This window comes from Camelus bactrianus, chromosome 23, assembly GCF_048773025.1.
Source record: "Camelus bactrianus isolate YW-2024 breed Bactrian camel chromosome 23, ASM4877302v1, whole genome shotgun sequence".
In the NCBI taxonomy this organism is placed as follows: domain Eukaryota; kingdom Metazoa; phylum Chordata; class Mammalia; order Artiodactyla; family Camelidae; genus Camelus; species Camelus bactrianus.
The window spans coordinates 31529834-31818191 of NC_133561.1; the positions used below are offsets into that span (position 1 = coordinate 31529834).

Genomic DNA, 288358 nt, shown 5'->3' on the forward strand with positions numbered 1-288358 from the left:
AGATGATGGGAGAGAGGGAGCTGGGAGGTGGGTGAAGGCTGTGGTCAGTGGCGGTGGGGGTGGCGGTGGGGTGTGCCTCTCGAATTGGGCCTGGATGGACGGAGCGGAGGTGGGGGATGCATTCCTGGCACAGGGGTGTTGGAGACTGGAAAGAACATAATTTGTGTGGGTCCGGGAAGAGCCTGGTTGAACTGAGCAGGGGCTGGAGGGGAAATCTCCCTACTCCATCCTCATTTGCCTTCCTAATTTCACTTGAGGGCCTGGAGGGTCTGCGGCCCAGAGGGGCCTAATTATTCTCTTAGCCATTTCAACCCAGGGCTCTCGCAGCTTCTTTTCAGGCTTATAATAGACAATGCTAATGTCATTATTAATATTTAATAGTAATGATGCTAATAATGCCCGGCGTTTATGTGGTCTCTCCAAAGAGCTCAAAGAACCCTGAGATCTTTTTTTATGAACAATTTGGCTAGAGTGGGAGGGAAGAGGCAGCAGAGAAAGGATTGAGTCATGGGGAAACTGAAGCCCGGAAAGGTTGGGCCAAGGTCGCAGAACGGTGGAGGTAGAGCTGGGACTAGGACTGGGTGCTGGGGTTCCCTTCCTGGAGCTCTGCCTGCGAGCTCTCCAGGGCATCTGGGTCTGACTAGGGCATCCTTGGTGGGGGACTTCTAGCAAAGCCAAAGTGACTTTGGACGTGAGGAGGTGCTGCAGAGTGGTGGCCTCTGAGCTTTCTTCACAAAGCCTACTGAGGGTGGCTAATGAGCCACCTGGGAGCATGGGAGCTAGAAGGGACAGATGAGGACATGGGGAGTCCTTGGCCAGATTCTGCAGTCCTCCCTGAGCCGCAGGCCAGGACCCTGTTATCCAGCACCCCTGGATGGCTGTGTAACTTCCTGGAAGCAGCTCCAATCAACCCACATCCGTGCACAGACCCTCTCTCTAATTACTCAGTCTTCCTGCTCTGATTTTGCTATCTTTATATTCCCCCCTACAATTTGTAAGGGACCCAGACAGACCCCAAATCTATAGCTGCAAAAAAGCTAGCACATCAGAACTTCAGAGCTGCTGTGGAGCACCACCCAGGGAACTGCAGGTGGTACCCTCAGAAGGAGACGGTGCAGAGCAGAGCGGAAGGCAATGGGCTTTGGCGTCAGACAGTATTGATTTCAATTCCACCCACTGTATTGATTGGCTGGTGACCTTAGGCTTCTCTTAAACCTCGGTTTCCTCATCTGCAAAATGGAAGTGAGGTTATCTGCCTCAAAGGGCTGTGTGGATCAGACAAGGAGATGTACTCATGTTGGGTAGCTGTGGAAGGGGCAGTGGGAATCTCAAGGTTTTGGCACCCTTGGAAAGTGTGTCCGGTGTGGGCGATGCCAGTGATGGTGTCCTGATCAGACTGTTCCCGAGGTGTGACCTCGATGTGTCTCTGCTGGCTAGCCTCCTTCAGTTTCTGCCCAGTTCTCAGTTGGTTTCTATAGCCTGCTCTGATTCTGTGATCCATCTGATAACCTGGTGAATTTCTTTTCTGCTTTTGACAGCCAAAGTCTGCTTCTGCTGCCTACAACCAAGAACCGGACTGATTCAGGACTTTAACTTCTTAGCACAGTGCCTAGAACAAAAGAAGTGCCCAATAAGTGAAAGCCAGACGTTGTTAGATAATTGTTGCATCCACCCACCCACCCATCCATCGGTCCTTTCATCCCCATTTAACAGGCAAATACAGAATACCTCTTATGCTAAGCACTGTGCCAAGTGCTGGGAATACTGATGACAGTAAGACATGGTATGTGCTCTTGAGGAGCTCACAGTGTAATGGTGGGATGACGTAAAAATAATCAAAGCACAATCTGGTGAGTGCTGTAATCCAGGTTTGCATCAAGCACCATGGAGGGGTACCTGCCTTGGCCTAGTGAGGTTCAGGAACAGAGAAAACATTTTAATTGAGTCCTGAAGGAAGACGCTGAGCTCACCAGGTAGACCAGGTGTACGTGGCATGGGCTGGGAGGAGGCAAAGAGGGTGTGGTTCCGGGGAGAAGTAACAGTTTGTGCAAAGGCGAGTTTGGAGTCAAGGGTGCAGGGAAGGGATGAGGCTGGAGAAGAAAGTTGCCGTCAGTCCACAAGGAGCCTAATCAGCCCTGAAGAGGCTTTATCTGAGTGATGGAGAGCTGTCAGAGGTGTCTGAGTGAGCAAGAGATGGGCTGAGATATTTGCTTTGGAAAGTCCACTTTGGGGCGGCAGAGAGGGTAGAATGCACAGAGTAGACCCAGACCTGAAGGCTGGGAGGTGGGCTAGTCAGGCATGGTCAGAGGAGAAGTGACGGGGACCAGGAAGAATCCCTGGGCAGGGGCTCAGACCTGCACCGGCCCACCAGAAGTCTTCACTCGGATGCCTACGGGCCGCTCACATCCGTACATGGCGCTCCCCCAACCCCACCAGTCCCGTGATGGTCAGTTTTGTGTGTCAGCTTGGCTTGGCTACAGTACCCAGTTGTCTAGTCAAACCCTGATCCGGGTATTTTGTAGATGTGGTTAACATCTGCAATCAGTTGACTTTAGGTAAAGAGATTACCCTCCATAAAGTGGGAGGGCCTCATCCAATCAGTTGAAGAGCCTTAAAAGCACAACTGAGGTTTCCCCGAGGAAGAAGGAATTCTGCCCTCAAGCTGCAGCACCACTCTTACCTGAGTTTCTGGCCTGCCAGCCTGCCTGCAGAAAACAGACTTGCCAGCCCCCACAATTATGTAAGTCAGTTCCTTGAAATAAATCATAACGTGCGGAACGTGTGTGTATACGTGTGTGTGCTTCTATACACACACACATGTGGGCTCACACATCCTACTTGTTCTGTTTCTTGGGAGAACCCTGGTTGATACACACTCCTTTGCCCTGTCCGCCTGCTTCTCCTCCTGGGTTCCCTGCCCCGTGAATGGCACCCTCCAGGCCTTTACAACCTCTGCGACCCCCCTCCCTCATCCTCACTCCTGTGTCTTGCCAACCACTCGGTCCTGCCACTTCTGCCTCCCAAGGGCCTCTCCCACGCGTGCCTCCTCCCCAGCCTCCCTCCCACAGTCTTAGCTTTGACTCTCACCTGTTTTCACCTGAATTCTTACCATCTGTCCTCACCAGGCTTCCTGTTTCCAGTTTCACCCCCTCCCATTCCCCCTCCAGACTGCGTCCTAAAATGCAAATCAGATCATGTAACATTCCTGCTAAAGATTCCTCAGCTTCTCTTGCCTCCAGGTTGATGCCAGGCTCCATCCGGTGACACGCAGGCTACTGTCATCTGGCCCCTCTTCAACTCAGCCCTCTTGTCTTGCGTGTCCCAAACTCGCTCCAGGCACTGACCCGCCTGCCCTTTCTGGAAGAGGCTGGACCCTCTCATTTCACTCTCTCGGTGCCGTTCCTTGTCCGGAATGGCTGTCTTTCTCCCTTAGGTATACCTGGCTAAATCCTCCACGCTTTCAATACTTGGCCCAGAGGTCACACATCCAGGTAACCCAGTTGGCCCCTGACTCTCCCTCGGGGGCTAGGTGGCCCTCTTCAGCGCCCTTGTCACCTCATAAGCATCCCTCTCCCTACTCTGCTGGGGATGGGGTGTCTCACCCTGTGTCTTACATCCTTGCACCCTCAGCACAGTATCCGGTGCTCAGTGTGTTTGTTAAATAATTTGATGGGTGGGTCATCCATTTTCTGGGTTCAGGATGGGGCAGAGGAGACCATGTTGGGCCACGGTTGGCTCCCTCCCTCTCCCCCCTGGGTGTCCTGGTGTTTTGATTCCTCTGAGATCCTTGGGTCCATATGCTAAGAGTGGGTTTCACATTTTTAAATGGCTGAACAGAAGAAAAATGTTTTGTGACACATGAAAAGAGTATGCAATTCAAATTTCAATGTTCATAAATAAAGATTTATTGGAACACAGCCACACTTGTTCATTTAGCATTGTCTGGCTACTTTCATGCCACATGGGTGGGGGAATAATTGCAACAGGGGCTGTACATGGCCTGCAAAGCTGGAAATATTTACTATCTAGCCCTGTACAGAAAATGTTTTCCAAGCCCTCGTTTGAGCTATTCCTTTGTCACCTGGAGCCTGGGAATCAGAAGTGTGGGAGCAGGGGTGTGTGTGTCAGTCCCGGATGCTCAGATGTCAGTCTTCTTTTTTGCTTTGGCTCAGTGTTTCTCAACCAGGGGACATTTGGCGATGTCTGGAGACATTTTTGGTTATCATGACACATGTGTGTCGATGGGGAGTGGAATGTGTGTTACTGACATCTGGGGGTAGTGGTCAGGGATGCTGCTAAACAGTCTGTAAAGCATTGGGAAGCCCCACGCCTACAAATCCCCCAGTCCCAAAGGTCGGCAGTGCTGAGGTTGAGAGCCCCTCTGTGGAAGCGCAGGACGGGGCAGGCCAGATTCCTGGTTGGTATTCTGGGCTGAGGAGCCAGCCAGAGCTTTCACTGCCCTGGAACTGAGCAGCCCAGGGACTGTGTGTATGGAGAGGGGGCCAATGGGCAGGCCTCCTCTTTCCTTGGCCCTCTGAGGCTCCTCTACCTGTTAAGGGCCCTGGATGGGCATCCAAAGGAAGAATGGCCTTTGTAGCCCCTAAGGAACAGAACAGGTGCCTGTCCACGTGGGCAGGTAAGCTTGATCCCGGAAGGGGAGATGGTCATGGAGGCTGTCAACTGAGGCCGTAGGGAAGGGTGCCAGGGCCAGGCATGTAGAGGAACTGGAGGTGCTCCCAGGGGACGAGGTGAGCAGGGTGTCCAAGCTGGCAGAAGGAACGTGAGGCAGGGGGAGCCCCAGGGAAGGGGCTGGCGCAGCTCCCACCCAGCCTTCTGGAGACTGAGAGGAGCAGATGCCGTGACTGGCAGATGAGATGCTCCTGGCACTTTGGGAAATTGCAAAATTAACAAAAGGACGGTTGCTTTCAGGGAACACAAGCAGGGGTGCCGTGTGTACAGCTGGGCTGGCCTCTGGGGACTCCCTTTCCTGGAAGGGCAGAGAGCAGGGGTCCTCCTGCCTGGCTTTTGGGCTGCTTGTGGGTTGGGGTTGGAGGGAGGGAGGGCTGAGGCCAAGCTGTGGGGCCTGGGGGCAGAATAGGGTCAGTCAGGTCAGAGTCAGGGCCAGGCTGCACGGAGCCTGGGGTCTGGTAAGTGGCAGGGCTGTTCAGGGGTCATCTCATCTATCCTGCTGCCTCCAGGTCTAGCCTCAGCAGACGGCATCTTGCCGGCTGGGATCCAAGCAGAGGGACCCTCAGCAGGGATGAGAATTCACCAGCTGTTACTTGCAAAGTCCCCAGAAGAAGCAGCCAGCTCTCTCTCTGGAAGCTTTTTGGACAAAGAGGCACGTGCCTGAGGGTCTCCTAGTAGAGGGTGGGGGCAGTGGGTGTGGCCGGAGCTGGTGTGGCCTCATCCCGGAGGCTTACCTGGGAGAGGAAACGGGTTGTGACTAACGCTGTGGCTGGGAGTGGCTGAGGAAGGTCGGCCAGATCGAGTTCCCTGGGTTCAGCTTGGAGGTGGGAGCATTAGACTCTGTGCTCTTAAAACCTATTAAAAGAACAGGAAAAGAGAAGGACAATAAGCAATTTCCCAGGTGGGGATGGTTTTAGTTGCAACGTGGAGCTAATTTAGGCCCAAATAAACCTTTCTCTCTCTCTCTTTTTTTTTTTTCGTTCTTTTTTAAAACTGAAGTATAGTTGATATAAAATTTGTGTTAGTTTCAGGTGTACAGCAAAGTGATTCAGTTATACATATATATTTTTTTTCAGATTATTTTCCATGATAAGTTATTACAAGCTATTGAACGTAGTTCCCTGTGCTATGCAGTTAAGTCCTTGTTTATCTATTTTATAGGCAGGGGTGTTTGTTAATCCTGTGCTCTTAATTTACCCCACCCTTCTTCCCTTTCTCCTTCGGTAACCAAAAGTTTGTTTTCTATGTCTGTGAGCTTGTTTCTGTTTTGTAAATAAATTCACTTGTATTATTTTTTAGATTCTGCATATAAGTGACATCACATAATATTTTCCCTGTCTGACTTACTGCATTCACTTAGGATGCTGTTTCCTAGGTCCATTCATCTAAAGAAAACGCTTTCCAGCTCTGAGGTGTGGGACGCCAGACAAGTGACAGGGGAGCGGTGGAATCTCTCCCAGGTGTCGGGGACCTGCCTGCCTGGTCTGGTGGCTGGGGCTGGCTAAAGATCCCCCAGCCAGATGTTTCTGCGGCACAGCTTTGTCTTTGCTTGGCAGACCCTCTTCTTCCTTGTTCCTGGAGCTGCAGCAGCCGAAGTATAGATGGGAGACTGGGGGTGGAGGAACCGGGGACTCTGACCCTCTGGAAGCCTCTGGGCATTGGCCTGAGAGACCCCTAGAGGGGGCAGTTGCCCTGTCCATCCGGGTAGTGAACTGGTCATCAACTGATGGCCAGCCATGACTGAGAGACGAGCAGGGCCAGAGGCGAGGGGCAGCAGACAGATGCGAGGGGTCATGCCCCTCATTTGCTGGAGTGCCATCCCTCTCCCTGTCAAAAATCTCTCCGGGGGACCAGCCAGCCAACAGATGTACCTCCGAGGAGTGGGGGCTGCCGGCCCCCTCCCCACTGGCCAGCCATCCCTGGCTTTTCCCCCTTTCCTGATGGTTTCCCTGGAGCATGCTATATTGTTAGCTGGTGCCTCAGGGGACAGACTTCAGATGGAGGGAAGCGGGTGTGTGTTTTGTTTTGTGGGGGGGGGGGGTTAGTCTCTGAACCACGAATCTATTTGGCTAATGAAGTCGTAATTACTCCCGGTCTCACTAATAGGATGAAAGCCGGGGGCTCCGTTAAAAGCCACTGATGGACCCGCGAGAGTGTGCCTGACAGCTCGGAAGAGGGGCTGGAGAATCGGACGGAAATGGAAAGGGGAGATGCTGGGTGTCGGGTGGGGGAGGGAAAGGAGGTGCAGAGGCTCCGCCCTGGTCCGGGGTCTGCTTGCTCCTGGGAACTAAAGTTGTACCTACGTATTCCTCAATTTAGGATAGAAGGAGACTCCTAAGAATGATCACATTGCCTCTTCTGCCCCCAACTTTCCTAAACCCAGCACGGCTCCCAGCTGCCTGCTTCAGTGGTGATAAAGGGGCAGGGGGAGTCTAGGGCAGCTGAAAACCCCAAACTGTTTCTACCTGTCTTCAGAATGAGTCTATTTATAAGTCTGTATATATATTTGTTTCCCCTAGAAAAGCCGTCAGCCCTTTCGGATGCAGTCTGGGTGGCCCTCATTTGAAATGTGAGCCTGCTTTCCCCAACGAGGCCTTAGCTAATGCGCAAGGCAGGGGTGGGGCATTTGCTGGGTGGTGGGGGAGCCAGTTTTGGATTTTGTATTTGACGTGGGGAGGGGAATGTATAGAACGAGGGGATGGACCAGGGCTCACACCAGCCCTCACAGTCCGTGGGTCCGAGCCGGGCGCACACAACTGAGCGGGGACTAGGGTCACTCCGAGGACCCTGCCGACTGAAGTGTGCGCCTGTGCTTGTCCAGTCCCGCCCATGTTCTGCCCCCTGCGGCTGCCTGTGCCCTTGATTACCTAGCCACACCACGCACGACCCTGTGGAAAACTCGGAAAAGAGGCCCATGTGGCTCAGGAGGAAGGGCTTTTGCTTTTTTGTTTCTCGTGGAGGTTGCTGCTGGGCCTTGGGAGGGAGAAGGATGGCAGATTTTTAGCTTCTCTGGACCTCAGAGCTGATCGCATCAATGAAGGTCTTTGCCAAACTCCCCTCCTAGGGGAGCGGTGATGTCAGTATTGAGAAGGAAGGAGTCAAGAGTCTTGTATCTGTGGCCTGGTAGAGGCGGTTTCTCCTACGCTGATCCTGGGAGTTGGGCTCCTAAACCTAAGAGAAGTGGTCCCAGGGAGGCAATCACACCCAATTCCGTCTGGATCAGGGCTGTGAGAGCTCGTGGAGAGGACACTGGCTAAGCTCTGTCCTGTGGTCATTCTCTCTTGGTGCAAATCCAGGCGTTCTGGATGTCTAGCCTCATTCTCTTTTGCCACGTGGGTTGTTCAGTGGATAGAGGGTCGGGCTGTGTCCTAACAGCCAGGCTAGAGCTAGAAGGGGCAGGAGGGAGGAAGGTGAAAGATGGACAGTCCTTTCCGATAAATGAGAGTGGGTTCCGAGGCTATAGGAAGGGAGACAAGAGCACTTAGGGGACTTTGGGAAGGTTAATTAATGGGGCTGTAGAATGAACCTCTGGCTCTCAGTACTCATCACCGGCCCTTACAGCCAACCACTTGGAGCCTGGTAAACTTGCTTTTAGGAAGACAAATACTGCCTGCCTCCCTCCCCCCTGTCAATACCACAGGGACTAAACAACTAGCTGGGCAGTAAATACAGTAACGCAGACAGCTTGAAAACAAACAGGCCTCCTCACTCTGCAGGGACCTCTGAGTCCAAACGATCAGGGGGCCACTCGCTGTGCACGAGGCACCACAAAGCTGCAGAGGCGTGAGCTGCTGGGCCTTTCCTCCAGATGTCGGTAGACTGGCCAGGCATAGAGGAGACAAGTTGGGAGCTTATGCGGAAGGCCAAGGGGCAGGCGAGGCAGGAAGGTCACGAGAATTTGGAGAGACGCAGCCCTGTGGGCCAAGGCACTTATGAAAGGAGGGGTTTCAGCCTGTCTGGAAGGATGGGAAGGACTTTGAAGGAAGAAGTCGAGGCTAGGGAGAACGTTCCAGAAGGTAGAAGAAAGGGAACGTGTAAGGAGATTCATTCATTGGTTTAAATTTAACAAATTATTATATAGTACTTTACCACGCAGCAGGCACTTTTCATATTTTAACTAATTTGATCCTTACAACAGCCTAAGAGGTAGCTAACAATTACAACCCTTGTTTATTTAAATTAAATTAAATTAAATTAATTTTTAAATTGATGTATGGTCAGTTACAATGTGGTTACAGCATAATGTCCCAGTCATGCATATATATATATTCTTATTCATATTCTTTTTCATTAAATGTTATTACAAGATATTGAATATAGTTCCCTGTGCTATAGAGAAGAAATTTGTTTTTTATCTATTTTTGTATGTAGTGGTTATCATTTGCAAATCTCAAACTCCCACATTTATCCCTGTTTTATAGATGAAGGAAGGGAGGCAAAGTGAGATTAAGTAACCTGCCCGGGGTCACACAGCTAGGGCCTGGTCTGCTGGTGGAGACCTGGCTGTTCCTCAGTACTCAAGGCTCAGTTGCAGGAGGACAAGTGTGCCTATGGCTTTGCTGCCCCGCATCACATGACCAGGGTCGGCATGGCACCCACAACCGTCTCCTGGGCTCTCCTGGGGTGGAGTCCGGAGCCACATGGGTGACCACAGCAGAGCAGGAGGAAGGGGCGGACTGTTGCCAGATCCCGGGGAAGAGCTGGCAGGGGCCGCACTGGCATGAAGCCTTCGAATCACAACGCCAGGGCTAAGTCTTCACGGAGATGCCCATTCATACCTGAGTGTACCAGTGAAGGCTGAGGTTTGAGAGTCAGACAGACCTAGCAGCTGGTTCTGGCTTTGCCATCTACCTTGGGCAAGTTATTCAGCCGTTTGGAGCTGCGGCTGCCTCACGCGTAACAAGATAGAAAGCTACCTGCCTCAGAGAGCTGGTGTGTGCTTAGGGGAGCATTTGCATAGAGCGTGCAGCACTCTGCCTCGCACTGTTGGCTGGTGTCAACATTATCAGTTACTCTTCTCCTAAGTCACCTCATGTAAATGCACTGTGACCCAAATACCATCTGGTGCCCTCTTGCCTCTTTGACATCAGTGTATAAATGGCTCAGTTCCCTGCCAATTCCATGGTCGGTGGATGTCAGAGTCTCTCCCATAATTTTTGCTGACTCCTGGGGGCTTGTGCCCTGCCTCTTCCATTCTTCTGTGGTCTCTGCTTCACCCTGCATCCATTTGGATGGAGAATTCACCATCTTTCCTACTTTGTGTAAAACATCTACTCACAAGAAGCTAATTCATCAGTTGGGTAGATTTGACTGGTAATTTGGGGGCGCCGGGCAGGGCCACATCCCTGAGTGCCCAGCCTTCTCATTGTGTCCCTCTAATCGAGGGGATGGGGCCCAAGAATTTGCATTTCTGTCAATTCCCAGATGATTCTGATGCTGCTGGCCTGGGGACCATACTGTTTTTTTAATTCTTGTTTTTTACTGAACTTATAGTCAATTTATAATGTTAGTTTCAGGTGTACAGCAAAGCGATTTAGTTACACACTTACATACATATGTGTATTTTCAGATTCTTTTCCTTTACAGCTCATTACAAGAAATTGAATACAGTTGTGCTCTATAGTGCCAGGGACCATGCTTTGAAACCACTACTCTAATCTTTCTTCTGTGTCTGTTCCTCAGCTGTCCCTTATGCTGAATTGCCCCAGAGTTCTAAAATCTCTCCCTGTTGATACAGGCTTCTCCTGCTGCTGTCTGCAAACTCCCTACTCAGATCAATCCTGGACCCTCCATCTAACAGGATTCAGCCCTGTTAGAAGGCAACTGTGATTTTAAATATATGCTAAATAATTTGGTTTATTTCAGAGTGGAATAGTAACCCCCCCTCCCCCTGCCCTCCAGCCACAGCTTGCCCTCTGCTGTGGTCCCTTACTTGAGGCGGTGGGGTCAGGATTCCCGTTTAGGGTGGGTTAGATGAGCTCCTAGGGGACCCAAGCCAGGACTGAGAGTCTGGGACCCTGCAGACTGCTCCCAGTCCGCACAAAGCCGTGCTTCTCTGCCGTGGGGCCTGGGGTGAATTGGCAGCAAGTTCTGGGGGGGGTGTGGGTGGGAGTGGGGGTGGGGACCTGGGCGGTTGGGCCACAGCTGTGGCTCCAAATTGCTCTGAGGCCCACTGCCTGGTCCGTGCTCCAGCAGGAACCGATATCAGACAAATGGGCTCTGATGCACTAAGCGGGGCGGGGGAGGCTGAAATGCCCCCCGCCCCTGCCTCCACCTAATATTATGGTGTTGAGCGGTACAGGCCGCCTTGATGAGAGGGTCTATAACGAATTCCCAGATTCCAACCCGCTGGGGTCAGCTGGGCAAGAGGGAAATAGACTTCACTCTTAATAAAGATTGGAAGATGACTTGTCCCCTCCCACTGGGTCAGTTAATCCAACTCCATGCTGGAGATTAGCATTTCTAATGGACTGGGAGGCACAGCCTTCAGAAGACAAGGATGAGGGATGACAGATATTCTGGGGGTCCCTGGGGGCTCTGAAGAGAGGCAGGCCTCTCTTTGTTTGGCCTCAGTCGAATTGAGATCAACGTTGTTCAAATAAGATGCTCTCTACATCTCCCCACTTCTGTCCCCTTGGGTGGGGTCTCCTGCTCTAAAAATGGGCCAGTGGGCCACCCTCTGCCCCTGAAATGTCATATCTAAGTTCAAAATCCAAATATCCCATATTCACAGAGGATGACACAAAAATCTTGAATTCACCTGGCCACATCTTTTTTCTTCAAAGGCACAGCTAGCTGTCTCTGACATTCATTCATTCACTTATTCATTCATAGTCATTCATTTTGTCCTTGCTGTGTGCCAGGCTGGCCTGCGGACACAGAGATGAAAAAATGGTCTCTTACACTCAGAATGTTAACAGTTCATAATTTAGTGAAAGAAACAGACAATAAATGTCATATGCCAACCCCCCATGAGAGACATAAAACAGGTGATCTGGGGACACAGAGAGGGGACCTCAGACTGTGCTGGTGTGTGTGTGTGTGTGTACTTGTGTGGCCACATCAGGTATCAGGGAACACTTCCTGAAGCAGTGTCACCCGCACTGGTTGTTAAATGTGTGTTACCTAGCACAGAGGTCATAGCCTGCCTTCCAAGAGGCCAGGAGAGCTGCTCTGTAAGGCAAAAGGTGTTTAGAGAGGTTTGGGAAAGAGGAACGAGACTAGAGTGAGGTGTTACAAGGCCTGGTTGTGAGTGTCAACTCCAGTGATTATGAACAATCCAGAAGGGGGGTCTGGAAAGTGGAGAGGAGGATGCTCCAAGCTGACCCACCTTTGGGCCACAATTTATTTGTTCAACCCACATTTACGGAGCCCTTTGTCCTGGATGCTATAGCATTGCTTTTGCCTACCTGTCTCCCATGACAGTCTGAGTTTCCTGAGGACTGGAACTCTGTCCTACTACTTTATGTCACTAATTGGCCCAGAGTATGTTAATGAATTTGTGCTTTTTAGCTGAACTGAATTGCCAAAGTTGAGAAGTATGAGAAATCATTGCAAGTCAGGGGAGCTGGAAATAGCTTGGAATGGCTAGAATTTAGTGTATATGTGAGGAGTGGTTAAAACAAAAATGAGGCTGCAGAGGTAAGGGTCAGATCATGAAAGGTCTAACATGTCAAATCAAGGAGTTTAGATTTTATCCTATCGTAACAAACTTTGGTATTGAAGCAAACTTGAAGGTTTCAAGGAAAGGAGTGACATGATCAGATTGGTATTTTAGAAGATCCTTTTGGTTGCAGTTTCAAGGGGGATTAGGTGTTCCACAGGAGGCAATGACACTGTCCATTCTGGACGAGATCCTGGACTAACAGTGGGACAGTGCAGTGGACATGAAGGGCAAATTTCTGAGACAGTCTGTGAACTTGAGATTGATAAGACCTTTCTCGTATTCTAACAAGTGAACGGGGAGGTTTAGGGTTGGTGTGTGATACATTCAATGATTCAGGAGGAGCCAGACCTGGAAACAAGGTCTTATTTTAATCTAATGAAGCAATAACCCCTTAAGTCAATGATCTTTTCTGAGAACTTCTGAAGGGAGAATAAACACAGGTGAGTTAGGCAGTTACTTGGTGGTTCTTTGACCAAGAGATCTGAGTCTGCATTTGCATGGGAAACTTTTAGCCCTGATTTTCCATTACTGCCTATAAACCGTTCATTATCTTTCCACACAACAGAACTGCCGCTCAGCTGGGCCCCCTCTCTGTTCCCCTGAGGGAAGGGCGGGGGCTTACCACGTCCGGGTGCGTCTCTTACCATGCACCCTGCCTGGCCGATGGTCGTGGGTCACTCCTCAGTGGGAATTTGCACAACTACAGGCCAAAGTTTCAAGAAAGGAGGGGTGGGGAAGCTCGAGCAGAGTCCCTAACCAACACCGCCCGCTGTTTCTTTCCCTTCTCCAGTTGCTTGTGGATTGAGATTCCTCAGTCTATTAGGAGGGGTTTTTGGTTTTTTTGTAAGCAGTTCTATTCATTCTTTCAACAATATTAAATGTCTATTCTGTGCCAGGCACAAGGCAGGGCATACGCTAGTGTTCTCCCGTCTCAGGGCAGGGGAGCAAAAGAGGAGCGGCCAGGAGGCAGAGCGTCACTGTACGTCTTTCCTTCTCCCAACGTCCCAACACAGAACTTTGTAAGAAGTGTTGGTGCCCAAGCACACATGCAGTTGTGTTGAATCAGGGGTGTCTCTATGGCTGTACACATCCCTATACCAGTCCCTCTATGTTTAAAACACAAATTGTGCCAACAAGTTCTCCAAGATAAGACTAAGTTCAAGATGGGGGCCGGTATCACAGAATTCTGTGCGTTATCCTGACTGGTGCCCATTTCTGTCATTAACCGCCCCCCATTAACCTTCCCTCTTCTCCCTAGGAAGGAAATGAACAAACTACGTGGCCAGAGTTCATTTTGAACAACGTTTATTATACGTTTAGTGTTCTCTATACAAAAGAAATCAGTTTTTAATTTTACAGTGATTCAACAAAAAAAAAATTCCAAATAATTTGGCCTTTTCATTGCTCATGCAGTCAGTTTATAAGTCCACGTATTAGATGGTCCTCCACGGCCCAGAAGCCTTCCCTGCTGAAGGTCGTGCGTGACACCCTCAGATACTCATCTGTTGCTGACATTGGTTAATGCAAAATAACTCGCAAAAAGGAAAGAATGTGATGTGAGAGGGGTTAAAACAAGGTGTGCCATGGCGAGTTAAATATTTAACCAATGAAAAGAAGATCAGACCAATTTGTGGGTGTGTGGGTATGTGGGAAGGAATGGAGACGTTGGGAGACTTCCCCGCTGAAAGGAACAAACTGGAAAATGTGTGTGTGTGTTGGGGGAAGGGTGCAGGGCAAGAGGTCCTCCGGGACCCAGTGTGGGTTGGGGTGGGGGTGAGGGTGGGACCAGGACAGAAGGCGGCCACGTCACAGGCGACTGATGCTCAGTGCAGGAGGAATGTGAGGTTGGCAAAGAGAGCTGGGAGCTGGGCAAAGGGACAACACTGACTGAAGATGTCGAATTTGGGAATCAGAAAAGGGAACAGGGCAGGGTCATCTGATCTGCATCCTTTTTGAAAAAGAAACAGAGAAGTGCACAAAATTCTGGATTTCTTCTCCCAGATTTTTGTGTTTATTGCTTCACTGAAGTCTACATGTGCTGAACTCCAGCCCAGCAGATCCCTGGGTGGCAGAGCTTCCACGGGCCCTGCTGCCCCTCGGCACCCTGCGGCCAAGGGTGGAGGGGAGAAAGCCCTCCACGCCTGTTCTCCCGAGGGGCACTGCATGCTGGTGGCCCGATGCGTCACGAAGCGAGAGACACCACCCTAGGGTACAGTGCAGGCTTCACAGTGACAAACACCAATCAGCTGTCACTCTCTGGTCCTGGCTTGGGTCTCCCCTTAACAGCCCAGCCAGGCTCACCACTGGCTGGCACAGACTGACTGCTCTTGGACTCAGAAAATCCTCTGTGTCTTTCGTTTGGGGAGGTATACGGGGATGTGGGAGAAGCAGTAAAGAGGAACGAGACAGTGAACCAGCAGGACACATCTTAAGTAACACCTCTGTTTCCTGGGTGGCAGCTGCGGTGAGATGAAAGAACACTGGGCAAGGAGTCAGAGGCCTGAGTTGAAGCCCTAACCTCACCTTGCTTCACGAGCTGTGTGACCTCGAGCAAGTCCCGAGATTTTAGTGTACCACGAGTCCCGGCAACTAGATCAGCTCTGTGACTCCTCTGCACGCTGAAGTCTGACCCTGTCCTAATCTGACCTTTTTGTCTATTTCACTTCCATCCTTACAATTAAGAAACATCCAGTTAATACTAATATACTGATAGAGGAGCACTGGTTTCGGGTGTGGACTGAGACACTGGTGGGGTCCAGTGGCTTCCCTGGATGGCTATCCTCCTTTCCCTTCATTCCTCTTGGAACCTGTCACAGGAAGGCCCATACTTAGTAGTGGAGGGAAGGAAAGGGTTAGCTGGGCAGGCTGGGGACAGCCACAGGTTGGCTTGAACTCCCATGGGGTGGCCCCTGCCTGGTTTAAAATCGGGGCTGCCTAGGAGTTGGGCTCTGCCCAGGGCACTGAGTGTCCTCATGACATTTCAAGCTCTATGTTTCATTCGTTTGAGTCCTCTGATTTTTTTTTTTTTTAACATCAGGCGCTCCTTATATGCTATTCCTAAGCCATCAGGCAAAGCTCAAACAGGATCCACCGGGTGATTTTCCAGAGGATCTAACAGGGTGGACCAAATTACAACCATGGGCTTGTGCGTGTGTGGCAGGGGCTGCTGGAGTGGTGGCCGGGGTGTCTCCAGTGGGGAGAGTGCTCTGTGCCCGCCCACTAAGAAGTGATTCCTGGCACCAGCTCCCTCCAGCTGAGAGCCTGGGAGACCTTCCCGCTTCAGTGTGTTTGCGGAGCAGCCTTGCAAAGACTGAGGCAGGAGTGTGTGGAATCCTCACTGCTTTCCTCACACAGGTTGCTTGGGCTGCCCTGTGACTGGGGCTCTTAAAGATCTGCTGCCTGTGCTGTTCCTGGGGAAGGTTCCCTCCTCTTTGATCAGACTCTTTCTCTCTTGGTTTTGCCCACAGCAATCGCCCAAATGGGGCACGGTGTGGGCAGCCCCTCCCCTCCGCCCTGAGTTGGGAACTGCACCACACAGCCTGTCACATCTCGCCTCCAGCAGGCCTGGCTGTGGACTCACCCTCTTCAAGACAAGGACAGAACCTGGACTGTTCTCCCTGAAAGCGCGGGCCTGCAGTGGGACCCCGGTCTGCTGTGTGCAAGTGTCCGTGTGGGCGTGCTCCTGTGTGGGTGCTGGATGCGTGCAGGGAGGTGGTCCCTTAGCTGGAAAACCCACAAATGTCCTCAGATCTGTTTCCACCCTTTACTAAGGCTAGCTGTGTTCAGGGAAACTACGAAAGCATCATCTGGGCCCAGGTTGCGGATCCCCCTTGTGGGGTGAGTAGGATTGGCACTGTGGCCCTGAGGACAGGTAGACATTTCTCTAAGCCTTGGGACTTGCCAGGAAGGGGGTAGACCAGATGCCTCCAAGCCCTCAGGGCAGAGAGAAGGGGCTAGTTTTTAGTTTAAACTTAACCATCTCCTCAAAAGCAAGGTGAAAAAAGAAGGGTCACATTCACCATAACCCAGGCAAGGAGGGCGGCAGCTGTCCCCTGGCCCTGCAGTGGCGTACTCCCGGGACACCGGCCCCGCCCCTCTGTGGGGAGAGGTATTCAAAGGAGGGACTGACTAGGGGAGATGGAGGCACCAAAATACAGTTAAGTTAAGCATCTTGCCCCAAGGGGCAGAGTAAAGCAGCTCAGGAAGGAGGACTGTCCCTGCCTTGCCCAGCCTTGCGGACCCAGTTCTCCCTCCAAAGCTCCTCCCTTTGAGCCTGGAGCCACTGGCAGCTTAAACACTCAGAGTGCTGCCAGTCAGTGCCCACTGTGTCCCAAGACTCCACCCCAGGACTGCCAGCTCTGTGATGGCAGGGGCCACACCTGACTATTCACCGTGGTGTCCCCTGCTCAGACTGGCTGTTCAAGAGTATGTGCTGAGTGAACAAGAGGACAAATGAGAGCCCAGGAAGCCGCAGCCCTGCCGGCCAAGCACGGAATGTGAGACCACAGCACAGGCAGTGAATTCCTGGAGCCACTGCGCGATGACCTACGTCTCCTGCCCCCGCAGACAGGCCGGAGCACCAATGGAATCGCCCTCTCCTGGCACTGTTGTTGGTATGTTTGGGGTGGTTGCTTGAGAGCCCCAGCCGGCAGGGAGTGCTGGACAATACTGCTTTCCCACTGAGCCGGGTGGACTCTGGGCTCCATGGGAAATCGGCTTTCCTCTTCCTGACGGGGGCTGCCTCCCTAGCCCTGCAGCACACACACCTCTCTGAGCACCTGCCATCTTTGCTTGGGGTACACTTGGTTGTTCAGGCCCGGGTCTGCTCCTGCCTGCCAGGAAAGTCGTGATCACGTGTTGGGATGGGTACATCTCAGCAAGACGGACCTGGGAGGGGGCTGACGGCACTATCTTTGTACGCAAAGTGGGGGTACAGGGCCTGGCAGGGCACAGCCAAGGAGCAAAGACAGGCTGAGGACTCGCCTCTGCCCAAGATCCTCTGGCAGCAGGAGCCCTCTCTCTCCCTCCCCCATTATCAGTTGTGTGGGGGACCTTCTAGAGGCAGGGGATGGGTGTGACGACATCCCACAGTCCTTCTGGCCCAAAGAGCCTGTTTCTGGTGCAATGAGTTCCCTGGCGCAGAGGGTGTAGTGTGGGATGAGGGCCTGAGAAACTGATGACTCTGCTCAGATCCAGAGTGTTTTCTGGAAAAGCCAGTCTTTTCATTCAGGTCACAGGCACATTTCCCTGACAGTCCCTTCAGGGAGGCTGGGCCTAGGCTGCAGGAATGCCCAGCTGGATCTAGGCAGGTGTCAGAGGAAAACCAGGGGAGGGGACCCCAGAGTGGCTCCCTAGCCCCCTACTGTTCACCCTGTCCCCTTCCGCCAAGAGAGAGCTGCCCCTCAGGCTTCCGGGCAGCACACCTGGCTATGGCTTGGGCCAAAGGACGGTTACTCGCTCTCAGGTTCAAACAAAACTGGCTCAGCTCTGGGCTACACTTTCTTACCTGCAGACAGAGTACGTGTGTCAGTGGGCTTGACCTTCAGCTGACTGATTATTAAGTGATGCAAGCATTGCTAATACCTTTGCGGCTTGAACTTCTGGCAAATAATGCTTCAATAAAATCTCTGAAAGATACAGCCCTGCTCCTGCCCAGGCTCCCTGGCAAGCAGCTGGAGGCTCCAATCAGAGGCTGTGTCTGTGGCAGGTGGTCCAGTCCTGGGGGTCTGCTTCACCCTCCTGAAACCGACGCTAGCTGCAGCAACAGCTGAAGGGTTACTCTTAGGCTCAAGATCTCTCTCTCTCTCTCTGAGGCTAGGTACCTTTGGTTTTAAAATGGATTAGGTGGGGAGGATGAAGGCGGCGCCTTGGGTCTCTGAGAACTGCAGGTCCGTGAGTGTCTCCATCTGGGGCAACGGGCTGCTGGGCACGACTCGAGTGGCTGCTTCTGGCTCTGCTGTGACACTTGCATAGGCCACCCCGTTCTCCTTGAGACAGACGTCACTGGAGGCTTCAAGGCTTGCAGGGAGGGGCTGGGAACTGCAGGGACAGGTCAGAGCTGCATAAGGCATACGAAGAGCACTGAGTCCTCCTGTTGGTGCCGCGTTCTTGCAGGGGTCTCCTGATGTGTGAACACCCGAAGGGAAGGACACAGCGGCCCAGTTTCGGGGGCAGCAGGGCCCCATCCACACACGGTAAGACACCGGTTTCAACATCATACAGAGACGACAGTGGGAGCAGTGCTTTCCACCCCCAAGCAGCACACTTCACATCACAGGGGTCCAGCTCCTGGAGGGCAGCACGGACCCCGCCAGGTGGGGGGCACCCTCGACTCTGGACCCAGTGGGCATGGCCTTCTCTCCCACGTCCTGAGTTTCACTGATGGAGAGGAAGGAAGCCCAAACCCAGCCCTCTTCCTTGTCTCTCGAGGTGGGCACAGCTCCCCAGGGACCAGATGCCTGGTTGTCTTCTGCTTGAGGTACACGGTCACCGGAGCTGAAGTCCTTCCCGTCATCACCCACTCCTGTTCCTCAAACTCCTTCAGTCAGCGCAGCTCTTGTACTGGACACTCTGGAGGAAGGGGCAGGGTAAGCAAGGAGCAAGAGGTAAGCCCACCTCCCAACCGAACCAGAGCGAGGCAAGGAGGCCTGCCCACCCTCTCCCTGCCAAAAATACTGTCATTTTCCAGAAAGGAGCCAAGCCCAGCTCAGCAAACCGGCAAGGCTGAGGCGGATGGGTTGGGGGCCCGGGGAGGCATATGGCGAGAAAGGCATCCTTCGGAAATACATTGGCCCAGCAGCGGTTTGAATACTATGTTCATTTACGGATCCGTCCTTTTTGCCTATCTTTGCAGTTTCCTGGGGGAGAATCCACCTAGTCTTTCTTTTTCCAGGGACATTTCTTCAAAGGGAAGAGAAAAGGGAGATGTTGGGTTTGGAGGGGAAGATGGACAAAGCGAAAATAAAAGACAATGCGAAGTACTGTAACCAAGAGAAACTGGTGAGGGGCTATGCTGAGGCCGAGGGCGGGCAGCGTGGGTGGAGGCTCGGGGTGGCTGTGAGGCTGAGCGAGGGGCCCGGGCTCCCTCCAGCAGAGCTTAGCCATGGCTCCAGCTCGCCCACAGCTGGCACCCCGGGATGCCGGGGGTCATCGGGAGGGGGCTAGCGGTTGGCTGGGTGGTCACTGATCCTCACAGCTTGGCAGACGTCCCTGTGGTACCCTTGTCCCTGAAGGTGGTGGCGGCTTTGTGGTCGGTCTGCAGTGGCTCGTCTCCCCCTCTCCCTTCTTCCCACTTGCAAAGTAGTGGCTGTGCCTTGGGGGCTCTGTTAGGCCAGAGAATAGATGGCGTTGACAGGCGACGTGGCCTCCGAGCTCTCGTTGCCCTCTGTCTCCTCCTTGTCCTTCTTGACCGTGTACTGGCCGATAAAGGAGCCGTCCTCGTTGAACTGGCCCTCACCGCCCTCGCCATAGTCCACCAGGCTGTCATCGCTCTCTTGCTGTTTGATGGTGCCGTCCAGGGATGTCTGGCTGCCCTGCAAGGGCTTGTTGTCCTCGTCACTGGCCGGAGAGAGACAGAGAATCAGGGCCGGCCCACCCAGTACAGCCCAAACCCAGGTGGGGCGGGAGAGGGCCTCCAGCCTCCTGCCAGGCATGAGTGCTCCTCAGCTCAGAGGACGGGACCCCAGGGCTGACCCAGCCCAGCCCTCCATCGCCCTCCCTGGCCGACCAGTTCTACAGAAGGGACGCTGGGGCCTAGGAAGGACGGCATCTTCTCCCAGGTGAGGGGGAATGCGGAGCAGAGCTGGGATGGGGCCAGACTCCTGGACGCCTGGTCTGGGGTCCTCTCTGTGGGGGTGGGCTGCTCTCTGGGGCGGGAGCAGGCAGAGGACACCGCCCCATGGTGAGGCACAGCCAACTGCTTGTAGAGCAGGCGGGACAGGAAGGCTCAAGGACTGAGGGCTGTCAAGGACTTGGCGTTCTGGTCCCGAGGTATCACTGTGTGGTTCTGTGGCCTTGGGAAAGCCTCTCTTTCTCATTGGGCCTCAGTTCCTCCAGCAAGAGGATTCAACTAGCTTTGACTCTCCATAATCTGAGACTCTTTCTGGAAAGCTCTGCCCTTGGCAAAAAGCAAGGGTCTAGGCCTTAAAGAGACAAACCTCTCCCCAGCCTTTTCCCTTCTCTGTCTTGGTGGTGTTTACTCCCAGCTCTGGTTCATCTACAAACAGACACTGCTGCTTAGGGGCTAGCAAGGGGAAGAGGGAGGGGGAGCCAGCCACCTGAGACAAAACTAGCACGGCTCAGAGGGTCCTCCCAAGCCCCAGGCCCTGCCCTCAAGCCCCCTTTGTGCAAAGAGAGCTGGGAGTTAAAGAGGCATCTACCCGCTGAGAAGCCCACTGTGCCCCCAGGAAGTGAGGCACTCCGAGTGGGCTAGACATCTGTTCAGGCACCGCATCCCTTTCCCTGACTGGAAAACTCTGCTCTTTTAGGCTCAGAGGCAGGGACCAGGTGCTGCTGGCTGTTCTTCAGAGGAGAGACGAAGTCCCAGGCAGGAGGCAGCCGGACCAGCAGTGGGAGTCTGGGTCCCAGCAGGCAGGACCACAGCGGTGCCAGGCAGTCTGAGCAGACACCCCACCCCCTCCCCTGCCCCAGGCCACACTTAGCCCTTCCTGGGCCTGCGGCAAACGATGGCTGGGTTGCCATTGTGGTGAGCAGTGAGTTCTTGCTTCTAACCGCGGAGCTGGGCAAAGACAGCTGGCAGGGGAGGGCGGTGAGCCAGAGCCGGGGGAGCTGGGCGTCGGTGGATGGAAAGCTCTCAGCCCACTCCTGCCACACGCTGAGCGATTGTGGCCCCATTACCCGGCCTAACTGTGTTCTGTGATGGCAGAGCCGTGGGGGAGGCGGCCAAGGGAGGCGAGTGGGTCTCCGGGTCTGGCTGCATCAGTTCAGGCGGTGGAACTCACATTTTGAGAATCAGTAGATTCTAATGACCAGGCTCCTTACCCCACCTGCCAATATTTTTGCACAAGCACCCTCCCCCTAGAGCCCTCCACACCCCCTGCAGGACGTGCCAATTGTGTCTATGTGGTTCTCAGGAATTCCAGGCCCCCCAAGCTAAATGCAACCACTGGACAGGATGGCCCAGCCTGGGTGGGAGGCAGGGGGAGGGGTTTTTGTGTGTCCAGTTCTCTCGGGGAAAGGGGATCTAGGTCTAGAAAGAGCAGACCTCCCCTAAGGGAAGCTTGAAAGAAACCAAATGACAAGGGGGACCCTGGTCTAGTCACCTCAGCCTACCTTCCAGGAGACCTTCGAGAACCAGGTGGACAGACAAGGAGAGAGAAGCAGGGAGAGCCCCACCAGAGAGGTGCACGGGCAGCGTGGCGCCAGACAGCAGGGTGAGCCGATCTGCCTGGCCCTCTGGCCTGTCCCACCCAGAAACTTGGTTTTACCCCTAATGTGTGAATTTCAGCCCTTTCCCAGGTTCAGATTCTTGGACTCATCCAAGTGGGGGCTCTCGGTTGGGCACTGCAGGCCTCCTCAGAGCCAAAGCCAAAGGGCGTGTGTGTGTGTGTACATGTGTGTGCACGGTGCGTGAGCTCATGCATGCGCCACCACGTGTGTGCCCAGCCTCAGTGTCCGTGGGCCAGAGGGTTGGAGTGGGGAAGAGGCAGGTGTTTTTGACAGCTTTGGTGTCCGGGGGAGCAGAGGTGCCTGCGGAAGTAGCTTCTCACAGCTCAGGTTACTCAGCCCTTTATTTGAGGACATCCTCACCCCATCCTGGGCTGCGCTGAGGGGAGAAGGCCTTTAGAACTGATGGCCAGGGAGTAGCTCTCGACCCACGGGGAAGCTGGGCCCCATCAGGGGTGCTGAGGACAGCCGGGGGTGGGCCTCTCACACCTGCCCTTTGGGGAGCTCACGGGGATGCAGGGACTGGATGGATAGATGCTGTCTATAAGCCACCAGATGGGCTCCTATGTGCGCAGTGGCTCTGCTGCCCACTGGTCTGATCCTGCTAGAGAGGCTGCTGATGGGCGAGTGGCAGAGGCCAGAGATAGGATAAGGCGAGGTCAGAGGACGATGGGGTGACTTGGTCCCAGAGGATGATGGGGTGCGGGGTGGGGAAAGAGGGCTTTGATCAAAGCATTTCCTCCCTTCACACTTGGTCTGGGAACGAGACTTCCACGACCCACTCTGCATCGTTCCTTGGCCCAAAGTGCACTTGCCATTAAAATGGACAGATTACAACTTTGGGAAGCCAGATACAAAGGCCCGTCCAGATCTGAGAGGGAGCATGGGCACAGGACAAAGGCAGTCGCTGGCCTCTCCAGCTCTGCCACGAGCTCACAGGGGGGCGAGTGCGGGAATCTTGGGCGCGTCACTTCCCAGCTGGGGCCTCGGTCCTCTCATCTGGGACACGGGCCCTGGACCACATGCCTCGCCAAGCCCTATTCCAGGCTGCAGCCCAGAGAGGTCATTCCCGTTCGTGAGGAGAAGGCCTGGAACACCACGCCCCTGCCCTCCCCCGGCCTCCATCCCTCACCTAGTCGAGGCTTTAGGACAATGTGACTTCCTGGGTCATCATCTTCAGGGTTAGGGTGGAGTGTGGGCAGAGAGGAAACCGAGAGCAGAGCTCACTACACAGCAAGGGTGGGCCTGGAACCCACTCTCAGAGCAAAAAGGTGGAAACACACATATAAAGAACGAAGTATTAATCTGAGTTGTGTGGTTGAATGAACGAAATGCTGTTCATCAAATGAGTGTATGTGTGGTGGGCAGAGCTCCCTCCCGGGCTGGGCAGTGGGGCGCTATCAGAGACGCAGAGGTGACAGCCCACGGGCAGGGACATCCATGCAGTGGCCTCTCAGGCCGGCTGAGCAGCTCGGAGGGGAGGGGGCTGCCTCCGGGGCGGTGGGGAGAGCCCACCCGACAGTGGGGTGTTGTGTGTGAGCAGGAGCCCAGGAGATCACACACCTGTAATCAAAGGATCCATCCTCTTCTTTGGGGTCCTCGGGGCCAAGGGGAACATCCTTCTTTTCTCGCACTTGGTCAGTAAGAGAAGAAGAGACACAGATGATTAAGGGTGTTGTTGCTCCGCTGGGCCCTGACTGTTCCTCCAGGAGACACCGCCTCTGGGTCCAGTGACTCCCTCCCGAAAAGGCACATCGATGCCCGCCTCATTCTTCCTTCTCACATTTAATCAGCTGCCAAGAGCATCTGCCTCCTCCTCCCCATCACTGGTTCTTTCCTTCCATCTCCACTGACAACGAAAACCTCCCACGTGGCTCCCCACCACCTCTCCATGAGGTCTTCCCCAAACCCCAAAGGGATGTGGTCTTTCCTTGGCATCGTTCTCATCCTGTTCTGTGTTATACTTTTTTTGTGCACGTTTCTTATGCCCGTAACAGAATGCTAGTTCTTCTCTTGAGGATGGGGAGCTGCGTGTTTCTTCAAAGCTCCCAGCAAAGCGCCCTGGGCAGAGGGGACGTTCCACACACACCACTGGAATGGAAGGTGCTCCCCTAACTCTGCCCTCTGTGTGACTCCCTTGTCCCACGCTTTCTCTGTGATGTGTCTGCGTCCTCCAAGGCCCTGTCTTGGAGGGCCTGGCACACAGCAGACACTTAGGTGAACGACTCTGAATGTTTCTTTCCGAGGTACAAGGCTGGAAAATCACCCCTATTTTAGGAAGCGAGGCCTTGAAGATGTCACATAACTAATTAGTAACTGAACAAAGTCCAGAAAGGAGCCCAGGCCGCACGGATCCTGGTTCACTCATCTTCCTGATGGACTAGGGGCTTCCCCTGGAGCTGGAGGAAAGATTAGCTGTGAGAAGAACTTTCTGGAATGGGCAGAGGAGGCTCAGGGTTTATCTGATCAGTTCTCAGTTCCAGTTCCCCCGGGAGCAGGGGGTGAACTCCGTCAGGCCGCCCTTCTCCCTGACTCTGTCTTTCTCTCTTAACAGAAGGATAACAACCCCAGTGCAGCACAACGAAGCAAAAAACAAACAAACAAACAAACAAAACCCATCATTCACCAATAAAGAAGTGTAACTCCTGCCCTCCTTCAGTTGAAGGAGAGGCATGACTCTTTAGAATCCTAGGGCCTGCGGGTATGTGGGCAGGGGAGAAAAGAAACCAGAATCTCTGCTCTGAGTTGAGTTTTGGGGGGTCGTGGGGGAGGACTTGTTCACGGAGAGCGGGAGAAGCTGGCATCTGGGGCTCACAGGGTGTGTCTGGCAATGGCTCTAGGGGCAGGGAGCAATTTCATCTTGTAGTCCAGCCAGACATTCAGTGTCAGGGTGATCCATTATCCTGTCTCCTGTCACCCTACCCACCCCATCAGACAGATGGCTTTCTTGCCCCTGTTTGAAAAACAATCAATATTTCCAGAAACAAAAAAGCCAGAGGTCCTTGTCCTTGACCTTGGTTTGTCTGGGCTGGACGATCTTGAGGCAACAGAAGAGAAATGCCTCTCTGGGACTCTGCGGAAGCCCGAAGCCCTCTTTAAGGGCTGAGGGTCCCTATCACTGCACCCCACCCCCCAGCCTCTGCCTGCTCCTCATGTCGGAGCGTCTGACCCTCTGTTCAGGTATCTGTGATCTCAACCCAGTCGCGCTGAGGGCCCAGCTCCGCAGCCCCTCCCATGATGTGCTGCTTCTGTTGAGACCCCACCACGCTCCAGTCTGTCTCATGGTTAGAGAAAATGCATCTCTCCTTCCTCCTTCCCTGGGACAGAGGATCCTAATGAGATTCAGGCTGAAAAAAGCCAATTACTGAGCAGATGGGTGGTGAGTCAGGCGAGGGAAGGCCGTTCTTCATGGGAGCCAGGGTTCCTCTATCCCCTCTCTGGCTGCCTGGGCTCCACCATCCGCCCACCTCAGGCGAACTTAATTAACTCAAGTGCTTTCTGGCAACTCTAAGATGCACAGAACAGGCCAGAGGACTGGATGTCCAAGCTTGGCAAGGGCTGTGCTCATTGAAAGAATGGAGCCCCCCAGATCTGGCCAGGGACCTGGGCTCACTGGTGGCTCATAGGAAAGCTGGCTGGCCCCGCCCTCCACGCCCGCTCCTCCCACACGTCTCACCTGGGTACTTGCCGCCTCGACTCCTCTTGATGAAACAGACAATGAGCAGGATCAGCACCAGGAGCGCGATGGCACACATGAGCCCGATGAACCAGCCCTGGGTGGCGATGTCCGCCTGGTTGTTGGTGTAAGCTGGCGGGGGAGGGCCAGAAGCAAACACATGACTGATTTCACACTGAGAAGGTGAGGAGGGGAGGACGGGGAGGCAAGGGAAAAACTTCAGCTACTTCACGTCCGGGTTGCTCCTGTGGCCTGATGCTACCGCCCAGCAGCCCTCTGGCCCTAACTACCCTGCTACAGGGACAGAGAGAAAGTAATTAAAAAGCCAAGGTCAAAAGGTCAGAAAAGAAGCAGGGAAAGGGGGGCAGGGAGCAGAATAAGCAGCAGAAGGCTGAGCAGGTCCTTTAGGAAGGGAAGTTCCCTAAGGACGAGGCCGGGCATTCTTGCACACCAGACGGCTGGGCCCAGCCTGGTGGGGACAGAGGGAGGCCAAGGACTGGCTATGATGCCCCCTGGACGAGTCAGGAGTGAAGAAATGGGAGCCGGCACACTACCCATCAGGGAACAGGGGCAGTGGTCTCATGGCAAAAACCCTGTAAGAACACCTTCGTGGGCCTGCGCAGCCCAGGGCAGCGACGCTTCCCACCAGCACAGCCCTGAAGCCAATCAGGCTTCCTGGCAGTGGGTCCCAGGCAGGGTGCAGATCTGGGATGCCCTGTGCTTCCTCACGTCTCCCCTCCCTAGCTGGGCTGTGTGCTCCCTGACATCAAGGATGGCCCCTGCCTGGGTACCCCAAGCTGGGCTGGCAGCAAGGTTGGGGCTTCATGCTGCTTCCAGACCACTTCTGCACGTGGAGACCCCCTGACAGTGAGCCCCTTGCCGTCCCTGTCTGGACATGTGTAGACCTGTCTCAAAGTGGGCAGACCCTTTCGTGATGCAAGGGGCAGGTGGGCGGGGCTGGAAACCAGGAGCTCAGGGGCCATCTGATGGGGTCCTGGATGACCAATGGCTAAGGTTAAGGATCGGGAGGGGTGGGGTGGGTAGGAGTCACTTGCCTTCCTCTTTTCTATGGACTTGAGAACAAAAGTGACACCTCCCAAGATGCAGCCTTCCATGGAAACCAAGACTCAGAGGACTGGAAGGATCAGAGGGCCAGAACACACCCCATGTGACCCTCGGGCCAGCAGAGCAAGCAGAACAGCCCCTGGGAGAACCAGACAACCCTGGGAGAACTGAAAGCTGACAAAGTCAGAGCCGAGGCTCAGAGCTTCCTCCGGGGAAGAAGCACAAGAGACAGAGGGCAGACCAGGGATCCCTGCCATGCTCCAGGATCTGCATCCCACGCCGTTTTGTGGGGGCAGGTACCTGGGTGTGATCCTACCCTTTGCTCTTTTTGGGCAGAGACACTGTCTTTATAGCCTTCGCAGCATCCAGCCAAGTGCACTGCACTGAGATGGTCTTAATAAACAATGAAGACTGATAAACAAGCTCTTCCAGGCTTTCCGTGCTCTGGCTGCCTAGGCGGCCCCAGGCTGAAAAGCAGCTGAGTCCCAGAAGAACGTGGCTCGTGACTACCCTGACCCAGGTACACTGTGGGGAAGTCCCGTCCCTGCTGCCATGCCTGCTCCCAGAGGCCATTTCCCACACAGTGTCAGAGATCTTCCCAACTCCCATGTAGGATCAGCTCGCTTTCTCGCTTCAATCTCCAATGCTGCTCGTTACTATTAGGAAAAAACCTCCATACTGTATCCTGGCCTGTCGGGCTCCATCAGCCCCATCTCCCACTATCCCGTACACTTCAGCCACACGGGACACTCCCAGTCCTGCCTCAGGGCCTTTGCATCTGCTGCTCCTGTTTTCAGATGGCTGCCTCAGCAAATGCCCACACCAACCTCCATACTCTGATTTCACCCCCAAGTACTCCACATGATGTAACATTTAATTGTTCTCTTTCCTGGGTCCTGACTATCAAAGATTCTTCGAACCCCCTAGTGCTTGCACGATGCTGGTCACACAACAGGTGGTCACTGACTATTTACAGATTAACAACCAATTGAATCCCAATATGCTATGGTAAACCTGGGGTGTTTTTTTCTGATGCCAGCTGGGGGTCACGTGGATACTGGCTTGACCTCGTGCCAGCTGGGCACTGGGATGAAGGAGTCACTTCAATTTGTGTGTGGATGGTGGTCCCCACCTTTGGCAGAGAAGTTGGTTTAACGTCTGCAAAGACCTGTTTGCTCCACCACCTTGCCAATGCTGGTTCTGACACAGCCTGACAGCCATCTCCACAAGACTCCTTTCTCTTGGGAGAGAAGTCACAATCCCAGGAAAGGGGCCATATGGACAATTTAGAAATTAAATGTAGCTTTCCATTCCTGACGGTACCCTGTGAAGTTCAAACATGACCTTCAAACCTCACTGCAAAAGTCAAAGAATTTTCTGTGAAGTCTGGACACAAAAGGCTGTTCAAAACCAAGTGGACTTTGTAACTATGTGTGGTGACAGACTAAACTCACCGCGGTAATCATTTCACAATATACACATATCTCAGATCATTATGCTGTACACCAAAAACTCACCGACGACAATGATACGCAGTAACAAACAAAGCAAAAACCAAGTGGGATGTGGGGTAAGGTGGGCTCAGCCAGATCCCATCAAAGTGACTTAGTTTCTCAAGAACCAAAGGAAACGGAGGACATGATGACTTCAGTCACACGTGACCCCACACATGGACTCTGAATGGCGGAAGGCATTTTTGCAAGGCTGCAGGGCAGTTACCCCGGTCTGCGAACACCATTCTTAATTGATCCATTTAGTGCGTTTCCAGGTTCCTAATGCACAAGGTAACAGCGACTCTGAAAGGCCAGGGTATACTGACACTTAGCACTTTTGCTAGGACTAATGCCAGGGCCGCACCTGCTCATCAGGCGAGCACAGGTCCAAGTGCCTCTCACTCTGGACCACATTTTGTGCAACTTCCACGCTACGTCCTACAGCCTCGCTCAGAAACGGACAACTCCCCTGCAAGGCGGTTCCCGTGACTCCTAGCTCTAATCGGGAGGAAACTGGTTTGGCCACGGGTGAGAGGCCAGCCACTCAAAGTCGGCAGAAGAATTCTATTTCAGAAATGGGGCAGATGAACGAGTATGCAGGGATGGGCTTTCTCCAAATGCAGTCCGGCTTGCCTACTCTCACTTAAACATCATTTCACACCTCTCCACCCCACCTCGCCCCACCCCGGGTTTCTCTCAGACACAGCGGGAAGAGGCTGACTACAGTTAGGTCCCCTAATGTTCTTCATCCCCGTGTCCCTGAGGTCGGAGGCAGTTTGCTGTCTGTCTTGCTGGCCCACTGTCAGCCTTACCCCATCCCGCCGGCCCAGGACGGAAATGATGACAGGTCTCTTAGAGTCCAGGGTATGTGTCTGTGGCCCCTCGGGTCTCTTTGGCTACAAAAGCTTCAAGAAGGTAATTAAATTTCCACGTTGGGTCTTTCTGGTGGGAGTCAGGGAGCCTGTTAGCATTCCTCATGGTTTTCTTTCATTTCTTGCCTGAACCACTGTGGTAGGTTTGAGTCTATGGACTAAAGTGATGGCTTGTGGTTGCCTAAATGACCAGTGGTTGGGCCCAGAGATGATCATAAACTTGCTTCGATGAGACACAAGGACCTGGGAGATTCTGTGAACTTGGCTCTGGAGTCCACCCACTCCTTTGTGGATTTTTCAAAGGATCTTGGACACACACTCACAGGCACACATGAACTTCAGAAAGAGAAAGTACTTTCCTTCCCTATGTGCTTTGCACATAGTAATTTCCAGCCAGCCAGTGAGGAAGGTGAGCGGTATGTACTCAGGGCAAGGGTCCTAAACCTGCCCTCTCCAGCTCGCACTGGGAGGAGTCGGGAAAACCTGCAAGTGCCAAATACCTCACTTACTCCGAGGGCAAGATATGGGACCAGCCTCTCCATAGCAACCACAGGAAAAGAGAAGTGAACACCTGAGGACCTACCGCATAGCCCAGGGAACTATATTCAATTTCTTGTAATAATATATAATGGAAAAGAATCTGAAAGAAAAAAATATGTGTATGTATAACTGAACTGCTTTGCTGTACATCTGAAACTAACATTGTAAATCAATTACACTTCAGTAAATAATTAAAAAATTTTTTTTAAAGAAATGAACATCTAAGTCAATGTCCAGAAGGGTATTGGCAATTATTATTTTTTCTGTATTGCACGTTTAATCTGTCAAAGCAGACTGGGACATCCCTGAGGGCAGATACTGGTCCTTTTCTCTCTGGCTTTCTCCCTGGGCCTGGCCCACAGCCCCAGGGCTCAGCATGGGGAGAAGTCAAACTCTGAAAGCAGGCTGAGCTGGCTTTTGCTGCATTCTGCAGGATGGACCTCCATCCTTGAATCTCATCTTTGCTTTCTGTCTCTGTGCTGGACTCAAGTTTGTAATGAAGCAACGTCAAATGCATGCACCGGTGAGCAACACCTTGGGACCCCGACTGAGTCAGGCAGAGTTCAGCCACCTGCTCCGCTCAGTCCACTGTCCAGTCCCCTGGCCTGGATCCCAGGATGGCCTGGCTGCTTGTGGACATCCTGCCTGAGTTGGCCTGGCTAGGTTCAAGCAGCAGCTGGACTCTCAGACTCCCTGAGTCTTGTTGGCATGGGCACGTGCAGGACAGGCAGAGACACAGGGAGGCCAGGACACCCAGACCAAGAGGGACCAGGCTAGAAGGGGTGGAGTGAGGCATTTTTATGCATGGGCAGTGAGCTCAAGACGCAAGCTCCCAGGATCAGCCTCATCAGGCCAGCACGGGAAGAGCAGTCCACATTCAGCAATTCATATAAACCACTGTGGGTTTTTATTTTTTTCTTTATTGTTGTGTCTAGTAACCTGCATCTGACTAGGACAGTCCCTGGGGTCAGGCACTGGTCCTTTCCTCTCAGTGTCTTTCCCCACACTCACCCTTACCCCATGGCTTAGCAAACCGGCCACTTGGCCACCTTGCCTGGCTGACTTTAAAGAAACACACACATAGACAAGCCAACGCCCTCACGCTCTGCAGACTGCAAGCCACCCTGACCAGCAGGGAGATCTCTGAACCTTGTACCCTTTCCTGAGCTCCCGTTGGCCTGTTCGCTGGGTACAATGCAGAAGCTTCTCCATCCACAGCTGAAGCCCTGATAGATTCAGAACTCTCCTAGCGCTGGGAAAGCGTCTCCCCCACCCCAGCACGACAAAAGTTCAACTACTTTTAAGCCACGACAAACTTGGGCAAAATGAAACCAAAACAAAGCTCCAAATGACTGGTGGCACACCCCTCGGAATTTTTAAACAACAGACGACAGTGGCAAGGCAGTGACACACATGCTGACCCTTGGTTTGGTTCCTGGGAAGATTTCTGGGTTGAGACCCTTGGATGGTCCTATGCCCTAACCCCACGTGCAGGAAACCAGCCCCTGTGCCTACGGGGCAGGCTGCTCCCAGACCCACACGCAGAGACGACGTTTGTGCACACGCCAAGCCCTTTGGGTTCAAGGACAGTGGAGGCCAGGCGTTCTCCTCTGACCTCATTCTACGCGCTCTGCCTCTCGTCTGATGTCCCACTCACCCCCACAGGGTCGGACGCGTGCTTTCCTCTCCCCTGGCATGCACTTCCGGCACCTCTGAGTCTTCCCGGGAGCCGCAGACCGACACATAAGAGGAGCTGAGCCCGCCATGCAAGGTGAGGAACGGGGGGGTGGGTCTTCTTCCCGCGGAGAAGACACAAGCAGGGAGCCGAGGATGAGAACGACATGCCCCATGCTTGCCGGGGACAGCCGGGCCAGATGCCCTCTCACCTGTGCTGGTCATAAAGGTGATGGCGGTACTGCTGACGCCCTCGTTGTCCCGGGAATAAACTCGCAACGTGTATGTCATCCCGGGATAGAGGTCTGTCAGCTGTATGGGCTGGGCCTGGGCCTTAACGGGGACAGTTTTTTTCGTATGGTTGCCTGGGGAACAGAAACCTCAGTCAGCCCGCGGCCAGGCACGGGGAGCCGGAGGGGCAGCGCTGAGCTTCCTGGGCACCTGTCGAAGGGGCAGCACGGGGGGAGGGCCCGGGCCGTCATGCAGACCGGGAGGTCACCGGGCAGCTCCGCCAGCCCTCCCGCACAGTGCGGACTCTCCTGCCCCACGGCCCTTCAGCTGAGGGACACCGTTCCCTCTCCTGAAGTTTTCTTTCTCACCACAGTCTTAAGCATTAAACACATTATGACCTGCTTCCTTAAGCTCTTAGGGTGTTGGCCAGCGCTCTGTGACCCTGGAGAGGGTCAGAGAGCCAGTTAGCAACCCCCACGGTACCTGGAGGTGAGACAGGACCCTGATTCTCAGCTCTCGGCCCTGATTCTCGGCTCTCGGCCTTGGGTTGCCCTCTCGTTTCTAGCCGTGTGGTGAATTCACACATGAGGAGAAGCGAGGGCCTGGGTGTCTGGGGGCCGGGGGAGGGGGGCGTGGACCGAATTAGAGATTCCAGATTATGTGGATGTGAAGCCCTCTCCAACCACAGAGAACTAAGAGTTGGCTTTGTTCTTCCTTAGAGAGCTTTGGGTGAATCTTCCAGCAGGTGCCAAAGAGGCCAGCATGGTGGGTCTGAACCGCTCAGAGAAGGCAGATGTCCTGACCACACTCTACAGTTTAATCAGCCTGTACGCTTGCTCCCAAGGCTCAGTGAGGAGCGAACAGCTCAGCTCAAGCCACCAGCTCTTTGAGACAAATGACTCTGGTTGGGGTCTCTGTACTGTGGGCAGCTGGTGTCCCTCTGGGAGCAAAGCACAGTTGGACCCTCAAGACTGGACTGGCCAGCCTTATCTAGAGGAGATAGCTGAAAACATGGATCCCAAGTTAGGAAGATCCACGCAGAGGCGAGATCTGGCTCACTGGGGGCCATCAGAGCCCTCATCCCGGGCAGGAAACAGACAAAGGGCCCCTTCCCCAGGCCGCCCGACCCCGGCACAGGCACCTTCGCTAATGGCTGCAGAAACCCCTTCCTGCTCTTTGCGTCTGCGCTTCCCACCTCACTGGCTACCACCTGAGCACAAATCGACTTCATTAAGGCCATAATTAAGCCGGCTGAAAGGCCTCCCTGAGCCTGGGGGAGTTCACCGGATCTTTTTAACAGCATCTACGCTACGGGCTGCAGCTGCAGCTGCCGCCGCCACCGCCACCCCACACAGCAATGCTTACTGTCGATGTACTCAACCACAAAGTCAGTTCCGGGCCCGAAATTGTGCTTCCAGGTGATGTTGGCCCATTTACTGTTGGGGAGCACTGTGACGTTCCATATGGACTGCTCGTCGGGGGCTGGGGGGCGGGTTAGAAGAGGAGTTAGTGGTGAGGAAGGGAGGCAGCACCGCAGACACACAGACACACACACACAGGCGGCTAGGAAGGGGCAGAGGAGGAAGTGGCTGTGCACAGGGCCCGACAGAGTTCCAAGCTGCAGCCTTGGGGGCCAGGCCAGGGGTTGCCATCCAGGTACGAGCAGATACAGTCAGGAGGACACGTAGGTGGGGGAAAGCTGGAAACCGTCTGTCCACATAGATGGGCGTGGGCATGAAAGAGTGAGTTTGATCCAGGCCATTGGCGGCTCTAACCTGCGTTTATTCCCTTTTTAGGTCCCTTGTCATGAATTTGAACGGTGCAGCGAAAAGGGCCAGGGAGAAGCCGTGTTAGCTAGGATGCAGACAGAGGGCGGAGGTGTGCCAGCCTCTGTCACCTCAACTATAGACGGTCTACAGGAAGGAGAAAAGGGGGTCCTGATCTGCAGAAAGGACAGGACCAAACAGGGGAGGGCCTTAATGGCGTCCTGAAACTGGGGGTGGAGAATGGTAACCTAGCCACTAACTCTGGTCTGAGGAGCCCTGGGGGTCATTTTTGGTCACCAAGACGCTGAACTATGTGACAAATAGCTTCAGATTGTCTAAGGGGACTTGGGGCCTAAAACTCAGCACCTCAAGCAGAGACAGAATGAATCCGTCCTCTCCCTTCCATGGGCGCAGTGGGGCCAGAGCGGTAACTCCTTCCTGACACCCAGTATTCAGTGGTCCAGACACCAGAAGAATCCTGTTCTGATGGCTGCTCAGCACTACACCTTTGAGGTCTGATCTCCATGGAACACAGAAGACATTAATTACCTAGTTCCTATGAGCTGGGAGCTACTTTATCAAAGCCATCGCGCTGTCTGAAACCATAGCCTGTGGACAGGAGAATGGCACTAATCTTCAAACGTAATCATTTTCAAGCGTCCCAGCAGTCTGATTACCCCATTTCCCAGCAAAGATTGAAGAGTGGAGTACTAGCATGAAGCCTTGTATTTCAAAGACTTTATAAGCGTGGCTCCTGTATATTTTATCAGCATGCAAGGGGGCACTGTCACCAACTCACTTGTCAAAACTAAATGACTAGAGCACACTGATGATGCATTTATTCATTATCTGTTTGACGTGGGACTGAGTCTGCAGGGCTGGGGAAGTGATCAAAGATCTCCTGGTCTTCACTTCAAACAAGCACCTTCTCTACTACAACGTTGTCAGTTGTAGGTGAACTCGACTCATGTTAGGTGAGGGGCCAAGAAAGAGATTCCATTGAAGGCACCATGCACCCTCCAGGGGGAGGGCAGAAGCTTGCTTCTTCATTGAGCTGCCACAAGTTCCCATTGTACTGGCTGCTTAAGTCAGCCCCAACCCCAGCTCCTCAGACTCTCATGGCTCCTGCTACTGGGAATGAATTATGATCAGCTGTGATTTGGGGACTTGAGATTTTTTTTCTCTTCCTCTTTAGCTCTGGGTCCTGGAAATATCCAGAGACCTTGGGTTTCAACAGTTTGATCACCAGTACAATCCTGGCCCAAATCTGACTGTCTTAAATGGAGACTAGGGCACGGTTAGATAAAGTCAAGCAATGGGGAGCCACAATGACTCAGAGGTGGGAGTTGGAGGAAGGTACTGCCATCCAGAGAGGCCAAGATGATGATCATAAAGGAACTGAAAAGCTCAAAGAGTCGCCAAGAAGAAAAGCCAGCAATTTCTATACACACAAAAGGATGGAGTGAGGGGAAACGTGGGTTGTTCTGCTGACTCCTGGGATGTGAGACTTAAGGACTATCCCTTGAAATCTGCAAAAGACCAGTTAAAGACAAATAAAAAGTTCCACTTCACCCCGAAAAGGAGTAAGTAAACTTAGGAAACATTTTGTCCTAAGTTGTAAGACACAACAAAGAGGAACGTTCCTTTTGAAAATCCCATCAACAGAGTCATTCTGCTGCTTCGAGGGAGGTGAGGATGTTGAGGGGAGCCCCCCTGTGCTCTAAGGATAAGGTCAGAGCGTGGCCCGGCCCCCCGAGGTGTCTCAGGCAGTTAGAAGCTGGGGTGTGAGACACGGGGCTAGTCCTCTGTGGCAGCAAGGCCGCACCGTCTGGAATCCTGGTGCATCTTTTCTGTGAACTCAAAGCGTTAAAGTGGGGCACGGAGGCCCACCTTAATGCAGTAGAGGCCTCCCTGTGGCCCCAAGAACACCCATCACCAAACTCCGAACTGGTGGCAGCTTGTAACAGCCTAGCAGGTTTCTCCTCAGCCAGCTTCTTCCTAAAGAACATGTTGTTTAAATTCTCAACTTTGTAGCTTTCAAGCCAATCAGCATTTTCAAGGGCTGAGGAGTATAATGTCACCTACATATGCCGTGTCTCCTCCTGTGGCTCGCAGAGCTCCGCGCAACTGAATCAAAGAAAACACTCGCTCGTGCATTAAGTAAGCCTCCATCCTCATTCAGGAGCTGAGGGAAGTGGGGCGCGGCGGGTGACGGCAAGGCCTCGGAAGGGGAAGGGACTGCCCTGCACACGGAGGGGACCTAAGTTCTCCAGCTGCTGGAGGAAGGTTCTGGGTGCTTCCTGCCAGCCCTGCCAACTGCATTGTGCTGATTTTACAGCCGGCCCGTGGGCTCCGCACTGGAGGGCCCCCCTCCGTGGTAATAAGAGTGTTTGATGCCTGTTCTTAGAGGTACTGCTGGATTCCCGAGGGGTCTCCTCGCGCTGGAAGCACAGAGCTTCCTGGCCTGGCTGCGTGATGCAGGAACAGCACTTTCTCTGGGCTCAGCAGGCCGGCCAGGGGATCGATTCTCACCCAGGGCCCCTAGAAAGGCTGTGACTTTCCCTCCGTGTGTGTGTAGCTGGGCCGGGGGGAGGGTGCATGGGGGAGAGCAGCAGAACAGCCTCTAGCATGACAGGACTCCTTGGCAAGGCTATCTACTGGAAGCTCTGATTTTTTAAAAGAAAAATCTATAAATGTGCCTCAGGGGGAGAGGGGCAAAGGAGGCACAGGGTTCCGGGAACAGAGCTGCCTGGCACGGCCAGCCACTCCCAGGTCCCCAGCCCTCTGCTGCGAGGCTGGAGGAAACACGTCGGGGGGAGGAAGCCTTCTCAGGCCAGGTGGTCAGTGTCAGGCCCTTTCCCTTCCCCACACTCTCTCCCTTTGAGCTGACCACTCAGCATCTAGTTAGAGGCAGCCCTACCATCCAGGACCCGGGGGTCCTGCCCGAGGGGCACAGCCCTCTGCTGAAGAACAGAGATCTGAGGCTAGAACGGGGGTATGAGCAGTGGGGACCACCCACAGAGTGTGGGGCAGGATGCTCTGAACCTCTAGGCTGCCAGACTGAGAGTCTCACCACCTGTGTTTTCAAAGCAGAAACAAAGGGAGGTGTTGGTGGGCACCACCCCAGCCCCCCCTCCTATCTGGGGAGCACGGACGACGGGCAGTACCGGATTCCTGTATCTTAGTCCTGGTGGTGGTGGGAGGGCTCTCCGTGGTGGTGGTGGTGGTGGTGGTGGTGGCGGCAGTGGTTGCAGTAGTTGTGGCGACGGTGGTGGCGGCGATGGTGGTAGGTGCGACAGTTGGGGTGGTGGGGACTGTGGTGGCTTCGGTGGTGGCGGCGGCCGTGGCAGTAGCCTCAGTACTGCTCACAGTGCCGGACGCACCCACCGTGGTCGGGGGCGACGTGGGAGGAGCTGAGAGGGAAACGTAAAACAGCCGAGTCTGGGTTGGTTTGGCTGTCCCCAGCCTGGACGCACGGCCCCGTGTGCAAGGCAGGCAGCCCGCGGAAGGGATGCAGCTCAGTAACCAGGCCCCTCCCATACCCCAAGCAGGACGGACTGGCTCAGACGGGTCGCGGTGGAAGAGAGCACGACCGTGGGGGAGGAAGAGAATGAAGCCGGTGCGTTTCATTTTCTTCTCATGGTCTGTGTGGCTCAAAGCACCCAGCATGCATCCAGCCAAGGGCAGTGATGAAGATGGACACATACCGAGCTGCTCAGACCCCAGGGACGATCTGGGGTCCCAGGCCAAGCGCCACCCAGCACAGGCCAAGCAGCACCACTTGGGCCCAGGCCTGGAGCCCCGGCCTTCAAGGTGGGCAGGAGTCCAGCCCCTGTCCTGCAGGTGCCCTGGGAGACCTGCCATTCCCAGCCATTCACTCCGAAAGGACCCTTTCTCCAGCCTGCTTGAGTTCTAACATCCCCCAAACCCAGCCACAAAGGGAGAAGGCTCCCCAGTCTGCGGGGAAGCCTTGTACCACGGTTCACCTCTCCTGCCTCCACTGCTCAGCCTCTCCCCAGGGTCTCAGCTCTGGTTTATTCCCGGGCCTCGCCTCTCTTCTCTGCCCAGTGATGGGCCTTCGTGTAATTACCCCCGATCCACCCTGACCTGTAGTAACTGCCTTTCTCTCTAGGACACTTGGGGTCTGGGCACCCCAAGTCCTTTCCCTTTTATTAGAGCATGGGAAAGGGGCACTAATGGAACCACCGTGTGGCCTGTGCTCGGTAGCACCGTCTTCCCAGCCCACAGTGGATGGAGGAATCCCAGGACGCGAGTGAGACACATGCCAGGCTGCTTTTTTGCAAAAGTCTCTAGAGGATTTCAAATCTGCACTAACTCTCATGTCCTCATCTCCCATCCAAAGCTACCCTTTGACATTGGTCAGCCCCAGGGGGCTAAGCCTATTGTGACAATGTTTCCATAGACCCTCTTTCCTTCTACAAAAGAGTCACGGATGCTAACACAGGGCTGGCCTATTACTCTTCAGTTCCAGGATTGCCAAAGCTGAGGGTCTGAGAAGAATGATGGGTGAATCAGGGCGAGATAGCGCTACCTCTCCTCCTTGCCCTCTATCTCCTGTGATCTGACCGCAGTCTACTTTCTACTGTCGATGCTAATGGGGTAGTAGGAGTGGATGTTAAGACATAACGTAACTATAACTTCCAAGGGAAAGCGACATCCCACCCAAGCAACATCACTTCAGATCGCCAGAAGATCAGGAAAACAATACCCCTAACTCTCAGAAGGGAGCCAGGGCAGGGAGGGAGCCAGAGAGAGAACAGCCAGACAGCTTTTCTCAGGAAAGAATTATAAGATCCTAAGCCTTCTCAACAAGAGCCTGACCAACAAAAGCCCTTTCATTCCCCTGGGCCTTCCAGTATTACAAGTCCCCTACAGAGAAGGAGGGACTGTTCCCGGATCCCAGGCACCTCCCTGTTTATAAGGTCAGAGGCATTATTGGGCCCTGAGGGCACTGACCACAGAAGTCACACTGGGCAGCTGACTGTGCCCCATGCATTCCAGAGATTCCTGGACAAGGTCAAGGCAGACAGTGCCTATATTCCCCAAACCCCAGTCAATTCACAGACATCAGGAAGGTGAGGGATGTGCCGTGGGAACAAGTCTCCCTCTCACGGTCGTTATTCAAGGATGTATTTCAGTCCAAGGCGGCCCCTGGTCTAGAATGTAAGCTCAGTGCTGTAAGAGGTAAGCCCGAGGGGATCCGCATGTCCCACCCACCAAGACACACACACACACACACACACACACACACACACACACGAGGCTGAGAGACCCACAAAGCAAAGGCAGCTCCTGGTGCCAAGGACACACGTGGGCTCTTCCCCCTGCTCCGAGCTGCTGGAAGGAACCCTGAGAAGCTATCTTGTCGATCTGGACAGGACTGCTCTGATTTGGCTCCTTATCAGTGCTATATTTTCTAATAACTTCTGGCAAATGCAACGTTCACAATGCTCTCTTTTGCTGTGACTATTTAAAAGGTGTCATCAAACCCCTTCAACTCCCTTTTAACCTAAATCATCCCACTCGGTGCGGCGCAGACACCTCAGCCGCCCTTCCTATGCGCACAGTGGTGCTGCCTTTCCCAGCCCCCTGAATAATGTCCCCAAAGCTGTACACACTCACGTGGCCCCTGGTCCTCGTACAAGCAGACACTACACTCACACTCACGCGGGGCCAACAGCCAGGCTTACACATGCTTTCCTGGGCGCTCGGGCGAGCAGCCCTAGAAACAGAGATGCTGAGAGAGGCTAGGCTAGAGCGACTTTCGTGCTGGCCCAGCTGGGCAGAGACGGGATGAGAAACGACTTTGAGGATGCGGCCAGAGTCTCGTCCCCTCCCTCTGCCAAGCGCGATAGGAGGAAGGGTTTTCTCTGATGATGGCTACCTCGATGCTTTTCCTTTGGCGCATCAGCAACAGTCAGGTACTAGCGCGAGGGGAGCAGGAGGGAGGAGGAGGAAAGGAGGAGCTCCCCAGGTATCCTCCCGGAGGGCGCCCGGAGCAGTCACAGTGGAGGAGGCAACCTTAGCTGGCTCAGGTCACAGCCGGCCACACAGCATCCTCTCTGACCCACTCATTCGCTGTGTCTATTGTCCCAGGGCCGGGCCGGGTCACAGAGACCGAGAGGGCAGAGGCAAGAAGGCAAGGCTCCGAGGGAAGGGACACAAGAGTCAGGTGAGTGAGTTGTCAGCGGTTTGCACAGGCGGGAAGGGAGGGCAGGTGTTCCATGGGAAGCTGTCCAGTGCACGGGTCCAAGGGGATTCAGATGATTTCAACCCCCGGGGCGGGGTTGGGGTAGCAGATAAAAAGAGAGTAAGTCCCAGAAATGGGGTTTGTAAGCAGAGTGGCCCACGGGCTGGACAGACAACTTGCTGGGCTGGGAAGTCATCTCCAGCCACAGCAGGGACTATGGGCTGGAGAACCATGCTGGTCACGGCCTAGTGGAGACCACCAGCCTGGCAACTGAGAGTAATGGGGACCCAGGGTGGGCCTGGACCTGGAAGCACCCGACCCTTAACCGAAGGCAGCGGCAACCTCATGGGTTGCCTAATGCACACTGGAAAGCACCCCAGCCGTGGCCAAGGGTTTTCCACCAGAGTTTTCGGGGACATTATGCAGGAGACGGAGAAAATTGAGAGTGACAGCATGGCTCTTATTCACCTTTCATTCCCCAGAAGCCACCATGCAACTGCCTACCAAGCATTTGCAGATCTGAGTCAAAGACAAGGCCGGCAGTTTCTACATTCCAAGGTGGACGGCTCAGTCCACAAATGTCCACATGGTGCACAGCCTACCCTGGCTAAACCACAGATGGCCGGCGCAGACGGGCGGCAATCCTCAGAGACTGCAGATATTATCTTCACTGGGTAAGATACGACCAGATCAGTTTCGGGGAAAAACTTCCAGGTTTAGAGAGGATGAGAGGGAAGGGAGCAGAGGGCCGGACACCAGGCCCGTGTCAGCAGTGTCCAGTCTGGGCTCCCTCACTTGGCACCTGCATGTGGTGCAGGAGGTTCTTATGCACTTAAAGCTGGGAACAGCTGATGTCATCCGCACAACTTATTCACCAAGAAGCACAGTGTGCCTCTCCCACCAGGTCCTGCGGAAGCCGGAGCCTGAGAAACACATCTGACTGATGGACAGAGGCCCTGGCTCCCTCGGCACCCCACAATGAGCTTGGATCTCTTCCACACGGAAGTAGGAAGTGGGGTGTTTGGAATCATACCCCTCCCCCTCACACCTGCCACTCATGAGAGGGGCAGTGAGACCGGCGCAGATGACCACTGACCAGGGCAGGCTCCCTGCCACCAGACCCACCTGCCTTGGGTCCTGGGTGCCAGAATGGGGGAGGTGGACCGCAAGGTGCCTGGCCAAAAAGCTTCCAGGTGACTCATGCAGTGTTCTCCCTGCATCTCGCCTTCCACCTCCCCTGAGCCGGCTCAGACTACACTGAGCACCTACTGTAACAGTCCCAGGGGAAATCTCCGACACAAACTTGAACCAGGGAGTCAGGACAACCCCCAGAGTGCAAGCAAGGACAGCTTTCTTCCTGGTCTCCGGGCCCAGGACACCTCTCGGCCTCACGTCCCGGAAGAGGTGGGGAAGCACTGAGCCCTGCCAGCCTGGGTTATTTGGGAGGGGGATGGAGGGGACTGGGGAAGGGAAGGATGATGGCAGTGCACCACCCACAGATCTCACTGGTGGAGCAAACACAAACTGAAGGAAGCAGGGTGCGCAACAGAAATAGAGCCAACCTAAAATGGGGGGGGGGGGAGGCGGTAAATGAGTGGAAGGAAGGAAACCAAACCGGGCAAGACGGCATCCTCTTCACAAGCCAACTCTGATTCCTCGCCTGGCTCTAGGTTCACCTTGCTGCCTCGAGCTTAAGGAGGCTCCGGCAGACCCTGCCCCGTAGCTTTTGCTCTGATTCAGAGGAGGGCCGGGGAAGGAACCCTGGGGTCCCTGCCGAGTTCCTCCAGCCAGAGGACCGGCCTTCTTTGGGGATGTTCCTCAAACCCACAGCCTGAGGACTGAGAGGAGGGACCTGGCTGGTAGGTTATCGCCCACGTGGACCTGCCCGCCCAACTCCTCACTTCCACAGTGCATCCACCTCCCAGGCCCCGAGACTGGAGACGGACTTAACACCAGAGACTCTGAGAAGGTGAGTTTCTGAGGGGCGAGGGGACAATCTGCCCACGGCGTCTGCTGCGACTCCAGGTCCTGGGACACCTGGCCCCCTCCCAGGACATGCTCCCTCGTCCTCACTGACCGGACCCGTGATGGAAGGCAGAGCGGGTGCCGGGCCCCATGCCGCATGCAGGGCCAGCATGCGCAGCGTGCTCACCCACAGGCCACCCTTCCAGGGGGCGGCAGCCTGACCAGGGGACGGGAGCCAGCTGCCCCTACTCCTTCGAGGGCACAGTGGGCCACCCAAAGGCTGTGGGCCCTCTCTCTGGGCTCGGAGGTGTCAAGCCCGGGCAAAGGCTCGGGTGATTCAGGGGGAGCAATCACGCAGCTCCAGAGAACAGGCCTGGAGCCCGTGAGGGCAGGGCCCCGCCTATGCCATCCTCCTTCGGTAGCGAAGGGAGGAAAATGTGTTTGGTGTCCTCTGGTTCCATCCTCCACACACATCCTCCTGGACAGCCTGGCTTGCCACGCACTGAAAGGGTGAGCCTGGAGCATGCTTTCACCCCGAGCCTCTCCCTCCTTCTTCGCCCTGGCTAGGCTGGGCTCCACCTGCGTGCCCCATGCCATGCCCGTTACCTCGGCTGCTGGTACGGTACCTGCGGTTGGAGTAGCTTCAGAACACGGCGCCCAAGAGAGCCAGAGAGAGGGAGAAAGGATGAGAGAGAAGAGAAAACAGAGCACAGGTGAAACCTCAGGACAAGCAACCACAGGACAGAGAAGGTTCTGGCTCAAAACTGGCCCAGACGGTGTGGCAGGGTGGTGGCCACCGCCCTGAGGCTGCCACCTGCTGTTCGGGGATCATGTTCCACTCCACTGGGGTCTGGTATGTCCCCACAGAAAACTTCCTTGGGCCTTGGAGACCTTTCTAATATACTCTGCTTGTAGCTCTACTCAAGGACACCTAAGAGGTGGGAGCAGGGACAGTCTACTCAGAGTGCGATGTTCCCAGGGCCTTCTCCAAGGGTGTGTCCTTCCCTTGCTGGGCTGGGCTGACCTTTATGAAGGAGGCTGGGTGACCCTCAGTGATGCCAGGAATTGAGGGCATAAGATGTCGGTGGTGTAGGACACCAACCCCAGTCAAAAGGAAGGTTCCATTATTGTTGAATAGTGTTGGGGTTGGGGGGGTGCATATTTGACTGAGCTCTCCCCAAACCATCCCAGCCTTGGAAGGCCTGGGAACTGCAATGGACTGGAGCCCTGAGCCCCGTCCTCATGTTCTGCTGCCCCGCTACATCCTACAAAATAAGAAACCCAGCTGTGGGCTGAGAACCCTAAAAGGAATTCTTGAATTTGCTGCAAATCCCTGAGCTGAGAAGAGTCTCTTTGTTCTCTTGTCCCCTGGAGCTGCAGATCCTCCCTGTGGTGGTCGCTGGGGCTGGGCCAGGGGGCTTTGTCTACCTGATGTTCTGTACTGGGGTGGAGATGGGGGGTGGAGATGGGGAGTGGGGAGACTCTTTATGTGTCTCCTTAGAGAATTAAGTAATCAAGAAAATGCATCACCCCCAGTCTGCCCTTTGGTAATAGGCATTTAACAGCCACTTACCCAAAGCCCCCCCAGCCCTAGTAAATGGCCCAAGTCCCTGGGAGGCTGGAAGCGGGCACTAGGAGGGGAATAATTGGGTGGCTCACTCCTGGTATACAAGGGCAGGGAGGGACACAGAAAACACTGTCGGCCTTCCTCCAGCTTCTGCCTGGTCTGCTGGCCAGGGAACTGGGGGCTGGGGAGGGATGCAGGGCTCCTTATGAAGCTGAACGGGGAAGCCGGGGATAAGATGGCACCGGGCTGGAGGCACTCCTGGGATGGGGGCCAGGGCGCTCAGGAGGTGCGATCCCGAGCAGGGTCAGGCCGCCGGGCCTCAGCCTTCCGCGGAAAGCACTAGACACGTAACGTGTTGTCAGCTTCAAGGATTCCTACTCACATCCCCTCTTTTTTGGTCTTCGCTTGGAGAATAAACCCCCCGCCCCTGCAAGCCACTGCATTTCCGTCATCTAAACACATAACACTTCTCACGTTGAATTACAATTAGATAGTCCTGTGGCTGTCTATCCTTCTAGACTGAGTGAGCTTATTACCTTCATATCCCTCGTTTTTGGCACAGTGTCTGGCACCTCATGTCCTAGATGCTCAAGAAATGGCTATTGAACAGACCACCCTACCTCTGGAGAGGCAGAGCCCCCGTCCCCTCTCATTTGCGGTCTGGCCAACACCAAGGCTTCTTACAGCCTCGCAGGTTTGAGGGGCTCCCAGCACAGGCACAGGTGGGCCCGGAGCGCCCTCTGGCGGAGGTTTAAGGTGGGCGCAGCTCGGGGCAGGAGGCTGCGCTGCTGAAGACGCCAGAACGGGGAGAGAAAATCATTTGCTGTTTGTGGAGCTGGTTTGGCAAATCAGCTGCTTCCCAACTCCCCTTCCTCTCCCCGGCCTTAAATTCAACTCAATTCAGGCTGCAAGGAGGGATGACATTTCCTGCTTTACTCGATCCCAGAAAGTAGCTTCAGTAGCGGACTTTCCCTCCCCTTCTGGGTGCCCTGCACTCTTGGGAAAAGAAGGGGCGTCGCCAGAGCCCTCGTGGGGCCATCTCGACAATATGGCTGCCTCCCTCCGCAGGCGAACACCATCCCTGCTCTTTGGAGCCCACAAGCACGTTTGCTTCCAGCACGCTTTCTCTCGTGCCCTCAGCTCAGCTGCGAGTCACACTCCCCTCCTCAATCCCCCACTAGAAGAAAAGATGACAGGGGTTGAGTAGCTGAGCACATCAAGGCCGAGTGGGGACCCAGGTCTGGTAGCAACAGTAAGAAGATGCGTTTTTGCAGATACACAGCTGGCACCTACCTCTCAGCACGCAGGAGGGCTCTCTCCTTTGGAGGGTTGAGGGCCTGCAGCCTCATTTCCTCTCCATCCCAAGAGGCTGGGCAGCCACAGACCAAGTCAGTGTTTCTCTAGGCATCTGAATTATCTGGGCCCTTTTGCTCCGAGGCTGCCCCAGTGCACCTACCTTCTTTCGGGGGCGCCGGTGACTCCTCTGTGACTGCTTCCCCAGAGCCCACCTGCGTCCTGGCACTGAGGGAAAAGCGGTAGCGCGACACGGGGTCTGCTCTTTGCACCGTGAACTTGGTCTGATTGGGAGAGAAGTTTTCCACTATCTGCTTTCCTACTTTGGTTCCATTAACTGGGGAGAGATAGGTAAGTGGAATTGAACTTTAGCAACATTGACCGTGACGGGTTATACAGTCTGCAGCTGGAAGGAGGAAGCCTCACTGACTCTGCTGGACAGGGGACCCCGTGGAGCCTACCCAGGACCTTAAAGACTTGGGGATGGGAGACGGTTCAAAGGCCGAGTGCGGGGCAAGAACTCCTTTCCGGTGCTTTGATGACTCCCCAGGGTAACACTTTCCCACTGATCTCATCGCTGGCTCACTGCAGAGCTATGAGGCTGATTTTGAAAGATTTCAACTCAAGCCTTTTCAACAAGGACAAAACTTGAGTTCCTTTCTTCCTTTCAAATAGAACTAGGTCAAAACCACTAGAACTTCTGATTGTTAATGTCTTCTTTGGAAAAGGCTTATTCAGTATAACTCAAAGGGGGAAGGTCAGGTCTAGAGATGGATTCAGAATAGCATACAGGCACACAGTTGGCTATTAAAATCCTTAACAGCACAACACCTGGCCCTTTGTAGGTACATTACCTACTTTAGAAGGCTGAAAGTTTTTCAAATGAATAACACTCCTGCCCCTGAATGGTGACGCTGAATTCTTTAGGTGAGGTCTTCCCAACCCAGGCTCCTGACTGAGCTGCTCCAAATTCCCTGGCAGCTGTACAGACAGCTGCCTTCCCAAAAAAGGCATCTTGTTAAGGTATCTCCACGTGTCAGTGTCATGTGGATTCCTATGCATGTACTATCTGCCCCATCGGATAGAAATCACACCAGGTGAGGCACTCTGTCTCCTAGACTTGGAGACTCTAAGATCCCTGTGGGCCGGGGCCGAATCCCTCATCAGACTGGAAGTCCTCTCTGTCTTGCTGGGCTGACTAGAAGCCCCCTGCTGGGGGAGCAGTGTCAGGAGAGCAGGGACTGGGCCTCACTTGCCTCCCCTCATTCTACGGGGAGCTTCTCCCCCGGCCCCTCCATCCCTCCGCAATGCCCTCCATACCCGTAGGCTGGCTACCTGATTCCTTAGGATAAGTGGTGAGAATAGGGTTTCTGATTCTCAGATTATCCAAGAGAAAGAAGGGCAGAACGTACAGGCCACGTATTTGAGAGTATATCCAGTCAGGATCCCATTGGGGTGTTCTGGATGATCCCACTCCAGGTTGATTGTCTCCAGGTTGGGCTGCCGGACTCGGAAACGCCTGGGGGCACTGGGTACTTGGGGAAGGAGGAGAGAGTGGGGGACATGGGGGAGAGAAGTGGGGGCAGGATGAGGAAAACACAGAAAACAAAGCACAAATATGAAGGCATTGACCTCTGGGCAACCCCCGTGCTGGATTGTTGCTAAGCCGGAACCCGGAGAACCGGGAGGTGGCCGGTGCCCATCGCCCCATCCTGAATGGCATTTCCCCAGCTTTAGGGCACACATGGCTCAGACTCTGTTTACATGGGGAGGAAGTCAGTCAAGTTCTCCTTTAGCAACTACCCTGGATGTAGCACATGTGAGGCTCTGATCCTGCAAAGAAACCTCCAAGCTGGGCAGAGCCATTCCCAGGCAGGGTACCAATTTGAGTCGTTTGGTGACAGAAGCAGCAGGTCTCAATCCTCACACAAGGATTCTCACCACTGGGTCCGAGCAGCTGGCCTCCGAGCTGAGAATGCCGGGTTCAGGGGTGAGGAGAAAGTAACCCACGACAGAACACGTGCCAGGAGCATGAGCGATGGGGAGAGACTGATGATGAAAACCAGACGAGGAAGAGGGGAGACAGGAATAAAGAAACAAGAGGGAATAACAAAGGAGGGAGAAAGGAGAGAGAGAGAAGAATGGGGAATATAATACCGAAGAAAGGAGGAAGGAGAGACAGGAGAGGGCAGAGCAAATGCCAGGCTGGTTCAAGAGCACCGGCAGAACAGATGGGCTGGGACCTCTGCAAGTGTCTGTCTTCCAGGACCAGGGCGCCCCCTGCAGGGCGCACTGTCTCAGCACAGCCTTGATTACAGTGGTGACAAGAGTGAAGGTCCTTGGGGCTGGTAAACCAGATGCCTCTGAGGGATCAGCGTGCCTGTGCGCCCTCAGGAGGTGGTGAGCAGGTGGCCCCAGTTCCCGCAGTGCCCTCCCATGGGAGTCCGTATGCACAGCTCGTCCGGAATCACACCAGCAGCCCGCACAGTCTTGACATCCAATCTTCTGTCAGGGCGGCCACCTCGGTGACGATGCTCTGGGGGCACGGCTGGAGCTGCTCAGCTCGTAGGTCATCCCTCCTCGAGGTCACGCAGAAGTCAATGTGTGCAGTGCGGGCCAAGCCACGCTGGAGCCGCTGCGGGCCCACCTGGGTGCGCCCCCCTCGTCCTGCCCCACCCGGGGAGCTGCGTGCCAGACCTACCTCCTTCCGGGGTGGTGAACTCCTTGGTCTCACTGCGAGGCCCATCGCCTCGCCCGTTGACCACAACCATCTCCAGCTTGTAGTTGCTGTAGGGGAAGAGGCGGGACACCACGCCCCGCAGGCGGTCGCCGGGGAAGCCAGCTTGCTGCCTCTTCTGAGACACCCACAGGCCCTTCAGCAAGCTGCTCTCCCTCCAGTAATAGGCCTTCGGGACAGAGGCAGGCCGGTGAGGGGGGGCTGGGCCGGGCGGGTTAGTGGTTAGTGCTGGCGGCAGTGACTGGTCTTCCCTTGGCTCGCCACATCAGTCCCACAGAGGCTGGGGGAAGGGCCTGATGCCCCCCTTTCGTGAGCCACTAGAGAGTGGATGTCAAACAGAGCAGAGGTTTTTGCTTTCGGTCATTTTCTGAGCCACGTCACCTCTCTGGGGACCAGGCAAGTTAGCCAAACGTACAGCTGAGCCGCTCCGTCTTGAGACTCATCTCCAAGCTTGGGGGTAGGTTGCTCAGGGAGTCCGTGCCAGAACCACAAATCTGAGCCAAGGGTCCAGGCATGGAAAGCTCTTTTCTGGGCTCAAAGACCGCGTCACCCTGAGTTAGATTTAGTACGGTTTAGACTGGCAGCAGACAGGAGTTGAAAAGCAGCAGGTACCCCCAGAAGTCTGAATATAAGAGAGGGTTGATTGAATCCTTTGAAGTCAAATGGTTTCTTTTAATATTGTTGGAAGACCTTTAGGAATGGGATAGTGGTGTGTCCAAGTCAGTGGGAGAGCAGGCTGCAGGGGACGGGGCAGGGGAGCCTGTGCAAGGGGCAGTGTCACAGATACAGCCGAGAGAGCCTGAGACACGAGGTCTGATGAGCAGGGGATGAGAAGCCCCAGGTCAGGCTGTCACACCAGCATCACCCGGTGCCTCCAAGGGCAAGGTCAGGAGGAAGTCCAGACTTGAGAGGGGGACCCGATGGGAGCTTTAGCCAAAAAAGTCTCCAGGCAAGTAGGTTAACGGGTGCAAGTCAACATTTGGGGAAGAGCTCATTTAAGTGTATACATCATCTTGCCTTCCTTCCCCTACCAAACTCATCGCCCAGGAGGAGACTGACTCCCTCTGTGTGCCCCTAGTTGTCCATCAGCCAACTGTCGATGACCTCTAAGCCACAGAACCCGTGTTTCCCCAGGGCTACAGCCTCCCCAGGAACTTTTAAACAGAGCTACTCATCAGGGACAGCCTCGCACACCCCGGGTTTTCTCTCCCTCTTCCCTCACCTCAGCTCACACTTTCAAAGAGACAGATGGCAGGGGTGGAAGAGAAGGCCAGGAGAGGCCAAGAACCGACCTCAATCATCGGAGTTGGCTGTGACAACAGGGAAGGCGTTTCCATCCTTCTAGGGTCTCTGCCTGTTAGTGGGGGCTTCATGAGATCAGACCGGGTGAGGCAAGCAGCCCAGCAGGGACCATTAGGGGAGGGCAGGGGTGCAGCTCAGCGGTGCCTCAGCACTGCTTCCGAAGACACGTGTGTCCACACACACACACGTATTACGAGCATAACGTGCTACGTAAGGTCCCCCCAGACCTAGCGCCCTTCACGCCATTTTCTGCTGAGCCAGAATCTCCCGGCATACCTGTTGCAGGGTACGTCTGGGAGCATATCATTTTTTTCTGGGTGTATTTTTGAACAGCTAGCCCTAGACATCATCTTCTTGAATGAACTCTGGATCCAACAACTCTCCCTGGGACCCCTTCCAGATACCTGCCAGCCCGCGTCTGCTACCCCCTCACCCTGGTTAGCGAGCTGGGTGGTTAGGCGGGGCCCAGAGCTGGCTTCCTCACTCGGTACTCTCTGAGCTGGCCCTGGACCGTGTCGGAGTAGACGCGGTTCCACTGAAGGCTGATGGCTGTGCTGTTCAGGACTCGGATTTTAACGTCAGTGGGAGCAGCCCTGGGATCTGCAATGTGTCAGGACAGAGAGCTAGTTATGCAGGCTGGGCTGGCCCCTGGACTCGAGTTCCCTCTCAGACTTGCTCTCTGCTGGCCTGTACCTCCGCTCCACTCTGGACACTGGGTACTCCCCGAGGGCAGGGGCCACGCCTCCTCCATCCCCAGCCTGTACTTGGAAGAGCCGGGGAAGGGTCAGGACAAAGGGATGGCAGTCCAGGTGGAGGGATCTGCCTACACGTATGGAGGGCAATTACGTGCTGCCCTCGTATGCCGGGAGTTTGCCCCTCTGTTGCACTGTCCGCCTTCCCCACCCTGCCCCGTGACCCGGGAGCCATCCTCTCCGGACTGTGTCAACACGGCTCCTTGCTCTCAGGCTTCCAGATGGGTCTGCCCAAAAGGAGGCGCCAACAGGAGATCCCAGGGCAGGAGGAAGGGGAGGATGGTATCTGTTCCCCTGGCTGCCTCTCTGCGGGGCTGCAGGATGACAGCACTGCACCCTTCGACCCAAAGGCAACCCTCTCTGGCCGCGGAGACTCACCTGCCCCCTGCCCCTCCAGGCCAATGGTATAATGGCATCCTATGCTGCTGGCCCTCCAGGTCATTTGCCAGACCTTGCTCTTTTCCCTCTAACCCTGTCCTCGTCTTAGAAGTGGTCCCCTCTAAGTGGCGTTTCCTTCCTTCCAGGCCCTGCAGGGGATGTTACCCACAGACTGATGACGCCCTAACCTAATTCAGGAAAAGATTCTGATCCTGTGGCTCCCTGGAAAGGAAGGGCCACTCCCTCCTCTATAACTGATTCTCATCTCCAGTTTCTCTACTCTGCTGCAAAAGCAGTTCTGCCCCTTCCCCTCTACAGCATCACCCGCGGGGCAGACAGACGCGATGGAGGCTGTGGGGCAGTGTGTGAAGTCCACGGCGAGAGGTTGCCTTTTCCATACTTACCCTCCAGGAGTCCCCACCGGCTTCTGTCTGGAGGTGTCTGCCACCATGGAGATGAGGAGTGGGACGGACAGAAGGCCTGCTGATCCCCCCTATTTATCTCCCAAGTGGGTCCCATCCATAATCACCTCCAGGAAAGTGGGGCACAGGGCTCAACCCTCACTTCCTCCCATTCACTATTACGAACACCACTGGCCTTCCTCCTGAGCCCAGAACTGGCCCATGTGGCTCTGCTCCTCCCTAAGACTCTCCTCCCTTCCTTCTGGTCACCCCGTCCACCTAAAGACTTCTTGGAGCAAACCTAGACCCACCAGGGCATGGATTGCTCTGACCAGGAGGGGTGCCACCGACCCTCCTGCTTTGTTCAGCAGCCTACAGGCTTGATGTGCTGGGGACAGAGAGGCCACCACCGTCTGGAAAGCCAGGCACATACTCCTACATATACACCCAGAGTCTTGTTGACAGTACAGGGACAGCCTCCAAAGAACTTCTCTTCTCATGTTCAATTCCAGGAGTTAAGAGCAACAGTGGGGATGCCAGCAGGTGACTGGTCTGGAGCTCCAGGCTGGGGGCTCTGTAGATGTCGGTCCCTCAAGATCTCAATCCCTCAAGGATTCTCCTGGGACCCCAGGGGAAGAGTCTGGCCTGTGGCCCTGCTCCCTACGGAGGAGTCTAATTATGGCCCTTTGCAATGCATGGTCCTGAAGTCTTTCTTGGTGCTAGCAAGGCTTGGCAGTAAGGTAGACCAGAAGGCCTGGGTTCTATTTTCAAAGCTGACATTTACTACTGTGCAATAGTAGCAGGGGTCTCCCTTGCAGGGCCCCAGTTTTCACGTACATAAAATGAGTGCATTGGCCTAGGGAACCATGTTCAGTAATTCTAACTAGTGTTTGGATGATAATGCTTCCGCTCCTGATGCTTTCTGGGGCCCGTCTGCTGTAGGCCACTGCAGAGGATTTCTCTTTCCTGGGAACTGGCTGTCTTCCCAGGATGTTCTCGGAAGTCCCACGGCCCCCCAACTCCCCCAGGTGTTCCTGGTCTGTGAGGGTGGCCTGAGCGGCCCAGCGGTGAGGGTCCTGGGTGGGGGCGGGGAGGGTACTCACAATCTTCTCCGGAGTAACCGATGACAGTGTCTGGCTCAGGACCTTTCCCAAAGTCATTTTCGGCCTGGACTCGGATCTCGTAGGGCACGTAGACGGGCGTCTGCCCCACGACGTAGCGGGAGCCCCACACTGTGGCGTTGTTCCAGGTCTCTCGGGTCTCCCTCCGCCGCCACTTGACGATGTAGCGCAGGTTGGGGCCAAAGGCGGAGGTGGCATTCATCGGCTGAACAGGGAGAGATGGCAGGGGTGGAGAGGGCGCGGGCGAGGAGGCCCGGCCTCCCACAGCCTTCAGTCTACCTGCGCCCGGCACCCTGCCCCACCTGCCCAACAGCGACCAGCTCCCTTGCAGAGCTGAGGAGAACATACCCACCAACGCCAAGTCCCCCCGGAGCCCACAGTCCTATGAAGCCAGCAGCATGCAGATTCTCCCCCCAAGCCCTGGTCACTCTGACTCCCACCCCCTTGGCAGGTGCACAGGGAGCGAAAGCTTTACTGGCAACAGGACTCTTTCCTGTGATGGAGCAACCAGAAAACAAAACATAGACAGTGACATAATGATCTCCAAAGCCAGAAAGGAAGGAGTTTTGGCTTAGCCTGCTGTCAACGAATTCAGTTTCCAGATTTTAGTCCTACTGAATCCATGCGTGTCTGCCCTGTCCTTCCCAAAAGGCCGGAACCCAGAGTGGGCGTAACTCTGTCTTTACTCCCTAAGGGCCAGGAAGCAGTCCCCTGGGAGCTGTGGATCAGGAACCAACCCTTGGGAGGTCCTGAAGATGAGCCCCGGTGTCTTAAGTCTGGGCTCAGCCCAGTTGTCAAGTCTGCTGTGAGACCAGGCCCTCAGAAGATGGGGGTGGTCAGTGATCCCAAACATTGTGTCTCTCTGTTTCCGTTATTCATGGCAACAGCACAAAAATGTTAATATTTCAGTGGCTGAATCTGAATCTCTTAAGTTTGGAAGTGATTTGAAAAAAAGTCATTTTGAGGCCACCTATCCCAGTTTTGGTTTGGAAAATGTGGTCAGTGAGCCAAGATGAAGACGGACTTTCCCAATTCTGGCCTGGGGGCATCTTTTGAGTCACCTTGTCCATCCTGGACTTAAAGGTGGCCGGCACTGGAGGACTAGTCAGCCACTGGTCTCTCCCCTCTCCCAACAATGTCCAGTAGGAGGAACCCAGAACGCCCCAAAGCGAGGTCCCGGTGTTTAGGCTAAATCTTTCCTAGAGAGTCATCTAAATCCCTCCTTCTTCTAAAGAAGTCCGTTTATTCTGCCGGATTCTGATTTTGCCAACCTGACAGTCTGTGCTCCTCGGTCACCACTGCTCCTGCTCTTGTCTTAAATCTTGCTCTCAGACATCCACCTGCTTGGCTTCTGGATGCTCCATGCAGGGAAGAGTGGCCTCCACACCAGCCAGGTGGTCTGACCACCCCGCGGCCCTGGGGTCCGGGTATAAAGGGCGAGGGCTCCCAGGCACAGGCTGCTAGGTAGGCTGGCCCTTCCTGGGTGGGCTGGGAGGGGCTCTTACCGTCCACGTGATTTCCATGTTGTTCTTTCTGGTCCCCTCTCCCTTCACATCAGAGGGGTTGGACTCAGGGGCTGGAACCCAAATGGATACAAATATCAAGTCCGATTTGTGCATCACAGGGCACAGTACTCAGCTCCTCTCCCCCAACCCGACTGGTCCCTTCCGCGCTTTGTCTTTTCTCAGCATCTTTCTAAACACTCTACCCCATAAGCAAGTGAACTTGCTCTGCCGCTTTCTCACATGTATGATGTGCCTTCCTAGCTAAGATTTAAACCCCCAAAGCGGGGATGATTTCTTTTGAATTTTAATTCCTTACAAGACAGCGTTTATCATAAGGCTTTCCACACTTTAGGTAGTCCATACAGCCAATTCAATGTGGATCATCCCCTTTGTGGATTAGCCACTAAATGTGTTAAATACCAGACTGGTTTATCCAGCATTTAATATTTTGGGGAAGCGTCTCCACCCTCAGTGAGCCAGTGAGTGTGGTTTCAGAAATGTAAACATTCCGCTACCCAAGTGTGTGGAGAAATCTGACACAATGTCAGAAGGTATGTTTCTATTGCAAACTGTTGCCATGGCTTTTCCCTTTAAAGCAGATCACCAAGAATTATTAATACTATTAGTAATATTAGTAATAACAAACATGACAGTTAACACGTATTGTGTGCTTGCTATATGCCAGGCATCATGGTAAGAACCCAAATTACATTTCAAACGTAAGGAATCCTCACAGCCGGCCCGGGATGATAGTATTCTCAGTTTCAGAGATGAGGAAGCTGAACCTTGGAGAGGTTAAGTCACGTGCCCGAGTTTGTGTGGCTGGGGCTGGAGGGCACTCGGTTTGAAGTCTGGGTGCCTGGTCTCGGACCCGTTAGCCCTCAACACTCACGTGCTCCGCTGGTTCGGTAGCGCTCGGACGGGAGGCTGGGGTGGCTGCTGCCCACCTCATTGATGGCGATGACCCGGAACTGGTAGTTGACATACGGGGACAGCCGGAGGACGGCTGAGTTGACACTGCCCGGGAACTTGGAATGGTCGTGCCAGACCCCTGGCTGGAACTGGTCCTCTTCAAACTGCACGACGTAGTCTGAGGGGGCGAGGGAGACAGCTGTTTGAGGAGCTGAGGTAGCGAGTTCTCTCTCAAGGCCGCTCCCTCTGGGTTTCCATTAGTCTGTCTAATCTCCTTTGGGTAAACAAAGGCACAGGTGGTCTTCGCAAGACACAGAAAGGGGAACCGAGGCCTCCCTGCATCCTGTCAACAGCCCAGGGGGGAGAGTGTAGCTTGGTGGTAGGGCACATGCTTAGCATTTACGAGGTCCTGGGTTCAATCCCCAGTGCCTCCATTAAAAAATAAAAATTAAATAAATTAAATAAACCTAATTACCACCCCTCACTCCAATGATGAAAAAGAAAAAAAAACAGCCCAGGGCACACATCAAGTGAGGCAGCAGTGGGACCAGAAAGCAGGGCAAGGCCTCTGGCTTCCAGGCTGCCCCCGCCCCTCCTCTCCGGAGGGGCGCGCGGGGCCCCCGGCTGACCTGTGATCGGACTGTTGTTGTCGTCCCCCGGGATCCAGGTCAGCCTCACACTCCTCTCAGCCAGGTCGGTGAGCTCCAGGTCCCGGGGTCGGTCAGGCCGTCCTGGCAGCAAAGAGGAAGACATCACGCAGGACTCCCGAGTTAGAGCTGGCCGGTCCCCGTGCTGGTCTCAGTCCTGGACACCGTCCCAGGGACAGGTCCCTGATGGGCTGAGGTCACCATCAGCGGGAACCAACCCCAGCTGGCCTTGGAGGGTCAGCACAGGAGCCACCCCCTTCCCTCAGGGTTCAAGGAAGAACAAAGAGGAAACCGCAAATTCTGCCACCCCCAAAAGAGTATCGAAGGATGCAGGACACGGAGAAAACTGGGACCACCCCCTCCCTCACTTCTGTGGATGCTCTTGGGGGGCAAGCCTTTGGAAAATGCTGTCCCATGCATTAGACCCAAGGTCACAACATTTAGGAAAGCCGGTGAGGATGTATGAGATTTTGTCTCATTTTCTCATAATAATCCTCTACTCTGTGTGCCAAGCCCTGAAGGGGCAGGAGTCCAAGGGTTGTTTGGGGTGCTGAGCAGGGCAGACCAGTTAAGGGAATGGGGGGGACAAAGACAGAGGACCAGGCCAGGGACGAGATAGGGACTTGAGTCTAGAAGCTTCAGTGATGGACAGCAGGACAGAGGGGCCCCAACAAAGGTGGGGCAGCATCTTTCTGGGGCCCCAGTCTCATTAGATGTCCTAAGTGGGTGCCGTCCTGGCCTGGGGATAAAGCCATTGGGCCACTGACTGGTGAGGGCAGGCATGGTCTCTCCCCCATCCTGGATCCTGGAACCAGCCACTTCCACATTTTTTGGCTGGCTACTGGAAGGATCTGAAAGGTGAGTCAGGAGCCCACATTTGTGTGTGTTGCACATGCATGTGTGCAGGCTGTAAATGGGCATACAGCAGCAGCTGTGAGAAGGCCACAAAAAAGGTGCGCCTATGGATAACGAAGCAAGTGGGCTTTCCCAGCGGGACCGGACACACTTCCGAAGCCTAGCTGGGTGAAGAGACCAGGCCTCCCCAGGGAGTGGTGGGCGTGGCCAGAGGTGAGGGGCGGGGCGAGGCAGCAGGCGCTCATGCGGAGCTCAGTCTGTGAGAGGAGCGGGAACCCGGGTCATGATGGAGCTCAGGGAGGTGACAGAGTAGGGCTGTGACAGGGCTCAGGGAAGTGACACGAGACTCTGGAGAGGAGTCGGATTTGGCTGGGGGTGGGCGTGCTGCCCGCTGGCCCGCTCACAGCACACCCTGTCCTGCAGCGTCGTCCCCCTCCTAGACGCCGCCCTCCCAGACCCCCAGGGAGCGCCTGGCGGGGTCCCGGGATTAGTAGGAATTACCTTTGGGCAGGGCTGCCAAACGGTTAGTTGGAGTGGCCTGATCAGCTGCAAAGGTAAGATGGGTTATCCAGGTTAGCAGGTTATCTGGGGATAAAGGCGTTCTGGGAGGGTGGGGCTAGACAGCCTCGGCTTGAATGGCTGCCCCTGCACATCTTCACCGCCGCCCCCCTCCCCAACTTCCATGGAGAGTAACCCCCCCGATGAAGGCCCTCCTGTGTTTCCTCCACAGCCGGGGGTAGAAACTGTCTCCTTCCTGTCCCAAAGCTACTTCTGGGCCCTCCGCTCCCTGTGACTGTGCCCGTCCACCGGGGAGGGACGAAAGCCGCTGACAGTAACAGCAGTAGGGCGCCCAGAGAGCGCGCAGAGGTGAGGAGGAGGTAGCTTGCCTGGGAGAGGCTGCCTCCCCAGGCCTGGGAGGGCTTAGTGTTCACAGTCTGGCCTGGAGACGAGGGCAGGGTGAGACGGGATCGCCTAAGTGCAAGGCTCCCCGTCAAATCCCACCAAGAAAGGCGGGCAGAGAGTAAGGCCAGCAGAGAGTGTCGGAAGGACAAACACAAAGTTCAGTCTTGTTTGAAGGATGGATTGTTTTAATCGGTTTAGTGGTTTAGAGTTAGCTGTAACGTTGGCAAAAAATGACCACAATGAGAACCTCCGTCCATTCCCGCTCTCATTCAGGCCCCCTTCACTGAGGATTTGGGTGAGTTAACGATCTCATTCAGGAGGCAGGGCATCCAGCCCAGCTCATTCCCAAAAGGAGGAGCTGCCTAACCCTGAGGTCAGAAGGCAGGAGGACCACCACGCCTAGCTGGCTTGCTGACCACAGGCACCGCCCTGGGAACCATCCACCGCTTCTCTGGCCTCGGGGAGAGGGGGGAGGGAGAGGTCAGCGCCAGGATGGGCAGCAGCAGTTACCTAGCACGGTGAGGTAGGCCTTGGCCAGGTCTTGGTCCAGCTCGGTGCTGGCGACACACGTGTAACTGCCCTGGTCCCGCTCTGCCACACCAAAGATGGTCAGGGAGTCCTCCTCCTTCTTCATCCTGCAAAGGACCCGGGAGGGGTTGGGAAGAGGGCAAGTCGGGGGCAGTGAAGGGGGGAGGTGGGGGTGCCAGGCATTGCCCATCTGCTTTCTCCCTGGAGGGGTGACGGTGAGTCAGGAAGGAGAGGGCAGCGTCAGAGTCTGGGTGGCCACAGCCTCTCCTAGGGGACACCAGGCTCCATCTCAATGCTTCACGAGAGGCAAGGGTCTTCACGTCAACTTGAGCACATACAGTGCCTGATGGAAGGCCCTGACCCGCCTTCGCTGTCCTCGAGTCCCACTCTGGTTCTGTTCTCTGCGCCTTTCCTGTGCTGTGTTCCCCTCCTGAATGATGGCGCAGTTAGGCCCACCCCCCAAAAGGCAGATCATCTTGTACTTCCAGCTCTGTCTTCAGCCCAGATTGGTGCCCATGCTCTGGCCAAGTGCCCTGGGCTCCTCTGAACTGTCTCCCACAGAAACAGGAAGGCACCCAAGAGTAGGGTGGACTGTGAGCATCACTGAGTGTCAGAATGCCTGTGCCTGCCCACAGGGTACACTCTGCAAAAAACCAGATGATCGCTGGAAACAGCTGGTACTCATGCCCCACCCGTCCCGGAGATGGAAGAGGGTACAGCCAAGAGCCTGTGAGGGAGGCTCGGACCAGCTGTTCTCAACCCTGGCTGCACATCACAAACAACAGAGGGGGGCGACTTTTAAACACTATCTATGCCTGGGCTCTCCCCCAACTCCAATTAAATCCATACCTGGATGAGGGAGGGGGCAGTGTGTGCCTAATAAATCGTCCCAGAAGCAGTAAGGGCTGAGAACCACACAAAACACAACGGTTAGAGTCTGCTCGGGCAAACCCTGCCCTCTGCTGGGGAACGGGGGCACTGCAGGCAGGGCGAGGGGACGGGGAGGGGGGTCCTGGCTGTGACAGAAACAAAAGGAGGAGGAAAAGAGGAGGAGTGAGGGGAGAGAGGGAGAAAAGGAAAGAGAGAAAGGAGTCGGTAGAAAGGAGAAGGAGGAGAGAGGAAAAGGAGAGAGAAGCAGAGCGCTGATGGGAGAGTGGGGTGCAGGGGTGCAGGTGTGGGTCTTCTCTGAGATGGGGGAGTCACCGAGGCTGTCACGCCCTCCTCAGCGTTCTGCAGTGACGCACAAGACACGGATTCCCTGGATTCTTCAGTGCATCACCAAGAGCAGGGGACAAGAAAACGCCCCAGACGAGCAGCAGGCAGGGAGAAGGGAGGAGCAGAGACCTGTTCCCAATGTACAGCGGCTCGTCGTCCTTCAGCCAGGAGACCGTGAGCTTCAGTGAGGGGTCGTGCTTCACGCGACACTCCAGCTGCACCGTGGTGCCCCTTTTGGCGACCTGGTCCTCAGGCATCCGGTAGATCCTGGTGGGGTCTGCGGAGAAGCCCCCGGGAGCTCATCACCAACACAGTCTCTGCCACCACCCCCGTGTGGTCACACAGTGTGACACGCATGACTGCCAGGTTAGCAGGACCACGGAAGGTGGCAGAAATAGGATTCGGTTACATGAATGGTAGGGGAGGTGATCCCAAATGGTAGACAATCCCCACATCCTTTCTATCCAGCTCGGGAACATGTGGCGCAGCTTCTGGGGTGGTAGTGGGGCGCTGGTGTGGGAAGCAGGCATCCCTGACTAATTCTACATGGGCCAGGCGGATAATGACTCAGTGTTCCCAGCGCCAGGCCAGAGGGAGGTCCTGGCCGCGGGACTCCCACGGGGAAGACACACAGACCTGGAGGGAGGTCCTGCTGGGGATTAAGAATTAGGTGTGGGACATTTCAAAGTGAGTAACACGTGGGATAACTCTGGGGAGATGGCCTCCTCGCCTCCCCGCCCCGCCCTCTGCCTAGCAACCCTCTCCTTTACCTTTGACCTCCAGGCGGACCTGGTTCTCAGCTTTGCCCAGGATGTTGGTGGCGACACAGGTGTAGATGCCTTGGTCCTCTTTGCGGATCATCTTGATTTCCAGACTGCCATTCTCGTAGACGTGGTAGTTGCCACCATCCAGGTTGCTTCCTTGCCCATTCTTAAACCTCACAACAGAGCAGCAGAACACACAGCATACTGAGAACGGGCCAGCCCAGGGAGTGGGGGCGGCAGCCACTCGAGAGCCCAGGCAGGGATGGTAGGAGCCCGGCGCTAGGAACCCGGAGCCCTAAGCCTTGTGGGTCTGCCTCCAACCACTGGGTGGCCCTGGCAAGTCTCTGAGCCTCGGTTTCCTTCTTGGCACAATAAGAGGTTGACCTAGATGATCTGTCTACTTCCTCCCAGCTTCAACCTTTTAAGGCTGCCAGGACTTGCTGAATACCTATCATGGGCCAGACGGAGCGAGAACGGTGGGACAAATGACCCTGTGGGGGAAGCCTGGTCTCTTGGAACTTACCATCGGAGTGTGGGGATGGGAGACCCAAAGAACGGGCAGTCCAGCCGCGTCCGGTTGTACAGGATCACCCTGATGAGCTGGTTCCGGGCTGAGAGCATCCGAGGCGGCACGTCTGCAACCCCCAGAGAACTGGTCGTGGGTGGGGAGTCTCCCCTTCCTCTCTGCGCATCAGTCTTATCTCTACATGCCTTCTCCTTGCGGCAGCTTCCCAAGCCCCAGGGTACCTTCCCCTATCAACCGCCCTCCTTTAAGAAGCCTCTCAGGACTAGGTGAGGAAGGAGGAAGCTTATCCATCTGCTCTTAATCCACCCGACACCCAGTCCAGCTTTTACAAAGGGTTCCCCCAAACCTCCCAACAGGTTCTCCACCTAGGCTTCTCCTAGCTGCACCTGCCCGCTGCCCTCTCCCTGCTCCAGGAGAGCCACGAACATACTCGGGACTATTTCCCACCCTGAGACCATGGAGAACCCATGGTGAGTCAGCCTGGACACACCAAGGAGATGAGACGGTCCATCCTCTCATCTGGGGAGGGAGGAGGCTAAGACTGACTTCTTAGCATGGAATCAACTTGGTCCGCACATCAGCTCAGTGGATTTTAAGTCCTCCATCCTCCCTGCAAATCTCATCCTGGGTCTCGGTGCTTCCCCGATCCTGCTGCCCTCCTACCCCACCAGCCTGGCTGACCTCCGGAGAAGAAAATGTACCCATGAGGTGAGCAAGCCCCAAGGAGGCTCCGCCGTGGGCAAGCGGAGGGAGGGGCGCACTCACCCAGCACGCTGACGAAGGCATTGGCCAGCAGGTAGCCGTGCTCGTTGGAGGTGTTGCACTGGTACACGGCCCTGCTGCTGATCTGGGTGTCCCGGAAGATGATGGTGTCCCCGGCCACTTCGCGGTTTGGGTTGGGTGGTGCCGCTACAGATAGGAAAGATGCTCCTGGTGAGAACCGGGGGAGGGCAGGGCGAAGGGCACTTGGGACCCTGGCCAGGCCTCCTAGGACTGGGGTGCCATGGAGGCAGCAGCACTGGGTGGCTCTCAGACCTGGCGTCCGGCCCCACCATTGCCTGGCTGTGATCTTGGCTCCACCATTGAACCTGCTGGAGTTTATTTCAGTCCATGCAATATGAACAGGAGTCCCAGTCAGACCTACATAGCAGTTGGGCAGATGTGGCTGAGACCGTGAGCTTTGGAAACAGGAGGGTTTTTTCCCCCATATTATGGATTTTTAACAAAAATTGACGTATAATCAATTTACAATGTGTTAGTTTCTGGTGTACAGCATAGTGATTCAGTTATGCACACATACACACACATATATCCTTTTTCATCATAGGGTATTATAAGATATTGACTATAGTTCCCTGTGCTATAGGATAGGACCTTGTTGTTTACCTATTTTATAATTTGCTTATTTTTATTTTATTTTAATCTTTTTGGGGGGATGTAATTAAGTTTACTTATTTACTTATTTATTTGATGGAAGTACTGGGGATTGAACCCAGGACCTTGTCCATGCTAGGCATACACTCTACCACTGAGCTATACCCTCCCCTGCCATTTATCTGTTTTGTATATAGTAGTTAGTATCTGCAAATCCCAAACTCCCAATTCATGGAAGTAGGAGAGGTTTGAATCCTAACCACATTATCTGCCAGCTCTATTCAATGCTTCAGTTTCCTTGTCAGCAGAATGGGGATAACATATCAGCTTGCGGGGTTTTAGGAGGATGATCTGAGAGTCTATGTATGAGCAGAGCACATACTGATCATCATTGTTATCATTTAAACTCAAATGTGTTCTGAAAAGAATAAAGCAATATACAACTAGACGGGACCAGCCACCTTCCCATCCTTTGAGCAGAGTACTCAGCAGACACTCACAAGGTTAAACGCGAAGACTGATGCCTGCTGGGAGCCAGAGGAGTCCCTGTATTTGCCAAAGCTCCCTGATCTTCCCAAGATGTGTGCCCACACTAAGAGACCACTCCCTCCTCCGGGCCTCCTGGTCCCATTCGCAGGGAGCAGAGAGCAGGGGCCGGGGCGTGCCCGTGGGCTCTCACACTGTCTCCGTATCACTCTAAGACCCGAGGCAAATCATATAACCCATTCTGTGCCCCATTTCCTTCAGCTGCCAAATGGGGAAGCATTTCTGCCATCCTTCCCCTTCTCTGAGGAAAGTTAAGATAAGAGAGTGATGACGGGATAACGAACTGTGCAGATAAAAGTTTTCTAGAATTGTACAGAATCACTTCTCTCGTCTTTCACCTCCAGAAGGTGCCTTTCCTCGGTAACATTTCTGGACTGGGCCAGATGACTTGGCTTGCGTGATCCGTGAACTCATCCAGGCTGGATCACACCTACCCCAGGAGTCGGCAGAGGAGGACACAGGGTCTGGCCTCGCGGGCGCCATCCGACAGATAGCAAGTCTGAGCCGGAACTGGGGTGTCAGCAGGAGGCGAACAAAGCTGAGGTCAGCATCCTTATCCTCCTTCCTGAGTCCCCACTCAGCAAAAAGGCACAAATAAAGCCGATGCCAACAACCTGATGCCTCCTTGCCCGGCAATTCTCACAAACCGGCTTTCCTCCGGGCCACTCCCTTGAGTGATGGGGGACCTTCCCAGGACCACGGCTCAGCTGCAAATCCTGGACTCTGCATTTATTCAGTGCTGCTGTGATGTTTAGCACCTTTGTTTGCCTTGTCTCCAAACAGCTACCAAACAGGGAGAAGGGCAGAGGGAGGCCACATGCACATGCTGCTCATATCCAGGGGAAGGGTGCTTTCTGGGGTAGCTAGACGCCCAGTGCTAGACGGTGCAGGCGTGTTGCGCTGTCACAGCAGTCCCCAGCTTCACCGCTTACCAGCCATGTGACCTCGGGCAGTTCCTGCACCCATCAGAGCCTCACTTCCTCATCTTTAATGTTTGAGATTAAAGAGGTAAGAGGGAGGTGCAGTGCCTGGCACACAACAGATGTCTAGAGAGGTGCGTCTCACCTCCTCCACCTGTGTCCCTGCCTCTCCACCTGCTTCTGTCAGCTGTTGCTCTGAGTTCTCACCATTTATTTTTTGCCCCCTCTGGTGGATAGCACTGTTCGCATTTCCTCTGATCCCTTAGAGAAAGGACATGACATTTAAAATGTAAACACAACTGGAGTGAATATGATGTGAAAACTTGACCAAGACGTCTGGCTCGAAGGGGCCCTGGAGGCACACACTCCAGCCTTCTGGGTGGAATGAAACTGCAGCATGCATCTCTGCGCTCAAGGGGAAGCTTCCCCTCGTATGCGACCACACCTTTCATATTGTTGCATAACCCTGCCTCTTATTTTGCCCTCAGCAGTGAGAGGGACTTGGGCAAACAATGGCAATGAGTTACCAAGCTCTGCTCTGTCTCCTGAGTCCCAGCCATCACTCAGAGCCCATCCATACTCTCTGGATGCTGCCGAGGCCTCCAGCCCTTGAACTGGGCTCTGCAGTTGTTAAGGGCAGAATGCAGAAATTGATTAAAAACTCCAAGGGAGCAGAAATCTCTAAACATGGGAACAGAACTGCAGGCCTCCTGTTCTCTCCCACACAAAGGAGGCAGGCTCCCTCCCTCTTGAGACGTCCAAAGAGATGGGCTGCCCCCTTACTTCTGGTACAACAGGGCTGGCCCACAGGGCTGGGGATATGAATCCTCCAACAGGAGACAGAGCAGGGGCAGGTGGGACAGTGGTATGTTACTCACATTGCAAAGGTTCCCCATTCACCATCCACTGGACGGTGGGCTTGGGGTTCCCATTGGCTCGACACACCAGTCTCCCGTCCTCGCCAGGAGCCAGGATAAGGTTCTTGGGTTCGTCCAGCCAGTAGGGAGCAGCTGGAAGACAAGGACAGGCATAGGCGGGGGTGTCAGGTGACACGGGCAGGCAGAAGGAATCAAATGGGCTCCCTCTAGGAAGGCAGGAGCCCCTGAGTGTCAGCTCCCGGCCCTGGCCAACTGCCCAGAGCTCATCCTAATAGGATGACGATCCAGCCTGCCTTTCGACGACTTGGGGCCACACATGCTGACTGGTTTATTTTGAGTTCACAGAACAACAGTTCTAAACTGGAGCTGCTCATTGGAGCCTCCTGAAGAGCTTTTCACAAACATGGATGCCAGGGCCCATCTTCGACCTCCTACATCAGAATCCTTGGGGAAGCCAGGCAGCCAATGCTTTTAGAGCTCCCCAGGCATTCATGATGTGCACCCAAGGGCTCAGGTTGGGGAGAGTGCTAAAGAAGGGAGGAGCTGTCCCCTCCAGATTTCTGTCATTGCTGCTGCTAGACCAGACCATTTAGGAAAGGCCTGCTATTCATTCTTTTAGGCACTAAGCTTTGGTAAGAGCAGAAGCTCGTAGCTGGCCACCCATTCCAATTGTTTGGAAATTTTTCTGAATATGTGGCTGTGTATTTTTCCGAGAGGAGGGTCCTTTGGATCAGATTCCCAAAGAGCTTGCAACTTCAAGAAAGGTTAAGAACCCCTGGTTTGAATGTGGTGCTGAAATCACGGTCACAGGTCAACTGAACACGTGCTAAGAAAGTTCTTGCACTGAGGCATCAGACAGCATCATCCCCATCCTCCATTCAGCCCCACCATTCAGGCTGAGAAGCGACTGGTGCACCCCGCCACCCATGGCTGGGACCCGCAAAGCCACGTGCTCTCTTGCCTCCTGTAGTTCAGGTGGGCCATCTCTGCTTTGGGGGGAGGGAAGTGACTTAAAAAAAATAATTTGGGCCATGACGACTCTTCATTTTGAAAAAGAACCGTGCACAAGTACACAGACAGCACAGGGCTAAGACAACACACCGTGACCTGGAATGCAAAACGAAAGACAGGAAAGGCTCTGGGTGATTCAAATGGGTCACGGGAGAAGGTGCACCTGCTGAAGGAGCCCCAGGGACAAGGAGTCGTCGGGCAATGGCCAGGCAGGATCTCCCTTCCTTAATACCCTCCTCCCTCTCTCTCACACACACACGCACACAGACATACACATCCAGGGGGTGACACCATTCCTGCAGGTCACGATCGCCACTAATCAGTGTGTTGGGCGATTCTCCCACTCATCCTGCCCCGGCCACCCAGAGAGGGAAGCGTGGTCACGGAGTGTAGGGCCGGCAAAGTCCTCATAATGAGAAATACACACAACGTACCCTTTACTCTCACCGAGATCGTGTGCCGGATGCTGCCCATCTTGTTGGAGGCCAGGCAGAAATATTCCCCAGAGTCTTCCTCGGACACGTTGGTGATCCGCAGAGCCTTGTTAAAGTTCTCAAACTTGGCCTTGTCAGATGGGAGGTCTCCCCCCTTCTTGTACCACGCGATGTCTGGTGTTGGGCTAAGAGGGACCGAGTGAGAAACAGGGACTTATCACTAAATGTGGCTCTGCTATTTTTGTACAGAGCCTGGGACACCCAGGTGTCTTTAAAGTCCCCGGAGGATGCATGTCCTCTGGGAGCTGATCCTTCCTATGCAGAGGGGATGCTTGGCCACAGGGTGCCCGAGGGACTTATCTGAGATCACAGGAGGATCTGGTAGGGGAAGCCTAGCCATCTCCTTTCCTCATTCTCTAAAAAAGGAAGGCGGCCAGAATGGGATGGTGATGACTATGATTTGCAGAGTCCTCGCTAGGAGCTGTCTGCTTCTCTTTTTGCACCGCCCCCCGCCACCAAAATGCAATGAGAACAGATCATGCACAACCCCCACCCCATCCTCCTGAAGGATGGCCAGAAGTGGGGGTGCAGACTGTACGTACACCCCGGAGGCGATGCACTCCAGCAGGAGGTCCATGCCACGCAGCACCATCTGACTGCTTGCAGTGCCCTGGGGATACATGAAGCTGGGGGTTCTTTCTGCAACTCCTCGGGCTGAAATCGGATAGAACAAGTTCTTGTGAGCCCATTGCCCGCAGGGCTGACCTGGCTAGGCCAAAGCTGTCCGGCTAGAGAGAAATGTCATCCTGCCTCCTGCTTACCCCCGTACCCTGAGGGGCGCCAAGCCCCAGACCTCCCAGCTGAAACCACCCCAAGGGCTGGGGCATCATTAAGAGAGATGTGTTAGGAAGCGCGGGGCTCCTTGGCCCCACTGGCACAGGTGTGTGAGCGGCTCTAAGTTCTGAAAGGATATGCCGAGAGGAGCCCGGCTTCCTTCAGGGTTCAGTCAGCCTCTCTGCCCCTGGAATGGGGGAGGGGTTGCCTGAGCAGTGAGTGGCTTACTCCCTGAGCATCTTGTGTTAGGATCCAGAGGCCAGCACGGTGGCCCAGGGGAAGCCATCTCAGCAGCAGTGGAAGAAAGAGACGGCCCCCATACTGGGGTCACAGGACGGATAACCTGCTCTTTGGGACCCTGGAGACAAGGAGCTGGGATGAAGCCACAAAGACTCAGATGAACAATCAGAGATACAGGGAGTATTATTAATGGTTTAGCAAAGACATGGAGAGAATTAATAAACAGGGATGACAGGAAATCACTTTGGGGCCAAGACCATTCTGCTTCTTCACTAATGACTTCGGAAGGGGGCTGGGGAGGAGGGTGTTAATTGGATGTGAGAGACTGGGGGAGGGGTGAGAGGCAAGTGGCAGCCAAGATGGAGGAGGCGATCTACAATTCAACGAGGCTGGAGCAGCCGCGGGGGCTCGAATCAGTGACATGTGTGCGCAGGTTTTGAAGGCCAGATGGCGCACAGAGACTGACACTGTCAGGCAGGCTGTTTCCCTGTGGAAGGGGTCATGCAAGCCTGGGAACACCGCAGCGCAGTGGACCCCACCTTACCTGAGCCTCACCTCTCCCTCAGAGCTCTCTGCACAGCTCCACGGAGATGGATAAGACGGAACAGAGAAGGACAAGGATTTTGCAATGAGGAACCCCAAAGCCAAAGGGAAACTGCAGGAGTCACCCCCTGCTCAAGAGGTGTATGATTGTAAACAAGAAAAGTTGAAAATATAAATATAAGCTGGGCCTATTCATGGGTTTAATGGGTCTCTGACTCAGCTGGAAAGGGGGGAGGGGGAGGGGAGGGGAGGCAGAGCTCCAGGAACTGGGAGCCCTCAGACACGCCTGGAGCGAGAACAAGGCACTCTTCTGGGCGGAGGGCAGGTGTTGTCACTGGGTGCTGACAACAATGAGGACAGAGTGGCAGGGGGATCTCTATCTTTGTGACATCGCTGGACTTGCTACGCTAGCTGGAGTCTGGCTGGAGCAGTGGGGATCCTGTCCTAGGGGAGCTCTCCATCGGCACTCTGGGGAGTGCATTTCACACAGGTGGCGTCTATTTTATCCTTTTGTCAAGGGGAAGAGAAGGAGGAGACAAATGCAGAGGTAGTGAGGCTGTTGACACAATTTACAGCACATGGCAAGCGATCAGTGGATGTCTGTGGGATGAATGAATGCAAGGCGAGAAGAGAACACAAAAGAAGGCGTCAGTTTACCCCACGTTCTCTCTCTTTCTGTAGATGTCCTCATCTGTCCCCCAGCACACACATATACAACAGTGGCTACGGAAGGGGTTAATCCATTATGTGGTTAATTGGTTACCATCTTTACCTATAACTCTTATAGCATCCAGCTCCCAGTCCCACAGAAGCCTGATACCAAAGCAGCAGCCTCCTCCCGCCCATCGTCACAGAATCACCCAAACGGTCAGACAACACAAGGTCAAGAGCATCATAAGGAAAAGATTTCAGGGCAGGAGGCTCTGGTGGCAGTTTGGTGAATCTGTTGAGACCCGGGGACCTTGGGGTTATGTGGAAGCTCGGTCAGCACACTCCTTCCACGTGGGAACAAAACCTGCAGAAACCAACGTGGGACGCTGCGGACACTTAATTCACACCGCAGCGTGCAGCCCCACAAGCACCCGTGACCAGCAAAGCATTAAGCACGGGGAAGGGGGGGACGAACACGAGACCCGCCGTGGCTGCCCTGACCTGCTGCAGCTGTGACTATAAAAAGGTTACGGCAACACCTCACTTGTCGGCTGTGGGCTCACAACTGCAGGGCCATCCCAGAGGAGGAGAAGCTACTGGGAAATGAGCCAAAGTTCAAAAATATGGGGAAGAACATCCTGAAAGCAGAGGTACCAATTGGGGCTACCCTTTGGTGAGCAGTCATTATGGGTCAAGGGCTGGGCTCAGCTCCGTCTCCATCATCATCACATTTAATTCCCACAGCAAACTTGGGTTGTATTAGTCCCACTCTCCACAGAGGAAACTGAGGCTCAGTGGAGTCAACAGACTTGCCAAGGTCACAAGCCCGCTATGTTTTGGATTCTGGACCACCTGGGGCCAAAGCTTCTGTCCCAGCATCTATTCTGTATCTTCTCTCTTGAAAGATGGATGCACTTCTGGATGGATGTTCCTACTTCTGACTTTGGGAATATCTTTCTTACTCAAACCAAAGAAAACCAAAATTGAAGGGCAAAAGAGGTCAAGGAGAAAGATATATATCTTTCTTTTGTCGTAATGAGCTGCTCTGGTGAAGTCCTTCCACTATGTTTTCCTTGAATATTGTTCTCACCATCTCAGCTAAGATGCCATCTCTCTTTGGCAGCTATCGAATAAACTCAAGCCCAAACTGGGAAAAAAAAAAGAAGCTGGGCTGGAAATTAAGAGGCTCCAAAGGCATCTCAACAGGATTGTTAAGGCCACTGGAAGCTTGAAGAGGAGTCAGGGTGACACACGGCATCATTAAGGGATGAGAAGGTTGGACCCAAAGGGAAGATCGTGAAGAAGTGTGGTCTTATGTGAAACAGACTGACGGGAAAATTTACAAAGGATAATCCAGCTGGTGGCTTTGGGAGCCACTGCTCCCAAGGGAGGGCAGCTAACTTCTTTCCCTGGAGAAGCAGACCCAGGAAGAGTCGTGGTGACAAAGCTGATGACTCCATGAGACTCTGAATGGGTAGAAGATGGCAGAGTCTTTTAGGGTCCCACCCTTTTAGGATATCATAGGATCCCACCACATCTGAGAGGCGGGATTCAGCCTCTCCAGCTCGATGATACTTCTCTCACTCCCTCATCTTAGGGCTGGAATTGGACCCAGTATCTGATCAAGCTCAGAGTCCAGATGCTAAAGCTCACGTCTGTGGGGATTCAGGGAGAGCTTCCCACGTGTGCCCATCTGACCTCGAGGCCAAGGGCGGTCCATCCTCTCCTGCTCTCACAGGCTGTGGTACAAGGGTGGGCTCCTGGGTTGCCAGGGGAATGTGGGCAGCAGGAGGACATCAGGAGACGCCTCTGCGTCAACCACTTCGGCTTTAAAGAGCCCATGAAAAATGCCCCAGTTGTCACCTGCAAGAGGACAGGTCAGGACTGCTGAAAATCCGAGTGGCTCCGCTCTGTCCAATACTCCATGTGAGCAGAAAAGAGTTCAATGAATCAGATGTATCTGAAAATCTTTGCCAAAAACAGTTTTTAGGGGTGGCTGGGTCCTACCTTTGCTTCTGATTCTGAGAACTGAGAACTCATGGGGCTGGATCCCTGGAGTCTCATCTGACTCTTGGCTCTAGGAACGGCTGGCCAAACCACTTCCGAAGATGAGAAAAACTCTTTGTCTAGTAACATTTGATACTTCCTACTGCCGGGAAATCTCTGCCATAAATCTGACCCAAGTGCCTGAGGGAGCAGTTGGAGCTTTTCTCTTATCTGGCTCTCAGTGCAGCTGAGATTCTGAAAAGCTTTCATTTTTCTGGTCTGCTCTAAAATTTCTCCTACCAGAGTACTCTCTTCCCATAATTGTGCCTGCCTCTCTCCCCTAAGCTTCTCTTCAAGTTCTCCATGCCTCTCTTATTTTCAGAAGCAAAGAACACTTGTACTGGACACAGTCAACACTAAACCATCCCCTCTGACACCAACAGTGGTCACACTTATCAACCAATGATGTGTCTGAGACATACTAGGAACCATAGGCACACTGTCCTGTTTAATCTTCACAACAATCCTTTGGGGGCAGGGAATATACCCATTTTGCAGATAAGGTGATTAAAGTTCTGACACACTAAATGACTTGCCCAGCATCACTCAATGGTAGGTTCTGGAGCCTGAGTTTAATTTAAGGCAGTCTGCCTCAGAGTGCATGCCCTTAATTTCCTGACTCCTGGCCTGGATAAATAAGTGGCAAGTTACAATCTCAGACCAGCTTCCCCCTGCTACTTAGCAGGTCCGGGGGCATCTGGCACATGTTCAGGGGATACCAAACCACTAGAGAAACCACTAGGACAAAGTCTAATTACGGGGTGGCCCTACCATTACAAAAGAGACGTGACACATTTCAAAGCCAAGCTGAGAGGTGCACTGGGCGTCGCTCATCACACTGACTCTCTCTGTCCAGCTCCCTGAACTCAGGAAGGACCTTGTCTTCTTTCCTTCCTTTTCCCTTTCTGTTTCTCTCTAGAAGCATTCAAGCTAGCTGTCCTTTGTTCAACATGTGCCTCACTTTGACTTCCCATCCTTTCCAGCTGGTGTCATACTTGGTCAGCTCTGTGCTACCCTGGATTGAGGAGATGAGGTCGATCTTCCTGTGAGAGCCTGTGAGCTCTGCTTGGTTTCATAGCTCTGGCTGATTCCTAATAAGTCCCATTTATTCACCTATAATAGTAGCTGCCACTGGTCACAAACTGGTTTAAGTGGCTGAAACCACTCGAACTTACATCGTTGATAGAACAACTCTACCTGTATGTCCTCCTCAATGGTTTGTCTTATATAAAGCAAGGAGCGTGGGCCTGATGTGCTTTGAGGAGCCTTCTGGCTCTGATCTACTCAGGCTTTAAGAATACTTCCATAATACAGTACGCAGAACCCAATTAAAAAAATGCAGCACATTCCACACCAGTGCTCTGGGGCTCTTGCACAATGGTGGTTGGCCCCATTATTTTGAAAACAAACAATGCCCAGAATCCAGCAAAGGTTCCCTGCTTCCTCGGGCAGTAAATCTCTTTGGCAGGATCTCAGTGTGGCTCTGGCTGCTTGGTGCCAAGTTAAGGACTCTGCCTCTCTCCCCTGCTCTCACGCCCTCTCCCCATCCCCCATTTCAGACACGGATCATTGTTTATATTAGCACATCACAATACAGACACTTCCCATCTATCTCAGCCCACAACGACCCCCCTGGGGACCTGCAGCCTCAGCTTCTGAGGCGTAACTGATGACGGGGACCAGCTGCCTCTCCGGAGGCAGCAGATGATGATTCCTCCGGCTGCTCAAGGGAAACGCGACATTCTTGAGCCATGGCTGGGGGCTAGCGCAGGTGCGGAAGCAGCCAATTACTCTACTCATCAGTCTGGGCAACCAGTTGTGTGATGAGTCAGAAATATGCCTCCCGGAAATGGTTCTGTGGCTTGCAAATGTGTGGACGGGTGGGCACTGGATTTGCGTGCGCTCCCAGAGGAGAGGAGAGGCCCAGGTGACAGATTGCAGCGGATGGTCCAGCTTTTTTTTTTTTCATTTCTACTTACCTTGGAAGAGAACTCAGAGCTAGCCTCTTATGCCTCTTTCCCAGATGGATTTTAAAGAGTTACGGGACCTGCGATGTGGGAACCCCAGTAACTAAGGCTGGAGCACAACGCAGGCAATTCACATCCAGACACTTAAAAGCTCACTAAACACACACTACAGAGCTTTCTGTATCCCTTAAACCACAGATAGGAACTCAACTTCCTGTTTCCTCCTGACTATGGGAACCCCTCTATCAGAGATTCTCCGTCCATCCACCACTGATTCCTAATTTTCTCCTGAACCGTCCAAGAAGCTCTTTGGAAGTCCTACTCTGGAATGACCAACTTGTCCAGAATTCACAGCTGGAGGCTGGCACATTCAAAGAGACCACACCACCACAGGAGCTGCCTCCGACTCCCACACTGGCCGCCTTCCTCCTGGTGAGCCTCGGTGCCCTGACCTGGCACCTGTCCGACCTGGCACCCAGCATGAGTTAATGACACGGTGTCAGTCAAGTTAGGCAAACTGGGGTTAGGACAGGCAAGGTTACTCCCAAGGTCACCACAGCGACTCACCACTGTACATGTCAGGGTGGTTTCTTAAGGACGAGTCGTTATAGGGGTGGTCTGCAATAAACAAAAGAGGGTGAGCAAACGGGGACCACGGAGAGGTCACGGAGAGGTCACGGAGGCATAAACGGGAGAGAACAACAGAAATGCAAAGCCACAGAACAGCCGAGGAGCACCAGTGGGCTTTTGCAAAGGAAACACAGCAAATTCGGAAAGGAAATACGCTTGGTGAAGAACAAGCAACACAAAACAGCCCCCCAAAAGGAAAGAAAAGGTTAAATCCTGCAAAAGAAGGCAATAATAAGTTTCATTTTTAATAAAAAAAATTAGGTTTGACCTTTGATTGCTTGGTCCTACTGTATTTTCTGACAAAGGAGACAGGAATTAGTGGCATCTCACAGCAATCTTTTGAACAACTCCTTCCCCACCAAACCCTCAGTTCCTAGGCCTCTGGGTCAGGCCAGCTCCTGGGGTAGCTAAAGAGAAAGGAGTGTTAGTGAGCCCTGGGGAAGGAGCCAAGCCCTACCTGAGCGGAAGCTAACTTGCGTGGGGTGGGAGGGAGTGAGGGGAGAAGACAGAGAAACAGGTCATCAACAGAAAGGGACAGAGGGCCGTTTGGCAGCACCCCACAATCCTGTGCTGACCAGCAATGAGCACTCCCCACCCCGACCAGGTGGGCACCGCCCTGGACTCCGAGATGTGTCTGTTGGCAGAAAGGCCCCCCTCTGAGGAGGCTACTCATCCAGCGAGGCATGGGGAGCCAAGCTGAGGTTCAGATTTTACGATGAAGAGGGGAGCCTGGGACAGGAGAGAGTGTGTGAGCTGTGAGCTCTATGCTTGGAACATAGAAAGCTGCTGACTGAGCTGGAGACTCAGAGCTCTAAAAGACTAGCTTGGGATGAAGACATTCCTTAAGGAACGGGATCAGTGGCCTCGGTTCCAATGTTAGGTGATTAAAACTTGTGGGCATTTAAGCCTCAGTGGAAAAGACATTTTGGAATAGGGCACAGAATCATGCCAACATCCTCAAGTAGCTTTCCATTCTCCTACCACCGTCCCCTTCCAGCTACTGGAGTCAAGTTTTGACAGCGCCAGCAGGGGGTGGGGAGCGGAACAGCCGCCTGGAAGCCAAGCTGACGGCCCTGAGAGCCTGGACCAAGCCCAACTGCCTGACGGGGGAGAGATGTTGCCAGCATATTTGCATATTTGAAGGCAGATCAAATCCTGTTACAACTAATGGGGGTGGAGGGTGGGAGCAACGTGAGCTGTTCTGGGACCCGCATTGCGAATTGCTGCGAATTGCTGCGAATTGCGAATTGTGAATTTCGAATTTTGAATTGTGAGTTTCGTAGCTTCCCAAATGTCCTTAATACCCAGCAGGAGTTTCATTCTTCAGAACTATGCTTTAAAATGGGGCGTGTAGTAAAAGACCTAGCCTGTGTCTGGGAAGTCGGCTTGGGTTGAAATGGAACTAAGGGTGGAAATTGATCTGCAGTGGATTGAAGAGACAGGGTGGCAAAGGGGTGGGGGGGGCAGCAACTGGACTTGGGAGGCAACGGTCCTCTCCTGGGGGAGGACATGGCACACACAGGGAAGGGAGCCTGGCTTCCTGCCCCCAGGCCACCAGGTGAATCAGAACCTCTCTCTTTCAAGAAGCCACCAAGCTCAGGACTGACCTCACAGTCATCTCAGAAACTTAGAGAGACTTTCTGACTCCCCTAAGAAGGTCACTTAGACACAGATACTCGAAGGAGGCAGGGTTAGTGTTCCACTGTCTGCCTCAGGACAGCCCTCCTCCCTCAGTGGCTGCCTCTTGTGGCAGAAGGTCCCGGAGGGGTGGGGGTAGGCTCGAACCGGAGACCGGAACCACTGTGGGCTGGGCAGAGGGGGACAGGCATCACTTTGTTAGTCTGACTTCACTGTCCGTCTTTGACTGCATCCCAAAACAAAATTTTAAAATGATTTGGTATCACCCAGTATTTTGTATTAGACATCTTTCTCTCCTTCCTTTCATGCAGGTAATCAAAAACTGGCTGTGATGAGATTTATTTCTTCCTGGCTGGGCAGACTGTGATAGAAACCCCTGGTGAGAACAGGCTTTGAAGCTGTCCCAGCTGGCCTGTTGTGCCTCCCATCCCCAGACCTGGTTCTGAAGATTCAAGAAAAAGCTTGTGTCCTTTCCAGGCAGGAAAGTAGAGAGAGCACAGCTGAGCTATTTTAAGCACCTGTGCCCAATTCTGGGCTGGCTCGGGTGCCCAGAACTTGCCCCCAGCCAAAGCTGCCCCTGGGAGAACTCCAGGAAGCCGGCAGGGTTCTGTTCCCATCACCTGGGGGATTTCTCAGCTTGGGGGAAAGAGTTTTCAGTGGAGTAATGGACCCAGAAGTGAAGCAGAATCCTTTACCTGCTCTGGTAGAGAAAAGGATGTTTCTGGAATATCTAGCTTCTCAATGTTACTGAAATCTCTAACTACTAAATTTCACAGAGGAAGGCTCCGTACCACCTCGATCTCCCTGCTTCTACCCCGTGTGACAGTGAGGGCCTCTGCCCAGGACTGCAGGGGGTTGCTTGACTCAGTCCCCAAACAGCAGGAAGACTTTATGCATCACCCCGTGCCGGGAGAGAAGGGTCCGGGTGATGGCACTAAAGGCTGTCCAGGGACCATCTTTTTTTTTTTTTTCAATTGAAGTATAGTCAGTTTACAACATGCCAATTTCTGGTGTACAGCATAATGTTTCAGTCATACATATACATACATATATTCACTTTCATATTCTTTCTCATTATAGTTGCTACAAGATACAGAATATAGCTCCCTGTGCTATATAGAAGAAACTTGCTGTTTATCTATTTTATACATAGTAGTTAATATTTGCAAATCTGTCCAGGGACCATCTTGCTCTTGACATTCCTGCCCCTCCCACCGCCCGATGCTGCCTGCCCTGTCCTGGCTCAGGCCACTCTGAGGTCCTGGGCAGACCACATTGTCCTCCTTCGCTCAGCCAGCTGGCAGGCGGTCACCCCTGCCCTGGGGAGACACCTCGGACAGCCCAACTTTCTTCTCAGGGGTCCTCTCTGGGCCTGGGTCCAGAATAAGGAAATCAGGGAGAAGGCAGGAAGCGGGCTGAAGCTGGGCAGCCCTGCCAGGAACACACGGGGCTTGTCCCTGGGTTGCTGGCCATCCCGGTGGCTATCTGAGTCCGGGCAGCTCAGAGCAGCATGTGGGGAGCTGTGGAGGCAGGAGGGGGAGGATCAGAGGAGGGTGACATGGGGTTCAAAGAGAAAAAGATGAGACAGGTGGGGAAATAAGAGAGAAAAAAAAAGGGAGGCGAAACAGAGAAGAAGGAAGTGACAAAGAAAAGGGTAGAACATGAAGAGAAAGAAGGAAAGAAAGAAAGAGAAAAAGCCCACAACAGGAGAAAAGGCACAGGAAGGAGGCTGCTTCTTGTGATGGTCCTTGACATTGTGGTGAGAACAGCGTGCGGGGCGGGGCTGACTCTCAGCATCACCGGTTCCCACCCCCCAGGGACAGGTGAGGAGAGAATGCAGAGGGGTCAGTGCCCACCTGTCCTGAGCAAAGGATGAGCTCCCCCAAGCCTCTCCCCCTCCTCCTGTGCCCACCCAGGGGGCATCGTCAACCACCCTCGGGTGGGCTCTGGGAGGTCAGGACTCAGCCTCTTTCCTTCGACCTGTGGAACCTGCCAGCCCAACGCGGTGCCCTCTGCCTGGCCTCCCCCACGACCACCTCGGTCCACAGGATGGAAAACAACCTTCACAGCAGAGGCAGACAGATGAAGGACTTCTGCGGGGGCTGTTCTACAGAAGGCACGTTACAGATCCACGGTGTAAACCAACATAGCCACTTTCAGTTGTCCTGAGCAGGCTGGGGACTTTGCAGCCAAAGCTGGTCCCCGGCAAGCAGTGCGTCTCCCAACTGACTAGCTCCTCTCTCTCCTGGGTGGAGGGCCACCAACGCTAGCATAGGTCAGGAAATGCTCATTCACTTTGGTACCAGCCAAGCAGAATCAGGGAATAAGAATGAAAACAAATAAAGCTAAAACATAAACCTGCAACTTGCAAACGGAACAGTTCCATGTGGTCCAGCATATACATACTACAGACTCCAATACAATTCATTTTGCTGTACCCACGAATTTGCATAGCCCACGCTAAAGCTTTATTCTAGAAAGAAAGATAACCAAACAATGACTAGAAGTAAAAGAAACAATCAAGCTGACTGCGTGAGCGAGATGCCGGGTGTCCACTTACAGCAGTGCTCCTCAAATTCTGCTGTGTCCCCCGAACACCTGGATGGCCTGGGACCATCAGGCGGGGGAGCACTAGGCCTGGGTGTGGGGGGGCCAAGTTCACCAGATGACTCCCATTTCACCAAAGTTTGAGAAGCACTGGCTTAGAGTGGGACGAGTTTAACGCAAGGCTGCAGAATCAAGAGATGTTGCTTAAGGGCAGCCAAAGTCGCTCAGGCACAATGAAATGGAAGGATTTCTAGGTCAGCCTCGGGGACGAGGCTCCTCCCAAACCCAGGTGCCCGGGGCTGCTTGGGCTCATCTCCCAGCCCCGGGCAGGGGCCTGCACTTACTGGTAAGGACTTTGAGGTTGAACGGGTTCTTCTGCTGGATGGTGTGGGTGAAGTGGAAGCGGGCGTTGCAGCTGTAGTCCGTCTGCATGTCCTGCAGCATCACGTTAGAGAAGTACAGGTCTCCGTTGTGGCCCTGCGAGACACGCTTGTCCTGGGTGATGGGTTCCATGGCTGTACGGAAGCAGAGGTACAGTGGGAAGTTAGCAGTAATGGTGACGGTAATAAAGTTCATCATAATTCTGGCAATTGAGCACCTACAGAGGGCCAGGTGGGGGCCAGGAATGTGACATTATTTGATTTAATCCTCTCAACTCCTCAAGCAGAGGATTTAGCACCATCTGGGTTGCAGGAGCAGTGATGGGGGAGTAGGATTTCAATTCAGACCTGCCTGCCCACCACGTCCAGGCTCTGTGACCACACATTTCTATCTCCTGTTCATGCCACAAAAGATCTGGCTGGCTCGGAGGCCAGAGGGAGGAAACACAGTCCTTCAGATGCTCGCCATGTCGGGAGTCAAATTCACCTATTTTATTTTTTAAACCTCCATCCATCTCCAAGAAAGAAAAAAGCATCATGAATTATAATTGTAAGATGCACACAGATCAATGACGCATACCATCAATTTCAGGACACCTTCCAATCTCAGAGATGTGAAAACGTGAAAATGTGTGCTTTTTAGAATTCATGACATCATGGGAGTGGCTAAGAACATTGACTACATTATCTCTATTTTTGCAAGCACTGCATCTGATGTAAACTCAAATGGCTGCGTTTCCAGGTGGTTAGGTTTGTAAAAATATACTCAATAAGGCTGACTACTCATTAGTATTGCCTTCCTGACGACTGTTTTTCAAGTCACCATTTCTTAAAGCATTTCTTAAAGATTAATGGTGCCAACTTTACAATGATGGGCTGGTAAACTTTTCACATCATTTGTCAAAGATTTACTGTAGGCCTACACTATGTGTCGGGCACTGCTGAAAGAAAGATAAATAAGAAAGACAGTTCCTACCCTTAGAGTGCCTTTGATCAGGCAGAAGAGATAGCAGATAAATGCAATGCAGCGCAGTGAGTGGAGAACCCTAGATGAGAAGGGGGTGAGCTGGGAGGAGCGCCCCGTCCATTCTGGGTTAGGCCTGAGGCTTGAAGGTTGCATGACATTTACCAGGCAGAAAAGAAAGGAGCTAAGAGGTTTCCAAGCAGCAGGAACAGTCTGTGCTAAAGGTAAGAACCCACAGCCTGAGCTGGGGAGTCGAGGAGGGGAGGGGCAGGAGGTCAGAGAAGGGCTGGGGAGCTGGAGGGGACCAGATCAGGAAGGGAACCAAGTGCCCCGGAAAGGAGTCTGGACTTTGTCAGAGGTGACAGAGGAGCCAAGGAAGGACTTTGAGCCTATGAATGAAACAGTCAGATTTACATTTTTAGAAAGGTCAGGGAGGCCAGTTACAGGTGATGTTGTAACCCAGGGAAAAGCCGGTGGTGGCCCGTGCTGGGGAGACGGCAGAGAGGATGGAAAGAGGAGGGCCATGAGATTTTCTCAGCGGGTAGCATGGACACAGCTTGGTGATGAGTGTGACGCAATGGACGAGAGAGGGGAGTCTGAACAGTCAGCTAGCAAGCCAGCCTCCAGCCCGTGGCCAGGCGGCTTTCCCCACAAACACACATTGCGATGAGGCAAGAGAGGGACAGTGATTGAGCGTAAAGTCATACGCATCTTGCAAGACAACTGAAAGTAGCCTCTTTTGGAAGCAGGCTAGTAAGAATTCAGGGATGAATGGAATGATGGATGATAGGCAGGGAGGAGGATCTATAGATTGATGAATGGATGGACAGATAGGGGAGGAGGTGGGGGAGGAGAGGAAGGGGAGGCATTCAGGAAGGGAGGGAGGAAGAAAGCCAGGGAGATTCTCCGATAGATAGCAGTCCTCTATCCAGCTTCATAAGGCACCACCCTCCCTTTATTTTGATTGAAAACACAGGAAAAAAACAGTGGTCCAGAGCAGTTAAGTGAGCTTCTGTGCAAAACTGAGCCAGGACAAGCTCTGAATGATGGTACTCTGTCCCCCTGCTCTAAACATCCTGTCTCCCCATCACTCTTTTAGCAGAAGTTTCCTTCCTGAATCCCCCTTCTGTCCTCCAAGAAGAGTGAATTGGAGTAAATCCCGATGAACCAAAGATTGAAAGAGGAGGCCTGGTATCGACCCATCTTCAGCCAGCCTATTGAAAAAGTTTCTCCTCGTTCGCATTCCTTTTTTTCTTGCTCTTCTTCATGATCACAAACATTACTGAGCAGTTATTGTGTGTCTGGCCCTGTTACAAGCAGTTTGGATGTATTAACTCATTTATCCTTGTAGTAATTCTATTAGGTAATTACAGTCATCAGCCCTATTTTTTCCAGAAGAGGAAACGGAGGCCCAGAGATGTTAAGTAACTCGCTCAAAATCACACAGCTTATAGCAGCCAGGCTAAAAAGTGAGCCCAAGAAATCTCTCTCTGCAAAGCCCATGTTCTCAGCCACATGGCCACCTTATACCTGCTTCTCACAAGTCAACGTCTTCTGGCCTTGGGAAGACCCCCTCCCCATTTAACACACCCACCCACTCCCTAAGATTAAAATAGAAGGAAAACACTGGGCCCCCAAGACTCACAGCTGCTCATCCAGAAGATGACTGGGGACGGAAGTCCGGGTGGGGGGTTGCACTGGAGCGTCAAGGGAGCGCCTTCTTGAACCACGACAGGGTCTAGGTTTTCCTTGGGCCACAGTGGAGATTCTGGGGAGAAACAGACAAAGGAGGAAGCAATGAGGGCGGTGTCTGTGCTGGGGCGAGGAGCAGGGTTAGAGGCAGGTTGCAAGGAGGGCAAAGAGAAGAGGAAATGCGAGAACGAGGGAGCCATGAGAGAGGGACAGGGCCTGTGAATCCAAGCACAGCACAGCCCCTGAGAGGCCGGAGAAGAGAGGCCTTTTGTCTCAATGGATGCCCGTCTTTAAAGGCTCCTCTCCTTCCCCGCGCTGTGCCTGGAGTGGCCGTTGAAGCTGTTCAAGACTAGTCTGGAAGCTTCCTTTTCCAGGAGTCTTTTTGAGGTCGGAGAGATACATCCCTGCTCAGAGGCAGAAAAGCAGCAGGACATGCAGGGCACCAAGGCACCTGCTGGCCAAGGGCAGGAGTGGCCCTTCTGGAGTGACCCTCCACTGACCCAGGAGCAGGGCATCCGGGCCCCGCGCCCCGCACTCACTGGACACCTGCAGGCGGATCCTGTTGGACAGGGCCGTGCCGAACTTGTTGCGGGCGAAGCACTGGTACTCCCCCTCGTACTCCTCTGGCCGCCCGCCGCTGCGGAAGTCGATCACCAGGGTCCCAGACCTCCTCCTCATGGACACGCGGGGGTCCTTGGCGATGTTGAAGAACCTGCTGTTGCGAGTCCAGTGGAAGCTGCGGACAAACACCGGGGGTTCGGGGGGAACCATCAGGGATGACAAAGAGTAACAGGGCAGGCTCCAGGCCAGAATCTTGGGGCCCTAGTCTCTGACCCAGGCCCACAACCACTCCTCCGTAGCCGTGGGTCCCAGCCCTAGCCGAGCAGCAGAACCCCCCTAGGATGTCTGACAAAATGCCGAGTCCCTGGGTCCCACCCAGATGGCTCTGTGGGGCAGGTCCCAGACCTTAGTATTTTCACCCAACCAAGGCTGGGGTCATGGTTCTAGGTGACGGAGACCCAAGTAGCCCCCTGGGGGGTTATGCTCGTTGGAGGAGAAGGCAGTCATTTTGATGTTTTAAAAGTCCAGAGTCAGCTCCACCCCCGAGCGTTCCCAAACTCTGACTAGGAATGCAAACCCAAATTCCTATTCCACTGACCCAAACACATCAGGGAGCCAGCTCTGCCCCTCCTGTGCCCTTGTTTGATAATCAACTCTAGTCAAAGCAAAATGGCCCAGGTTACCTACGCCACTGTGCAGTGGGTGTAGATGATAAAATGGAGGGGCAGCTTTGAAAGGAAAAGCAGCCTTAATGAAACCGAGCCCCAGAATGGAGAGACTAGAACATGGTCTGCTTCTCCTAGGGGCGTGGGGGCGGGGGGCGTGTGTCTGCGGCTGCCCCGGATGTAACCTTAAAAGAAGTAGGAGTGGAAGCGGCTCCTCAGTGTCACAGAGTTTTTGTCCCCACAAAAGACCACGGGAGAAAGGCCAAACCTCAGAAGCAAGGTCACCGACACCCCGCCCGACCCCTCAGGGTGACTGCTTCTTGCCCTCGGGGTGGGGGGCCAGAGAGGCCCTGCTTGTTCCCAGGCTCACAGCTCTGGGCAGGACCATGGGTTTACCTGCCAGGGCGCTCACCTGGGGGCAGGGTTCCCCTTGGCTTCACACTCAATCAAGATGTTATCACGGGGATCCACGATGTGGTCCTTCACTGACTGCTTGGTGATGGTCGGGGGCTGGGACACTGCAACAGCACACACAGTGGGCAGTCAGGGCTGCAGGGACCTGCCCTGGTCCCTGACTCGGGGGACGGCTGAAATTAAGAGCTTTGGGAGCCACCCAGACAAGCAGGCAAGCAGGGGGAGGACAGGGCCCCATTCCAGAGACCCAGCTCCCTTAACAGGGGCTGCAGGAAAGGGGGTGTGTGTCAAACACCAAGCATAAGAAGAATCTCTTTAAGATCTTGTAGTATCTTTGTAAGAAACTGAAGGCCAGGCTTTTTTTGTTTTACCCATTCTTATATTCCAGTGCTTAGTACAACAGTTCTTAATAAATGTTTGTTGAATGAATCAAGGAACAATAAGTAGCTTGATTTCCAGAACCTTGTGGCCATGATGGTTCTGAGCTCTGAAGGCTCAACAGTTGGCCAAACTGTGGTAAGGCTGGAGAAGAAAGGGACTTTAGTCACCAGGGACTTGTCTGCAGCCCCGAGCTTCAATGTTCTCCATGGTGCTACTGTGCTGGCCCCTGGAGGATGGGGGAGCAGTGATCCTTCCTCCCCACCTGCTCCTCTGCCTGTTCCAGCAATAGGATGCTCTCGGTGAGCCTCTCCGCTTCCCCTGTGGTCAGGGACCTCACCACAGGGCTCTGGTGTCAAGAAACCCCTGCAAGCAGGATGGCGAGGCCACTAGTCCCCCAGGATCTCCTCCCCTGGCCTTCTCCCACCCCTCCGTGCTGCCCTCCTACCTCCCAGAGGCACAAGTGCAGACAGGCGCCCGGGACTTACGCTCATTCTGAATGCTTGCTGTTAGTTCCGATGGGTTAGCATTGTGAGGGGGAGAAAAGACGACAATGGTTATCGGTTATCTTATCGGACACGACTAATCCACCAGCGCGCTGGGAGAGGGCGAGTTGGGCTTGGGGAGGGAGCGCACGGTGCGCGGCTCTCTCCTTCCAGCTGCAGAGCTCAGGGGAACAGCCAAGACGGGGTGGGGACAGACCCAGTGAGTGCTTCATGGAGAAGGTGATGCCTCCCCCACGAGACCAGACTGCGCAGCTGAGCAGAAAGACCAGCTTCTGATCAAATGAAGAGGTCTCCGGGCAGTCCGCGTATCGGAAGTGGCAATGCTGCTCACAAGAGGCTGGGCTCTGAAGGGGCCACCCATCATTTCCAGATGCCCTCGAGAAAGCAGACTCCTCTGCCGGGGGTGCAAGAGTGTGGCTGGGGGACCAGGGAAGGAGTGGATCCGAGCCACCGCTCAGGGCAAAGCCTGAGGACCCAGCTAGGTCCCCAGACCTCACTCCTCCCTTTGCACCTTCTTCTCTTTCAAACCTGAAAGCATCTTCTCTCCTCTCCTGGCCGCCTACTCCTTTGCCATCCTTTGGAAAACTCGAGGGACAGATGAATTACCGTTGCCTGCTCACGGCAGAAGTACAACCCTGCTTCTGGACAACTCTGGGGAGGGAGCAGAGCCCATCGCTCCTTTCTATGCTTTTTACAAAGTGGGGAGCAGGGGCAGGCGGCACAGGTTGTCCCCAGTCCTCGCCTGAGACGTGCATGTGATGGTGCACAGGTGTGTGTGTGTTTGGGGCTCGGGCTTCTCACACTTCGACAAGCAAATGAATCACCTGGGGATCTGGTTAAAAGGCAGGCTCTGGCTCAGCAGGTCTGGGTGGGGTCTGAGACTGCACATCTGATGCTGGTGGTCTGTGGACCACACTTTGAATAGCGAGATTTTAGAGAGTATATTCTTTGTAGGGAGAAGGGCTTGGTTAAAACTTGTCTGTAGAAAAGAGAACAGGTGTGACTGTCACTTTTTGTGCTGTCTTTTCCTTACGATGATATGATTAGACACATGACGCGATTATGTTACTACGTGCCACTCTGATTTCACGCTGGTGGGGATGCTGCGCTGGTGTGGTGGGCTGACCTTTTCAGAGTGAGTGCTTCTTAGAAGCCATGGTGACCTCACAGCCTTCTGACCGGACCACAGTGAGACTAACAAGAGGAGTTTAGGGGCTCAGGGAGGGGCGAGCCTGGAGAAGGCAGACTGAAGACAGGGCCTAGAGATGCGAGAGGAGTCACAGGAGAGAGAAGACAGGAGGGGAGGCGGGGGGGGGGCAGGGATGAGTGCCCTGCTCTACGTGCTGTCAGTAAGTGTGAGTCTGGAGAGCCAGGCCTGTGAAAAGGTTCAGAGTAATTCTTTCAAGTGGGCCAGGGTCGTGGGGTCTACTGGGGCACTGAAGAGGAATTTTATCTGCTTTATCATTTGCCTGGGGCAGGAAACAAAAAGGAAAGAAAAGGCCAGGGGAGCAGCAGAAATCTCTGGTGTCTGAACACATCTGTAACCTCCTTCAGCGTCCATACCCATCCATGCCTTTCCTGCCAGGGCCCAAGGAAGGTAACTCTGGAAAGATGGTGGGGTTGGGCACAGAGAGGGAGGTGGGGAGAAGGGGCCACTGTCAGGGGCAGCAGGGCTGCCCCTCGACCCACTCCTCTTGCCACCAGCTAGGCCCCTGGTTTCTTCATCTCACAGTTGGCGTCTCTTGGGTCCTCATATCCATTTGAGGGCTCTGGCCTCGCCCTGATGGGGAGCCTCACAAAGGCTCTGCTTTGCCCACATGGGCTTCAAGCCTCTCTTTCATACAGTCAAAGGCTGGTTCAATAGAAAGAGGCCTAGACGTTGGCCAGGGAATCTCAGATTCTTGGAAGGGAGGCCACTCAGCTAAGGCCACATAGGGAGTCTGTGGCAGAACTGGCATGAGCATCTGCTCTCCTGCTCCCGGTCGTGAGCTCTTTTCACAAACCCATCCCTGACCAGAGAGGCGAGCTGGCCAGGTGGGGCCTTGGCCTCTGTTCTCCTTGACACTCCAGACAGAGCTTGGGGGAGCGGAGACTCTCAGGATGCTGTCCCCAGTCCCACTCTGAAACCAGGCTTGGGGCCTCTTGAGAAACTCCTTGTCCATAGAGGTCCTGACGTCTGCAGACACCATTGTGCTACCGAGGGATTTATTACAGGGACACAATCAGCCCAGAAGACCCGCTGCCAAGGGAAAAGACAGCGGGGACAGCCAGCCTAGGGACAGGGCGACCCAGCTAGTCCTGTGAGCTCCCCCGCCCCCCCATGTCACCCCACCTGCCCTTCTCTCCTACGGAAATTGTGGATGACAATGTCAAGTAGAGAATGAATCTGCTTTTTCTGGCTTCCAAGGGGGAGGAACAGTCTTCCGATGGGCCCTGCAGGGGGTGAGGGAGCTGCCTGCCCAGTCTGCAAGGTTTCTTTCCTCGCACACCTCATTTCTTTCCCTGGCTCTGCTCTCTGCGGCCCCTGGCGCCATCCCTGGGAGGCTGGAGTGTAAGAGTGTGTGTATGTGTGTGTGTGTGTGTGTGTGTGCGCGCACGTGCTGTTGAGGCTGCCCTCCAGCACTATCTGGGAAGACAGTGAGGGGAACACATTGCTCCTAACCCACTGCCCTCCTCTGCGGGCTCCTAGGAGAAAAATGCCGAGTTCCTTGAGGCGGGGAGGGAGGCGGAGGGGCAAGCTGCCAGCAGACTCACTTATTTGGCAAAATCTCTGGTTGACGGGGCGACGCTTTGCTTTTTCCAAAGGTCAGGCTGTTCTCCTCGGGGTGGTGAGGGTGGGGGTGCATGTGACTTTGCTGGCAGAGCGGCGGGAAGGGGAGGCCGAGTGCTCAATGAGGGATTGTGTCGCGGCCCAGGGGTCTGTTCCAGGAAGCCTGCTGTGCCCAAGCTTCCCAGGGCGGAAGCAGCACCCTGGTCCTCAAGGAACACAGGATGCCCCCCAAAAGGGAAGTGAGCAGAGGGCACACCTGGCTGGGCAGCCTCGGGCTGAACCCCTCAGTCCCTCCCAGCAAACACACAGACAAAGTTGAGGGTGCCTGATCTTCAGCTGTTTCCACGTCTTACTATCGTGAATAAAACGCTGCATGAACACGGGGGGGTGAAGACACCTCTCCTGCCTTTTGCAACAACACAACAACAGGTCAAGGTCATTACGCTAAGTGAAGTAAGTCAGACAGACACAAATACTGTAGGTTCCCATTTATACGTAGAGCCTAAAAAAGTCAAACAAAGAAATCGAGAGTGGGATGGTGGCTGCCAGGGGCTGGGGGTGGGGGACCTGGGGAGAGGTTGGTCACAGGGTGCAAACTTCCAGCTGTAAGATGGGTAAGTTCTGGGGATCTAATGTAGAGCGTGGCAGCTATAATTACCTGTACTGTATTATACACCTGAAAGTAGATAAGAGAGATCTTAAAAGTTATCACCACACACACAAAAAGGTAATTAGGGGAGGAGATGCGTGTGTTGGCTAAGCCTGGTGTGGTGATCACTTCGTACTGTGTGTGTGTAGCAGATCACCGAGTTGTGCACTGTAAACTGACTCATGTGATGGGTCAGTAATATCTTAGTAAAACCGGGGCTGGAGGGGAGAAACCTGATCTTTCCCCGGCCCCTTCCATGGGCCTCAGCCCAGTGTGAGACAGAAGGATGGGTTCAGATCATCTGGGAGGTGTCTGTCGTGCGGGCCCGCTGGGAGGGAGGCTCCTGGCTGAAGAGGGCCTCTCCCCAGGGCAACTGGCTGCTCTCTGAAGGGCCTGCCTCGCTCCTGCTTTGCGTTCAGCTTTTGAAGACTCATTTGAAGACTCACATCCCGGCCCTGCCACTTAGGAACCGGAGAACACAGCTTTATTTCTCTGCACCTCGGATTTCTAACCTGTCAGCTAAAGATAATACCGACTTCGTGGATTAGCTGCGAGAATCACGGGAGATGCCTGGAAAGCACTTAGCTCTCCATCAAGCACATGGCAGATGCTATTACAGCGAATTCCAAGAGCTGGAAGGAGGCAGGGTTATCAGAGGGAGAGGCGCGGCCCATTCTGTGCCAGACTGGGGAGTTCTTTCCCTGAGTCCGTCACTCATTCGCTGTGTGAGCCTGAGTGAGCAGGGTGTTCCTGTGAACACACAGGAGAAGGGGTCCTCCAGGCCCTCCTCAGGGCACTGAGGTGGCAGGTCAGGGTCCCTGTAGCTCTCTGCCCCACGGGGGGTGCTCTGGAGAGAAGGCAGGTGTCCCACCCAGAGCTTCAAAATTCTAGATTCCAAACACAGACTCCGGACACAGACTCCAGAGCCATCCGTTTACAGGTTCATTCACCTTGCAGGAACCCCTCACCCATCAGCCCTGGAGACCAAAGCAGCAGGTGAGTGAGCGAGGGGAAGCGGCCGAAGAGGAATGAGCCTTCATCACTTCCTCCATAACCCAGTTTCCTCTGCACCCTCTCTCCTCTCCAGGGACGTGGCCTCATCATGCTCCTTATTAGACTGTCTGCTTGGGACTGTTAATGAGAAACTATCCTTGAGCCAGCGGTGCAGATGGTCTCCATGGGAACAGTCCGCTTCAAACGCCCCTCCCGCTCCCTCCCTAAGTGCGTGCACGCGCACACACATACACATACACACACTTGGGGCCATCGGAGGGCAACAGGGCCCTTGTCCATCTTGCTTCTGGGTACAACTTCTAGTTTCTCCTGGCCTTCTCTCATCCGGAAGTGCCCACTCCACAGGGCAGCTACTGTCACTGAAGTGGGGTGTGGAGGGCGGTGCTGACAGCTGTAACTCTTCCGCAAGCTGTGCTGATTCCAGGCCCCAGGGTCTGGCCTTGGAGAGCTCAGTGGGGACCTCTCGGAGGCTGTATCACTCTCCCACCCCTCCCCAGACACCTGTCACCTGGAGAAAGCCCAAGTCAATGTTGGCGTCATGTGGGTCCTATCTATTCCTGGAAGCAGGGGACAGGGGACAGAGGTGCTGTGTCCACGGCATAGCACTGGGATGCCAAGGCATCCTGGCAGAAGTGTCACACTTGTGGCCGAGGTGGTGCACATCTAAATGCAGGGCCAAGCGATGGGCCGTGTACGAAGGCAACGGCAGAGACGGCCGGTGGAGGCACAGCTGTTAGGCCAGCATTCGAAGCCCCTTACCTTATGGTTTTGATGGCCAGATAAGGCCCCCACAGTGGGAAACAGATGACACGGATTTTACTTTTCAACTCTACCATGGGAAAGTTGAAAACAAACAGAAGAAATCAACGCCTGATTCTCCCACAGGGGCATTGTAATGGGGCTCTATGCTAACGTCTCATTTAGCCACAGCCTTTCGCAAAATAATCTCCTTCCCGACCCTCCCCAGGCCATCTGTCCTCCTCATGACTTCGGTCAAGAAGACCTGAGTATATCAGAAAGGCAAATAAGAACTGTCCACCACATTCAGCCCCTGGAAACTCCACTTCGATAGGTAAGTCAAGACTGTGGCGGGCCGTGGAGGGGAGAACTCCTGAGTGGCAAACAGGCTTCCAAACTCTGCTGCCTTCAGTCCTGCTCAGCCGGCTGCAGGCAGCCTTCAGCTCAGTCACAGCCCTGAGAGATGGCCCTGCGACTTACGGTCTCAGGTTCCAAATATGAGGCCGCCTGCATTGATTCTCTGGAGAGAAACCCAGCTCTGAATCCAGAAGCCACTGCTTCCTCTGACCCCAGCCTTCTTCGAACGGTCTTCACTCTCCCCTGACCTCTCCTCCCTTCCAGCTCCTCTGCCCCAGACCAGGAGGAAAAAAGAGGACAGAGCCAGACTCACGATCCATAGGAATCTCGATGGCCCCGCTGAGGCTGAGCAGGCAGAAGAGGAAGGCTGCGTGGACCCAGGGCGGCGGCTGCTGCCCGGCCATCCTCAGCCCTGGGCCCTGCTCCCTGCACCCCGGCCCACGTGGTCCTGCTGCGTCCAGCCGCTGTAACTGGGCCTCCCGGACAGAGCTCAGCTGCGGAAAGAAATATGACAAGTGAGTTTTTCTTGAACTCAGGGTTTGCTCTAGCCATCCTGCAGGGCCTTGAGGACCCAAGGGTCCCCCTGGTCACAGACTGATGCTCTAACACGGGGTTTCTTCACCTTGCACTGCTGACTTTTGGGACCGAATAATTCTTTGTGTGGGGAACTGTCCTGGGCTTTGCAGGATGTCAAGCAGCATCCTGGCCTCTACTCACTGGATTCCAGCAGAGCCCACTCCTGCCCCCAATCAAAAATGTCTCTAGACATTGTCAACGGTCCCCTGGAGGGCAAAAACCACCCCCAGCTGAGAACCACTATTCTAGAAGAAAGGGCAAGTCTGCATAGAACAGTCGTTAACACAAACACTGGCCCCCAGGCCAGCGCTGGAAGACACCACGCACGGAGCCAGTGAGGGATGCCCCGATCTCCCAGCCTCTCTGAACCACATGTGCTGAGCGGACCTGAGGCCGAGTGTGTTCGGGGTACAGGCACAGAGACAAGATCACAGTGATGTCCTTTGATCCTGAGAGAGGGGCAGGGTGAAGGCGGCAGCACTGGGGGGCAGACGTTTGGTGAGTGGAAACTTGGTTGTCCAAAAGACTTTTTTTTTTTTAATTGAAGTATAGTCGGTTTACAATGTTGTGTTAGTTTCTGGTGTGTAGCTTAGTGGTTCAGTTATACATATATATATACATTCCTTTTCATATTCTTTTTCATTATAAACTATTACAAGGTATTGAATATAGTTCCTTGTGCTATACAGTAGGATCTTATTTACCTATTTTATATACAGTAGTTAGTATCTGCAAATCTCAAACTCCCAATGTATCCCTCCATCCCCCTCCCCCACCAGTAACCATAAGCTTGTTCTCTATGTCCGTCAGTCTGTTTCTGTTTTGTAAGTAAGTTAATTTGTGTCATTTAAAAAAAAATTCCACATATAAGTGATATCATGTGGCATCTCTCATTCTCTATCTGGCTTACCTCATTTAGTATGACAGTCTCTAGGTCCATCCATGTTGTTGCAAATGGAATTGTTTTATTCTTTTTTATGGCTGCGTAGTATTCCACTGTATATATATACACCACAACTGCTTTATCCAATCATCTGTTGATGGACTTTTTTTTTTCTTTTTCAGTTTTATTAGGCAGAATTATTACAGTTTTATTAGGTAGAATTACTATTACATAGAATTATTACAATTATTATTAGGTAGAATATTACATATATTCGAACTGCAATATAACATGCACATACATGTTATATTGCATGTAAATACATATATACAGTATACTGCACATTTTTTTTAGTTTACATATATGTACTGATTATTGTCTCTAACAACAGATTAGAGCTTTAGCTTTTTAAATTTACATAGTTATCAAAGGAATAAAGCCAACCACAAAATAAGAATCAACAGAAAGCGGTAATCCAATCATAAAGGACAGTCAGATGTGCTTACATGTATTCAAGAAATCAATCATCTTAGTTATAAATAATTAATTCATTTGTGTCCTTATTATTATTGTTATTATTTTTTAGATTCCTCATATAAATGATATCATATGGCATTTTTCTTTCCCTGGCCTACTTCACTTAGTATGACAATCTTCAGGTCCACCCATATTGCTGCAAATGGCATTATTTTATCCTTTTTTATGGTCAAGAAGTGTTCCATTATATATATATATTTTTTTTTATATACCATATCTTCTTTATCCAGTCATTTGTTGATGGACATTTGGGTTGTTTCCATGTCTTGGCTATCGTAAACAGTGCTGCTATGAACACGGGGGTGCATGTGTCTTTTTGAATTTTATTTTTCTCCAGATATCTGCCCAGGAGTGGGATTGCTGGATCACATGGTAAGTCTATTTTCAGTTTTTTAAAGAACCTCCATACTGTCCTTATAGTGGCTGTACCAGTCTACACTCCCACCAACAGTGTAGGAGGGTCCCCTTTTCTCCACACCCTCTCCAGCATTTATGTTTATGGGCTTTTTAACAGTGGTCATTCTAACTGGTGTGAGTTGATAGCTCATTGTAGTTTTGATTTGCATTTCTCTAATAATTAGCGGTGTTGAACATGTTTTCACGTGCCTATTGGCCATTTGTATGTCTTCACTGGAGAGATGTTTATTTAGGTCTTCTGTCCATTTTTTGATTGGGTTGTTTGTTTTTTTGTTATTGAGTTATATGAACAGTTTGTATATTCTGGAAATTAAGCCCTTGTCAGTTGCATTGCTTGCAAATACCTTCTCCCATTCCATAGGTTGTCTTTTTGTTTTGTTTAGTTTCCTTTGCTGTGCAAAAGCCTGTAAGTTTAATTAGGTCCCATTTGTTTATTTTTGCTTTTATTTCTATTGCCTGGGTAGACTGCCCTAGGAGAATATTGTTGAGATTTATGTCAGAGGATGTTTGGCCTATGTTTTCTTCCAGGAGTTTTATAGTGTCTGTCTTATGTTTAAGTCTTTAAGCCATTTTGAGTTTATTTTTGTATATGGTGTGAGGGAGTGCTCTAACTTCACTGATTTACATGCTGCTGTTGTTTTTCCAATACCACTTGCTGAAGAGGCCTTTTTCTTCATTGTATGTTCTTGCCTCCTTTGTCAAAGATTAATTGACTGTAGATGTGTGGGTTTGTTTCTGGACTCTCTATTCTGTTCCATTGATCCGTATGTCTGTTTTTGTGCCAATACCATGCTTTTTTGACTACTGCAGCTCTGTAGTACTGTCTGAAGTCTGGGAGGGTTGTTCCTCCAGCTTCGTTCCTTCTCTTTAGTATTGCTTTGGCAATTCTGGGTCTATGTGATTCCATATAAATTAATTTCTCAAATGCTAATATAAATACACCATTCTCCTAGTCAAACACACTTGCTCACTGCTGCCCAAAAGTTGAAGCCAAAGTTCATGCCCTGTGTGATACAGTCCCATCTGCAAGGTCATTTCTTATCACCCTCCTCCTCCCATTCTGTGTTCCTGCCAACACAGGTCTTCTACCAGGTCTCAGTGCATAATGCTCTACTGTGCTGACTGACTTCTGCACAGATTAACTTCTGTCTAGAACACTCTTTGAATCTGCCCTCTCTCATTAGGGTATGCCAAGTGTGACTTATATACCTCCTTATCTGTGCTCCTGAACATCATTCAAGCCCCCCTATTATAGCATTTGTCACTTTGTATTCACTCCAAAAGCCACTCATCTGTACCCCCTATAAAAGGGGAGGTACTGTAAGGGAAGGTGACTTTTCCCTTGTTTATTCCTAGACTCTAACACAGTGCCTAAAACAGCAGGCACTCAAAACTATGTGACTGATGGGTAAAAAATGAGCAAATGAATGACTGAACTTAACCACTTGGATCACATGCTCTAAGCCTGTTTCCCCACAAAACCACCAGGCGGCGCAGGAGAGCACATGCTTTGGACCTGGGCAGCAGAATACTGTGAAGGCTACCACTCAGGGGAGAAAAAACTTCCCTCCATATATAGGCACCCTGGCCAGGGGGTCATCCAGCTGTAAGAGAGCTCAGAAAGGAGAAAATGTCTCCAGGGGGAGCCATCTGGCTGGAAGGCTTCACAGGAGTCTTTGGTTCTTCCTCCTAACGCTCTACGATGATCCTTACACTGTCTCAAAAAGAGTCCGCTAATGCCTCTCCACGGCTACTACATCTCCAAAGACCAGACTCAGGCTAGCCGACTGAAACCTTAGCACCAAGGGAACCAGCACCAGGGGGAGGCTCGGTATTCCTTCCAGGAGGACAGCGGGATGGCTCCAGTCTTGGCTCCATGGCCGCCATGTTTTGTTCAGGAGCTGCCAAGTGGTGGGAAAGAGGATATCTTCTTCTGGGAATCTTGATGGAAACAGGAAGCCAGAAGCTATTCATTAACTAGAAACACACTGGCAAGACGAAAGCCCACTTACTTGGAGTATCTTTAAATTTAAAAACACAGCAGGAAAAGAACAGAGAAATAATCACATTTAGCTGTTTGACAATTCTCTCTCCGTCTTCTGGAATCCAATTTTTCCAATAAAATCTTAAAAGAGGAGGATAATCTAAAGATTATTTAGCTTCCTGCAATCCCCTTACTTCTCCGATGAGGAAACAAGAGCCCAGAAAAGGGAAGTGATATGATCAAAGTCACCGACCTGGTTAGTGGCAAAGCTAGGAATAGAACCCAGGTCTCCTGACTCCTAGCCCAGGGTTTTTCCACCCATTTCCCCTGTCTTTCAATATGCACGACAGTTCCCAAGTAAAATTGCTATTAAAAAAAAAGAAATGTATAGTTTGCTAGTACCTCAAAAAATGAAACACAGAATTACCATATGACCTCGTATTTCTGTTCTAAGGTATATGCCCCAAAGAATTAAAAACAGGGACTCAAACAAGCACACATACACACATGTTCACAGCAGCATCATTCACAATAGCCAAGAGGTGACACCACCAGCCCAAACGTCCATGAATGGATGAATGAATAAACAAGTCGCATGCAGGTTATCACTAGGGGTGGAGAGGTACACCACCCAGCGGGCTGGGGAGGGGAGATGGAGTGGTCAGGGCTCTTCAAGGGGAATGTCACCTAACTGCGGGGCATCCCGTGGAGGAATAAGGACACCATCATATCCTGCGAGAGGGGAGATCAAGGCTGCAGAAGAAGGGACGGTGACGACTATCTTGGAAAGTTGGAAAAGGGTGTGGAATTTTTCTGTTTAGCACCACAGGGCACAAGAAGAATCAAATGGAAGGACCTGCTGGAAAGGCAGATGCTGCTCTGAGATGCAAGGAAGAATAATCTAATAAATACAGCCGTTCTATAATACCATTTATCAAAATGAAGCACACCACCCGTACATGCTACCACTGTGATGTGTTTGAATGTTCCTTTTATATCAAATCAAACGTGCAAGAGGTGAAATATAAAATACACTGGGGGGTCACTCTACTGCAGGGGGAGAGACTGAAGGAAAGAAGGAAAATAAATAAAACCAGAAGAGAAATGTGGCATGGACTGATGGTGTCCTATGAACAGGAAAATATGTTTAATTCAATTCTTGTGTATCTGAGGTCCCTGCTTAACCCACTATGTGAAAAGAGAAGCCAAAAAAAAAAAAAAAAAAAAAAAGAAAAGAAAAAAAAAAGAAAGAAAGAAAGAAAGAAAAGAAGAGACAAAAGAGAGAGAATAGAGTCACCCAAATATGAAGTGTTCTGCATATAAGCACTGAACTCACTGTTTTCCATAAAGAATGCAAATGGCATTTGCTGAGCTGTGTTGCTCACAATGTGCCCCTGCAGGAAGGAAACTGGATGCTTATCAGAATCACACAGGCACCATGTAAATACACAGATCCCTGGACCCTCAAACTCCCAGGTAGGGGCCAAACCAGGCCTGTAGATTAAAAAAAAAAATTTTTTTTAATTCAAATGCCCTTACAATCTCTGTTATCTCACATGGGGATGCTTCATACACTTAGACAACCTCCCTGAACTCAAGGCCTTTAAATTTGCAAGCCTTGTGGGAGATTCAAATTCAAAATACCTAAGGTGGGACCCAGGAAAGCATATGTGAGTTGAATGATGATCAGCCACTGGTGGGGACAGCTGGACACAACGATCTCGCTTGGTCAAGTTCGAGAGCATTGGCTGTGCAGCAAGACCTTGGATTTGAAGCTGCTCCCCGCTTACAAGGTGGGGATCAGGGGCAAGTACTAAACCTTCGGAGCTTTGTATTTTCTATCTGCAAAATGCAGATAACAGTAGCGCCTATTCCAAAGGGCTGCTGTTATGACTGAATACCCAATATACCTATATTAAGCACTTAGCGAAGCACAGGGCACAAGCTTAAGAGATGTCAGCTGCTGCCACTGAGTGGGCTTTGAACGCTCAGCTACCTCCAGGACCCCACCAGCAACAGCCCCGAGGAGCAATACTAATTATACATCCACAGTCACAGTCTGCTTTTCTATTTTCCCTTTTATCTGGGTCCTGGTTGGCTTTCTTTCCCCAGATTGGGGGGCCCCTGGTGTTGATTCCACAAGCTGTCCCCGGCAGACGGATGAGAGGCCCGCAGCTCCTGCAAGCTGTTGCCGTCGGGAGCTCTCCGCACTCCCGCAGCCCCGTCCCGGGCAGGCTGCACCGGTGGTCACAACACATCGGAAGTGACGGGGAGGAAAGACTGGCGGTGCTGAGACACGGCTCAGCTGGCAGCGCCTCGGCCCCTGCAACAGAACCCACCCTGGACCTCCGGGCAGCAGTCAGCTGGCCATTCACTCACTTCCAGGCCTGGTGGCAGGCGCTGGTCTAGGGAATACACAGAGATCAGACAGGAAGCTTCCCTGCTCTCACAGAGCTCACGGTCCCGCAGGGAAGACAGGAAATAAACATCGAACAACAACAACAGTAAATCAGGCAGCAGTCAGTGCAATGGAGAAAACACAATCCGACCTGCACGCAAGGTTTATGGCAGCTTTACCCATAACTGCAAAAACCTGGAAGCAACCAAGCTGTCCTTCGGTAGGTGAACAGATAAATAAACTGCTCCACTCGGACAATGGGATATTATCTAGCACTAAAAAGAAACGGCTATCAAGCCATGAAAAGACATGGAGGGAACCTAAATGCATATTACTAAGTGAAAGAAGCCAATCTGAAAATGCTGCGGATGGTGTGATTCCAACTATGGAACATTCTGGAAAAGGCAAAACTATGGAGACAGCAAAAAGATGAGGGCTTGAGGGGAGGGAGCGGTAAACAGGTGGTGCACAGAGGATTTTTAGGGCAGTGAAACTACTCTGTAAGATGCTGTGACGGTGGATACATGTCACTGAAATTTGTCAAAACTCACAGAATGTACAATAGCAGGGGTGGAACCTTCTGTAGACTGTGGACTTTGGGGGATAATGACATGTCCACGTAGGTTCGTCAGTTGTAACTAATGTGCCACTCTGGTGGGAATGACGATGATGGGGTGGCTGTGCCTGGGTGGGGCAGCAGGCATATGGGAAACCTCTGTACCTTGCACTCAATTTTGCTATGAATCTAAAAGTGCTCTAAAAAAAATTCTATTAAAAAAAAAAAAAGAAGAAGCCGCCACACAATAGGGTGATGAGATAAAGGAAAGTGAATGGTCAAAGAAGGCCTCTGTGAAAAAGTGACAACTGACCAAGATCTAAATGGTAAGGAGCTAACCTTGTAAAGATGCATCAGAGAAACATTCTAGGCAGGGAGAACGAACTGCCTGTGCAAAGTCCCTGTGGCAGGAAGCAGATGGGGACATGCACGGAACTGGAAGAAGCCAGTGTAGCTGGAGCTTGAAGGGCACATGGGGAAGAATGGAACAAGTCACGGTCGGAGAGGGAGACAAGGGTATACTCAGGGAGGGCTGAGAAGGCCAAAGTAAGGAGTTAAATTATATCCTAAGCATGGCAGGTAGCTACTGCAGGGTTCTAAGAGGTGCACTGACTGGATGAGATCTGTTTGTAAAGGCCATTCTGGCTACTCTGTGGAGGGCAGAATGGAGATGGACAACAGTGGAGGCAGAGAGACCCTGCCAGAGGTGCTGCCCCTCAGCTTCCAAAACCCAGAAACTGCCCCACCATTTCAATGAAATCACCCAATGTAACCAGCCTCATGGCCATCCTGGGATTTCACAGCAAGTATTCCAGGTGGTGAGGGTATAGCTGAAAGATTTCTTAAGAATCTTTGAGAGCTGGGTTTTTACACTGGGTCCAGAGGAGCTGGGTGGGTTCTTCGGACGTGCCTCAGGCCTTCTGCAAGGTGGGGTGGGGACGATGGAAGGGGCAGTGGGCTTTTTCACAGTCCTTGTTTGACAGTGGGCTCTTGCGAAAGGTTTTCTTTGAAGAAAGGATTCTGTTGGTAAAACAAAGAACTGAAAACCCTTGTGCAACAACCTGAGTTCCCCAGTGCAGAAACCCTGCGCCCAGCGCACATGGCTGCAGCAGCAGGGCGCAGGGGTGAAGCCTAGCACACCAGGCTGGCCCGCAGCAGTGCGGCGCCGACTTGAAGCCACCGGGCTTCCCGGGGCTAGCATGGCTGCGCTGAGGCCTGGGGTGCCTTCTCAGGACTCTCTGCGGTCCTCGACACCCCTTGCTCAACTCCCGTCCCATCCCCGCCAGAGCTGCTTCTGTCCTGTATGTCTCTTCGAAAGCCCTCCCTGGTCAGGCCCTTGCCTACCTGCCCAGTCTCACTGCCCCCCACTTCCACTCACCTCCAGTTCTACTGAATCATTTCTAGTTCCACCAGCAGTCCTCGCCCGCTCACCCACGCCGCTGAGAGAGGACCCCACAGAAGACAGCCACACCATCTGTAACAGCAGGAGCCTGGCCCACAGCTGCTGCAGCAGTCAGCCCAGAATGGCCGGGACTGGGGCAGGGACTGCAGGCTTCCCGATCTTCTGCCAATACTGCCTACTCAAGTCCAACCAGGGAAAGACAAACATGCTTCCCAGACCGATCAGACAGGAAGCCGCGCTTCCACTTGGCCCGCCTCCAGGAGCCCACGTCAGTCCAAGCATGCCTGAAGCCTTCCTTTTCCTTCACTATGAATTTGTCCTCTCCCTTCTCTGTCTTTGAGTCTCTGCTGAAGCAAGTGATGGTGCCTGACTCCCTTGCTAGAGCTCCCTCTGAAGAAATAGCCCCTGCTTGTTCTCATTTGGATGCCATTTGTTTATTTTCACACTAACTTTACTTAAATCACTTTCTTTTCCCTAGTCTGCCTCTTCTGCTCTTTCTTCAACTTTTTGTTATCTTCCAGCTTCAGGGCAGGTGACTCCTCCTCTGGGAAGCCTTCCTTGGTTTCCCTGGAACAGTCTATCTCCCCAAGGCTGGATGAGGACTTCACCCTCTGCGCTCTCAGAGAATTCTGGGACATACTCACTGCAAAGAATGCAAGGTCCTGGCGTGGACTGCTCTCTCCCCAGCTACACAATGGGTTCCCGGAGGCTGGGGACAGTGTCTTATTCAACTTGCACAATTTCAAGCACACAGAGAACTTAGCGGGCCTTTGCTGGATGTTTATCCAGCATCCTTGCTATCCTTCTCCCATCCACTGTACCTGAGTTCACCAGCTAGGACTGCTGTTACAAAGTACCGTAGACTGGAAATTTATCTTCTCGCAGTTGTGGAAGCTGGCAGTCCGAGATCAAGGTGTCAGCAGGGCTGGTTTATCCCGAGGTCTCTCTTGTTGGCTTATAAATGGCTGCCTTCTTACAGTGTCCTTACATGGCCTTTCCTCTGTGCGAACGCACCCCTGGTGTTTCTTCCTCTTACAAGGACACCAGGCCTGTTGGATTAGGACCCACCCTAATGACACTACTTAACATTAATTACTTCTTTAAAGGGCTTATGTCCAAATGCAGTCACACTGTGGGTAGACCTTCAACATATGAATTGGGGGTGGGGGGCACAATTCAGTCCATAATATCCATAGCGAATTCATCTCTATCTCTTTCTCAGAGTGATCCTACGCCAGTTCCAGGCTTGGGCTCTGCTGAGTATTAAAAAGTGAGCATTCCCTACCTCTCATCACTGCAGTTGGTTTAGGAACGACTCATCCAGCCAGAGGCAGTGGGCTTCATGGAGATGTCTCTGAAAGCTCTGGGAGAGACCAGTCTCCCCCTCTCTTCTAAAGACACCCAGTGAGGAACCCCCAAGAGGCAGAGGGTGGAGCTTCAGGCAGTGGGAGCAGGGGGGCCTCCGAGCGTAATGTGAGGACAATCCAATACTGTCGAAGGCAGAGAGAAGACACAGGAAGACCTGATCCTTCCTGTCCCTGTTTGAGTCACTGATCGAACACTTCCTGAAGCAAGCCCTACTTGTGGAGTTTTAAATTCCATGTATGTTTACACGAAAAATTCCCTCGAGTTTTTAAGGCAGTTGGAGTTGAGTTTTCTATCACTTGCAACTGACAGGACTATCAGAATCAGAAATGCCCCTAGAACGTTGGTTGGACACACACGCTTTCCGTTACCTCCACCTTCTGTACTAAAGAAGCATCTCTCCCTCCTCCTGTCTGCCTGCCTCTGCCTGGACCCAGCCCCGACCCTGTAGGGACGCGGACCAGTAACTGTCTGCTCTCTCCTGCATTCCCAAACTGGCTCCCTGCCTCCCCAGAGAGAGAGCTTCAAGCTTCTCTCATAATGAAACCAAAAGATCATTCTCTGTATCCCACAGCTGCCCTGTATATACCTACCTGATTTTTTTTTCCTTTCATTTCTTAAGGAAGTTTGTTTTGTTTTGTTTTTTAAATAAACGGTCAATGGCTTTTGCCTTTGTTTATTTAGCTCCCATCCAACAAGTATTTCAGGCCACACTGTGCTGCATTTCCATCTTTGCTGTTGTTAGGCAAAATAAAATTTTGGTTTATTGCTGGACAACATTGTTTCACACATACGTCAAACAGGCCAAAAAAAAGGAACTCTCCTCCTCTCCTCTCGGGACCTTCCACTGGCCTCCTGACGGCCATGCCCAGTGTTCCAGTCTTTACCTCGCCCGAACTCCTGGAGGCATTAACCGTCAACTACCCCATCCATCCCTCCCAACACCCTTTCGTCCTTAGCCTCTGAAACACCAGTTTGGAGCCTTGTTTCCTCTCTGGCCCTACTAACCTCTGTGGCGACACCGATCACACTGCTGGATCCTCTTCTTCTGCGTGATGTTCTCAGTGTCTCCATCAGAGTCCTGACCCTCCATTTCTATTCCCTGTCTTTGTTCGTGGTACCCAGCTAAGTCATCAGAGCCAGACACCCGGAATCACCCTTAAATCTCACCTCTTCTCACACCTCACACTCAGGCACCAAAGCCCTTGGACTGCCTCCTTCCGAGTGTCTCTCATTCTCCTCCCTTCTGCACGTTCCCACCTGCTTACGTCTGATACACACCATGTCTCATGACGTTTGCAATAACCTACCAATCGGCCTGCTTCCAATCCGTTCTCTGTGTTGCCGTTACAGTGATATTTCTAAACCCCCACCTGAACATAGCAGTGCTCTGATGAAACCTTTCCATATCTCTGCATCAATGTGTAAGATCAAATCCAACGCCTGTGTAAGACACTTGCAGATCAGGTTCCTGGAGGCCTTTCCAACCCCATCCAAACCCTGAATGCTTCCTAACCGAATGCCGTGCCATTTTCTAAGCATGCCACACCGTTTACAACCTCTACACTGTACAAGTGCCATCCCCTGTGCCTGAAAAGGCATTCCCTCCTTGCCACGTGATTAATTCCTACTCAGCCTTCAAGATCCCGCTGCTCAGACATCTTCTGCTTGAGGAAGAATTCCTTGTGCTTCCCCTGTGCCCCCCAGCCCCCAGCAGAGCTGAGTCCATCTCCACTGTAGCTTAAACCTGCGTCTCTGGGACACTGAGCACACTGGCAAACTATGTGGTTAAACCAAGGGTTGGAGACCTTTCCTGTAACAGTCCAGACAGTAAATATTGTAGGCTTTGTGAGACAGGCAGTCTCTGTCACAACTGCTGAACTTCACCACAGTGCGAGGGCTGCTGGAGACAATAAGTGAGCGGATGGGCGTGGCTATGTGCCAATAAAGCTTTATTTACAAAATAGGCAGTGGGCTGGAACTGGCCCGAGGGCTGTAGGTTGGTCATCACTGGCTGCAGCGTTCTCCCCTCTCTGTGGATGCCTGAGGCTCAGACCATACCCTGCTCATTTTTGTGTCCTCACTGCCTGGCAGGGGCCCAGGGAGAGAATATTTATGGAAAGAAAGATCCAAGTAAAGGTCTCAGTCCTGCCACTTACCTTTTGTAAATTACTTGCTTGCCAAGCCTTTTTTAAAGTCTCAAAAATGGAAATAAATATTCCTGCTCTGCCTGCCACAGATGATGGCTGTGAGGATCCAATGGAAAATGCAGAGGCACCAGAAGCAGAGTACAAACGTGAGCCATTTCACCATTCAAGTGACTCCACCGTGCACAGACCTTTATCAGGAAAACCTAAGTCCAAGAGAGGGCCTGTGGTCTGCCGGTCCTGCTGCCCTGGGGCGTGGCCACACTCTGCCCTACAGCATCCGCACGCTCTGGGAGCAGAGCCCGGGGTGAGGCTTCTCAACCCTGCCTCCTCCCCGTCCCTCCATTAGCCTTCGCCCAGAGTCCGGATTCTACAGGTGCCCCTGGGCTGGTGTGAGAAAGAAGGTGCACGTGACAGATGGCTTGATGGCTTCCACAGCCTCCCTAAGATTTGGGTACAGTTTCCGGGTTAGAAGCAACAGGGTTAGAATCTGATGACTGACTGGTAGCGGATGGTGAGAGGAAGGATGGCATCAGGTTTCTAGGTGGGGAAACTGGATTAGGATGATGCTAATAACCGGCATCAAGAATAAAGAAACAGAGAGGGTACAGCTCAGTGGTAGAGAACACGCCTACCATGCATGAGGTCCTGGGTTCAACCCCCAGTACCTCCACTAAAATAAATAGACAAATTAAATGAATTACATCCCCATTTTGGAAAAAAAGAAAGAAAGAAAGAATGAAAAAACGAGAAAAGTCTGGAAGGGGTTGGGGCTCAAGGCGATCATGAGCTTGGAACCAAATGTGTAGTCTGAAATGCCTGGAGCTGTAAACAAAACAGCTCTGTGGGTATCCGAGGCCGTGCTCCTGAACTGCCACCTAGAGACAGATATGCACACCAACAGGTTACTGCTATGGGGCCACGTGCCAGCAGTCAGCTCCTAGAATAAACTAATGAGATGACTAGAACAGCACTACAAGAACCAACCAAGAAATACACTCAGATACACTCACATCACTGCCAGAGGATATGGTGAGGGAACACAGTGATAGTAAAAGCCCAACAGAGTCAGCACACAACTCAGCCATTCAGCATCCGATGACAAAAACCAAACACGCCAGCAGGGTTCATTACCATAGCTGCCCGGAAGCAACCTGTTCAGAAATCAGACAGAGGAGCTGAAACAAAAAGAGACACACGAACATAAGGAGTGGGGAAGGGCCACGTGAGATGTGAAAAGAGCCCAGAAGCATCTCACACTGGGCGGGGGTGGGGTGGGGTGGGGTGGGGGGCGCTGCCTGCCAGAGGCAGGCAGACGCTCTGAGCTGGAACTCGGGACTCGGATGTAAGGAATTTCTCAAGCAGTTTGTTCCCAGGACAGATAAGGAACACTTGCAAATGATTTATACATAAATAACATCAGAGTGGCTCAGGTTACCACGATAATCATCACATTCTCACTCACTTTCCGTTTTCTTTCTTGAAGATCAGAGAAAGAGCCAGTGTGTGTCCTGCCTGTGGCTGTCTTCAATCTTGTCTATTTTGGTAGAAAAAGTAGTCAAGGAGCTGGCCTAAGAGCCAAAAGCCCCTGTGATCTGGCTCCCACAGCACCTGCACACGGGCTCCAGCCCAGCCCCAGCCTCGGACTTCTCCCGAAACAAGGCAGGTGCTTTCTGCCCCTCTGGCCATCTTTGCTCCTGCTCTGCATAGGCTGGAAGTGCCATCCCCTTGTCTCTCTACCGTGCAAATTCCCTTCTTTGCCAAGGCCCTCAGTGGCAACCCCTCCCCGACGCTGACCCTGCCTTCCCCGCAGAAAGGAGGCTGCGATTCCTGCTGCGCTCCCCAGCATGCTCTGTTCCAGTGGCCATGTCCTCCTGCCCGTGGGATCAGTTGTCCCCACATCCATCTCCTGCAGCAGACTCTGAGCTTCTTGAGGTCAGAGTCCACGGTGTGTTTCCCTCTGCAGTAAGACGGTACGATACATTTTCACAGGGTGAGTGAACAGCCATCTTACGAGATGTCCTAAGATCGTCCTAAGAGAGACGCATCCTCAATGAGTAAGTACAATATAGTATAAACCCTTGGTTAAGTCATATAGGATAAAATCGTTGTTACAGTATAAGCCTGAGTAATGCAAATAACAACAATAACCTAATAATAATAATATCTGTTAAGCATCCTCTGAAGTGGACCCTGTCCCCGCTCAGCAGACACACTCATCTCCTTTACTCCTGAAATCCTCCCGACTCCCTGTCAGGGCTTCTGACTGATCTCAGTCAGAGCTACCTTATTTTCTCCATCCCACAGACAGACCCTCAGAATCCAGGGATTCAGCTGCTCCAGAAGAGCCCCAAAAGGGCCGTCACCTCCATTCCCAGCCTCCCCATCCCCTCATCCTGCAGGCTTCGCCTTAGCTGCCCTGGTTCTGAGGTCACCTTCAGCGGAGGGACTGCCCTGGGTGCCGCGGACGACCCTGCTCCCCGCTTTCCCCCCTGCCTCCGGTCCCCACCTCCCTTCCATCTCTCCTGCCATGGAAGGAACGACGCAACAGATGGTGACCTGAGCCCGCTCACTCCCTCCACTCACAGGCACCCGAAGGCCAGGCAGGTTTCCTAGGAAACCCAGGATGCCCCCTATTGATGATCATCAGCCTGTCCCGAAGAAACAGAGCGCCAGGCAGGGAGGAGGAAGACAGAGGGCTCTCTGAGAAGCCGCAGGAGGAGCTCCCTGCCTTCCTCTTCGGAGAACCCCGCCGAAGCAGGACATCTCACCCACCTCCTCTTCTCCTCCTGTGAAATGACCGCAATCTTAGCATCTTTGCAAAGTCTGTCTGCCCGCACAATCCTCCCACCACCCCCTTTCAGGGCTGTAACTACACCAAACCCTCTGGGGCCCAAGGACCTGACAGTCTAAGAAAGCACTCACCAGCCTGCTTCCAGACCTCCCTCTCCCCATGCCCGGGAGGGGAGACCCCGCTTCCTCCCTTGCGGGGTTGGACCAGTTGTCTTCCAGGATTTTCCAATAGCCTAGGACACCTTGTATATGGGATTCAAGCCCCTCTCCCCCTCCTCCCTTCTCAGGGTTGGAGGGGGGTGGTCTCCATCTGCTGTGTTTCATGCTTGGCTCCCTTGCATTGTCAGGGGGAGAGATCTGGGAGGAGTGAGGAGCTGTGTGTTTAACCATTGACAGCGATCCGCTCCGTGGAGGTGACAGGGGCACCAGCAGGCCCGCCCCTCCTCTCCCTGCCTCGGCTAAGTTCACAGAGGCCACGGGGTCTCAGCAGGAGTAGGGGGTGGGGGGACAACGTATCAGGTGGCCCTGATTCCCACCTGGGGAGCAGGTGGAGGGGGACACCTGGGTTTAGGATTAAGGATTTGGCTGAAAACAGCTGTTTCCCACTCAACATCCAGAACTAATCTATAGGTTGAAACCTGAACCAGTTGGCTATTTATTAAGTTGGGCAGAGGGGGAGGGAGGGTGGGGACAGGAAGGAAGAAAGGGGGAAGGGACCTTTCCCTCAAGGGGCCCACCATGAATATCTAGTGAATTTCTCATGTTCACAACAGGCTCTCTGGGGCACAAAGCACTTGCCAGGCACTCTGGTGCTCATAAGCCTCCAGGCAGCCAGGCCCCACACGAAGGCTGCAACCACCAGGAACGTGCCCCCTTCTAGGGTGGGAGCTACCTGCACCTCGCTGCCGGGGCGTGGCTGGTGGGGTCACTAAGACACGGAGCTTGGCCATGGAGACCTGCTGCCTTCTGCTTCTTCGCTGTGTGGTGTGGGTCTACCACAAATCTTTTAACCACTTGCTTGTAGTGGACCTTTAGATTTTTTTTCTTTATTTTTCCCCCGTCACAGCAGTGCTGCAATGAACATCCCTGTACATACAGCCTGGTACATGGAGGAAGAGGGGTTGCTGTTTCATCCTGCCTCTTTGACCCCAGCCCTGGACAGCCTGTCACACAGGGTGGCAGTTGCTGGGCACACTGGGAGGAGCATCGCTGCTGCTACAACCCGGCCAGCTGTCTGAGGTTCTTTGGGGCTGCGCATTTTCTCATTATTATTGTTGCTGATTCGCTCATCCTCTGAGAGAGGCAGGACTAGCAAACATACATAGAATGGAAAAGACTCTCAAATGTAGTCTGAGCAGCTGCTCTGACATGCTGCGCAGGGGCTGCCTTCAATGAGGTTTGTGGATATCTGTGAATTTCATTATTCCAGCTCCACTCACTGGACCTACTTGGAGTTAACTGAGCTCTGACCAGTCCCCTTATTAGCAGATAAAGCAGATTGTAAAGGAAACAGAAGTTAACATGCAGGCTATGCAGACAGCCTCCACCTTGGAGCCACCAGCTAAAGATACAGGAAACAACCTTCCCTCGGGCTGGGGAGGAATTCTGCCACCTCCAGGGAGGAGAAGAGGATCCCCACCTCTCTACAACTCAAGAACCAGCTTCTCACTCATCTCCCTGTCTTCTAACCTCAGGGAGAAAGTTTCACAGCAATTCAACACACATCTTCTTCACAGCTGGAGAGAGAGGAGCGAGGACTGTGAAGCAACCCACCCCTCTCCAAGTGGGGAAGAAGATGCCTGGGGTAGCAGAGCCCGCTCCCCTGGCCTGTTGGAAAAGGGAAGTGGCTCAGCGGAAGACTAGAGGAGGAAGGACTCCTACTCCTATGTGACATAATCCACTGTCCCCAAGGGTGCAGCCCAAGATTTGAGGAGGGTAAGAAGGAGGGACCTGGGTGGGAGAGAAGACAGAGACTGAAGGCAGAAGACCTCAAAGGGAGGCTTGGATTTAGTAGGAAAAGACCTCAGGTTCTTCAAAAGGTGAAACAGAACTACCATATGATCCAGCAATTCCACTCTTGGTTATATAACCAAAAAGAACTGAAAACATATGTCCACAAGAAAACCTGTACATGAATGTTTCCAGCAGTATAACTGATGAGAGCCAAAAAGTGGAAACAACCCAAATGTTCATCAACTGATGATAGAGAAATAAAATGTGGTATATCTATAAATAATGGAATATTATTCAGCCATAAAAAGGAACCAAGTATGGACACATGCTACAACACAGATGAACCCTGAAAACATCCTGCTAAGTAAAAGAAGCCAGAAACAAAAAACTATATGTCATACGATTCCATTTGTATGAAATTTCTGGAATAGGCAAATCTATACAGGTAGAAAATAGATTAATGATTGCCTAGGGCCAGGAGAAGACAAGGACTGGTGGGGAAGAGGAGTGACTGATAATGGGTATGGGTTTGTTTTTTTGTGGAAGGAGAAGGTAATGAAAATGTTCTAAAGTTAATTGTGGTGATGGGGATCCAACTCTGAATATATTCAAAATCATTGAGCTATATACTTTATTTGGGTGAACTGTACAGTATGTGAATTATATCTCAATAAAGCTGTTACTTAAAATATTAGTGAGAAGGAGGGTGGGTATAGCTCTGTGGTAGAGCACGTGCTTAGCATGCATGAGGTCCTGGGTTCAATCCCCAGTACTTCCATTGGAAAAAAACAAAAATTACAACAACAGAAAATATTAGTTAGAAAAAAGAATTAACTTCGTAAGGACTCAGAAGACATTGTTAGAAAACTGTGATACTTCAAAAAGGGAAATGAATGATTAAATTTATAAATGCAGTTTCAAATGTCCCAAGGAATTTAACTAAGTTTACTGATGGAATCAAACAAATGATTGTTAATGTTTATGAGAGTTGTGATGAGAACTGTTAAATTTGTCAGTTGAAATGAAAAGCTTAAGAAAAAAATTAGGCTTTGGGATTCATAACTCTAATATATTGAATATTCATTAAAAAAAAAAAAAAGACCTAGAGCCAAGTTCCTGTATGTCACCCAAAACAAGTGACAGTAGGTCTAGTCGCTACTTCCACAATAAACTGCAAAATGCTGTACACAGGGAATGATGCAGAAAGAACAGCCTGGAACCAGTCTCTCTCGGCAGCTTTCCTAAAAGGTGACATCTGTGCAACCCCCAGCTAACTTCCTTCCAAACCCCAGCTTCCTCATTCTAGTCACTGACCAATGCGTTCCCAGGCTCCCTGAGTCCAGGCCACCGTCCATCTGAGGACCTACCATCTGGACCCATCTGCTCACGACATCACTCATGTTAAGCTGCTTTCTCCACCCTCTATTTGTGGGATTCCAAGCCCCGTTTCAACAGACCAGGGGTCTAAAGCCATATGAAAACCACAGGATGAGCTCAAGCAGAAAGAAAAAGGGGGTGGTGGGGGGCGGTGGTGGGGCAAGTCTACTGGAGAAGCTTGGGGTGGAGGAAAGAGACATGACCTCCAGCCCCTTAACCAGACTCTGAGCTTCCTGAGGGTGAGCGGCAGTGTCTTCTTTCCTTTTCTTGTGCTCTTCACAGAAGTGAGCACCAGCTCAGAGCAGAACAGGAAAGGAACAAGAAAACCATGCAGAGCCGGAGACACACACCAGACATGGATTCTGAGACGCGGCCTCAAGAGGAAGTAACGTAGCATAATCTGTCTGGCACACGGAAGGGGCGTGGACTTGGAGCCACACACTTGAGCGTCAGTCCCATCTTAGGCATTTACCTCTGCGTGGTCTTCAGCAACTTGTTTTCTCTCTCTCAGAGCCCCAGTTTTCTAGTCTTTGGGTGGGATAAGACACTTGTTTATTACAAGGGTATTGTGATGATTATTAATCAAATAAATTAATTCATATTAAATGAATTCATGGGCTAATGTATATGGATAGCATCTCATTCAAGGCCTGGCCCAAATGTGGCTTTCAAAAACTATTGGTCCTTTCTCCTTCCCCTCAAGTTATGGCTGATACACCGCTTTGCTAAGTGCCTTTGAACAAGCTGGACTTCGGAACCTACAGATCTACTTTGTAGGCCTTCAAAATACACAGTGCCTGTGCAAATAACCATATGTTAGCTCTGCAGCCAAGGAGTTATTCATTCTTAGAGCCAACATACGGTTATCTACACAGGAGTTAGCTACTGTGGACCAGAGAGAAGCGGGGGCTCCTGCAAGATTCCAGCCCAGCCAAAGCAGCTCTGGGCTCCCCTCTCTCCTGCCTCTATCCTGGCTTCCTTAACCAAAGCACTTCTCACTCCTGGAAACTGCCCACCCCTCCACCCTCTCTTCTACCCCTGTTCATGCCAGCTTCTTCCCATGACCTTGACATCAGTTGCATCTGGCTGGAGTCAGCCCCAGGGGAGCCAGGTCAGTTCTTCTGAGGTGACTTCCATCCTGCTGTTCATATTGGTCTAGCTGTTGGTGTTCCAAGGATAGCACACCCCAGTTACGTTTTTAAGACTCCTGTCTGATGTGATAAGGAGGCGCAGGGAGGAAGGGACTAAGACAGCAGGAGGGAGCGCATCTGTTCCTCCTCTCTCTCCACCCTCTGCATTTACATCCAATACAGACATCCGTCTGGATCCAACTGCCATCCTGGCAGGCTCCTACAGGCTGGAGGAGAAGGGAAAATATGAGAGCCTGGAGGAGGGGGCGGGGCGCATGGAACAGACAGGGAAGATCGCTTCCCGCATTATAAGATGCACCATTTGTCTAGAAGTCTGGTGCAAAATGCTGGCAGCTATGATGCCTATACCGAAGACGCTGTTGGCTCCAGCGGTGGGAGGCTCCAAGAATGAATAATAAACTCCTTGGCTACAGAGTAAAGTATGGGTATTTGCACAGGCACCCTGAGTGCTGCCTCAGGGGCCCAGAACCGGTCATGGGGCCGGGAGTGGGGAGGCAAAACAGTTCCTAATGCAGCTCCACGGCCCTTCCCCGGTCAGCTGCCTGTGGTATGTCCTGAGCCCACGTTGGCCACAGCGGCCTGTTGCAATGGTTTTGGAGAGAGAAGGCCCAGCTTCTCACCAACAGGCAGAGGGGCTGAGGAGTGTGAAAGCAATAAATCAAATGGCTCCATTTGAGAAACTGAAAGCCTGGGGAAGCTGGATGGTTCCTCTGCCTGGTGTCAGAGGGCAGGTGTCTGCTCTGAGTGCCCGGTGAGAACCGGGAGCTGGAGCACTGCAGGGAGGAGGGGGACGATGAGTCTGAGTGCAGGAAGGTGTCTCACACTGGGGCTGCAGGAGGAGGAGGGAGGGAGGGGTGTGCTGGGGAGGGAGCAGATGCCTGGGGCAGCTCCAGATGGCAGTGGCCCAGAACAAAAGGAGAAGAGCTGGAGGGAAGGAGGACAGAGCAACAGAGGACTTGCTCCTATGAGGCTTCCAGAATGGAGAGACAAAATCAGATTCCTACCTGGAACTGGCAGGAAGCTCTCTTAAAAACAGCTATGCAGCCCCAAAGCACCCAGAAAACCCAAACGGTCAACTGTGCAGGTCCCAGAACTGGCCTGCTAGAATTCGAATTCACATGCTGACACTTGCTCACTACTGGGGCTCTGAGCACATTCCTTCATCTCTCTATATTTCTGTCACCAGTAAAATGTAGGTAATAATGCGCCCTATTTCCTAGGGTTGCTGTGAGGAGGACTGAACAGGAAATGCAAAGCCCTGCGCCCAGGGAGTTCTCCAGTGCTAATTATAGTAACAAGGACTGTTACCACCCTCTCAAGAACCTAAAGCAGCCATCCTCCTCTCAGAACTTACTGTTCGTTCCCTCAGTAGCTATAGGTGGGCACTCTTGTTTTCTTTTTTCTTTTTTTCAAGTTTCTCTGTGTGTCTGAAAGTCTTCTGACCCTTTGACCCTTCTTGATGTGTGGGTGCCTCGGCAAGGAAAATGGCCCATGATTCGGGACATCTGAGTTCTAGTGTGAGTTCTGTTGCTCATTCATTCTGTGGTCCTCAGAGAAATAACTCCTTGAGCCTCAGTTTATTCATCAATCAAATGGGAATGGTGACACCAGCCTGGCTCACATCACAGAACTGTCTTGAATGCCAAAGGACACAACTAATATAAAGGAACGCAGTATAAAAATAAAAGCTCTGAACCAATGTTAGGGCTTGCAGATTAAATCTGAAGTGCCCAGAGGTGCCAGCTAGAAGAGGTTTGCTCTGCATCGGGCAGGATGCAGCAGGGCGTGACTCCAGCTCCAGCCAGATGTGCAGCTGGCAGCGATGCTGCTATCATCAGTGAAGCGACCCTTAGGCAGGGATCTGCTTAGGTGACCCACAGTGTGCGTGCCCAGGGAGGAGTATGGAGGGGTCTAAGCAGGACACAGAGATAGAAAGTAGGGAGGGGACATGAAAAAGTGCCAAGAGAGGGGACACAGTGACACAAAGCTGGACGAACTCCCGATTCTGTCACAAACCTGGGGATCTGTTCCCATGCTGTTATACATAGATTTACATGCCTTTTACAATAAGCTGGATACTACTTTTGCAATCAGATGCCTCCCGCCATCATGTACCCCCACCACTGTCACTATGTTCAAGTTCAATACTTAACAAAAATAATCAGGTAGAAACGCCCTGTGGTCAGATGGATTTACCAAGTGTTCCCCGAAACCCGACACTGGTCTATGGCAAGTTGTAGACCTAAAGGAACCCACATAGAAACTACCTTCATAATACAAGTATGTCTGAGCTGCTGCGGATATGACAAGTAATACCTTTCATTTACTGAACACTTACTATAAACCTGTTATATGCCGGGCAGTGCAGGGCTCTTTATATTTTTTTTTTTATTTGTAATTTTTAAAACAACTTTATTGTGGTATTTTATATGTTTAATCTTTAGTTGTATCTTTACAACAAGAAGTTCATTATTCCCATTGTATAAACCAGGAAAATCAGGCTCAGAGTGGTTTGAAACTTTCCTAAGGTCACAAAGCAAGTAGAGCTAGATTTTGTCCAGTTCCAAAAGCCTTGTCATCAGCATATTCTGTTCTAACTTTCAACTCCCTCCCTGCCTGCATCCTCCCAGCCCGAAGCTCCTGCTCTTTCTGGGAGAACAAAAGACGTCTGGAAAGGGAGCTGGAGCAATAAAGCAGAGATGCCCAAACTCAGGAAAAGGGAAACCTTTCTCTGTTCAGGCCTCCGGCTCAGAAGCCTCTGGGCTGCTAGCTTGTTGATTCAATGCCAATTACTCCTTGGTTACAACTGTAGCCCTTGCTTCCTGCATGTCCTCCCCTGCCACCTCTGCCTTAAGACTAAAACAGGAGTTGCTGGGAATAGCAGGAAATTCTAACCAGTAACAGAACAATGTAGACCCTGGACACAGGGTGTGGCTTCAGGGATGTGTTTCAGCTGCTTACTGTGCCCTGGACAGCTGCCCATCTGCCAAGGCCCAATGCCCTGCCCAGAGGAGCGGTTCTCGGACTGCCCCCCATATGCTGGGGCTGTCACTCAGGAGGCTCCCAGGTGTGCAGGCCAGGCTAAGAGGGAATGCGGGCCACAAACACAGCTGTCTCCCAATTTTTTAACTGCAGTGGACAGTTGGGACAATGACAGGGCTAATGCCGGCTCACAGCATCGGCTGGAGAAAAAGGAGCAAGTGTCTCCCCAGTGCCAGCCTCCTTGCAAAGGAGAGCCTTGAGTTCTGGCTTTGTGGCTGACTCCGAGGAGAAGGAAGGAGATGTCCCCTCGGAAGACCCAAGGGCCTGGCAAAGAAACTTGTCTCATCAAAGAGAAGGGGCAGGAGGCAAGAATTCCCACACTACCCCTCCCCTTGAGACACAGGCCCCAGGCCCAGGCCCCACTCACCGTCTCTGCCTCATTCAGCCTCCTTCTTGTAACACCAGAGGAGGCTCCCTTCCAGTATGCAGCGGAAACGAAAACTCCAGTGTCCCAAATTGCACATAAGTCAATCAACCTGTTGCAAAGCAAGCACAAAGAAAAACCCCAGGGTCACTCCAGGAAGGAAAAAGAAAAGGCTCTGTGCTTTGCAGCTTGTTCATTCACTGGGAAATTACATCTTTTTGTCCATACCCATTTGGGCAGTTTTACAGAGCATAACGGCACCTTTGTTCACAGAAATTCAAAGCACTCTGCGAGAAATGGGAAGATTCTGCAAGGTGCCTAAACATGCTGGACTCTGGGGAGGAGGACCGTCTCTCTCTCCATAAGATCATTACTGTGGCCCAACACCATAATCAAACTGTTGAATCCTTAGTCACCTAAAGGAGTTAAGCCATATCTTGAAGAATCTCTCCTCCTACTCTCAAGGGAGAATTTACCCATAATTATCTCATTAATTTTCTCACTTAGGAGAACTACTATGTTTTTCTCTCCTATCTACAGATAATCAAAATGAGTTCACCATAAATAAATCTATGACATATTAAAAGGAGATCTAATTTTAGGATTAGGAGATATGGGTTTTAAGTTCTAGCTTGTTATATCATTTAGGGTGGATCATTTCCCTACATGTGTCTCAGTTTCTTCATTTGTAAAATGGCGAGAAGGTACAGGACAGAGGGTCACACCACTAGGCCATCAGTCGGTATTTCAAGGGCTCGAGTCCCAGCTCCAGTCCTTTTGGGTGATCTTTTTGCCTTTCTCCGTACAGATAACATATCTCACTTCGTCATTTGCTTTAACATTAAAAGGCGTCTGCAGGAAACGGTAACATTTACCTTTGTAGGAGGAGATGCGGTAATATCTATTAAAATAAGTATGCATTTACTCTCACCCAGAAGTCTAAGTTCAAGGAATCTTTTTGAAATGTTTCTTATATGATGCCTATGTTGTGACCTCCAGGATTATTGTTAAGTGAAAAAAAAAAAACAACATGGTAGGAAAAAGTGGTTTTAATATGCTACCACTTATTTAAGAAAGGAGGAATGAATGCAAAGATATACACGTATTTGCTTATGTTTTAAAAAGATGATAAAAAGTTAAAGCATAAAATAAAATTTAAAGGACCTATAGGGAGGGGGAGGAATGAGGTGGAGGAAACAGAGACATTAAATATACCTTGTTTTGTGGATTTACTTTGGATTGTAAGACACAATTAATAGTTTTAAAATAAATCCCTAAAATGAAAAAGCAACAAATGAGTCCATGCGTCCAGTTGGTTGACAATAACTACACATAGAGAAATTAAACCACAGTAGTTGGACTGCATGTCCTTGGAGGGATATACCCTATGAGTAAAAAGAACTGCCCCATCACCTGCCCCTCCCAAACAAAAGTCCTATACTGTTTCCAATAATCGTATTATTGATGATACTATGGTATTATTATTATTGTTATCGTTATTCTGAGACTTTTGTATGTGTATTGTGGGATAAACCAAATGAGCAATAATATTTATGTTACTGAGAAACAAGAGTTTCCTGCTGAAAGAAGATACAAATGTAAGCTTGATGAGATCAGGTTAAAATTATATAGTCCTGGCTAAGCTGGGAGTATCAGGATGAGCTCCACATGTTTCATCTTACATCCACACACACACACACAGACCCCCACACACTTCCTATTCTGTAAGGTCTAGAAACAAGGATCATCCTAGTAGGAGTGAGCACCCCTAGCAATCAGATTAGGAACTCTATACACCATCCCTCCAGAGGAATCAGACTTTCTTGGAGAAATGTCTGATGCAGCAAATACATAAGGTGAGTCTAGAACATCTTGTCGCACCATAAAAGCAAACCAAATGTGAACGATTACAAGAGTTAGGCTAAAAAGACTCGGAAGCTACCCAGGATAAGGTTTCCCTGGTCAAGCTGAGCATCAGTAAGGGTCATGACTGCAATAAATTGAAACATAACAAATATGTTTAAATCTTACAAATCTCTAATAATATTTTTAAACCCTATGAGTCACCTTTGGAAGATGTTAGGGCCATACTTCATTTTTGAAATCTGGACAATAAAGCAAAAGCGGGAGGAGTGGGTAGGGATATCACTGAGACAAGACCAGCCCTGTACTGGTAATTGTTGAAGAGAGTGATGGGTACTTTAGGTTCACTATATTGTTCTCTTCTCTTTGTAAAACATTTTCAAAATAAAAATAAATTTTGAATGACAAAACGGGTTGACAAATGAGAAATCTTAGAATGCTAATTCTTAAAACTCTTCTGAGCCATAGTCATTTAATCCTGACAACAACCCAGTAGGAGGACAAAGGATATGGGTGTTATTATCCCCACTTTACACTGGAGGAAACACGTGTAAAGAGTCCTTTGAGTCAGGATTCAAGCCCATATGTCCTCCCAAAGGCCCACTATTTCACAGCTGCCTCTTTAATGTTGTCATCTTTTACATCTGTGTTAATAAAACTTTCCTTTCCTATATGAGGGTATTGGGGGCTGCAATGAGATAATTTTAGGAAAGTACTTGGAAAACAAATCTTTGTACAAATATCTTACTGTCATTTGAAAATTGAGGATCTGACCTGCCCTATGGGGTTGCTGTGAGGATCCAGTGAGAATTGTGATTTGAAGATAGATGGACAGACATCAAGACAGACAGACAGAGAACCCTTAAAGCTGAGTGAGATTACCATCACCTCAATACCTTTATCACCGCTCTCAGGACTTCAGGCTAAATGAGAAGTGAGTGCATAGACTGTCCACCTGGCCCAGGGATAGGAAGTTTCCAGGAGGAACACCTGATGCTCTGGGGAAGATCAGGGATCAAGAAAGACACCTGATACCCTGCAGGCTGCAAGAAGAGTGCCTCCATGACGCATAGGGACATGGCCAGGTTGCTGGGCACGTCTGGGGCACTGCCTCCAGATTTCAGAAGGTCAGATACCTGCTGGCTTCCCTGGAATGAGGCCTGGGCTGTCAGGGGGCAAAGTAGACAGATGAACATGCTCCTCAGTAACAAGAAGAAGGCAAAGCAGGTCAGGCTGAGGAGGGGAGGGGGTGCCTGGGGCTGCTCACCAGCTCCCAAACTGCTCTCTCTCTTCTATCTTAACGTCTGGGGAGCACTTATAGATTTCTTCTCAGCAACTGTTTATTTCCAGATTGTCCTTCCTCTGCCACAGAAGAGAAGTGGGTCCAGGGAACCGCTAACACTTTTTCACCTCACAATTCTATGATCCTATAAGTGCCTATTTCTGAAGAAGTACAAAATCAAACATCTCCTGAGTCCTGGTTCATGGGCCTCCTCCCCCTGGATATTTAGTCTGAGCGTTCAGGGAACACAGACTCTGTCTCTGTCTCTCACTTAAGGTTCTTACTTAAACATTAAAATAATTATTTTGTTTGTTTTTGGAATAGGTAATCCTTTCACATGATATGAAACTCAAAAGACTACACAGTAGAAGAACAGTAGACATAAGTACATTTCTCTCCCAACCTTGTCCTGCAGCCTCCCAGTCCCACTGAGCCTCTGTTCCCCATGAGCCACTATTACCAGTCTCTTGTGCATCCTTCCAGAGACTGTCTATGCATACACAGATACATTTTTTAAAAATTAAATACTTAAATATAAAATGAACAAAACATGTACAGGACTTGTATGCCAAAAACTATGCAATGCTGACTAAATAAATCAAAGATCTAAATAAATGGAGAGACATACCATGTTCATGGATTGGAAGACTCAAAATGGTAAAGATGTAGATTCTCCCCAAACTGGTGCCACTGGTTTAATGCAACCACTATCAAAATCCTAGCGAGATTTTTAGTAGATATAGACAGGTTATCCTAAAATCTATATGGGAAAACAAAGGAACTAGGATAGCTAAAATAATTTTGAAAAGAAGAAATGCATAGGAGGAATCCATCTACCCAACTGAAAGACTCATTATGCAGCTACAGTAATCATAATGATGTGGTATTAGTGGAGGAATAGACATGTAGATCGACAGAACAGGATAGAGAACCCAGAGACAGACTGGCACAAATATGCTCAACTGACTTCTGACAAAGATGCAAAAGCAATGGAGGATGATAGCCTTTTCAACAAATGGTGCTGGAAAAATTGGACATCCACAGGATACACAGCCACCCCCCTCACCCCGCCAGATTCTTAACCTAAGCCCTTATACAAAAATGGGCTGCACATGGATGGTGGACATAAAATGTAAATCTATCAAACTTGTAGAATAAAAACAAAAGAAAATCCAGGCAAACTATTCTTAGATTTGATGCCAAAAGCATGATCCCTAGGAGCAAAACTAGATAAACAGGACTTCAACACTTAAAACTTTGCAAAATAAGATGAAGAGTGGGAGAGACCATGCACGTGACAAAGAACGAGCTCTAGAATATAAAAAGAACCTTAAAACTTGGCAGCAGAGATGCAACCATCCAATTAGAACATGGCCCAAGACATGAAAAGACATGTCACTGAAGTTGATATTCAGATGGCAAATAAGCACTTGAAAAGATGTTCAACATCATTAACCATTAGGGGAATGCAAATTAAAACCACAATAAAAAGAAAAAAAAACCCAGTGAGATATCACTACACATCTATCAGAATGTCCAAAATAAAAATCCATGACAATAGCAAATGCTGACAAAATGTGGGAAAACTAGATCACTCGTACGTTATTGGTGGAAACGTGAAATGGAACATCCAGTCTAGAACACAGTCTGGCAGTTTCGTGAAAGACTAATAAGCATGCAACTATCGTACAGCCCACCAAGTGCACTTCTCGGCATTTATCCCAGAGAGAGAAAGACCTACGATCACACCAAAACCTACACAAGAATGTTTATTGTGGCTTTACTCATAATAGCCCCAAACCGGAAACAACCCAGGTATCCTTGAATGGACGGATGGTTAAACAAACAGCAGTATGCCCGCATCACGGAACATGACTCAGCAATAAAAAGGGAAGAATTATTGAAACGTGCGATAACTTAGATAAATCTCCAAAGAATTATGCTGAGTAGAAAAAGTCAACCCTAAGAGGTTAAATATTGTGTAAGTCCATTTATGCGAAATTCTGGAAATGACAAAATTATAGAAATGCAGAACAGATTAGTGGTTGCCACGGGTCAAAGAAGAGGGGTGGTGGTGGGAGGAGATCGGTATGGCTATAAAAGGTCACTAAGAGAGGTCTTTGTAATGATGGAAATGCTTTCTATCTTGACTGTATATTGTCAATATCCTGGTTGTGATATTATGCTACAGTTTTGCAAGATACTACTATTGGGGGAAACTGGGCAAAGAATATAAGGGATCTTTCTATTATTTGCTACAGCTGCATATGAATCTATAATTGTCTCAAAATAAAAAGCTTAATTAAAAATAGTTCTCAGTTGACTCCCTCTATTCCACGTAACTAATTATACCATCTGTAAATAATTATAATATTATCGCCTTCTTTCCAATTTTTATACCTCATGTCTTTCTCTTGGCAGATTCAATTTAATGTTAGGCATTGGTAGAACAAATTAGGAAGAAAAATCTGCTACCACATAAAGTAATACAGACTGGATGGAAATAATTTTTTAACATACTCCCTTACAGGCTAGCACAGATTACAGAATTTTGATCAAACTTTTAAAAACTAAAACACTTTCTCAGCTGTATTTAAAAAGCTATTTCTCCTCAGAAAAAAATTGCCCAATTCTAAGAGCATCCTGAGTGTTCAACAATGACATTTCCAAGAAAAGAGATTTGTTAGCCTTCCTTGATAACTTGCTTCACTGAGTCTCACATTCCAAATGTGCAAAAAAAAAAAAAATCCAGCTAAAATCGGGCACTGTTATTTCAGTACAGCTGGATCTGCATTCTGAAGCCTGCAGCAAGAAGAGAAGAGAAAGAGGTTCTCTAAATGCAAGAAAGATGGGCATTCACTCTGGAAAGTTCATGATGGATATGAGCGCTTTCACTCACCGTTCCAGCAAAATTAGACCAGCCCAGACAGAACAGTAAACACTGTAAAGAACCAGTATCTTCAACATGTGCCCAGGGTGACTGCTGGTGATAGTGGGGAACTCAGCATGAAGCCTGCTGCACAGCAAGGAGGAGGAACACCCAGGACAGGCTGGGGGGGTGTGCGGGGGGCTGCATGGCCATTTGAAAGACACTGCTAAGAGAATGAAAGGACAAGCCACAGCTTGGGAGAAAAGGTTTCAAAAATACAAATCTGATAAAGGGCTGGTTGCTGAATATACAATGAATTCTCAACTGAATAACAAGAAAACAAATAACCCAATAGAAAGTAAGCAAAAGATCTAAACAGATCTTCGCCCAACTTCACCAAAGAAGATACATTTGGCAAATAAGCCCTCAAAAAGATGCTCAACACCACTAGTCCTTAGGGAAGTGCAAATTAAAACCACAGTGAGAGACCATGAAACACCATTATACACCTGTTAGAATAATAGTCAAACCTCCCCGTCCCCCGAATTCACACTACCGTGTGCTGGGGAGGTTGTGAAGCAACTGGAACTTGCATACATTGCTGGGGGGAATGAAAAAATTAGTATATCTGCTTTAGAAAACTGTTCAGCAGTTTCCTAGAAAATGAAACACATAGTTACCATATGATCCAGTAATCCCACTCCTATATATTCACCCAAGAGAAGCGAATATATATTTCTACACAAAAACCTACATGTGAATATTTATGGCAAGTTTATTCATAATTGCCAAAAACTAGAAATAAGCCAAATGCCTGCCAACAGGCGAGTGGATAAATAAACTGTGCACAGAATACAATGGAATACTACTTACCAATAAAAAGAAATGATCTAGTAATACACACAGCAAATCAGAGGCATCTCCAATGTATCATGCTAAGTAAGAGAAGCTGGTCTCAAAAGACTAAGACTATATGATTCCATTTTTATGACATTCTAGGAAACACATACTCTAAGTACTTAATAAAGATCACTGGTTACCAGGAGCTGGGGTTGGGGGTGGGAGGATTAACCAAAACAGGGTACATGAGAACTTTATGGGAAGACGGAAATGCTCTATATCTGATTATCGTGGTGGCTACATAACTGTACATGTTTGAAAGAGTCATAGGACTGTATGTACGCCTAACAAAAGTGAATTTTATTCTATGTAAATTATACCTCAATAAACCTGACTTGGAAAAAATTCCTTAAAGTGTATGAAAAGACAAATTAAAACCTAGGAGAAGATATTGAATATACACACTTGACAAAGGATCATGATCAAGAATATATAAAGGGTATAGCACAGGGAAATATATTCAATATCTTGTAGTAGCTTACGGTGAAAAAGAATATGAAAATGAATATATGTATATTCATACATGACTGAAGCATTGTGCTGTACACCAGAAACTGACACAACATTGTAAACTAACTATACCTCAATTTTATATAATATATATATGAAGAAGTTCTAATGGGGAGGGTAATAGCTCAGTGGTAGAGCACCTGTTTAGCATGCACAAGGTCCTGGGGTCAATCCCCAGTCCCTCCATTAAAAAAAAAACAAAAGAAGTTCTATAAGTAAATAAGAGGATAAATGATCCAATAGATATATAGGCAGGAGACAAGCAAGAATGCATATAGTTAGCAAACATATTGGTGCTCTGGGAAATGCAAATCAAGACCATAATGAGACATCAGTTTACACTAAATCGGATGATATCACGTGCTGAAAGAGGTTGAAGAGCCATAGGATTTCTTATACAAGGGTACAACCACTTTGGAAAAAGTTTAACATCACCCCCTCAAGTTGAACATTCACAAACTATGATTTAGCAAATTTACTCCTAGATATAACACCCATAAGAACTCTGGTACATGTACAAAAATATTCCTAGCCGCACTGTTCACCATGGGAGAAACCTAGAAATAGCCCAAAAGTTCATCAACATAGAAATGGATAATTAAACTGTGGTAGAGGCAAACAATGAAATATTATGAAGGAGGCAAAATAAGTGAATTAGAGTGCTATGCAATGAAACTATAATAAAGAAAAAAGAAAGAAAAGAGGATTCAAAATAATGATTACTACAACTCAACAACAAACAACATGATTAAAACGTGGGCAAAGAACTTGAATAGACATCTCTCCAAAGACATATGCACATGAAAAGATGCTCAACCTCACTAATCATTAGGGAAACACAAATCAGAACCACAATGAGACACTGTCACATACCCATTAGGATGGCTATATCCAAAACAAGCAAACAAACAGAAAATAACAAGTGTTGGTGAGGATGTGGAGAAACTGGAAACCTCCTATGTTGCTGGTGGGAATGAAAATGGTGTAGCCTCTATGGAAAGCAGCATGGCGGTTCCTCAAAAAATTAAAAATAGAATTAGCATATGATCCAGCAATTCCACTTCTGGCTATATATTACAAAGAATTAAAAGCAAGGTCTCAAAGAGATATTTGCACAACCATGTTCACAGCAGTATTATCCAAGACAGTCAAAAGGTAGAAGCAACCCAAGTGTCCATCATCGGATGAATGGATAAAGAAAATGTGGAATAAACATACAATGAGATATTATTCAGCCTTAAAAAGGAAAGAAATTCTAACGTGTGCTGTAACATGGATAAACTTTGAGGATATCATGCAAAGTGAAATGTCAGCCACAAAAGGACGAATACTGTATACCACTTGCACAAGGCACCTAGTCAGATTTCACAGAGGCAGAAAGCAGAATGGTGGTTGCCGGGGGAGGAGGGATGGGGAGCTACTCTTTAACGGGTACAGAGTTTCAGTTTTGCAAGATGAAAAGAGTTCTGAAGGTTAGTTGCATAACAACATGAATGTACTGAACACTAAAGAGCTACGCATTTAAACACGGTGTAAATGGCAAATTTTATGTCATGTATATTTTACCACAATTAAAAAAAAGATAATGATTACTTGTGGTAGTGGAGGAGATAGACAGGATAGCTTGGTGGTTGTGGTGCGATGCAGGATTAGATATTCGATAATTATCAAAGTCCTATCTTTTGTTGTAGGTGGTTTGCAGGTACTTACAATATTATTATAAATAAATAAGTAAACAGATAGATGAACAGGAAGGAAGAATGGAAGGAAGAAAAGAAGGAAGGAGGGGGAAGGAGGGAGGGAAAGAAAGAGAAAGAATAAAAGAAAGAAAACCAGCAGGAAATGTATGGACCAATGATGAGAGTGAGGATTATGGTTAATCCAATGTTATGTACCTGAGGTTCCCCCGTCTTACCCTCCTCCAAAAAAAATCTGCTCCAATGAGTCAAAGAAATCCTAGATTACCTAAAAGAAAGAGATCTCAGAAATCTCTAACTGAATTCCATCATTCAATGTGATGAGAAAAGTGAGGCAGAAACAGATAAGAAATGCGAATGACACTCAGAGATGGTCAATGATCTCTCTAAGGTCACACAGCTATCTACATTCCAATCCTTTCTTAGCCATGTTTGTCAAAATAGGCAGCAGCAATGAGGGAAAATTAAGAACAGACATCCTCTCCTACAGTAACCATCCTTTTTAACCCCTACAACGTTCCTATAAGGAAGACAATATTATCCTGATTTTACCCATTAGAAATCTGAAGCCTAGCGATGTTAAAAAAAACTTGCCTAGGGTTTCTCAGCTGTGTGAGTGGCAGAACCCACACTCAAACCAAAGTCGGTGGGTATCCCCAGAGCCCACACTCCTTTGATGCCATGCCGAAGCCTAGCTCACAGCAATAGAGCAACAGTCCAACCACTACTTTGTGAGTGGCCCTGTGGAAGATGCAAAGATGAGCAAACCATACAAGGGACTTTTAAAAGTTCTCTTTGTGATTACCTCAGAAAATTGTTATTATGCCGAAGAGGAAAAAGAGGTATAACCCTACTTAGTTTATATATTCCATATGTCTTGGTTTTAAATTATACTGTGAACGAGAGACAAATTTGCAATGGTAACATGCCCTCGCCAGAGAAATGTTTTAATTTATAGAAATCTCTTCGTAAGGAAGATAAAACAGGCATGTCATAGCAACTGGACCCCTAGTCCTGTGACTAGGACCTAGAAGAAATGATCCAATGAAAGACTGGCTCCTGCTTCAGACGGAAGAGTCTTGGGAAAGATCACAGACTGATAGACGGGAGGGGGTGAGGGCAGCACTCTACAAAGGCTGAATCATCATGAGGGATGCGGAACATTGTATCTTTAGATGATGCTTTGATTCCCAAATGGACCTCAATGACATCCTCCACAGAACAAGCTAACAAGTGAAAACGGGGATCTGACATTGTTCATGAGGGGCATTAACAGTGCACCTGTCCCAGCCACAAGCACATGGGGAGAGGATGTGCAGACCAAGATTATCCACTATTTAGGACCGAGGAGGAGGAGCACGGGACACAGGGCAATTGGAACCACTTCTATTCCCACTATTTTCTTTTCTTGTAGATGCAACCAAGTAAATCTTTAAAAAAAAAAAAACTGATAAAATATACATAACGCAAAATTTACCACTCTAACCATTTTAAGTAATGTTCAGTGGCATTAAGTACATTCACCTTGTTGTGCGACCATCATCACCATCCATCCTTAGAACTTTTTCATCTTCCCAGACTGACACTCCGTACTCCTTAAACAATAAATCCCCATTCCTTCCTCCACCTAGCATCTCCAAATAAATCATTTTAAAGTACCTGCGGTACAGTGTGAGTTTTAGTCAACCCACGTGAGTGGGCTGGGGAATCAGCCAGTCAGATCAGCCGTGAAGTCACTGAAGCAAAGACGAGACCCTGGTCCTTCAAGACTTTATCAGTGTCATGGGGGCACCTCCTGTACTTGGTGGGCTACGCCCACGACACTCCGCCTGTTCTGCGCCCACACACGTGCAGCTGGTCATGGCTGGGGACACACGTACCTCCATGCTGTCTGGCTTCATTTTAAATTCATGCTCTTGACTCTCAAGTGGACCCTTAATGGCATGTGACAATCGAATGCACCCCACCCCCAGGTGGCAATTCATACCTTCTCCTTTCTCCTTAACTGCCTAACCACTCCTTCCCCATTCTTCTTCCCTTGGTTTTAATTTTTATTATGAAGCAGGAAAAAGTATAATGAATTTCCATACGCACATCAACCAACATCGAAAATTACTGACCCAAGGCCAATCACACATTATCTAACACACACACATACACACATACACAGACTTCTCCCTGTTTGGTTATTTTGAAGCAAACCCCTGCCATTGTATAATTTTATTTGTGGATATTTCAGCATCTGTCTCTAAAAGACGACCCTTTTATAAAACATAACCTCAAGAACATCATACCTCCAAAATTATCAATAACTTTTATTATTATCAAATATCCATTCAATGTCTAAATTTCCAGTTGGCTCACAAATGTCATTTTTTTTAAGTGTTTGAATCAGAATCCAAATAAAGTCCACACATTAGCTGATAATTATTATGTCTCTTTTCATCTGTAAGTTTCACCTCTTCTTCCCTTACACTTTATTTTTTTAAGAAACCGGGGTTCCATTTCTCTTTTCTCTTTTATACTTTATTTTTTAAGAAACTGGGGTTTCCCCACCCTTTTGCTCTTGGCTGATGGCCATGTTTATTCTTTGACAGGAAATAGAAGCAACAAGCGAGACCTTCCACGGGCGCCACAGCTCCGTTTGCCCACCCGCCTGCTTCTGTCCCGTTCGCGCCACCTTCTCTCCTGTGTCCGTGTCTGGACCCTGTCCCTCTTGCCCACTCAGCAGCAGTGCTCCAGCAATTCTTCTCGTCCTCTGGCCTCACCAGGTTTTCCTTGTTTAGTGGATCTTTCCCATCAGCTTACAAACATGTCGTGATTTATCCCAACCTAACGCCTGGGGCCTTCCCTTGCCCTCTCTCTTGGCTCTGGATGCCCTTTTACAAGAAAACTCCTTACAGACCTGCCTACACTTACAGCCTCCAATTTCTCTTCTCCAAACTTCTTTTAAACCCATTCCAGTCAAGATCTCCACACACAACTCAGGCAAAACTGGTCTTAACAAGGTCACCTCTGTAGTGTCAGTCTCATGGTAAACACATTCCTTGTTCTCATCTTTCTTGCTGAACCCAAGTGATCACCCTGTCCTCCTGGAAACACTTTCTTCGCTTGGCATCTGGAACTCCTAATGCTGGAGCACCCCAGCTTCCGTCCTGGGGTCTCTTCTCCACTCGGGCTCTCTGTCTTGTGACTCCATCTAGTTTCACAGCATTAAATACAATCAATACACTGAAAACTCCCAATTGTAAATTTCTAGCCAGGACCTCTCCACCGAAATTCGGACCCACATACCTAACTGCCGACTTGGCATCTCTGTATTTCTAACAGGTGCCTCAGAGTCTGAAACTCAGCCCCTGATCTCACCTTCCTCCTACCCCGCCAATGCAGCCTTTCCCATTTCGGTTAATGACAACCCTTCCTGGTGTTTACGGCAAACCCTAGGGTCATCTCTGACTCCGCTCTCTCTGTCTCACCTTAGAGCTGAGCCATCAGCAAATCCTATCGCCTCTTCCTTTAAAAGGAATCCGCTCTCTCCTCACTTCCTCTTCTGCTGTTCTCCTGATCCACACCACCACTCTTGCCTACTATCTTGTTTTCCTCCTTTGGGATTTTGCTTCCACGTCCCCTTCTCAGTAAGGAGTTCCTAAGCCACCCTATCTAAAATCACAGACCATCTTGCCCCAGCAACACTCCCTATCCTCCTTACCTGCCTCATCTGTAACTCCTTAGCACTTGCTACCTCCTAATGTACTGCATCTTAACTACTTATTTTCCCGGTTTATTGCCTGTCTTTCCCTGTTAAAATGTACGTTCCTTGAAATACAGGGATTTTTGTCTATTTACTGCCATATTTCTGCCATCTAGAACAGTGCCCAGCCCATAGAAGGTGGCCAAAAAGCATCTGTTGAGTAGGTGAATATACTCATCCATGTAGCTATAATAAAAAGTATTTCCTCCATGCAGGCTTCCTGGATTCCTTTGACTCTCCCCAGCACTTGGTCTGAAAGGCAACAGTTCATATTATGTATTACTGCCACGATTCTGAGTCTTACTTTTTTCACCAGACTCGTTCTCTGAGCCTAAAACCTGCCCGGTTTATCCTTTCCCTGTTTAGCCCTACACAGCACTGACCACGGATGAGCTGTTCCTGCCCCTCAGGCTCCCAAACCTTGTGGACTCAGTATTTACTTTGGCTAATACTCATCTCTTATATTTTAATAGACTTTTTGTTCTCGTGTATGACCTTTTGTTCAATATTATCACCACCACTACCATGTGAGAAGGAAAGGTAACGGTATCCACCTCCTCTTTGAAAGCTAACACTGGTTATTAAATGCTTTACAATTTTCAAAGTATTTCAACATATTCACTATAATTGATCATCATAACTTCCCAGGATGGTAGATATTATTGTCATCATGTCCATCTTTCAGGTAAGAACACTAAGGCTCAAATGATTTTTACGAAAGCATTTATCTGAGGGAAAATAGACTCATCTTGCCCAAGGCCACACAGTTAGGAACAGTAGAGCCAGGAATTGAACCTGGGCCTCATGACTTCACATCCCGTGGTCTTTCCTGTCCACCTCGCCTCCTTAGTTCAACACTGATGGGAAAACGGTGGTCCTGGTAGCAGAGTAAAGGAGTGGAGGAGAATTTGCTCAAGGTGACATATAAGTCATTTGTGGGACAAAGCAAGAATCTCCTGATAAATCAGTGTCGCTCTCGGGAGACCTCAGGGTCTCCCCTCTTGCCCGACACGGGCAGTCACAGTTTCCAGGGGGAGGTGCTGTGGAGGAAGGGCAGGGAGACAGAAGGAGTCCATTTCTGCCAAGGACAGAGGAACACACCGCACGCTAGCCAGCGCTCTAGAACATCACCTGGGAGTCATAGCTGTTCTGCAGGGCCGGGAACGGGCCCGTCCCCGGTGCACCACCTCGGCCCGTGCAGCGGAGTGTGAGCTGTGAACCACGCTGGGGTTGGACAAGGGAAGTGGAGAGACACCTGGGTGTCGCCCAGCTACCTGCGGGAGCGTCTCCTTCCCTCCTGCCAAGGCTGTAAGTGCCACCTGAAACGAAGCCTGGGCAGAGAAGACCAACCCAACCAAGACGGGCACCATCTGTGACATCACTGACTTCGCCGGCTTCTCGTTTTGCAGATGTGATGGCCAACGGCTGCTCGTGCCGCTGGCCAGGAAAAGGCAAGCGGCAGCCAGCGGTCAGGTTTCAAAGTCCTCTGGTGGCAGTGTGGGGCCAGAAGTGCTCTGACTTCTTTTGTTAAAATAGACTTGGTAACTTGGAGCATTGTGCTCTTAGTTACCCTCCTACGTCTGTGCTTTCTCTTTCCCATCAGCCCGGGGGCTCCCCGGGGCGGGTTTGTTACTCCCCTTCAGCCTGGACATCACAAACACAGGCGCTCCTCTTTCAGCCTCCCCCAAACCAAGGACAGGGGCCTGTTCCCTCTCCTCCCCTGCAGTGGCTGGGATGGCCAACTGGACCTCTCAGAATTCAGTGAACCACACGGGAGGCGGCGAGTCTCCTGGGAGGAGATCAGGCACTCAGATCATCCTCTGATGCCCAAACCTCACAGATCTGGACTGAGACGTGGACCACACTGGCTGCCCTGGGTCTCTCTGCTCCCTTCCTGCCCCTCCCTCCTGCCTTCTTGCCCCCGTGAGCCCTGCCGCCCACCCCTGAGCAGACAGAAAGGCAGGCTCCCAGGGCTCACTCAGCTTAGCAACACAACCCTCATGTAATCACAGACTGCTCCACCCTCACAATTAATCATTTCATGCCTCCTCTTACCGTTAATGATAGGAAAAAGAAAAAGGCTCTTCCTGAAAAAGAGGTCTCCTTCAGTTTTTCAGACAACAAGGGTTATCTGTGTAACTTACGGTGCCTCCTTTTATATCACATCTCCTAAGAAACTTAGAGGAAAAAAATCTGTGCTCAAGCGGAATTTATATCTCCTCTTGGTTCACAGGTTTAATTTTATTCCAGATTTAATCATTGTGTTTTATTTAAGCCATTATAACATTCTTCAAATCCTAAATTATACTGAGATGCATTAAAAATTATATGGTGTGTATATTTTGTCTTGTTAATGGCCCGGGAGGACAAAATTATGTAGTGGTTCAGAAAATGGGCTTTAGAATTAGAGCGCTGGATATAAATCTCAGCTCTTAGCAGTTTACCAGTGAGTTACTGTGTGGCTATGGGCCAATTACTCACCTTATCTGAGCCTTGGTCTCCTCTTCTATAAATTGGGGACAGTATTTCTCTTCAATCCATTCTTACTGGATTTAAATTCTTTACCCTGGTTTACAAGGCCTTCCCCACCTGGCTCCTGCCCATCCCTGTGCTGGGCTGTCACACTGGACTTCACTGTCCCAGATGCTCAGAGGCTGTTCCCACTGCCTGAGACTCGCTCCACCACCCACTCACCTGTCATCTTCTTTCTTGCTGGCTTCTCATGACATTTGGGTTTAAAAGTCACTGCCTTGGAGAGGTCTTCCCTCATCTTCTACGAAAGGAGATCGAGCTAATCCCAGCCTGCTGGCCAGCACTTCCCAGACTTCAATGTACATATAAATGAATCACCCAGCGATCTTGTTAAAATAAAGCATGTCTGGGTGGCCCTACATTTGTTATTTCTAACAAGCTGCCGGTGATCGGATGCTGCTGGGAGGAGCACCCTTGAGAGTGACAAGGCATCCGCAAACCCATCATCACTTGTTTAACATCATCTGTCTTTCCTGCTAGACGAAGCTCCCCACCCCAGTCCCTAGCACAGTGCCTAGACAAGAAGCACTCAAGAAATGCTGGCTGATTAAACTGAGCAATTATCTATAATGTCTCCAGCCTGATTTCTGGTCAGAGTAAAAGAGATTCAGTAAGTGGTGTAAGCCATTATTAATAATATTATTATATGCTGCCTACAGCTTCTTAAGCCAAGAACCAAGTCTTTTGCTTCTTTTCCACCCCCAAATAGTTCTTAGAATGGTCCTGGACACAAAACCAAGGCGTGGAATGTGTTTATTGAATGGATGCCTAAAGGAACAAGTGAATGAGAGACCCTGGTCCATGGCCCTATATGAGTGTCCAACATACGTACAAGGTCACAGTGAATACATCCCCCGTCTTTCATATAAACCCAAGCCCTCCCTTCTACCAATTCCTGCCTGTGGTTAGGAGCCCAGAGTTTGAACACGCATAACAGAGACCAAAGAGTTACTGAGAAGTCCTCAGAGCAAACAAACAAGTGACAGCCCAGGAAGGAGGGTATTGTTTTAAAAATTATTTCCTTAGTCCTCAAAGAACAGGAACAAAGAGGGATTGTGCTGCCTGCCTCCCCTGCAAGAATTCACATTCTAGGCCTGTCTAAATGCCAGTCTAAAAGCTACTCAGAATACAATTACCAAACCCGACAAGTAGCAGCCACAGGCGAGGGCTGCAATGCCACCCCTCCCACCAATTTCGCAGCAACTGCAGGCAATGAACCTCAGTTCTCTGCATTCAGCTTTTCTGAGTCCCCTACTCTGGCTCCCCCGCCTCCACTTTGTTCCTTTTGGCCCACTCCATGCTGTCGCCTTCAGGCCAGAGTGGGCAGAGCTGTGTGTGGTTCAGAAGCTTCTAAACAAAATCATTTTAAGGAAACCAGTGGATCGGGCCATTTCCAGGCAACCTATCCCATTGGCAGAGTCAATTCCCTTCATTCTTAACCTCCTACAGATTCGGGAGCAAAGTAGAAACCTGGAGAAGGCACTTGAAGACTTTGTACCTCCCAGTAGGTGATTACAGCACTAGAACGCTCACTTACTTATATAAAGGGGTTTGGAAACACCAACCCTCAAATTCAAATGTGTGGTCTTAAGTATTTAAAAAATGAAGACATCTTGAGCACTGATGCAAATGCAACTATGAAGAAAATTTTGTAAGGAAATAGTATTAAAAATCACACCAATAAACATTTACTAGGAAAGACACTGTGCAGGTAAATAGAAATAAGTAAAATAGAATACAGTCCAGGACGTTTACAATCTTTTTAGGAGGATGAGATAAATAAGAAATAGTAAATAACAATGTGGCATTTAAGTAATGCCTCAAGGCTACAATATCAGAGATATTACCATGAAGCAAACATCTAAGAGCCAAATGGACAGTTCAGGTGTTCCAGATTATAGGCAGTGCATTTCTGGTGACTACATCTTCCCCACCCCTACCTTCTCCCCTCCCTGCAACACTCCCTATTCCGAAGTGTGTTTTTTGTTTTTTGTTTTTAACTTTTTAAAAAAAATTGAAGAATAGTTGATCTAAAGACCACATCTTAAAGCTCACTTTTGTAAGGTGAAATCCTGTCTCAGTCACTCCAGCCACATTCAGTGTTATCAGCAAAAATCAGAATGTGACTGCACAGAGACAGAGAGAATGGATGCACTGTTAGTATCCAAAGAGCAGAGGCCAATGACACAAAGGGGCCGACGTGCTCAGAATCCCGATGTGCAACAGCAAAAGGGCATCGGAGTTCAGAGAAGGAAGAGAATGTGGGAGACGTATGGGGAGGAGTGGGGGTTGCCAGGAGGGGAGATGGGGGCTTTGAGCAAAGCTGTTAGACAGTCTAGGTCTCGGAAGCTTAAGGAAGGGGTAGAAGTGAAGTAAGTCAGGCGGAAAAGGCATGAGTCATTCGATTCTGGATTGTGTTTTGTGCAACAACTTAAGGCTGGTCTTGAGGGCAGGAAAGATGCCAATTTGAATGGAGAGGAAGGTTCGTGCAGAAGAGCAGTGGGAGAGAAGCTGGAAAGAATGTGGAAAGTTCTGAATGCTAGGCTAGAGGATTTTTCTTTCTTTTTTTTAAAGAAAATTTTGCAAGTAACACAGAGTACATTTTTGCAGTAAAAGATTCCAGTAATACAGATGAATTTAACGAACCCCTCAACACCTTCTTCTCTCACCCAAGTCTCTTCTGCACAGACAACACTGCTGTTGGCTCTATAGCTATCCTGCTGTCAGGCTGGAGACTGCATGTAACAGGCACCGGGGACCCACTGGAACTTTCTAAGCCAGGGACTGTGCTCAAATCAGGAACAGTCAGCAGAGGTGAGCAGGTGACTCCTTAATAATGGAGCTGTGCAAGGCACAAGGTGGAAGATGGTGAGTGGAGTAGGAAGAAGAGAGTGAGCAAACCAACTCGAGGATGACACTGAGACCAACCGATGGAAGCGGGACTGAGGGGGACTGATCAAAGACAGAAGGGAAAGCTGGTGGTAAAGTATTTTAAGGGGAGGAGCTGAAGGAGAGACCAGGAGTACAGAGGACAAACAGAACAAGGACGATGAGAATACAGGATTTTCAAAGTCAATTAGTTGCACCAACCATGATGGTGAGGAAATTGGCTGTCATACTGATTTAGAACGGAGCAGAACCCAGAGGGCTGGTTCAGTATCCCAAGCAGGAAAGACCTCCAATGAATAACAGAGGCCAAAAAAAGGTGGTAGGCAGAAGCGTCTACGCAGTTATCTTAAAATCTGACCTGTTACCTGTCTTAGTGGTGAAATTTCTTGCTATACAGTAGCCACTCAATAAATGCTGGATTGAATGTTTTCAAGCCTAAGTTACAAGAACCAGAAATATGGGTATGGAAGATACCCTTGGTTTCCTACCCAACATCCATTCCTCCTTCTTCTCTAGTTTTTAGGACCCCAATTTTTTTCTGGTGGTACCAGGGTAGGTGGAGCTTCCTCTGCCTCCAAGAGATGAGCCACGATTTGGCTAAGTCACAACAGTAACACCATCCCCCTTGCTCGTGCTTGGTTTAGGGATGGCCAAGTTGGCCAATGAGACATACGAGGAAGTCAGCTAGGGAAACTTCTGACAAAGATTTTCAGCTCTGTCAAAGATACAGCAGAGACCTGACATTTTATTCCTACCAAGAACTTGACTATTTTAGGATATGATGCTTGGAAGTACAGCAACCATCCCAAAATCATGAAGTGATAAACCTGGGGACTAAGAATCAACACACTTAAGATACCAAACAGGGGGAGGGTATAGCTCAGTGTAGCGTGTGTGCTCAGCATGCACGTGGTCCTGGGTTCAATCCCCAGTACCTCCATTAAAAATAAATCAAAAAAAAAAAAAAAAGATACCAAAGAGGAAAGACCACAAAAGCCAGGTCCTTCATAAGGTAAGTCTTGCCCCAAAGCTGAAGCCACCAACCTTCAGACTGCCTACTATGAGAGGTAATTAATTTGTCCTTTTACTTAAGCCTCCGTTATCTGGTCATTCTGTTCACAGTCATCTGAAGGCCGGCAAATGGTAACTGGTGAGATAATCTGTACTGCCTTTCACTAAAACCTTGAACTATTTCATTGAGCAACAAAGTTCTTGCTATATACTGGACTCAGTGAACAAGCGGAGGGGAAAGGGGAGAAGCTGGGCGGAGCAGGGGAAACGCCTAAAACTGCTCGAGCAGCCACGGAAGCAGTAAACTCAATTCAGCTCAAATCAGTGCAGTGCAATACAAAGCGGCTGAATCTAACTTAACAAATATTACCACACGTCTCCTATGTACAAAGCCTTTTGGGGAATAAAATTCTAAACACATGGCCCACTACGTTCCAGGTATCTCTTTTTCCTTTTCTTCAGCAATTACAGATTAAGTACCAGCCCCTGTTAACAAGATCACTTCTTGGCCTTCCCTGTACTTTAAACACAGCTATTTCCCAGAGCCTCACTCTCAAGCAGTATCTTCTGAGTCTACACAAAGTCCCTGGAGAACCTTATCTCTGCCAACGGTTTTAATCACCTCCGACTCAGTAAGACTTCCAATCCATTTCTCACGTCCTTCCTTCTCTCCCACAATTAGACCCACATTTACAGCTGTTTACTGATCATCTCCACTTGGATCTCCCATAGGTACCTTAGAAACACATCATTTAAAAAAGAATTAAAATAATGCCATTTCCAGCAACATGCGTGGACCTGGAGGTCATCATTCTAAGTGAAGTAAGCCAGAAAGAGAAAGAAAAATGCCATATGACATCACTCTTATGTGGAATCAAAAAGAAAAAGAAAAGAAAAAAGAAGACGCTAATGAACTCATCTACAAAACAGAAATAGCCTCATAGACATAGTAGAAAATCTTATACCAGGGGAAAGAGGGTAGGAAAGAATAAATTCGAGAGTTTGAGATCTGCAAATGTTAACCACTACATATAAAAACAGACAAAAACCAAATTTCTTCTGTAGAGCACAGGGAACTGTATTCAATATCTTGTAATAACATTTAATGAAAAAGAATATGCAAATGAATGTATGTATGTGTATGCATGACTGGGACACTGTGCTGTGCACCAGAAACTGACACAGTGTAAGTGACCAAATTTCAATTAAAAACAAAATAAGACAAAACCAAACACGTCATTGAACCAGACCTAGGATCTTCTCTACCAAACCTCTTCCTCCTCCTTACTGTCACATTATCAGTGAATGACACCACCTGGCTGGACTTGAGAAGCAGACTCCTCTCTTTCCCCAAGCCTCCCACATCCAATTCTTATCTATTTTGTCTCCCAAGTTTCTAACTACTCTGTCCCTCACTATTCATGCTTCCTACTGTGCTTTATTTCAAGTCTCAACAGAATCACTACAAAACCTGGTAACTGTTTTCCTGCTGCCTAACAGGACTTATCTTTGTGCTTCGGCAGGGTATATGGTACAGTTCTGCTTTGCTGTGGCCGCAGAAGTTGCAGAAGTCCTTAGGACCTGGAGCACCGGGGTCAAAAGGCTAGGTGGGTGTGCTTTAACCTAGCCTAGTGACTGTCACTAGTCACAGTCTCTACTTACCCTTCTTCATTCCAGGTTGGTTTGGGGGCCCTGCTCCCCATCTTCTCCCACCTGGTGAGGCAAGGTGAGTGAACACCGACTGATTACAGCAGAATGTCAATCTGTAGGGCTCTGAGCTACCACATCTGTTTCTGGTGCTCAGTATTGAATATAAAATGTGGGGCTGCCTGTGGCTGGAGGCATGAGATGTGATGGGGGTCGGGAAGGGTTTGGGGATGTCTAGAAAGAGGAAAGCACCTCAGCTGGGAAAGCAGATGGTCCACTGAGAAGCCTGGGATTCAATCAAATGTCAGTGAGGGTCGTGCGCAGCATAGCCAAGGCCTGGATGGCAGGAGTCCTGGGCTCTGGTTCTCACCAAGTCGCTTTACCCTCTGGGTCTCTGTTTCCCTCCTTCACAAAACAGAGGTGTTACAAAGCAAAATTCTGCATCCTCGCTCAGGCTCCCCAACCTTAAATAATTCTGTATCCTTCTATCAAAAGTGAAATGTATGGGCCAGAGGTGAAAGGTAGGACCACTCACCTATTCCATCATTCACATGTGTAAACTGAAATTACACCATCATTCCATTTGGGCTTTTTTTAAAATATATTTTTATCGAAGTACAGTCAGTTTAAAATGTTGTGTCAATTTCTGGTGTACAGCACAATACTTCAGTCATATAGCAACACAGATGAATTCATTTTCAGATTCTTTTTCACCGTAAGTTACTACAAGATATTGAATATAGTTTCCTGTGCTCTACAGTATAAACTTGTTGTTTTTCTATTTTATATATAGCAGTTAGTATCTGAAAATCTCAAACTCCCATTTTATCCCTTCCTACCCCCTTTCCCTGCTGGTAACCATAAGTTTGTTTTCTATACCTGTGAGTCTGTTTCTGTTTTGTAAACATTGTTCCATTTGTAATGCAACTACATACTTCATTTATATAGCATAATGCTGTCCAATAGAAATATAATGCAAGCCACATATGTAATTTTTAATTTTCTAATAGTCATATTAAAAAAACTAAAAAGAAACAGGCAAATAGAAACAGGTGAAATTACTCTTAATACATTTTATTTAACCCAAGATTTAAAAAACTATCATTTCAACATGCAATCAATATATAAAAATTATTAATGAACTAGTTTACATTCGATACAGTTACCAAGTCTTCAAAATACAGTGTATTCTACATTGACAGCACATCTCAAATCAGGCCAGCCACATTTCAAGTGCTCAACAGCCATGTGCAGTGAGCTGCTTCTGGATTACACAGCACAGCCCCAGACCAGACATAAGAGGCCATTTGACATCATCCGGTCCTCTTTGGGCCACCAGGTGACTGCAGTCACATGAGTGACTCCAAGCGTGACCATTAGAACAATGTCCCAACCAAGTGCTGCTTAAATTGCTGACCACAGAATTGTGAATAAATGATATGGTTGTTGTTTTAAGCCCCTAAATTTTGGGGGTGGCTTCTTAAGCAGCAACAGAAAACTGGTAACAGCAGGAGACAGTGTTGTTCCTTTTACTAAAGAACTGAATGTCTTACGAGTTCAAAGAGGAAAGGGGTTAACTATTCAAGAGTATAAAGAAGGGTGACTATACATAAAGATAGATAAAAAACAAATTTCTTCTGTAGAGCACAGAGAACTATATTCAATATCTTGTAACAACCTTTAAAGAAAAAGAATATGAAAATGAATGTATGTATGTATAGGCATGACTGGGACATTATGCTGTACCAGAAATTGATGCATTATAACTGACTATACTTCAATAAAGTAAACTTTAAAAAAAAGGAAGGGTGAATGTAACTTAGTAAACGCAATGTTCAAATGGGCAGTCAGTGTCAGACATTCACTTTATTCAAAATGATTCATTTTTGCCAACCCTGAGTCTCCCTCCTTCGGCTTGTGTATTGCTTGCTATGGGGCTCTTTTATTTTTTCCCCCCAAAAAGTATCACATGCCTACACAGATGCATGGCACGGCCTTGGTGCTCAGTAGTAACAGAGGAGTCCACAGAACCTCTTTCCAAGGGCTGAGTTAGGTGCAGGACTCCACGGAGGCCAGGACTGGAGAAGATGAAGTTCCTTGTAGACTAGCTTAGTGTGACCAGCAGCTGGGCCGCAGCAGACCAAATGGCGGCTGTTGTTGGTGCCCTGGGCATCCTTCCTCTTCCTCTCCATCTCTCACAGGGAAACCAATCATGCTCTGATACCACCCCCTGCCCCGCAGCCCCACTCTATGCCCCACACCCTGGCTGGTATTGAAAAGAAAATCCATCTTGCCTCCTATCCATTGTGGGGTGCAGGTGTGTCGTTGAGTGCCTCTCAGCCCCACCTTTCTCTAGGGACTTTGACCTTTCCTCCCAGCCCCAGACACTGCTGTGGTGACCAGCTTTGGGAGAGCTACCCACTTCACACGGGCACCACCCAGCAGCGCCTTGACATGTGCCCTCTTCCTGTAACTCCTGCTTCCAGCCCTAGAGCTTCCTGTTGACACTGGAAGTTGAGACACAGCAGGCCTTACGCAGGAAGCCCAGGCATGTACAAGCCAGAGATGTAGGGCAATTAGGCCCAGTGGGATGAGCCTTTGACCCTTTGAAAGGGGATGCCTTCTGCTCCTGATTGTCCAGACAGACTGAACCACTGGCTGGGCTTGATACCAAGTGGCCAGATCAACAATGCAGCCTCACGTTGGCTCGCCCTCCCTCCCTGCATCTTGCCTTTTCCTACTTCTGTTCTCTGGGATTGGACTCCCTGATAAAGCTGTAGCACAAAAGCCTTAGGCTCTGTGTTCTGGGGACTCCAGGCCAGATGCCAAGTAATCTGGGATCCTTCCAGGGGGTAGACCTTTGCATTTCCCTCTCAAGTAGGACATTACACATCTAATGTCCAGCTGCTTCCATGAAGACCCAATTTCTTTGGCTCTCAAATGAGGTAACACCTTCTCTGCCATCCCACCACGCTTGCTCAAGGAGGCCCGGCCCATGACCGGGGCCCCAGGCCACTGGGCAAACACCGGAGCATGTGTGCATCACCATGCCCCACTACCACCCCTCTTGGAATAGGGCCCCCCATTTTCCAAAGATACAGGCACTGTTTTTCTTAAGTCCTTTTACTTAGGATGCTCAAAATACTTCACTTCTCCTGGTATTACTTCACACCTAGTTTAGGAAGAAGAGCTTGAGTTTCACATGCTCCCTTTATTTACCTATAAAATGCTGGGGTTGGGTGCCCTAAGGCCTGCCTTGAATTGCTGCCTAGGTTTTCATGTAGAGCAGTCTGGCTTCCTCAAGCATCCTGGAGCCTCTGTGAAGGCACATGGCAGGCCTCTGGCCCTGGGACCACTCCCAGTGCGAGCATAAGCTGAGCAAACTCTATCTGAATGGCTGGATGTTGGGAGGGATGGATGTTACCAAGGAGGTGTCTCAGGGGATTGAAAACACTGACTAGCTCTTCCCAGGTCTAACACGCAGCAAGTCAGCCACATTTGCCTCTGTGTTCTGCAGCACCCTAAGCAGATGTCTGAGGGCAGCTCTCAGAGACAGGGGAGGCCCACAAAGACCTTGCTGGTCTGATATGATGACCCTGTTACAGCCCTGAGGACTCTGTTATATCCTCTCCTTTTTATGCAGGGAGCAACAGGAAAGGGTATTCAGTTCCCAGAGGGGAATTACCCTTTTAAGCAGCAGCAGGATGCTGAGATAAGGTGGGGTCTGGGTACAATTAGTAGCAAGCATTGATGTTAATGGATTCTACAAATCTGTACTCTTGAAGACCTGATGACAGCTCCCAGCAACCAGAGAGAGATCACCAATTACCACCCAGTACGTTTACCATCCCTGATTGTTCCTGGGATCTGGGAGCTCTTACGAGTCCCCATTCTAAGCTGACTGAAAGGAAACAAGGATAATACACATTTGGAGGTAGATGTCTGGACTACCTCCTTCTGGGAAAATGGCCTGGAGGAAGAGAAACACAAAGTCCCGGGATCAAACAAGACATTTACTGCTGTGTAGAGGCGTGGCTAAAGTAAACTATAAACCATGAAACTACACAGAAACGCAGTATCATCTCACTGACACAAAACAAGTGAAAATGATGCTATTCTGAGCCAACAGGAATTCTGTGGATTAACTACCACACCTGCTTCACTGTTCCCCTCTGTTAACCTGAATAACAGAGCACTAGAACTAGACCCAAAGAGTCATTTCTGATGACCTCAACCATGGGCATCTTGCTGCTTTATAATTTAAAAGAAAAAAAATGTTAAAAGTAACCTAGCCACTCAGTTTGCTCACCTGGGGTAGGATGGAAAAGTGGTAACTGATAACACGCCTTTTAGGAGTTCTACACCTGGGTTGCTATTGTTTTAACCTGATTGATAGAAGGATTTTATAAATCAACCAGGAAGAGAATGTTGTGTGGTCTTAATTTTCCTTAAACTTAAAAATATAATAATTTGAGTTCTGAAGTTTCACAATATCCTCTCGAGTCAGCTGGAGAGATATTTGGGTTTTGCAGACTCGGGCTAGAACCGTGGGAGCTGGCAAGTCTAGAGCCCATTCTTTCTTTTCCTTCAGCCCCCAACGCTGACAATTCCAGGAGTCGCTATTCTGGATCCCTTCAGGCAAGAGTGCACCCCAGGAAGACACATGCTTCAACCTTCAAGCTGGCACCTACTTGGAAGCAGAAAGCACTAGGGTTCCCAGTGGACACCTCTAATTCCAGGGCAGCACAAGACTCCCTGGTGGTGGTGGAGCCCAGGACTCTTGGGTGGTGGTAAAAACCAATCCAAATCATTGGTTATTCTTACAAAATGTCCAGCCCTGGAACCCTGCCTGGCAGCATCCTAGCCCTCCTGTCACACTCATTCATTAATTCTAGGAGTATTTCTTAATCTCCACTGCATGTGAGGTCTTCCCACCCCATTACCTGGCATACTGCCTCCCAGATGACCATCATATTTCACTTCAGAATTTAAGATGCAGTGCAATGGGGTTGGACCCTTTGGTTCCAGACTTCATTCTGCAATGCAGTAGGAGTGTTTTGGGGCTGGCAAGATTTGATGGACAGGAATACAAACTATCAGATAAAGGCCGAAAGACAAAGAGGGAGACAAATATGAATGCAGACGGGCAGCAGTGAAGTCAGGGCAAAGCCAAGGAGTGGAAGAGAGAAAACCTAGAAGACCATTTGCAGTCTCCGATAGTAAACTGGAAATAACAGAGTCTCTTTATCACAAGGCCTCAGGGCAGCCGATTCACCTTCCAACATTAGCACCAGATGGATAAGAGGCATGGACTGGTCCAGCTCTGTGTACTCACTAATTTGTTAATAGCAGATCCATATTTCTAGCCTCAAGCTCCCAGAGTCAAAAGCAAATCAGGTTCCTCAAAAACTTAAACAGAAAATTACCACATGATCCAACAATTCCATTTCTGGGCATATATTCCACAGAACTGAAAGCAGGGACTGGAAGAGATATTTCCATGCTCATATTCACAGCATTATTTACAATAACCAAGCGGTGGAAACAACCCAAGTGTCCAGCAATGGATGCATGCATAAACAAAATGTAGTGTATACATACAAAAGAATATTATTCGCTTTAAAAAGGAAGGTGGGGTGGGAAGGGATAAATTTGGAGTTTGAGATTTGCAAATACTAACTACTATGTATAAAATAGATTTTAAAAATTTCTTCTGTATAGCACAGGGAACTATATTCAATATCTTATAGTAACCTATAATGAAAAAAATATGAAAATGAATATATGTATGTATATATGACTGAAACATTTTGCTGTACACCAGAAACTGACACACTGTAACTGACCATACTTCAATTTTGAAAAAAGGAAGGAAACTCTGACACATGATACAACATAGATGAACCTTGAGGACACTGCTGAGTGAAAAAAGCCAGTCACAAGAGGACAAATAGTGCACGATTCCACGTAGATGAAGCACCTAGAATAGTTAAATTCATAGAGACAGAAAGGAGAATGGTGGTTGCCAGGGTCTGGAGGACTAAGAAATGGGGAGCTGTTTTTTAATGGGTATAGAGTATCTGCTGGGGAAGACAAAAAAGTTCTGGAGGTGGATGGTGGAGACGGCTGCATAACAATGTATACTTAGAACACTTAAAAATGGTTAAAATGGTAAACTTTATGTTGTGTGTATTTTATCATAATTTTTTAAAAAGCAAGTCAAACACGAGTTATTTCTGTGGTGAAATAAAAATCCTGACACAGTGGTACTAAAGGGGAAAAGAAGCCAGATTATTTTAAATCAGGAGGGTCCTACACAATCTGAAAAACTTACACTCATGTTAACCTGTCTCCAACCAAGAAATAGCAATTTGAGAAGCACTAGACTGAATATACTGAATGCCTGGGTTTCAGACTGAGCTCTGTCACTAATTCAATTATATAACACTTGGTAATGGAGTCACTGCTCCTGATACCTCAGTTTACTGATACGTACAAGAAGGGGTTGGATTTGATGACCAAAGCCACTTTCAGTTAGGCCAGGGGAGTCTCAAAATATGGTCCAGGAGCAGCATATTGAAGATGCTCATTATTGAGTCCCCACCCCAGACTTCTTGCATCAGCAGCCCTGTGCATGGACCCGGCCACCTGGGTTTGAACAAGCTGAGACCAGTTTCAAAACCACTGAGCTAAAACATTTTATGTTTTTATCACTGCTAATGAACTGGGCAAGCCACATTTTTAAGGAAATAAAAAGCACAGCTATCCAAACAACATAAAACAAATGCATTAGGAAATGAATAGTAATGAAGAGGATAATCACTTTTTAAAAACATGAGGGTAAATATAAAGTAGCAAATTCATGTTTTAAAAAGTCAGAATTAATGTCCAAATGAGTACGGTCCTTAAAATAATAAGAGCCCGTCACCTGTGTTCTGAGGATGCAGTCCTCGTAGAAAACACTTTTGAAATTTTATTTGGAACCTTTCCCTGAGTCAGTTTAGAAACTGAATGAAATCAGCATCATTTGTTTGCAACTAAAAGGATCTTCAATCAGGTCATATACTTATATTGTCCTGATTAGGCTGCTCCCTGAAATCAAATTCCTGCTAAAAGGAAGAAGAGTGCCCGTCACTGAGGACACTGAATGAATGTGCCACAGGCTCAAAGGTGGATTCCAAGGCAGAGCACACACGTGTTCTGGATGATGACAGACCTTTGTGTTTGGCATCACAGAGCGCCCATCCAGATAGGGGCCACATCCAAGCTCAGACCTGAGAGCTGGAGGTGGAGCAAAAGCCCACCCTACTCAGCCAAACTCGCCCTTCAGAGCAAGTGGAATTGTCATCACCATCTCACGGGTGACGCCACTAAGGCCAGAGGGGCTGATGGATTTGCTGAACAGGTGGAAAGAGAATTGCACTTTCCTAAAGAACCCTGAATAGGCGAAGACCTTTGAGCCTGGGAGTGGGGGCTGGACAAGAATGGAGGCCCAGCCCACCAGGCTGTGATGTCAGATCAGAAGAGGAGGCTCCAGCCCAGCTGCTTTCTTTGTCAAACAAAAGACTTTTTGAATTTACTGAATATTTTGGCACCAGCCTTGGTTGATTCTCTCTCCTTCGGTGGGTTGAAAAATATTTCTAGCATCCCACAGAGTCCAGTGAGAGCAAAGATGGGGAAGACTCTGTCTGTCTAGCCACGCAGACGCTGGTCTTTGGGAAGGAGATGCCCGTGGACCATGCCCCTGCGAGGGCGAAGCGAGCGTGAAGGTGAGGGGTTCTGTTCCCCAGGCTACTGGCCCCTCAGCCAGAGGACTTCCTCCTTGCTCCACACAATTTATTCCAAAGCGTTCACTTCGGGAAGGGTGGGGAGGGGCAGCGGGGAGAGATACTCAAAGTGGTATGTTATTTTGAATATATATCAAGGTTTTTCCTAATCCTCAAAAGGCCTTTAAAGTCATCTTCTCTCCCCAACACCCTCATGATCTAAACCTCCCCATTTTAGGTTTATATGCATGTTGTGCACTGTCCTCTGTTTTATGGGTAATTCTCTCTTCAGCCAGACTTTGTGCTGACGTCTGGTTCTCTTTATTTTCCGTAGCATCCAGCACGGTGTTGGGCACTGTGTAGGCACTCAGCCGACCTATGGTGCTGAGAGGATGCTGTTACCTTATCCTGCATCCCTACTAGGTGCTGGGCACTCGGATAAGTGCTCTGTTGGTGTGTTTTAGCTCAGTGAATCCTCACACAGTGCATTGTGCCAGGAGCTATTAACTCTACTTTTCAGATGAGAAAATTGAGGCTCAAGAAGGTTAAGTAGCCCATTCAAGGTTAAGAGGAGGGACTTGGGTACAAATCTATGTCTCCTAGACTCCAAGACCAGAGCTCTTAGCACTTAGACATGGCTCATTCCTCAAGATCTCAAATTAAGGAGTTAGAACACCCCCGACTTTATCTTCTCCCTGCCCCCGCCGGGTCTGCCTGCTCCCTTCCTAACCCCCACCTTCTCCCACCCTCCAGGCCTGGGGGGAGGCCGCAGGAGGAAAGGACCTCAAAGCCCATGTGATGATGTTAGGAACCACCGCTGAGATGACTGCCCGTAAAAGACTGAACGAGGAAGATGTGGACAGAGCAGGGCACAGCCGTCCTCTCCCCAGGTGCCTTTTCATTTGGGGGCCACTCTATACACAGACTTCACTGCAGGGCTGATCGTCCCCCAGACACAGTCCTGCCTGAAGCCTGACAGGGTAAGGAAGACACATCACAGCCACGTGTCCAAGGAGAATAACTGTTACTCCAGCAGAGAGCAGGATACATTGACTTTTAACGTCCCAAAGCAAACCGCAGTACTTCTGAGTGAGCCACACGGGCGGAAACCAAGGTGCTGATGTATCACTGCCCGGACCTCACTGTCCACCTGGATTCCTGTCCTAAGCAGGAGACGGCAGAAAGAGAACTGAGCTGGGTGTCGGGACAGCCAGGCCCGGGTCGGCTCTTCTATAACTCTCTGGGCACCTCACCCCTGCCACCAGTGGGTCTCTGGTGGCTTGTGAAGGGTTGCCCGGCTTCTCAGGTCTACAGGCTGTGACTGGACTGCCGAAGTCGCCTTGCCGATCATACGCTGCTGGCACCGGCCAGGCTGCAGACAGTGGACAGCTGATGCGGGAGATAGGGCCAGATCCTGGCCCACTCCCTGGGAATTTGACCCCACTCCCCCTCAACCACAGGCAAACCCTGACAGTCTCCCAAGGAAAATGCTGACCTCTGGCCTGGTTGATTCCCAGTTAAACAAAGGGCTGCAAGCTGGTGAGCCGGGGACCGCCTTCCCCAGGGCTGGGTCATCTTCCACCTGCCAGCTGACTCCCGTCCACCCTCCACGCCCCAGCTGCATGGGCCACAGGAGGCGGGGGTGGGGTGGGCAGTGCTCCCTGGAGGGGCCATCATGCCAACATGACTTCAGTGAGACGTAAGTGATGAGGAAGGGGCCAGAAAGCAGAGCTTATGGGTGACCGCTCCAGGGCGGTCCCAGCCCTGCACAGCTGTCACTCAAATTCAGGCTTTCAGAGCAGGAAGTGCCCTCGACTTAAGTGCTTCACCTTGTTCTATCCAAGTTCAGACTCCATTTCAACCAGGCACACATGCTCCCCAGTGGCCTGAGAGGGCTTTACCCATGTCTTCTCAGCATTACAAACCAGGCCCTCAAAGCGAGTCACTCAATTTCTGTCTCGTCCCATTCTTCCAACTGCTGCTCAAGATCTGTTTTCCAGAAAGTCCTCCAGAGTCCGCCTCCGATGCGCCTGACCTCATGAGCGTTCGGGTGCAAGATTTCCAACAGCTACACATGGATTTCCCAAACTTGATTAATATACGGACATCTTCCAAAGGGAAAAAAAAATCCCCAAACTCCTATGAGCATATCCAAGAACCCCCAGGGGTCTGGACACCCCAGTGTGAGAGGTGCTGTCTTAAGAAACCAAAATCTAATTTTAAGAACAATGCCTTTCAAATGCAAATGAGAATAGCAACCAAGAAGATTTCTCTTTACAACTGGGAGAATATAGAAGCACATTGTAAACATTCTCACAGAATCTAACGCAATCCACCGAGCTCCACAGTTTGTCACTCAGTCACCAATATTCACTGAGCACTTCACCTGTGCCGGGGGATGCTCTCAGCAGCGGGACTCAGGGGTAAACAGGACATTGCCCCAGCTCCACAGGAGCGGACCTTCCAGGAGCGAGGAGGTGGGTGAGGCAGGCAATCAAACAGTGAGCAAGTAAATATAGAGCAGGGAAAGAGGGTAAGTGAGGGGTTTGGGAAGAAAGGAAGGGCTGTGACACAGGGTGGCCAGGAAGCAGAGTGAAGGAGGAGTCAGGTGATGGGGAAAACAGCTCCAAGGGAATAGTGAGAAAGGGCCCCAAGGCAGGAGCCAGCTGGAATCTTGAGGAAGAGCCCAGAGCCCAGTGTGGCAGCAGCAAGGGTGCCTGGGGACGGAAGGGGCGCGAGGAGCCCACATACGGTGCTGTGTGCACCGTGGGGGGGAATCTGACTTCATGGAAGTGTGAAGGGAGGTCACTGGTTCTTCCCTTCTCTGTCTTTGTCCTCTACCCTGTGTCTACCCTGTGCCTCTGGTTGTCCCCATCGGACTGGGAGTCCCCTGAGCGCAGGAGCTGTTTCCCTTCTCAAACCGGGAGTTCCCTGATGACACAAACTAAGTCTCTCCTTCTTCCTGATACCTCCCTGCAGCCTTCAGGAAGGGTCCACTCACAGCAAAGCTTCGCTGGGACACGTCTCCAATCCAGAGGCACTCAGGCTAGGCAGCTATTTGTATTAGCTCTGCCAGGTTCCAAAATCAGAAGAAAGGAGGAGGGAACAGAGCATCTGTCACCAACGAACAGGCCTCCTACCCTGAACTGCCCCCCACCTGCCACGTAAAGAGCAGCGGCTCCCCACAGATGTGGCTTATCTCAGGCGCACACACCTCCCACCTCCCCCACCCTCCGCCAAGGCTGGGCCACCTGGGGTCCCCTGAGCTGGTTCAAGGTCAGTCCCTGCCCAACATGCTGAGGTACCATCCTGGGGAACACACTGACACCAGGCCCTGTATCACTGCAACAAACAGCCTGGAGGCCTCCACCGCCACCACCACTGCCCCAGGGGAGCCTCAGTTGTCCGTATCCATAGCAACCGGCATCTGTGAGTAGCAGTCCCTGAAGGGAAGGCAGGCAGCATCACTCTGGCCGCTGTGTTGAGAGGAGACACGCTTTTCTCCTGTGGGTTTGGAAAGCCCTCAACTCCTGAAAGAGGTGTCCTCATCCGCTTTCATCCGTTTCTTCCCTCTGTCTACAAGGTGCAAACGGTGACTACACGCTGACTTGAAGATGGGATGTTCTCCTGGGTTCTAGTTGAAGCTGATCCACACAAAATCTCACTCTTATATTACCTTGGAACTCAGGGTGGGAACAACTAGAAAAAAAACAAATCACACAGCTGGAAGAAACTTGGGAGGCCCCATCCACCCACCACTGAGCCAGGTGGCACTTCACACCGTCTCATGACCAAAAAAAAAAAGCATTAAAAATTGAAATAGAAAAAAATTAAAATGGTAATAAATGCTAATAAATACTTTCCTTTTCTCCCTGTTACTTAAAGGAGATCCCAGCCTGGGACTCTCATTTCAAAGTTTCACATCCCTTTTTGGTCAGACAGGCAGAGCCTTCTAATTTACCTTATCCGATGGGTTACGGTTAAAACATGGGCAGGGATGAGGGGCCTCCTGGGATGAGTGGAAAAGACAGTCACAGGTTTTCCTTTAAAATAAATCATTTACTGTTTCTTGTTACAGAGATAGCAGCTGATCTGACCCTAAAAAATATGTCCAAACGCACAAAGCAGTCCTCCATGCAAGAGAAACTGGGAAACCGGGCATACCAAGTCAGCTTCACCCCTGGAGGGCGGTGGCTGCTCCTGCAACTGGGGACCCGCCCCCTACAACAAGTACCCCAAGCCATTTGATACCTGGACCACGCTGAACCAGATCAGAAACTGCCCCTTCCTTATACCTAAAATGACTCCTCTCATTCCCACCTCCCCTCCCTTGCAAGATGCTGTCTTCCTTTAAATAAAAACAGAGCAAACCTAGCTCCTTCTCTTCTCTCCATCCCTTCCTGCTGCCTCAGGGGAGAACTTTCTCAAGGTCCAGTCCTCACTCTTCCCCTCCTCCCAAGGAACTGCCCTGTCTTCAAAACAAAAATAAATCCCAAGATCCTCTGTAAAGTGGAGAGGAAAAATGTACCATTTGGCTGCCCCAATCCCATGAGAAAGCACATCTGGAAGGGTTTTCTATAAGCACATTCCTGCAGCCTGAGATGGTCCCCTGTCCTCCCTACCTTCTCCCACCCCGTGATCTCCCCTCCCTACGCTCCTCATCCTGCTCAGACGGGGCAGCGCGGCATAATCCGCTCCAGCACCTGGCTCGCTGCGTGGGATGCGGTGAGCTTCAGTTTTCTTTATAAAGTAGGCATTCTTGTACCCATCTTACAGGTTTTCTGTACTCATAATCAGATAATGTACATCAAGTGTCTGGCACACACAAATGTTAGTTGCTATTAGCTGTTATTTTTGGGGACCACAAATTTTTCAAGAGCAGATAACCAACATTTCATAGTTGGATTCTCAGCTTTTAGCTCAGTGCCTGGCACATGGCAGATATTTTTAAAAATTCAAATTCAAATGTTTGTTAAATAAGTCTAGTTGAAGAGCCCATAGGCTGGTTTCCCACTGGCCCCTGCTCCATCCTAAGACTGCCTTGGCTGTTCCCCTCAGAGGACGGCTATCCCCACATAACCTTCTCTCCTCCCACTTAGAAAAATTCCAATAAAATCACCCAGCAGGAGGAAGAAGCTCTAAGAAAGGGAAGCCTCTCTGCATGCCACCCGCCAGGTCTTGCCAGGCCTCTCAAAAGATGTGTCCCCCTCCCCCTGCCTCCTGGACGGTGTTCTGTAGCCAAGCGAATAATGAACCATCAGAGGGGATTCCAACCGGTGGCAATTAACACTCTTCCAGCTGGGAAGTGATTTAGTTTCACGATGCCCAGACTGCCCTTTCCTCTTCCCTCTTCCAGAAAACACCAGCTGCTGCCACTCCACTTGGGGGGACCCCACAGATAAAAAACAAGAACCCGGACCGATGAAACAAGATTGGCCAAGTGTCCAACTTGTGGAAGCCGGGTGATGGGGACATGAGGATTCATGATCCTCGTCTCTCTACTCTCGTATATTTGGAAAAACAAACAAAACCTTGATTAATAATTCTGTATTTTACAGAACTAGGGCAACAAAGCCCAAAGGGTCCCCCTTTTCAAATCACAGGGGGAACTCCAGGCCTGGATTTCTACTGTGAAAGAAAAGAGCCAGGAAATTTCTCTGGCTTGTTTGCATTTGAAGGATCAAGGTGGTATTTAGAGGCGGTGTATGGAAATTGGCCTCTGTGAGCTTGGGCAAGTAGCTTAACCTCTCTGAGCCTCTCCTCTGCTTCCTTGTCCTTAAAACTCAGGCTTTGTCCCAGCCTCACAGGGCTGCCCAGGGAGGCAAAGGAAGTGAAGTGTGCACCTTGAACAGTACCTAGCCATTAGTAGACGCCTGATAAAATTTAGTTTCTTTTCCTTCCTTAATGAAACAAAGATATTCTATTAAGAAGCTTAATGGACTCAAAACTCCAGAAGAGAGCTAGTGGTCAAAAGTAAGTAAGACACACTAAAAAGAAAGCTTCTAGAAAAAGGAACTCAACTCCATTGCCTGGGAAACCTGAGTTCCCAATACTCATCCATGACTGAAGTATCTGAAACACATCATTTGCTATAGGCATTAAGTATAAAGGGACAGGGTGGCAGACTGGGGAAGAGAAATGCATCTGACTCCCAGCCCTTGGTCAGCAGCAGGTTTAAGCAAGAGTTGTTGCTAGGAGGCACTGATGAACTTTTAAATACCATGATGACCAAACAGACATCTGTACACAAACATTCGTAACAGCAGCATTATTCATGAGAGTCAAACTGTAGAAACAACCCAGATAACCACTGACAGATGAATAAACAAAATGTGGTCTATTTATACAATGAAATATTATTCAGCTTTTAAAAGGAATGGAATTCTGATACTTGCCAAAACATGGATGACCCTAAAAGACATTATGCTAAATGAAACAAGCCAGACACCCACACATACTGACTTCAGTTACAGGAGGTCCCTAGAGTAGCCAAATTCAGACAGACAGAAAGTAGAATGGCAGTGACCAGAGGCTGGGGGAGCTAGTGTTTAATGGGTACAGAGTTTCAGTTGGGGAGGATGGAAAGTTCTGGAGATGGATGGTGATGATGGTTGCACCACAATGTGAATGTACTTAATGCCCCTGAACTGCACACTTAAAAATGGTTAAAATGGTAAATTTGACATTGTGTCTATTTTACCACAATGAAGTAATAATAATAATGATGATAAAAGAAAAAGAAAAAAAAATACTATAATGACAACATTCTGGTCTGGGTTTTCCCCAAGGACTAAAAGCAATCTTAAAATACCCTTAAAATAGGCCCTCTTGTAACATGGGTCAACTGGGTCCCAGAAAAGTGAGAAAAACTGCAGCAAATCTTTAGCAATGTGTCCTTCTCCAGCAGGCTGCCACCTGGGATCACTACTGCTGTGTAAGAAGCAGTCCCGTCTGCTGGCCTTCCTGCCTGCCCAGGGAGAGGGTGAGCTGCAGACCTGAGCACACGCCCAAGAGTGTGGTGTGGGACAGCCCCACAGAGCGGCCAACAAGCCAAGCTCCCTGCTGCCTGTCCTCTGGCACCTCCTTGCTGGGTGGGCAGGACACACACCTCAGTGCCAGACCCCTTGGGTTGGACCTGACCAAGGTGTAAGGAGTTGGCCGGTTCCCTCCAGCACCTGTTGCAGAAACTGCCCTCCAAAGACTGCTTCCTCTGCCTCCCTGCCCCTCAATCCACTCAAAAGGACCCTGGCACTCCAGGATGAATGTTCCCTGCAGCTTTCACACCCACTTTGATGCAAAGAATGACCGCAACTGGGGCAGCAAAACCTGCAGAGGAGAGAGGACATCCCGGCTGCCTCCCCACCCCTACACCGTAGGCCTTCCCTCCCGGATCCCACATCCACTTCCCAGCTAAGAGTGGAATCCCCCACATCTTGAGTTCCTCAGCCAGAGGCCAGAATCCCCTGAGATCGCCTCTCCCAGACTCAAGCAGAAGAAGGGGAGGGTCCTTTGGCCAATGTGTACTGCGCCCACAAACGAGGACGGGGGGTCGGCTGAGGGGCTCGGGGAAGAAGGCTGGAGAGGGTGCAGGGACCTGGGGAAATCTCCTGGCAGGGGTGGGACCCAGGTGTGACTTAAAGAACTCTTCTTCTCCCCTGAGGCTTATCAAACCCTGGAAGTGGCACAAAGAGACCAGCTATGTACAAACAGGTATCCAGAGCAGGCAAGGCCAGTCTGTGATGACAGAAACCCCTCAGAGGTTGCCTGGGGCCAGGTCCCTGGGGAGATTGACTGCCCGTGAGATAAGGGAATTTTTAGAGGCGATGAAATATTCTACATCCTGATAGGAGTGGGGGTAGCATGGGTGTGTATATTTGTCAAAACTCAACAGACTACACCTTTAAAATGAGTACATTTTACTGAATGTAAATTATACCTCAATACAATTCATTTTAAAAGTTAAAAAAAAAAAAAACCCTAAGAGCCCGGGTAAGAGCCACACGCTTTAGTAGTAATTTAGGAGGTAAATCTTAAAGGCTCAGGAAGGAAGACAATACATCCCAAATGACTGTGTATTTACTGGGCAATTCTATGCTGAGTCTAAGAAGCCTGCAGACCCCTCCTTCCTCCACGTCTCCCCACCAACCCCAGAATTTCAGAGTCAAGCAGACAAAGACCCCATCAGACCTCTTCTCGGGCTGATGGAAGTAAGAATTCCAAATGGTCCCTCAGAACTAGTTAATAACATCCTGTCTTGGTTGGGGATTGGCAGCCACCCCCCCCACCCCCGGCGGCTGGTCCCTACCATTGGCTCTCCGCAGGTGCGTGCGCGAGGCCCATTACCATGTCACTCACAGCTTCCCTTACAAAGACCCCCCGCAGGGGAGCAAGGGGCTGGAGACTGGGAGCAGTTACTCCTGTGAACTGAGCAGGCTCCCAGCACTCAGGCCTCCTGGACAATCTGCAAGAAGTTTGCAGAACGTGCCTTCATAGCCTGTTTTTAGGGAGAAGAAGCACTTGAACTTTCTAATACTGTATCATTCAGGCACTTCCAGATTCGTTTTTCTTTCCCCTTTTTCTGGGAAAATATAGTCTCTTCTCAGGCATGGGTGGCTTCTGGGAAGCTGACAGCTTCAGCAGTGTCCCCACACTCCTGGTCTACTCTGGAGGCCGACAGAGTAGTGGGAGGCTGGGGTCTCCCCTCCTCCCTGCAGAGAGGTCCACAGCCAAGAGATGGAGAGTTAGGAGGAAGGGACATAAACAGAATGCCTGGATTTGCTCAGAATCAGAAATTCAGCTCCAGGGTAACCAAAATTCAGATACTTTTACATTAACATCCCCATCCAACCCACCTTCTTTAGAGGCTGCATGATTCCAGGAGAAACAAGTAGACACTCAAATCCTGACTCTTTCACTTAATCACTGTGTGACCGTAGGCAAGTCACTTAACCTCTCTGTTTCTCCATCTATAAAATGGGGATTGTGGTATCTGCCTCCTCAGGTTATTGAAAGAACTGAATGAAGATATATAGCAAAAGCACAGGGCAGTGACTGGGAGCAGCCGGAAAGCGTTACACCAGCCTCCTCCCCCCAAGTCCCTCACCCTGACCCTGCTCAGTTCAGAGCAAAGTGGAAAGCTACCTTTCCTTTTCAAAAGGGATTATAAATGCGAGCTGACTACATCACAGGGGCCTCCTTTAAGTTTCCCACCAGAGGGTTTGCTGTGTTTATACAGAAATGAAAATGTGGGCATTTAAGTACTTTTAAATGTCAACAGATGTCTGCTTTAGGTGTGCAAAGTGTACGTGAGTCCCTGAGAAGTATAAATGGGAAGAGGTTAAACATGAGACAGGACACCATCAATCTCCTAGAAGAGAATACAGGCAAAACATTCTCCGACATAAATCGTTCCAATGTTCTCCTAGGGCAGTCTACCCAGGCAATAGAAATAAAAGCAAAATAAACAAATGGGACCTAATTAAACTTACAAGCTTTTGCACAGCAAAGGAAACTATAAACAAAATGAAAAGACAACCTTCAGAATGGGAGAAAATATTTGCAAAAGACGTGACTGACAAGGGCTTAACTTCCAGAATATATAAACAGCTCATACAACTCAATAACAAAAAAAACACCAAACAACTCAACTGAAAAAATGGGCAGAAGACCTAAATAAACATTTCTTCAGTGAGATATACATATGGCCAATAAGCACATAAAAAAATGCTCAATATCATTAATGATCAGAGAAGTGTAAATCAAAACTACATGCGGTATCACCTCACACCAGTCAGAATGGCCATCATTCAAAAGGTCACAAACAATAAATGCTGGAGAGGCTGTGGAGAAAAGGGAACCCTCCTACACTGCTGGTGGGAATGTAGTTCGGTGCAGCCATTATGGAGAACAGTAGGGAGATTCCTTAAAAAACTGAAAACAGACTTACCCTATGATCCAGCAATTCAACTCCTGGGTATATATCCAGAGAAAACTCCAATTTGAAAAGATACCTGCACCCCAATGTTCATAGCAGCACTATTTACAATAGCCAAGTCATGGAATCAACCTAAATGTCCAACAATAAGCGATTGGATAAAGAAGGTATGGTATATATATATACAATGGAATACTACTCAGCCATAAAAAAGAATGAAATAAAGCCATTTGCAGCAACATGGATGGACCTAGAGATTATCACACTAAGTGAAGTAAGTCAGACAGAGAAAGACACATATCATGTGATATCACTCACATGTAGAATCTAAAAAAATTATACAAATGAACTTATATACAAAATAGAAACAGACTCACAGACACAGAAAACAATCTTATGGTTATCAGGCGGGGAAAGGAGGAGAGAGGGATAAATTGGGAGTTTGAGATTGGCAGATACAAGCTACTAACGTAGAGAACAGATAAACAAGAAAGTCCTGCTACATAGCACAGGGGACTATATTCAGTGGATTACAGTAAGGAAAAAAAATAAGAAAAAATATATATAAACAGACCACTATGCTATGTACCAGAAACTAACACAACATTATAAATCAACTATACTTCAATAAAAATAAAAATAATAAACTTGGTGAGGTTCAGACCAGGGACAAGACAGAGGTGGGGAGAAGGGTGCTGGCAGAGAAAGGACATGATTTGGGGCAGATGGCATTAGGACCAGGAGCCAGAAAGGCGGAGGAAGGGAGGTGGGTGCAGGATGGTGGGTTGGAAGTGCAGGAACTGAAGGCAGGGCCCCGGAGAGCCCATCACAGGGCAGAAAGGGGATGGAAAGAAGTCATGATTCGATTCCCAGGCCCCCAGACTGCTGGGGACAGCTGAGCTGTGAGGAAGATGGGTAAAGTCAGAAACCTGGCATAAAACAGAAGAGAGCTTTCACCTCCGAGACCCGAATTAAATGGGGCCAAAGGCAGCCAGGGGAGCAGGAGACCTAGACCTTGAGTGTCCGACCAGCATTGGCTCCCAGAGCTAAAAGGGGTGGCGGCAGGAAGCAGCCAGGGGATTGCTGGGCTATTTCAGCGGAGCCCAGGTGAGTGGCAGGGGACAGAACCACCTCCATGACGGCCTGGCCCAGCGTGTGATAACCGGGCCCTGGGTGGGAGAGCGAGACCAAAGTGGTCACATGGTCCTGGAAAGAGGGACCCTACTCCTCCTTCCTCCTGTGCTAAAGGATTTCATGGATTAATTCATTTATCTTCACAAAGGCCAAGACGCAGGTGCTATTAATACCGCACTGGACAGACAAGGAAGCCAGGAGGTCACCCAGCCAGGGGCAGAACCGGGACTGGACCCCAGACAGTCTGGCGCCACCACCCATGTGTCTGATCCCTCCATCACACTGCCTCCAGGATGCTACACCCCCTCCTCACTGCAGCGAATCAGGGGAGGAGACAGCATCCCCTACCCTGCTGAGACTGCCCCATGACACAGATCAGGGTGACAGAGGGGGAGAAGCCACATAAACAGCCCTGCAGCTGGTTGCCAAAAGAAGCCCCCGTTCCCGCCCAGATGGCTCACTGATCCTACCAAGGGGCTCTCTGCTCTGGCCCCTACGCCGCCTCAGCTTGGAGCAGCCCCAGCAGCCATCCCTAAATACACATGAACAGGTGCTTGTGTCCTGTGTGGAAAGGTCCGGGAACAGGGGCCCTGGCAAAGCTAAGTCCTGTTTTCTAAGTGAACAAGGCACAACTGCCTGGAAGTCTATTAACCCACAGGCTGTTCCAGAGCTCCCAGGAGCAGCTGCCCCTTGTAGGACTTCCTCTCGAGGCCTGGGGAATTCTCCAGCTTTCCCAGCCTTTCCTACATCCTACATCCCAGGTGGGCACTTGTTGTGCCCAGACGCCCAGAAGCTGCCCAGAAGGCACACAGTCTGGCATCTTTCAGGAACAGGCCATGTTGATCAGGGGTCCAGAAAACAGAGCTGCCAAAAGCCCAGGAAAGAAAACCCTCGAGTGCCCATCAATCCAGAGTCTGGCCTACAGGAAGGCCTCCTCCCTCTCCTGAAGAACTAGATGTTTCTCAAAGATCTCTAAGGAAGAACACTCCACATAGCCCCCTCTCACTGTCAGGGAATTTCCTTGTATCTGACCGCAAGCCTTGTGGTCACCAAAAGAACACACACTGTTGCCTCCTACTGGGAGGCAGAGCAGCACAAGGGCTCGAGAGAGCAGGTTCTGGAGCCAGGGCGGACGGCGTGATGCTGGGCAACATGCTTTGCTCCTCTGGATCCCAGCAAAGCACAGCACAGGTTGGATGCTCTTCTACTTAGAGAGGGTGCGAGAGCTGGAGAAACAGCTGGGCTGGAGAGAGGACAGCGCAGGGTGTGGGAAGGGTTATAGGAGACGACAGACGTCCATGCTCCAGCAGTGCCGATCCTGGAGGAAGCTCTCAATGAATGGTCGCCCCTGTTACGACTGTTGCTGGTGTTCCCATCACTGGGGGAGGCCATCTTGCCGGTTCCTCCCGGTACACCATGAGCACAGCAGCCTCAGAGAGCGAGTGTTCACAGCGTGACTCAGCCAGCCTGCCTCCATGAGGAAGCCCCTTGTCTCTGTTCCTGGACCTTCCAGGAACCTCCCACAGCAGCTGACAACCATAAACACAGCCAGTAGGAGCCCCCCAAAAAGCTTGGTGGAGGATGCCCAGCCGGTCTGACTCCGGTTGGATTGACCACACACATGCCCCCACGTCCAGCTGTTTCTCCAGCTAAGTAGATGAGGATCCAGCCCAGAAGATAAATCACAGAAATAGTGCTCCCAAGAGTGTGCAGATGCTTCTAAAAATAGTCACAGCTTTTTCAGACTGTGGGAGGGGAAGGGAAGCGAGTGACCACAGCGTCCGCAGGAGTGGAGCACCCAGGAGGAGCTGCAGTCTCAGCAAAGCCTCCCATCACCCCACCACACTGAGTCCAGGACCAGGGCAGGCGACACCAGGGATGCGCTGTGCTCAAGGAAGCCTGCCCTGTTTGCTTTGTGCCATGGATATGGGAACAGCCTGCACGCTCCGAGTCCTAGAGGGAGGCCCTGCCTGCTTTAGGGGAGGTTATCCCTTCTGGTTTGAGCCAAGGATGTGATGACTCAAAAAGCAAGTATCAGCCCATTCTGGCCCTAATGCAGTCTCAAATCTTCCTAGGTTAAGTAGGGTCCTTGGTCCAAACCCCTGCCACAGGGAGCCCCGCATAATGAAGGGGGCAGGACAGGCCTCCCACCACCTCCTTCCTTTTCCCTCCCAATTGACAACCAAACCAGCACACATCTCTTAGACAGAGCTGTTCTTAGATGAAAGGGTTTCCTAACTCAAGGTAGCTCCTGGTGAGAGCCACGTCCAGAGGTCAGCGGGAACACCACCTGCTTCTGACGGAGTCAGGTGACCCAGGCACCTGACTTCTCCCTTGTTCTGGTTCCTCATGAAGTGACAGGGGACCAAGACTCCCCTGAACTGGGACTGCCCTCCATCCCTAGAAGCCCACTGACAGCAAAATGGGCTGTTCTCACTTCTTTCCAACCAGCAGCTTCTGCATTCCTGACCTGAGATCCAGAGATGCCAAGACTGAGACAGGCTGAGCTGGAGGGAGAAGGCTGCTTTGGGCTGGTGGATCCAGGCGCAAAGGACTGGAGGAGAGAGAGGGAGAGGCTCAGGAAAGACTAACAGAGGAGAGGGCCGAGTCACAGTTAACGTGGGCTCTCCAATCAGGTCCACGGCCCCCAGCTCTCCCTCTGCCAGAACGCCCTTCAGCATCTCACTTTCCCAGACACCCCTGTTCGTCAGGCCAAAGCTCCCTGCCCACCCTCGCCCTTGCCTCTCTTTCTCTTAAATTTCAGCTCATTTATCGCAATCGCTCCTCTCCCCTCTAGCCTGCTTGCTTCGTGTTCCTGATCCTCACGCCACACTGGCCCACTCTCTGGCTAGGAAGCTTCTCGCAGACCTTACACACAAGCACAATTCCAGCATCATTAGGAAACTATGCAATTCTAAAACATGCCACTTGGGAGATTTTTGAGGGCAAAGCAGAAGGACTCACCTGGAAGGAGAAATGAGAGGGGGACAGGAGGACAAGGGGCAGGGCCTGAAGGAGTCGTGGTCCAGTTCATCCAGTGTGTCCTCAGTCTGCCTCCATGGGGACAGGTGGGGATGGGAAACTAGGCGTTTCTTAGACCCCAGGCCATCCCAGGGGGCAGATGGAGGCCTGAGCAAAAATCCCAGCTAGACCTTCCCCTTGGATGCTGGCCTCAGAGCAAACACAGCAGCCCTGCCCTCGGGGGAATCAAAATAACTCCTGGCTTCCCTGCTCCTTGCCACCTCCCACTTGCCACCTCCCCAGCCCTGCGTGGCATAAACAGGGCTTTATGACCTCAAGCCCACCACGTCCTCTGAGAGGGCCGTGAATGGAACTCCACACAATACACTTGTTTATTAATAACCGCTCATCCCCCCACCCCCACCCCCCTTGCTCACCGCTGGGTCCCCTCATGCATAATGGAGGAGTTGTGTGGCCCATGACACAAGCAAGGCTGTGCTGCTCAGGCTCCGCGGGAGTAGACGGAGAGATGTACCAGGCCGGGCCAGGCTCCCTGAGGCAAGGGTGCAATGGGGAGCAGACCCCCCAGTTAAGACGCGGAGACATAATGCTTTGTGGGGGAGCACAGTACGGTGGAGGTGGTACCGGCCCTCCCCCGTGTGAACCCAACCAGGGCCCGCAGCAGGTCACGTAACATTTATTCAACACCCACCCTGCAAATCCAAGGCCAGGGCGCTGGCCCCGCACAGGACAATGGCTCTCCGTGAACTTCAACTTCAGCCCCCCGGTCCACTTCTGCTCTAGGGCCTCAGGACAAACCTTTCCCTCTCCCACCTGACAGCCCATCACACGTTTGATGACAGCCATGAGTGTGCCCTCACCCTCCCTCCAACACTCCGAATCTTCTCCAGGCAAATTATCTCCAGTCCCTTCAGCTGCCCCTCATGAAACCATTTCCAGTCTCTGCACTGTCCGGCTTCCCCTGAGAAGGTCAAACTCCCGAGGGTCAGGCTTTCCCTTAAAGTGTAAGGCCCAGCTCTCCTCTCCTGCTGGTGCGCGTGAACCCAGATAACATCCCTCTGCAGGGAAGTTTGGAAATACACTTTAAAGTCTTTAAAAAGTTTACGCCCTTTGTTCCATTAAATTCCATTCCAAGAGTAGATCTTAAGTAAATAATCAAGAATAATTAAGAGTATGTAAGTCACACAAAGGTTCATCAGAACATTGCTTATAATGGGAAAAAATTAGAAACACCGTGAACAGCGTCACTAGGGGAAATGACACGTCCACAGCGTGACAGGCTATAGAGTGTGGAAATGATGGCTCTAGTCCTGCCATTGATCGGCTGTGTTACTTTGAGTAGGTTACTTAGCTTCTCTGTGCCTCTCTCTCCTTATCTGTATAATTTGGATGATGAAAGTATCAACTTGTGGTAGCTCAGTGGCAGAGCGTGTGCCTAGCATGCACAAGGTCCTGGGTTCAATCCCCAGTACCTCCATTAAAATAAATAAATTAATCAAAACATAAATTACCTCTCCCCCCACAAAAAAATTTAAAAAATAAAAGTATCAACTCAAGTTACAAAGATTCATTGATGACAGTGCCTGACACATACGATGAATGCTTTTTAAAAAAAGGCTTGGATTCTTACTACCATCTTAAGCAATGAAATATTACAGTTATTCAAATGATGAAATAGTGTAGAATATTTTTAATAACATGAAATTTAAGTGAAAAGGGCAGATTATAAAAATAGGATAAGGATGGCTATCTTTGGGTAGTGAAATTGCAGATAATTTGCATTTTTGCTTTGTGCTTATTTATATTTTCTAATTTTCCTGCAAAGAACATCAATTACTTTTGTTAACAGTTTGTAACAGTGTGGTGCCACCCCCAGCACAGAGCACAGGGCAGCCCTGGTCCCCAATGCGTCCCCGATGCTGCCTTTCCTCTGGGGGGGGCCCATCTGACATTGCCTTTGACCATCACATCCCACTGCTGCCTCGTACTGAGGGTCCAGTCGACAGCCCAGCCCCCTGGCCCTGGCAGCCTCCAGCCCCACACCTTGCCCGGGGCCGGGCCTTTTCCCAGAGGCTGCTTTTGAGCCCTTTCTCTTGCCTATAATGAACACGGAGCCGGTGGAGCTTGTAAGAGTGCGGGAAGGAGAGCTGAAAAAGGCACAGAGTGGGAGGTGCTGGCATAAGGCTCAGAGCTGGATAGAGCAGTGCCTCTCAGGGGGGAGGAAGAGGCAGCCCCTCTTCCACATCAGCAGGCAGAGAGGGGCAAAGAGACCACATTTATCTCACACTGGAGAGGAGTACAGGGAGGCAAGACTCTGAGAAATTCAGGCAAGCATCCAGATTGAGGGGGTGGCTGGGCACCCACAGGGTAGCCACTGCCCCTACCCCGCCATCCACTGCGTTGGAGTCCCCTTGGCTTTTTTTTTTTCTTTGTCATGGAGGCAGCCATGCTGGCCAGTCCCTCAGAGCCACCTGCAGATAAAAGCTCCTTTCTCAACCCAGAGAGATCACCAGAGGAGAGCACTGAGTGGGGAGGGTCAGCAGTAGAGAGCAGAGAGCTGCGGGGCTGGCCATGGAATGTGGGTCACATTCGCAGAGGACAGCCCACGCCAGCCCAGAAGGGCCGTGAGAACAGCTGGCGAGCCTGGGGGAGAGCTCCCGCCTGCTCCACCCCCCACCCCCAGGATCACTCCCCCGCCATCCACAGCCCCCTCCAAGAGTCCTGGCGTGCCAAGCCCAGCCCACCCACAGAACAGCAGTGGAATGACCTAGGGGACTGCTGACCTTGCCAGAGCGTGGCCAAGGGACTGCCCATTACAAATCGTGGGGACAGAGCAGGGCTGGGTGAGCCTGAGGCCCTCAAACCATATTTGGCTTTTTGTTTTTGTTTTTGTTTTGGCTTTTTTTCTTTTTATTGAAGTAGAGTTGATTTACAATGTTGTGTGAGTCTCTGGTGTACAGCACAGTGATTCAGTTATACACACACACATATATATTCTTTTTCCTATTCTTTTTCATTGTAGGTGACTACAAGCTATTTTTTATCCTTTTTTTTATTGAGTTATAGTAACTTTACACTGTTGTGTCAATTTCTCGTGTATACAAGATACTGAATGTAGCTCCCTGTGCTACATCAAACCGCATCTGCGAACTGTTAACTGTTGTGGTTAAGGGTCCAGTCTCATCTCTAGGCACATAATCCTCATTTTCCAGAATGAAAAGCAATTTCTACTCCAACAGGAAATGTGCCGTCATGAAGGACTTCGTCTGAGTGTTGAAGCAGTAGCTGGTGGCCGCTGTCAGAGGGGCTGTAAAATCCTTGCGCGGAGCGGCAGGTGGGCTGAGAGCACCGCTGAGCGCTGGGCCAGCGCTGAGGCCCCAGCATTACATGAGGCTGGAAGAGGCCAGAGAGAAGCAAGTCACTTAGAAGGGAGCCTGGGATGAGAATGACAGGAGTCCCCAGAGCAGCGGGGCCTGAGTCTGGGCCCCCCTCTGCTGTGGTGTGACTGCTGCCTGGGTCTGTCTGTGGTTGTGCCTACGTGGGAGCGTGTGCTTGTGAGTCTGCATGAAGCCACGTACCTGCGAGTCTCTGGGGAGGGGTTTCAGTTGCCATGGGTACGCCCTGTGTGTGTGAAAATGTCTCAATGTTTGTATACCTAAGTGAGCATGCCGACTTGCCTGGCTCGGTGGGCATACGTGTATGACTGTCTCAGAGTGTCTGTCTGCTGGTACATGTGACTTAGGTTATTAGTGAGACTCCGTATGTCTGGGTACCTGTCTCTGCATGGCTCCAGGTGTCCCAGTGCATGTACGCAGCACAGACTGTGTGTCTCCTTGGGTATACAGGTTGGTATCACTGTGTACGTATGTGAGTGCACACACATATGTGCAGGTTATGATATACGGCTGTGTGTACTGATGTGTGGGTCTCTGGGTTTCAACGCGTGTGTTTGTCCCAGTTCCTATACTCCTGTTTGTGGTATGTACCTGTATCTTGATGTGTGTACCATATCTGTGTGTGTGCCTGTACACGCACGTACAGGTGTGTGGAGGCGCAGAACCAGGAGGGGATGGGGCAGTCCCATGGTCTGCCTGCTGCTCCCCAGTCGGAACAACACAGAATGAGTTATCTGCGTGCAGACCCTGCAGGGGCTCCCTGTTTCTGCAGAAGAAAACCCACCTCTCCCAGGCTGACATCTAGGGAACTCCTTGTCAGCATTCAGTAATCTGCCTACATTTGTTTTTTTCCAAAAGCCTGAGATAGCACCTTCACCTCTGCTTTTTCTGTTTATTTGCCTCGAATTCCCTTACCCCATCTCTGCCTAACAACATCCTACTCATCCCCTAATGACTAGTGCCAATGCCACCTCCTCCAGGAGGCCAGTCCAATCTTCTAGCTAGATGTGACCATTCCTGCCTCTGGCTTCCAAACAAATTATGTCTGTCCCTCATCTAAGCACAGATCCTGTTCTCTTTCCATTGCAATGATGTGTGCAAGTATTTCCTCCACTACCAGACAATGAAGATCTTATAGTCAGGAACTTCCTCCTGTCCTTTGTAGCTCCCTAGGTGCCTGGTTCAATGTCTGGTACACAGAAGCCTGCAGTAAATATTTACTGACCTATACGACTTGAGTTTAGCTACCCAGCAAGCTGCAAACGGAAACAGCATTCACTGTTCTGGGGCCCTTAGAACTGGGCAAGTACAAGTCATGGGTCTGAGAGTCCCCAGCCCTAGTGTGCTGTCGGGCTATGAAAACCCACTTGCCATTTTCTGACCCAGGCTCTGCACTGTCTGAAGGAGCATCTTCTGGGAACAAATGCCCAAGGTCAAGTGGGACAGTCCTGCCAGCTTCTTCATTCTTGCGGAGCATGGTTACCTAAGAACCGAACTCTCTCAGAGGCTGGGCACAGCTCCAAAAGCCTCATCCACACCAGAATTCATAGGCCTGCCACTGCCGCCAGGCTGGAGTCCAGTTACCAATTTTCCTTTAGCAATCCTGCACGCAGACTCCGAATCCCAAGGTTCCCTCACGCAGGCTGAGCTTTTGCACCATGAAGATGCAGCCTATTCTGCCTGCCCGCCAGCCAGCCAGCCAGATCTCCAGCCTTCGGAGCAAGACCCTGGCTGCTGCCGATGGGGGAGGGAGCAGGTAGCACTCTCCAAGGCCGGGTGCTGGGACAAAGTTCACCTGAACAAAGCACTGAAGACAACAGCAGTCTTTGACTCCTACTTCGAGGCAATCTACTGGGAAGGCTGAAAGTCTACAAAAGAACTGACATCACCAAATGATGATAAAGATGTGATACAACTCAAACACATACACTCTTGGGAGAAGAATAAATTAGCAAATCACTTTGGAAGACTGAAAGTGTGCGCTAAAGCTCAGCATACTTCCACCCTGTGGTCCAGCAGCGCTACCTCTGCGCATTCACCCAGCAGAAGTCAGCACTCATATCCATAAAAAAGGATGTACTACAGTGGTTATTCCACAAAAGGCCCTGAATAATCAAAACAATCTTGAAAAAGAACAACAAACCAGAGACTCACATTTCCCAATTTCAAAACTGACTATAAGACTATAGCAGGCAAATCAGTGTAGCACTGGCGTAAGGGCAGACAGACCAATGGAACAGAACTTAGAGTTCAGAAAGAAACCCATACATCTATGGCCAACTGATTTTTGACAAGAGTACAAATCCACTCAACGGGGGAAAGAACAGATTCTTCAACAAATGGTGCTGGGACAATTAGATTTACACATGCAAATTAATGATGTTGGACTCCTATCCCACACAACACACAAAAGTTAGCTCAGAATGGATCAATGACCTAAGGATAAGAGCTAGAACAATAAAACTCTTAAAAAACTAGCGGTACATCTTCACGATCTTGAGTTTGGTAACAGTTTCTTAAATACCCAAAGCACAAACAACAGAACAAAAAATAGATAAACTGGGCTTCATGAAAATTTAAAACTTACGCACAGCAGAGGACACTATCAATAAAGTGAAAAGAAAATCTGCAGAATGGGTGAAATATTTACAAATCACACATTTGATGAAGGTTTAATATCCAGAATATTAATAAAGAATTCCTAAAACTCAATAACAAAAAGCCAAACAACCCAACTTAAAAATGGGTAGAGGATCTGAATAGACACTTCTCCAAAGAAGACATACAAATGGCCAAAAAGCAAATGAAAATATGCTAAACACCCTTAACCATTAGGAAAATGCAAATCAAAACTATATTTGCAGCAACATGGATGGACCTAGAGATTGCCATTGCTAAGTGAAATAAGCCAGAAAGAGAAAGAAAAATACCATGTGACATCACTTATATGTGGAATCTTAAAAAAAGACAAATGAACTCATGTACAAAACAGGAACAGACTCACAGACATAGAAAACAAACTTATGGTTACCAAGGGGAAAAAGGCGTAGGAAGGGATAAATTGGGAGTTCCAGATTTGCAGATACCGCTACTACATATAAAATAGATAAACAACAAATTTCTGCTGTATAGCACAGGCAACCATATGCAATATCATGTGGTAACTTCTAATGAAAAAGAATGTGAAAACAAATATATGTATGTATATGTATGACTGAACTATTATGCTGTGCATCAGAAACTGACACAACATTGTAAACTGACTATACTTCGATTAAAAAAAAACACCTTGGTCAAAAAAAAAAAAACTATAAGGAGTGGGGAGGATGTAGCTTAATTAGTAGAGTGCATGCTTACCAAGCACGAGGTCCTGGGTTCAGTCCCCAGCACCTCCATCAAGTACATAAATAAACCTAATTACCTTCCTCAAAAAAATTAAAAAGAAAAAACTACAAGGAGATAGTTTTACACCTACTGGCAAGTTATAATCAGAAAGAAAAAAAAAATAACAAGTGTTGATGAGATGGAGAAATTGGAACCTTCCTACATTGCTGGTGAGAATGCAATATGGTGCAGCCACTGTGGGAAAGTTTGGCGGATCCTCAAAAAGTTATCCATAGAATTACCATACGATCCAATAATTCCAATCCTACATATACACCCAAAAGAACTGAAAGCAGGAACTCCAATAGATACCTATACACCTGTGTTCATCACAGCATTACTCACAATAGCCAAAAGGTGGAGAAAACCCAAATGTTCATCAACAGATGAATGGATAAACAAAATGAGGTATATCCATACAACAGAATACTATTTAGCTATAAAAAGGAATGAAGTTCTGAGTCGTGCTGCAACACCAATGAAGCTTGAAAACACTGTGCTAAGTGAAATAAGCCAGACACAAAGGGACAAATATTGTATGATTCCACCTACATGAGGGACCTAGTATAGCCAAATTCATAGACTCAGAAAGTAGATTAGAGGTTATCAGGGGCTGGGGTAGCAGGGAATGGAGAGTTGTTGCTTAATGGTTACAAAGTTTCTATTTGGGGTGATGAAAAAGTTTTGGAAATAGAAGAGTAGTCACAGTTGGACAACATTGTGAATTTTAAGTTGTACACCTAAAATCATTAAAATGGCAAATTTTATATCAAATATATATGTATATACACACACACGTATACTTACTAAAATAAAAAACTAAAAAAAAAAAATCGCTGCAGCATCCTTCCCTGCTTTGCTGTCAAACCCATCAACATCTGACCCCAAATAAATGATTGTTAGAATAAATGTGACAAAGACATGAAACAGACTTCAGAAGCACTATTTCCCCAGAGGGCAATAGTCTTCAAACCCTGGAGTGAGTGACTGTGGTGATGGAGTGGTACAGGGATCTAGTCTTGAAATTCCACTGAGCTTGTCATCCACTTCTCGGTCCTGGTTGTATAATGGGGACAGTGTCACCAGGCTTCAATCTGCCTCTGAAATTTCAGAAGAACCAGACTATGCTTCTCAGACCCACCACCTTCCCTCCAGGCCACTGTCTAGATTTCTTTAGTTTCATCCTCTTCGAAGCTCACTTCCGCTTTTTGAACAAAGAAGAAAAACACTACCATCTAGTAAGTCAGATATATCCAGCACATTGGCCTAGGAGCTTTGCCCAAAGTTCTTTGCCAGATTTCCAAAGCTGGCTAAAATATTTAACCTTTAAAGGGAACCCCTGGGTTATCCAGGCTATAGCAAGAGATGTGCTCTTTTGAAATTTTAAAAATTCAACTCACCAAGGTACCAGTTCACATATACTTCTCACCAACCTCCCTTCTCTAGACATCGTCTCCAAAGATGGAGAATGATCAACGGGCGTTCTGTACGTGGTCCCCTTCCCAGCCAGACTGACAGCTGGGATTACCTAACTGCCCTACTAACCGTCGTGAAGAGGGAGAGGCTGCCCTCTGACCCCTTCCTCTCCAGCAGCTGGGCAAGACCATTTTGTGTTAACCATCCCACCACACTCCCGGGTTGCATTTTGGACTCTTGTCTCCCTAAAACTCCTAAAATGCGTATCTTTCTTGATTTCTTGGAGGTGTACAATAATTCAATAACCATTTGCATTGTCTTTTTATTGTACGTCTATAAGGCTTTCTGACTGATCTTTTAAATGAAACACCAGGATTTATACATTCAAATGAGTCCTGACTCCTTCAAAGAAGTCCCCTTGGGAGGCTATATACATATTCCAACAATGCACTTGCCTGTGCCCAGAACGTTTCTGAAGCTTCTCTTTGGGAACTGCTCTCAAAGTCTGTGGCATATTCTTTTGATGGGCCCCCAAGGTGGCAAATTTTTATCTTATGTGGGTAGATTTGATTTTTTTCCCCTTAAGTTGAAAGATAGAGCTAACAATGGGAAAGATGGTGGATGACGCAGTTGGAAATACTGTTTAGTGTTCAAAGCAAAGAGTGATTATCAAGGGAAGATCTCTGACGACTATTCCCAGGGAGGATGAAACAAGATTCTGAGCACTGTCTCCATCACAGGAACAAGTGTGCAACCCTCAAACGGTGCAGCTCTGCAGGACAATACTTGCATGAATGAGTAAGATCTGCTTAAACCATTAATAACAATGAGAAATCACTCCGTCTCACAGCTAGATTTCTTCGTTGTGCCCACCCACATCACTGTGTTTGACCAGGTGCTAGGAACCAGAACCTTTCCAAAAGTGGCTGCCAAAGGTCCTAGCCTAGGATGAGCATAGGCAGCAGGCTGCCCCCTCTTTCAAAAGAAGACAGAGATTGGCACGTGTAAAGATGTGGGCAAATCTGGTGGGTCCTTGTTAAGTTAAACATCAAATTAACCCCACTTCTGGGCATATATCCAGAGGGAACTCTAATTTGAAAAGATACAAGTACCCCAATGTTCATAGCAGCACTATAAACAATAGCCAAGACACGGAAGCAACCTAAATGTCCATCGACAGAGGACTGGATAAAGAAGCTGTGGTATATTTATACAATGGAATACTACTCAGCCAAAAAAAAGGACAAAATAATGCCATTTGCAGCAACATGGATAGACCTGGAGATTGTCATTTGAAATGAAGTAAGCCAGAAAGAGAAAGAAAAATACCATTTGATATCACTTATATGAGGAATCTAAAAAAAAAAAAAAGGACACTACGAACTCATCTACAAAGCAGAAACAGACTCGCAGACATAGTAAACAATCTTAAGGTTATTGGGGAAAGGGGGTTAGAAGGGATGAATTTGGGAGTTTGAGATTTACAAATGTTAGCCACTGTATATAAAAGTAGATTTTTAAAATTTCTTCTGTATAGCACAGGGAACTATGTTCAATGTCTTATAATAACCTTTATGAAAAAGAATGTGAAAATGAATATACGTATGTATATGCATGACTGGGACATTGTGCTGTGCACCAGAAATTGACACATTGTAACTGATGCTACTTCAATTAAAAAAAAAAAAGACATTGAATTACCATATGACCCAGGTGCATACCCCCAAACACTGAAAGCAAGTGCTCAAACAAAACCTTGTACAGAAGTGTTCATAACAGCACTATGCACAGGAAACAACCAAAATGCCCATCAACAGATTAATGGAAAGACAAAATGTGGTGTATACAGATGAATATTCCAGAGCCACAACAGGGATGCAGTACTGACACCTGCTACAATGTGAATGAACTTTGAAAACATTATGCTAAGAGGCCAGACACAAAAGGCCACATACTGTATGATCCCATTTATATGAAATGTCCAGAGCAGGCAAATCCATAGAGATAGGAAGGAGATTAGTGGTTGCCAGGGGCTGCAGGAGGGGAGACTGGGGAGGGACTGCTTTGTCGGCAGGGGGTGTCCTCTGGGAGTGGCGGAAGTGTTCTGGAACTAGCTGGTGGTGATGGCGCACGGCACTGTGAATGAATGAGATGCCACTGAACTGCACACTGCAAAATGGGTAAATGGTCAATTTTATGCTATGTGTATTTTACCACAAAAAAAAGAAAAAGAAAAAAGAAGCAGGCAGAGTTTCTATGCTCGTCTTTGGCAGGAGAGTGGAGCTCGGAGGGTGGCAGCGCTGGTTGGTTGGCGGCAGTGTTGAGAGCGTCACAGGTGGGAGAGAGATGAGGGTGCGGGGACACTGGCCCACACACCAGTGACAACCAGCCACTGCCCTGGCCCTTCACCCCCCCAAAACCATCAAGCCCGTAATAAATGCTTTCTGATGAGGGCTCAAGCCATGTGTGAAAAAAGATCCCCTGTGGTGAGAAGCCGGGACATTTCCTGAGATAAAGCCAGAGGAGGCCATTTCTAATGCAGCTGGTTTTCCTGTCAGCTCTAATCTCTGCCTGCAGCATCAGGACCATCTGATTAGGACATCACTGTTATCTCTTCTGGGTCATGGGGGCTGTGAGCCTGTGAGCCTGTGAGCCTGTGAGCCTGTGAGCCTGTGAGCCTGTGGGCTGGGGAGGGGGCAGGGAAGGAGCCTTCCTTCCCCTGGAGGGAAGACTCTCCTCCCCACCAGCAGCTGCTTGCATGAGGGCAACCCAGGTCACCAGCTCGCCAAGGCACCCCCTCCCTTCTTTCCCCAAGTCCCCAAGGGACTCACAGATGCTCCCCGGGCCTATCTGCCTGCCCAGCTCCAGGCTTTAGCAGGAAACTCACACACCAGCCAGGCAGCTGAGGGTGCTCTCCAACCACCCAGCCCCGCTGGCAGCCTCCAGCTTAGGGGTATGTTTTCCTAATCTTTGTGAGCAAGGATTTGCAAATTCAGAGACCAGACAAGACCCTTAGCAGCAATTACAAGACTAATAACATTAAGTCTTAAATGGTTATTACCAACCCAGATCCCTTATTAGCTGTGACAGCCAGTGAATCAGGGGAGTAGTGAATGGGAACACATATGAAAAAATAACTTTAAAAACTCAATGGTCTTAATCGCTGAGGCTCAGTGCAGCTGTTGGACCAGAGACCCAGCTTCCAGGAAAAGACGTGGAAAGAGACCCACGCACGCAAGGCCTGCTTCTGACTCAGTCGTTACCTGAGGCCTTTTTCAGACCTTGCTTTCACTTCTTGCACGACAGAGCGCCAGTATTTACTGGGCACCCTGGAGCCTACAGTACGGTGGGGAGGACAGACTTTCTGGTCAGCCGCATGCTCCTGGCATCTTCCCGTGCACTCAGGCCAGGAGGAAGGAACGACGGACCGGCCTCGGCAGCCAGTGATGGGCAGAGCAAGGACGACTCCCCTGGGGGCTACGGCAGGGGGACGCAGCGCCCAGCTGCCCTGCTTGAAGGGATCTCTCCAGGGACGGAGGCACCAAGCGCAGTGGGCGTGGCTGGAGGTTGATCCTTCTCACTTGTTAGAAGGTGTCGGGAGACGGTGTGAAGCAGGCTGAGAGAAAAAGGAGCAGGCGGAGCACCTGCACTAAGGCGAGAGGACCGGCACGTGAAAAGCCAGTGAGATGACCTCTGGGGGGTCTTTCCAGGAAAAAGGAGCCAGGTTGTGGCCCTAGTCATCGACCCAGGGGCACTCAGGGTGGGGAAGGAGCTGCTGTGAGCCCAGAGTCCCGCACTGAACGCAGCCGGGCTCCACCTCACAAGAAGGCTCCTGAGACGCTGAGAAAAAAGAGCGGGAGGGAGGGAGGGCAAGGGGAGAGTGAGGAGAGGCAGCCCTGAGAGGCAACCGGCAGGCCAGCCACTCAAAGCCGGCCTGTTGCCATGACGACGCCCTCCTGCGTGGGATCCGGGAATAAATTATTGATCTCAGACACTGCTTTCCCGCCTCCCCAAAGCCCCCAGCGCCCTCTTCGCTGCCACTACTAATCTCCCCTCCTCCACCTGTTCCATATTTGCCTGAAAGAGAGTCACTCCGAAACCAAACGGGAGCCCAGAAAAATCACAACGGCCCCCTAACCCTCCCTCCCTCCCAGCCTCCCTGCCTCCCTCACCATCATGCACCCTTGCTGCCCTACCCACCTGTTACAGGCTGAGCTGTGTCCCCCGAACTCATGTGTTAAAGTCTGAACCTCCCGTACCTCAGAATGGGACTGCATTTTGGCCTTTTAAAGAGAAAATTAAGGTAAAATGAGGTCATTAGGGTGGGTCTGAATCCAATATGATCGGACAGAGGCACCTTATAGAAGGTCCTTATAGAAGAGCAGGTACAGAGGGAAACGCACAGAGGACACAGGGAGAAGAGGACCATCTGCAAACAAAGGAGAGAGGCCACCGAAGAAACCAACCCTGCCGATACCTTGACCTTGAAACTCTAGGCTTCAGAACTATGAGGAAATAAATTTCTGTTGTTTAAGCCACTCAGTCCGTGGCACTTTGTTACGGCAGCCCTAGAAATACACCAACCAAATAGGACTTCCTTAAAGCCTGCCGTCATACTGGTGCCACACAGAATGAAAATGTCATCTCAGGAGCAGAGCCAGAGAACTCTGAGATCCCACGTGTTCACACAAGGGGCTTCCAGGGGCCTGAAGCTGGGAGACAGAGGTACGTGAGAGACAGGACAGCCCAGCCCAGAAACCAGCCAGCAGACCTGGTGCCGGGAAGGCAGGGCCAGGCCATGTGGGAGACTGCAGCCGTCCTGGGTTTCTCACTTAGGACGACCACAGAAGAGTCATCCCACTTCCCAGGGCCCAGTTTCCTAACCTAAGTGAACACAAGGCTGCCCTGAAGGCAGAACCAGTGTGCAACATAGAATGATAACAGACAGAAGCATCCAAGGCCCCTGGCACAAGGTGGGTGGCCTTAGGGCCCCATTGTGAGATGGAGACAGCCCCTGCTGTACTGAGTCCAGTGCGTAAAACTGTGAGGGGTGATCTTCAAGTCAAAGGACAAGCTCTGGGGGAGGATGTGGAGAAACTGGAAACCTGGTGCATCACTGTGGGAATGTAAAATGGTGCAGCCACTGGGAAAACTGGTTTGGTGGTTCCTCCACAGGTTAAACACAGAATTACCATATGACCCCACAATTCCACTCATAGGCATACACTCAAAAAATTGAAAGCAAGTACTCAAACAAGTACACATACACACATTTTCACAGCAGCACTATTCACGGTGGCCAAAAGGTGGAAACAACCCAAAAGTCCATCAACAGATGAATGGATAAACAAATTACGGTGTATACATATGATGGAATATTATTCAGCCAATAAAAAGGAGGGAAGTCCTGATAGATGCTACAATGTGGATTAGTGAAAACTAAGTGAAAGAAGCTAGACACAAAAGGCTACATATTAAATGCTTTCTTTAAGATGAAATGTCCAGAACAGGCAAATCCATACAGATGTTATGTCATGCAAATTGCATCTTAATAAATAACTTCTTAAAGTTAAGCCCTAGGTATATGGGAGGTCTAGTCTCTCTACCTTTATGTATGTTTGACAGACATTTACATCCAGAATGCACACACATGCACACGATCAGTGATCGCTCAGTACCCCCTGCTCCCTACACACATCTCACCGTGCAGTTAGAGGTCTCCTCACTCTGCCTTTTCCCTCTGCCTCCTTATGTATCATCTTCTCTCTTTTTCTCCATGCATCAGAACGTTACTGATCTTTTAACATCTACCTCAAAGCCTGACTTTTGCACAATGCCTTCCCCAGCGACCCTAGTCACCAATGGACTTCTCCCTCCTAACTCCACTGCTGTTAACCAGGTGCCAGTTAAAGTTAACGGAATGGTGTTCTTTGTTTTGTTTTGTTTTGTTTTTTAATTTTTGTGTTTTAATAGAGGTACTGGGAATTGAACCCAGGACCTCCTACATGCTAAACATGTGCTCTACCACTGAGCTATACCTTCCCCCTGGAATGGCATTCTTGAGTCCTTTTCTCCACGTGTAAATCTTCTTCCCATATTGAGATTATAAGCTTGAGAAAGGGACTAAGTCGCAAACATACGGTCTATCTGCCAAGCACTAATGCTGCCTCTGTGGTGGTGGCGAAAGCCTGTGGCTGGAGTCAGGTGGGCTGAGAGCTGATCCTGGCTCCATGCCTCCCTTAAGGACTGAGCCTGAGTCCCAAGGGTACTCATCCAGGCTCCCAATCAGAGTTCTTGAACCACTATATGGAAGCTCAAGGGAGGCCCTGCAGGTAAAGAACCCTGCACGCTGAATTGTATGAGACCATGCTCCATAAACTTAACATAAAGCACACACTCCATAGCTGCTTGATGAGCAAGGTGAACTGCCCTGCACAACACCCCCCAGGGTTCCAGCGTCCCCCAAGCTGGGGGGTCTGGAAGAGCAGCTGTCAGCACAGTGAAGCCTGGAGAAGGTTCAGTGGAAAACTGCTTCCCACCAAGGACTCCCCAGGGGACTGAACAGCTCCTATGTGGACAGGGGTGGAAGGGGACCCTGAAGGAGGAAAGACTGGGGCTTCTGGCTGAAAACACCATCTCCTGACGATGCTCCCCGCCAAGACAGAGGAGCAGAAACGCCCCAGGTGAGGCAGGTCTGTGCTGAGCTGGGCCTGTGATTCCTGGATACCAGAGACGGATGGATGACCAGGGAGGACAGACAGGCTGGAAGAGCTCTGAAAGGGTTCACGCCCACAGGGATGGCAAAGTGAAAGGAGACACTTGTCCCAGGGAGACAGCAAACAAAAGGTTAATCCCAGAGTGGCACACACCCACCTGTCCAAGGATCCGCTCCCTCCTCAAACTGCAACATCTGCCAGGAATCAATACGCTGTTCCTTGTGGCAGGTAATTAGGTCAGCTTAGAGGATTTCCCAGGTCGGGAGGGTGGGGGGAGGCAAGCCAACCAGGCTCTGCTGTCTCAGGCCAGGCTCCCAGGTGCTGAGCTGGCCCCTTCCCCCAGGACAGGCACTCACCAAGCAGGCACAAAATGAAGGGGCCCCGTGGGGAAAACGGGAGAAGATGAGGCTACCTACACGCAACCCCTGGCTCACAGGCCCCCTGGATGAGCCCACTGCCCAAGGACTGGGTGAACAAGAGAGAGAGGAGTGGCGAGAACTGAGGCTCTCAGTGAGCATCTATGCACAGGTCAGACAGAAAGGCTGCAGACTGGAGTGAGAAGCAGGCAGCCTAGCGGCAATAAGCAAACAATCTAGTAGCCAGATTCCACTACGGTCAGGTCAGGTCGGGGTTTGAGAGAAACCCAGGAAGCTTGCTTGGAGCCTCGGCCCCCCCACCTCCATACCAAGAAGAGCAGAGAAGAAGCCAATCCGCTTTCCTCTGGCCCACCCCTCTCCAGCCCCTCCCCATCCATCTTCCGGCCACCAACGGAGAGCCAGGTGTGCCTAGAGGATCCTGATGGTGACAGCCACAGGCAGAAAGAGGGTGTCCTGAGAACCCAGCTGAGAAACTCATTCGCACCTTCACCATGAGGATTCCCTTCTCACTCTCCGAGCGGGCAAGCCAAGAGCATCAGTCTTCTCTCAGCATGTCAGTGAGATACGGAGCGGCTGGCATGGGTTTGACACCTCATCAGGAGTGTGCGCTGTATGAACAGCTGTGTTCAGGACACACACACATGCAGCAAACGCCTCCCCCAGACAGAAACAGAGCCTAAAGGACCAGCTCAGGGTTATAAACCCTGTGCTTCAACTGGCTTCATCCTAACTGCACCCCAAAGTAATGAGAGCCGGTTACTGAGCCTTGACTATAAAGAGATGCAGAAAGAAGGCTCTAGGCTGGGGCTCAGAGAAGCCAGTCAAGTCTAAGTGGGGGATATGAGGGACACACACACAGAGGAAATGACCAAAGCTGAAGAGGATTAACATAAAAGAATATAAGCTAATGTGATTATGGGGAACTAAAAGCAATCAATTATCTGCAGCAAATGTAGTGGGGACCTCCCTTCTAATATGGACTTGAAGTATATAAAAGCATTTGTTTTCAGCCTCAACAAAAGAAAAATTAGGAAAGATAATCTGTGTAAAAATGCTATGCAGTAGGTCATTTGGAAACCAAACGTGGATTGTAGATTATCCAGGGTTTGGGCTTTCCACGACATTGCTTCCCGTCTGTTTCAGTGGTCAGAAAAGCAGCAAGCCAGGCTGGGAGGAAGCGGCACGGAGACAGCGTGTACTGACACTGTCACATCATCACATACAGAAGATGCTTTAGGCTAGGTGGGGCCTCAGATGCGTCCCAAGTCCAAGGGCCTTTCCTCTAGTCTAGGTCATTAGTGCCTCTTTCAGACATGTGGCTAAAACTCTGATGCCACTGAAGACACTCTGGCCTGCTCACCCAGTCGAGGCACGCCTACAAGGCCGCGGGAAGCCCCTATGGTGTCACAGCAAAGCTCCCAGGAGTCCCAGGACATGGCCCCAAACTCATCCATCCCCAGAGTGATCTTTGCCAAACGCAACTTTCAGCTGATGGGAGAGAAGGGGCGAGAGTAGTGTCCATCTGGCCACACTCATTTCTGAGCCCCACGGGCAGGCTCTAGCCATGGAGGCCAGAGGGGCAGGCCAACATCCCAGGCATGGGGGCAACTGACCTCTGCTTAAACGCTCCCTGAGACACAGAGCTCACACCACGCAAGGCTTCTCAGTTCAGTTATTTGGGGCAGCTCTAGTAGGATCAGATGATGTCTAAGGCCCCTTCCAATTCTAGGATCCAATGAGTCTAATGGTTAGAAAGCTCTTGGGTTAGTTCGACAGAATGATGTTTTCTGTAGTTCTGACATCTGGACTCTCAAAGAACGTGTCTAATCCCATTTCCAACAACAATCTGCAGGGAAGGGGGCACACTGCGTCCACCACCCACCCCCGTCAAACTACTACCTTCTCCGGTTTTCATGGTGGTTTTCAGACCCCATGCCATCCTAGAATCCCAGTGCGTCAGAGCCAGAGGAAATCTTAGAGGTTGTTCTTGTTAACGCTTCCCATCTTGCTATCTTGTAATCACACCAAGAAAGTGCTAAAATGATTTGGTTATTTTTGCATATTTTTCAGTTTAAAAATATGCCATTTTAGATCAGGTTATCATTAAAATTTTTATAAAGAGTAGTTTTAACACCAACTTTAATAATGATTATTACCTGCATAAATTCAACTCTCCTCCTTCCCAATTTAGCAAGTGGCATATCCTGTCCAATTTAGCTCAGGTTAACTAGATAAGAAAAAGCATTACTTGTTAACACATTTTTAGATGGCATATTATATCATGTCAGGCCTGGGGATCAAATTATAGTGTAGCAATTTAATCGAATGTTAAGGTATAGTCAAAAGCTGCTCTCACATCATAAAGTTGGAAATTCTTATCTTGCGTGCTTTGTAAATTTGAAATTTTGTCTCTGCAAGAGAGAAACGTTCAGACTAATCTGCATGCACTTCTCTGTTATAGGTGTAAATAGTGTTTATTTCCAGTGAATGAAAATCCACTTTAGGGATAATTATCACTTTTTTTTGAGTACTAGAAACATCTTGATGTGCTATATAAAAATTCTGGTTAAATGAATACAATCTGGTGAGCAACATCTTCAGGCACATTTGTAGGATTATTACTGTGCGCCTCATTAGCTCTGTGAAGTTCCATATGTGTCCTGTCTCCACTCACAGTCCATTGTGGATAAACGAAACAATAGATGACTAAGAAAAGCAAAGTGAAACTCTCAGGGCAAAACCAGCCCTGCAGTCGGCAGGGTCCAGCAGAGAACACGGCACCTGCTCTCAAAGTCCTCACACCCCACGCACCAGGAGAGCCCCAATCTGTTTCATATTAAGGAGGGAAGCATGGAGTAAGGATCTTAACTGAGTAACAACGGACAAGAAGTCAGACGACATCAGCCATCCGAGAGCCCCCAGAGGTTTCGAATCAGGCTAGGGAAGGAGTCTTGTGCAACCATCACCCCACCTACTGCTGCACGGAATTTTCTGATGAAGAAGCTGAAGCCTAGAGAGGATGACTGAGCTGAGGTCCCCTGATGAGTCAGAGCAGAAGGAGGCTTGGCATCTGGCCTCCCGACTCAGAGCCCTCTCCTCTCCCTGTGCACCCAGCAGTGACAGGGTGACTCCAAAGTCCATTGGAGGGTGAGGCCCTGTCAACGGAGCAGACAGGAGGAGAGGGGGACATGCTGCGGCAACACAGACTGACAGACTGTCCTGTTGGCCTGGTCCCCCCACGCAGCACCAGGAGTGGCCCTTTCCCCACAGGAGACACTTGATAAGTGGTTCTTGGATGAACAATTGAAATTGTGGGGGGGAGGGTGGCCAGGATTTGCACTCCTGCCCCTATCCCTCAGCCCTGAGTCATGCTGCGTCTGCTCCTGTCCCCTTTCCACAGAGCTGGGACAGCTTCTGTCTCGTTAAGAGAGCAGTCCCTCACCCCCCAGCTGCTGCACTTCCCGGAGGACAAATGGACCAGGACATGGTGTGGTCTTAGACCCTTCAGGCTGCCACAACCAAACACCACGGACGGGGTGGCTTAAAAACAACAGACTTCTCACAGCTCTGGCAGCTGCCAGTGTGGTCAAGTTCTAGTGAGGACCCCCTTCCAGGTTGCAGGCAGCTGCCTTCTCTCTGTGTCCTCACACAGTGTAAGGGATGAGCTAAGCTTTCTAGGGTCTCTGTTATAAGGGCACTAATCCCATCCATGAGGGCACCACCCTCGCGACCTAATCACCTCCCAGAGCCCCTATCTCCTAACACCATCACTTTGAGCATTAGGTTTTCAACATACGAAATTCTGGAGGGACACAGACTCTCAGACCATAGCAGGCCCACCGTTGCAAAAATGAAAGAGTTGGATTAGTGGTTGTCCAAGTGCAGCCCTTAAACCAGCAGCAGGAGCAGCACTTGTGAACTTGTCAGAAATGCACGTTCTTGGGCCCCATCCCAGAACTCCTGACTCAGAAACTGTGGGGGTGGGGCCCAGCAACCTGTGTTCTAAGAAGCCCTGATGAGGCTTAAGTCTGAGAGTCACAGAGCAGCCCGTGTTTGGTCCCTTGCAGCTCTGACAGTTTCTGCTTCAGCCTGGAGAGTGAGATGGTGCGCATGACGACGGTGGGATCAGCAAACACTGGCAGAGCTCGGGCAGCACCATGTACCCTTCTGAACACTTCATGTAAAATGACTCAATGCCCAGTGGAAGCCGATCTCCGTAGGAAGACTCAGGCACAAATAGTTGAGACTGACGAGCCCAAGAATGGGGCCGCATCCTTCCACTCAGTGGCTGCTGCCCTCTAAGCCTTGCTCATGAGCCCCAAAGGGAGGCCTGAGAAGCAGGCTCCAACTCAGATGTGTGTAAACACCCAGCATTTACCCAGCCAACTGGTCTCCCTGGGGACACACCTGACCTCAAGTGCTCTAGGACTCTCTTCCCAAAGCGTCAAACCTGACTTTTGTATTTTGAACAATGCAGGCCATTCAATAAACAATGGCCTGCACGGTGTTACTGCTGATTATTTGACTTATTAACAGTGGGGTGGGGATGATAATGTTTCTAAGCTGCAGGTAAAGGTCAGAAGTCAGGCTGTAGCACAGGGAACTATATTTAATATCTTGTTAGTAACCTATTTTGAAAAAGAAGATAAAAAGGAATATATGTATGTATATGTATGACTGAAACATTATGTTGCACACCAGAAATTGACGCAACATTGTAAACTGACTATACTTCAAATTTTTTTAAAAAGGGGAAAAAAAAGAAGTCAAGCTGTAGCTGGGACCACCAGTGAAATATCCTAAGAAGGACCCTGTCCTTGTCCTCTGTCCCCAACAGCCAACTTCTAGCAATGACTCTCAAACCAGAATAAGATCAACTGAAAACATAAACATCAGATCTTAACAGTTGTTATTTCTAAGTGACTAGGTTTCCTTATTTGTTCATTTGTTTCAAATTGTATAACTTTTACCTTTATAATCAGCAAGCTAACATTTATGAAATATAAACCATGGATTCGTGTGCTTTACTGTATGCATGTTTTACTTTAACACGATTTACAAAAAATAATGACGAAGGGAATTGTAGGATTGCATCCAACCCACTGGGTCCCGCTGAGCCCTGCTAAGAGGCAGTGTCAGTGCCTGGACAGAGGATGGACGAGGACAGGGTAAGTTCCCAGACTTCCCTGGCTGGGGTTCTGGGTCCCTCAGTCTCAGTGTACCCCTCTGTGATTTGGGGAAATGATCACTGTTTCCAGTGGGTTAATGGGAAGACAAAGGCAGAGCCAGAAGTGAGTCCCAAGGCCCACACCAGCCTCCACCTGGCTTTGTATTCATGCGCTTGCCAGCATCACAGCTGAGACTAATGCAGTTGCGTTCCTCTGGCTCTGGAGGGATCCTGTGAGCTTCTGCCTGCCTCAGAAGGAGACAAACCTGACAACTCCCACCACCACTCCTTGCCCCCATGCCTCCTGCTCACAGGAAAAGCAGCATCTGGGGAGGTGGCAGCACGGCCATGGGGCAGCAAAGCTGCTCTGTTAACAGACGAAGGCAAGACAAACCAGGGCTATGAGCCGGGAGACTGGGTTCTACTCCTCGCGTTGCCATTACGTTGCTGTCCAGCTTTGAGTGAGTCCCTTCCTCAGGCTTCGTCTTCCTCCTATGCAAAGTGAGGGGCTTGACATAACTTGACATAACCCCAGGGTCTCCCCAAGCTCAGATGTCTAAGAATCCCACGAGATACTAAGGTTCCCCCATAACCAAGGAACCCATCAGCTGGTCAGACCTCTGCCTCTTCTTCCTCCAGCAGGAGGGAACAGGGTGGTGGTCAGGATTACAGTGGACTTTCTTGCGGGGAAGGATCTTCTCAGCATTCAGACAGCATGAAGGTTAAGAGCTTAGGGGGAGGGTATAGCTCAGTGGCAGAGTGTGTGCTTAGCATGCACGAGGTCCTGGGTTCAATCCCCAGTACCTCCATTTAAAAAATGAATAAAAAAATCTAATCCCCCCCACCAAAAAGAGCTCAATCAGATGAGTCCAACTGGAATCAGAAGGATCTGAGTTGAGGCCCCACCGCACAGCTCACTAGCTGAGCGACCTCAGAGAAAAAACCCATCAATCTTCCTGTGCCTCCCTTTCCCTGCCCATAAAGCAAGGCCACCAGAAATACATCATGGGTGAGTGTGGAATAAGACATCTATTAAAAGCCCCTAGCTCACAGTAAGCTCTGAATATCTGGAAGCTGTCATTATGATAACCTCACTCTTCTTCTTACTGCTGCTGCTGCTGCTGTGACGACCATAACCAGGGATGGGGGGAGGTCATGGGCTACTAATGCCTAGAACCCATGACCACAGCACACCTCCTGTCCTCCCACTGGTGGCCAGGTTGATAACCAAGGTCCATTAACACACCCGTGCAAGAAGAAAACCACAGGGGCTCCCAAAAGACACACATCAGTCCTGAGTTATCTCCACTAAAAAACGAGCCCCCTGTAGAGAAAGAAGTCTGCTTTTCATGGGGCTTAACACCTTCCTGTCCCCCACCACACACATGCATGCACGCACACACACAGCCAGCAGTCTTCCATCAGTACCATGGAGAATCCTAGGCTAGACTGGGCCAAACGTTGAGCAGGTGCCAGCTGCCCAGCTGTGGCTGAATATAGGGCTCAGAGCAGCCCACACAAAACAAATTAAAACTGAACAAGCAAGCTAGCCAGCAGCCACACAACCAGCGGTGATGCAAGAAGACAATGGGCTGTTCCCAGGCATGGCCACCAAGTCCCGTGGCTGTTGAGACCAGGACTTGAAACCCTGCCAGAGCTGGGAGGGTGCAGGGATGATCACATGGTGTTCTGGGCCAGAGATGCTTGAACGGGAAAAGGTCTTGCCTTGGGTGGTGGCCTGCCCTCCCTCCCCCACCTCGGGATCCAGGGCTGGCCTTACACTAGCCACCAGCTGAGACCTGTGTCACAGGAGAAGACCAGGAGAGAGCGAGACGAGGAATCCACAGGCCAAGGGTCAGGAGGGAGGCAACTCGGCTTGGCTCTGCCCTGACTCATGCTGCTTCCTCCCCGGGTCCCCCAACTCTCTACATTTTGGTTTTCCCACGTCTACAGTGGAAATACCACATTAGCTCAGTGTATTGACCTGGTGTGGCAAGGGTATGATAAGGATACAAGTAGATTATAGGAAGCAAAACAAGGAAACCAAAGTGGCTTCATATGCGAAATGGACCCTCATACCCTGGCCTGATACGTGCATCTCACTTCTACCTCTGTTTTGTTGATTTAACTTTATATTGGTTTCCTCACTGTGTCTGTGCCTCAGAAAAGTCATCCCTTTTGGCCCATCATCCTTTTTCTCTATAGATGAGGCCGGCATGAAATTAGGAAATCAGGGCTTAAAGGCACTAGACTGTCCATTTCTTCTGAATTACCCTCCCTCCCCTTTGGAGACTCTCCCTACTGAGCTCGTTAGGGGCACAGAAAGAGTAAGGCTCCATCTTTCAAGGCTCCATCCTAAATCTCCTCCTTGAGTCTCCCAGGCTCAAGATGAAAATGAACTCTCTCTCAGACTCCAAGAGCTCTGTGGTCCAAACCATGCCTGTGCGTTTATTCTTTATCACCTTGTGTAGTTAGCGGTCTTCACCACACATGGATGCCTAGTGTGCTTGCTCAGTTAGAGTGCGAGGTTTTTGAGGGCAAAGAGTGCCTCTTCTTCTCCACTGTAATTCTCACAGGACCTAGCACACAAATGAGCACCTATCTGAGGCTCAGAAATATCGTTGGTTGCTCCCCAAAGCCGTTAGGTGTCTTGACTAAGGCAGGGCAGGAAGCCACCAGGAGGAATTGACGGCAGGGAAGTCACAACGGCTCACTTTCGTCAGCCACTTCTTATTTGCTCGGCTTTAAGCAAAGAAATTCATGTGCATTATCTAAACTAACCTTAACAAATCCATGCAGGATAGGTACTATTTAACTCCCTGGTTCATAGACGAAAATTAGTGAAGATTTAAGTCATTTGCCAAAGATCACTCAACTAGTGACTAGAGAGACAGATTGGAACCCAGGCAGTCTTGCTCTTGTACACTTCTGCGTCCCAGACCAGATGCATGCCCTTGGGCATCCCACACTGGGAACGGAGGAAAACAGACCTGGGAGGGCAGAAAGAGGAGAAGGCAGATGAATGATCTGGAGCAAAAATAGTCCAAGCCAGCGGAATATCTTTAGCCACCACTGAGTAGTCCTTGGCTTGTTTTGGTCTGTCCCCAACATGCCAGCATCTGGGCTGACCCCAGATGACGTCACCAGCCCATGGAGGAACAAAGCATTCTTGCTCTCAGAAGCCCCACTGTAACCTTTTAGGATGCCATCCCAAAGCCTTCTCTTTATTTTTCAAGGTTTAAGAACACAAAGGAAAGAGGGGATATGCTCAGAGAGGGTTTTCCCAGTTTGATGCAGAATGGGGCCCTGACCCTCGCCTCCCTCCTGCCCCACATCAGCCTTCCAGAACCTTCCAGAAGGGCCCAGCCACACAGCATTCACAGTCCTGTGCTGCATCTCCTTTCACCTTGGCTTCCCCCTAACGTGCACATCTCACAGTCCCCAGCTGTCAGTGCGGAGTGGAGGCCCCCGCAGCTGTGAAGGCGGCTAAATGTTATAGGAATAGAGCCAGAGACCTGAGGCCCCACCTGCCAACCCATCCAAGTCCCAGAAGCCCAGCAGACTCATGCCAATCCCTAAACTACCAGGGCAGGTTGCCCTGGAGTAGCCGTAGTCCACGGGAGTGAAAAGATGAAGCACAAAGACCCCGACCTCTACAGTCAGATGGGATGTTTAACAACGTTAAATGACACAGACAGGTCGTGGGTGGCCAAGCTTTCGGGTGACGGGATGCATTTTCAGCCCAGGCCTAACTGGAAGTCTTCATTCCCATAAGAGGGGCAGCAAGCTGACCATGCAGAGCCAGAGACAGGAAACAGAACTCAACACTAGAGATTCTTAAAGAGAAAGAGAAGAAGAAAAACCCAAATATAAAATGGGTATTTAGCAGAGACATACTGAAGCAACACAACGGATAAACTGTTTGTACTTAAAAATAAACTTTGAACAATTCATAAAGTTTAAGAGCATTCTGGATGTTGCAATACTGGTTCTGATGCAGGAAGCTCAGCACAGAATTTCAGGGAATACGTAAGAGAAAAATCAGCCAAGTTAGAACGCAGCAAGAGGACAAATGTGGGCCAGATATGAACAGAGAGCCAGTCATTTCTCAGTGAGGAGCATCAGAAATTTGTACCCAAAGCCCACCACGGGATACCTGCAGCATCTGCGCGGTCACGCTTGCTCCCGGTCCAGTGAACTTGTACAGTTCTCTTCCTCAGTGTGGATTCAGTTAGTCTCAGCTAATACCTGACAAGGTCCTGAGTTAACGAAGTCTTCCAGGTAAAGACAGACAAGCATCTGGACTAGGCGGATCCCTCCAGCGGGTCAGACCATGCAAACCAATCCTCCCTCCTCTTTTACTGAGCAGCTTAGCCAGGCTGACTCCTGGCGGGATGTGCCCTTGTGACATGGGCAGCATTGCTGAAGCTGGTGGGCGGGAGAATAACAGACACTGGGACCCCCTCCCGGGCCTAAGTCTATTGGAGGAGACCCCTCTACACACACCATGGGATGGGAGCGTGAGCACCAGACAATGAAAATATTCTGCTGATGTTCCACCTGCAGATAAAGGGAGGCTCATGAGATTGTTCCCTTTGTGGTTCCCATTTTCTTTCAGTACCAGAATGAAAGGTAAGCTTAGGTAAGCAAAACAGACGAGAGCTGGGTTCAGTGGCTCTGTCAAGCAGGGAGGGGATGGTGGGGACAGATGGTGACTCTTCTACAGGGAAGGCGTCACAGCCTCTGCCTTGGGGCCTGACAACAACTCTAAGCAGCGACTCTCCAGCGCCATGGTGGCCAGGACTCCTGTACCATCAGACCCATTCCCTAAGTGAAGACTGGAGTTTCTGTGATGCCCAGGTTCTTACTTCACTCTCAGCACACGTGGCTCCCAGACAAGAAAGCTTCTCAAACAAGGAGCTGTCAGCCCGTGTCAGAGCCCAGAGCTGCCCGCTTGGTAGTGAGCCAGGATGGGGAGACTTTGGAGTCAGATCTAGTTCCAGCTCTGTCACTTGGAGATATCCTGCTTCAGGACCATTCTGAGCCCCCATTTGTTCCCATGTGATGGAGATAAGAACACCCAATCCAAAGGTTGTGACGAATCAAGGAGGTGATAAAAGCCAACATCCAGCATAGCACCTGACCCAGAGCAGGTGTCCAGTGGACAGCTCCTCCCTTGCCCCTTGCTGCTCTGTGGACAGAAGCATGCACCGTGGGATCTGGGAGGGTCTGTTAGAGCAGGGGTTGGAAGACCAATACCGAGAGCTTAGCCAGCTGCTTTTAAAATGAATCCCTGCACAATCATTTACCTGCACAACACGAGCTCTTACAGAGCCCTTTCTCCTACATTACTCTGTTCAAATTGTCCTATTTGGTAGGCACGTTATCCCCATTTCACAACTGAGAAAATTAAAGCTAACTTGCTCTGGTCCTTTTAGATCCCTAATTCGTCTGCTCTTCAGACCCCTAATCCAGTGCCCTTTCTGCCACCTCACACTGGAACAATCATCCATTCAATGTCTATTTCTTGAAAGTTTACTACATGCCGGGCATGGTTCTAGGCACCAGGTGCCCACCTTGGCTGGTTCTGGGAGTTATAACTGGCCTCCTCTAGACCAGCCACATTCTTTGGTCGCTCATGGCTGATGGTACATCCCTGGGAGCAGTGGCCAAAGGGATAGAGTGAGCCCACCTGCCGAGTGAGGACTGCGGCGGGGCAGGGCTGGTGACACGAGACATTCTGTGCCCTCGAGGCTCTTAGTCTCCTAGGGTAAGGACGGAATAGCCAGGTGAAAAGCAGATCAGCTTTTATCAAGCCCCTGCTGGGCATAAGTCTCTGTATGTGGTACTGTGGGGGAGAAAAACCATCCAGACAGCCAGTGGTTCTCAGCCTGGGCTGGACATTAGGATCACCAGGAGGGCCTTTAAACACTCCTGTGCCCAAATCCAATGTTCAGAGATCGTGATTTATTTGGTGCAGAGTGGGCCCCAGCATCAGCATCTTTAAAAATCTCTGCCCAGTGAGGCTAATGTGTTGCCAGGTTGAGAACACACGTGTACGGCCTTGCCAATCAGAATGTGGTTTGCTGACTGGGAGTACTGGCATTACCTGGGGGCTGGTTAGAAATGCAGAATCCAGGCCCAGTCCAGCCCTGCTGACTCTGCCTCTGCACTTTCACAAGATCCCCAGTGACTCATGCACGCATGGAAGACGGAAAAGGGCAGACTCCTCCCTGTGAGTCAACCAGAGAAGTCCCTCCCCAGCCCCAGTAGGGAGATGCAGCCCGCCTGCCCCCCACCAGGCAGTGCACACCCCTTGGGAGCAGAGCAGGGGGCTCAGGTGACTGTGGAGAGCCACATCCTTAAGCTCAGCTTTTCCTGTCTCCTCCAGATCTGCACCTGAGCCTGCATCACAGATCTGCACGTACAAGAGCTGCCGGAGTCCAAACGAGCCCCTCCTGGGACAAGGACGGAAGCTGAGAGCGGACCCTGTCACCATTTAAGTGACAAGAAGGAAAAGGAGTTCCTTCCCCCTTCACAGTTTTCTCCCACTCCCCCCACCCCACCCCCCAAGCGCTCTTCACCACAGAAGAGGCAAGCTCAGGACAGCAGCGCCTCAGCACAGCCCCCGTGAGACAGCGAGCTGCCTGACCCACCATAAAGGCGGCACTGTCACTGCAGGCATGGAGGTGGCTGGTACCAGCGCAGCCTCATGAAGGAGGGAATCCTCGAGAGATGGCCAGACAGAGACACACACATAAAACAGCCCCTCCAGCATCCTGCACCCCTCCCCCAGCCCTGTATCCTGCCACCACTTCGGTCTTTGTTTCTGTCTATCGGTTGTGTGTGTGCGTGTATGATTTTTCACACGTGCCTGCCTTTGCTCTCCCATTAGACTGAGATCAACTATCCCCGGCTCCTCCTTTGTCACTGCCCACAGTACCACGTACAGAGACTTTTTCCCAGCAGCGGCTTGATAAATATTATTTGTATTCATGTGCACACATTTTCTAGGAGTCAGACCCACAGCTCCAGGCTAACAAAGAGCTACTCACAAGCAGGCATTTATTAAGGATTACTATCAGAACACTGAGATTCTATGAAAGAAAACTGTACGGCATGGCTTTAAAAAGCACACACAATCTGGTTTAGGAAACCAGACTTCTACATAGCAAGCCTAAGACCAGAGACCCAGAAAAACCAAATGTGTTTAGGGTAAGGTTACAGAGATCTCTGTGCACTGGCACATGCCAACACATGGAAATTTCTGCCCCAGTCTTTTGGCAGGTTATTGTTACTTGTTTATTGATTGTATTTTAACACATTTCCCCACTCTGGTACCTCTACCACTGACCCACACCTCATCCATTAAACGAGGTAAACAAGATGAAATGATGCCTTGAGTCAGAAAGGGAGATAGATCAAGACCATGAACTTCACTCTGCTGACTGTCAGATGTGCTGATATAACAGCAATAATCTGTCCCTCACTTCAGCGCAGAGTCAACTGTCCAGGGCCATACACATTGTGTTGCTGGCCCACTCAAGGCTCCAAAAAGTCTCAGATCAGGTCCTTGGGACCAGAGCCAGAATCCAAGGAGCCTTCTCCCTGCCCTTGAAAGGAAAACCGCAGTGCATCATGTATGGTTGTTCTCACTGGGACAAGTAAAAAGGGCACAATTCACAGCCCAGGAGCAGACTTTCAGTTCACATTCAGCATGGGGTTTTTCTCCAGCACTGTGTCAAATTCATCCCCATCCAGAAGTCCATTTTCACCCCAAGTCAAAGAGGCTTAGGTATGAGGGCCAAATGACAAGGATTCTGATGCTAGAGCTGTGCAGTTTAATACAGCAGCCACTAGCCACGCATGGCTATTAAAATTAAATTAAATTAAAAGTTCACTTCTCAGCCACATTAGCCATATTTCAGTCCTCAGTATCCACTTGTGGCTAGTGGCTACCATGTTGGACAGTGCAGATACAGAACATGTCCATCATCACAGAAAGCTCTATTGGACAGCACTACTGTTGATCATTTAGATGTTTCATTTGAAGCAGAGTAAGGTCTTCTGGGAAATTCTGTTGCTCCCTCCATGTGTGCTGGAGAGGTTTTAGGTACTCTGAAACATTGAATAGAAAGAGTACATTTTCACAACGAGAAAAGCAATGTACTGGGATACTCGTGTAAATACAAAGACTCTAAGGCAGATTTTACAGGGCTACAAACTGGGTCATTTTAGCATGCATATGTGCACACACATGCTCTCTCCTCCTTAAAAGGGCCATTACTCGTTTCCCCCAACCCAAACTTTTGCTTTCATCACAAGGACTGTGAAGTCAGATGCTGCAAACTGATTCGCTGCCAGAAAGCCCACATGCTACCCAGTCCTAGCCAGAATTGTTTTCCAGATCCCTTTTGGGTGCTTCTAAGCATTCTCTGGCTTTACCTTCTAACCTGGCATCACTGGGAGAAAAATCTTTCAGAGGGCAGGTCAGGACCCTGGACAGCAGCAAGCTCCCTACCAGTGCCCAAGAAAAAGTTTCAGGATTCCCCCTTTCCCCAAACACTCCAACAGAAGGAACTATCCCCAGATACCATTAGGTGCCTATGAAGGGATTTCGCGTTCAATTCTCCTAACACCACAATCTTGTCTTCAGAGCAAGAGCGAGCTCAGCAAAAGAGCTTCAAATGCTCCCCACCAACTCCAGGACAAAGTCCAACTCCTTAGTCAGAGTCAAGAGTCTCTGGAGTCTGGTCTCAACTGGCCCCCCAAGATGCATTTTCCACTGTCCCAGCCTGGCCAATTCAACGCCCAAGCATACCTTCCTTCCTCTAAACCTCTGATTACGCTCCCTCACCCCACCAGAAATGTCTTTTGCTTAACTTTATCCATTCAAATCCTACCAGTCCCTAGAGACCCAGACCAGCTCCTGATTCTCTTCAAAATCTCCCCAAAGGACTTTAGTCTACATTGGTATCTTCTCTTCTCTGACACCCCAAAGGATTTCTAGTTTAAATCTTGCTTTAGGGAACTTAATTACATATCCTCTTGTACAGTCACTAGGTTCTTATGTAGTTTTTAAAGTTCCTAGTGGTCTGGTACGTGGAAGAACTAGCCCTGCCTGCAACTAGCCATGCAGCCATAAGCAAGTCATGCCATCCTTCTTTATCTCCATTTCCTCTTAATCAGTAAAATAATGATATGGGACTAAACCATCTCTAACATTCTATGAGTTGAAGATTCTCTCAAGACAAGTTGCCACCCAGAAGTGTGCTATGCACAAAATAGAGGCTTCAAAGACTAACTGCAGATGGAATGAATATTATGTAAAAACAAGCCAAGGCTCAGCTCAGGGCTGGGATCAGCCAGAGAACTCCGATTTAACTCCCAACATGAGTCGCAAAGGCTTCATTTCCATTCAGCCTGTGACGATGATCAGAAAGAGCTCCAGTTTCTGTCCTTGCTTCATCAGCATAGGAAAATTGCCTGTGGCTTCAGAGGCATTTTCTTTCATAAAGAACATGTCACATCCAACATGTGGAAAAATACCACACAATGGGTATCATAACAGTGGCATTGTAATAATGTCTGCCATACAAACACACATGGATAGGCCAGCCAACACCTGACAGCAATGTACTAACTCCACTGCTAATTATGCACAAGCCCAGATAAGTCATGGAAAATAACAAACAGCATCGTCTTTGCTGGTGCCCCCAAATAAAACTCTGGCTAGTCTCTCACAAGTCAAGAATTTCCAAGCGGGAGAGAGAATTGACTTAAAATTTCAGCTCAATATTGTATTTCTTGTCAGAAATGACAGTTATAATACCTCCTCATGTTTAAAATTCTATTCTCAAAGCATTCAGTTTATGGATTTATATACAATTCAGAGTACGGATCTATATACAATAGGATACAGGGATGACTCTTTCCCTCTTGCACATGGAGAAATTAAGGCCCAGAAATGTTTAAAAACTTTTGCACTACAAATAGTGATCACACTAGAACCAGAATCCAGTTGGAAGAATTTCAGTAACATAAGCAGCATGCACACACAAGGGCACATGCACAGGTACACACACACCTTCAGAGAACTCTTAATCATATAAAGAGACGAGTTATGAAACTCACTGACCCTGGAACTGGAAGATTCCACAGAATATTTGCCCAAAAAAAGCCACTGCCAAAGCAAATTGGCCAGCATCAGTAAAGAAGCAGGAAACTCTCATTAGTGGGGAAAGTCCTTGGAATTCCTCTGCCAGCCATTCATTCTCTTCCCAGAAAGTCACAAGATCCGAGAACAAAATTTAGTATCTGGTCAACCCACCCCAATTGGCCTCAGCTGGATCCAAGAAAGTGAACTCAGCATGAAGGGCAGAATCATCCTGTCCTGAACCCTTCCCCAAGCTGATCGTCCCAAGTGCTCAGAGGAAGAAAGCAGTGAGACCCCGCTTTAGGAGAGTGAAGGCTCCAGCACTCAGGGTCCTCTAGGATCACATCTCAATACGCTGTTCCAGACACGCCCCTCACTACCAAACAACATGCACCCACCTCCCGAGCCATGCCGTTTATTCGTCCTGACTCAAACATCCCCTGCGCATCCCTGCCTTTCAATCTGCTCTTCCTCCAGCTGCTCTGATTCTTAGGTCTTCAAGTCTTGATGTCTCAAGACTCATCTCAAGTACTTCCTCTTGCAAGAGGTTTTTCCAGGTCTTCGAAGTCCTATGTAATCTCCTGTCAACCTTCAGGCATTTACTGTCTGGAATTAGCAAATATTTCTTATGTTTGAACATATATCTCTTATCTCCTCTGGGGTAGAGAGAGACAAGGTCTCATGAGGCTCCAATTTGCTCTAGAAGATGGTGCAGTACTCCTTACCCACACAGCAGGTGCCCAAAAAATGTTTAGTGATGATGACGAGAAGGATAAGACTTCTCTAGAGGGTCATGTCACCCAAGGGCAGAACTTAGTATGCAACTGCATACACAGAGTTGGGTGGGGCGGGCAGAAGGAGCTCAAAAGGGAACCCATCTGGTGGAAAACAGCCCGCACAGCCTTCCTCCGCCGCCAGGGCCAGGGGCTTCCTCATTCTAGGACTGAGTCAGAAATCCTCCCTTCCTAGCCCTGAGCCACTGATCCCAAGCTGTTTATCTCGTTAACTCTGTTTATTGTGATCCTGGTAAGAGGTTCTGAAGCCCTCCAAGCCCCTCTCTAATTAAATTCATTAGAACAGATTGGAGCTTTCTTTCTGCATCTCAGAAAAATTAACAGCACGATTAGCATCATAATGATGGGGAGAGGGGCTGCCAGGGAGGCCTTTCAGGAGGGGCTGGCCCAGCCTGGGAGGGGAAGAGTGAGGAGGAGCAGGTGAAGGAGAAGGCAGATGCTCAGGCAGCTGCTTCTCGGAGGAGGGGAGCCACAGGGGCCAGGAGGGGATGACCCACCGGGCCCTAGGCACTCCCAACTTTTTCATGGCATGGCTTTTGGGAAAGGAAAGGCAAGACAAGAAATTAATCAATGACATAATCCCAGAGATACGGGCTTCTGGGACTAGAGACTTTCAGCAATCTTCTAGCTTTACAGAGAGAGAAACATATTTAAGCTCTGTTAACTGTGGAGCCAGAAGTAAGACATAAGCCCCTCACGCTCTGCGTGAAGATGTACTTTTATGTAAGAATTTACTGCAGGGACCTGGGGAGAGCAGGCAGGGTGAGGCATGTCACTTCTTCCCTGAAAAGCCTGAACCCCCTCAAGTTTTTGCTTATGCCCCTGGTGGGTGCCCTCATCTAGAAAACTCTCATCATCCCTTCCGTTTTAAAATTCTACCAATTCTTCAAGGCTAAGGTCCATTCCTACCCCTCTGTGTAGAGCAGCTAGCATGTGGTGAGTATTTACTGCCAGCCTGGGAGGGTGTGGGGCCCTTCACTGCCTTATTCCATTTAATCCTTGTAACAGCTCTTCAAGGTTCATATTAATACCCCCATTTTACAGACTGGGAAACTGAGGATCCTCAGTAAGTGAAAGAACCAAGATTTGAATGCAGGTCTGTCAGATGTCAAAGGCTGAGAAGTTTCTACGGTGCCATGTCACCTCCCTGACTCCCACAGCCACACTGAGGCATCACTCCTTCCCTTGGAATTTTACTGTCCAACATCTTACGTTACGTTCCAAGAGTTTTCACATGTCTCCATCTTATTTCCCCTACTTGAAAGCAGGAACCAGATTTCTGTATTCTTCAGAAGGTACTCAAAAATGCCTGCTAACTTCTAACAGATTTCCCTAGAGAGCCTTGCACAAGTGGATAAAGCATTCCAGTCCTACCAGGGGCAGTGAGCTTACAGGACAGGAGCATGGAATTTGATGTCAAAGTAATATAGGTTTAAATTCTAGTTCTGCAACTTACCTGTTCTACAATCTTAAATTACAACCTCTCTGGGTCTGTTTCATTGTGTGTAAAACCAGGATTCTAACAATACTTTTTTTGTAGGGTTAATCCTTATGAAGATTAAATGAGAGGATGCATATAAAGCACATAGCAAGGTGCCTAGCACATAGTAAGCGCTCTCTAATGATGACTATTGTATCATGTCACTTTTATTTTTCCTGACTTGTCTCAAAACCTAAGGAAAGGAGGCTGGTGTAAGAGTTCTCAAGCTGGCTGGCACAATCTGACCAGGTCAGCAAAGATGTCAAAGTGCCTACTCAAGCAGCCAGCGCAGCCGTTCGCTCCCAGAGCCCTCCTCTGCAGCCCCAAGGACCAGGCCGTATGCATGTAACATCTGCCCTTGCAGCTGGGCTTGGTCTCCAGCTGGGCGTTTGGAGTAAATGCTCAAAAGTTTGACATCAGGCTGCTTGAGCCAAAGCGCAAGTCCATCCAAACAGTGCGGTGCAACCACCCAGGTCCTGCCGCCCACCGGGACCGTGAAGCTGTGCTCCTACAATGCCAGGAACCCAGCTAACCTCTGTTAGAGCATTTCCTGTACTGAATTATAATTTGTTTTTCATTTCTGTCTCTCCAACTCGACTTACATGCTTAGTTCCTGGGATACATCCCAAGGGTCCGTACACACTAATGAAATGAACTACATCAGATGTGTGGGGAGGAGGGGGCTGCTCCGAGGGTGAGGCTGGGCGCCTCTGTTCTTAGGCTCCTTCCCAGTTCAGCTGGGTGTTTGTGGTGACTTGTGCTCAAGAGCATAACTTCTAAAGGATCCCCCATCACCACGCACCTCCTCTCCCCTACCTGGACTTCTCTGACGACTCCCATCTGACTCTAACCTCCCAGAACTCCAAGGCCCTTCCACACACACCAGAACTCACAATGTGTTTCCTCACCTGGTTTCTGAGCACATACTTGTGCGTGTCTTTGCTGTTTCCCCACCAGATAGGAGCTCCTGAGGGCAGAAACTGGGCTTCTTTCCTCTAACTCACGTTGACATTCTAAGCATATTCTGACCACACTTTGCCCCTAAAATGCAAGTGCTTAGGAAATGGGAATAGGAGAGTTAAGCAGCCTCACTCTTGTCCCAGAGTTCCTCCCATCAGGCTGAAGCAGTACCCAGCAGGGTGTAGCTACACCAGAACCCTCTCTTCCCCCTCAAGCCGGAGGTCTGGTGACATCTTGCATCTCACCTCCTTCTTCACAGTCAACTTCAGGGTCAGCCCTGAGCCATCACTCTGATGGCATCTCCTAGCTGCAGAGGAGGGGGGACTGATGCCGCGAGAATGAAAGATGCTGCTGTTCAACATCCCTGTCCCCATGTCTGCACTCAAGCTTATCTGTGTTATTTGTCTGATTTCTTGTCTCTCTTCCCCATGACACTGGCAACTCTGAGAGACCCTGTCTTACTTTTCATCTCTGCGATCCAGCACCTAGCAGAGCAGCACTTTTCATTAGCAGTCGCTGAGTGAATAAATATGTAACGAGCCTTAAATTCTTCTCATTTCCTTCCTCCTTCTTCCCCGAGGCCAAACAGACTGGGTACTGAACTTCTCTGCCTCTCTAGAATTTCTTTTTTTTTTTTTTGAGTGATGATCCTCCCACCCCAGCTCTTGGATGGTCTTGGAGAAGAGTGGCACCAGGAAAAGGGAACACATTGCAACAGAGTGATTGGAGCCTTGGAATCCTGTCTCTCAGTCACTGCAGAAATAGGGCCCTCCTCTGCACCTCCCTCCCTCCGCAGATATCCAAAGCCAGAACCCAACCCCCAGATATCAGCCACCTCCTCAGTGTGCCCCTGAGAGATCCGGCCAGTGAGCATGGTCTGCGTCAGCCCACAGGGAGCTAGCCAGCTCTCGCTCCAGCTCTGCAGGGAGCTGGCTTCCCTTTCTGAGTGCCTCAATTTATCCCTGTGTAGCCTTTGTGATGTCAAACAAGGGATGAGGGGTGAGATTCATTGCACAAAACTGAGAAACACGTACATTGTTATCAGAATCCCCCATTTAACCCGAGCCCCAATCAAGCATTTCAACGTCAGAACCCTAATCCAATCAGCTCTCGACAACGGCTCCAGGTGATGCGTCCTCCCTGGACCAAGAATAGCAGGCAGACCTGGGAGCACTGATGCCAGGAAGGCTCCCCTCCCTACCCCCACTCATGATGGGAGGGCACGGAAGGCTGACAAAGCAGAGGACAGCCAGTGCCCCAGCCGCACACCACCCGCCCTTGCTGGGCACTGCCTGAGTCCCATTCAGAGTTGCTGCTCGTGAGCTGAATCAGGAGTCCACTCAGATTTTAAAGTGAGGGAGACTTGAGGAGAAGGGACAGGATCCGTCAGCAATTTGCTCTTAACCTCCAATTTAAGCCTTGGGATTTTAGCTAAGGTCCCCAGGATGGAAATTGGGCTGCCATTCGCTGTTTCACGGTGGCAAACACAAATTCTGGGCTAAGTGTGAGTGAGCCTCCTCATCTGTGTTATTCTCTGTCTCTCTCTCTCTCTCTTTCTCTCTCTTTCTACATACACACACATACACACACACACACACCCCTTCAGCTGAAACCAAACACAAGAGGAAGAAATTACTCTCTCAGAAGTGCCAGCTCTGTCAGGACAAAAGGTAGAATGTATTAGATGCCCGGTAGACCCACCCCCCATCTTCAATTCTTCCTGCCACGCAATTCCACCAGATCCAATCACCCCCAAACCAGGGGGAGATAGGTCTCTGCCTTGCTGCTTCTCCCTGCCCCCTGCTCCCACAGCTGGTATGGCCCCGTCCCCAGGGGCTCCCACTCTCCACACATATTTTCCCTGGGCTTCCCCTACTTATGTCTCAATTTTGGTGGGTTCTGAACCAGCCAGTCTCCAGCTCCACACAAACAGTTCAACTCCTGCCCAACCAGGTCTCAAAGCCCTGTGGTCTGCCCTTGCAGGAGATTTGACAGGGGCGCAGCAGGGCTCATCACATTTCCAAGGGTAGATAAAACACACCAAGCCCTCATCCCAGGGAGACAGACAGACAAGAAAGGGGCATTGTCACCCACTCCCCTAACTGAGGAAGAGGGTATCTGCCCAACACACACACACACACACACACACACACACACACACACACACACACACACACCACTGCCAAATGCCAAGGAAGGAATCAGGAGCAGAACTTGGCTCTGAGCAGGAGAGGGGCTGCCATGGGGACCAGAGTCTAGGTGATTCAGCACTCTGCCCACTCTCAGCCCAGCCCATGGGCCACTCATGACAGCTCCCGATGCCAAAGTGCTGACTTGGAGGCTGAGGAAGAATCCTTTCTAAAATCCCAAATTCTCCAGCCCTTAGTGGGGCTCCTCTTCCAGGCCTCTGCATCCCAGGGCTCAGATCAAGACCAGGAAGAGAATGCTCAGCCATCTGTTTGGACCCTGCCTCTTCCCAATCCTGGTTTCCCTATGCTTAATACCTCCTCCCCCAGTCCATCTAGGAAACAAACCTGAACTAGGGGCAGAGGGCAGCTGAAGAAGAACATAAGAGAGGCCTGCTAACACCCAGCATCCTTTGCCCCCAAGCCATGAATAGGATCAAACATACAGAAAAAGGTTATAAGTGTATTCTGCAACAGCGAGTACACAGGGCCTTCAGAGCCCTACGCCTCCCAAGCAGGGAAGGAGGGCCCAGTGGCAGGTGAGGGGATTCAGCACAAGCCGTGTGACTACGAACAGCACCAGGAAGGGCAGGTGGGGAAGGTGATGGGCGGCAGGCCAGCTAAGAGCCAAGGGGAAGAAAATGGGGTTCCTGAGACGGACTATGGTGGAGAGGAAACCAAGAGGCAGCTGGGAAGGGGCTAGGACAGGGTGTGCAGAGGGGACCTGGGAAGGATAGAAACTGTGAAGGAGCTAATGGAGAGTCAGGCACCTGGAGTGATGGGGGTAAGAGCTGGGGACCAGAACAGGGAGGGCAAGGAGAGGGGCCGATGTGCCAGGCAGGAAAAACAGAAGGGATGGGGTCATACAAAGTGGGGTGTGGAGGTAAACAGGTAAGGGCAGGGCTCGCAGAGGAGGCAGGCGCAGGAGGAAAGGGGAAAAGAGTGAGGGGGCAGGAAGGGGGAGGGGATACGGCCAATGAGACAGAAAAGGTGTTGGGGCGGGCAGGGGGTTGGGAGCTGGATGGGGCAAGGTCCAGACAGGGACATAGGATGGATTCAGGGCAGGTAACGTTGTGGAGAGGAGGTCGGGGATGTGGGTGGAGGGGGATGGGGACAGGTCAGGGGACGGAGACGGACAGAGGAGGGCGGGAACAAGGGGGTGTCGCTGGATGGGTTTCCATGAACCCCGTCCTACCCCCAGCCCCATCTCGCCGGTGTCCGCGCTCACCTACCTGCGAGGGCGAGGGCTCCGGCCCTGGGCGCAGTCGGCGCTGTGCGCTGCCGGCGCCGCCGCTTCCCCCGCGTCCGCTGCAGCGCCTCTCGCCGCCAGCCGCCGCATTAGGGCAGAGACCAGCCCGTGCGCGTCCCCGCGAGCCCGGCGGCCCCGACACCCTGCGTGCGCGCCCCCGCGCCCCTCCCTTCGCGCGCCGAGCGAGGACCCGGACTGAGGAGGAGGAGGGCGGGATGCTCCCACGCCGCCCCGCCCCGCCCCGCGCGTTGGGGGTCGGTTTGCAGAGCCTGGACCGGGAAGAAAAGCGCCTCCTTTCTTTTCTCACCGACCCACGGGCCTCTCTGCGGACTCGCGTTGAAAATGAGAATAACTAGTGCCCGTTTCCGTCCGCTGAGCGCCTACTGCGCACCAAGCACACGGGAGGAGATGCGCTGGAGACCCGGGGTATCACGTGTTTGTCCTGTATGTGCCCTTCCAGTATCAGACTGTGACTTCTTGGGGGCAGAAATTTGTCGGACAGCGTGTTCCCGGGGAGACTTGCTTCTGATAGCCTCTCCAGGAACGTTTGTTGATTGAAGGGTTGTTGGGTCCCTAATTGGGGATGTGAGAAATGTGACACCTGCTGGGGGTGGAATGGTCCCCTTTTAAAAATGGGAAGTTTCATCTCCCTGAAGGAGGCTCAGGCCTTGTCCCAGCCTTGAGTTAAGGTGGAAGAAGCCCAGGACTGGGAGGCTTGAGGCCCAAGGGCCCCTCCTGACTCTGTGACTCTCTGACGTGGGTAAGACACTTCTTTGTTGGGTCTCAGTTTTCTCCACTGAACAACGAAAAGTTGACTGGATGATCGCTTCAGGTCCCTTCCAGCTCAGAAATGGAAACTCTGTTAGGCCCTGGCTGACGTGCACAAGCAGCGGCCTGAGCTCATTATCACCCGAAACCGTGGAAGGATCTGGAGTGGGACATCGCAGACTCTCAGGCTACGAAGAGCACTTGGAAGAAGCTTCCAGTCTACCCCCCAGCCCAAACCACAGTTCCTTTGGCAGCTCCCCCTGAGGTCCCATTCAGAACCACGTTCAGCCCCCTTCTCTGTGCGGCTCAGCCCAGCTCCTGCCCTGGTACCCCATTCACTGAGCTGTACCCTCTTGCCTCTCTGTCTCCCCTCCAGCCTGTGAGCTCTGGGACAGCAGGGATGCATCTTGTCCCCATGCTGTCCCCAGCCCTAGAACGTAGCAGGTGCTGAACAAATACTTTCTGAAGGAACGAATGACTGCCAGTGATATATGAAATCGTTCAAGTACCTGACAACATGCCCCACTCTTCAAGACAGTTGCTCGGAGACTTGCAATTACAGCTATTGGGCAAAGGCTCTGTGATGGGAAAGGGAGGGATTGATAAGGCAAGACCTAAAAGCATAGATGCCCCTAGGTGTCAGGGACCCTGGGGAAAAGACTTTGCAGGGTCCCTGTCAATACAAACAATTTGAATTCACTCAAAATCTTGTCTCAACATCGTTCTGGCAACCGAATCTCACACAATCCTGTGAATAAAATGGTGCATCCTCCCAGAACGAGGCCCTAGGATGACCCTATAGCAGCCAGTCCTGGAGCTTTTTGGGTTGTCTGGCCAACTCCATTGGAGAGATGTAGGAGAGGATGTAGAGCGCTAGAAAATTCTCTGAAGGGGAGAATCTGGAAACGAAGGAGCCCCGTCCAGATGTCCCCAGCCAGCCCCAGGCACTGGGAGAACACTTAAAAAAATTAGAAGATGCTTCAAAGCACCAGGGCCCCTCAGGCCTGGACCCAAGGCAGGACCCTTCTTATTCTCCCTGCTGGAAGTGTCCAATTGTGGGTGTCCCCACGGAATAAAGAATTGCCCTTTTCTAAGCATTTATTGCATGTCAGCTGCTGGGTTTCTTGTTTAGAGCATCCACTGGCTTTTCACAGTGCTGGGAGGGAGACACGTCAGGTACTATGGCACAGTGGCAGTGACATTTAGCTCTAGAGACATCCTGCTGGGATTCAGATCCCACCTCCACCAACTCAGATATGGATGAATTGGGGCAATTTATTTATTTTTCCTTTTATTTCTCTTGAAAAGTATTAAAGCTATGCAAGCATGTAGTTGAATTAGAGCCAAATCATTCTATAGGATCTCTTATAAAATATGTTTCCCTCATGCGTTCCCCTTTCCGGAAGTCATCCCTCTCTACTCTTTTAATCTGTTTCTTTGGCTATTTGCCTCCATATCTCTAAATCACATGCTATGTTGCTACTTCTTGCTTCTGTTTTAGGCATTATCTCTTGATTCTACCCTATGAAGGACCCCCTTCACCTCACATATACCCCTCTTGTCCTCCTCTCCAGCCTCCCAATTTAGTCGTATCTTGACATTGTTTATATCAGAATTAGTACTTATTATAACTACTTACATCCTATTCACCACTGACTTTTTCATTTCCTCCAAACTCTTGGGTTTTTTTTCTGGACTTAAGAATTGTTGTTTTTTGTTTATTTGTGTTGTTTGATATATAGTAATTGTTTATAATTCAACTCTAAATTCTCTATCAACTGTCTATGTCCCTTTGTTCAGACCTGTCAGGTATTCTATCAATTTTATCTTCTTGAAGACTCTCTCCTAGAGCCTTCTGATGTGTTCCCGTCTCTATTGGTTTCTCTATGCCCAGTGCACTGCTGTTGATCTCTCCAAGCCTCAGTTTCTCCATCTGTAAAATGGGGATAATTTTAGTACCATAGAGAGTTGTGAGGATAAACGAAACATCTCATGCAGTTTAGTGTTTGTCATATAATAAGTGCTCAATAAATATTACTTATGATTATTCTAGATCAGAAAACCAAAACTCAAGTAACCTGCTCAAGGAATAATTCAAAGCACCTAATTAAAACTACTTAATTATTTTAGGGTGGGAACTAAAAATCTTAGATTTACAATATTAGAATCTTCCAGTATGGTCAAGTTGAAGGAACACAGGATTTGCCAAGCAAGTCCTGGCTGACCAGCAAGATAAACTTGGGTAGACCACGTAACCTCTCTAAGACTTATTTTTCTCAACTGTAAAATGGGGGTAAAGTGAACACCAATGAGATAAGGCCCTTTGTCAACCAAAATGGTCTGCACGAATGTTAGCTATTACCCAGCCTTCTCTTCGTTGCCTTTTTTTTTCAAAAAAACAAAAAAAAACTGAGGCCTAGAGAAACAGAAGCTCACACAGTGATTTGTTAGCTGAAACTGAACCAGAACTCAAGTCTCATGGCCTGAGCATAAAGAAATTATTTCTGGGCCTGAGGGGAGTACAGAGCCACCAGAGGACCTGCGGCTGGCAAAGCAGATGTTTCCTTGGCCGCCATGTCCCCAGGATGCTGGTCTGTCCTGACCAGGGGAGGGGCACCACCTACTGGTGATAGACTTGGGACAGAGACCAACTCCTGCCAGTGCAGGCTGGTCTCCGAGTGTGTCAGGAACAGGCTGACTCAACGCCAAGGGCAGAACATGGCTGCTTTCTTCTTTCCAGACGTTTATCTGGCCTTCCTGCTTCCTTTTCTCTCCTGAGTCTGTATCTCTGGTTCTAGCTGAAACCCCAGGAGGCGTGGACTCTGCTGACCCCAGACCTGAAACTTCCCTCCCTGTGTCCTCTGTCATGGTGAGAAGTGAGTCACCCTTCTCTGCATGGTCCTCAGAAGGTGTGGGGAAATGGGCAGTTCCGTGAATTTTTTGCTGGAGGTTTAACTTGATACAGAGCAAGACTTTAATGCAGCCTTTGACCCCTCAAAGCCACCTCTTGGAATCTAGCCGGCAGACCCACTGCCACAAATCACAAAAATGCGTATGCACAAGGATGTTCAGTGTAGCCCATTCAGAGGGCAGTAGTCAAATACATTGTGATAATCTGTGCAATGGAGAGATATGAAGCCACTTTAAAAAATAACAATACACACACACATCTTTTAAAAAGAGGGGCAGCTTAATAACATGTAGAATATTATCCTTTTCTGGGTAAAAAAAAATAAAAGCAAGTTGGTGTAAGATGCTGAAAGAATAGAGAGGGACTGATGTTCTGGACCAGTTTAGGAGATGAGGACAGAGCACCTAGAGGAAACCAGGAGGGACCTGATTTTTGTTGACGCCTTTCATGTACGTGGACCTTCCCATGAGTCAGATCACTGAATCAGCACAAAAGCCCAGTGAGATGGGTATCATTGTCTCCAGTTTACTGATGAGGAGATAGAGGCCCAGTGAGGTTAGTAAAATTGTAACATCACACAGATGGGATGTGGTAAAGGATTAACCTTGTCCAAAGAGAGGTCTGGCCTTTGCCCTGGGTTCTGGGAAGTAATCTCCAAACCCTTGGGATGCCCTGTGTGACAAGAGCGTCTTTGTCTACCTTGGGGGTGGGAGGGAGGGTCAGCCACAGTAGATAGTCATGTCAATGATGCGGTTTATGATGGGGGCTTGGGGCACCACCTCCAGGGGGCTGGAGACTCAGATCAACCACGTGAGTGGTAGCCACGTCTCCATGTCTGAGCCTCAGTGAATGGGCTCACACCAAGGCTCAAGTGAGCTTCCCTGGCTGGCAGTACTCTGTGCATGTCCTCACACATCACTGCTGGGACATAGCACTGTCCCCACGCTCCCACTGGGGCAGGACGACCTGAAGTTCCGCGTGTGGAGCCCTCCTGGGCTCCGCCCTGCACGCCTCTTCCTGGGGCTGACTTTAATCTGTGTCATTTTCCTGTAATGAACCGTAACTGTGAGTGTACTCGTGTCCAGAGGGGTCTGTGAGTCCTTCCAGCAAATTATTGAACCTGGGGGTGGTCTTGGGAAGGGCCAAGCTTGTAGCTGGTGTCAGAAGTGCGGGTGGTCTTGGGGGCTGCCCCCTGACTTTGAAGATGTTGGAACTGGGAGTTACACAAAGATCTCCGGGACTCCCGAGTATGCCCCCTCCCCACTTCCTCACGCTCCCTACACTGTCCCTGGGGGACAGGCGCTGGCATCTTGTGGAAGAACGAGAACAGAGTGATGGCCACACTAAGGAAGAGCAAGGTGGATGGGCGAGGACGTGGAAAAGCAAGCTGAGTGGCATGCTCAGAGGGAGTACAGAAAGAGCAAATTTTAGAACGCTCTGGAAATCTGTGTCCCAGGCAGTGCAGAGGGGCAGGGAAGCAGGTGCAGAAAAAGCAATGGGAGGAGCCACTAGGGTGCTCCGATTTTCCATAGGTTCTCCAAGAAGCTGGAAGCCTTCATCTCCTCTCTTGCCTCTCCCTCAACATCTCCTCCCCTCTCCCTAGGTCAGGAGGGAAGTTCAAATCTCAATGTGTACCTAGATTTAAGGGAAGGAAAGAGGGAACCAAATGGGCACTGATCCTTCTCCCATTTGGCCAGACCACAGTGCTGGTGGTCTTTTCCACAAGCCTCTAATCGTCCCCACATCTGACACCTTCTTCAGTATCTATTCTCTTCAGCCCCCTACTCTGAAGACTAGGCAAAGGAACGGAAAGGTGGAGTCTCGTTCCAGGCTGGAGACCATCTTTCTCCCTGCTTGCTCACTTTCTGCTTTGGGGAAAAAAAAATCTACTGCTGAGAGCAGGAGAACTGAGCCCCTAAGACCACTTGAAAAACACACACAGTGTTCACACTGTTAGCTCCCAGATCTGGAGCCCTCCCCAAGACATGAAATCAGTTTTCCACCCTAGACAAGTGAAGTCCCTTTGCTGGTAGACTGGGCAGTGAACAGGGAGGCAGGTGGAGGAGAGGTGAGGCCCGCAAAGAGAGGGTAACCAGCCCCAAGTGTAAGCCTGCCTTGCGGCCCCACCCCTGCTCCGTGATCTGGGAATTAGGGAAAGGTTGCAGCTGCCCCAATGCCTACTCTTGTATAGGGCGTGTGTCCCCATCTAAAGTCTACCCACCATGATCATTTAAGGCAAATTTTAGCTACACAAATATATTAGAGAAAGTAGAATATTTCGAGCCCTTCTCTACTGCAATGAATGACCACACCTGTTTATTGACAAGAGTAACGATCGCAGACATTTCTCTTGCTGCTGCCTCCAACCAGCCAGCCAGCAAGAAGACAGCCCAGCTTCAGACTCTTTATCTCTCTAAATATAGGAAACCTGGCCTTTCCAGCAGCCTTTAAAGACTGATTTCTAAGCAGGTTGCTTCATAATCCTGTCCCCAAGTGGGAATGAACAAGATCCCTTCCCAGCTGGGAATCCTGGCATTTAGAAAACCCAGAGGTTTTTTTCTTTTTTCTTTTTTTTCAATGCAGCTATCTTACAGATGCATTTGTGCAGTCTTGAGAGGGATTGTGCCCTGCTAACCACAGACGTATCCGTGTCATGGCAACCAAATGGTTAAAACGTATTAAACAATTCCTCTTCCTGAAACCTCTGGCTCATTCTATCTTTGGGGTGTCCTCCTATTTTAAGACTCAGTTTACACATCTCTCCGGTGGAAAAAAAATCTCTCCCTTTGCCAGGCCCAGCCTCTCACCTGGGCAGCAGTGCATGTGGTAAAGCTCCCCTCATAGCGTGTTTCTTTGTAGACACATCTCCCCAGCTAGACCGGAAGTTTCCTGAGAGCAGGGACTGTGTCTTACTCTCAGTGCATCCACAGAGCTTAGCATAGCATGCTGCTCACAGCTGAAGCTCCATAAATATTTGTTCAGTAGATGAATGAATGCATGAATAAAAGCAGAGCTGCTGTGAGTACAGATCACACTGTCCAGTGATAGTAGCCACTAGCCACAGGTGGTTTTTAATTTAAATAAACTAAACTTACAAATTCAGTTCAGTCACATTAGCCACATTTCAGCCACAGATTGAAGAACATTTCTATCATTACAGAAAGTTCGCTGAACAGCACTGGACTACCTTATGACTGGTGCCACCTGGAGTTGTGCAGTGCACAACCTGCTCAGCTGTTCCGAGGGGGCCTTGATGAATCAAGTCCCTCCCAGTAGGTGGTGCTGTGCTAGCTCAGAGAATCACGCAGACATTTATGGTCTAAGGCAGACATTTATGGTCTAAGGCAGTCATGAGAACATCTATAAATATAAAGAATGCCCTGTTGGTGAATAAACACAGGTTAGCTGAAGTAAATAAATTATTATTGGGTATCATCAAATATACAAAGAATGAACAGACCAAAGAAAGGAAATATAGAGAGGTTTGGCTGTCCTCATAGCCTAAAAACTAATGTCTGTTTCCTTTCTTATATTTGAAATGGACTTTCCTTGGCTAGAATTATTTCTTGGAGAAATAACTATACTTGACAGAAATAACCATCTGGCTACTGAAACACAACCCCCCAGATATTTGTCTTTTATGTGGCAACCACAGAAGATGGTAGTCTCTGATTTTCTAGGTAAGATTTACAACAATCTTCCCTGTTGTTTTCCATAAACCATCGAAATGTCCTACCCATTGCAACATTTCAGCCTCCAAATTGTCTTTCTGTCACTGCCTCTTGCACATAGCAAATGTACAAAAATTCTTTGTCCAACCGTGTCTCTGTTTTCTATCCGGAAAATGTGGTCGTTGTTATCTTGCAGGTCCTTTCCACCTTCTATGTGGCTATGATTGCATTCTGCTAAAGGAGCCATAGGTCCAAATGGTACAGGATGCTTCCTTCTGCACTGGACCAGACCCGCCAGGCTGGGGCAAAGCAGAGCAGGCTGAACTTCCATTCTGAAGCAAGCCAGGGCTCTGCACTCCAGACCCCAGGCTCCAGAACCCAAGCTTCTCTGTTTCTGCCCTCTACCACCCTCTGCCCCTCAGCACAATTCCTGCTGGCTTCCAGCGTCAGCATCAGCTGGGAGCCAGGAGGTAGCAGCTGAGAACCTGGCCTGTGGGCCTGGCCACCCTCAATTAGTTTATCTTATGAATGCCAATTTATTAGCACAGACCCCCTGGGAAATGAGCAGGAGGAAACTTCTGCTTTAAATACCCGTCAATACATTGTCATGTCTGTAAGCTCAGTGGGAGAGGCCAGGCCCAAGATGGGTGGCCCTTCTTCCTCCCACCTCCTCTGGGTGGGTGGACTCAGGAGAGTAGATCTGACTGGGCAGATTGGCTGATGTGTGTTTCTAAGCCCTAAACCCAAGATTTGTCACAATTTCACAACTATGTGTGCAGGCTTCCCATTAAGGGTCCTCTGAGAGTTCATTTACAACAAAGCATTTTTCTATTAGATAACAATGACTTTGTAAATAAAACAGCCTCCATAATGAAATCTTGCTCTCGCGCACTCTCTCTCTCTCTCTCTCTCTCTCTCTCAGGGTTGCAAATGGACTAAATCTTTCAGTTCTGAAGTGTGAGGAGATGAGGAAATGCGATCTTCCTGCTGGGGAGCTCTTGGGTCGTAGTGAGTCCCTGTCATTCGCTCCCTCCTGCTGGGGCTGGAATGAATGGTGCCCACCTCTCAGATGCAGAGAGCATTTGAAATGAATTGATGAACAGCCATAACTTAAGGTGACTCATAGCATCTGAGAAATTTTCATATGCCATGAGCTCCTTCTGCTACGTAGGGACCAGGTACCATGACCAGTTGGATCTTACCTACAAAAATGGTTGGTGGGGGGACGGGAGGCGAACTCCCCCAGGTGTTGTTTCTTCCCTTACTAACACCCAGCTGTAAAAATTCCAGGAACAAACAAAAGCTTCTCACCTACCTCTCCCCTTGCCCAGGGAGAATCTTCCTTGGACAGTCAAATATTTGGCCATTGTGTGCATGTTAAGGGGAGAATGAGTCTGTCTGAAGCAAGGAATGTGCTGGTAAATATTTAACAATGAGTTCACTGGGGGAAAAATGAGAAGCCCTGATGTGTAGCATTTTCTGATTTCCATGGTGTCAATTCTCCTACCATAGTCAATGTCAAGGTACCAGTATGAAGTCACAGCATGTGGAGGTGGGAAGAGACACACAGTAGCTGACTATCACTCCCGTACCACAGAAGTGAATAATATCAGTATCATAGGCAGCAGAAAAATGTAGTGGAATAATTAGGGAATGATGCATTTTGAACTATTTCTGTTTAGTTTGTTTTGAGGTGGGGAGGTAATTAGGCTTATTTATTTATTTATTTATTTATTTATTTATTTATTTATTTATTAGTGGAGGCACAGGGGATTGAACCCAGGACCTTGTGCACGCCAAGCACACACTCTACCACTGAGCTATATCGTCCCCACTGAATTATTTCTTACTTTAGTTTTTAATAGAATTATTTAATTATAAGCTTATATAATTTAATTTTAAATAATGACTCTGATACAGGAAAAAAATGTGGGGCAAGAGGATGGCCACGTCCCAGGTCTTGGTTGAGTTCCTGGGACGCACCCTGCCACGCGTGAGTCCTTGGCTTCATGGAGGAAAGAATTCAAGAGCGAGCCACAGTTAAGTAAAGGTAGATTTATTTAGAGCGATCCACACCCCGTAGACAGATTGTGGTCCGTCTCATTCAGAAAGGAGAGTGTGTGGAGGGTGACAGTTTTTATGGGCTTGGTAACTTTATATGCTAACAAGTGGGAGGATTACTCCAACTATTTTGGGGAAGGGCTGGGATTCCCAGGAAATGGGCCACCACCACTTTTTGACCTTTATTCTAAGTTTAGTTGGAACTGTCATGGCACCTGTGGGAGTGCCATTTCCCATGCTAATGTCTTACAGCGAATGTGTAATGAAGTTCAAGGTCTACTAGGAGTCAAACCTCCCGCCATATTGGTCCTCAAGGCCTCCTGGGAGTTGAATCTCCGCCATCTTGGTGTGAATTGCTAGGTCGTCCCTGAAATAGCCACCCTCTCTCCTCCTATCTCAACTCTGTGTCACAGCCAAGTTCCTGAAAATTTAGCAGTGGGGTCCTGTGAGCTGACACAGGCTGGCTCTGGCACTACTGCCCTGAAGCTGCGCAGTCACACGGTTCTGTTCCCCGTTGTCGCCACTTCCTAGTCTAGAATTTCTATTTCATGGCTCCCACCACAAGCCCAGCGAGGTTGATGTGTTAGATCTGTTTTTAAAGAAGCGGAAACCAGCTGTAGTGGACTCTGTTGCCCCGTTAGAGCCCGGTGCGCCCATCGCCAGCTGCCAGGTGTTGAATGGCTTCCCCTTGTTCTTCTCTAACAGGAGCAGCCGCTCCCGGGGATACCTGCAGGGCATGATGACCAGTGATAAATCACGCAGGATGCTAAGCCTGGCCCCTTACCTCAGGGAGGACTGTGCCGTGGAGTGAGTTACACCCAGAGCCGCTGTGGATCAGACCAAGATCTTTACCGGCTTGGCCACTTTCTCTTCATCCTGCTTCCCGTGCTCTGTGTCTGAGAGTAAACCTTCAATAGTCGTGCATTCAAATCCCTGCCTTAGGCTCCGCTTCTAGGGAACTTGACCAAAGACACAAAGCCTCAGAGGGACTTCCCTGAAGTCCACAGATACCAGGGCAAACTTTGTACCCAGCTCTTCTGATTCCCAAGAAAGGATTATTGCCATCATCCCACAGCCACTGTTTCTACTCAAGACTCTTCAGTGACTATGGAATGAAGTTGAAGCCCAAACACCTTGACATGGCGTTCAAGCCCCCGGTGCTTTGATCCAACCTTCCTTTCCAGCCTCATTTCCTAGGATTCTCTCTGCTTGCACCCTCGACTTCAGCCAGAGCAGACTGCCCTCTGTTCCTCAAACCTGCTCTGGGTTTCCTGTCTCCGTGCTTTTGATTCTGCTGTTTCTTCTTTGAGATAAATACATTTAAATGTAGTAAGTGCCCTCTGCATTTAAGATATTGCACCTTAGAACAGAAGGCTGCAAGACAGGGTACATCTATTTTTGTACATAGCAGAAGACTTTCCAAGTATGTGCACAGGAGCAGTTTTGAGGGAACTGATTTCTAGGTCCTCAACCTTCATGTTTCTGTTTCTCTCAAATCGTCTGAGAAGGGGATTGCATTCAAGATAGCCCTTTTCTCCCCTTACAAAAGAAAGGAAAATCCTTCATCTCTCTCAGTTTTTACTGTGGTGCCTTGCCCTAAGGTATAAAAACGGATGTTTCAAAATACTGGTTTAGGGGACGGGGAAGGCTCCTTTAGTAATTAGTCAAGGCCCTTAGGGTGTTCAGTAGGAAGAGACCCAGATGGAAACCTACAGTTAAGCAAGGTTGGCCTAAGCTTTGATGCCAGGCAAAGGGGTTCTAGCCTCAGTGCAGGAGGAAGCAGGGCCAAACCCCCAGCTACAGGGATTTTTGGCTGGAGTTGGTTTGGGGCCCACTTTTCCCTACTTCCATGCTTTACAACATGGGGTCATTGGTGCTGTATCAAAAGTTCTAGAACATGGCATATCCTCAGGGCTCAGGAGTTTTGCTCAAACTTGCTGGAGACAGAAATGGGATGGCAGAATTTTAGTTATCTAGCTGGTAAGTAATTTTGTACATTTTTACATCAAAGAAAAATAGCTCACACAGCTAGTGCTTACTGTGTGCCTGTCCCTCGTGTAAACACCTGATGTCTGTTAAACACACTGATTCATTACATCAGTGAATTTGATTTCCATGAGGAAACCAAGGCTGAAAATAGAGGTGAAGTACTTTGCCTGAGGCCTCCCAGCTGGCAAACTGAAGAATCGGATTCAAATCCATGGGCTGCGGTTCCAGAGTGTGTGCTTTTAACCAGAAGCTGAATGTCTTCGAGCAAATGCAGAAAGCAACATTTGATGACTGTTTAAGCTAAAGCTTTAGGTTTTAGCTTTTGTGAACTGCTTCTCTTCCTAGGCGTGGAGTGGTGGTTTGAGGGGGAGCGGGGACTCGGTCACTCTGCTATGACCTTGGGGTGGTTGGTGGAGAGGCTTTCCAATCCTTCTGGTCTCTGTTTGGTCTGCTGGATGGGGAACAAAAAGGGGTGCAGAGGGAGGAGGGATGAGGGTGTCTTGAGAGGAAGGGATGAGGACGAACCCTAATCCTGGAGAATGCCATATGCATCTTCATGAAGTTAATTTTCTGTTTTCTGGTTCATTAGAGGTGTTGGGAGGGATGAGGCTGGGACACTTGCTGGAGTCAGGAGGGCAATGATACCCATCTCATCACCTGGGCTCTGGTGGTTCTGGAGAAACTCTTCACCAGAGTGCTGTTGCTCTGCCATGCAGGGACCTGCTGGGGCAACCACAGGAGGGGGCAAAAAGACAGGAAAGCCCCTAGAATGATGGGGGCAGGGGTCACAGTGAAAGTAAAACCTGCGGCCAAGGCCGACTTGCCCTGGTGAAAAGGTGGGAGGAGGATTACGTCAAATGAGAGGGGAAGGGAGCATTCCTATAGTTGCAGCCAATTAAACATACGCCCATAAAGAAACAGGGCAAAGGACGCATAAAAACACGAGTCAGTGTGTCCCCTGCGCCCAAATCTATTTTTAAATTACGATTTTATATTCTAACAGAGGTTTTAGGTTCAAGATTTTTTAAGTCGTTTAAATTAAAGTATCGTTGATTTACAATGTCGTGTTAGTTTCTGGTGTACAGCATGGTGATTCAGTTATATATATATATATATATATATCCACACATATATATATTCTAGGTTCAAAACTGAGTGGAAGGTACAGAGATCCCTCATATCCCATCACTCACCGGAACAGTACACTTGTTACAATTGATTAACTTACGACGTACATCATTGTCTCCCACAATTTACCTTAGGGCTCGCTCTTGGTTTTGTACATTCTGTGGGTTTGGCAAATGTATTAATGACATGTATTCATCATTATAGTATCATACAGAGTGTTTGCACTGCCCTAAAAATTCCTCTGTGCTCTGACTATTCACCCATTCCTCACCCAGCTCCTGGCAACCATGAATGCATTTACTGTCTCCATAGTTCTGTCTTTTCTAGAATGTCGTATAATTGGAATCACACAGTATGTAGCTTTTCCAGCTTCCTTCACAGAGTGATATACATGGTTCCTCCATGTCTCTTCATGGCTTGATAGCTCATTTCTTTTCGGTGCTGAACAACATAGCATCGTCTGGATGGACCACAGTGTATTTATCCATTCACCTACTGAAGGACATCTTGGTTGCTTCCCAATTTTGGCAATTATGGGGAAGGCTGTTGTGAACATCTGTGTGCAAGTTTTCATATGGGAAAAAGTTTTCAGCTTCTTTGGGTAAAAGCCAATTACTGGATCACACGGTAAGAGTGTGTTTAATCTTGTATGAAACCACCAAACTGTTTTCCAAAGTGGCTCTACCATTTTGCATTCCCACCAGCAACGAATGAGAGGGCCTGTTGCTCCACATCCTCACCGGCGTTTCGTGCTCCGTTGATTTGGGGCCGATGCTCCAGATTTTGGCCATTCTATCAGGCGTGTAGTGGTACCTCGCTGTTGTTGCTGAGTTTTTTTTTTCCATTGTTGTTTTAATTTGCATTTCCCTCACGACATATGATACAGTGTATTACATTCTATTTTTCAAAGCTTCTTGAAATCTTCTTTTTCTTTGCTAGTAATAAAAGAAAATATTTCTTTCCTAAGGAAAGTGGAGACAAAGGAAACATAGACAGGAATTTTGACTTCTGTCCATAGCTAGTCAGGACAGAACACTTTGTGCTCTCTCTGAAAATATTCTTTCCTGAAGTATGCAGACCACTTTGCAGCTGATGAAGCCCTTACAGACACCACATGTTATGAGCAGTCTTCCCAAGGGAAGCTAAGGAACTGAAGCCTGCAGAAGGGAAGTGACTTGTTGGAGGCTGTGACCATGCAGCACTCCCACTGCGTGGGGTTTGGGGCAAGTTTTCTATATAGGATCTCATGAAGTCATTGCTAAGAAACTGCCATGTCCAAATCAAACTTTAGTTCCAAAATTGGACTTGTGGCCGGGAAGCAGCTCAGGAGCCGGAAAGCGAAGGTGACAAATGGAAATGGAACCATCTGACTGTTTAATCTTGTATGAAACCGCCAAACTATCTTCCACAGTGCTATGCCATTTTGCATTCCCGCCAGCAATGAATGAGAGGTCCTGCTGCTCCACATCCCCACCAGCATTTAGTGTTCAGTTGCTGGGCTGAAGGGGAGCTCAGGGAGTTGCACTGGCTCCCATGGGCCCCGACCTTGGGGATGAAGATAGCTGGCAGCTAGCTGCAGCACACTGATCGGCAGAAGGCATTCAGCTGGTCACTGTTGGGGGGCACGTGGAAGACTGAGAATGGGACAGAAGGGCTTGGTGTTCAGGGTCCACTTGGAGTCTGATTTGGGGAAGAAGCTGGGACTGGAGTCGCACAGACCCCCAAGACCACCTGAAGGATCAGCGATGCACTAGACAGACTCACAGAACTCAGAAAATTTGTTATACTCATGGTTACAGTTTATTATAGTGAAAGGAAGCAGATTAACATCAACAGAGGGAACAGACACATAGGGCAGGACCCAGGAGACCAGCAGGAAAAGACTTTCAGATGCTGTCTCCCAGAGGAGACACGTGGACAGCGCTAAATTTTCCCAGCAACAATCTGTGGTGGTGGAAGAAATTTTCACATACTGAGGTATGCGGAAGTCATTCAGCCTTGTACGTGATTTAACCTGAACTTTAGGCTGACCAAAACAGCCTGTTTTATGGCCTGCCACACATGCATTTTACATCCGCTTTAACCATCACAGAAAAGGATGCATTTAAACATCAACATGGTTTAACTGTGGTTCAAGCATCCAAAATGGAGGTGGGTGGCCGTTGTCAACGTGGTGTCAGACACGTTCCTGCATTACTCAGAACCGGAATTTTCTGAGTTGTATCAGATTCAAGGACACTACCAGCCATTCTCAAAACATATTTGCTAGCAGCTGCCAGCTACAACTTATGGCCTCAAGGTCCCCCTTTGTAACTATGCAGCCATTTTGGACCCCAACCAATCCTTACTTAACAAATACCCTTATTCCTTGCCAGCTCTAATTCTAATTCCCGACAAATAATTTGTGTAATTTTGTGGGCTTTGCCTTTGCAAGCCTCCCCCATTTAGTAGTCTGGTGGGACACAATTCAAGTGCTTCTTGAATCTGCATCTCCCAGGCAATATTCCTCAGTTTGGCTCAAATAAAACTCTTATGTTCCTATTATAGGTTGTTTATTGATTATTTCTGTAGACAGTGGCAACATATACAGCATATTGCCAGCCAGGGAAGCTCACCTGAGCTTATTGGGAGCCAGTCATGTAGGTGTGGCTGACTGCCCACAGGAGTGTGAGCGTATCTAGTAACTAATATCCCCCCCTTTGCTATCATTGTCAAGGTTGATCACATCACTTCCCAGTGCCAGGATGCCCTGGAATTTCCCCCAGTGAAGCATGGTCCAGGGCTCTGCAGCAGGTGACGTTCAAAGGGCCACAGTCTGACTGATCCACACAGAAGCTGAAGCTGGAATCTCAGTGGTCACTCAGAGGCTCCGTATGGGGAGTTCTGGTTTCACCATGGCCATGAACTTCAAGCCTCTGGAATTCCTCCTGGACCAAAAGGACTTGAAGAAATACAAGTGAACACCTTTCTGTAAAAGAAGCTTTTGGGAAGATAAGCCAGATGTATTTTAGAATTCATTGTTCAGGCTTTTAGGAAGACAATTTGTTGCAGATACTATACATTATACAACAACCCCAGTGACGTCTGGGGCAGCATCTTGTAAATCAAACACATTAGTACTTCTGCAGTGAAATGCGTGAACACTCATACTAGGTGAGATGAATACAGCTATAATTAATTGCCTTATGACAGGTCAAGTTTGGGCACCCAATGACTTCAGAATAAATTAGTTGTCGTCATGTAAGTTATGAAAAAATTCACTTCATAGAAATTTTTGTGTAAGTTAAATTTTCCCATATATTCTTTTTTTTTTTTCATTTTCTTCCAGTTTTATTGAGATCTAATTGACATACAGCAGTGCATAAGTTTAAGGTGGACAGCACAATGATTTGACTTACCCACACATGAAATGATTATCATAATAAGCTTAGTGAACACGTATCATCTCATATAGATGCGAAATTAAAGAAATAGAAAAAAAAATTCCCTTATGATAACTCTTAAGATTTATTCTCTTAACAACTTTCATATATGTAATTTACAGCAGCATTAATTTTATTTATCATGTTGTACATTGCATCTTTAGTATGTATTTATCTTATAACTGGGAATTTGTACGTTTTGACAACTTCATCCAATTTCCCCTCCCACCTTGCCCGTACCTCTGGTAACCAAATCTGACTTCTTTCTCCATGAATTTGTTTGTTTTTGAAGTATAATTGACCTACAATACTATTTTAGTTCCTGTTACACAACATAGTGAGTCTATATTTTTATACATTTCAAAATGATCACCAAGTTAAGTCTAGTTATGTCACCAAAGATTTTACATAGTTACTGACCGTGTTCCCCCCACTGTACATTTCATATCCATGACTCACTTATTTTGCAACTGGAAGTTTATACTTCTTAATCTCCCTCACCTATTTCTTTCCTTACCCCACTCGCCTCCCCCCTGGCAGCCACCTGTTTGTTCTCTGTATCTATAGCTCTCTTTCTATTTTGTTATGTTTGTTCAATTGTTTTATTTTAAAACTTCCACTTATACATGAAATCATAAAGTGTTTCTCTTTTTCTTTCTGACTTATTTATCTTGTTCTGTCTGACTTGGCAGAATGCCCTCAAGGTCCATCCATGTTGTCACAAATGGCAAGATTTCCTTCTTTTTATGTCTGAATAATAGTCCATTGTGTGTACATACCTCACACGTTCTCAACCCAATCACTGATTGATGGCCATTTAGGTTGTTCCCACATCTTTGCTATTGTAAATAATACTGCCGTGAACATGGGATGCAGATATCTTTTTTAGTTTATTTTTTCATTTCCTTTGGACATGTACTCACCAGTGGGACTGCTGGATCATATGTGGTAGCTCTATTTTTAACTTTTTGAGGACCCTCCATACTGTTTTCCGTAGTGGCTGCACCTGTTTACATTTCCACCAGCAGCGAACTGAGTTCCCTTTTCTCCACGTCCTCACCAGCACTTGCACTTTGTTGTCTTTCTGATACTAGCCGTTCTAACAGGTGTGATGTGATATCTCACTGCGGTTTTAATTTGCATTTCCCTGATGATTAGTGATGTTGAACACCTTTTCATGACTGTGTTGGCCATCTGCACGTCCTTTGGAAAAATGTCTATTCAGATCCCCTGCTGGGTTTTAATGGATTTGTTGTTGTTGTTGCTGCTGAGTTATGTGAGCTCTTTACATATTTTGGATACTAGCCCCTTATCAGATATATAATGTGCAAATATTTTTCTCCCATTCTATATGTTGCTTTTCATTTTGTTGATGGTTTCCTTTGCTGTACAGAAACTTTTTAGTTTGATGTAGAAATCTGTACTTTAAAAAATCTCCTTGCTATAACGATAGTACCACAAAAGGGGAGGAAATTGAGCCATATAGGAGTAACACTTCTAACGTCACTAGAATTAAGCTAGTGTAACTCTGAACCTGGTTGTAATGAGTTGAAATGCATGTGGTAAAAGGCCTAGAGCAACCATTAAAATAATAATTTTTCAAAAGCTTCAAAATCATTAAAGAAATTTAAATGTTACATTAAAAAGATTCACCTAATGCAAAGAAAGCCGTAAAAGAGGAAAAGAGAAACAAAAAAAATGGGATGTATAGAAAAATGAAAAGCAAAATAACAGGTATAAATCCAACTGTACCAATAAAACATTAAATATGAACAGACCAAACTATCCAAATAAAGGCAGATTGTCATAATGATTAAAAAAAAAAGATCTACCCATGTTCTGTCTACAGGAGATACCCTTTATACTGAAAGATACAAACAGACTGAAAGAAGCAGATAGATCCTGCAAACCACCACCACAATGAAGCTGGAATGGCTATACTAACTGACACCAGACAAAATACACTTTAAAATAAAACATATTACCAGATATAAAGAGAGACATTTCATAATGACAAAGGGGTCAATCCATCAGGAAGATATAACAATTATAAATACATATGTGCCTAATGACAGAAGACCAAAATACCTGAAGCAAAAGCTGACAGGAATGGAAAAATAATTCAACAATAATAGAGACTTCAATACCCCTTTTACAAAAATGGATAGAACATCTAGACAGAAGATCAGCTTAGGAAATAGAAAACGTTAAGAACACCATAAACCAACTAGACCTAACGGCATCTATGAAACACTCTCCCCAACAGCAGAATATACACTTCTCAAGTGCACGTGGAGCATTCTCCAGGACAGACCATATACCAGCCCATAAAACAAGTCTCAATTGCACTCTTGGGCTTTTATGTCAAAGAAATGAAAATATGCTCACACAACAACCTGTATGTGAACATTCGTAGCAGTTTTATTTGTAATAGCCCAAAACTTGAAACAACCCAAATGTTACTGAACGGGTGAATGCTTAAGTAAACTATATTTTATCATAATTACTCAAAGTAATATTATTACTACTGAAAAACCACTTGAAAATCTCACCACTCAGAACCAACTCCTGCTCCCCTTCTGGTGAACGTCCACCAACATCCTACACACACACACACATCCCACACACAAATAGGTACGTGTGCACCTCCGGCAATTCTCTCCCGGAGGAGAAAATCACGGAGTTTCCTGGGGTGAGGGGTTGAGGAAGGCTGCATGGTTTGAAAACTTCCGCAAGTGCCTCCCTTCTTTAAGGAAGCACCCCGCCTTCACCCCACTACCTAGAGAATCCCTGACACTTTACGCAAATGGGGTCACAGCACACACGCTATTTTATCAATGGCTTGATACATTCTACGTCATTATATCTAATGGTTGCACAGTGTACATTTTTTTGCGGTGGTGGTGCCAGAATTTTAAAACTAATTCCATGTTGATATTATGTAGGTTTTTCCATTAAAAATATAACATTTTGCGGTGAACATCTTTGTGTGTATAATTAGCACCTATATTAAATTCCTGCTAGTGGAATTTCTGGATCTGTGGGTTTGAACATTTAAACATTTTTAAGCATAATGACAAAATACTTTCTAGGAAGATTGTACAGATTTATATTTCCGTCAACGCTTGTTGTTGATTGTTTTGTCATAAAAGTAGACCCCATACCCTTGAACCTTTGAAAGTGAGTTCCAAACGGTAAAATATTACCTCCAGGCTCCTGACCTCAGACAAAGATGCTAAGGAGCCAACCACGCCTTTTTTTTCCTTTTATAGACGCAAAGCCGTTTGCTTCTCTGTACTGCCACCTTGTGCTGGAACAGGAGAAGTTCACATGGGAGGACCTGAGAGAGAGCAGATGGCAATCCCCAACTTCCGGGCCTTAGAGGAGCCTGCAGTCAGATCCTGATGGTCTGTCCTAATTGGATCTGGACCACAGAGAGTGAGGCCTCTGGACTTCAGTGCAAAGGGAAGCCTGGGACAGAGCCCAGAGGAGGCGGCGGAGTGAGGGCAGACGAGCTCAGACACCTGAATTCTAGATCTGGGTCTGCCCCTGATTTGTTATTGGTCAAGTGTGTTCTTTCCTGGTCCGCTGTTTCTTCTCAGTGAAATGGGAGGTCAGCCTAGGCCAATGTTTTGCAAACTGCAGGCGGTGACTCATTCGTGAGCGGTGAATTCTACTTTAAGTTGTGATAAAGTTTTTTAATGGAAAATATAAGATAGAAAATTACGGAGATATCAAAATGCATTGCACATGTAAATATTGTAAATATTGCTCCCTGAACCTTCTCTACACAGGGTGTCCTGGGTTGTTATGTTACAAAACGTATTTCTTACTGAGGGCCTTGGCCAATACGGTTTGAAGCCCCAGTAGCTGGTAGGGTCCTCCCAGCTGCAGAGTTCAGCTCCGACTGGGGCTATTCCAGCCAGAAGGTCCCGCCCTGTAGAGAAAGCTTGGGTGCTGCTCTGACGCGGCCTTTTCTCTTTCCCGCCTCTTCTCAGCTGCTCTGAGATTACAGGAAGCCCGAGCTCTAATGCAGATGACCGGCGAGAGTTCCCCGTGGGGCCCCAAAGCAAAAACAACAGCAAACGACAGCACTGGAGTCAGAATTCCCTTAGAGCCGCTCCCTCTCAGAGGTGCCCAGTACTCGGCTGTCATTGCAGGTGCATATGTCGCTGACAGGGAAGAGACACTAGATGGCACCACAGTGCCAGGGAAAGAGTCATTTGCCCAGCTCATCACCACCCCGCCGGAACGGCAGAGGGCAGTGAGAAACCATAAATCAGGGATGAGGCGGTGCTAGCAGGTCTAGAAGGCCCTGGACTCGCTGGGCTGGGCCCCCTTGGGTTCCAGAAGGCTGGAGTGGGAGAGAGAGAGACTGTTTAACTTGCCCCCAGAAGCCTCTGATCCTGTCCCAGAGCCGGAGCCACTGGGTCCTGCTGTGGGATTAAGCTCTGAGGCAGCCACAGAGGGCAGGGGTTGCCACTAGAGGGCAGCAGAACACTGATGTTGGAAATGAAGCCTCGGCCATCAAGGCTGGGAACAAGAGGTGAAGGGGTCTTAGAGGCGGCAGAGAGCAAAGGGCCTCCAGAGAAGAAGGCCTGGCTTGCTCTCTCCCAGGAGGCTCAAGACGGGGGAGAGACTGCAACTTTCAAGATAGGCGCCCACCAGGAGAGCGCTGCAGCTATACAGGCTTACAAGAGCCCAAGGTTGGGGGAGGGTATAGCTCAGTGGTAGAGCACGCACTTAGGATGCACAAAGTCTTGGGTTCAACCCCCTGTACCTCCACCAAAAGAAAAAAAAATAGCCAATGGTTGAACTTCCAAAATATTTTGCAAGCCAATTGTTACACACAGCCATTGTTAAAAATTACAATGAAATAAACTATATTTTAAAAAGGTAATAAACACTAAAAACTCATCACTTTCTAATTACCATAATACAGTCTATTACCTCTGTCCTGAGGTTATTTACGTTATTCAGTCTGTGGGGTGGAAATGCTGTATAACGTTGTGCCACTGTGCACAGTGACAGCACACCGCTTAGCCTGAAATCAGCCATGGTGGGAGAATTTACACCATGGAAATCAGCTACCGATCGGGGAGGCCCCTTCCTCTTCTGGAGAGCAGTTGTTAAGCCTTTGTCAGCACATCCTATCTCCAGTTCTGCGATCGCTTCCCCAACCCCAACCCCCCCCCCCCCCCCCCCCCGTCAGTGTGAGAGGGTCTTTCAGAACAGGGAGATGCAAGACATGACTTTGACCTTTAGCACTGAGAAGACTTAATGACTGTTCCTGGACAAGCAGACATGGAAAAACTTACAATAGAGACTGGAGTTCAAAAAGAGGACACCGGGGCAGGGCAGCCCACATCCCCCATGTCCCCCATTGCCCTCCCAACGACTCCTGCCTTATGGGGAGCAGGTGAAGAGGAGATTTCTGCTTGAAGAAAAGACACAGGAAAGAAATCTGCCTAGCAGAAATTTGAAGAGCTGGTGTGTGAGTGATGGTTCAGATCCAGGATATAGAATTAGGGCCAAGAAATTCAGATTTGAGTTAATAAGAAGACCCTCAAATGCATCCATTCAGAGATGGTCTGAGGCGGCCTGTGAGTGCTGCTTGCCCCCCTGTGGATGAGCTGCTACAAGGAGCTGAAGACTCATACAAGAAGTTGGTTAAACTCTCGCTACTCAAAATGCGAATCCACAGATCAGTGTCATAGCATAACTTGGAAACTTGTTAGAAATGCAGGATCGCAGGCCCCCACCCCAGACCTACTGAATCAGAAGTCGCTTGTTAACAATATCCCCATATGACTCATAAGCACGTGATAGTTTCAGAAGCATTAAACTAAATTACGTTTTAGATATCTTTAAGGGGCTTACTCATTACATTATTGCTTATCATGGCATCTTATGTGGAAATGATTTAGCTATAATTTGGGCAACTGGCTAATAAATTATAATAAATCCATATGATAGAAGAACTATTCACATAATGAAAAGAATGAAATGACTTTCATAACCTGGTGAGAATGAGATCCAAGCTACACTGTTACATGAAAAAAGCAATCATTCCTACAAAATTTGTTCTATATCATCGATCAAATATTTAAAAATAAAAAGGAAACTCTACAAGAACCAGAAAAATCACGAAAGAAAAGACGGATAAGCTCAGATATAAAAAAACCACACTTTTCTACTTGGCAAAAAAAACCACCAAGATAAAGCAATCACTATAAAAAAGCTACAAGCTACAAATGACAGATTAGGAAAGTATTTGCAAAATCATAAAGAACAGGTAACTTTAATAAATAAAGAACTCCTGCGAATCAATAAGAAAAGGACCAACAATTTCATAGAAAAAAATAGACAAAGGATTTAAATATTTCACAGAAAAGAAAGGAAAATAATGCCTCTTAAACATGTGTATGGATGGTCAATTCATTTACAATGCAAATTAACACTATGATGAGACACCAGTTTTACTTAGATTGGCAAAAAATCAAGTAAGTTTAGCACTGCAGGAAAGGAAGGAAACAGGTACTCTCATACAGCATTATCTCTGTGGAGTTTACTGGTAATATCTCAAATTTAAAATGTACATTCTTGATGCAGCTATTCTGTACATATACCACATGTGTAAAATAACATATATTCAAGAATATTATTTATATGCCCTTTACAATAGGAAATACTTGGAAATAACCTGATTTTACATCAACAGAGCTCTGGTGAAGTTCATTTGTCACATGCATGCAATAAAATACTATGAAGCTTTCAAAAATAATATGGCAACTCTATAGGGACTGAAATGAAATAATCACCTACATATTTCTAACTCAAAAAAAGAACAAGTTAGTGTGTTGCTATTTGTGTTAAAATATAAACTCTTATATTCTTAGAAATCTCTGGAATGATAACACAAGAGACAGGTGCCAGTGGAATCTGAGAAGCTAGTCAGGGTAGCAGGGAGCTGAGTCTTTTAATGAATACCCTTTAAAACTACTTACAGTTTTTAAATGCTTTAATTTTATTTTAAATTTATTTTTAATTAATCTTATTTTATTTGGGGGGAATTAAGTTTATTTATTTATTAAAAAACTTTTTAAAAATAGTAGATACTGGGCGTTGAACCCAGGACTTGCGCATGCCAAGCATACACTCTACCACTGAGCTATACCCTCTCTCCTAAATGATTTGATTTGAAACTTAAAAAAAAAAGGTCATCCTTGGGAGGAAGTTCTCCACGGTGCAGACCACGCACCCTCATCCTCCTCCCAGACTTGAGTGGATGGAGTGGCCGCGGGTTCGCCCTGCTTTTCCCTCCCTAACTAAATGCTGTCTTTTCTTAAAGCTCATGCAAGGCTCTGACTCCCTCCCTCCAGCCTATGGAGGTGACCTTCCCCCCCTCTCAACGTGTGGCTAGTGGGATCTGCAGACCTTCTGTACATGTGCCATTAGAGGTGTCTGTGCTTCCTTACATCACCTGGAATGCCATCGGCTGTGGTAATGAGTCACCCCTCTCATCCCTGACACCCTAGGACACTCACAGTCACACCACATGAGGCAGTCTGTAATTGTACCCTGGCTGTGCTGCTCATTGAGCACTGTAAGTCTCACCTCCCCAGAGGTGCTGGGAGCTCCTAGAAGGTGGGGCCCTGGGCCTCACTCATCTCTGTGCCCTGCTCAGTGCTAAGACCAGAGCGGCATGCTCCTGAAAGAGGTCTTGAGCGCTCAGCTGTCTTTACTTCTCACCCACCTTATACTGGCAGTTGGTCCTGGGGGGCTCGGGGTGCGGTCACTTTCTGTGCTGCAGGGAGAGTGGTCCTTTCCCGCAGAGACAGCAGCCTGCAGCTGGCCTCATCCCCAAGAGCTCAAAACCCTGCACGTCCTCCCACTGCTGCAGTCGCCGCCCTCGGCTCCACCCACGCAGTGTCCGGGGAAACATGGACAAATGCCAGCCGGTCTCTTTTCTCTATTACTGCCCTCCCCACCCCCTCCCCCGACCTTAACCATTGATACATGGGTACTGAGGCTTCATTTTCTTTTCTTATGAATTTCACAAGCTCATTTTCTTTTCTCGAGAATTTCACAAGCTCAGGGGAGCTTGCATCAAACGTTTATGAAGTGCCTACTGTGTGCTGGACACCGTGGTGGGCATGCCAGATTCAAAGATGAATAAACAACACACAGATTCTGCTCTCAAGGAACTTACAGTCTTCGGGGGGAAACAGTCACATGATCAAAATTAATACAATGTCGTTAGCGTGGTGATAGAAAGGTGCCCGGGGCGTTACGAGAACGCGGGGCAGGGATTGCCCTGATCTTGGGATTGGGTGGAATGAGGGACAATTTCCTGTGGAGAAGGTTCTGTGGTCCAGCCTAAATGATACATGAGGATCTGGGGCGCCCAGCCCAGCTCTCAGTCTCACACTCTTCATCACCCTTCTTTCTCCTCTTCTTCTTCAGCAAGAGGAGCTGTCCAAGGTGGGGGAAATAAAACTCGTTTTGCTGAAGGGAGAAGTGGAATGAAATGAGATACTTGTACAAAAGGGGTGTAGAATCTAAGACTGGGAGGGGCAGTAGCTTAGGGTGTAGGGTTGGAAGGGGATGGAAGATGGGCTCTGCGCTGATGAACTCTTGCTTTATCAAGAGCCCAGCTAGAAGTCATCCTACTCCCTTCCAGGGAAACTCCCCCCGCCCCGCCCAGTTCAGGCTCTGCCCTGTGGATGCTCCCAGGAGAGGGGCACCTGGGCAGGGTGGCTCCAAGCTTGAAGCCCAGGCACAGGCTGAGCACTGTCCCACCCCTCTTCTCAGCCCTTTGCCCACCACTCCTCACCACCCTCTCAGAGTCCAGAGGATGATGTATCTTCTCCTCAGGATGCTCCAGAGTATGTATGTTCACACTGGGGGTATCGGCTGGCCAGCCGCGGGAGGAACTGACCCCACATGTGTACAAGCTCTTGCTGCACCATTTGAAGTCTTTGAAATGTGTGCATTTCCTGTGCCGGGGATGTGGGGAAGGGTGACTTTATTGAGGGCCTTTTGGAAGTTAGCACAGCCTTCTAGACCTCCTCCCTGGGCTCAGCTCTGGAGGAAACCTGGAAGCCAGTGAGGGCAGGAGTGAGAACCTTCTGCTCTACCACCTGGGAGAGCTCAGCTTCAGGGCAGCCAGGTGAGATGCGTTTAGACCCCTCTGATTAGGGGCCTATTCACTTTGAGGCTGGCCCTGCAGAGACAGGAATGGGCTTCTTGAGTAAAAGCCTCCAAAATATGATTGATTATCAATCTCCAGAGACCAAGATGGTGGCTACCAGGTGACCTTCCCTTCAAATTCAGACACTGGGGCTGCCGCAGTGAGGGGCAGGCTTCCCAAACACTCAGAGAGGCCGAGGCTCCTCTCTGCTGCCTGCATCCACCACTCCCTGTGCAGGACCCCTCCCCAGATAAAAGGCTTCTTGTGCAAAAAGCTCCCATCTGAAGCTCTGGGAATCCTATAAGCTGCCTGCATTAGCCACATGTCATAAATATTTATGCCCCTGCTGATGTGTGTCAGAGTGTGTGTGTGCATCCAGGGGAGGGCTGCTGACAGACACAGAGAGGCAGATTTCAGATCGGTGAAAGGAAGAACGTTCCAACCCTGGGTGCCATCTGGGGCTCCCACGTGTGATGCACTTGGGCCTCTAGATCAGATCAAGCAGAGCACCCGCCATCAGGGATACTGTAACGGGACCTCTCAACAGGGCAGAAAGGAGGAATCTACAACCCCCTCAGCCCACTCCAGTGCCCAGATGCCATGATCCTGTAGAATATAAATGGTCACTGCAGTTTACAGTTAATTACACGCAGAGGCCCAGGATTCAGGCTTCAAGTGTCCAGCACCAAGAAAGTGCCTTCATAGAGGTCATCTCATCCTGCCCTCCACAATGCCCAGAGGTTGGTACCAGCCCCTCCCCCAGCTCACGGAGGAGGAGAAGGAGACTCAGAACGGTGACATGACTTGTCTGGAAGCAGCAGAGCTGAGATTCAAATCCAAGGTCTTGGCTCCAAGACCGGTGCTCTTTTCTCCATCACACAGCTGCCTGCCCTGTCAACCCCTGACACTGAAGGCACTGGCAGTGTCACGACCCTGTCTGCAGGGGGCATGCGGCTCATCCTGACCTCCGGCTGCAAGGGTTGCTTTGAAGATTGGGTGAGGGCACTGTCCTTGTGTGCTGCGTGCACAGCACAGAGGCCTGGAAGGAGAATCACCAGATGTGACACTGATTGGGAGCACGACGGTGGGTGAGAGGGTTGCCGGCCCAGACTCCGTGCTCACCTGTAGGGGTCAGCCGGTGACCCACAATGCAAGTCCCCAAACATGGTCCAGGTAAGAGGCCAGGAACAACCCTCTCCCATCTCCCCAGAGAGGAGGACAGGCCAGGGGAGCATGGAGGAGTAACTTGGGGTGCTCTAGAGCCCCAACAGCCCCCTCAAAGCCCCCACCCCCACCAAGTGAGCATATCCAGTGGTGTGCTGGAGCCCCTGGCTGGAGCTCGTGAGAGCCCGTGCTTGCATGTCTGCGGTCTGCTCTCAGTGACTTCGCCTTGTTAGCCGGGAACCGGCCACGGCGGGCACAGTCACACTTGGGAAACTGACATTGTTAATAACTGGGGCTCCCGACCTCCCACCCCAGCCGGTTACTAACCACTTACCAGCGCATCACTACATCTAAGAACAAAGTCCCACAGAGCTTTAGGAGAAGTTCCCAACCATCGTCCTTAAGGACCTCCTCTAAAGAAATCCAGGCCCCTGCTCCACTGGTACCTGCTCTCATAACACCCTGCACTTTTTCTTCAAAATTCATATATATGTGTAAAAATTGAGGTTTATGTTTAAAATAAAGTACATACTGTAATTATATATATAGAAATATTTATAAGAGTTTTTAAAAATTGACAGCCTGTCTCATCACTAGACTGCAGGCTCTGTGGAGGCAGACGCTACACCCACCTGGCAAAGCCCTGGCACCCAGACGTCCAGTGTTCAAGACATACTTGGGGAATGAACAAGTGAGGGCGGACCCCGTGGGCCACTGCTGCCGTCCATGGGCACCCCCTACTGTGGAACCCAGAGGTCTTGGTTTAGGCTGACTCTGCCCTTTGACTCTTGATCTTGAACCCTTGCTGGACCTCTCGGAGCTTCTGTGAGCTCTGCTGTCCACCTGGCCTGCCTCCCCACAGGGCTGCCGTGAGGAGAAAGTGAGCGTGTGCATCCGCGGGCCTCCATCAGCATGTGGAGGGGCGGGTGCTTAAGAAGCAGGAGTGGACCAGGAAGTGCCCTCAGTCCTCTTCCTCCTCTCCCACCCCTCCCCGGGTGCCAACCCTCTGATCTGGCCAACATTGGGGAGCTGCCCCCTCCACACCTGGCCCTCATTGTCCGTTCCTTTCCCCCACCCCAGGAAGAAACCCCCCTTCACCAATCCAACTCCATGCATCCCTCAGGAGCCCCCCTCTTCCTTAGTGGCTTCTCTGACAGCTTCAGTCCTCATACTCTCTTTCCAAAAGTCTGACTATTTTTAAGGTCACTGTAAAGTCCCCATGGACTGTCTTGATCTCCTCATGTATATCCAGGAGTCTGAAGGCAGGGAGGAGTCTTCTGGGTCTTGAACACCTCCCAGCACCGAGCCCAGAGCCGGGCACAGAGCAGCAGTCCCTGCACCTGTGGGAGGGAGCAAACGGAGGTGCTGGGTTCTCTCAAGGGCCCTTAGCCTACCAGGCACTGGGCCAGGGCAGGGATGTGAGCTCTAAGAGGCTGGGGGAGACAGACAATAAGAAGCAGTTATAAAGCCAGGTGACAAGGCTGTGACAAGGTGTGCACGAGGTTCTTGGGAGCACAAGGGAAGTCAATGACTGGGTGTGTTGGAGAAGAGGAAGATGTGGATGGGAGAGAAGGGGAGGGAAGGAAGGAAGAAGGGAGGGAGGAGGGGACTCTTCATCCAGCCAAGAAAAGAAGTTTGATGGAGAGAAAAGGACACTCTCTCATCTTGGCCTCTTGCAGACTCAAAGGGGAGAAGAGGCCCTGTCCCCAATTGCTGCGCTAGCAAACTTTGCCTCCCATATAGCCGCAGCCCAGGTCGAGGCAAGGCTGGTGGGACATTCCTTAGACCCCAGCCCCACTGGAAGGTGTCATGGAAGATGCTCCACAAGACCTGATTTGCCGGCATCGGATGGGGTGGGCCTGGCCAGAAAGCTGTGCGCCGGACCCTGCAGGGAGAAGGGATGGGGTGGGCTCTGTACAGTGAACTGTGTGGGGTGAAGGGAGGCTGTCAGAGCCCATGGTCCTGGGTTTGAACCCTGTCTAGTCATGTGACCATTTGCTAGCTGTGTGACCCTGGGACAGTCAGGTCAGCTCTTTAAGCTCCAAGGCTTCACTGAGAAAGGGCTGTGCAAAGACCCACCTCACCAAGGGCTTGTGAGGTTAAGCGCGATGCTCTCTCTATGAAGGCGCCAGTCATGGAGCACCATGCTTCACGCAGACTCAGCATGCCTGACTTGAGCACTGCTCACCCGCCATGGCCCCATCTTCCATCTCCGCCGACTTTCTAAAGGGAGGTTGCTAAGGTCTAGCCCAGAAGGTTCGTCAGAGCAGGAGCAAGGCCTGTAAGTCTGGGCTGGTGGAGGCAACACTGCCCCGAGGCAGGGGGCCTCCTTGGTCTCTAGCCAGCCCTGCCAGCTGGTAGCATCCAGAAAGCTTTGTGCGAGTTTGGGAGGAAGCTGCTCGGCCTGCCAGCTGGCACCAGCAGGAAGCACTGCTGTGCTGGGGGCCCAGGGCCTCCTGGCCTGCAGCACCTGGGCCTGGGAGAACACAATAGCCCTGAGAGAGATGTGGCTGGCGGGGGAGGGTGGGCAGGAGTCAGAAGGCCTCAGAGGGCTCAGAGGAGCTCTCCCCATCTCCACACCCCAGAAGGTAGCCAGGACAGCCAACAGCAGGACCTGGAGGTCCCAGCCCTTCCCCCCCACATCAGGCCCCCCGCTTGAAGGCCTGGGCTGTACACAGCTACCACAAGATGCCTGCTTCTGCTGCCCTCAACCCAGGATCTGGGCAGCAACCCAGGCCAGGACGTTTTAATTCCAGTGCAGAAAATCTGCAACTTGGTTATCTGGTCCAACCCCTCGACTTACCAACAAGGCAAATGAAAGCCAGAGAGGCTGAGTGACTGGCCCAGGTGTGCAGAGCTGGCTGGTGGCAGAGCTGTAGCAGGCAGGATGACAGCATGGCCTCTTGGTCTCGGGGTGTAGCCTCAGGAAGCTGCCTCACTCAGGCCACACACGCTACAGGTGTGACGCTGAGCCGGACACACTGATGCTCCGTCCCACTAGGGGTGAGGCTTTTGCAGGTGGAAGGTGAGAGGATGGTGGGCCGGGACCTTTTCTTTGTTTACCTCTGTAGCCTGAGCACCTACAACACTGCCTGGATACACAGTAGGTGTTCAGTGAACATTCGGTAAATGAATGAGAGAGCGCCGTCCAGGATCCCTGAAAGAAGCGGGTGATGCACTCCAATCAGGAGAGTCTGCGGAATGACAAGGCGTGGAGAAACCACGGGTGCAGCGCCCCGGCACTGGCTCAGGGGCTCTGATGGCCCCCGTCCCAGAAGGGGCGGACGGGGATGCCGCAGGTTGTTAGCAGAACAGAGCACGTGGCTGCCTGGAGAAGAGAGTTGGCCAGCCTGACGCCACCCCACAGAGAGAGGTGCCCCTTCCCATGGCTTCTCCCACCCACGAGCCCCCTCCTGGGGCTCCCCAGGCCAGCACGGTGGGAAGGGTGGCCTGGTGGAGCCGAGATCCCACTGGACAAAGGCAGAAGGGCAACTGGAATCTACTCGGTGCTGAGCGAAAGGCTCCCTCTCCATCCCAGCCAGCTGGAGCCCAGTCCCTCCTGGACTGAGAAGGCCATCCTTTCCCAGAAAGGACGCTTCTCCTGTGACCCCCTGGGAGCCCTAGGGACGCCTGGGAATTGAGGGGACGGGCCCTCAGCTGCTCCCTCTTGCTGGAAGTCTGCCTGCATGGTTTCTATGTATACAAGCCTCTGCCCTTCCCCCTCTTCCCAGAACTAGCCTCCCCTTAAGTCAGGGCTTCTCAGCCAAGCACTGTTGACATTTGGGACCAGATCATTCTTGTTTGGGGGCCGTGTTGTAGGCTGCTTAGCAGCATCCCTGGCCTCCACCCACTGGACATCAGTAGCAATGCCAGATGCCTCCCCTGCACCCGGAGTTATGACAACCAGAAATGTCTTCAGATCTTGCCAAATGCCCCCTGGGAGACAAAGTTGGCCCCAGTTGAGAACCACTGCCTTTAATAGACTCTTCCTAGGGCAGACACCTGGGCCCAACCCAGCCTTTTATACTGCAAATGAAAACACTCAGTTTCCTTGCTTCCTAGGTACTCATCAGAGCTCTCAATTTCAAATCCAGTCAGTTACACAATTAGCACACACAAACACAGCCATTTGCAGGCATCAGCAGGCAGTCATTTTTGGAAAAGAGACACAAGAATATATACATATACAATGGGAAGCTGTTTAAATACAGATAGGCTGTATTTATTTATTCCTCACCTTGTTTCGAAATGGATTTAAGGCAGCTTAAAGTAAATTAAAACAAGCGAGGGGAGACGAGACAAAGGCAAAGGAAGAACGTGCATCTCAGATGGAGGTTCGTAACCAAATGCATGAAAGGAAGGATTATGCGCTTGCTAAAGACGGGCCATAAATTTAGCTCCACGCTACACACCCAACTCCGAAAGGGAAGCAGGACCAGCTACAGTGTCCACGGGGAGCTCTGCACCACCAGGACCCTCATCTCAGTCTCCCTGATTGATGTCTGCTTTCCCACGGTGGCCTGTCACTGGGCTTGCATCACCTGCTCCGCGTGGCGGGGATTAGCAGACACTGTGGCAGGTGGTCCAGCAGGTCAGGGTCCAGCCTTGAGCCTCTCTCGGGGCAGGGCTGCTGAGAGGCCCAGGCCATGCCCGGAATTTTTAGGAGCTGCAGGAACAAGCAGATAGTACTGTCTTGCTGGTGGCTTCCAGGAGTGGAGGGAGCTCTGTCCTGGAGTGAATTTCTCCTTCCTTCTAGGTACTATCGTGTCTCTTTAGAAAATAATTTGTCTCACTTTGGGGCTGAGGACATGATACCGTTTTAGGGCTAAACATGTTAACTAATGTTTATTGAGTGCTTACTATGGACCTAGGCCTCTGTCAAATGCTTTCTGCACATTATCTCATTTAATCTTCACAATAACCCCAGGAGGCAGGCACAGATGAGAAAACTGAGGCTTACAGAATGTAAAGCAAGCATCCCAATATCCCAGAGCTAGTAAACGATGGGACAGGGGCTGAAGGGCAGCAGGGCTATACTCCAGAGCCTGTAAGCGGGCGGCTCAGCTCTCCTGCCTCTGGGGGCAAAGCTGGAGGTCAGAGAAGAAAGAGTCATAACCTGAACTGAGAAGCCAAGAGGGACAAAATCCCAACACCGAGCGGCAGGCAGTGTTTCCTCCGCCCCAGGGAATCCCCGCCTTTGTGCTCAGGGGGAAGAGAAAGCTTGTTTCACGAGATGGGAACTGATTCTGTCTTTATTTTTAAAATTGCATATTTTGTTCATTGTGGATTTTTGGCATTAATTTTGATCTTTAAAAATATTGCATTAAAGTATTGTTCATATGGATTACTGACTTTTTTGGCACCTCTTTAAATTTTGCACATCTGGGGCAAGCGCCTTACTGCCTCGCACTAGTCCCAGCTTCCAGAGGGCCTGACACTAACCGTCACCCACTTCCCCTCCCTCAGCCACAGCTTCCGTGTCACATGAGGGCCAATAGCCATCCCTTCTCTGCCTGAGAATCAGGGCTTATGTGAGAACCAAGGTGAGAGAAGGCTGTAAAAGCAAACACAAGGGGGCTGTTTCTTCCATGAATCACACCAAATACTTCACAGTCTTCAGCCTGCCACACCAGCAGAGCCAGCATCCCATGGTACAGGTGGAGAAACTGAGATTCAGGGTCAAAGTTACCCACCCAGGGTTGTACAGCCAGGCTGGGACTCGTGGTCCAAGGCTTTCCCCACCATCTCACCCTGCTTCTCAGTCCTGGGCTCCTTGGGTCCTGCGGGAGAGCGTGGGTCCAGTGGCTCTGGTCCCTGATCACTCCTCTCTTCAGGAGTGAGAGTCTGAAAGCTGTCTCCTTAAATTGCCTCAGCAGGCTGTGAAAGCCTATCCAATCCAATCTGTGGGGAAAGCAAATGGACTCTGCGGAGAAAACATAAGATGTTGTCTGAGTTAATAAGATAACAATGCAATACGTTTCTCTCCTCTGCCCCCAGCCTCCATCTTAAACAAGCTAGCAAGTGTTCACAGTTTGCTTTTAAGTAATTTAGGGAAAGCATTTGAAATTCCCATCTGCCCTGCTCTCCAACCAGCGATGTTTCTTGTCACCAGCTAACAGCATTTAAAATATTTACAGCCCTTTCTTTACCCTGGGGTGTATCAGAATAAATCATTGTTACCACCAATAAATCAAAAATTAATCTCCAGAAAGCTCTATGCCTGTCCTATTCCTCAAACAGCGAGTAGCAGAATCTATCCAAGTAACTTGGCATCAACAGAATTGGTGTTTCCCCAGCGTCCCGAGGGAGCAGGTGAATTGTGGGCGAAGGGAGCAAGGGCCCCACACTGCCCCCTGCTGGAGCTGCTCCACACTGTCCCCTGCTGGAGCTGCTCCAGGGCCAGTGACCAAGCCCTGGCACTGGGGTGCCTGGGGAGCCCTCGCTGACATTGACCCCTAGTTCCTCATCCCTAATGATCACACCAAATCCTCCCAGACACAGCAGTCCCTTTCATCCTGAAAGGACCTCTTTTGTCCAGGGAAAAGTACCTCCTTTGCTATGTTTTTCCTTCATTCTTTTCCTTTTCTCCATTTAGATGTCCTTCCTCTCATCTGCTCAGTCCCTCTCTTTCCTCTTTCCTTATACTCAATTTTTCCTCTTCCTTTCCCTTTCCTGTTTCTTTTAAAGCTCCCTGCCTCCCTCATCTTTTCTTCACTTTTCTCTCTTGCCTTGGAATTCGGGATAGAAGTAGAAATCTAACAGGTGCCCCGTACTATGCTCGGCAACTTGTATGTCTCAGCTACTCCTCAAACAGCCCCATGGCATCATCCCCATTTTACAGACATGGAGACTGAGGCTCAGAGAATTACGTACTAATAAGCTACTTTAAGTAAGCTGGTAAGTGGTAGACTCCAGAGCCCACGCTCTGAACCACTGCAATACTGCAGATGGTCTTAAAAGACAGACAGGTCAAGGAGTTTGGAAGTTATGCTGAGTGCAATTTAGATCCACTGAGACTTTTGAATGAAGAAAGTGACATTGTAAAAGTTGTAAATATGTTTTAGAAATATTTATCTGTGAGAAAACAGGCAGAAAATGTTCTCATTTGTTAATCCTGGGTAAGGGGGAGGTATACAGATATTGATTTTATTGTTTATTCCCAACATCTTTTTCTATATATAAGAAGTCTTTCACAATTTCTTAAAGTTAGGGAAAAATACATTTTTGGGGCTGTGTGGAAAGTGGAGGGTCTTGAGTTTCTGCACATGGATTAGGGGACTGTTATAGAAAAATGAGAGCAGTGTGGTAGCTCGAATAGAGGCCGTGGCCATGGTGACGAAGGGAACTGGATACACTCAAAAGAAACTGATGCATTGTAAGCTGACTATATGTCAATTAAAAAAAAAAAGATGTAAACACCCAGGTTTCTTTGGGCTGGATGGCGGTGAGATAGGGTCCCTGGAAGGAAGTGGAAAGTGGTGGAATTTGATGGAGACACCACAGAGGCCGCTGTCCTTCTGGATCTGGAGCTAATGGAGGGTAAGCTTGGGAGGCGCTGGAGAGGATAAGACCATTTCAGAAGGGAGTGTGGTATTAGCAGAGGCCTAAGGATGGAAATTGAGGAGCTGAAAGGTGGGCTGAGAAAAAGTACCCAGTGGCCCGAGGGTCCAGAGGGTGGAAGGACCATCAGGACTTCATGTTCTCATGGAGACAAGGGAGGAGTAGGTTTCAGGAAGCACGTGCGGCCTCTACATCCCACCTGTGCCCCCTTTCCTATCCCCACCTTCTGGTCCTAGAATCTCTGTTATCTTTATGTATAGCCTCAGCTCCCTACACTATATGAAGGAAAATACAAACAGAAGGTAAAACAAAACCTCCCTCCTGACACTTGCTAGTAGTGCCGGGGCGTGGCTTCAGGTGGACAGAGGCTTGAGGTGGGCAGGCGGGTGGGAAGGCAGGCTGGGCGTGGACTGGGGCTGTCCTCTGTCGTGTCCCTGCTCTTTCTCTTTACATAACCAGGTCCTCAGTGAATGTGGCACTGAATTATTTTCTTGCTTTTTCCCGCTGCTTTTTCTGTCCTTTAATTCTGTACTTGAATAGCCTTTCCACATGCCTTCCGGTAGTGAGGTTCTTTCTCAGCTTGTTATTATCTCTGTAACTGCCTGAATTTAGAGAATTTATATTTGTCATGACTATAGAATAATACATGCTCGTTGTCACAAATTTGGAAAAGGCAGAAAATTGCGCAGAAAATGCAATCCTCCCATAATCCCACCACCTGTAGATAACCACCGTTATTAACATCTCGGTATATTTCATTCCACTTCTTTTTTACACATACATGAGTTTGGTTTTTTTTTTCCTTTAGGGTTAGGGCTTGGGCTAGGATTAAAGCTAGGGTTAGGGTTAGTGCTAGGGCTAGATTTAGGGCTAGGCTTAGGGTTTAGGGTTGAGTATAGCGTTAGCGTGAGGGTTAGGATTAAGGTTAGGGTTTAACATTAGGATTAGGTTTATGGTTAGGGTTAGGGTTAGCCATACGTGAGTATTTTGTAGAGTTTTCCCAAATGCATCATAATCAGAATGTATTATGTAGGGCAGGCCATACTGCAACAATAAAGATTACTCAAAAGTTCCCATGTTTTAACACATTAGAAGTGTATTTGTTGCTCATGAAACAATCTTGGGTGATTATTTGGCTTTGCAGTGTGGCTTTGCTCCACAGTCACGAAAGGCCAAAGCTCCTTCCATGTTGTGGCTCTACTGTCTCCGTAGGGCCTTGTTATCGTCCCTGTCCAGCTCTCAGAAAGGGAGGACAGCATGTAGGAGGCACACCCACTGTCACAAAGCCTTGGCTCCAAGTGGCACACACCACTTCCGCTCACATTCCGCTGCTGACCACTTAGCCCTGTGTCCCCACCCAACACCAGGGGAAGCTGGGAAATGTAGTCCAGCCATACGTTTGGCTACAATCCCACTTCTGTTAAAAGAGAAGACACTTAACGTCCTGCAGTACTTACATCCTGTGATGCTTCCCACAGGTTCCCTAAGCATCCCTCATCCACTGACCGTAAAGGCCTGTGCCCTCACACCTCACTTCCCTGACACTTGCCTTCACCCTCCTTGGTGGGGGTTGTCCCAGTGCGTGGAGCTCCTTACCCGCACTAAGTCCCCCAGGCTGCCTTGGCTGTTACTGGGCTGTGCTCTCATGCGTCGCACCGTGATGACACATGACGCAGCTGTCTCACCCTCAAGACCGTGAGTGTTTTGAGGGCGGCATCTGACACACAACTGGAAGTCAGCGTTTTTGTTGCTGAGCTCTGTGCACAACGGGTACTCAGTGTGAATTTGCCAAGCAAGACAGGGAACGAATAGGAGAAGAAGAGTGTGGGCGCTGGCCAGCACCGCAGGGGCTTCAGGGACGATAAGCTCCAGGAGCCTGTTTGACGAGAGTGGAGTGATGGAGAAGCCAAGGGCTGGGGCCGGTGGCATCACCAGAATGGAGGCCAGGAAAGATTACTCTCACCAAGCGCTCTCCTAAGGTCACTCCCTATCAGTCATCTTTGAGGGAATGCGTTGATGTGATGGTTATTTAGATGGGAACACAAAGACATTAGAGGAAACCCAGAGAAAGTAAGACTGAAACACCAAGAGAGAGTGGTGAAAGGGCTTCCCAGTCCCCACCAACGTCTGCCAGACCACACAGGCCCCACCTCCACCCAGGCTCTGCCCCCCAGCCCTGCCCTTGCAAGCCGAGGGTGGTGAATTTCATATGGACCTGCTTTCCTAGAGCTTAGAACCCAGCTGTTCTTTGGGGTCCATGACTCTGCCCAAGATTTCACAGTGGAGTGGTGGGAGCAGGCTAAAGAGGGGATGGGTTTCAGAAGATGTACCTACAATAAATGAGGTCTTTCTTTTGAACTGCTTGGCTGTGCATGAGGAAGAAGGATACAGCAGTACTAGTAAAGGATGCGAGTTCAATAAAGGGCTTTTGGAGATGGAGGCGGAGGTGGTGGTTGTCTTGGTTTTGTTTAGTTTGGTTTGGTAGTTATTGCAGGACTTGAGCACATTTATGTGCTGAAGGGAAGGAGCCAGCAAGGGTTAGACATATAGGAGAGATAAACTGGACCCATCCAAAATTAAAATGTGTGCTCTTTGAAAGATACCTTTAAGAAAATGAAAAGACTAACAGATGTATATTTACATATATAATATTTTAAAATAAAGATACCAATATATCTTTATGAGTTGTAAAAGTGTTACAACTCTGTAATATGAGAACACAAAATAGGCAAAAGATTTGAATAGACACTTCACAAGACGAGATACAATGGCCAACAAACACATGAAAAGATGCTCAACATCTTTAGCCAATAGGAAAATGAAAATTAAAACTACAATGAGGGTACAATGGACTACTCAGCCATAAAAAAAAAAGATAATGAATGCCATTTGCAGCAACATGGATGGATCTGGAGATCATCATTCTAAGTGAAGTAACCCAAAAAGAGAAAGAAAGATATCGTATTATATCGCTTACATGTGGAATCTAAAAAAAAAAAAAAAAGACACAAATGAACTTACTTACAAAACAGAAACAGACTCACAGACATAAAGAACAGACTCATGGTTACCCAGGGGTAAAGGGGGTGGGAAGGGAATATTGGGAATTTGAAAACTGCACCTCTTGGGGAGCGATGGAAATGTTAGCTATCTTGATTGTGGTGGTGGTTTCATTGGTGTACACATCTATCAAAAGTCATCAAATTGTACATCTGAAATATGTGTGGTTTACCGTACAGGAATCATATCACAATGAAGTTGTTTAAAAATAAAAACTATGCTGAGGGGGACACTACACATCCACTAAAATGGCAAAAGGAGTGACAATACCAAGTGTTGGTAAGAATACGAAGTGAGTAGCCCTCTCACATATTTCTGACAGATGCGTAAAGTGGTATGCCCGCCTTGGGAAAAGACTTGGCAGTTTCTTATTAAGCAAACATACACTTACCACACAACTCAAAATTCCACTTCTGGGTGTCTACCCAAGACAAGTGAAAACATGTCTACACAAAGATTATATAATCATATTCATAGCCCCAGGCTGAAAACACCCCCAAAATCCATCAACAGGTACGTGGATAAATAAACAGTAGTCTATCTATACAATGGAATACTGCGCAGCAAGAAAAAGGGTGAACTACTGATACACGCAGCAGGATGCATCTCAGAATGCGTTAGAAGCAAAAGAAGTCAACCATAAAAAAAAAAAATGTATTCCGTACAATTCCATTTATAGGAAATTCTATTACAGCTGAAACTAATCTATGGTGACAGAAATCGTATCTGTCACTTCTCAGCAGTGATTGCTGGGGAACTGATGGCAGGAGGCAGCTTTCGGGGAAGACAGCACAGTTTTACATCTTGATTGCAGGGCTAGTGCTTACCCAGGTGTATTCATTTGTCTAAAATCACCCATTCGTTAAAATTGTTGCATTTTACCGTATATAAATTATACTTCAATAAAGCTAATCGTAGCTTTTTAAAAATATGGGAGAGAGCAAGAATAAGCGGGGACTAAGTCTTAAATGTAAGATGGGATCAAAACAATAGATGGAAAGACTAACCTTGAATACAAGAAGCTGCATTTTTTCCTCTGAGCTATACCTGTAGGAAAAAATGTGAATGAATAAATACATGTGAATGAATACAGATATCCTTTTTGGGTGCTTATGGGTCTGTGAAAGAGGGAAATAGCTCCTTTTTTTTTTAAAGCTCATCAAAATAAATCAAATTAATATTTAGACAAATGTCTTTAAAAAAAAAAGAAAAGAAAAAAAGAGAGACTTTAGGAGTCTGAGCAGGTGGAGGGAGAAATCTTTCAGGGCCACAGGGAAATATAACCTTGCAACTCCAGCAGCCTGTCTCCCACAAGGAAGACAATGACGACCTGCACTTTTTCTAGTTGTAAAGGTTGACCAGGTGGATTTCAAAGGTTATCCAAGACGGCTATGTAACAAACCCAGTAGTTCAGGCTGTTAACCTGGGTTTGTGCCATTAGCCTGAATTATATTTGCCGGAAGCCATCTTGCAGTTGTGGGGTAAAACATCAGGTTTATATTCCGGCTATAAACCTTCACGGAATATTAGAGATCTCAGGAAGCCTCTGACCAAACATTATTATGCAGCTGGAATTGCAGGCTTTTGTTGCTGTTTTTCGCCTTGGGTTTGAGGGGGAAAGAGACAGCCCAGCGAAGTCGTAACACATGTTATTTGGAAGTATTGTGACAGCCAAGAAATTGGGCTGGTGTCAGAAGAAACCACAGTGGCTGTTTCCTTTTTATTATTTTTTAAAAAGCAATTTTGATCTTTCAAGCCCTGTGAGAAAGAAAGTTTACTAAATATACCTCTGTGGGGGTGTGTGTTGATTCAAGCGTTTATCTTGTCTCTGATCCCAGAGGGTGCGTTTCTCTTCCCGGGCCTTCTCACCCTCTGCCATCTCACACACATCTCTTCCTTCTTGGCCCCACTCCCCAGGCTTCTAAACATCTGTGGGATAAAGGGCAAAGATGGAGCACCTTCCAGAGAAGGTTAGGGCCTGCTCCTCTCATTTGCCTTCTGATTACCAAAGGCAGAAAACTCTCTTAATAAAAAATAAATAAAAAGAATGAAAGAAAGAAAAAGAGGGGGAGGGTGTAGCTCAATTGGTAAAGTGCATGCTTAGCATGCATGATGTCCTGGGTTCAATCCCCAGTACCTCCTCCCAAAATAAATAAACCTAATTACCTCCCCTACCTCACCAGCCAAAAAAATAAACAATATGATGATAAATAAATAAAACATATTTTTTAAAAAGAAAGAGGAAAAAAAAAGAAAGAATTTATGGCTTATGTAACAAAAGTCCAAGGATGGGCCATCTGTGGCTATGGCTGGATTCAGGGCTCAAACCTGGCCCAAAGACATGATTTTGGTCACCTCTTAGTTTGTCGTCCTCTGCGTTGGCTTCAGTCTTGGCTCCATTTGTAGAAAACCCGGCAGCAAAAGCTGTAACCTCAGTTCCTCTCAGGTTCTTGTTTCTCTCATGAAATTTCAGAAATCGACCTTTGTTGGCACCTTTTGACCTGACCTGGGTCCTGCATGCATCTTTAATTATTGTCCCTGGGGCAATGCAACATGCGGGGCTGCTTAGGACCTCAGCCCCAACCACGTGAGCTGAGAGGGGTGGAAGGAGGTTCCTGTGGGGCCAATGGATGTCCTTCAAAGTCCAATGACCCCCATTTCCAGGCTCTCATATGTCTGTCCCTCAACAGATAAGGTACATTCTTTATTGTTTGCCCTGACAAACTAATAGCCCTAAATAACGTCTCATCAGGCTGGTTCATTTCAGCTCACCTTATCAGACTCATAAACCACCACCCTTCCCAGACCCTAAACTTCTTACCTCACCTACAACCCGTCAGACTTGTGCACAAGCCGATCAGCCACCTGGTCACCCTGCCTTATAAAACACCCCAACTACCGCCCCTCGGGGCTCACACAGGCACCTCTTGTCTGTGTGACCCACTGTTGTCTGTGGCAGCGCACGCTAGTCAACTCCTTCGCTCGTCTCCTTTATCTCTGGTAAATTCTTTTTCCACCTCGAGTCACCAGCTCAGCGGTCTGCCCTGTGTCCCACAACAGCTCCCTCCGAACAATATGATGGAATAATTGCTACATGAAAGAAATGGGTCACCGGACGCCCAGACAACCAGGGCCCACCACAGCCAGCAGCGCTCGGCAGGCTCCTCGAGGCTGACTCTCTGGCTCAGGCTACTTAGAAGAGGAAGCAAAGGGTCGATGGGTTTCCTAATTCCTACAGGGCTTGAGAAAGCGTTGTGGGAGGAGATGTGGAGAGAGTGCTGAAGAATTCCTTAGACCAGTCTTCTAGGCTTTCCATGCTTTGGCGCCCATCTCTGTCTCCACTTCTCTAATTGAACCCTCTACTCCAGCCTAACTGATTTCACTTAGCATGAATTAAAAATTCAAGTTCAAATTGCCCAGGTTCAAACTGCAGCCCTGCCACATGCTATTTGTATAATTTTGAGCAAGTCTGTTTCCTCATTTGTAAAATGGGGATTATCATAGTACACACCTTATTGACATTAGGTTAAAAGGGTGAAGAGTTTGTTCACGTAAAATGCAACACCTGGAGGGTTGGTAACTTTTTTGTCCTCCTCTCTCAACTCTATTCTCAGCCCTTCTTTGTGTCACGTGAGGCCCAGGATGCTCATCCTTTTTTTGGATTGCATCACCTGGGTTCCTTTGTCCTTTGGCTTCCAGTTGGGCCTGCCAATGGGTATTTCTCACCTGCCCCTTCCCTGGCACTTGTGTCATGTCTCTGGCGGTGGCTGTGACCTTCCGTGGACTACAACTCTTGCCATGTGTCCCCTGCTCCATATCTCCACCTCCCACTTTTTCCTTTGGTGATGCTATTTCTTCCATTGCTTTTTCAGCCCTGGGTAGTGATGGCTTTACACCATTGCTCAGCACTGAGCACCTTGGCAGCCTTCATTTGGTCCCTTAACCCTGCTCAGACCTCATCACAGTTCTTCATTAAGAGAGCTTTATAGATTAAAAAACAAGTTTCTTCTGTATAGCACAGGGAACTATGTTCAACATCTTGTAATAACCTTTAGTGAAAAAAATATGAAAAGGAATATATGTGTGTATATGCATGACTGGGACATTGTGCTGCACACCAGAAATTGACACATTGTAACTGACTATACTTCAATAAAAAAAAGAGAGAGAGAGAGAGAGCTTTATCTATACCACCATATATCATAATATGATAGTTGGTAATAAGTGTAGTACCAGAAAACAGCCTTCCAAGTAAGATTCAGGGACCAGGCTCTCACTTATTTAATGACTGCATAAATGACCTCATTGCTAGATCAGTTATGAAGTGGGACCCTGGTAAACTGAACCATGATGCAGCACTAAAATTATTCAAATTATCACTGAGAGTAATGTAGGAAGGAGAGTCCGTGGGAAACAAAGTTTTAGGTGACCAAATGGCTGCTTCACTTACCACGGTAACCCTGGTAATTACAATATTTGTAGGGAGAGCTTGTTACTTCTGATTGTGCTAGAGAGTTTACGAGGGAGAAAGAGGTCGAGGAGATTTAAACCTAAAACTTCCAACTCAAGACATGAGTATAGACCCAGGAAGTTGCTGTGGTAGCCTTAAAAGAATCCTTATCTCCTGCAGTCTCAGAGAAGACATAACTGTGGGTCAGGCCCAAAGTCCAACTGTGTGGATTGAGGATTTGCAATGCCTGTGAGATGTACAACTTTATCAGGTCTCTATGCTAATGTTACAGCACTGCTTGGCAGGAGTTGGACGTTGAGTTGGGGTAAGGACATTTGGAATGACACAAGTGGAACGGAGGTAGGTGAACCCCTAGACCCTCTGACTCTCTTGCTGGAGAAAGCAGTCCTTTGCATAAAGACCTACCTATGTCATACAGGGCAGTTGTCTTCCAAGAGGTACACCCATTGTCCTCAAGACTGAGCCCCAGCTTGTCTCACCGCCACCAGACTCACAGTGACAGTCACATCTCGTCACAGCCCAGGGGAGAATTTGAAAGAGCTTCTCCAGGAGGAGACAGTTATACTGTGAAGGAATTGCATTCCCACTTGTGTTGTCAAAAACCTTGGGAATATATATATGTGAATAGATGCCAAGAGTATTAGGCCAAGGAGGATGAAATATAGTTGGATTGGATCAAATTTGTCAATATGGATGAATTTGCCTTGGATTCAAGGTGTGATATTATATAGTTTAAGCACCTGGGAGTGGCTCTAATAGTTTTCTTGGTTGAGTAATTAAATACTGGACTTAATAGTGCCTTGTGTCTGATGAGGCTGAGTACTGACAAACTTCTCTAGCACATTGTAGAGGAATCCAAAGGTTAAGGAGATGGGAAATTGAAATGTATCTATTCCATGCAACCTGATTAATCCCTCCATTAAGGCACAGAGGATACTCCCCTCACAAAAGCATTTAAAAATTCATCAGTAAGAAGACAGCATCCTTGAAAAGCCCTGGGGTGGCCATCCTCCGCAGGTCAGAGACAACAGTGGGAGATGCTGCCACTGAACTGGGATCTCTAACACTAATTGCAAAAATGAGACCCCCAGTGACAGTCTACTGGAAACAAAGTAGGCTCGGTTCCGCTAATTAACCACAAGTGTAGAATAGTAATCAGGTTGTTTTGTCCCACATGGACTTATGGTGGTGACTAAGTGATCATAGGGTTCAAAGGAAGGAAACAGGTGTGCAACCTGCTGTAAGATTGCCTGGTCTACATCAGCACTGTCCAATACAAATATAACGCAAGCCACATCTGTGATTTTAAATTTTCTAGTAGCCACATATTAAAAAGGTAAAAAAGAAACCATGATAATAATTTTACTAATATATTTTATTTAACTCATATCTAAAGAATTATCTTTTCAACATATAATCAATATAAAACCCTCTTGATGCAATATTTTACTTTTTTTTGTACTAAGTCTTTGAAATCCAGAGGGTATTTTGCACACAAGCATATCTCATTTAGGACCAGTAATATTTTAAGTACCTGGTAACCACATGTGACTGGTAGCTACCCTGTTAGACAGCATAGATCTACATAATTGGGGAAATTATTATTGTGGTGGGTAGAAAGCGGATCCAAGCAGCCGTAGTGATCATTCTTAGTTTCCCAGCCAGTTTGCTGAGATAAGGTCATTCACAAACTCAGAACCCTTTGACTGAGAGAGGCCAGGTTCCTCTAAGGAAGCCTAAAATGTAACCAAAAGCGTGTCCTGTAAATTTCTTCCACGCCTTCCCCAGAGGTACCTAAGGGGCCAATTGCCAGGGTGACTGGGCACAAGAGAAAGGGAAATACACAACCCTTATGAGGTTACTGGATACTAGCTCTGAATTGATGCTAATTTCTGGGGATCCTAAAACCCACCATGGTTCATCAGACAGAGCAGGAACTTAGGAGTTCTGATGATAACTGAAATCTTGGCGTGAGCTGTCCTTCAATAACTCTAGTGGGCCCATGGAACAGACGAAAAAAGGCAATTGGAAGAGTCCTTGCTTTAATTCCCTGATCCATGGGGTAAGAACTACTCGGTGAGAAAGGCCAAGAGGAAGCCTCTGGAAAGCCAGCCACCACCCATCCTGTTGCCAAAAGAGCGAACCAAAAGCAGCACCACGTTCCTGGGGTACAGCAGAGATTAGGGGCAGCATCAAAGCCTCGAAAGATGAAGGGATGCTGGTTCCAGTCGTATCCCTGTTTAGTACCTATTTGTTCAGGGCAAATGCATTGTAGGTCGTGGAGAATGACTATAGATCATGCTACATTCGATTAGGCAGCTGTTGCTGACCGCAGCTGCTGTTCTGATGTGCTGTCTTTATGAGAGCGATGGCACCTGGCAGATAGCTATTGACTTGGCAAATGGTTTTTTTCTTTATCTTAATTAGTAAGAACAATCAGAAGCAGCCTGCTTTCACCTGGCTGAGACAGGGGTCTATACTCACGGTCCTCAGGGTTATAGCGACTCTCCTGCTTTCATATAATCCAAAGGAGCCTTGATACCTCACAGTGCTTCGTGCTGGTCCATTACTTTGATGACGTCATGTCAATGGACTTGGTGAGCAGGGTGCAGCAAGAACCCCTAAAGCCTCGGTAAGGTGTGGGCGTGTCAGAGGATAGGAAGAGAAACCTCCCAAAATTTAGAAGCCTGACACAGTGGTGAGATGTCTGGGTGAGACAGGAGGGAAAGGGGCAGGGCACAGCCATTAAAAGAATGACACAGCTATTAGCACCAAGATGGTGGAAGATTCGACTCCCAGTAGACCTCGAGTTTCAATATGCATCCATTGAAATACAACAGCGGGCTAGACGGCACCCCCACAGGAGCCATGACAGTTTCAAGGCTGACCATAAAAGGTCAAAGGGTGGGCAGTGGCCCAGTTCCTGGGAATCCCAGCCCCTTCCCCAAAGTAGTTGGACTAATCCTCCCACCTGCTAGCATATGAAGCTACTGAGCCGGTAAAAACCAACAACCCTGGATCCTGGGGCTCTCTCTCCTGCCCTATTTTTTTTTTTTTTTCTGCCTTTTGAGATGACCCACACTCTATCTGTGGAGTGTGCATCTTTCTGAATAAATCTACTTTTACTCAGCTATGGCTCACTCTTGCTTTCCTGTGCAAAGCCAAGGATCCTTACGTAATGCGGGTGCATCCCAGGGACTCGCCTAGGGCTTTGGACATGGCCATCCTCTTGCGCCCCATTTTTCTTGTATCATAGGGATCCGGTGGGCTAGATCATCTAGGGCTAGCCCTTCCGAAGTTAGAAGTTAAATGCTCCACTTTGCCCTGTGCGCCAAAAAGAAAAAGGCCCAATGCTTGATGAGCCTCTTTGAATTTTGAAAGCAACATTTGGGTGTTCCACTGTGGCCCATTTGCTCAGCAGCCCATAAGGCTGTCCATTTTAGGGTGGGTCCCAGAGCAACAGAGGACTCTATACCAAGCCCAGGCCGAAGCACAAGTTGCTCCACCACTTAGGCCTCATGACCTAGTGGATACAACGTCCTCGAAGTATCGGAATCTTTGACCAAAGGATACCAAGTGATGATGTGACCTGAGCTGTTCATTATGGTGTTATCTTATCTGCCAAATCATAAAAGTTAGGTGTATGCAGCATCATTCCATTATCAAATGGGGATGGTACATAGGAAGCCAGGCCTGAGTGGGTCTGGGTGGTGCAGGTCGGTTGACTGAGATTCCCATTGCATCTACTCTTTTTTTGTTTGTTTTTAATTGAAGTATAGTCAGTTTACAATGCCATATCCCATTGCAGTTACTCTTACTGTTTTACCATCTCTTCCTCAACCCACATCAGCGGTCTCATGGGAAACTCCATGGCCAGTTAACAGAAGAAGGACCAACTGTAAGCCTGGTTTATAGGTAAACCTGTTTCTGTGTTGGCACCAGCCAGAGGTGAGTGGCTGATACAGTACAGCCCCACTAAGGGCAGCCTTGAAAGACAGTGATGAAGGAAAAAACTTCTCAGTGGGCAGAAACTTGGACAAGAATATCTCTTTGCTTGGAAGGAAAGATGGGCTGAAAAAGAAATCTATACAGTCTAGTGTGCAGTGCTAAAATATTATTTTGACTGGTCAGGGACTTGGAAAGACCAAGAATGGAAGATTGATATGACAAAGAGAACTGGGGAAGAAATATGTGGATGAAACTCTTAGAATAATATCTTGTGGAGTTATTTATGATCCAAGGAAGTGATCACCGTGATCATTCACTGCAGAGGAAGCTTCAAAAAATAAGGTAGACAAGATGACCAGCCTTGTGGCAATAGTCAGCTTCTTTCCCTATTGATCCTGCTGCTTGCTTGATGGGCCCACGTATAGAGTGGCCACAGTGGCAGAAATGGTCACAACAATCGGGATTTCCTCTCACCACGGTTTTTGGCAATCACCATGGCTGAGGGCCCACCTTGCTAGTAGCAGAGGGCAACACGGAGCCCTGGAAAGGCTACCATTCCCTTGGGGACCAGCTAATCACCTAATTTTATTGCATTCGTTCCACCTTGGAAGGGGCAGTTCTTTGTCATCATGGAAATAGATATCTGGTCTATAGACAGATTTATCTTCCTTGCCTGAAATTTTTCTGCCAACACTGTCATCAAGGAACCAGGGGATCTACAGATTCCCTTATTCACTGTCATGATATCTTATACAGCCTGGCCTCCAACAAAGGGACTCATATCAATGCAAAAATTGTGCAGTAATAGGCTCATGCCCATGGCATTCAGTGATCCTGCCATGGACCTCATTATCTGGAGATTGACAGAGAGTGGAATAGCAAACAGAGGCTCACTTATGACTTGAGCTGGGTGACAACACCCTGAGAGCCTGGGGCGTCATCCTACAGGATGCCATACATGCTTTAAACTTGACCAAACAGTGGTGCCAGTTCCCTCCAAGCCAAAACATAAAGATCTGAAAACCAAGTGGAAGAGGTGAAAATGACACCGCTCACGATTATACCTAAGAAGACATTTACAGAATTTTTTTTCTTGATGTGTGCATTCTTTCCATCTTGGTAGGTTTTGAGATCTCAGCTCCCAGGGGAGGAATACTTGCACAGGGAACACACATAGCCACAGTGCCATTAAATTGGAAGCTGACACTCCCCCCTGGCCACTGGGGGCTCCTCTTGTCACTGAACCAACAGCCAGAGCAAGAGTTTCCATAACTAGTTAAGGCGATTGGTTCCAGTTACCAGGAGGAAACTGGGCTGCTGCTGTCCCCCAGGACTACTGCTTGTTTCAGGGCCCTGTAGGGGATGGCTCTCGAATGCTGCCCACCAAGACCTTGTCAGTGGCAGAGGCGACCCTCCAGTTGGCTCAGAGAAGCACAGGCTGGAGGCACCTGGCTGGATCCCATTCCTCATCCTTCTCCGGCCCTGGTGAGAGAAGACAGGGTTTGTGGAGTTCAATTCAGTCCAACAAACACTTATTGGAAAGCTTTTGGAGGTAACAAGGCAGCATGACTGACTAACAGAACATTCATGAAATGGATTGTTCTGGTAAATTGAGCTTTCTAAATAACTAAGTTTTATTCTGAAAATTCTTGTTAAAGAGCTTTCTGAAACGTCTGACTCTCCTTCCTTCCCACCGTAAGCACAGCCTAGTGAGCATGGTTGATGCCTTCTCTGATGAACAGGGATCTTAAAGGCCCTCAAGGTGACTATTTCCGGAAGACCAAGTCTCAAGGTGATGATGTAGATAAAGAAAGGGGAGGTGATGGGGCTGAATGAACTGCACAGGACAGAAGATACTTTATCAAGAGAGAAATTCCTGAGATCAGCCTGATTCACCAGCATTTGCCTTCTGAAGGAGGAGCGTGGTTAGCAGGAAGCTTTGGGAGCTAAGGATTTATTGCTGTGATGCTAATGGATGCTCACCCATGATGCCTGTGTATTTATACGGTGCTCTCTGTTTCCATGCCTCTTTCATATTTATGCTCTCATTTGAGTCTCATATCAGCCCTTTGAGGGGGCCAAGGCACGTTTTGTTATTCTCATGGAACAGCTGGGACAATTGAGGCGCACAGAGGTGACAGACTAGGACATAAATCCCTTGAATTGCCTCTTGTTATTTATTTGGTTTCTGTTCTGAAGGATTCTCTTAGGCCTAGATAGTGGAAAGAAGACAATACATTTTCATGGATCTTGAGACCAAAAAAAATGAGGAAGAAAAAAAACCTCAGTGTTGTGGTTATGTGACAATGGGAAAGCTGGGCACAAGAAGATTGGACAATCGAGGGATTTCCCCCAACGTTCTGTGTGCGGAACTGAACGTTGGCATGTCCCCGCCACTTGGCCAGAACCCCAAGCGACACTGCACAAGGGCCATTCCCCTCCCATGGTGGCAGCTCCTGTCATGGTCCTCACTTTCTTTGCCATGGGGACAAATCGTGCCTCCACCTTGGGAGAAAGACTGGCCAATGGGAGGTGCCTTTGTTTCCTGCTTCTTCCCTAAAGGGAAGGGCACTGCCAGTCTGGGCTGACAAAGTGGCCCTTCACAGGGGAGCAATCAGAGATGCAAAGTGCGTGGAGCTGGCAGTCAGGGACCTGGGTTCAAAGTCTTGGCCCCTACAACCACGGGCAAATCCAATGAGTTTTCTGGGACTCAGCTGATTTCTCAGGTATGTAGGAGGGGAGAACTAGCCACGTCCCTCTTGACGTCCAAGACTGCTCTGAAAGTAAGTGAGATCCTATGGAAAGAAAGATGTTCTGTGCTTTTTAGAAACAGGAAGAATAAGACAGCCAACCGAGTCACACAGAGAGCCACGGCGTAGGCCGTGTGCAGAGCTCTGAAGCTGCTGCTTCTCCTCCCTAAATTTTTGCCCCCAGCCCTCCCCCTCCGTCTGCACCTGACTGCTATCATTTCTGCCTTGGGTCTAACTGGTGTTGAGGACGAGGTGTCAATGGATGTTTGTGACCTAAATGAACAGGAGTCACTTTTTCCTTTGCATATCGTTTTCACATCTGTAAAATGTAGAGGGGGAGGTTGAAGCAAGGCAGTCAGTTCTGTTAGATGATTTTGAAAGCCCTTTACAGTCTAACAGTCAGTAAATTGATAAACTGTCTCCCTAAAGAGAAACTTGCATGTTGTGGGCCATGTCTGTGAAAAGCTAAGGACCAGTCAGGCCCAGGGATGTGGGCAAGACATTTAGAAAGAGCAAAATGTGTGGAGGAGGGAAAGGATTTGGACTCCAAGCAGCTGACAAAAGGGTAACCCAGAACAAACAGTGGGCCACCTGCAGAGGCCAGGGCTGAAGGAGATCCATCAGAACAGCTTGGGAACCAGGGCACCTCAGCACCTGGACTCCAGGCCTCTGCATCACGCTGGTGCTGGCCTCCCCGCAGACAGAGACACATCACACACTTGTGCGTGCGGTCCAGCAGGCTTTCCCTTGGAAAGACTGGCTTCGCCCTCTCTCTACAGTCCGGTGAAACCAAGAAGCAGAATTGCTGATCTCCTTGGAGGATAGTGAAGGCAGAACCCAGGCAGCCCCGGGCAGATACTGAGTTAACGTGGCTGGAGACTTCACATCTGACCAGAGTGGACAGGAATGTCAGGGCTCATAACACAGCGGCCACAGCAGACTCAAAGAGCAGGTAGAGTGGCAGCCCTGCAGGGAGTCTTGGGCTCCACTCCTTACAAGCATGCCTTTCACAGGTGCTTGGCCCAATGACAGGATCCATCAGGCCTAAAGCTTTTGCTATTAGGTTCATTTCCTCTGAGGAGGAGGAAGATGGGAGGTAAAGGAGGCCCACATTCTTGAGGATGAAGCCACCAAACAGATTCCAACACCCCCTCCCTCTCTGCTCCGCAGTTTCAACAGAAAGCCTGAAGGCTTTGGCAGGCACAGAGGAGATGCAGGGCGAGCCCCCCTGACTCCCCGAAGAGCTAGGCCTACCTTTCTCAGTCTGAGCCAAGAATGACTTGCAGCAGAGGAAGCTGGCGCGTTAATTTAAAAATGCACATTCCGGGACTCCTTACCACTGAATCTAAATCTTTGGGGGAACTGGCATTTCTTAGCAAGCCACTCAGAGGGACTCTTAACGTCCAGTAGTGTTAAAAACCACATGAGCACCCTCAATTTCTGGCACATAGTAGACACTCAGCTCTATGAATGCATAAATGAATGTGGGTGGGGGAAAGAAAGCTCCTTCTCAGTGAACCAGGGAGAAGTGGAAGTCACTACGATGAGAGCCAGGGCATCACTGGACCTGGAAACGGGTTCAAAGGCTTCAAACAGAATCAACAGTCTCCTTTAACAACATAGAGCATTTCATACTTTACAGAGCTTTCATCTTTCTTCCCTTTTGAACCCTGATGAAAAAACCCTAAGACAAACATCACTAGAAGGGAAAGCTCCCTTAACGTGTGTGATTAAGGCAGTGAGGGTGGTGCAGGACCGGAAGACAGGGCAGAGCTGACAACCACTGAGCACCTACTGTATGCCACAGCCGTCCACTTCACATGTCATACACTGCTCACCACCACGCTGCAGGGATTTGATGGCCATCATTCTGCAGTTGAAGAAAATGAAGCTCAGGTAGGAAGGCAAGGAAGTAACTTGCCCATGGCATTGGCCACAGAGCTAGGAAGGGACAAAGCCAAGTTTTGAATTCCAGTCTCACCAAATTCAAAGCCCGTTTACTAAATCTTTTCTTTGTCACTTTTTTCCCTCCTTTCCTGCCTACCATTGGATTGATCCAGGATTTTTTAATTCATTTTTTAAAAATTTGACTGGTGAGTTATACATTCTTTTTTTTTTTTTTTTCCTTTTGGGAATTACACGTAATTTTTTATACACTCTTTTGTTGAATTCTATACCTTTAGCATTTTAACATATGTACTTAACATATGTACTAACATGACTCCTTTCTGTCTTTCTCCTGAGCTAGACAAGGTCTTTACAATGCTGTGCATCTGAGTTCCCCCTCCTGTCTTTCAAGATACGGCCATCTATTCAGTTGAGCCACATGAAATTACCAGTGTTCAAGAATTACTAAGCAATAAAAATGGCAATTTCATACAAATGATATCTTCAGTGAAAACAATATGTTAGTTACATTTCATAAATAAACTACCCCAAATTAGATATTTAAAATATCTGATACTCAGATTTACCAACATATAAACCAATTTCCTTATTCATTATTCATTTTTTGGTGTTTTTTTTTTAAACATAGAATGTATGTCTTTAATCACACACACATATACAAAACAATAGGAAGCAGCCCAATAAATGTTGCGCCGAACATAACTGAACAAACCCCGTGCTGGAGCAACGCGCCCTGCCTCTCAGTTTCTGTAACTGCTGGGGGTTCGAGGGCCCCTTCATCCAAGCCAAACAAACTCTGAGACAGACGGCTGGAGAATTACATCAGAACATTTAAGTATCTCAGCCTCTTTCACAAATTTGACCTGGATTTGCTGCATACAATTTGTCTGGGTTTGACCTCAGGTAGGTCATTTCTACCTCTCTGAGTCTGTTTCCATTTAAGTAAAATTAAGGTTTTGGGCTGAATCTGAGGGTCTTAGCCACAGGTTTGCTTTAGGATCATATGTTTTTTAAATATTACTATTAGTTTTTAAGACCTACTTCTTTATCTTCAGTTTCATTAAAAGTCTATTTTAACGTAGGTCTGTGAGGAGCAAACTCCATCTTTGTCTAAAAACAGCTCTATTGCACGTTCATTTCTGTATGACAGTTGAACTGGGTATAGAATTCCAGGTGGACAGTTCTCAACCCTGAGCATTTTCTTTACCCCTTTCTCTCTTTCCATAACTCTCATTAAATATTGTTTCTAGCCTGCTCATTGTATCCTCTGTGCTACTGAGCCTGGGTTTCATCTCTTTATCTCCCTGAGAGCTTCATTCTAAATCACTACTTCAGATCTAGTGTGAAAATTCACTAATTCGCTCTTTGACTTTGAAAAGGCTACTGTTCAAATTTCCATTGAGTTTTTGAGTTTTGACTATTATGTATTTTTATTTCTAGAATTTTTGTATTTTTTTCTGACAATTACATTTTTTTATTATATGGTCTTATTCATATTTTCCTGATGTTTATTCCTTCTTCATTATTTTAACATTTTGGGGTACTTAATAAAGTTTCTATCAAATGTTTCATTAATCCCAGATATTGGGGTGTATATTCCTCAATCTGACATATAATACTTGACTGTGAGGATGTGAGGATTCAGTGGGGATGACTTCCCATGGGATTCCCACATGTCCTGTGCTGTGGAAGTGTCCCGTCTCACAAGGCATCTGCAGGGTCCTATAGGATTCAACAGTTTCTGGCTGGATTTTGCTGTTAATCTCTCAGCTGGGGTCCCTGTGCCATGCACACAGTGGGAATTTAGAACCCAAGCCTGTCCAGTTGGTTTATGCCAATGTCTTGAGAATGACTCTTCGTACATCCGTGGCCAGACAGGACATCAAGCTTCCCTCATCAACTTCCAAGACTGTTGGTAGAGATTGTCCTATTCTTGTCTCACGGATGGGTCAGCCCTTCACAATCACTACCTTCACGACTGCTCGACTCTGCTCCCTGGGCTGCAGCCGAGTCTCTCCGCCCCAGGCAGGCATCATCACTCCCACCCCCAGCTGGCTTTGTAATTCCATGAGCCATTTTGGTTTAGAGGCTGCTAACCACCCTGACTTTGAGTCTCCTCCTGGTTAATCTAGCATTAGGGATTTCTCTCCCTTAATGCTGAGCTTGGCTCAGTTTAAAATTTTTCTCTTGTTATATTTTATCCAGCACGTCCACTTTAGAGAGGGGGGGGCGGCTGTGAAGGTAGGGTTTTTTCTATCAGCTCAGTGCACCACATTGACTGGAAGGGTCCAGTTCCTGCTTTTACAATGCACAGCTCCGTTTGAGAGGGTAGATTCGTTTTCTGTTTTGTTTGGTGGCTGTTCAAAAGGAATAAAGCCCCAGTTCCCTTAGAAGTCAGATGATAAAATGAAGACTCTTGTGGGGAGGAAGGAACCTGAGTGAGCAAACTAGAAAGAGCCCAGGGAAGACCCTGGAAGGAGTACCTGTTTTAAAAAGAAATTCAGAGCTACGTGGGGGAAGTGGGGGAAGTTGAAAATGGAGCTGATCTCCGAGGCTTGGAGCTCTGAACAAAGAGGCAGAGGTGCCGAGGAGATAATTAACATTTGTAATCTAAGCAGAAACTGCGTACAGCCTGCATCAGACCTGTGAAAAGGCTAGAGGCTGCCTGGAGGTGGGGAAAAAAGATAAACAAGCAAATGTTTTGAGAAAGGGAATTTATAAGTTTTGTTCATGACAAAGCATTCGATTTGTACTGGGAGGTTTTACTTCTTTTAACCTTTCCCTCACTGGAGCCTTTCACAGCTTCTAAAAACAGTCTCCGTGCCGCAAGATAATTAAGTGCGTGTTTTAAATGGAGAACAAGGGCAGGTACCGAATGTTACCTGCCTTTCTTCTATCAGCCCTGCCCCACGTAGTCTGACCACCTGCCCTAGTTCTTAACTTAATCAGGCAACACTCCTCGCGGGGGAGATCTGCGTCTCTAGAAATCTGTTGGAGTTAAAGCACATCCGTTGACCTTTAAAGGAACCTCAGCGCCCTCACATGATGGGAAAATCACAGGTATCCCAATGGAGACACGTCAGTAGAGTGGAGTCTACCCAGTATAAACAAGGGGGAAAGGAGTCTTCTGGCTACTTAATGTGGAGGAAGGGTGAGCTGCTTCAGCAGATGCAGGAAGGGCTCAGGAGAGGAATGAACCCCGACCCCTTGCCCTCCTGCGTTCCTCACCTGCCAGGCTGTGAGCAGTGCTAGTGAGTGAGGTCTCTAAGGGAGCTAATATGGTGAATTCTATGCTTACCTGGTTTGTATGACTCTAATCACCACAGTACAAGCAGCCTGCTTATCGGAGCTAAATAAATACCAGGGACACAAGTATCCTCAGGGTGAAGGGGCAAGAGAGGAAGCAGATCATGGGGAGAGAAAGGTATCATCCACTGGTTTAAAGCAGGCAAGAAAGAAGATGCTTTCTTGGAAACGCAGAGGACCATGACGGAAGCTTTGGGATCCTGCTCTGCAAGGGACTGAGCACTGAGCATGATGCCTGGCCGCCAGGGATGCTGAAGGCTGGAGGGTTCTGGGACTCTGTCCTGGTCCTGATAGTGATGATGACAGCAACCACTTCCACAGTGCTTCATATTTGCCAAGCATTCTTCTAAGCATGTTGTATACAATTTATTTAATATTCATAGCACCCTGGCAGGTTTGGTAAAAGGAGGCACTTCCCCAAGGTTATATGTAAGTGACAGACTGGGATTCAAACCTTGGCCGACTGACTCAGGGGCTCATGTTCTCAAACATATATAATGATCACAACAATACCAACACGAACACTGCTGTTAAACACTTGCTCTATGACAGGCACTGTTTTGTTTGTTATTATTATTAATTTGGTGGCAGGGTGGGGGAGGTAATTTGGTTTGTTTGTTTATTTTTAGAGGAGGTGCTGGAGACTGAACCCAGGACCTTGTGTATGCTAAGCGTGCGCTCTAGCGTTTGAGCTATACCCTCCCTCCTCGTGCTAAGCATTTTATATACCTGGGGAAAGCAGCGATGCTCCTCCAGTTCTGCAAATGACACAAGAGAGGTCCTTAATGGTTAAGTAACTTGGAAAAGGGCATTCAAGCAGTGCTGGGCCACCAGCTTTTGTGTCTAGAATATATGAGCTTGTTGGGAAAGAAGGGCAAAGTGGGAGCTCTATCCAAGGCCAGGAAAGGAGCTTAGGTGCTCTGGGGTGTATATAAACAAACACGTGCACTTGGCCACGTAAGGCTACACCAGCCCTCCCCAGGTTACTTCTGGAAGAGAATAGAAGGCACCAAGGACGGCTCTTTTTCCTCAACATTATTTTCTTTTGCTAAGAACAGTTTTGACATAGACTATAGAGCAGGGTTCTACAAACTGGGCCAAATCCTGTCCAAACCTGTTTTTGTAAATAAAGCTTTATGGTAACAGCCGTGCCATTCACTTACGTAGTGTCTGTGGCTGCTTTCACCCCATAATGCAGAACTGAGTGGTTAAGGTGGAGACCATGTGGCCCATACGCCCACAGTATTTACTGTCTGACCCTTTCCAGGGAAAGTTGGCTGATCCCTGTCATAGAGGTAAAAACTGAAGGGGTCTGCTAGCGGATTGGATGTGGGAAGAGCAGACAAGGGAGGGATCTAGAGGGACCGTGGGGTTTGGGGGACACTCAACAGCTCAGCACCCTCTCATGGACCCTGTCTATGTGTCAAGCAGTGGACCCGCTGAGGACTCAGACCTGCGCAGTGTAACCTGCTGGGAGAAGTGCACGCAGATGCAAGCGACAGATGGAAATAAGACCGAGATGAGCCTGGAAAGGTGGGCTCAGTGCAGCATCCTTGCCAGTGACGCTGAATGACAGCAATGATTTCATTTTTATCTTATCTCGATGCTTAGGCCAAGGTGAAGGGCTCTTCCTCCCTCCTCTCCAGAAGGCCTGGTCAACCAGGAAAGGACAGCTGATTCTTTCACTCATCACCAATCTTGAAGAGCCCCCCGTGTCCCAGGCGCTGTACTGGGTGCTGAGGACGAACAGAGGGGTCCTGGCCCTCACAGAGCTTTCCTGATCATAACCAGGGGAAGGGGGAAGGAGAAGAAGGGGAGAACGGGAAGAAGTTTTGGGAAAATGAGGGAGTGCACATCACATGGTTTCTATCCTCCCAATAAAGTAAGAAGTGAAGGAGCGAGCGTGGGAGGCTTGAGGCAAGAAGAAATGCTATCAAATGGGCATCTCCTGTCGTGGAAGAAAAGTTCTCCCCAGAAAAAAGCTCTCGGTGGAGGCACCAGGTGGTATTGGGTACCAGTCTGAGGGTCATGAAGTTTTTACGGTAAGGTTTTCTTTCTGCAACCTTGAGCGACCCAGGTGAGGCACAGAGGTGGACCTAACAGGAGCGAGCATCACCGCAAGGGGGGTCATTGGCAAAGGCGGGAGTGTGACGTCTATCACGGAGCATCAGCACTTGTTAACCGGAGTAAGTGCGGGGGGGTCACCGTATTGGAAGTTTTGATTAAGTCCAGGTCTGCTGAGTAAAGATCTCTGCTTCTTTATGGAAATCTGAAGCCCTTTTCCCATTGACAGGCTCTAATGAGCCTAATGCAGCCAGGACACTGGAGTTCACAGGGATGATTTGCATTGTCAATTGGGCCTGGAGGCATTGATTTTCTAATTAGCCTTCGGTGAGGGCTGTGGCCTCCTGTTAGGCTCTATAAGCTCGGGCTGCCACCTACATGGGGCAAAAGCCTCATTTGAACTGGGACTCAGCCAAACAGCTTCTACCTTAAACAGCGGTTTCTCTTGAAAATTATAAGTGAACATTTGCGAATTCTTCCATGTAAGGTCATGGGCTTTTTCGTAAGGATCGACCCACTGTTTTTTCATTCTGTCTTCCGTGAGTCACACTCATAAGGCGTCAGTAAAGATTTCTGTTTTACCCACAAGGACTTGAAAACATTTGCATAGTAACCTGAGTGCAGGGTCATTGGGACTCAGAACTCACCTCCCCAACCTTTTTCTCACTAGTCTTTTACAGATGACTCAACCACACCTAGATAGAAATTCTCTTCCTTCCTTCCTTTCTTGCTTTCTTTCTTAAAAGTAAATTGCCTTTATGGGCTCTTTCCAGAGTATTCACCTTAATTTTCTTAAAAACACCTCTTGTGTGTGTGCTCATACTGCATCAGTTTATATAATATTTACTTAAAATATTTAAGTACAGAAGGGCATGCCCGGCACACAGATTAGGGGCCCGACACAGCGGGCTCTAGGTAAGCAGACCGCATGGCGGGGGGAGAAGGGGAGGGGCGTTGGGGAGCAGCCCACCTCCACGGGCATCGGCGAAGAGAGGTCGTGCGTGGGCTAAGGGGTTTCTCTTGCTTTGCACCAGAGGAGCCTGAAGTGTCTCAGACAGAGGCCAGGCTGGTGGTTGGCTCTGTGGTGGGATTTGAGCAGCGCGATGGGGCCACGTTGATGCTTCAAAGGCAGCAGAGTAGAAGCCTATCTCTAGGCTTGGAGTCGCCCCTTTTCTTGATCATCTTTCGGGCTACAAACTGGCCTCATCTGAGGAAGGGGGATTCATCACAGTCACCAGCACGCAGGAAGAATTGATCAGACTAACCTCTCACGGAGGAGCTGAGAAGCCTCAATGTCTAGAAACACGGCCTTTCCTACAGGACCAGCACTTGTCCATGCGCGCCCCTTAGAGGCGGTGTGGATGTGACCCCCCTACACACACTGATCTGGCTTCCTGGGTGTGGATCCCAGGGCTCCGGCCAATCAATAGCGAAGCGGTAAACTAGCCTCTGTTCCAAAATGGCTTCCCTGAGGCTCAAGCTGTTTGCGGATTCACTCTGACTTGGAATTCTCCTTTTTTGCAGCGAGGTGGTGGTGGTGGGGGAATTAGGTTTGTTTGTTTGTTTATTTATTTAATTTTTTAATGGAGATACTGGGGATTGATTCCAGGACCTTGTGCATGCTAAGCATGCACTCTACCATTGAGCTATACCCTCCCCAGCAACTTGGAATTCTTGCAACTTGTTTTTTTCTCCCTCTGACTATTCCCATCTCTGTTCAACTGCTTTTGTGCTAAACATCCCCTAACCTTCCCATCACACTCACTTTCGCTCCCCTCTACCCCGAGGCTCCTTTGCTCTATAAAGAAGGTCATGTTCTAATGACCACCTGAACTCCAGAAACCGTTGTGTGAACACAAGATTACCATGACGCGAGATGCAATTGCATCTGAGTGGACCTCTGAAGCAAGAAGAATGCAAGACCCTCACACCCTGATCCTTCTCACCTGCTCTGCACCCCAGACCCTCCCCATAAAACACCCCCATCCCTGGTGGACACACAGTTCTAAAGGCACTAGCCTACTGTGGTCCCCTTGTCTGACAAAGCAATTAAAGCTGTTTCTTTTCTATGCATGGGCAGTGCACTCGGGCAGGTGAGTAAGAGACCATCGGCCCCCATCACTGTTGACCTTGACTGCCGCTGCTGCCAGGACTGGCAACCGAGCTGATCATGCCATTCATGACCCCAAGGTCCTGGCATTAGTAAAGGGGGTTGGTGACGTGGGAGCTCTAAGTAACCAGAGGGGATGGATTCTGGCTCCCATTTACAGGATTCTGGCGATAGGAACCTGCTTCCCTACAAAGGAATTGTGGCTCTCTGGCTTCTACATCTTGGAGAACCCAGCTTTTTGACAGGGAATTAAGAGATGTCCAGGTACCATGGAGGCAGCAAAACAGATGTGGTTCCAGAAGCTAGAAACGTTATGAGGTGGGGGAACGTGGAGATGAAGAACATTAGCTTTGGAGTCCATAGGGCTAGCTGAGAATCATAGTACCTGGTAGTGGCTGAATGACCTTGGGTTACTTCTACAGCATAATCTTTTGAACCTGTGCCTCAGTTTTCTCATCTGTAAAATGGGAGGGATCCATGCCTGCCTTAGTGGGTTGGGAGGAGGATAAAATAGCATAAAAACACTTAGCGCACTGCTGGCATGTTGGAAGTTTCCCATAAATGCTAGCTTCTGGATCTTTCAGAGGGAGATTCTATGATGTGGAGAGGTGGGTTATAGGTCAGACCTTTCTCAGACTCCTCCCTGGGCCTCACTAGGGGACTGGAAGTCAAGTTGCTCCACCTCTTGGGGTGCCAGTTTCCCTTTCCACAGCATGGAAAGGTGCTTTCCAGTGAGAAGGCAATGAACCGTGGCAGCAATGCCAATTTGCGGTTTGAGGCCTCTTGGGCATCAGTATTAACCAAATAGAGGCATTTCTGAGACAACATGAAAGCCACCTGGCATTTGGAAATTTCTGGATTAGATCACAGGATTCTCCAGTAAGACCCTAACCCAACAGAATTTTCCACAGTTGCTTAAATTCCTAGGGGCTTGTGGATGAGGTTAATAAGTTTCCATCGAATTCTACTGGTGGTCTCCTTTATCCCAGCCTCCCCCAGGCCTCAACCCTATATTGTGGTTTTTAAATATTTTTGCAAATTCCTTGGTACGCTTCCCTTCAACAGGTGAAGCCTAATTTTCCTCCCCTTGAATGTGAGCCAAACTTAGTAACTCAATTCTCAAAAATAGAATGTAGTGGAAGCGATGCTAGGTGATTCTGAGGCGAGGTCATCAGAAGGAGAGTTCCTGCCAGGTTCTCTTCCTCCTGGCTCTCCTGCTCTGGGGGAAGCCAGCTGCCATGTGACCCTCAAACACCCTCAGAAGTCCACAAGGAGAGGAACTGAGGCTTCTTGCCAAAGAGCAGGACCACCTACTCATATGGGTGAGTGGCCCTGGAAATGGCTCCTCCAGCCCCAGCCAAGCCTTCAGATGATGCAGCCCCACAGAAACCTTGACCGCAACCTCATGGAGACCCTGAGCCAGAACTGCCTGGTCAAGTCTCTCCCAGACTTCTGACCCACAGAAACTGAGTTAGTGACAATGATGTGTGGTTTTTATTCTCATGTTAAGCTACTAGTTTTGGGGTAGACATGCATTAGATAACAAAGACACTGCATCTCCCTAAAGTTAAGTGTAGCTTGGGCACCCTGCTTTTATCATCGTGGCCAGTCTGCCTGCTGACCTGGGTGAGGGCAGCAGGGGTTGACAGGTCAGAAACAGTGCTCTGAGGACAGAGAATTTGGAGTCCTGAAGAAAAGCCAGCCCAATCTTTTAGCCTGGAAGGGGCTCAGCAGAGAGGCCACCTTCTCAAAGGATGGGGAAGGTCCTGGGACCCAGAGCATAAAAATAGAGCTTCCAGAGCAGGTATGCTTTCCAGAAGGGTCTCCGATTGGATCACTGCTCTGCCACCAACCACAGTTGGAGTAAACATTGGAACACTCATGTTTGAGTCCCTCTCGCTTCATTTGAGAAACAATCCTGGCCCACTCCACCCCCGTGCTTGGCAAACTCACTTATGCAAAGTAGCGTTTATTCAATAAAAGGAACCAGGAAGCTGGGTGCTCAGAGTCCTAAGCAGACCCATGGACTCTCCTTCTTCCTCTCCCTAGATGCTGGTGTTCTCCAGGGCTCTGTCTGCGAAGAGGGGAGGGGGGCAGGAGAGCACATTCCTGAGAAGTGGCACCTTTCATTTTTCAAGGTAACATATTGCACACCGATTGCAGACCAACAGGAATCTGCTGGAGGAGAAAGAGTGTGAAAACAGCGCTACAGAGGACGTGGAGAGAGACTGATTGTCAGAGGTGGTGCCTTTGCACGCACTTGCCCTTCCCCAACCAGAAATCCGGTCCCTGCTCCCAGGCAGACAGATATCCACTGAGGTTAAAAACCCGAATACATCTCTTCGCTCACACCTCTTCTCACTATACCTGTGATGTGTCAGGGATCTCAGTGTGGGAGCCCACCTGCTGGGGCTTATCTATTATTCCCCGGCAGCTACTGCAACTTGCCAATTGGAAGCATTCTAGGCAGTGAGAGGAAGGTGGGTAGTTTCCCCACATTACCAAGCAATTCTCTAACACCAGCTGGGTGTCCTACAAATCAACCCAGTTTTGACCCTGGTAACATCAGATCCCACAAGTTAAGGGTTTAGTCCTATAAGACCACTCCTCCCCGCCACCCACCAGCTTCAGATACCAATCATACATCCAGGTTGTCACCTGGGCTTCTGATCAACCAACTATAGTCTGGAGGCTCCAACAAGCCCCTCCTTGGGTTCATTTAATTTGCTAGAGCAGCTCACAAAACCCAGAGTAACATTTAACTTACTGGATTATCAGTTTATTATAAAAGGATATAAATCAGGAACAGCCAGATGGAAGAGATGTATATCCCAAGGTATGGGGAAAGGGTGTGGCGCTCCCATGCACTCTCTGAGCGTGACACTGTCCCCGAACCTCCACGTGCTCGCCAGCATGGAAGCCCTCCAAAGCCTTTGGGTTTTTATGGAGGCTTCATTACATAGGCACAATTAATTAAATCATTGGCCATTGGTGATAGAACCCAATCTCCAGTCCCTCTCCTCTTCCCGGAGGTCAGAGGGTGGGACTGAAACTTCCAAACTTCAAATCACTCTGTTGGTTTCCCTGGCAACCAGCCCTCAGCCTTCATCACCTAGGGACATTCCCAAAGTCACCTCATTAACATAACAAAACACCTTTATTGCTCTTATCACTGGAAATTTCAAAGGTTTTAGGAGTTCTTTGCCAGAAATGGAGACCAAATAACATTTTTTATTATAAATCACATCATACCAATCAAAATCTGTATTCCTTCTCTTTCTGAGAGAACCTAGCTAAAAGACCAGGATTCCAAGCCTCCCTTACAACTAAATGAGGCCCTGTTGATACAGAAAAATGGGGCATGATACTTCATATGCTAACAAGTGGGAGGATTATTCCAACTACTCTGGGGAAGGGAGTGGGATTCCCAGGAATTGGGCCACCGCCCACTTTCTGAACTTTATTGTCAGCCTTGGAACTGTCATGGCACCTGTGGATGTGTCATTTATAATGCTAATATATTACAATGAGTGTATAATGGAGCTCAAGGTCTACTGGGAGTTGAATCTTCCACCATTATCTTGGTGCTGATTGGTTCGTCATTCTTTTAATGGCTGTGCCCTTCCCCCTTCCTTCCTGTCTCAATGTGACTAAGTTCAGACCAGTGGCATATAAGCAGAAGTGATGTATGGGAACTCTGGAAAACGTTTAAAGAAAGCTGACTCAGATGGAGGGTAGGGTCTTTGTCCTTCCCCTTCTTATTGCAGCTACCTAGAATTGGGGTGTAATGGCTGGAGCACCAGCAGCCATTCTGGACCATGAAGTGACCTTGCAAATGAAAGCCAAGTGCTAAGGATGTTAGAGTAGAATATTAGAATATTAAAATATATATGGCACCATCATGTGTTCAAAATGGATTTCATATATGAAATCATTGAATCCTCAGCAATTCTATGAGACAGGTAATTTCATTATCCTCATTTCACAACTGAGGAAACACAGAGAAAAGATAAGTTCTTCACTGTCTCGTGGCCTAAGAATTTAAATCCAGACAATGTGGCTCTGAAGACCATGGTCTCAGCAGCTCCTTGCACCACCTGGGTTCCCGATGACCGAGAAGGCGCCACATCAGCCCTGGGCTGCTTGGCTCTGCACTTCTTTTATGTGAGAGAGAAATAAACCTCAAGCTTGCTTAAGCCCCTGCTATTTTGAGCTTTCTATTGTCAGCTGCCAAGCCTATGCCTACCTGATACATTCTCCAAATTGATTTTCATGCCTACAGGCACTTGTTCAAACCGCTCCTTCTGCCTGGAATGCCCTTTCCCTTGTACATACCTCTGTTGGAGCACCTCTTCTGCAGAACAACATCACAGTTACTTGTTCGCCCGTCAGTCTCCCAAGCTAAAGGGTCACCTTCCAAAGTGTAAGGACACCGTCCTAGTGTACTCCGCACCCACAAAACTTAACCTAGTCTGGCACATAATAAGCATTTGGTAAATGTTTTCTGAATTTAATCTGATTGGTAAAAAAAAAAAAAAAAAAAAAAAACAACTGCCAGTCATATTCCAAAGCAAGATAAATCAGTGTGACATCAGATTTGTTGGCGTGCCCGCCTCTCCTCTCTTCCCCCTTGACTAGTGCTGCCAAAAATCTTACCTGCTCATTGATTCTTCAAGAAAGTTGTCTTTTATTCCACAGTGAAATGAAACTTTTAATAAGCACTCTGGCTATGACGGGCACTTTACATGTTATTTGACTCTCTACGACACTGAGAAGTCTGTTACAGAGGAGGAAACTGAAGCTCAGAAAGGTCAAGCGATGCTCCCCAAGTCACACAGCTGGTGAGGGGCAGATTCAGATGAGCCCAGGACTATCTTATGTCGTACACTTATATTCTTATCACTGACAGCCCAGAGTTTAAAACACGTCACATGACATCAAGAGTGCTAATCTGGGTGATCTCTGAGAACCCTTCCAGCTTGAATGATGGGTGATTCTATGACTTAAACTCAGACTAAGTTTAAGTCTTTTTCATACAGAGACGTAAAGAGGGCAAAATGTACACAAAAGAAGCAATTGGAGGGCTCTGACTTGAGGGCAGCTCAGTGTTAATTCTGCTGGATCTCAGGAGTCCTTAAGCCCATCCCCACTCCTCATATAGTATCAGACATGGTCACCCATCTGAGCCAGTGAAAGGACAACAAGAAGGACATTTGCGGCAGGAACCCCAGTCTATAATCAGATCTCTTTCCGCAGAGTCACTGGGGATGGAGGGAGTGGTCCAAACTGGAAACTGTAGGCTCCCGTGGACCTGTTCATATTAACATTCACCAGGAATACTCCTATTGCATCAGGAATTCTGGGGAGGCTGTCACCTTGGGATTCTGAGAGGTGTGTAGTGAGTGTGAACAAATATAGCGTGTGCTCTTGGAGGAACCAGAGTGCTGGATAAATCCCTGAGGGATTTCCAAGAGCCGCGGAATGCTAACCTCTCACAGGCTGCAGGACAGGCAGGCCCCTGCCCCTCAGACCCATGGTTCTCTGCAAGGCCTCCCTCAAACGCGCCTGCCTTCCCGTAGGGGCCCACCCAAGCCCAGGGCCCTTTTAATTAGAATCCTGAGTTCAGATCCAGCTCTGATGCCATCTGTCGCGTGAATTTAAAATTTTAGTCTGTTTCTCCAAATTGCTGTTTATTATACAAACAGAATTAAGAGAAATGACTCTTCTGCTCCAATACATCAACTCTGGGCTGCCACACACATCTGATGATAATCAGTAGCAACATTTGTAGGGCACTTTACAGCTTATAAATCTCTCTCACAGCCATCACCTCATTTGGGCCTCCCTTCAGCCCTGGGTGTAAGAATTCGGTGGAAGCATATGAAATTGCCAATATTCAGTTGTTTTTGACCTACAAGAGTGGTACTTTCCTACCATTCAGCTAAATATTTGTGCTGTCATTCAGGAAATTGAAGTTTTTACTTGCTATGTGACTTGTCCAAGGTTTTTTAGTAAATGACAGCACAGGGACTGTATCTCTGATTCTGAGTCCAGACTCTATTTGTTCATCCCACAAGTACTTACTGAGAGCCTGCTATATGCCAGGCACTTGCTGGGGACTAAATACACAGAGGTGGGGCAGAGTGCCCTTACCCAGTCTGCCTGGGCACGTGCACGGAGAACCGGGGAGGGCAGGGAAAAGAGCGCCTGCTTAGCACGTACTGAGCGCTCACTCTGCATCAGGCCCAATTCTGCTTTTATGTTTCTGCTTCTGTATTATTTACCGATATTTTTCTGTTTTATTATCTATAAATATAGCAATAATAATAATTAATACTTATATATTATTTAATCTTCACACCAGCCTTACCTATTTTATTTACTTTATTTTTATTGAAGTATAGTTGATTTACAGTTTTGTGTTAGCTTCTGGTGCACAGCAAAGTGATTCAGTTATACATAAATATGCATATTGTTTTCCATTGTGGTTTATTACAGGATATTGAATATAGTTCCCTGTGCTGTACAGTAGGACCTTGTTGTTTACCTGTTTTATATATAGCAGTTTGTATCTGCTAATCCCAGGCTCCTCATTTATCCCCCACCCCCTTTCCTCTTTGGTAACCATTAGTTTGTTTTCTGTGTCTATGAGTCTGCTTCTGTTTTGTAAATAAATTCATTTGTGTCATATCTTAGATTCCACATATAGGTGATACCATATGGTATTCTTCTTTCTCTGTCTGACTCACTTCACCTCGTTTGATGAGCTCTAGGCCCATCCATGTTGCTGCAAATGGCATCATTTCATTCTTTTTTACGGCTGAGTCTTATTCCATTGTGTCGATATGCCACATCTTTATCCAGTCACCTGTCAATGGACATGTAGGTTGCTGCCGTGTTTTGGCTGTTGTAAGTAGTGCTGCAAGCCTTGCCTATTATAGGTTGGGAAGCTGAGGCACAGAAAGGTTAAGCAAAAAATAATAAGACAAGAAAAGAAAAGAAAGTCTAAGAAAGTGTAAGCCCAATGTTAAGTGACAGAGCCAGAACCGAAGCCCAAGCAGTCAGCAAGGTCACTTGGAGGACAGAGTGGGGACATACGGGAGGCAGGAGGCAGACTAGAGGGTATTGTGGTTTGGGGCTATGGGTCCACTCACAGACTCCTTCTCTAAACCTCCTAAGTAGTGCCTTTCAAATCCCTGCTCCTCGGGCCAAACCGCTTGCTACTCTTCATGAGTCATTTTAGATGTTTACCTCAGGTCCTCTCTTCTCATTTGAGTGGTCAAAGTATTCTGAGGTGGTCCTGGCCCTGGGAGGATCTGCGGTGGTCCTGGCCCTGGGAGGATCTGCAGTGGTCCTGGCCCTGGGAGGATCTGTGGTGGTCCTGGCCCTGGGAGGACTTGCCTTCCTTGCTGTCCTTCAAGGCTGGCCCCAAGGGATCCTCGGACACCACAGCAGTCCCTCACTGTGTGATTCCAGAATACTGTACAGAGCCATCTGTGAGTCAGACTCACTTATTCCTCTGCAATCAGCAGGTAATGGGGCACTCTCCATGAGGCCGTAGGTGAGTGCTGAGGGCGGGGTGGCAGCGGGACGGGGACAGGTGTGTCGGGAGTGAGCCCAGTGCAACTGGCATGTGTCTCCAGGCCCCGCTTGACTCAGTCCCAAATGCACTGCTTCCCCCTGGCAGTGTGGTGGTGCTGGACATGCTTTTCTCTGCTTATTGGTCAGATCGTCCCCATTTCATGTTGGGCAATGTGAGTTGCGTGAGCTCCTGGTGTCTTCTTGTGCTCAGTCTACAAGTTCTGGCAGAAAGTCAAGAGTTGTTTCTTACATGAATAGCTACAGGGCAAAGAAGTGATGAGGCTGTTCCAAAACCCCAGGGGCCCCCACTGCTAGTCTCCAGCCGGTACCCTCCAATGGCTCCACAGGGAACTCTGACCCAGCACACACACTGATCACTATTGGATCTGCTGGGTCATGAGAGGCACCGGGCAGAGCTGCTTGCATTGAAACTTGGACCAGCCACAGAAACGTCTCCTGCTCTTGGCCCCTTTCAAAGCTGCAAGCCCGTCACAGCTGTGAGAGGACCCCAGAGTCTCCCTCCTGGTCCTTCCTCAGACAACAGACTTGAGTCCACAGATCAGGAGCCTGGCAGGGATTCTCCCAGCTTCTCGGGTTATTTATCCCGATTGTGTCGTCAGGAGCTGAGAAGATAACCCTGGGGTGGGCTAAGTGCCCCAGTGGGTCTACCATGAGACAGACTCAGGTAGAAATCCATTTATCACCTGGCCTCCAAAGCCTCACATTGACCAATGCAAAAAGTGGTGTTCTGGGTCCCCAAGAATTAATGTTATACCAGAGCTGGTGTCTAATAACCTTTGAAAGATCTGGGTAATACAGTTACCCGATCAATACACAGTTACCCTGGTAAGTGACCACAGGTCCCTTCGGGGAAGGTTCGGGGGAGACTCAGTGCATTACCACAGGGGGATTGCGGGATCTTTCCTCAGGGTACCTGCCCTTCCCTTTGCTCCATGTCTGTGAACTGATTTAGGAGCGTGAAAGAGGTGAGGGGCCATGATTTTCCATTTTAGCTCAAATCAGGCCTCCTTTGCTGCTCCTGGAGTTTTTGGCAGTTATCTGATTAGGTAGAGGAGCAGGAAGGAAAAGGACAAACATCTCCCTTCTTCCCTGGGTGAGGCTGCAGTTTTCTGTCTATCAGTTTTTCCTGCTTCCCCGGCAGGTCATCAAGCCCCTTGTGGGGCAGGCACCAAATGTGACCCTCGTATGTGAGCTTAGGGGGAGGGGGTGCCTTCTGGGGATCTGCCCTGTGCATTTCCCTGACCCAAGAGATCGACTCCAGCTTGGCTTATTTCCCTACCACCCCTTAATCCTTGCAGAGCGTCCTCAATACTGGTCTCTAGCTGCCAGGATGACCTTGGTGGGCAGGCGGTCCTCACGCGGGGTCACTAACAATACAACTCAAGACCAGCTCCCTTCTGCTATGCCCACCAAACCATCGGGAAGCTCGTGGGTCTTTGCCATGCCAAATGATAGCAGTACAAGCTCACTGCCCACCCTCGCCCCACCATCTTTCCCCAGGTCTCCTTTCCCTTGCTCAGATCAGCTAAGCAGAAATCCAACCAGGATGTGGAATGACAGTCTTCTCTGCCTCTCCCCTCTCCACCCATTTGAAGGGAGGGAATAGCTCCTCATCATAAATACTGCACCCCTCAAAGACTAACACCTGTCTCTCAGGTGTCACTGCACATTCAGGGAACAGGTATGGTGTCAGTGGTGACGATACGCCCCTGCATGTCCTGCATGGAGGTGGGTCGATGACTCCAGATTTAGAATGTATGATACTTAGCATCTTCTGTCCTAATCTTTGGCCTTAACCATAATCCCAGGGCAACAGGGCATGGCCCCTTAGATATCATGGTAAATATATATTTCTCAAGGCAGTAGGGAGAGAAATGTCTTCTGGGTCCTCTCAGAATAAGTGGGTATGTCTCACATAAATCTATTTCCATATTTCCACTCCCCCTAACTTCTATACATCTCCTCCCTATGTCCAGGGAACTTCTAGCTTATCAACTCCATTTAGAGAGAACCAATGTGGAGTCCATGCTTTAGTAGACCAGACAGAATTAGAACGTAGAATTAGTGATTTAGCCTGGGACATTCAATTGAGAATTCTCAAATTTAGACAATCTAATATTGCATTCCTTTCTCCTTGGCTTTATTCTCTCGTAATTTGTTTTCACCTGAATTCTTCAGATTTTTGGTGACTCAAATTAATAATGTCATGTCGTAATTTGGGTGTGTACATTTTCCCTTCCAGGGTTTGACTGTGTAATTAACCACTACCACCCCCACCCAGGATGCTGGGATCTGCCTCCAGTCATTTTTTTTTTTTTTTCCTTCTGTAGATAAAAAACGTAGTGACTCCTCCCCTTGCAAGGTAACTGCACATCGTGGGTCCACACAGAGTTTCCAAACAGGCAGAAACAGCTGCATCAGTCAGAGGGGACGGAGCGACTGTTTCGGGCAAGCAAGACTCAGTGGGGGTGAGAGGTTCAGGGTACTTCAAATCCTTCCAAATTTCCCCCACATCCTCATTCCAGCTGCTGGGGCCCCTCTCTTTGCTGGTCAATGCCCTATCTTTCCCATTAGGAATGTAGAGAAGCTGTGATTTTTAACAAAATTTGTCATTTGACTACCTATAGGATTAAACTTTATGATTGAGTTTGACTATCTCACTCCTGCAATTGAGCTAGAAACAAAGCCTTTTAGGAAGGTCATAGAAAGTCCCCAGGCTTCTATAAACACCTTGGGCTGAAATTTATGAATTTGAGTTTTCCATTTTCTCCTTCAGCTTCCCAGTGCTGACAGACCTGCAGCCCCCGCTCCATCACCCTCCCACTTCCCACCCTTGAATTCCTCTTGTCTTCACACTTTCCCTGCCTTAGTTTGGACTCCCCTGAAAGCAAGCTCGAGACTCAGATTTGGGTGCAGGTCGTTTACCTGGAGTTTCCATCAGGAGGTAGATGGGGGACCAGGGAGAGTGAGACAGGAGAGAGAGAAAAATGAACAGGACGCGTGACTGAGCTGCTAAATATGTCGGGCTCACTCCCACTGGGGGTCTTCAGGAGCACGTGTGGGAGGTGCCTCCGAATTGTCCTCTGAAGGAAAGGGATGGGAACATTTACCCACTGGCTCCCATCCTCATTTGGTTGAGGTTTGCCCTCAGGAATGTTAATTTCCCCTGCACTCGGGAGCTGGCTGCACGGATCACGGGCTGAGCGTTCTTCCGTGCCTTTGGAGAAAGCTTTGAGGCAGAAAAGCAGAGATGCCGGCACCCCTGAATGTGACTGTCCCACAGCTGCATGAAATCAGGAGGGCAGGCGCGGAGAACACCTGTTCTGCAGCTTCCGTACCCTTGTCTGCAGGTGGGAACTTCAGGAGCTGTTTTGTCCCTTGAGTCACCCTGGCTGCTAGAGTTCCTGGCTGGATTTCCACTGCCTTCAGCTCCAACCAGGCTAATTACAAATCCAAACACTCCTCCAGTCCTCTTAAAGTCTGTTTCCTGCCACCAGTTAAGACTCCAATTTCTATATCTGCTAGGGCTCCTGTAAATACCAGGACTGACTTAGACTGGTGTAATCTGAAAAGAGAATTTATTGAAAAACCACAGGCTAACTCATAAAATTGCTTAGAAGACTGGAGAACCACACTCAAAACAGGCAGGAAAGAAGGCAGCCAGCCCTCAGCCAAGCCAGCCCTCCATTCAGAATTTACTCAGGATCTCCCAGGTTCCGGCCTGCGGATGCTGTACTGAGAGTTGGGGGGAATACATCCAGAAAGAGGTGAACAACCCAACCAGCGAGTAAGAGAACAGACAGCTCTATTGGTCCAGAGCCCTCAGGGAAGGAGGTGTGCCAGCTGGCTAGGTGGAGAGTGGAGGCAGGAGAAACCCCCCGTGGGGTCGTGGTCACCAGAAGACCCTGTGTGGCTGCCGTAGCTGTGGGTATTGGGAAGGGCGCCTCTCCCTTCTTGGACCTCAGGACATAAGCCCTTACTTCTCGCCCTCTCATATACTTCCATTCTAGAGAAGGTTACTAGAATTGATAAGCTCAGTCATTAAGACTGTAAATCTCCCATGCTGCGGGGAAAGAAAATCTTTAAGATGTATACACATGAAATCCAGTGGAGTAATTTGTAGGTACCCAGCCTGATCATCGAATCCCACTTGGCAACCACATAAGTCTGCTTTTCAAAGGTCTAACTTTTAATGACTCTTTGCGCCCCGAAGGCCTCCCTTCCCCACCCTCTAGACCCTAGACTCTGGCACTCGAGTCCAATCTGCATCCTCAATTCTGCCTCAACCTCTGAGACTCATCTTGGCCTCAGTCACGGCACAGGTTTAAGGAGCCCTGCCTTGATCAGGAGCCCAGAAGTAAGTCACCCAGCCCTGCTCTGACCACATGACCTAGTTCTTGGGGCTTGTTTGTAACCAGGTTCTCACCAAACACCCCTACCTGGGCCTGAATATCTGCCTAGAAAACTTGGCAAGAACCCAGGTCCTCCAAAGCCAAGACCCAGCCTTGCTCCCGTCTAGCTTCCCAGGATACTTAATTCCACCGTTCTTCCCAGAAATCTTGCCCACAGCCTGGACAGCTGCCAGTTTCCCTTGATGCCGACCACCTACCCATATGGTTCTCCCATGGTTCCTGCTCATAGCACTCCCCCTGCCCTGTACCCAGGTCCAATCCTGCTGGGGTACTCTCTTTTTCCCTTAGATAGTCTTCTGTAAGATCATCTCTTTTTTAGAATTTTTTTTTTAAATTGAAGTATAGTAAGTTTAAAATGTTGTGTCAATTTCTAGTGTACAGCATAATAGTTCAGTCATATACATATATACATATATTCATTTTTATATTCTTTTTCATTATAGGTTACTATAAGATATTGAATATAGTTCCCTGTGCTATACAGTATGAACTTGTTTATCTATTTTACATATAGTAGTTAGTATCTGAAAATCTCAAACTCCCAATTTATCCTTTCCAACTCTCTTCTCCCGCTGGTACCATAAGTTTGTTTTCTGTGTTTGTGAGTCTGTTTCTGTTTTGTAAATAAGTTCATTTGTCTTTTTTTAGATTCCACATATAAGTGATATCATATAGTATTTTTTCTTTCTCTTTCTGGCTTACTTTGCTTAGAATGACAATTTCCAGGTCCATCCATGTTGCTGTAAATGACATTATTTTATCCTTTTTTATGGCTGAGTAGTATTCCAGTATAAATACACCACAGCTTCTTTATCCAGTCATCTGTCAATGGACATTTAAGTTGTTTCCATGTTTTGGCTATTGTAAATGGTGCTGCTGTGAACATTGGGGTGCATGTACCTTTTCGAATTAGAGTTCCCTCTGGATATATGCCCAGGAGTGTGATTGCTGGATCATATGGTAAGTCTATTTTTATTTTTTTGAGGACTCTCCATACTGTTTTCCAGAACAGCTGCACCAAACTACATTCCCACCAACAGTGTTAGAGGGCTCCCTTTTCTCCACACCCTCTCCCGCATTTATCATTTGTGGACTTTTAAATAATGGTCATTCTGACTGGTGTGAGGTGATACCTCACTGTAGGTTTTAAGATCACGTCTTGCACCATCACCCATTCGCACACACTCAGAGTAGACTGCCTGTCTGGGTTTCCCCACTGCCCATAGCAGAGCCTGCCCACCCTCCTCCATGAGAAGGACTGGTTTTTCTATTCTGACTGCTCCCGGTCTGCCGCCTTCCACTGTTTCCTGAGTTCTAGACTCCCATTTATAGCACAGTTTGTTTCTTTCCTTGAGCCTGCCTGCTTATAATTGGTGCCAGCCTTAGATAATGGTTCTTTCGTGCTGGTGTCCAGGAATGAACAATCCACTGATTTCAGGTAAAAGCTGCTCTCACTACAAGAGAATGGTTTTAATCAAGTTGTTTATTCCTATGAGAAAACAACCTTTTTCTTATCTGTATGTTATTACATTTTGTTCATTCCCTTAATTCATATTTATTGAGCAATACTTTATATCAGGCACTGTATTAAGTTCTAAGAATACAGGGGCAATTAAGGCATGGTTCTCACCCTCAAAGGGCTTACAGTCTAGAAGAGTCAAAAGTTCTATATTAAAAGAAGTACAAAACAACATGCTAAGTGCTAATTTATTTGAACATGAGCAGAATACGATTCATTTTTTTAAACTATTTTTTAAATTTCAGTGGAGGTTTGGCTCCTGTGTGCAGAAAAGGCTGAAAAATGCCTGGCTCCCAACCTCCTGGACAGCACCCAGAGGACAGGGGTGAAGGAGTCCTCCTGGAAGAGGGCAGGCATGGTGGGAAGGAAGCTCAGAAGCCTCCGGAGTGGATGGAAGTTAAGATAGTGGCTAAGTAAGAATAATCAAGTCCAAGGAACGTCAGTCATTATTCAGCACACAAGCTCTCCGACAGAGCATCACTCTGTATCTTAGAAATGCATTTCTTGTTACAGGAAACTAAACCCAAGGAGAGAATCTAAAGAGCTAGGGGGGAAAAAGTCAGTTAATTCCCCAAAGTCTCTAAAGGGAACACAGGATGAAGGAGACTGCTGGACCAGGCCAAGCTGATATGCACCATCGTATGTGACAAAGACCAGAAAAACTAACAAAGAATAATAGGTAAAAGCTGGGCTTCACTAAAAACAAAAATTAAAAAAAACCCATCCATTGATTTTTTTTTTAGAATCATAAAAATTTTTTAATGAGGTGAAATTCACAGAAAATTAGCCAGTTTAAAGTCAGCAATTCAGTGGCATTTCGTGCATTCACAGTGTTGTGTAACCACCACCTCTATCTACTTCCAAAGCATTTTCATCCTAAAGGAGACGGTACACATAAGCAGTCACCCTCCACTCCCCTCCCCACGCTAGGCCCTGGCAACCACTAGTCTGCCTTCTATCTCTGTGGGTTTTCTTATCTGGACTTTTCATATAAATAGAATTTTGTAATATGTGACCTTTCATGTCTGGTTTCTTTCACTTAGCATAACATTTGTGAAGTTCACCCACATTGTAACGTGTCCCTGTACTCCGTTTCTTCTTACGGCTGAATAATCCTCTATTGTCTGTATATATCACAATTTGTTTATCCATTTATTTCATTGATGGACATTTGGGTTGCTTCCACTTTTTGGCCATTGCAGATAGTACAGCTATGAATGTATGTGGATTTGTTTGATTACTGTTTAAAATTCTTTGGGGTATACACCCAGGAGTGGAATCATGGCTCATGGTAATTCTAAGTCTTGCTTTTTAAAGAACCAGTCTTTTATTCTTAACTAGGAAATTTCTGTGTACCAGCCAAAAATAGTAGAGAAAAAATGACAACAGGACTTCTAAAAGCCCATATGTGGGGGGATTTGGGCAGACACCAGTGGCTGATTATCAAACCAAACCATTTGTCTTCCTAGATGCACAGCTAGACTACATTTCCCAGTCTCCTTTGCGGCTAGGGGAGGTCATGGGTCTGCGTTCCTGCCAATAGAATATGAGAGGAAGCACTGTGTGGCAATTCCACGTCTGGCCCATGAACACCACCACAGGTGATCCTCCATGCGTTTTCCTCTTCTGCAGGCTTGATCAAGCAGGTAAGCATGGCAACCAGAGAAACCACATATCGAAGGTGAGGGACCCACCAGATGGAAGGAGCCGAGGTTCTAGAATTACCACTTGGTGGAGAGTTGCTACCCATTAGGAAAACTTGTTTTTGATTTTAAGTGAGTGAAAAAATAAGCCTTTATTTTGTTAAGCCATGAGAGCTTATGAGTACTCTGTTATAGCTGCTAGCATTGCCTCCTTCTTACCCTAAAAGGCGAATCAGAGGACCACACCTTGCTCAGACAGACCTGTTGCTTGGGACTAGTGTGAAAAATCAGAGATTAGGAAGAGCCAAGAGGTCAGGGCATCTTAAGACTGAAGTGGATACAAGCCCATGGTCCTTCTGGGTCAGACCCAGAGAGAGGTCCAGAAATTGACCCCTGGAAAGCTTAAACAGGACAGCATCCGGACCAGCCTGAACTACGAATTGCTATGGTGTCCTTAGAATAAGGAGAGAAATGAGGCCTCTGCACCTAGTAAATTGTTTCAATCAGGAGAACTGTGCATGGAAAAAAAAGTGCTTCTGTGACTAGACTGAATTGACTTGATCTTCCTTCGACTCAGAAATCTGTTGATGCTCATCTGTTTTTATGCTTTGTTGCTTTCTTTGATAATTTCCCATCTGTCTTCTCTTAGCTGCTTAAGAAAGATCTATTTGAAAACTTCACATCAGTCTGATAGAGAATGGCAGTCAGGACAAACTTAGGTAAGCCAGCCCTTAGAGGCCAGGTGGAGGAGTGCAGGGACTAATATTTTCCACTCTGCGTATCTTGGTTTTGGGAACAGGTAATCCTTTCACGTGCAAGAGTATCCCAAGAACTTCAGGGTTCTTAGCATCCCTGGCCCCACCCACTAAATGACGGTAGAGACGCAGTTATAGTGACAATCAAAACTCCCCCGGGTGGGGAGATATAGCTCAGTGGTAGATCATGTGCTTAGCGTGTATGAGGTCCTGGGTTCAATCCCCAGTGCCTCCATTTAAAAAATAAAGATAAATTAAGTAAATAAACCTAATTACCTCCCTCCCCCACCGCCAAAAACAAACAAAAAACCCTCCCCCCGACATTTCTAAACATCCCTAGGCAGGGGCAGCACCCTAACTCCCAGGTTGAGAACCACTGAATGAAACAGAAAAAGCAGGTGAAAGTAGAAGAATGAAGGACCTGGGAGAGACCTAGAAACCCCGGAAACCATCCCTGCCTCCTTCACAGCACCTTGGTAAAGACTCTCTCCCTCTTAAGTCTTTTTCTCGACTGTCTTCTCCCTGGACCACTGCATCGCCCTGTTCACTCAGCCCCCAGCCAGTTCCTCCCACCCTCCAGTATGGATCCGAATCTCCTGATTTTCATTTTCTCAAAGATGTTTATTCCTACCACCTCCCATTTCATCCCTCAGAACTTTCAGGTGTCCTGCTGACTTTTTTGTTTTGCTTTGTTTTGTTTTGAAGGGGGAAGGTAATTAGATTGATTTTATTTATTTATTCATTCATTCATTTAATGGAGGTACCGGGGATTGAACCCAGGACCCTGTACATGCTAAACAGGCGCTCTACCACTGAGCTATGACCTCCCCCTCTGACTTGTGATCAGGGCCACCTCACAATCCAGTGTGTGTCTAAAGCCCACCTGTTTTCCTCTTCAAAACAATAGATTGGAGTGTTGATCACCATCGAAAGCCCTGCCAGGTGAGGACAGCGTCACCAAAGGCTGGGGTCGGGGAAGCCTGCAGTGCTGGAGACAGAGTGACAGACGGTTTGGCTGCTGGCTGTGGCCTGGGAGAGAAGGAGGGAGGGGCAGGCAGGAGGCAAATGATAATGGTCTTACTCAGTCCTCACGTGGGACAGTGGGTGGGAGGAGACTGCCCAACCCTTCTGATACAGCTCTGAGGTGTGAGCCTTTCATGATGGTGACACCAAAGGAGGGAGATCTGAGTCCCCTGGAAAGGTGGGGAGGAACTGAGCTCGGAAGACAGTGCCAGATGAAAGGAAATGAGGGTCCCTTCTTGTCTTCAATTCTGGGATCGCCTAGTTAGAATCGGATGCCTGACATGACAGGGACATGTGGAGATGCTCTTTGGGAAGGGGCTCCTGAGAACCGGCAAAGACAGGGGCTCAGGCATTGAGCTCAGGTTGGTTGAGTCATTGTCGAGGGTGCACACGAATGCACAAAATCTCTCACCTAAAAAGTTTCTCTCTCACAGACCAGTCCAATAAGTCATGTTGACTGCATTTACTAATGAATTCAATCAGGCAATTGGTTTGACTATCTCCCAATTACCATTTTCTCTTAATTATAACAGGCATCTCCCCTCTTCTCCCACACAGGTTTTAACATTTCTGAAATAAGGACGTGTCTTAAAATAGATGTGCATGTTTAGGGTAAAGTTTCTCTTTTTTTGAAGCAGCTATTAAGTCAATGGTGCATCTTATAATCAATGCCATACTAGAATCGAGGAAATAGGGTAATTACCGGAATTGATTTCTCATTTTGATGTAGTATAGACAAGGTTATTCACCGGGCACCTGGAAACACCTGCGCTTACTTGTGCATGCAAAACTGTGGGCAGCCTTAGCAGGCCCCCTTCCACACACATATGCGCTCACCACCCACCGCAACTCTGAGGTGCTTCTGGCTGTGGGTTTGATGACATCAGACCCCCAGGAAGCCCAGAGAAAATGCAGTGTGCTAAATCCCATCCTCCCTTGGAAATATCATGGAGAAATTGCTTTTGGCCCACTCTGCTGCTGACTGTGCTGCGATTGGTCTCAGTGAGGGGCAGAGAAGCTGTTCCCAGCAGGAGAACAAGCCTGGCCAATGAGATTCAGACAGGCAGATTTGATGGCTGCTGGTGACACAGAAGCATCCTGGGAGCTGAGGTCTCCCCATCTGGCACACAAGCCCATCCCCTCGGGGGCTCAGCCACTCACAGGAGACCCCACTGCTTAACCGTCTGCTCTCACTTCTCAACCTGGCTTGGTTAACTCTCCCATCTGTCTTCCTAGAAGAAAGGAGGGGTGTGGGTGATGAGGTAACCAAGGTTTGTCATAAGGAGCAGTGGATGATGGATCTCCCCAAACACCAGGCCAAGGCAGTGGAGGAGGTGAGCAAGGGGCCTGACGAAGCAGCAGGGCCTCTGCTGGAGAGTCCAAGAGCTTCCCTCAGGGAGACTCAAGAGATGTGGTGAACCACATGCTGAAAGAGATGGGAAGTAACTCAGCTCCCCAAATCTCTAAGTCTCTAAGCTTCAAATGGTCTTCAGAATATGTTCCCTGCCCTTGGAAGGAAAAGTGGTACCTGATGTATGAGAACCTCCACTTCTCAATCTGAGGCATCTCAGATTCTCAATGACCCCTGCCCAGGACACCACTCCAACCTAAATTTTGTGGCCATGGAAATTTCTGGGTCTGAGCATTTTGCCTCTACCTGGCTCCTCTTTGAGGGGTAGCTTTGCACTATGGGGTGGGGTGGAGTGGAATGGGTTGAGAAATAAGCTTTTTAAAAAAAAAATTTATTGATGTTTTACAATTTTATGTCAATTTCTGATGTACAGCATAAAATTTCAGTCACACATATGCATACATATATTCCTTTTCATAATCTTTTTCATTATAGGTTACTATAAGATATTCAATACAGTTCCCTGTGCTGTACAGTAGAAACTTGTTGTTTAACTATTTTGTACAAAGTAGGAATAAGCTTTGACCATGATTCAGACCTGTTTGTTTGGCTCCTCCCCTCCAGATCAGGGTGGCAGGAAGCTGGCCAAGGGGCCCAACTGCTGCAGCCACTGGCAGAGAAGCAGTGGACGCCCCACGAAGGGATCGTGGCCACCCCATGGAGGGGTCATCCCCACCCCCACTGCACAGTGTCTCAAAGAAACCCCAGGGAGATAAATTAGTCGGCATCTCTGATTTGTAATTTCACTTAATGCTATTAAAGGGGCTGTTTGGGCCATTTGCTGGAGAGGGCCGGCAAGTTTCCAGAATCCTTAGCTAATGAATGTCTAGTATTAATCCCATTAGTCTTCTACCATCTGCCACTTCTGACTAGGTCCCTCTCTAACCACCGCCCACCCCTCCAAATCTCCCTTCCCTTAGAGGGTGTCCGTGACAGTGAGGCTCATGGCATCCTCCTGCAAGCAGGGACTGGGCTGGCCTTGCTCACTGGGCTAGTTTTACCAGAAATTGAAAGAACAGCATGGGCAGTCACCCACGTGGGGTGACTGGGGCCACTCCCCCCGGAGAATCAGTCTGGAGAGCTCCACAGGGTCATGGACATTTCTCCTTTTTTTCCACTGTAGCGGTGGTTGACAATCTTTAGCGGCACACACATACACAATCACCTCTGGATCTGCATTTTTAATGACATGTTTAACATCCTTCTGCAGGTGGTCCATTGAACCATGCCTTTAGAGACCCTGTTTGATAGCATCTCTGATGGATGGTTTCTGTTCTCTGATCGGACAGCTTTGCCCTTTGAATCCATGAGAAATAAGTCTAACCTTTATCTCATCTGACCACTTTTCTTATATTTGGACCCAAGCCCCATGGGCCTGTGTCACAGGAGGAAAGAGGACTGGCTGTAGACTCACACAAATGTGAGACTGCATTCTAGCCGCACAGATAATTGCTGTGATTTGAGCCACAACAGCCTGTGGACAGTTGGGGCCCCCACTGCTGGCTCTTACAAGTTCTGAGCCCCTTGGTTTCTGGCAGGAGGAGCAGCTCAATGGTCATTAGTCTGTATCCTGCTCAGAATCTTGTGATCTGGGACAAACATATATAAGTCTGTTTCCTCATTTATAAAATGGAAAAAATAATGTATGGGGGACTCCTGCTTCTGGGACAATGGAATAGACATACTTTCCCCTGTTCCTCTTGCTAAGTATACCCCAAAACCCTGGACATTGCCTATAACAGAAACCTAAGGAGACTCTAAAAGGTGGACAGTTGAAAGCAGGCTGGCTAGATACTTCGGGACCTGAGGAATTACATGGTAGTGAGGTCCATGGGTTTTCCTTTAGCATCGTACATCCCAGACTTAGAGCTGAAGAAGGCAGCAACTCAGAAAACCAACAGGCATGCCGAAAAAGAAAAATCTTCAACAACAACAACAAAAAACTGGTTGAGTTAAAGGCCCAGGAAAGGGGCAGCCTAGCAAAACAGCAAATGTTTAGACAAGTATTGCTCCACTCCAGCCAAACACCACAGGAAAGAAAACATGGCCCTACCTCCACCCATGACAGACAGCAAAGGCTGAATGGGAATCTTAAGTTGTTTCTATCCTCACTAGGCTGTAATGAGGTACCCAACACACCTGCCAGGATGCTAGCAGAGGAGGCCAAGCAAGGAGCTGGAGCTGTCATCTCTGATCACTGGTAACAATATATCCCCCACGACCATGTCAATGGAGGTCACATGGGAAGCCTGGACTCATACCCCCTCATAGCAATAATGAGGCTCCTCTCCCCTTCTCCACTGGAATGGTGTCAGACCCAGCAGAAAGTCAGGACTTTCATCATCAATAAATGGTAGCAAAGCCTCCTCACTGTGCAAGAGGAGACCACGTGGAGAGCTGGAATTCTCACCGTAGACGAGCAGCAATGAGGAATCTCCTTGCCTTGGCTGTCACAGAGGCTGAATGCGAAACTAGAATTCTACCTTCACCTGGCAATAATAAGATGGTTATCCACCCTGTATTCCTCTATTGGAGCTTTGTCAGAGAAAATCAGATAAAAGAGAAGGTTTAACTAAGGTCTAGAATCTCATAACATAATATAAAGACATCTAGGTTTCAATACATCATTTGTCATATCAAGAACTAGGAAGATCTCAAACTGAGTGAAAAAGAGAGAGAGATGTCAACTTCAAGATAACAAAGATGTTACAATCACCTGACAAAGACTTTCAAGTAGCCATGATAAAATTCTTCAACAAGCAATTATGAACACACCTGAAACAACTGGGAAAATGTCTCAGCAAAGAAAGAGAAGATATAAAAGAGAACCATATGGAAATTTTATAACTTAACAATACAATATTCAAAGTAAAAAAGCTCGGTGGATGGGCTCAACAAAAGAATGAAGGACACATTAAAAAATGTCAGTGAACTTGAAGATATAACAATAGGAATGACCAAATCTTAAATAACTGAAGGAAAATAGACTGAATTTAAGAAAAGAACAGAGTCCCAGGGATTTGTGGGACAATAACATAAGATCTAACATCCATTTCATCAGAGTCTCTGAAGGCTAAGAGAAAGAGGTTGGGGCTGAAAAGGTACTCAAAGAAATAATGACTAAAAACTCCCCAAATTTGACAAGAGACATAAATTTACATATTCAAGAATCAGCATGAACCCAAAACAAGATAAGCCAAAAGAAATTAATACCAAAATATGTTATAATTAAACTTCTGAAAACTAAACACAAACTCTTGATACATTTCAGAGAAAAATGTCACTATCAAAGGAGAAAAAAAAATTGAATGACAAACAATTTCTCATCAGAAGCTATAGAGGCCAGAGGGAAGTGGCACAATATTTTTCAAGTACTAAAAGAAAAGAGCTGTCAATCCAGAATCCTATACCCATTGAAAATATCCATCAGAAATGAAAAGAAGTGAGGGAAGCAAGATGACGGAGTAGAAGGACGCTTGTAGCTCACCCTCTCCCACAAATACACCGAAACTCACATCTACGGACCTACGCAGCCAACCAGAGCACCTGCCGAACTCCGACAGAACATTGCCCTCTTCGAAAGACAAAGACGCCAAAAATCTGGTAGGAGAAAAGGAAGAAGAAAGAAGAAAAAGCAAAACAGTGCAGGACCAGCAAAGGAGGACTGGCGCTCGTTCACTGGGTCTCCCTTCTCCAACAGAGAGGCCAGTGGGATGGAAGGGAAGACTCCAAGGCTCAGATCTGCCCCAAGCACCCCTTGACTGACAGAACTGAGGTAAACGGGCACAAAGGGTCCCCATGACACCCAGCCCAAGACGCGAGCCAGCAGCTGGGGCCGGGACAGGCCGCCCGAGCTGGGCGGAGGATGGGGGCGGCTGCACTGAGGCAGCCCAGGGGGACTGCAGGGGGCTGCGTGCTGTGGCTGGGAGGGAATATGGAGCAGAACAACCTCAGTCCCCCATAAATTGCAAAAAAAAGCAAAGCAACACGGCTGGTGTGCCCTGGGGGGAGGGGCGCCATTGTCTCCTCAGACCTGCACCAACAATACTGGCACTTCTTGCGAGAAGAGAGGCGGGGTGCAGCCACAGCCGCCACCTCCTCCTGTGTGCAGTGCCTGGGTGGGGGTGAGGCCGAGGCCTGAATCCGCACCCAGGGCTCTGCAACTTCCTAGGCAGGACTGAGACTTGTTTACAGCCCAAGGCAGATAGGATCTTTCTGCCCTGGCACCTCAGAGAACTCGCACCCCCAAGACAAATAAGGAGCTGAGATTTGGCACAGAGCAGGGGCCGGGCCATTCCGTGGTCTTCCGAGCCCACCTTCAGAGCGCTGACCCTAGGTGGAGGGGGCAGCTGCACAGAGCAGCGGAGTGACCCACGCCGGGAAAGGGCGGGCGGCCACCCATCTTCTTGACAGGAATGCAGCACCTGACCACAGTGCTGGGAGGGGACGCGATCCGCCCACCTGCCTTGCCCCAGAGCGCAGCATCTGACTGCGGCATCAGGAGGGGGAGTGACCCGCCTGCCCACCAGGTAAGTGCTCAGTTCCCGACCCAGTGTTAGGAGCGGGCACAATCTGCTAGCCGACAGCCACTGGGAGCAGCACAGATGAAGGCACCAACAGAGGGCCTCTGGAAACAGCAAGCTGAGTTCGGGAAACAGGGCAAAGACACAAAGACCTCTCAATAAAATCATTAAGAGCACACGATCTCCAGGAGAACTAGATAACTGATACTCCTTAAGCCACAGTGCCAGAGAGATATGAGCAATATGAAGAAGCAGAGGAACCACTCCCAATTAAAAGATCAGGAGAAATCCCCTGAAAGCACGATCAAGGAAATAGACATTGATGGCCTACTAGATCAAGATTTCAAAAAAGGAGTGATCAAAGTACTGAAGGAACTAAAAGAAATAGTGTTTAGAGATATAAAATATGTCAAGAATGAAATAGAAGCTGTAAAGAAGAACCAAGTAGAATTAGTAAACTCATTTGCTGAGATGGGAGCTGACCTAAAGGCTGTGCAAAGCAGACTAGATAATGCAGAGGAACGAATAAGTGACCTAGAAGACAGGACAACAGAAAGCACCCAGTCAGAACAGCTGAGAGAAAAACAAATAAAAAACAATGAAAACAATATAAGGGACCTATGGGATAATATAAAGCGTGCCAATCTACGCATAATAGGGGTTCCAGGAGGGGAAGAAAGAACGAAGGGGATTGAAAAGGTTTTGAAGAAATCATGACTGAAAACTTCCCAAACCTAAAGGAATCAGATATCCAAGTACAGGAGGCTCAGAGGGTCCCAAACAGGAAGAACCCAAACAGACCCACACCAAGACATATCATAATCAAGATGGCCAGAATAAAGAATAAAGAAATGATCCTAAAGACAGCAAGAGAAAAACAAAGAGTGAGTTACAAGGGAACCCCCATAAGGCTCTCAGCTGATTTCTCTACACAAACACTACAGGCCAGAAGGGAGTGGCAAGATATATTCAAAGTTCTGAATGAAAAAAAGATGCAGCCTAGGATACTCTATCCAGCAAGGCTGTCCTTTAGAATAGAAGGAAAGATTAAGAACTTCACAGACAAGCAAAAATTTAAAGAGTGTAGCAACACTAAACCCATGGTAAAAGAAATATTGACAGGTCTACTCTAAATAGAAAAGAAGCAGGATGCTACAAAAATGAGAAACTCATAACTGGAAAGGTGATAACTACCATGAATTACAAATACAATAAACACAAAATTGTAAAAGAAGACATCTAAATCATTAAGAGTGGGAGAGGGAAGCAAGGAAAGCCACTGTGGAAAACAGTATGGAGATTCCTCAAAAGACTAGGAATAGACTTACCTTATGACCCAGGAATCCCACTCCTGGACATATATCCAGAAGGAACCCTACTTCAAAATGACACCTGCACCCCAATGTTCACAGCAGCACTATTTACAATGGCCAAGACATGGAAACCGCCTAAATGTCCATCAACAGACGACTGAATAAAGAAAATGCGATATATTTATACAATGGAATACTATTCAGCCACAAAAACTGACAACATAACGCCATTTGCAGCAACATGGATGTTCCTGAAGAATGTCATTCTAAGTGAAGTAAGCCAGAAAGAGAAAGAAAAATGCCATATGAGATCGCTCATATGAGGAATCTAAGAAAAAACAAACAAAACATAAATACAAAACAGAAACAGACTCATAGACATAGAATACAATCTTGTGGTTGCCAAGGGGGCAGGGGGTGGGAGGGACAGACTGGGATTTTAAAATGCAGAATAAATAAACAAGATTATACTGTATAGCACAGGGAAATAAATACAAGATCTTGTGGTAGCTCACAGTGAAAAAAAAAGTGACAATGAATATATATATGTTCATGTATAACTGAAAAATTGTGCTCTACACTAGAATTTGACACAATGTTGTAAAATGACTATTACTCAATAAAAAAATAAAAATAAATGAAAAGAAGTTAATACATTCTCAAACAAAGGAAAACTAAGAGAATTTGTCACTAGTAAATCTACCCTAAAAAATAGCTAAAGGAATGTTTTGAAACAGAAAGGAAATGATAAAAGAAGGAAAGTCAGAACATCAGAAAGGAAAAAGAACAATAGAAAGAGTAAAACTGCAGGTAAATGTAATAAGCTTTCCTTCTCAAATTTTCTAAATAGTTGACAGTTGAAGGAAAAATTGTTACATGGTCTGATGTGGTTCTAAATGTTTGCAGAGAAAAAATGTAAGAAAACTATGTTGCAAAAAAGGAGGATAAAGGGACATAAAGGATATTAGGTGTTTTCTACTACACTCAGACAAATTGATGACATCAGTAGGCTGTGATAAGTTACTACATGTACTTCTATTCCTATAGCAACCACTGAAAATACTTTACAATAATTTACTTAAGGATACCCTTAAGAACACTATTGATAAATCACAACGGCATTCTAAAAAGTGCTTGAGTAGTCCACAGGACGGTAGGAAAAAGAAAACAGAGAAATGAATAATGGAGGAACCAAACAAAACAAATAAGATAGCAGACTTTAGCCCTAACATATTGATAGTTACATTTAATATAAATGGTCTAAATACACCAATTAAAAGACAGAGATTGGCAGAATAGATTTAAAAACATGACCTGCTATATGCTGTCTACAAGAAACTCATTTCAAATATAACAGTACAGTCAGGTTGAAGGTAATAAGATGGGGAAAGGTATATCATGCAAATATTAAAAGAAAGGGGATGTGGCAATATTAATATCAGATAAAATTGTCAAAGACAAAGATGGACATTAGATGATGATAAAAGATCAGCCTTCAAGAAGGCATAGCAATTTTAAACGTGTACACATGAAACAACAGAGCTGCAAAACATGTAAAGCAAAACCTGATAGAACTGAGGAGAAACAGACAAGCCACAACTATAGTTGAAGACGTCAATATCCCTCTCACAACAATTGATAGAACAAATAGACCAAAAAATCAGTAAGAATATAAGCCTGGAGATTTCTTTTGAGGGAATGTTTTAATTATGAATTCAATTTCCTTATTAACTATAGAGCTATTCAAGTGATCTATTTCATATTGGGTCGATTATGGTAGTTTGTTTTTTCCAGAAAGTGGTCCATTTCATCTAAGTCGTAAAATGTAATTGTATAGAGTTGTATGTAGCATTCCCTTCTTATCCTTTTGATGTCTGCAGAATTTTTAGTATTATTCCCTGCTTTCATGCCTAATATTGGTAATTTGTGTCCTCTCTCTTTTTCTTGCTGGAGGTTTATCTTGCTAGAGGTTTGTCAATTTCACTGATCTTTTCAAAGAACCAGCTCATTGATTTTCTCTATTGTTTTACTGTTTTCAATTTCACTGATTTCTACTGTTATCTGTATTGTTTCCTTCCTCCTCCTTGCTTTGGGTTTATTTCGCTTCACTTTTTCTAGTTTTATTGACTTGAGAATTCTTCTGTGGAAGGTCCAGAACCTGTAAGAACCAGCAGTGGGGGTCCCAACTATCCACAGGATGTGACTGACTGCATCTCAGTGAGAATATTACCAACGGATATAGAATCACCTTCTTTAAAAAGGATGTAATAATTTCCTTTAAAACATGACATATTGATCTTACATACTTATCTGAGTTTCTTTCCAGTATCTTGCTAAAGTTAAAGTAAAATAATGTAAAGTCTTAAACCCTCAAGTTCAAAGAAGATAAGAGTCAAAGATAGAAAAGAAACGTTTTTTTAAAAAATTAGAAAGTAAAATTATGGTGTATAAGTGATAACTGACTTAGCAGACCAGGAAAATTAAAGCTTAGCCAGTAAGAAGAAGCTACTTAATACCCCAGAGCTTTGTAAAGGTTTTGGAATTGGAGGCACCTGGAATCACTTCAGTGGGAGTTGTGGGGTGGGGCTGAAATGGGGGGATTGGTTGAAAATCTTTGTGAGAAGCATTTAGATTCCCCAGATCCAATCGCTTGCCCCTGGAACTATGCACTCATCCCAATCATGCCCCAGCAAAAGACTGGAGGTTAATTCTCTTAAGAGACTGAACTAGAGGGGCTTTGTGCCTGGGAATACCAACACAGATGAGCCAAGGGTGAGCAAAGGGGAATTAAAGTCCAGATCCTGAAATATCAGTCCTCTGCTACCTCAGGTCCTCCTTTTCCTCTACTTGGTTCCCAGGACACTGACAGCCAATCCTACACCTCCTCCTACCCCTAGGGAGGAGAAGAGATAATTTTTCATGGTAGAAAAGATTTTTAAAAATAAAGAAATTTGTACTTTTTTTCTCCTCCCCTCAAAAGGACAGGATCCCTGCCCAGTCACCAGTAAAGCACACTAATTGACAAGCATAGCTGAAGTTCTCATCAGGTTTTAAGTCCCTCACTCTTAAATTTGGATGGGCATCGAGGACCAACAAACAGGAGAAAAGCAACCAGACAAGTCTTCCCCAAAGAAGAAACAACAGAGAGAAAAAGAATAATGCAGAAACATACAATGAAAAATAAAAGAAAACTTTTAAAAATGCTAAATATTTTTACAGATATAGGAGAATATATCCCATCCATGAAACAAAACAGGATTCTATATGTATGTGTATATATGAAATACCGAAGTTAATAATATTAAAAACTTTTAAAGGTTGAAAAATTAAGTTGAGGAAATCTCCCAGGAGTCAGAATAAAAAGACAAATGATGGGGGGGCAGGTAATAGTAGAGAACAGCTAAGAAAACCAGATCAATTAATGAATAATAGGAGTTCAGGAAGAAGAGAACAGCAAAATGGGGGAGAAATTGGCTAATAAATAATGCTAAAAAAAAAAAAAAAAGCCTCCCCAGAACCAAAGGGAAATATATGTATTTCCATGTTGGCAGTTTTCATATTGACAGATTTCCTAGTATAAGGAATAAAAAAGACCTACACCAGAATATGTTTTTGAGAAATTTCCAGGCACCAGTGACAAATAGAAGAACATATATGTTTTCAGAGAAAAAAACAAAGCAAAACAACAAAGATTACATAGAAAGGATGAGAAAAGAAACCAAAAGTGAATGGAGCAATGCCTTTGAAATTTTAAAGCAGGGATTTGCCAACCATTACCCGTGGGCCAAATCCAGGTCACAGACTGTTTCTGTATGGCTCCTGAGCTAGGAATGATATTTAAAATTTTAAAGAGCTATAAAAAGAAAAACATAAAACAAAAACAAAGAAGAATATGTGACAGAGACCATGTGTGGCTCCTAAAATCTAAAATATTTACTCTCTGCTCCTTTACAGAAGTTTGATAGCCTCTGTTCCAAAAGAAATTTTTTTCAATCCAATTAAAGTATTAAACAAGTTTAAGAATATATAAAACCTACTTCCCAACTTATTCTACAAGTAATACTCTGATACCGAAACCAATAATGTCACAAGAAAACTACAGACCAATATCTGTTATGAATATAAATGCAAAAATACTCAACAAATACTAGCAAACCAAATTCAGAAACATAAAAGAGGATTATACACTGTGACCAAATGAAATTTGTCCCAGGAATGCAAGATTGATTTAACCTAATAAAATCAATCAATGTAATGCATCATATTAATAGAATAAAGGATAAAAAATCACATGATCACATCAATAGACCATTTGACAAATTCAAAGCTCTTTTATGATTTAAAAAAAAAAACAAACTTAGCAACCTAGGAATAGAAGGAAAGCTCCTCAATCTGATAATGGTCATCTATGAAAAATCCACAGCTAGATCATATTTAGTGGTGAATGACTGGATGCTTTCCTCCTAAGATCAGGAACAAGACAAGGAAATCTGCTCTCATCATTTCTATTCAACATCATACTGGAGGGTCTAATGAGGTCAAATAGTCAAGAAAAAGAATGAAGTCATCCACTTAGAAAGGAAGAAACAAAACTACTAACAGATGACATCACCTTATATATAGAAAAGTCTAAGAAATTTACTAAAAACTAGTAGAATTAATAAATGAATTCATCAATGTGGCAAGATGCAAGTTCAATATATTAAAAAGTCAGCTACATTTCCATATACCAACAATGAACAATCTAAAAATTAAGACATTAAGGGAACAATCCCATTTATAATCACAGTAAAAATAAGAAAATGCCTAGGAATAAATTTAACAAAAGAAGTGCAAGACTTGTACACCAAAAGCTACACAACATTTTAAAAATAAATTGAAGATCTAAATAAGTGGAAATGAATCCCATGTTTATAGATTGGAAGAATTAACATTGTCATGATGGCAATAGTCCCCAAACTGATCTATAGATTCAATGCAATAATTATCATAAGTCCCAGATTCTTTTTATAAAAATTGATAAGCTGATTCTAAAATTCACATGGAAGTACAAGAGAGCCAAAATAGTCAAAATAATATTGAAAAAGAAGAGCAAATTGGAAGACTTTATACTTCCCAATTTAAAATGAACTACAAAGGTACATTAATTAAGACAATGTACTACTGGCATAAGGACTAACATATAGATCAATGGCATAGAATCAAGAGTCCAGAAACAAACCTTCACATTTAGTGTCAACTGATTTTCAACAAGGGTACCAAGACAATTCAGTGAGGGAAAGAACAGGTTTTTTTCAACAAATAGTCAGAGAAAACTAGATATCCATATGCAAAAGAGTGAAGTTAGACCCTTACCTCACACCATATGTGAAAATTAACTCAAAATGGATCATAAGAGTTTAGGATTAACATATACACACAACTATATATAAAATAGATAAACAATAAGGACCTACTGTATGGCACAAGGAACTATATTCAGTGTCTTGTAATAAACTATAATGGAAAAGAATCTGAAAAATAATATATATATGTAAAACTGAATCACTTTGCTATACACCTGAAACTAACAAACCATTGTAAATAAACAATGTCAATAAAAAAGTGGTTATAAAAGAATAAATCATAGACTGAAATGGAAGAGCTAAAACTAAATCTCCTAGAAGAAAGCATAAGAGTAACTTTTTGTGATCTTTGATTATGTAATGGTTTCTTAGATACAACACTAAAAACAAGTGACAAAATGAACAATAGATAAATTAGACTTTATCAAATTTGAAAACCTTTGTGCAGCAAAGGGCACTAGCAAGAAAGTAAAAAGATAATCCAAAGAATTATAGATATTTGCAAATCACATACATCCAGGATATACAGAGAACTCTTACAAATAATGCAATTTTAAAATTGGCAAAGGATTTGAACAAACATTCCTCCAGAGAAGATATGCAAGTGGTAAATAAACACATGAAAAGACATTCACCATCATTATTAGGGAAATGTAAAGTCAAGCATAAAGAGCTACCACTTCATTCTCACTAGGATGGCTAAAATAAAAGACAAAGCAAGTATTGATGAGGATACGGAGAAATTGGAAACTTCATACGTTGCTGGTGGGAATGTAAAATGGTGCAGTCACTCTGGAAAACAGTTTTGCAGTTGCTCAAAATGCTAAACATAGAGTTATCTACGTGACCTAGCAATTTCACACCAAAGATGAAATATATGTTCACACACAAAAACTTGTACATTAATGTTCAGAGTAGCATCACTCAAAATAGCTAAAATGTAGAAGCAACCTAAATATACATCACCTGTTGAATGAACAAAACATGGTATATTCATACATCAGAATATTATTTAGCAATAAAAATAATGAGGTGCGGATACATGCCACAACATGGATGAACCATGAAAAGATTATGTTAAGTGAAAGAAGTGAGTCACAAAATACCACATATGATATGGTTCAACTTACGTGAAATGTCTAGAATTGGCAAATCCATAAAGACAGGAAGTAAATTAGTGGCTGCCTGGGGTTGGAGCAGGGAGTTGGGAAAAGAGGGGTGAGTAGAAATAGTGAGTGATTACTATACAGGGTTGATGTATACAGGGTTTCCTTTTTGGGGTGTTGAAAATGTTCTAACATTAAATAGTGATATTTGTACAACTCTGTGAATGTACTAAAAACCATTGAACTGTACACTTTAAGTGGGTGAGTTTTATGGTATGTGAAATATATCTCAATAAAGCTGTAAAAAACAGAGACATTTTCAGATATGCAAGAATTCAAAAATTAACCTCCCACTTATCTTTCACAAGAAGCTACTTGCAGTTGTATTCTGCCAAAAAGAGTAAATAAACTAAGAAAGAGGAAAACATGGAATCCAGAAAACAAGAAATTTAACACAAGAGAGAGGCAAAAGAGAGTCTCAAATTAATGATAAAGGGAAGCTCATGATGACAGTTGTGCAGCAAGCTGAGACAGCTATACGTTAGAAATAACAGAAAGAAAAGGGATATAGGAGAGAAATCTTTGAGAAGGAAAAAAAAAGAAACAAACTACTGAATATGTTTGCACATATTGAGGTAATTTTTATTGTTCAACTAGATAATTGGAAATGAAGCTGTGATAAGTACATGGAGAACTAAGCAAGCAAGCAAACAATACAGCAACAATTAACTCCAGCAAAACATAAAGTTATCCCCCAAATAAAATAGTTTCATTGTATCCCCCAGATAAGCAGTGAATTACATTTCCATAACCATAGCATCATAAACACTGAATATTGATTTCACCCACAAGGTGACAATATTATAATGGGAGGGTGGGAAGAAGTGATTGTACAGGTATGGTGGGAATGCTGGAAAGGTTGGTATAGGATCCAAAAAAACTAAAACTGAAAAACCAAGAAAGAGCAGTATAATCCTGGTATTTAGAAATAGAGGGCTGGGGAAAAACAGAAGAAACAGAGAAGAGAGTTGTAAGCAGTTTTTTCCAGGAAGTGGGAATTCCAAAAATTAGGGAGAAAGGATTGCAGTTTTTTCACTCTAGACTCCGTGGTACTATTGAATTAAAAACAAAAACAAAAACCAAAAGCAAAAACAAAAACAAAAACAAAAACAAAAACAAAAACAAAAAACTACCTATGCATTGCTTTGATTTTTTTTTTTTTAAAGAATAGTTTTTAAAATAAGGTAGATAGTGATACTGGAGCTTCGGCCAAGCAACCAGCCTTCCAGAAGTTCTCCTCAGCTGCAGCGTTCCAACCTGCTCTTCCTTGACTTCAGTCCTTATCAGTTTCTCTCCTCGGTAATTGACTTAGCCCTGTAACCACCTGCTCCTGTTCGTCTCCGTATGGTATGCTTTGGCTTCTCCCCCTGCTCCTCTCATAGTCATCCAGGTCCATGCCCTGTCTCTCTCGACCTTCCCTTCTGGTCTAGACTCCGAGACATGAGCCTGGGCCAGCTCTACTCTGAATTTGTCAGCCTCAGCCAATTAGTCTGCTCCCATCTGGCTCTCTTGGCTGCTCCACTAGCCTTGTAAGTGCTCTGTTTATACATCAGTGGCAGCCGTTAGCTCTGCTTCTTCCTGGGACTCAAATGGGCAACACTAAGCACAGTTGTCCAGGGGTGGGGTAGCAAGATGGGCACCGTGTCCTCTCCTGAAATACGGACCAAGTCACAGCCCATATGGTCACTTCCCTTACTCATTCTGAGTCCACCAAACTTATGGGTCTCTCTTAAGCTCTGATGCCAAGCCTCCACCTCCTTGTGGACTTACATCATTGATTTTTAAGCCTGCATGCAGCATAGTCATCTATATAACATTTTATCTTTAAAAAATTCTGTTCTAACTCATCAACAGAGTAAGGAACAAGGATAAACACTACAAATGACATACAATGTTGATTCAAAGCAGAGATGCTCAGGCATAAGGGCCAGCAGGATGGACACAGTCCTCCCAGACCCTTGCCATCCCACAGAGAGGGATGCTTAGGCCGTGGGCCAAGGAAACCTGGTGCCCCACTGCTTTGCATATTAATGATGAAGGTGGGAGGGGATAGATCCTGAGCTTTGCAATCTGGGTTACAACCTTGTTGGCGTGAGAAATACCGTATTTCCCAATGAACTGTGTGAGAAGTTGGCATATCGGCCATTGGTTCCAACCCAAGTTTTTGAAGCCCTCCTACAGAGCAGCACTCTACTGGGCTGCCCAAGGGAGAGCCTCCAGAGTCACCCAGCAATCTGGTTTGTCTCTCATCTGTGTTTACACACCTGATTTTGCTGATTTTTGTATTATCTTTCCCTCTAAACTTTATGCTATTCAGTCTTTATCCAAGCCACTGATTAAAATATTAAAAAAGTCAAGGTCAATGAAAAAGCCCCATTGTTTACCTCTATGATGACAATAGTCAACACTCTTTTTGGCTATTAAACCCCAAAAGTCTCTATCTAATATACTGTTATCTAATTTATTTCTCTAGTTTATCCACAAAGATAACCGTGGGAGCCTTTGTCCAATTCATACTAAAATCAAGAAACCCTGTATTTATCAGGTCCTGTTGTTAGCCAGTACATGGGCGGTAAGAGCCGGCTTCAGAGACAGGGGGTGAGGAAGGGGTTCCGGAAGCCACGTCACCTGTATGGAGACAGAAACTTTTAATTAATGGAACCCAGTGGATGCAGCAAGGGAGAGAAGAAAGCATAGCAGGAGGAGCGCCCAGATATGAACCTATTAGAGTAAGTGTGTTAATTAATGTGTTTATCAAATCTTTCTCTCTAGGACTAGAGAGAACTCCCCCAGATAGCCTGAAAGCTTTGGCACCTAAAAATGGAGACCACCGAAAGGAGACAGAGGACAGAGAACTGGGAGGGGAGGGTCCCGCACCCACTCCTTTCTCTCCATCAACTCCCCTCACACGGCATCTAGTCTCTTCATGGGTAGGAAGGTGATAGCATGAATTGCGTGTTAGAATTGTGTTAGTTACTCTCTCAGGAATACTAATTATGTTCAGGCCACCAGCGGAGCACGATGCTTAACCCACAAGTCAATTCCTTTTTCCAGGATCAGCAGGACAAGGATTTGGGTGCACTTCAGACGAGACTGCAGGCTGATGCAACACCCACCTTCAGCTCAGTGCAGGCCCCACTGCTGGGCCTTCCTGGTGTTCTCTGTCTGTGTCATCGCTGTGTTTAGCGCTGTGGATTCGCAGATGCTTGTTTACATGGCTCTCACACCCACTGGACTGTCAGCCGCTTGTTGAATGCAGGTACGGTGCTATTTATCTTTGCATTCCCAGGCCCTGGCGTGTGTCTGGTGTTCTCCACCCATCTGCATGGTGAAGGCTGGTCCCTGGGCTCCTGATAAGGGCTAGGGTGGCATCACTCCAACTGCTCCCTCCTTCTCCACCCAAAGTCCAGAAGCACTGTGTTTGGCCTAGAGCAGCTGCCGAACAAATTGTTGTTGAATAAATGAAAGCGAAATATTTGCCTGTCAACAAGGAAGATCTCAGGACAGTGCTTACAGGGGACCCTGCCCACGCTGCTCACCCCTACCCTCAAGCAATCCAGGCCAAGAAAGAGCCCTGTGGCACACCGCTACGGCCCTCCTGGCCAGACGACGGGAGCCCGCGTGCGTCAGAACGTTCCCTGCAGTTCAGGGAATGAAGAGCTGCCTTTGCAGGCTTCTCAGCAGCCTCTGGTGTGAAAGGTACACTGTCCTTGTCACACTCACAAGCGCTTCTGACATCAGGCAATGCTGATAGAGCCCCTACCGTGAACCAGACCCTGCGGACAGAGCAGAACACCCAGGCAAACACCCATCCTCTGCAGCTCCTCTCTGAAATACCCAGGTAACAGCATCTCATGTATATTTCCTCAGTTTTTCAGATGCTTAAAACCACCACCAAAGGGAAGAAATTAACTACTTGCTGATTGAGATCGAGTGACCCCAGACCTTCTGGTGCCTGGGGGTTGATGGTGTTGACCACTCTGTTACCTCAACATCAGCCAATCAGAGTATGGTGCAGGAGCTGATCACGACCCTGCAACCCTCCTCCCTTACCTGGCCTTTAAATATGCTTTGCTGAAACCCTTCAGGGAGTTCGGGGTTCTCTTGACCCTGCCTTCTGTAGCAGGAGCAGTGCCGACAGCAAAGCAGGGTGAAGGGATGGAGCATAGAGGTTGAAGGTGGACCTCGGGTTTGGGTGATGTTTGATCCGAGGCCTGAATCCAGCTGTTCATTCATGTCGAAGTCCACACGTCTGCCCACCTCCCATTCTGCTCCTCCTCTCCGCTTCAGGCTGTTTCTCTGACAGGCCAAACCCCTCCCACCTCAGGGCCTCGGCTCTAGTAGTTTCCACTGCCTGCAACCCTCCTCCTTCCTGTCTTCAAGTTTTTGCTCAAATGCTAGCTTCCCAAGAAGGCCTGCCCTGACTGCCCTGTTTAAAACTGCAGTGCACCCCCCACCTCGCTCTGCCCTATGTTCCCTGTAGCACGGGTCACCCTCTAATGCGCCACACGATATGCTGCGTGTCACTGTAGCCCTTCTCCCCTCCTGGGAATGGAGGCCTGACGGGTGTGGGAACTCTCCCGGCTTCGGCTCACTAGCACATCCCGCGGGCCCAGAGTGATGGCACAGGGCAAGCATGCACTAAGGGCATCCCTCGGCCTGACGCGCCTGCCCTGTACCAGGAGCTGCCCCGGAAGCCCCTTTATAACACTGGGGTGGGGGCATGGAATGCCGCCCCTACTTCCCTCTGAGCTGTTTGGGCTAATGCTGGGGGGAGCACAAGGCGAGGACCTTTGTCAGGTCAGGAGGCTGGAGGGGGACCCAGAGAGGGGGGCATGGCCAGAGACCCCTGACAGTGGGAGGAGGCCTGGGAGCCAGAGGCAGGGAGGCCCAGAGCCTCCTGCAGAGGCTGAGGGAGAGGAAATCCCTGTCCTTACGGACTCCCTCAGGGACTCTGAAATGAGCCTTGTGACGCCAGCCCATTTCAAGGGTACAAGGCTCCTGGCGCTCTCAGTAGAGTGTCTGGAAGAATTAACTGCCTGGATGCCTAATGCGGGCGTGAGAGAGAGAGAGAGAGAGAGAGAGTGTGTGTGTGTGTGTGTGTGTGTGTGGTGTTGAGAAAGAGTCAATGTCTTCTCTCTTTAGAATTATTTATGACTGTCTTGCAGGTTTCCGCTTTCAGAGCCCTGATCTTCTGTGAACCACGGCCACCCCTCCCCACAGCCACTGTCTCTACCACCATTCCTGAGCTCTGACCAGGGGACTGACCCCTCTGTTGTCCCAAGGAGGGCTTTTCAAATGCCCTTTCCTCAAACTTAGCACCGATGCCGGCCGTGCCAGCGTGCCCTGGCCTGCTGTCACCACTCCAGGATGACAGTCACTTTCTCTAGGTTCCTGGTCACTTAATGGCCAACAAGCATCCCCTGGGGCCAGTCAGAGTTAAGTCCTGAGCAGTGAATTTCTCTCTTGCTTCCTCCACTTCTGAGCTATGAAATTATCTGTTGAGCCATTCAATAATTCATCAGATTATCCACATTTAGTCTAAATCAGATCTCATCTCCTCAGGCTAGACTTTGAAGTCCACCTTCACCTGACTCCCCTCCCCAGCCAGCTGTCCCATAGAGACCAGCCAGCTCGCTCACGCGCCGGGGCCCTTCTCCCCATCACGTGTTCCCCACGCGGCTGTGTCCCCTTCTGCCCAAGTGTAGCCCAATCTGATCCCCTCGTTCAGAAGCCCACCCTTCTCCGTTGTAACCCAGCTCGCTCTCAAAGGTCTCATCTCAAGTCCGGCCTTCACCATGAGCATCCCCGGGCTTCGGCAGCAAACAGAAGTATTTTACAATTAGAAGCACACCACTTGGCATTTGATTGTGCTCTCTTTGTTTTACATTTGTAAACTGTCTTCCCCCATAGGTGTTAAGCAACACAAGGGCAGGACCCCTGAAACCATCTCACCACGCCAAGCAAAGAACACTCCATGTTCTTCCCATCACGCATTCCCTGCACTGGTGAATTGTCCAGCCTCGTTTCCACCCTCCTCTCCAGCGCTCTCTCTCTCTCTCTCTCTTAATCCAAACCTTTAAGCCTTGCAACCCTTGGTCCCACTTCTCCCTGCAGTGCTCAGGGATTAGACAACCCTGGGTACATGGTCAGACTTTGGATTCTAGAAGATCAAGCTGGCTGTAAGCCCACTAAAGAGTTTAGAAGTGGGGCTGGAGTGGATACAAGCCAGTCGGTAAGGGCTATCTATGGAAGCAGGCTGGATGAAAGGTGGTGGGAGCTGGTTCAAGGAGGCACTGATAGAGATGGAGACAAGTGGGTGGATTCAAGAGATTATCTGAAGCACTTTCGCATCTACCAGATCCTGTGAGATCTGTCTCCTTCTACAAGCCATGAGTGACACTGAGTAGTAGATACAATTCGGATCTCAGTCTAGGTGATGCAACGGAGACTAGGAGGAGTGCAGTGGACTGCCCGGGTTCACACAGCTGGTTAGGATGGCCTTGGCACTCACACCCGGATCCTCAGACATCGCATCCAGGACTCTTTCTGGTCCCGTGTCCTGGGGACTCGCACTGGAGCTACCACGGGGTGGGGAGCGGGTGTAGAGCTGAACGTCCCTGACTCGGCCACCTGCCTGAGGCTGTTTACACAGTTCTGATTGATTTGTTGGAACGTGTAATTATTTTTGCTGAATTTTTCCCACGCTCTATTTGTCTTTTCACTCTCCAGCAGACAAGCTACAGGAAGAAGCAGCTTGGGAGACAAGTGGGAACAGAAGAGCCTGCCAGGTCCTGGGATAGAAGGTGAAGGGATTCCAGGTGCCCGTCTTCTGGCCGCTTCCCCTTAGCTCCCTCGGCCCCTCCCTTGGACCCCCTTCCTGCCCACAGATGGGAGTGGGAACTCTTGTGCCCAGTCTGTCTTCCCAGGACCTCTCAGGTCTGTCTCTGACCAGAAACGTGCCAGAGGAGAAGCTCTCCAGAGTCCCCAGCTCCCTTTCTGCCATGGAACCATTTCTTATTGGCACATCTCTCAAGACACCGACTTTCTGGAAGAAAAAAGAAGGAAAGAACATTGCGAGGATAAATTGTTAATTTTCTAAGTTAAATATAACTCTGAGATGCTACCTCCCTAGCTGGTGGGACATTCCACTCCGCTCGGGGTAACCCCTTCCCCTCTCTAAGGCGGTTCGGGTGTTTAGGGTACTTACTCAACTCAGAAAACTTGGGGAAAGGCTTCTGCCCATTGTCCAAACCGGTAGGGTCCCTTCAAGGAGATGAGGGCTGCTCCTGGGGTCCAGTCCCTCCATGCCAACTTGGCCTTAGTGCTCTAGGCCCTGTAAGAGGGTCAGCTGTGTCCTGGGTAGCTGTGTGGGTGTGGAGGGCAGGTCTCCACCACTCACAGAGCCTGCCCAGTCCTCCCCCCCCCTCACTCTCCGCTGGGGTTCAAAGCACCCCCCCCAACCCCCACTGCAGTCCAAGCAGCAGCCTCTCTCTCCTCCCCTTGGAGCCAGCTCTGTCCCAGCCATGGCTTTGGTAATTTGCATGTAGATCTTCTTTTGTTTTCTGTTTTAAAATTAGAGTAGAGGCACAAAGAAGTGGTTAGCTCTCACCAAAGGGTAAGAAGAGCCTAAACCCTAGTATTCAAAGCTTGGATGATCTTCCTGGGGTGGATTCGTGGTGAAGTCGGACAGAGCGCTCACTTTTTTGTGACACAGTTTCTCAATCTGGTTTTCCTACCACACTGTCATTTACCCAGTAATTCACAAACACAATTTGTGATCCTCACCATTGTTATCTTAAGGTAGTTGTTATTAACCACATTTTACATGTGAAGAGGCTGGGAGAGATTAAAAAAAATTTTTTTTTTCTGTTCAAGAACATGCAACTATTGAGTGATGGAGCGAGGATGCAAAGCCTGACCTGGCCAAAGGCTTTTTCCACTACTCCAGCCACCACTGGGTGCAGTTGAGTTCTCTTCACCAAAGGTATCTGCATTATCAAAGCCCTGATAAAGTCAGGGAAAGAAATGCCCAAATAAAGTCATCAGGGCGCCAGTGTAATGGGGAACTGTTTTCTGGAGGCGCCTTCCAGAGCCTCTAAAACGTATACCAGGCCATAAATAAATAAATAAGCACAAACAAATACTGCACTCTAGTTAATGATAAGATGATAAAATGTTTAGAATTTAAGTGTACCAGTGTCTGCAACCTACACCAAAATGTGTCAGAAGCATAAGGACAGACAGATGGATGGATAGATGGACAGATCTGTGATCAAATACAGCAAAATGTTAGTTATAGAATCTAGATGGTAGGTGTTCACTACACAATTCTTCAAGCTCTTCTAGATGTTTTAAATTTTTCATAATAGTACAATCAGCGGGAGAATAAATCAGACAGGTGGGTGGCACTGATCTCTTGGCACACATCACCATGGCTTGAGGGAGTTTAGCCATTAGTCACTGAGCTCTTCCTACAACAAGAGTCCTGGACCACACACTTGAGAATACGCAATATTTGAACAGAGAGGTAGCCCTGCTTTGTGAAAATTTAGGATGCCTGGGAGGAAATAGGACAGTCATAAAATCAGCAGTTGTAAAAACAGTGGGTTCTTTATTTTCTGCCATAACTGAAGGGGAGCAGGGTTACAAGTGGCTTGTAACTATGCATTGTCCCCGAACCTCTTCTGATTGACTTTGATGCATAGGAGGGCCCAGGACAGTTAAAGAGGCAGAAAAGCACAGTGAGGAAAGATGCTCTTCAACCCCCTAGGGATTACAGAGAATTCCACAGTGGAAAATTCGCCCCCAGGTCCTTCAAGATGTATTAAAGGTGAGGGGAGGGTATGGCTCAGTGGTAGAGTGTGTGCTTAGCATGCATGAGGTCCTGGGTTGTCTCCAGTACCTCCATTAAAGAATAAATAAATAAATAAATAAATACCTAATTACTACCCTCCCCCCAAAGATGTATTAAAGAGCAAGACTGGCTCCTTTTGGTGACAGGTTGGTTTAGTGGAATGTTTAGCAGAGTCCAAACCAAGCCAGTCCCAACTCTGCCCATTTATATCAACTTCAATGAGTCATATTCTCTTTGAAGCTTAATTTCTGCTTCTGTTAAGGATGCTAAACTACTGCTGGCAGGTCAGATTCTGCCTATGACTTGTTCTTACATAGCCTGGGAGTTAAGAATGATTTTTATATTTTTAAATGGTTAAAAAAAAATCAAAAGAAGAAGAATATTATTTTGATTTCTTGAATATGTGTAAGCACATTTGACTGTCCTTTAGGATTGGATTACTGCGTTCTGTTGATTCTTATTTTGTGGTTGGCTTTATTCCTTTGATAACTATGTAAGTTTAAAAAGTTAAAGATCTAATCTGTTCTTTGAAACAATAATTAGGACATATATGAAAACTAAAAAAAGTGCAGTATACTGTGTATACATATTTATATGCAATATAAGGTGCATGTGCAGTTGAACTGTAATAATTCTACATAATAAAACTGGAAAAAATGGAAAAAAAAGAAACAAAAAAAAGAAGAATTCGTTACACATGAAAATTACATGAAATTCAAATGTCATCGTCCCTAGGTAAAGTTTACTGGAACACAGCTGCTCTAGTGTTTTTACCCATTGTCTATGGCTGCTTTCAGCCCATAGCAGCAGAATCAGTTACACAGAGACCATATGGCTTGCAAAGCCTAAAACATTTACTCTCTAGCCCTCTGCAGAAAAAGTTTGCTGACCTGATGTGAAATGGTCCAGCCCCTAACTTCACTGCTCCGTCTGCTTCACTTCACAGAATTGCTGTGAGAATTAATATGAAATTCGGGCTTAGTAAACTGTAAGGTTTCATAAGATGCAGGGTGTCACTACTGCCCTGACCTCATGTCTCTCAACACCATCCCAACAGAGGAGGGAGGGTCTGGGAGGAATGTTTTATATGACAGACGAGGAAACTGAGATTAAAGAAGGCAGACAGAACAGGCATGCAGAAGTCAACGCCCCTAATTCACCCAAGGCTCCCACAGCAAGGGCAGCTACGGACCTCTGCAAATCTTGGCGTGTCTGAGAAGGACGGAAGTGGGAGGGAGGACCATGCATTTTTCAGGCATATTGTGAGACAGCTGTTAAAAGATGCCCATTACTAAAAAGCAAATTACATAAAGTTAAAATTAAATAAATTATAAAAGGAAAGGCAAGAAATACTCAGAATTCCTCACTTCCTAATTATTTTATTATATTATATTACTCTCTCTGCTTTCGTGGTTACTTGTGTCTAGGGTATCTGCATATGAAAACACTATAGAATGGTGCACTTCTGCCCATCTCTTCCTGGCTTTGCATTCAGTGATGTTACGTTTGGTATCTTGAAATTAACTTTGGTGGGAGCATTTACACCTTGGCAATTGGCAAGCCCTACAAACCAGGCATGCCCCTCACCTCAGTGCTGGGGTGAAACATTTACCTGCACGTTTGCTGGGATCAGAGCTTCCAATTACAGGAGATTCAAAAGGCGGGAATGAGTGAGTGAGTGAATGACAGAGAACAGAGGGCGAATGCCATGAGTGTAGAAGAAGAGGGTCCTGGCCACTTTCTTTCTTGTCCCAAGAAGACTTTGAACCAGAAGAGGAGTATTTGGAAACCAAGTCTCCAGTATTTCCCCTGGGGAAACCTAGAGCCTTAGTGTCTGCACCATCATTCTTTGGTTGTACCTCCAGAATGGTGAGGCCTGGAAGAACGTAGTTGCATAAAGATGGGGACACTGAGGCTCAGAGATGTGAGTGACTCACTGGGAGTCAACCAGTGCCTCCAAGCCAGGTCTAGAATCCTGACCCCTTCTCCCAGACTAGCTCTTTGTAGGACACTGATACTGTTTTACCAATCATGTGCTGATGGCAGGAAATAGATGTGTGGGGTGAACCTGCATGGCTGTTGTCTTCCCATCAGTGAGGACCTGTCTCCCTCCCCATTTGCCAATAGGTGCCTGGAGGCTTTGCCACCCAGGAGAATCTGAACACCCATGTCCTCAACTCATCTGTCTGTCTGCAGCCCTCTTTCTCACAGCCCGTCAGTCATCTCTCTGGACCATTCTTCCCTATAACACAGACTCATTAAGAACACGGGGAATGTTCAACACATGAAGTGTTGGGCACCTGGCTG

General features: G+C 48.7%; 1 protein-coding gene and 1 long non-coding RNA gene across 6 annotated transcripts; both read right to left on the minus strand.

Moving 5' to 3' along the window:
• Positions 1-13643: 13643 nt before the first annotated feature.
• On the minus strand, positions 13644-189113 carry NFASC (neurofascin). Of its 5 annotated transcripts, XM_074351982.1 has the most exons (31): positions 188982-189113; positions 108955-109063; positions 86320-86500; positions 79593-79698; positions 78494-78690; positions 77908-78030; positions 75263-75433; positions 64425-64536; positions 63823-64007; positions 62378-62509; positions 59425-59568; positions 58657-58768; positions 58140-58306; positions 57499-57646; positions 56137-56261; positions 55225-55269; positions 53851-53952; positions 53202-53399; positions 52310-52380; positions 50787-51009; positions 48637-48752; positions 46815-47019; positions 45526-45648; positions 44277-44450; positions 41880-41894; positions 36245-36490; positions 32677-32793; positions 31293-31445; positions 25437-25568; positions 23324-23393; positions 13644-19912 (listed from the first exon to the last, which is right to left on the minus strand). In XM_074351982.1, exons 1-31 carry the CDS (start codon positions 189086-189088, stop codon positions 19681-19683), a joined length of 4341 nt encoding a protein of 1446 aa, XP_074208083.1. In that variant the 5' UTR covers positions 189089-189113; the 3' UTR covers positions 13644-19680. The 5 variants fall into 5 exon arrangements, with proteins under 5 accessions (XP_074208083.1, XP_074208084.1, XP_074208085.1 ...); XM_074351983.1 differs by lacking the exons at positions 46815-47019; positions 48637-48752 and adding an exon at positions 70671-70721; XM_074351984.1 differs by lacking the exons at positions 46815-47019; positions 48637-48752.
• Positions 189114-279686: 90573 nt separating this feature from the next.
• LOC141574778 (uncharacterized) lies at positions 279687-284539 on the minus strand. The gene is made up of 3 exons (XR_012501897.1): positions 284405-284539; positions 280311-284242; positions 279687-279822 (listed from the first exon to the last, which is right to left on the minus strand). It is a non-coding gene; the product is annotated as an uncharacterized LOC141574778 (long non-coding RNA).
• Positions 284540-288358: the final 3819 nt, after the last annotated feature.

Excerpts from the sequence above, each read along its gene's own strand:
- NFASC (XM_074351982.1), bottom strand. The coding sequence starts at position 189,088 with ATGCGGCGGCTGGCGGCGAGAGGCGCTGCAGCGGACGCGGGGGAAGCG. Across the intron at positions 78,031-78,493 it reads GATCCGCCTGCAGGTGTCCA|AATCTCCACTGTGGCCCAAG; the intron begins GTGAGTGCGGGG and ends GTTTCTCCCCAG. Across the intron at positions 48,753-50,786 it reads CGGTTACTCCGGAGAAGATT|ATCCCAGGGCTGCTCCCACT; the intron begins GTGAGTACCCTC and ends GACACATTGCAG.